We start from the raw sequence: 282,957 nt of genomic DNA, 5'->3' as shown, positions 1-282,957 counted from the left end.
AACTTTAAAAATTATTCATTTAGGAATATAAATTTTTTGATAATTATCCAAAATTTAGTCAAAAGTTTTAATTTTGAAATAATTTAGAAATTAAATCTATTGAGCATGAAAATTCAGTCTACAAAACAAAAACGAAAACAAAAATATTTGAATTCTAATTTTCTAACTAAAACTTAAGATAAAAATATGAAGAGAACTTTAAAATAAATCTCATAAAAACGAATATAAATTTTTCATTTAAATTTTTAAATATAACAAAAATTTAAAGATCTTTATGCCAAATATCTCCCGATACTTTTCTCAATTATCACAATTAATTTATAAATTTTAGGCAACCTTTTTTACGTTTTAAAATACCAACAAATTTAAACATTGTTAAATGTTTTTTAAAAACTCTTTGGTAAAAATACGAATTTATTTATAAATATTAAAAACAAATCACAAAAAAATAACAAAATTTTTTTTTAATTTTTGCGTTAAATAACAGGGAAAATATGAAATCAGAATAAATTATGCCAAGCTTTATAATTATTTTTATTTCATTTTCTTTTTGTACAATTAAATAAATAAATGAATTCATAGGCCTAAGATGAGTTTTAATACTCAGTTTTAATTTTAATTATTTAAATATTTGGATTGAGATAGAAAATTAAACAAATGTGCAGGTCTTCTTTTCTAAAATTATTTGAATTAGACATTTTGAAAAATTGTATATTTAAATTTTCTTTAACTGCAGTAGTAAATTCATAAACGATTAAATGATAATTGAAATAAATTTGCTACTTTTCGTATATTCAATATTTTAATGGTTAATTTTATTTTTTAAATGTGTTTGAAATGTTTTAAAGGTTTTTAAACCCTTTACATGGGTAAGACTGTCTTAATATCAAAAGTTTTTAAATTAATAAAACTGTATTGATAACTTTATTATAATTTTATTGCAACTTGTTTCATTTACACACACAATTATACCAATAATGTGCATGATAATGAGAATTTTCGCATTAATTTGTTTGTTTTTTTTTTTTTTTTTTTTTTTTTTTTGTATTCACTTGCACATTTTGTGTATATTTAGTTAGTTTTGTATTAAAGCACTTTGAAACCTAAACAAGTTGCCAAGGCAGTTTGACATTGAAGGCAACAACTTTTTTATACATAAATGCAAACTTGTAGATAACCAGAACAAGCCCCTCACCAAAAGCCAAGATTGTATTAAGCCGTAAAAGAATGCCGTTTAAATTCGACTAAGAAATTAGTCGACAAGGCTAAAATGCTAATTAAAATGGTGGTTTTTGGGCGGTTTTAAAATTTAATTACGCATACGCCAGGTATGCTCAAAGACTAATTATGCTTTTCCAAGTGTTTTTTGGTTTTATATATGTATTTGAAGGTATATTCCTCACGCAGTGGCCACTCACCGTAGATGCACTTTAGTTGGACTGACTTTTAATTATTTGCTTTTGTTTCCGTTGTATGTACTTGATATTTTAGTTAAAGTTAATCTTTCGTCACACACGACGGGAAAATACACACACGTTTATATTAGAGAGAGATAGAGAGATGCTGTTACAGTGACGCGTGCCTGCGAACTGAGCGCTAGTCGCAGAATGCGAAGGCTTTTAAAGCTTAAAGCGGAGCACGAGCTCCCAAACCGAGGATGGGTGGGGGCATGAGCATCAGTTCAGGACCGGTTCAAAACTGCGCCGAAACAATAACAAATTCTCCTTGGCTAAAAATACAAATGTTCGCAATTGTGTAAGTGTGTGTAATTCAGGTTTGATTGGTTTAATTATTTAAATGAATTTGTTTTTGCTTAAAATTTGATATTGATTATGAAAACCAAAAAAAGAAAAAAGTTATAAGGAGCATTCAACTTGCTGACAATTAAACCATGTTCATACCAGAGCATTCAAACAGGAATCAAAACTCTATACTACTCTATAAGTAATTAAAATTTATAAACATTTTATTCTAAAAAATCAAAGAAGCTAACATCGGCTATGCCGGGTAATAAAAACCCACGAAAAAAAATTTCAGCCCGATAGCTCTTAAGACGGCTGAGTAAAACGCGTACGCACAGACGGACGGACAGACGGTCAGACGGACAGACGGACATGGCTATATCGACTCAGCTTCTCACGCTGATCAAGAATATATGTACTTTATGGGGTCGGAAACGTCTCCTTCTGTGCGTTACAAACATCTGATCAATTTTATAATACCCTCTGCAAGGGTATAAAAAGTCAGCCTTTTCTGATTTGATTTGAATAGACTCGTTCTTAAGAACTTGAATTTGTTCAACATATTCAAAAACCATTCAAAATACAAGTTCAACCTTTTAAAACGATATAATATAAACTATAAATTGACAAATTAAATGCTGTGTTAGCTTTTTAAGAGATTAGGAGGTGGTTAGAAATTTAAAAGGGAGGAAAATTGCCTTCCTCAACTATGCAATTTGCAGAGAACAAATGCATTTTTAAAAAAACTAAAGAACAATTTCAAACTGAAAACTGTTTCTTGACAATCTATAAACTATAACTATATACTTAACATACTTAAATAAAAATATTTTATCCATTTAAAATACTCAAATCAGCACTTAATAACGATTTAGTTTCATTACATTTAAAATAAATTTAAAAAAAAAAAACCAGAAAAATAAAAAAAAATTGTGTGCAAAAACATAAATGTATAATTTAGCTACTGTAAACATTTTAACCACTTCCAACCATATCGATATGTTCTTGCTGACAAAGCAGAGAGCAGAGGAAAAAAGGAATCCCCAACAGGTGGATGAATCACAAGCGGTCAGGGATTTTCTCAGCCAGTTGACTACACAGAAATACATAAACAAATTGATATTCATAGTGAAGACAGAAGAAGGAAAAAAAACAAAAAACAAGATTATTGAACCTAATAAAAACGCATTCGCACATCTTTGAAACTGGTTTGGAAAGAGAAAGATATTTTTTGTGACGTTCGCAAATGAATTTGATGCTCTGAACCGCTCTTGGATGACGTCAAAAGCTTTAGACTCCTATGATGGTTAAATAGAAATGGAGTATGTGATGTATGGGGAGTTTGGGGGGTTTGTGGGTCTTGTGGGGTTGTGGGTATTTCCTGGCTCCAACTGTTGCTGAAGAGTGTGCCTGACATTTCAACGAAGCCACTTTGGCAAATCACTTGGACTGAATCAACAGATTTTTTGCCATGGCAACACGGTTCCTGATTTTGATTGTAATGCTCTCTTTCTCTCTTCCTCTCTCTCACTCTCTTTCTATTTCCACCCACAATTGAGGCAGACGTAGAACCATTCACAATGTATTTATACTTAATGCTGGTGATGTACTTCAATTTGATTTATGGCTGACTTGCGACGAAAGGCATAGAAAGGAGAGGAAACTTGCCATTTATAGGGGTCGCTTGGCGCCTTTAAGTGGGGGATTGCATAATCAAGCGAAAGAAACAAAGAATGAAAGTTAAGCAAATGGGATAAGCGATTGAAATCAATGCATTGCTCAAGGATATTTCCCTTTAAATATACCTATGGACATATGTAAGTAGTGAAACAGAAAATAAAATAAGCTCTTATGACTTGATAAATGTTACTTTTACCTCTATGAATACATAACCATTATAGATACATGCATAAATATGTTTATACCTATACAATTTTAATCAAGTTTATTTCAGAAAGTTTATTTTAATCTTAGTATAGGGTTTTATTTTAAATTTAGACATAGAAATTGCAAATTGATAATTTATGTTCGGTATTGTATTAATTATTTTAATGTTATTAAAACACGTTTCTTATGCCTAACATTTCAAAAACTTTTTTCCATATCCTTGTAAATGGAGCATCCTTCCTCCTCACTCAACAGTGAATCTGTTTTCGAAGTTGAATAGTTGAACAAGTCAAGAAGAGAGTGAGTAAATTGATTGATCCAACACTAAGCGGAAAACAAAAACATACTTATTTAAATATGGTGTGAGACCTCGATGTCCAGGATTGAGCGTTTTAAAGCTGGCGTCTCTCAAGGTAACGTCTTGGTCCTCATTCTTTATATGTACCTTATACACCATCGACCTGCCTGTGCTGAAGCATGAGCAGCAGCTGATTGCCACTTATGCAGATGACACTGCCTTTTTTGATTCCCCTCCAGAGCTTCGGCGGCATCGGAAATCATCCAGGATCAACTCAATCTTTTGAAGCCATGACTGCGCAGATGGAATGTCTCAGTCAACACGTATAAGTCGCAGGCAACTGCCCACCAGTCAGCCTTAAGACATGGTGAAGCACCTAGGCCATAGGTCAAATAAACTCAGCTAAACTTAAAACTCAGCAGGAGAGCTGAGCTCAGCACTTGCCACAAATTGCTGCTCTACAAGGCCATTCTGAAGCCTGTATGGCTTATGGCATACAACTCTGAGGCACAGCAATTCCAGAACAGGCTTTTATGCAGAATTGTAGAAGCGCATTTTTACGTGCTTAACTCAGTCATCCACAGAGACCTTAACAAGACCTTAACCTTATGAACTCGCCTTTTCGGCCTGATTAATTCAACCAAAATCAATATATGTACGCTTTTTTGCAAAGGAATACAAATTTGAATCAAAAAGTGGGCTTTAAATAGATTCATCTTCAAAGCGATCTATTGTCTAGCTTCCCATTTCTTATTCATTTCAAATAATCCCAGTTTCGATTTAATGTAGGAATTAATTGTATATAGTTACTATATACTTCGTTTATTCAATTATTTGGGCAATTTTTCTGTTTTATTTCTAAACCAAATTTGAAATGTTTGTGCGTTTTGCTGCTGCTTAATCTCTTACACATACGCTCCAAGAACGACTCAGGGGGAAAACAATAAATTTTGAGTCGCCAGCAACAAAAACGACAAGGCGAAGGAAAGAAATGAAGAAAAAACCATATAAATGACATAATTTTGGCTTTTTCTAATTTTTTCCAATCAAAAATATGAATAAAAACGTATTTTAGTTAAATGCTAACAGGGTTTTGCTCTTGCTGTTGATTTTTAAGTAAAACTAAGATTAACGAGACGCCGACACACATTATTGCGCCAATGTTGAGGGCAGATTGAGGAGTGTACTCTGACCACTGGGCAAATATGCAACGCCACGTGATCTAGATAGTTGGTAGGCGATATCCTCGGCTGCCTCAATACGACGCAATTCGACAAGACCATCACCAGCTTCTCCAAAAGATTTGGCCAGCAAATCGGCAGCGGCGGCATCACCCTCCGCCGAAATAATGGAAGCCAATTTCTGTTGTTCAGCCTTTTCGACCACAAAACGAGCCTTCTCGGCCTCCTGTTGGGCCACCTGTTTCATTTCCACAGCCTGTGTGAATTCACGGCCAAAGGTCAAGTGGGTTAGGGAAATATCATCCAAAATGAAACCGAATTGCTTGGCACGCACTGTCAGCTCTTGGGATACGCGTTGAGATACCATCTGAGAGACATTTAACAAAATATGTTAGATTGATTTAAAAATTAAAGAAATGTGTTCACTTACCTCACGCTGTGTGATCAACTCGCCGGCATCAAATTGAGCGACAACAGCCTTCAAGACCTCAGGAGCAATGGAGGGCAACACACGCTCATCATAATCCTGGCCCAAAATTGTATAAATCTTTGGCAATTGATCGGGAATGGGACGATACAGAATACGCAATGTTATGTTAACGTTCTGCAAATCCTTGCTGCCGGTTATCACTGGCACATTGCGGGGCTGCGACCGAATGTCAAAGATGATGGGACGTTGCACCCATGGGATAAAGAAATGTGTACCCTCGCCCACCACACTCTCCTTGATGCCAGTGAAACGATCAAAGATGACGGCACGGTGTCCACCTTCCACATTATATAATGCAGAGTTAATCACGCCTCCGACCACCGCAACTCCAAGACCCATCTGGCCAATACGATTGAAGAACTGAGCAGCCATTTTTTGTGATCCTTTCTAACTTTGAAAAATAATATTACAAAATATTTTATATATTTAATATTTAGCAAGTCCAAAGTTATCTATATGAATAGAAAAAGCCGACTGTGTCTCTGTGTGTGTGTCTGCGATATGAATGAGAGATTTCATCAGGTTTTTAGGTTAGAACGTCAGACGAAATGTCAATTTCACTTAATTTTATGAATAATTTTGACACTACATTTGGCTTGCTACGTTTGGAAAATGCTTTTAACTTTTTACACTTACTATTTACAACGAATAAGATTTATTATGTAAAATTCAAAATGTTCAGAATGAACAAAACATGAAATAACTGCACGATGTCGGCGCACACAACTATCGATACCTTTGCTTCCAATTCGATATAGTGGGCACATTCAGCAGCATTGGTCACAGCGATAGTGAGGTGATCACCAAAGAAATCACTATAAAAACTTTTAAACAAAATATTTGAACATTTGTAACTTCAAAATATTAACTTCTAGTAACTTTATATCGCCAACTTGAAACAGAATCATCACCTTCCGCTTAAATGTTTTATTAACCTGTCTTTTTAAGATTTTTAACCTGTTTATACATATACTCATTTGCAATACAAGTAAGAATAAACCTCTCCCAACACTAAGCCGTGGATAACACACAACGATTCACAATAAAAATAAAAATAATCAATTTAAATACAAGTTTTTTTTTTTATTTTTATGGAATTGGAATATTTTTTGTGACCTTCTGACCGAAAATGATGAACGTTCACTGTGACAGCAAACACTCATCTCTAGTAGTCGGTCGATAGTTAACTTTCCGCTGGCGGCAACTTCAAAATTTAAAACTTGAAATTAAACATCCACAATAATCAAATGATTTTTTATATTGCCTTTATTGTGTCATATCGGCACGCCCCGTTACTTTTGGCATTTTCTTATTGGTTGAATCCTCCAATTCCTTAGCTTTATAATAATGTGGTGCGACTTCTAACAGCCATTTACTTTCAATTTCAATCACTTGTCGCATATACTCCTTGGAAGTAAACACCAACTCGTGGTAGAGGACCCAGCGTGGCAGCTCTTCGAACAGCGATGAATTCGGATGAATCATTACGGTCTGATTGTGTTTAATGGTCTTGTAGTGTCCACCCTTAGAAAGACGTGCCACATGATAAAAGTAACCAGCCGTTGCTGCTTTTCTCACATTAATTGTCTCTGGCAGGCAACTGACCATATCAATTTCCACCCGTTGCATTAGGCCAGCCAGTTGTTCGCGGACATCTCTTGCCCGTTTCATGGAGCGGTATTGAATAAAATTCTCATAACACCATTGCGTGCTGTAGTCTGTCTCCGCCCATTGATTATAGACTTGAAGCAGACTCAAATGATCACCATGCATATGATTGAAGTTCTTGCGGGCTGTGTCGGCATGAATAATTTTATCTTTTGGCCTATAGAAAATGGCACTATTGACCGACAACATGGCTGCAATGGTAACCATTTCCTCAGAGCATTTGTATCTGCAAAGATAAAGAAATTGAAACCAATTTTTGATTTTTGTGATTTCTTAATTAATATACATACTTTTCGCTGGCCAGTAACATTTTGCCCATCATGGGATCCACAGGAAACTCGGCCATACGTCTGCCCAATTTGGTCAGTTCTCCATGATGATTTAAAGCACCCAACGCATAAAGTTGTTCCAAAGCCAGTACTAATGTCTCATGTGGCGGTGGATCAAGAAAATCAAAATGTATTAGATCGTTGATGCCCAAGGCCTTCAGCATAAGAACAGCGTTGCCGAGATTAATGCGCTGTATTTCGGGAACTGTGTTGTCCTCCAGTTCATGCTTATAGGCCCAAGCTGTATATAGACGAAAGCATTTGCCTGGTGCTGTGCGTCCAGCTCGACCAGCTCGCTGATTGGCAGAGGCCTTTGAGATAGGCACAACCATTAGGGATTCCATTCCAGTGCGTGAATTGAAATTATTTTGTTTCGCGAATCCAGGATCGATAACATAGATAATGTTATCTATGGTCAGCGACGTTTCGGCTATATTTGTGGCCAAAATTACTTTACGGGCATTTGGTGGAGTGGGTTCAAAAATTTTCGCCTGCATATCGCTGGGTAAATTGGCATATACGGGCACAACTACCAGTTCGCGTATTTTAGAGCCCAAACGTTTCACACGATCCTGCAAAACCTCCTGACACGTTTCGATCTCATCCTGGCCGGTAAGGAACACCAAAATATCACCTAAAGGTTGAGTGGCATGAATTTGCAAAACCGAAACACAACAGGCATCGATATAATCAGCTTCCGGTGCTTTGGTATAAAAGATATCGACAGGGTAACGCCTGCCAGGTATTCGAAATATTGGAGCATCATCGAAAAATGCTGAAAATTTGTCCGCATCCAAGGTGGCACTGGAAATGAGTAGTTTCAATTCTGGCCTAAATCTGGCTATGTCTTTGACTAAACCAAAAAGGATATCTGTATGCAGAGTTCTCTCGTGAGCCTCGTCAATGATCATTACACTGTAGGAACCCAAATCAGGTTCTGAGAGAAATTCACGATGTAATGTACCATCCGTCATATACTTCAGTATGGTACGATCTGATGTGCAATCCTCAAAACGTATGCTATAGCCTACTTCATTGCCCAGTTTTACGCCCATTTCTTCGGCAACACGAGCAGCCACAGACATGGCAGCCACTCGACGTGGTTGGGTGCAACCAATCATCTTTTTATCTTTTGTGAATCCAGCTTCTACCAAATATTGTGGTACTTGGGTTGTCTTTCCTGACCCAGTTTCGCCTTCAATAATGAGAACCTGATGCTCTTTAACGGCTGCTATCAGATCATCTTTAAAAGGATACACGGGCAACGAGCGTCTTGTCTCATCCAGGGTCAAACGTTTACGTTCTTTTTCTGTCAACTCAGGCTCTCGACTTGATGACGACTTTTCCCTATTGCCATCAAGGGTTAGAGCCTGTATAAAGTCAATCTGATCATCCAGCAGCAATTCATATTCTTCTTGGGCTTTAGGATCCTTGTTGGAGCCATAATGGGAGCCCAAAGCGGAGGCCAATAGCTCGGCTTCCCATTTCTTTTGCTCGGAATTTGGTTGTTTCTCATAGTCGTCCACTTCCACGTATTCCGCTGAAAATTTAAACAAAATTTACAATAATTAGTTTGTGTTTAATCGGGAGCATAGAATTGATCCTACATTTTTCACCCTTTTTAAGATCCTGGGGCATGCGATAACGTTGCACGCGCTCCAATTCTCTGGCCTTCTCATGTTCCTTGGCTATATTCAGCAATTGCTTTTTATAATGACGCTCTTCCTTCTCCCGCTTGGTCAACCTGTTGATTATAAGCCAATAATATTTCTAGACTCAGTTCTCGCTGTTCTTCTTCTTTCACTTACACACTCTCTTCGAAGAGATATTCATCATCCAAGATATCCGCCTCCAGTTCGGCCACTTTGTCATCTTTGCGCTTCTCTAGGTACTGACGACGTGACTTGATTCGCAAATGTGGAACTATTTTATCCCGATCCTCGTGCTCCAGTTTTAGTCGTTTGGTAGCCTCTTCAATCGCCTTGCGTCCGCCGGTAGATTCTACCACTTTACGGGTTCGCTCCTCATCGCGCTGCTTCAACCGGTTCGCGAACTCATCTCGTTCCCGCAAATCCTTAAGACGAGACTCCTCTTCACTATCCGGCTCCGATTCGCTGCTACTTCCATTGGTCGTTCGTTTGCGATTATTACTAGACATTCTGGTTTTAGTTGTAAAATGTTTATATTTTTTATTTGTTATTTTTTATCCACCGATACACCCATGTCATCGATAGTGAAATTTATCGATGGGTTGTAACTGAATTTTATCGTCTATCGACTGTTATCAAAACCAAAACAAAAAGAAAACAAAACAATGTCGCGGCAGTTAAGTTTTAATCCACGAAGAGAATATGAATTAATTGAATATCCTGGAAGGGTGGTGGACACCGAGAAGATGATGGCCACCTTGGGCGGACCAGTTAATATATCGAAGGTAATTAAGGACTGTAACCACTTCAGAATTTACATAAATCTTAATCTCCTGATTAGGTATTGGGCGATGAAGTCAAACGCTTGCAGCTAAGGTTTCATCCGGACAATCCATACAACAAACCCGTCTTTGGTGACTGCATAGATAAGACGGGAATACTTCTGTCTATTACAGTGAGACGCCATAGGAGGAACAAGCAGCTGCCACCCAAGTATATTGTCCGCGTTCTAGGCCATTGCAGCCGCAGTTTTACCTTTGAATGTAAGCATGGAATTAAGGCTTATGATTTGATTAGCTTTAAAACAATTGCCTCAGCTCTATGTGACTTTCAGTATTTACCATTGTGGTCCACGCCAAAGAGTGAAAATGCCATTGCGGCCAAGGAATTGACCTATGCCCTGGATGAAGTACAACCCAAGCATGTAACCGATTTGGATTATTTCAAGTGAGATACAACAAAGTTGAATGGAAATAAGTCATTATGATTTTTTGCTTTTTACAGACGTCCTCAGTCGCAATTGCTTTGCCTGCCTGAACTTTTTGCCCGTGTGGATATTGTTCATTCGGGCAATTATCGCTTGGATGATAGCTCTGAAGATGGTCTGCACGAAGTCCTAGGTGTTAATACCATATCGAACTATGAGAATCACGATGCTGTCTCATTCAATATGCTAGACACTTTTCCCACTCAGCCAGATGCTCAGATCCTTAAGCGACTCAAGATCAAATATGTCTCGGATGAGCAATTCGCTCGGGTTAAAAAGCTCTTTGATGATTGCCCCATTTGGACTCGCATAGCGCTGCTATACGAGTCTGGTGTGCGCCATGATAAGCTAAAGTGTATAATTCCATCGTTGGCTTATTATTTCAACAATGGCCCGTGGCGAACACTCTATGTACGTTATGGCTATGATCCTCGCAAGGATTTCAAGAGTCGTTTGTATCAGACTTTTGACTTTCGTTTACGTTTTGGTTCCGGTGTCTCGGAATTCGTTTACTCCCGCAAATATGCTAAACAGAAAAAACTTGCCGCCATGGCAAATTCGTCATCTGCCTCGGCAGAAGATGCCATCAAATATGACCTAGTCCAAAATATTGATTACCCATATTTCGATGAACATAAGTTGCCTCGTTCCAGGCAATGCATGTTACGCTATTGTGATGTTCGTTTACCAAAAATTCAGGATATGATCGAAAAAATACCGACTCCTTTGACTGGAGCCGTTTGCAATGAGCGTACTGGCTGGCTACCGCCAAGTTTTGATGCTCAAGTCCGACAAATTGTTTGTACGACGATTAGTGAACTATTGCGGAATCACTATCGCAAAGAACATTTAACTGCCGAAGTTGAGGCAGTGCCACAGGAAGCCGAAGAAGACGATTATGCAGAAGATGGGGAAGAGTACATACAGGAAGAGGATATAGAATTGGATGAGACACAAGCCGTGAATACTACTGAAACGGATGCTTATGTAGACAAGGAATGTGAAATTGAACAAATATTTAATAATATGACAAGCTGAGGGAATATTTTATTGTATAGCTTTTACAGTTTAAGTAAAAAAGTCGGTCTTGGTGTTTTTATAAAATTAATTAAATTTTAAGAAACAATCTTTTTATAAAAACTCAGTCAATTGTCATTAAGCATAGGCTCTGCCCTGGTTTATTAGTTAGAAACGATTATACAAATAAGTGCATAAATTTGAGGATTTCGTAAAGCATTTAGTAAGCCGTTCTTCTTTCTGCCCATCTTAGGGTTTGCATCTGTCCAGGAAACGAGGATATAGACAAACGTCACGAATGTGATAGCGATTGAGTAGCCAGCAAATAAAACGCTCCAAGCCCAGACCATAGCCGCCATGTGGCATTGAACCATAAACACGCTGATCGGTGTACCAATAGTATGGCTTTGGATCAATACCTTCACGCTGATAGCCTTTAAGCAGTTCCTCCGAGTTCCAGATCCTCATTGAGCCTCCGACGATTTCTCCAACATTTGGTAGCAAGACATCTACACTTTCAGTTAAACGTTGATCCTCGGGACAGCGTGACATATAGAAGGATTTAATTTCGACTGGGAAGCGACACAGCATAATAGGTTCATTTATAGTATCGGTCATTTTACGCTCAGGTGCTTCGGGGATATCTTCACCGAATTCATAGAATGTTCCATCATCCTTGGTGACATTGTTTTCCTTCAACCATTTAATGGCATCAGAATAGTTCATGCGACGGAATGGTTTCTTTGGTACCTTAAAGTCTGGATTTAGTTCATAAACCAAATGACCCCATGGTGACTTGAGTACACGATCGACAACATCACAAACCAGATCCTCCAAACGATCCAAAAGATCATCGAAACTAATGAAAGGACATTCGGCCTCAACATGGGTGTACTCGGCCAAATGGCGGCGCGTACGACTTTGTTCGGCTCGATAGCTCTGAGCAATGCAAAACACATCACCCAAAGCTGGAAGACATGTCTCCAAATACAGCTGCGAACTCTGCGTCAGATAGGCCTCTTCGCCAAAGTATTGAAGCTTAAACAGAGTGGATCCACCCTCAACTTGGGTCTGCACCAAAGTAGGAGGGGTGACCTCATTATAATCTCTGCCAAGATAGTGGGCACGGAATGCCTGCAACACCACTGAACGCATTTTCAATACATTTGATGTGTTTTCGCCACGAATCATAATATGCCTCTGATCCAGCTGCACGTCCGGTTGAGCTTCCTCGTTAAGTATGGCATCAGCACCGCCTGCAGGCGCCAAACCAACTAATTCCCAGTAATCTACACTCATTTCATGACCACCTGGAGCTGTTTTACCCTCTGGGACAAGCTTTAAGGTACCATAAAGGACCACGGAGCTTTCCGTTGTCAATGTCAGTGCCTCATAGGTCTGACAAAGCAAATCATTCAAAACGCACTGCAGGAATCCTGTACCATCTCGCAAAGTGATAAAAATCAATGCCTTGCCCTGGCGTCGCAGACGATGAACCCAGCCATAGATTTTCACTCGTTCTCCTCGATGTGCGACACCTTCCACAATCCGCACTTTCTTGGCCACTGGCCATGCGGGATCTTCTTGGATTTTCACTTTCTTTGCCTCTTCAAGGTTCTGTTGGCGCTTCTCGGCATCTCCAGCCTCACGCTGCAATTTTTCGGCATTCTTGTGACCCTCACGTACAAAGAGTTTCTGAATTTTCTTCAATTGCGACTTGGCTGCCGGCTCATAAGTCTCTTTAGCATCTGGATCCTTGCTGTCCACATAGATGGTGGGGAAGGGCTCCTTTCCAGCATAACGCATTGCCTGAAGGATACTTTTAAAGGGCTTGGCCTCACTGCCCTCGCCCGTCTCATCATTGCCACGCTTCTCCGAAGTGAAGATAGCACCTAGAAATGCACAAACACACATGCATTTAATGCATTGCACCTACACATAAAAACTACATATAGAAATAGATCGATACTTTGACAACGTGGACGGCGCCGGCATGGCACATGGTACTCATTTCTGCCACTTGTTTTCATATTTGAAAAGACATTTTCCACTTACTTAGTGTTAATTCCGACAGCTGCTCCGTGGGCATCTTGTTCTGAAAATGATGATTCAACTTCTTTTCACAGATTTTCTCTCCGAAACGCGACTTAAAATTGCATCAGTTTCCAGAATAGAGATGAGAAAAACATCAATGACACGATATGTCACGATATGTATGTATGTATATCGATGTTTTTTTGCTTGCTTAAATCATGGTCGTAGCCAGAAGGTGAGAGGTCCAGGGGGTCCGGACTCGCCCGAAAAATTTTCTTACTTTAGGATTGTTTGGAACACAGTCTTTTGTACAAAATTTCAGTTCTTTATTTTAAATCAAGTAAAGTTACATTTTTTTTAAACGCCTTTTTCCGCCTTTAAAGACAATAAAATATGTTTTGCGGATAAAAGTTCTGTGAGTTAATAACAGTACACCTAACAGTACTCGCTTTGTCGACAGGGATGTTTTATGGCCGATGGCAATTCTGTCCACATCCAGAAACCAGATGGCAATCCTGTCTATTCTGTCACTTTAAAAAAAAACGTCAAAAATACTTTTCCGCTTGGTCATTGTGGAATACATAAATGCACGCGGTAGGCTACTTAGTTGCTCTTTTGTACATCCATTAATATCTATACATAATATCTATAATTAATACATATATTTCTGAACAGATCAAAATACATTAAAATGCAGGATAATATACCCACATTTAAGTGTGTCCTTGTTGGCGATGGCGGAACCGGGAAAACGGCCTTTGTAAAGCGACACATAAGTGGAGAGTTTGAAAAGAAATATGTGGCCACAGTGGGTGTGGAAGTTCACCCTTTAACCTTCACCACAAATCGTGGAACCATATGCTTTAATGTTTGGGATACCGCAGGACAGGAAAAATTTGGCGGTTTACGTGACGGCTATTACATTCAGGCCCAATGTGCCATTATTTTATTTGATGTCACATCGCGTGTTACCTACAAAAATGTACCGCACTGGCATCGAGATTTGGTTCGCATGTGCACGGATTTGCCCATTGTATTGTGCGGCAATAAGGTGGACATTAAAGATCGAAAAGTAAAAGGCAAAAACATTGTGTTCCACCGGAAGAAGAATTTACAATATTATGACATTTCGGCCAAATCTAATTATAATTTCGAAAAACCATTCCTATGGCTAGCTCGCACTCTGGTCGGTGATCGTAATTTGGAGTTTGTTGCCATGCCAGCTCTTTTGCCGCCCGAGGTACATATCGATCATGTATGGGCACAGAACATGGAACGCGAATTGGCGGAGGCCCAGTCCATGCCCATTCCTGAGGAAGACGAGGATCTCTAGTGACAACATTAAATCTTTGTATACATTTACATATTAACAAGTTGATCAACAACTATAAATGCCTGTATTTTGTTCCTAATTATACAATATGATATAAAATGATTTATGAAAGCATATTTTACTCGTCGTTTTAGATACGAAATGCGCCTTTTCTTTATCTTGTTTATCTAAATTTTCAATTTATAAAGACAACAGGACGCTCCAACAAATAAATTCTCTTTGGATTAAAGTTGACACCGCATTGAAACGCAACAGTTTTGATATTAAACTTCCAGGAGAAGCTTTATTACATACATATTTATAAAATAAAGTCTGAATTCGTTTTTAACTAAACTTATTTATTAATAAGGAATTAAATTATAATATTTTATGAAACACAGCAATAATTTGTTATTCTATTAGTTTAATACTTATTTTATATCATTTTAGGCAGCTTTGAATTTAAATTATCACTTTTTTTTTTTTTTTTTTTTGTATTTATCAATATTAGGCTATTTTCCCTTGAGTATAACTTATGTCCTTTTTAAAAAGGTTACAATTCCTTGCCTATTTATAAAAAGCAAATGGAATTGTCCATTCTTTTTAAAAATGTTACAATTCGTTTCTTATTTATAAGTACAAAATAGATTTGTTAATTTCATTAATGGAAAAATTTAAAATAAATTATGAACAAGTTATATTCCTCTAATTCTAGATATCAAATTTGCATCTCTCCCTCTCTCTCTCTATCTGGGTAATATGGTCAAATTGATAAGGCATCTTAGGTGGCTCGTTCATTGAGGTAAAGATACTATTTAAAAGTAAACAATATTACCGATTAAAAAATAGTTCCACTTGCGGTTTTCCAATGATATACGTGTCTATGATCAAGATGATGGATCAAATGTTGGCGGCTGTTTTAGCATGGCAACAATATAGCTCTCTTAAAGGCAGAGATAGTTTTTTTAAGTATTAAATGTTATAGATGAATAGTTTCTCTCCAGGTTTTCCAATAATATGATCAAATTGATTAGGCAAATTTGGCGGCTCGGTTAGCATAGTATCTATAGATTGCTCATAGAGATATAGATAATGTTTGAGATCATCGTCCGTATAAAACTAAGAAATTAGAAATATATTAGTCACATGTCAATAAAACTTTAGCGGTGCTCAAAGCTTAGAAGTTATTTCTAGTGACTTTTGCTGCACAACCTTAATATAAGAATATACATTTTTTAGTGTTTTATAATGAGATTTAAAATGATTTAGTCAGTGCAAGTTTAGCTTTAAATTAGTCGTGTTATTTATGAGATTAGTGCCTAGTGAGAGCAGGGATTAGTACAATTAGTCCATTATCATGACCAACTTATACTGATACCTTTTTTACCTATCATTTCCTTGACCTATTTTTGCTGCAGTAAATTGTAATGAAAAAAATATATTTGGCTGGATTTGTGCAGGTTTTGCGACACAGCTACGAACAGGAACAGACGATACCTGGAGAAAGCTACGACCCACAAAGGATATGCGACGCATATCGTGTACAGCCTGGTAGACATGTTGATAGGAGACACTTTCACATTTTAGAATAATGGCACGCACATCGATAAAGTCATGCTGGCATTGCTGATAGAATTCCGGAAACTATATGTGATGGAACTATAGATTTAATCACATCCGGAGAGACTAACAAATCTATACTCACATAATTGTTGGTAAATTGTTTTTGAAAAAAACGATCAATATGGTGTAGTTCCATCACGCGATCGCTAAAATCGGACAAAGTACGAACCACTTCACGATCAATTTGATTCAACGGCTTGAGAAACGGTTTCAAGGGAACTTCCAGTTCAGATAATGATGTAGACTCTTTTCGTAGTAAATTAACTCGTGGATTTCCTAGTTGTGGGGGAATTGTTGCAGACTTCCATTGACTGGTTTCAGCAATATAGTCGATGTTGCTTGCATCCTTTTTCTGGTCCTTTTGTAGCGGTTGATATGTGCCAGTTCTTAAATATGTGCCATTGGCATCTACATTACGTTGAGTTTCTTCAGAATCCTCGACCATGGTATACAAATAATTCAGATTTAAGGTGCATTTCGGCTCGACTGATGTCAAGTCACAAGTTTCAGTAAATTTATCCGTGGCATTACTATTTTGAGGTGTACTATAAGCACTTGGTCCCTTGGTCATTGATGTTGATAGTCCTCCGCCAACATTGCACTCACTGTTGTTGCTTGCCATGCTATTACTATTGTTGATGTTGCCAAAGCAATTCTTTTGTTTCTGCAGCAAATCATCGAGATTGACGAAAGATTTGATGATCATTTCAACTAGCGATAGAGTGCCCAACTGCCAACCATCAAAGGTTGTCATAAAGCCCCGTGGCAACTCGTCCTTGATTTTATTCAATCCTTCGGGTGTATTATAGACATACCCTTTGAGTATGACCCAAGCATTCACAATGCGAGTAAAGACAAAAATAAAATCCTTTACAGCCCAAGCAATACCCTGCGAGTTTATATTCGGCAATACTCCATCTGGACGCAGTAGATCCTGTTTTAAACGGGCGCACAAAGTGTCTATCTTCTTAAAGCATGGACGATTACAATGAGCATTAGCCAAACGTTCGGCTATCTCGCTACCTTGCAACGATATTCTCGTTATATCATGAAGACGTTGCGGAAGTAGAATCACCTCCGAATTACGCCTAAGACCTTGATTAATTGCCGATGAATGAGGACCATCGCCACCGCCGCTTCTAACACAGTCCTGGCTAGAATCGTCGGTACTAAAATGAAATGTTATTTTTAAATCAAATCTAAACTATTTAGTTTAAATGATAATCCTTACTTTTGAAACGATATGGTATAACCTGAGCAATTCATTTGTGTAGCCGGCTTAATTGGGGGAAGCTCTTTTGGTGGAAAATCCACTTGAGTGGCTGCATCACAAATTCGCTTTACTGAAGTCTGAGTTTGGGTGGCTGTAAACTGCTTGGGCGGAGGTGCTTGATATGGTGGTTGGTAATTTGATTGCATAAAACCAGTCATGTTGCATGTGGCCGAAGCACGACTTGAATATATCTGACCCTGGCCGTAAGCATTCATCGAAGCTAATGGGAAGGGGTCAGCTAAGAACCGTTCCAATCGTGTTTTCAAAGACATAACTCACCGGAGCTTGCTGCATAATATTGAGCCCCTGGCATTGGTACGTAGGCCATGTAGCCAGCACCGGGTTGTGATGGTGATGGCCCATTTCCTGTGGGATTAGGATGACAGTGATTTTGACCAGACACATATGGGTATGGCCTACCGCCATTGCCGCCGGGAACGAAAACCGTTGCAAGTGCGCCCATCGACCAGGAACTTTGCGAGACGTGCTCTTGCACAATCACATCAGTTACCATACGATTGCGATCCAAATAGGTTTGCTGATACATGGATTGCTGGCGCAGTGATTGTGTGGCCACTGTGGGCATCTGGAAAACTGGAATGCCATTCATTTTCGGTATAAAGTGACGCACACGGCAAAGGAATTTCCGAAAGATCTGCAGAGAAAAGACTGTTCGTGCAATGTCTTTAAAAGGTTAGCATTTTTAATTCTTTCGCTTGTTGTATCCTTCGAGAGTTAATGTCATTTGGACATCAACATATGACTGACAAAAACATACGTACATAAAACAGCTGCTTTAAGAGATGCACTTGAAAACCTACTGAGCACGCTTTAAAAGAAACTTATTTTTCAGAGTTTCCTAAGTTGTTTCCTGGTTGTCAAATTTCCGTTAAATATCACAGTATTTTCGAAGTATCTTTCACAGTATTTTTTACTCAATTCAGACCTTAGCACTGCGGCGATAATCATCGAATAAAGATATCGATGTTTCGCAGCGAATATTTACTTTTTTGCAGCGAATTTTTAATTGTTTACGGCTACCTACTTGAACACAGTGGACGCCCGCTTTGAACCCCTATGAAAAACTATCGATAGTAATCACGAACGATAAGTTTGGGAAATCGCGGGGGAGGTTTTACAATCGAGTTTTTTGCTGCCGTGATAACAATAACAATAATGGAGACAACAAATTTTGCCGAACAAATTGCAAATGGCAAGAATAGAACTAATGTGCGCTGTCAGTTTTGCAATAGCTTTATGCTAAAGGCCCAGGAGGGTAGCTACCGGGAGAAGGAGGTAAGTGCGGCCCTCCCCTCCACCCACGGCAAAGACAAAACTAACCCATATGCTTGACTCTTTTCAGGCTGATATTCCACTCATGCAGCAGAAAAAGGATCGAACAGCTGACACACTAAACACAGAGCCACTGAAGCACTTTTGGCTGGTGGAGGACATGATGTCATTTGAGAATATTGGCTTTTCCCACAGCATCGATGGCAAAAAATTCCTGGTGTGTGCCGATTGCGAACGTGGCCCTGTGGGCTACCATGAGCTAAGCACAAGGCACTGTTACTTGGCCCTTAATCGGGTGGTGCATAAGGATGTCTAAGGATTACATATAGAGAATTACTGTAGCTGTGTATACTCAAATCATGTCCAGACTAAGGGAAAATATATACATTTACTTCATTTACTTAGTTACTTACATATTTGTTGCAGACAAGAATATAAGAATTTAATTAGTTTATTATTTTGTTGAATTCATATTTATTGTTTTTCATTTGAAACATTTTACAATTTTATTGCTTTTTATAAATATTGCATTATTTAGAGGAGATTCTTAACTAAAAACAAAAACCTTGTTCACTACTTTTCAACCTAAAAAAGTGTATGTTTGTTGTGTGTATGTATTCTCTGGAGTTGTCCTCCATTAATGTCTATGTGGTGTCTATTGATTTGCTAATTGTCTAGTTTAAGGGATACCATTTGAATAGGTGCCAGGTTCCAGGTATATCTTTCACAATGATCTCTCTCTTTGGCAGTTGGAGTGCATTTCAAATATGGGTAGGTTGGGGGAAATGGGCGTGGTTATCATAATCGCTTGGCCTCTGGCGATGTCTTCTTTAGCATTCTCACTTCTGCTAATTACACTAAGATTTTTTAAAAATTTCGTTTTATATTTTGTTTCGTTTATTTTATATAAATTGTTTTTAGATTTTCTGTTAAAGATTATTAGCGGTTGGTTTTTAATTTCTTGTGCTTTTAAGTCGTATGAAAATAAAAAGTAGATTAACTTAGGCAAAGATTTGTTAACATTTAAAGTTTCTATAATTCTTTATTTATTTATTTTAATTTTTCTTCTCTCTTTTTTTTTGTGCTCTTGATGGGCCACCTTCAAATTGTTAAATACTTTCAACTGCGGTAGGTTTTAGTTCATGTTTATTTGTTTTTTGTTGCTTTTTTCAATACTTTAGTTTCAAAAATTCACATTATAGTCAATAGGTTTCTTTATGGATTCTGATGCTGGCCAATTATTATATACAATTAAAATTTAAAGAGAAATCTCTTTTGGTTTTGTGTAAAGCTTTTAACGATTTTCATTGTTTAGAAAACTATGTTTGTATTTGGATCAGAGCTGAAAACAGAATAATTTAAATGATTATGTGAAAGAAAGATTATGGTTTTTGTTAAACAATTTGCTTACCATGCCTCAAAGCAGCACCGAGATTGGTTCGGATGGATTAAAGAAACTGGGTTGCAGGATATTGCACTAAAACCTTTTTTTTTTTTTGAGCGGGGGAATGGTTGTGGGTAAAACAAAACCAAAAAACAAAACTAAAACATTTCTTGTTTTTGTCTTGGTTATTTAACGCTGCAATAGCCATTTGCCGGCAAATAGAGCTGCCAACAGAGTCACCAGACCCATGGTGGAGGCTTGCAAGGCACCGGCTCCATTGCAATTGTCCGTATCACAGGAGCAGACCACCTGACGACCGCCAAAACCGGCACGCTGATAACAATAATTGGTCGAGGTTTGATTCTGGAAACCGCAAGTACGTATCACACGGCTATCTGGTGGCACTGCAAAGGGAATATGGATCTTCACTTATGGCATTTTGGACGCAATTAATTACGAGATACTTACGCGAGTTGACAGAGAACTCAATTATCTGAGTAATCTTACGGCAGTAGGATGGTATACCCTTGCCGCGTGTCGAGTAATCTTCTTGGCAATCCTTAAGCAGATTATCAGGTGGTATATCCAATGCACAATTTGCATCTTTGTGGCTGTTGCAGACAAAGCACTTGATAGCCTCACCTGTAGAAGGAAAAAAATACAAGAAAGAACATTTGTTTATTAATGTTTTTGTACTATAAACTAAAGTCTAGAACAGACAGCTCTTATTGTTAGAATAAGTACATTACTTCGTTCGCACTTGAGATAAATTAGCAAACTTTAAAAACTCGTTTATTGTCTTGCATAGAAAGGACTAAAACGATCGGCCGATAGTCTTGATATTTTAATAAAATACTTTATAAAAATAAAGAGTATTTCCAATTTTTACCCCCTCCGTCATGACATCAACTCAAAACTTTTTTTCCTGTTTCCCTTGGAGAAGTTGTACTAAATTTTATTGGTGTCTGTCTGTTTCTTTTCACACTAGACTCTTAATTTTAAAGTTAGTGTAACAAAACTTTGTATTCAAGGTCTTTGAGGTTGCAGGCCGCACATATCTAAAAATCGGACAGATCGAACAACTATAGCATATTAATTTCGACAAAATAATAACGAGAGATAAAAAGGGAGTTTAAAGTATAACTAGATAATTTTTTTGAGATATTTTTGAAGTCCTTTTTTGTTGAATTCGTAATCTACAAAGTGTATGAAACGGACTTGAACCTATATAAAGAAGTTACATTCAATGCGAATCGACAATAATCTTTTACCTAATTGACCAAAAACCTTCTCAACTTTATGAGGTTTAGAAATTTTCCATCTCAATAGCATCTGCTTAACCTTAATTGTTTAACAAAAACTGAATTAGATGATATGAGTAGTGTAAACAAATACATACAATCATATGTATGTATGTATGGTATATGTATACTTATAAGTCTGATTGGTGGCGTTGCCTTAGCTAAATTGAATTTAAGGTCGTGTGCGACACGAGATTCGCATTATTTAATTTTCCCCCAAAATGTGAATACAAAATATTCTCTTTCTTTTCCATTTTCATGGTTCTCTTGCTTTCAGTCTCCTCTTATATAGAGTGGGGCTCCCCTTTCCCCCATTATTCCCAGCGGATTATGCAATTTGAATGCGCTTTTGCGTCACTAGTAGTGAACCAGAAAACAAACAAAAATGGCACACAAATGGCAAATGACCAGTGATGGATGGCTAGCGACGCCTCCATTAGTGACTGCCTGTGAAGCTCTTTGGGAAGTGCTTGTTAATTAAACGCGAATCTGTGAATGTAAGTCCGTGAATCCATCATCAAAGTACTCTGACTTCAAGAAAAGATTTGGGTTACATAATAGAAAGAAGCATTTCGAATGCATTGTTTGATGAAACAATAGATGCCAAAAATATGTATACATAAAACAAAAATCACGTCTTTTAGAAGGTAAGAATTCGATAGATAGAAAATTAAGGGTTTGTCCATATGAAATTGCCGACTTCTTTTTTTTTTCTATACTTTTCTATAGCTTGTTTTCCATTCCAAAACTCCTTGTTCCTGACCTTGCCCCTTGTATGACAAAGGCTAGCAATTTCTGTATAATCAAAAAACTGGTTTATCCTTTCAAGAACTACAAAATGAATTAGAAGTAATACAACTTTAAGTCTCGAAAGTAAAATTAAACAAAGTAGAAAGTTTTAAAACTTAACATCTAAATAATTGTAATTAAGATAAAGTTTTAAAACTTAAGATCTAAATAATTGTTTGTTAAAAAAGAGAATCATAAGTCTTAAATGGATGTGTCTGAGTATGATATTTTAGCTTTAAATTTAATATTTTGGGAATTGTTTCCAAAAGAAAATTGATATAATATTCAAATCGTTTTGAAATTGGAAATTAAAACTGGAATATTTTCAAGACAATAGAACACAAACTATTTATGATCTTTCATTTGGACTTTTGGCTATATTGATGAAAAGAAATTTATTTGAAAATGGAAACTGTTTTCTCGTAAAATATTGTAATTGTAAAAAAATTCATAAATATAATATTTATAAACACATTTCTAGTGTAAATAGTTTTAAAAGGACTCTAAAATTTTGATGTTGCACCTCTTAATCTCTTTTAAAAACATTTTCCTACTTTATTTACAATTAAGGTTCGTTAGCTTTGGTATACAAAGATTTTCCTGCCTGTTATGGATATCAACATTCCATTGAACATCCATCGAGATTTGAGTTACAATTGAGTTGGGGCCAGGGGCGTTATGACTATATTATTGAGTGATATGAAGTTTTTCTATTCTTTATATAAGTGCGTCAAGTTGGCGTCTTGAAGGCGTTTTTTTTTCTCCTTTTCTTTCTTTTTGTGTATTATGGGAACGGGGTGCGATTGGACCCCCGGGCTCTTAGCCAAATAGAGTGCGCATGTCCTACATTTTCCAAAAAAAGAAAGAGAAACACATACATACAAACCCATACTATTAGTACATACATACATAAAAATTCACCCAGTTTATTGAAAAAGGAAGATTTAATTGAATTTCTCTTCAAATGTCCTCTACATAAGTTAACATATTAGCTCAGGGAAAGGTCAAAGGACATCAACCCTATAAATAGGACGACTCAGTCGCTATTCCGTTTCAAGTGCAGTTATTTCTAATATATCTATATCTAATAATATCTATACATATTAAATGCAAATAATACATTCTCTCTTTCGATTTACTTGGGGTGGAAACGTGCAAAAAACAAAAAGGCGCCACGTCTGCCGCCGGTTTTTGAGTCAGGAGGGCGTCCTGTCGCCGCAAACCACTCCGCCCCACCAACACCCCCCAACCATTTGCACTCCAACAAACGTCCTCAAAGCGCGCATTATGTAATCTCGCAATCAGGATTTCGTTACTTCCGCCTTGACAGGCGAAGATTAGGCTTTCATTTTAGGTTCATTTAGTGTTTTACCTTGCTGCACAGCCACTGCCAGAATCAGAGCACTAATCACATAAATGTACTGCATTTTCTATAAATTTATTTAGATTTACTTAATTTGCGGATTATCAATTTTCTCGCTTGTTTTTTTTTGTGGGTTTTTTGAACGGCACACACAATCTGTTTTTCGCCTATTCTCGTTTTATTTTAGATTTCGCTTTAACTCAATTGAATGCGGCGCGCTCAAACGACAAACACGAATTGAATGCCGAGTGCTCGGATTTAGATTCAGAGTATATTCAAAGTATTATCTCAATTGTGCAAAAAAATCCAACAATAGACAGCTCCACAGCACACGGCAGGCGAACAGTATATGGAGCATACATATAACGATGACAACGGATGGCCCAACGAAAACCGACTGGAGCTGACTGGAGATGATGTTGGAACACACACAGTGGCTGGAGCAATCAGATTACTATCTATTCGAGACAGACAGAGAGAGAGAGAGAGAGATACCTATATAGAGAGACAGAGAGAGAGCTTTTGAGTGTGCTTACTGTGAAAAGCTTTGAGTCCTTTCGACTCGATAGATTACAGGTTTTCGAGACAAACAAGCCAAGGATTCGAATAAACCAAAAAGTTTCTGAGCCTGGAAACAAATACTTTATACATTTCAATTCATCCAGACGTTAATTGAAAAATCCCACACATTAAATTGCCAATCCCCATAAATATGGATCATAATAGTCATGAGGCATAGTGAAATCTGTCTAACGTTTTAATTAAGCTTAATCGCAGGTTTCCTCTTTCAGAACATCATCAGCAAAAGAATCACAAATCTGTTTCACTAAATCACTGACCAATTGAATTTAGTGTCTTGCCATTTTTGTCGATCTTTTTCGCTTTTGTGTGTCAATCTTCTCGCTCAATTGATATCATTATCAGTTTCATTAAGGTCTATAAATAGACACAAGAAATTTAAACTCTTTTGGATTTGCCCTACAACGACACTGGCGGACTTGAAATTATTTTTAGAGGGGGACTTTTAAATTCGGTAGCATCTTCTATCTCATAAACTAATATATTATAATAATTAGTCATGAACCTTAAATTTGTAGTAAACTATTTTCAAAGTAGTTTCCGAATAAATTTGATTTCAAATCGTTTGCTCTGTGGTATATTTTGATGGGTATACTTAATTTTGAACTTCTAAAATGAAACCGTTTAATGCTTGATATTTATTCAAAAACAAGACTAGGTCTGAATAATTTTTCAAAGTGCACAATAAAGATAATGCAAATAAACCTTTCCCTACAACTTTCTGGTAATATTGCCCTATCTGATATTTGATGTTCAAAAACTAAATTTTGTTTTATTTTATATAAATTGTTTTCTCGTCTTATTTGATCTCCCATTTTCCTTTAGAAGAGCGCCTCTGCTTAGGGTTAAAGTGCGACATAATCAGAATCTGGACAAACATAAGCAGTAACAAATTGCTTAAATTTAAATAACATTGTGCATAGGCTGTGTGTTTACGTAGAGTCTAGACTCTAGACATTGAAGGCAGAGAAATGAGTCTTTAAACATTTTACTAATTGCGATTAAGACCTACGCTGAAATCTTATAATTTGGTACAGGGCTATTCCATGATTGTTAATTATATATTATCGAAAGATCTATTAACCTATAAACGAGTGATTACACTGCATTTTCTTTTTCACTTCACTAATGAGAGTACCGCAAAGGTAACCACATACATATATAAAAATAATCAACTACTGTACCTGGGGTAATTTGCAATGTTTTTAGAAGAATTGTTGATCTCCCCACGGTGATATTCAAGATGTTGTAAACTTTATTTTGAATTCGAGCCATTACAGACAAAACTGACTGTTCAGTCTTTCGATCACCCATACATGTACGTACGTATATTAGATAGTTTTTGGACTAATGTTCATAAAAACGTTTATTTCCTAGTTATTTGGACTTTTATAGAACAGCTTCGAATTAAAATTATAATTTTCTTACAACTAGCCCCATTATAATTTAAACAATCCCTCCCAGCACTGTAGCGCTCCTTAAATCGCTTTCTTTTTGCGCTTAGGTGCAGAGCGTCGCTTGCTAAACTTGTCAACTTGACTGACCATCAGGGGATCGTTGCTACGTCGCTCAAACGCTGCTTTGGCAGCTGAAGTCCTTGGCTGCTTGGCAACTGGAGCAGATCTGGGATCTGAACCTATGACACGTTTTAATGCCTTGGGCACAATGTATTCGGGAACATCAGACAGATGAGATTGCACTTTAATGGTGCGCGACGGTTTGTCGTGCCTCAGAGCCTGCAGATCTCGTTTGTTTTCCTCAAAGAAACCCTTAAGCTTCTCGCAATTAAGAATTTCGGATTTGATTTCTCGCATGCGATAGTCATGGACAGCGACACGAGTGGCTGCTCGCCAGCAGTCTTGGGCACGATACCGAAAACTCTCTACTTCGTCCATTTTGAATTGATAGTTCTTAATGATCTGTTCATCGTCAGCTTGGGCAGCAAAGGTGGAGCGCAATTTAGCTTCGACAGCCTCGTTAACTGGTCCTTCCTTGATACTGACCAGAGATAGCACAGAGCCCTTGTTATTACCTCGAGCAGTGCGTCCAGCTCGATGTATATAGGAGGTGACATCGCGGGGAAAATCAAAATTGATTACATTATTAACACATTGAAAGTCAATGCCACGCGAAGAACTAGATTCGTGATCACTGCGAGATGAAGATTTGCCGCCAGGCTTTTCCAAATAATGCTCATCCGAAGCAATGATAATATCGTAGGATCCCTTGTTAAATTGACTTATGGTGTGGATACGTATATTTGCTGGCAATTCCGAATTTAAGACGCAGGCTCGAATGCCAATCTGCTCTAAAAATAGACGAACCCTGTGGAATACAAAGGAAAATCAGTTTTAAAGCCTTATAAATGGAATTAAGAAAGATTATCACTTTTTCGATGAATGACTACCATCAGCGAGAAGATTAGTAACTGGTCATTTATGGGCCAACGGTTGCCCGCTGCCCACTCTCTTTACAAAAAGTAAATCGTCATGTGGCATACATTTCATTCACCCAAACAACTAGTTTCCCCTTTTTAAATATACTTACTTGTAGCACCGATCCACGTTGTTTACAAAGATGATGCTCTTTCCGCGTACAAGGCGTAGCTTAAGCAGAGCATAGAGAATGGCGGGCTTATCATTCTCTTCGGCCAGGATTCGCTGATGCGTCAATTGATCTTGTGGTACCAGTTCGGGTTCCTCTAATTTTAATGTTACTGGATTCTTAAGGCACAAACCCTTCATACGGACTACATCATCGGTGATGGTGGCCGAGACAAGAACTGCTTGGTATATGGGAGGCAAGTGCTTGATTAATTTCTTGAAATCCTTTTCATATCCAAAGGCAAAGATTAAATCTGCCTCGTCGACCACAAGAGTTTCGATATGCTTGAGATCGACAACTCCACCGGCCTCAGCATGAGCCAGAATTTTCGATGGCGTTGAGACTACAATGTCGGGTCGTTCGGACAGGGCATGACGTTGAGTCACTGCATCATTGGAGCTGCCGGCAATATCAGCCACTCGCACTACTTTGCCGCACGATTCGGCTAGTTTTTCAATGACCATACGGGACTGACGACACAGCTCTTTAGTCGGTGCCAGCACTAGGGCACTCACACACTGTTCACTTGCATTCAACTTTGAGTTGAGAATCTTTTGGATAAGGGGTAGGGCATATGTAGCCGTTTTTCCAGATCCAGTGCGAGCTCGTACAACCACATCTTTCCCTTCAAGAAGCAGGGGAATAGCTGTGGATTGGATCAATGTGGGTTGGTGCCATCCTAGATAGGCAACGGCCTGCGAAATGGAAAATTAGTTACATACTGGTTAGTAAGATCTGCCAGTAAGTACATACCTTCAGGATACGCTGGTCCAGTTCCAGTTCATGAAACTGTAGCGTTTTATTTGCCTTTGTCTGGCTCATGGCTTAAATTAGGGAAATGCGTGGTATGGAAAAAAAACACACGCGCTTTCACAGGAAGGCAACAACAACAAAAAGGAAATATCGATAGCATTGAATATTGGAGATGAGCAAAATTCCGATAAATAAAGAGAACGGAACCAGAAGTTTGCTTGGTCGTTGCTTAAAAATGCCTATAAATAAACATTTTACATACAATATATACAACATTTAAACAATTGCAAGTTTTCATTGAAACTTAGTTTAAAAAGTTTTGTAGAAATTTTTTAATCTACATTATTAATCAAAATTTTTTAGTTTTCCGGTACCAGTTCATTTCATAGTTGGAACTAATTCACCTCAATGGTTGAGTTCTTCTGAACTATTTCTCTTATTTCCAACTGGGGTGCTATGGTGAAAACTAAAGACCGACAAAAACCAAAACAAACCCAGCAAAACGTATATAATAAACAAAATACATAAATAAAAGCGTGATCAATTGTAATCTAGGAGTATCCCTTAAGTGACAGAGAGCGTTTATTTATTGTGAGAACCCGACGCTTGGTTAAAATGCCGAAAGTAGTCTCCCGTAGTATTGTGTGCTCCGACACTAAAGATCAGGAGGAGTACAATGAAGAAAAGCCCCTCAACATATACTATTGCCTTTGCAGTAAAATGGCTTTGATATTGGGTAAGATCATAATACATAAAGAATGATTTGTTAATAATTACTTTTAATTTCAACAGACTGCACATTGGATCAATTGCCATTGCGGGAAGTGGACAATGCTCGGGTGATTGATTCCAACGACCATGCGAATAAACTGACTTATAATCCCCAGCCAAGAATGCTTTACATTCGCCGGAAAAACAGAGACAACAAAATAGAGAAACAATATCGTTATAAATGCCGAAATTGCAATTTACCGCTCTATTACCGCCATCAGCCTGACTCCCATGTTACCTTTGTTATGTTTAACGCCTTGGTACGCAATAAAGGAGAACAGCCATTGGTTAAATTATTGGCGGCAGATGCCAAGGGCAACAAGACATCTAGCATGGTTTCGTCAGCAGCAGCTGCTGTTGCCAATAGTGGAGAAGACTCGGGCATTGTGGATGCAAGTGGCAAGAAAGTAATGGTTACTCGGCACACGAAAAATATGGGTAAATTTAGTTCGGTCACAGTTTCCACAATTGATGAGGAAGAAGATGAAATTGAGGCGGTAAGTGAAAATCGTTTTTTTCCTTGCTCTACAAAGTTAACTTATAATTTTGTACTTTTATAGCGGGAGATTGCTGATAGCTATGCGAACAATGCTCGCATTATTGAAAAACAACTGCAACGTAAAGGCGGCAAATTAAGTGATGTAGGAGTCAAAGGTAAAACAGATGAAGCGCCTCCTCCACCAAAGAAACAACGTGGAACACTGCTAGAACGCTAAACCTACCTAAATGATACTTTTAAACAATTGTTATGTCTGCTCTTTTTTAAGTATGTACATATTAAAAATTCAAAATGGAAATCTAGTTTTAGAGCTCTTTTTTTGTCAAGCAGAAGATGTATTTATAAATTGGTTTTAAAGTCAATTACTACAATAGTAAAATATTAATATTCCATGTAATAATTGACACTAAAACCAATTCAAGATAAAGGAGTTAACTTAATGCTTCACCACTTTCCGTAAACTTGGATAACTAGCTAGAAAACGGTTAAGACGTTGCCGCATTCGCTCGCCGAATTGCTCGGGTGTAGCAGAATCCCTGACAAAACCACATTCCGGACACAGATGACAATACAACTTGTCTTGGCATAAATTCTCCGACCCCGGCATGTGCGTCTCTAGAACACGTCGCATTCGATTGGTTGTTCGCGGCGAGGCATAGAGAGCTGTAATGGGACGACACAATTTTCGTTGAACTCGTGCATTTTGATTGTTGGACAAGTGTAAGGCTTGTTCGGCTCGATTTGTGGCCAATTGTATCTCCATTGGAGTCTTCTCCAATCCGGCAATATATTTAGAATATTTGTCTCGGAGCTGTTCAACATTTTCCAAGTTGAGTGGAATGCTGGAACGAATTGAATAATCGCTCTTGGGTGAAATTGTTTCAAAACTGCAATGAGCGTTTAACATAATTTTAATTTAATTTTCAAAAGTATTACAAATATATTATTTTTTATAATGTTCAAATATTTGACATTTCCATTTATGTGAGGTTTGATCTTAATTTTATGGCAAATTGATATTCTAAACCCAAATTCAACGAAAAATCGCAAGGGTCAATCGTTTTTTTTTTTTTTATCAAAATGTAAGAGGTTTACCTATTTTTTTATATTTTAATAAATTAAATATTTACCCAATTTTTTGTCTTTTAAACAAAATTTAAATATGAAGCACTTTAAATTGAATATTTTAAATTCAGATTGGCTTCATGTTTATACTGAATATTGTTTATTAGTCCAACTGGCACACACTGCGTATACATAATTGTACAGATAGAAACTATTGGCCAGAAAATGAATGATGAAGAAGGCCTAAGAATACAAATTTAACAAAAAAGAAACTAAATTAACAATTGTCGCAGTATTCTAAAATCTCATTACTTTACTGAATTTCTTAAATAGATATAAATAAAAAATTAACTTATTAAGAGTCACATGGTATGTCCGGTAATGGATTAGCCTTATAAAAAAAGAAATTGCTACAGGATCCCCGCTATCAGAGGCTGTTGAAAGATTTTTCATAACTGAAAAGTTAATTCAGTGTTCAAAATGCAGCAGGTTGTCGAATCTATAATTTTTTCAAAAAGATGAATAGATTTTCAAAAATGATAACAAATTTTAACAAATGTAATTTTGAATTGAAATTTAAGCCACGCTTATTATCAAGCTGTCTTTTCAAGAAAGGCAAAAAAATGCTATAAAATAGCTTTCAGTTTTTGAGCATTTGAAAAAATCATGTTTCATTTTCAAGCAAGAATAAATTCGTTCAACTTGCATTAAAATCTGGAAATCAATCAACATCAAGATATTTTTCAAAAATCTAGTAGACATTTTTTTATTTCCAAGTCTTTAATACCATCTTAAATAGTCCAAACTAAGATTTAATCGATTTAAAACTAGAACTATATAGAAATAGGTTAAAAATTGACGAAATAACAGTCTGAGAAAAAGTTAGATTATCAAAAGACTTGTGTTTACAAATTCTATTCAAATAATGATTTTTAGGAAACGTTTTTGGCCAATTTTCAAATTGTGATCTCACTTTTACATTAGAAAGTGATTTTGCAGGATTTTCAGTTTGCTACATGTCCCGCGTTCTCCTAATCTGTCATTGGGTAGCAGAAACTAATACCATCTGATTCAAAATCTGAACGATCTCTCTTCCCGAAAGTGTTCAAAGGTGATCAAACCATTTGAAGTCTCTTCAGAACCCACAAATGATTAAGAAGAAAACAATCCAAACTATATGCAACATTTAAGTGTAATATATATTTAATCTTGTAATACCATAATAACATTAATAGCTAATTGTCATTTTGCAAAATTGTTGAACAAACAAGGAAACTTTCAGTTACACAGATACACATACACAAATATAGATAGATCTACATATTGATATAGTAGATATAGAATACAATCATATAGAGGTATGCCTTGCTACAAACTAAACAACGACGAGAATTGAACAATGCAATGGGATCCTCTGCTCCATTCCTACACGGTGCAAATGGTGAGAATAAATTTAATGATATAATATGACTCAAGTCCAATATTGATTTGAAGGCTCCAACAATCAATGGCCGCCAATCTCGCGCAACTCACGCTTGCCCAGTGGCAATGGGGGGCGGAAATTGTTGATTACCTTGCCATTGAACTCATTGCAGGGACACTCCTCTTTCACATCGTAGGCATTGAGATTACGCATGGCATTCAATTGGTCATCGGATACCTGAATGGGAGTCTTGAACACAATCCAAATGACACATTCCGAGCATGGTGGTGTGGTCAGGGAGCCCTCGTATGTCCAATAGGTGTGAACATCGGGCAACAGTTTGCCTGGATCACAGCCCTGGGGCAGGGTCACACGATCACCCTTGTGCAACACGAATTGCAACAAGCTGCTGACCTTATCAAGTTCAGCATTATGATCGCCAGCTTCTAGGAAAACACCCAATACGGCCAAACCATCGGGAGCTGCAGCAGCCTCACCAAAGGACTTGTATTTAGTGGTATTCCAGTGCACAAGATGCAATTCTCCTGCATAGGAAACGCCATCGACTGTGTGTTCGGAACCCTTGGAGTCTGTGCATCCCCAATGGCAATGGAATTGTTCCAGCTTAAAGATCTGATCTCCCAATGGGCCACCAGTCAGCTCCGATTCGGCTCCATTAACATCCACGCGCCAGCAATATCCTGTGAATTGAAACCAAATCAATTAAATATCTGAAAAAAGTATTTTGAATCCTTAACTTACCTGGATTTACCAAGCTCTTGGTATGCTCGGGCACATACTTCCACTTTAGAGGTGGCACCTTTAGGTCACTGCCCTTCTTGGCCGAAGAGGGCGTGATATTTACCGGCGATTGACGATGTCCCGATGCCTGGGGATAGTCCTTAGCCCAGTGAGCAGGTCCTGTAAACAGACAATAATGAACGAGAATATAAAAATCCATTAGCCATCATTAGGTGCTTAACTACACGTTAATCCCCATCCCAATATAAACAATAAATCATTTCAATTCATTTTCGGATTGTTGTCATACTTCTTCTCCTCCCCACCCACCCTTCTGCCAACAGTTTGGCCCCTTCAATCGCTATTATTAAAAAGCAATTTTTGTCATTAAGTCACCAAAATAAAACAATTAGGCAAGGAGGCAGCAGGCTGAAGTCGGGGAAGATGAATATTTGAATAGGAAAAAAAAAGACAGCCGAAGTGGAAGTGCAGAGTGATAAATAAACAAATATTGTTTAAATAAATCAAGAAATGCAATGACAAATGATTTTTATAAGCCTTTTAAAAAGATTTTGTTTAATTCTTTATATCTTTATTTTGCTGACATAGTTTTTAAAACTAGTTAATTAGTTAAACAGTTTAATCCACTTTCTTTTCTCCAAGTTTAAGTGCTTTAGAATTTGTTAGTTTAGCAAAAACAATGTGAAATTTAAAGATTAGGGTGCAAAAATGTGTAAACTGGCCGAAAGGCTTATAAGATATTTGAAAACAATCCTCAGCAATTTAAACAATTAAGAGCATCTATTTGAAATATGATTTTAAGAAGGGACTTGAGAGCTTCCTTATTAAAAACTAGTCAATTAATCATATCTTCTTAAAATAGTTCGATGTTCATATTCGGAGCTCGCAATATAAAGCAAGAGATCATTTTAGAACACGCCAAGAGTTTTTTAAATAATTGCCAATCAAAGTTCATACAAGAATATATAATTTACTAGACATAACTTCACATAGCATGAATGAAGTATTTTACTTTTCAAATTCTGAAAATTTTAAAGCAAATAAACACTGAAAGCATATTACTTCTAATGATGTAGTAGAAAATTGTTTCTACAGAAAAATATTATAAAATAACTGCAATAAACTGAGTCGATTTCATTTTAAACCAAGTATATAATCGCGGGGAGGCCAAATAAATCTTCTGTCCAGCAAGAGCTGGGAAGTAACTTAAAAAAAACAGTTAATTTGATTTGTTCAATGTTAATTTTAAAAAGTGAAACTTAATCAGATAATACAAATCTAAAGTCAAATCAATATAACAGAAAAATATGACAAATAGAAGCAAACTCTTCAGTTTATGCATTATTCAGAGAGTTTTATAATGTTTCAGTTTTGGGGCAATTAGAAAATTAAGTGTAGTCATTATCATCTTTTTACAAGCTCTAACTACTAAATTCTTAGATAGTAACATACAAGAAAAAGGAAGTTTTCACATAGTTCGTTTATCCATTAACCCGACGAATTCAGTTCTATCGGAGAGGAAATGGCAACTATTCAAATTCGAAAGCAACAGTATAATAGTTCCACTTTCTTAACATGAAAATTAGTCTAGAGTTTTCACATAGTAAGTATATACTAAGGTACCATATAAATTTTATTGTGCTATGCTTTATGATTGTTTGTCACTTCCAGCATTAACTCGTCCATATTCTTAAATAACAAGTTAAGTACTTTATTTATTTTAAGCCCTGCATATATATTTGCCAAGAAATGTTAATGCAGTCGACGATCTAGCTTAGCCAGCAGGCTTGTGGCATAATATTTGCATAGATACTAGGTATATTTTATCTAGTTTTATATATGTATATTGACTTTGCCAACCGGCTGTAGCAACACAAGTAGTAAGTAGTTGTAGTTCATATCTGGCTATAGATTTTGCTATTTGCTGTTGTTCAGTTGTTTGTTGCATTATTTTTTTTTTTTTGTGTTTTTGTTGTTTTTAATTACTGTCGGTTCAGTTCGTTTTTTGTATCGGTTGTGGCAAATATTGACACAGAGAATGGCGTCACGTGCCAGGTAAAATCACTCAAAAGACTATACAGAACTGCGGCCAGAGTCATGTGATATGCGGTGGGGGAGATCTTAGTAAACACAGATCGTAAGATAAACCGCAAACATACAGGGAGAGAAAGAGAGTTCATGTAGGGGCTTGTGGTTTCTGGCAAATGTTTAACAAAATGTTCCATTGCACCTGTTGGCCAAGTCATCTTATCTAATATAAATATACCTATTTATTTCAAATTCCAAACTAAGCGATGTGTCTTTGTCATGTGATAAATCATTTATGAACCGCAGTGGGCTTTTTGGGTATTAAGTTCTCTATAAAAAAATGACAAAACAAAAGAAATTGATAGATAAACTAGAACTCAAGACAGAGTGCATTTATCAGAGAACCGAAATAAATACCTAAATGTATTTACAATTTGCTCATGTGACACAATGACAATCAGAAGCGGTGCGACAAACAGAGAGACAAACCAAATTCACTTATTGTGTAAATCAAAAGAAAAGTAGTCACATTTTATGAATATCACGTATACGCCGTGATTGGCATAATGAACGATCCTTTCAGAATTTAGTAAGCAAGTGCAAATTTCCGGTCATATTTATTTACACACTTGTTGGCTTTATATTTATTTATGAAGATATATCTTTCAGTTGTTTCCTACCCCTATCTCTATCTCTATCTCAATCATATTTTATGAATGTTTTGCTTTACATTTATTACCAAGTTTGTTAGCAATTTTTTTTTGTCTTATTTCTCTTCTTTATATGACGACGCTGAGTTTGTGTTTTCCCATTTCAAGATAACAGAATGAACAGACTGTAAATAAGGGAAGAGAGAGAAAATACATATATATGGAGAAAAGTAAAACAAAACGAGGAAATGACACACTTGTGCAAATAGTAAATAAAACACACACACAAAATAAAAGATCAAACAAAAAACGTGCTTTTAAAATTGCAAATATTCATATTATACACTCTAACAGAATGCAAAAGTCAAGCCAATGATAATACATTTTCAATTTCAGGACTACTAAAAAGGATCATAAGTTTTTAAGTCTTAAAGAAGCTCAAGAATTTGAATCGAAGAAAGTCTAATTAGAGAGAAGTTTGCTCCTTAAAGTATGCTTTAAATAGTTGAAAAGCTATGAAAACAGAAGAATTTTCGATATAGTCTAAAATTATTGATTTGATATCGCTTGAAATATGTTAGGGCCTTATAAAAATAACAGTCTACGACAAAATTTGTTCAACAAACAACTCGAACTCTTTTCTTAACATGAAAATTAATCTAATGAGCTTTATCAATAAATATTGTTAAGTTTGAATTGAAAACAACATTGAATAAAGTAAATAGACGCAATTTATTCACTTATTTAATTATTTGTATGATCAATTATAATTTGGCAGTTGATTTTTGTAATTTTTTTTTTTCCAACAATTCATTTCAATTAAGCGAGTAAAGTAAATAAAGAACCCGGTAAATAGATCGTAATTGTGCACTTAGTCATTAATTTTTTCTGTTTGTTTTTATTTGTTTTTGCGAGAAATATCCAAATGATGTTTTAATTGAATCAAATGAAACGAAACAACAAAAAAAAAAAGAGTCGGGAATAAACCGGACAATGCAATCGCTAAACTTGTTCCGGAAATCAGGAAATGTTTACAAATGGAAACACAATTACCCGCCAACTATGTATATTTTCTAGTGAGAATTGTAAATATTTCATTTTCCCCCTCTAGGTTCCCGAGAATGGAAACTGGTTTTCTCGATGTGCCTTTTCCAAATAGTTTACATTCCATAAAGAGCAAGTCGTGTGTCATGCATAAAGCACAAAACCAAAAGCAAAAAGTATTCGGCAATTAAAAACATTCATTACGACAATGAACTTTTTAAAGAAAGGAAACAACAAAAAATTAGCACTTAACATTTACGAATATTTTTTTTTACGAGATGCCATGATGTTCCTTGCATGATAATATCAGAGAACGAATCATCTAGAGCCAGAGCCCCGAGGGAAATCATGAGTTTATTGCGTGATTGTGGGGGGACCAAGTGCTTTTGTGTGATCATAAGAAAGTTTTTATTTCTTTCCATCATACCCTCAGCCCTCTCCCTTTCCCGCTCTCTTCGATTTCTTGATATATCTGACACTGTCAGGAAGCATACCAAATGGTCAATCAATTTGACAATTGACCACCCTAAATGCTTAATGCTCGTCTATTTTCATCCACCTTGCCCCTGGGACACCAAAGAAAAAGCGAAAAAACAAAGGGAAACCCTAAGAATGCTGAAAAATGTTTTAACCAACCTGAAAACCTCCATTCAAGTCGATTCCGCAATGGCTGTAATTATTTGTTTGCATGTAAACAATTTTGGTTACCCAAAATAGCAATAATTGAATTGTCATAAAGCAAAAAAAACAAAAAATTAATAATAACTGAAAACGTAAAAAACTAAGTGAGAACTCAAATTGCAATGCATTTGCAAGCTACACCCAATAGATTATATAATTTTCATCCCCTCCAACATTTTTAGTATATAATCTTAAAAATATTGTCACGTATATCTGCCTCTTACCCCTTCCCACGTTTCTTTTCTTAGCATTCCAATCTATAGAGAAATTTTCCATTTCATAAATTTTAATTTTGGAATCCCAATCTCTCTCAGGTTCTATTAGATACATAGGTATATATTATATAGATATTTCAACAAAAAATAGGTATCATTTTATTAGCTCACCTAATAAAATTCCTATAATATGGTTGGGATTGGTCTATCATCAAGTGATGCCAAAAATAATAATAAAAAAAAAGAAATAACATACACACGTTTCTGACGTTGCTTCTTTGATCAGTTCTTCAGCATGAAATCAGTTTGGCAAAATATTGAAGCCATTTATTAAATAAATAAATTGTGAAATTTTGATGTGAAACAGGTAGAAATCGAATTGGCAATCATTGATTATAATGGTGAAATGGAAATCAATAGAGAGACATAAATATTTATAGTCCTTATCTAAATACTGAGAGTGCACATCCTCAATTTGTATGGGCATTTCCAATGATAGGGCTATCAAGCCTTAACAATTTATGGTTTATCAATAGTTTTCAAATAAAATATTTTTAGAAATAGAATATTCAAAATTCTTCAATTCCCAATTTAAAGCTGAACTAAAAACTTATTGGTATTAAAAAGCGAGAAATTGAGCTTCAAAGAAGATTTAAATTCTTCTAAAATGGTTCTTCCAGTCGGATCTTGGGCTACCAAAGGGTACCCATAACCCCTTTAAGTATGCAATGGCAATAACTTTAAAACTGTGTATACAGAATTTTTGCTTGGAGGATTATATTACATCTATCAAAAATTCAAAAATTATAAGTCTCAAAATCAGGAGTCAAAGTCCCCCACACTTCACCTACATCTCTTTTATGACCAATAATATGAAAATTAATATCAATAAAATAAATTAAGGTAAAGAAAGTCAAAATTGGTTTAAGAATTCAACAATAAACTTATTTCAACTTAGAATCATTCAAAAGAATGTTCTAGAAAACCATATACCAAATTTTAGGAGTCAAAGTCAAAATCTATTTTACTTTTATACTCTTTCTTTCTATCTTTTTTCGATACAATATCCTTTATAGAAGACTTTAAAAAATTTGTTTTAAATTTCTCTTCTTTAATATTCACATGTCTTATATAAAAATAATATATATATATTTTCTTTCTTAATCCCTATTTCGCTGATATTTTGATGTTTATGTAATATAAATAAAAATAACTGCAAAGTTATCAGCCGATCTAGGGGCATTAGAAACAGTTGTTACATTTGTTAATCACGTCTTAAACGATATTTGATTGATTTCTAAATTATAAAACACGCGACTTTTAATCTATATTGATTACTATATACACACTATTTGTATGGGTGCGAATTGAAAGCGTGGCGATGTCTGAAAACCATTCAGACAAGTCTGACAAGGCCAGGGGTTAGTCAAAACCTGAGAAAATGTTTGATAAGAACTTTTTGTTGCAGTAATCGCGCAATCTCAAAGTAAATACATATATAAATTTAATACAGATGTCTTTTATATATATTTGTATTTGTTTAAGGTGTAGGTAAAGCACATAATATACAAAACGTACTTATGCTTAATGTAAAAGCACTCGAGTCTGAAGAGCCAAACAAAAAACTGATAAGGCTTCAATTGGAAAGTTACCAAAATCAAATCAATCAAAGCAATCAAACAAATTTAAACAAATCAAAATAGATTGATATGTTACAGAAAACATTATATCAGTTGGGCGTGACGAAAAGAATGAACAATCAATAAAATTTTATGGATCGATAAGTCCAGTGTCTGTCTAACTGATATTGACTTTGAAACCGGTCTGCATAATGTGTCCTTAACAGAAGAAATATGCACTTGACTAAAGTAAACGAACTGCCTTCAAAATGAACACGAAAACAAAGCGAATAATATAAGAAATTAATATTTTTACCTAAACCATGCTTGGTATACCCTTTAAAATTGGTTAGCTTCAATGGAAACTTTTTGCCAACAAATCTCTGACTAACAATTAGCACTTCGTTTTCTCTTTCTATCCAACATTGGAGAGTCGAAAAAAGAGTGGAAAGTGGATTTATTGTCAAAATAAGAGCTTCAAATTTCTGTATTATAATCCTAAGATCTGGATCTAGATCTAGTGACATATTAACAAAAAGATCACTAAAAAACAAATCTATGTCCTTTCTCCGAAAAAGTAAACCTTAAAGGGTAAAATGAAAGATAATTCGTTACTAAAGCTCAATTTTTCAACCTTGGTTTTAATAATGGAATATAGAAATCCAAACAAATTACGATTTTTGAAACTCTTTTCAAACTCAAATCCTAGAATCTAGGCAATAAATTATACAAATTTTTGTAAAGTTTTGATTTATGTTAAGACTAACTTTTTCTAAGCTGCAACCAATGGAATATACCCAGTTTTATATTTTGCTAGTGTATAATAACCATATGTATAATAACGAAAGAGAATGAGAACTCAGACTTGCGTGTGTGTGTGTTCGTGGAAGTCAAAGTCGAACTCGTTTGCCGACGACAGAAATTCATTTAAGTCGGTCTGAGACTGGTTTATGTCGGTATGAACGATTGTCTTTATGTATTTTCATTATTGGAGAAGCACCCCCCACATTTGATCACGAGACATTTGTAGCTCGTGCGAAGCTTCAACTGGCTCCAATGCGATCACACCTCTCTTTACACTTCCCGATATAGATGAATTAATTATAGTAAGTATGAATAGCTAGTGTGTCAAAGTGTTCTGAAAGTAGATCTTATGAGACATGCAATTTGACTTTCGCTGGGAACTAAAACGCAATAGACTCTAAAAGACAATCCCATCCAAGTATGATACAACTTTCAGAAGATTATTTTCGAAGTTGACTAATTTGTTTATAATTAATTGATTTACTCATTATCTAAAGGAGTCTTGTTCTAATTTTATTACATTGTTTTGAGTGCTTCTATAAAATTCTCTATAACAAACGAGTCACGTTTGCTGTCGCAATATCTTATCACTTCTTTTCACTTCAATTAAAACAATTTTCTGTTTCGTCTGATGTACAATCATGACGTTTGCATTTGAATCATAATGGAAGATAAAATTATAGGGCCTAATGGGTTATAAGAAATTCCAATGTCTGAGTGTTTTGATAACACCCAAAGAGATTACGATACTCAACACAAATATAGCTTTAGAAAATTTTCAAAATTTTCTTCAACGGCCTACGCATGCAACTGCACATTTTCAAAAACGAAAACAAGTTTTGCCGAAAATAAATACAAAAATCTCGTTTCCGATTACACGCATGCGCAACGTGACTCAAAATCAAAACACAGACATCACTGAAGATAGCATTTTGATTTTTGGTAAACAAACTCAAAACCGAAAACTGGAAACCGCATAATTGAAAACAAACAAAAGACAAAAACAAGCCTTACCATTCTCTTCGGTGTAACCCCAGTGATGGCTCATCTTGTTAGTTGAAATGAATTTCTTTGCACTTGCTTGAGGATTTGGGTTCGGGGATTGAGGATTCTTTCCCTGTCTCTAATGGTGGCACGCGACTGAATGTGGTTGGGTAGTCCGATATCTTTATATATGTGGGAGACCGGGTCGCAAATCGGAACTGAGACAATAACCGCCAGATATTAAGATTATAACCGGCAGAGACACAAAACGACGACTGTTTGGTTAGTCCGCTGGAAGTAGACTGGCTGGACGACGACGACGCCGCCGACGACGATAGCGAGACATCAGCCGCTATAGCACGCACCTTATGAGCTGAGGCAACCGCAAAAAAAAATAAAAACAACAACAAATTAAAAGAGAGAAGCCGCCCCAGAGCCCAGAAGCTCAGCAAAAAGTCAGCAAGAGAACGGTGTGAAAGTGAGATAGCGTAGAGTGTCGAGAGCGGAGAGGGAACTAAATTGAACTAAACTACTGTTTAACCCCAAACTAGAAGAGAGGGGGAGAGCACTTGCTGCCGCTGCTGTTGCTGTTGCTGCTGCTGGGAGGCGTCATTAGAACTGTTGACAGTAGCTAAGTTCAATAGCTTTGGGTGAATAATATCCATAGACTTGAGTTAAGGTAATTGTTTGGACTGTGGTCTGAATACGTAATAGAAACTAAAGCGCCAATTGCGAGAGGGAACTGCTTGTTCAGGGTTATTTTATATGATTTTAACTTTCGCTTTTACAGTCACGAAACTAGGATCAATTGCTAGCGGAGGAGGAGGAGGAGAAGGAACTGTTCTAAAAGTTTCCCCCCCCAAGGCATGGAAAAGTTCTTTTATTCTTTTATATTCTGAGTACTGAAATATTAAAGCTTAAACTTTCGAAAATCTATAAATTTTTTGTTAAATTAAGTGATCTTTTTGAAGAAAAACACAAAACTGCCTAATAAATACTACAACTAAGTATGTAGTATATCTTTATTTCAAAATTTATAATTTCTCAGATATGTAGACTGTATTTGTATATCTCTTATATACAGTGTCGATGAACTGAATAGGATTGGAAAAAGATTTTCCAATTAAATTTATTTATCTCTATTTAGTTTCTCAACCGATTTTTGTTGCATCTTTCTTGTTTGTTCTGAACCTTTCTTTATATACTCAACTGAAATTTTGATTTTGAATATTTTATTAAATAGTTTTTTTTAGATAGTTTGTTGTTTAGGCAAAGTGATTTTGCAAATTAGCAAAAAGAAAATCTTTTCTATTAACTTTTGTAGAGAATTCAATATTATAAAGTCAATGTGAAAATTTCATTTAAAATCAAATAGAAATATTTTTTTCATTAATTTATACTTTTTATTTTTGACTATCTATGTATATGTATACAGTTGTGTTCAAAAATATACTAGCGCATCACCTTACAACATTTATATTAATATTTCGACATGTAAACATTAAAAATCAAATTATTATTTCATATTTATCAAAGAATACGATATAAAGATGAGAATATTGATTTGTTTTACATTGGTTTTTATAATTTTTTAACGACTCTTGTGAAATACACCAAAAAGTGCCTGATTTTTTGAGTTCTTACTTAATAATGTCTAATACTTTGTTGTATAGCCTGTCATCGCATCGGGAGATCATCGAATCGATAAGGTCCTGACAACGTTTCAAGGGGATTTGCGACCATGCTTCCTGAACCATTTGCCAAAGCTTAGCATTTTTGATGGATTCGATTTATATTCAGGTTTAAAAGCATTTTACTTATTATTAAACAATTGAGCACTGAATTTAAGAAATTTAAGAAACATCTTTTTAAATGTTAGATCCTTTATATGTTGTATGTATATGGTTGATTTTTTTTAACCCACACATATATGTATACATACTTTATATATACGCATATAAAGAACTGCCAATTTAACTTATTAACTCAAGATTCATTTTATTTTAATTCAAAAGAATTTGAAATGGAATTTCATAACACAAAATATTTAAATAAAATTTGTTGTTTAAATTACATTTCTACTTTCTTTATGAGAGTTTTCGATGTTTAAACAATTTTATTATTCAATATTAAGTTTTTAAAAACTATTTTTGCTCCACTGTGCACACTCTAAATTGCCTATTGCTTTGTAAATGTCATAAGTGGAATACCGTGTAACCACTCTGTAAAAGATTTGACGAATCATTGGGCTATAGCTTATTATGAAATCGATCTTCTTAGTTAGCATCAGATTCGGAATTTCTCATCTTTATTAAACAAAAGCCTTTACTTTTTATTGGTATTTAAGTACATCGATTAACAGTAATTTTTAAATAATAAATAAATATATTTATAAAATATGAGCTTATGTAATTTTATCTTTGACATTCTTGAAATTGCATTGAGATTTGTAAATAATTAAACAAGATAATACGAGAATATGATAACATGCATAAATAAACAATTCTGAGATTGCCTTTCAACATGGATGATTGGCAACACTTTTTATCTGGCTATCATCATGACTGATTGGTACCACTCCTGACTGTCAATTACAGGGTATTTGAAAGTCCAAACTCCCTTCTAATGTATAGAATTGTGTTTTTTTGGTTTTGTTGAACTTTAGTGCATTGTTTTCACTGTTGTTGTTGTTGTTTTTTTTTGTGGGGCATGAAGCGTGATCGCGATCGCGCGCTCGACGCACAAATACATTTACATACATACATGTGTATCCAAAGATCTGTACATATATACTGGAATATTTGTATATATGTGGGAACATGAATATATGTATATTCATATGTTCAATCGGTGTGGTTGGGTTTCTGGAAATGGCTACAAAGTTAATCGTAACCGTTTGGAGCAAAATTGGAGAGTTTTTCGCTCAATTGTTGATTCGGTGACGCTTGTTTTTTGTTTTTCTTTTTTGGGTGGAGGGTGGTGGGGGCATACACATGCGATGGTCCGGAGAGTCAGCTCGAAACATGACATATAGGGTTCTTTAATTTTCATCAAATGCTACTGTCCAAAGAGCCAGCAGGCACGAGAAACATTTGAGCGAGTTAAGCGTAAATTTGTCGCTAATTTCAATTTTGTCTCATTTGCTGTTGTTGTTGTTGTTGTTGGGGCAGTTGTTTTTTTTGTAGACAATGGAATAGATTGAATGTGATAGTTTCATAATACTAATATGGTTATATAAAAGAGACACACACAGACAGACAGACAGACACACAAATGACAAGTAGAAGCCCATTTGCTTCCTACTACTTTTCCCTATCTACCTCTGTCGTCCATCGCTGCGTATACTTAATTAATTTTGCGCGTGAGAAATCTTTAAGTGTTTGCCTTTGACTTCGATATGCAAACAAAAATTGTTTTTATCACATTTTCATGTTTGCCATAATGCACTGAGCTTATTTTCCAATTAACCATTCTGCTGTCCGTTGATATTTATTTGCTTTTTACACGGATTTGGTGCACATCGGGAGCCCCCCTCATCAGTAATCGTATTCTTTTTTATTTCCGCCATTTGTTCTGAAAATTGCACAACGTTTTTTGGTTTGGGTTTTGTTTTTATACCCTTTGCCTAAAAAAGTCTTATAAAACTCTTAAGTGGACTTAAACAATTTAGCTGGCATACTCGAGTTCATTTCTCATCGACTAAAAAAAGAACAAAGTCGACTGGCCGAAACATTTAATAACTAAAACTCAATAGAGCTCCCTATTAGGTCATTAATTTATCAAACATCTTTTACCTATTTCCATTGTCTTTAGTAGGGCATTCCAACTTCGACCTACTGGATTTTCCATACGTAGGCCCTCTTGATTTTTGCAAAATGAAAATGGAAATGTATCTAAATAGAATTTTATTGTGTTTTGAGCTAAACGTTGACAGGCTTGACTTCAAGGTCAAGCAAATTGTAATTAATGAAAATTAACTGAGCCGAACACACACTTGTGACTGGACAAGTGAAATGGCAATAATGTGATTGTGTCTGATTGGGCTAATCGGATTGATAAATTGCTCGCAGCTAGAAATATTTGGAAAATGCAATAAATGTGGTCATCAAGGAGAATTTTAAAACTTTTAATTTAAAATTTGTAAATCTGTTGGAGAAACAAAGTCAAGAAGGGGTTTATTTAAGTATGGAAAATGGCTACTAAGATTATCTCAAAACAACTGTCGAGACTTTTTAAGGAGAAAGAAATCAGTTTAATTATCCGTGTTCAGGACTGAACTTATTAAACATATTTCAAACATTTCACATTTAAAAAAAACACTTAAATAACAATTTTAAGTTGGTGATAAAAGTAGTTCAATTGTAGAAATTTGTGGATTTTTCTTAATCGAGGATTAATTGATAATAAAAAACATTTGGTAAAGTATAAAGTTTATTTAAAGGCAGAAATCTTAGATAACTTCGATCATCCCGAATTTATATCTATACTCTTGCAAGTTTGTCTGTTGACTTTTTCGTACGCACAGTCGAAAATTTCTGCCAACAGAACCTTGTTTAGTTCTAATCAAATAGTGATTATATCTTAATAAGTTTTCTATACACATTTATGAGAATTTCCGAAAGTATTCGCTTTTTTCTGAACAAAGGAAATATTCCATTTGAAGAGTTTTCAAAGATTCGTTTTATGGGAGCTGTATGTTATAGTGGGCTGATCCGGCTGAATCCGAGATATACAACCCCTGCAGTATATACAAATCTACATGCAAAAGTTATGTATCTCTTAAGGTCTAGTAGGAGATCGAGTCGATCCAGACGGATGGACGGACTGACATAGCTATTCTAAATTACTTCTTTGGGGTGGTGTTCCATCTTTCGGTCCTACAATGGGGCAAACTTCTTGCCAAAATAACTGTTGTTTTGCCAAATTCATGCAAATTTTGTGTTCATCCTAAAATAGTTATTTGCCCATAATCTTTCTACTGAGATAAATCTTATCTAACTCCTTTACTGTTTCCAGCATGATGACTCAACGTGTCGCAGACAGTTCAAGTAACTGATCCAAGGGTAAATTAGACTGTTTCGTTCACCTGAACTTTCCCAGTGCCACACAACAATATAAAATATAAATAAATAAGCACAACAGACAAAAAAAAAAAAAAAAAAAAAACTGTAGACTTTTGTTAGCTAATCATTCTTTGTTTTCGTTTTTTTTTTTTTTTTTGTTTTTCATTTTTTGACTTTATCAGTTATCTCCGAGTGTTGTGGTACAGCATCTTCATGCTTCTGTTTATGTTTACTTTTGCAGCAACTACTGAGAGCTCATTTGGTTGACAATTCGGTTAAGATTTTTATGCTTGAATGGCTCCAAACACGCGCGCCTTGGGATTTAGTTTTATATGTCGAGTGTTTGTCTGCATCTTAACTAACCCATAAAGTCGAAAGCCAAAAGGCAACTTGAACTTTTTTAAAAAGGTTGCTCAAATGTAGGGCTTGGGACAGGTAGTTTAGACTGTCTGAAGATGCAACTTGGCCATCAATTCTTAACTCTCCTGTGGTATGAATCAGCAGAAACAACAACTAAAAGCCAAAACCTGAAGCGGGTTAAGTTTGATAACTCTTGGAAATGTCCTTCTAATCAATCTTCATGTCCATCTTTGCAAACATGAAGAGGTAAGCTTAGAGAACAGACATAGGACCTATAACAGTAGGTACTTGTGGTAACAAACTCAATCAATATATCGTGTTGATTCTTTACGTTAAGAACAGATCATATCATGAAACTTAGGGGAAAAAAAGATCTCAACTCCATTTCCTTGATGGAATATTACTGAATGATTGTCCAGCAGTTTCTCTATACATTTATCTACAAGCCAATCAATTGATCCTATGTCTAGTTGAAACTTTTTTGAACGTTTGATTGAAAAATTAAAAGAACTTTGTGTATACTAATACATGTATTAATAAACATAACAACAACAACAGGTTGCTTAAATCTATCAAGACCAGGACTTACACTTTTGATGGAGAAATATCTATTCATATTTTTTGCAAAATATATAGGAGTTATGTTTCATTTCATTTTTCTTCATGTCCTTTTCAGGTTCCTTGTCAGATTGTTAGATTTACCTTAAACCTAGCTACTTACATACATACATATGTATATACATTTCAGGGTTTAGACATTTTAAATGTACATGATTTCAGCAGAGATTTTAAATAATATTAAGAATTGTTTTTTAAAATAAATTGTATTGCATGAAAAAACTACAAGAATAGGAATTTTATTTTATTTTTATTTAAAATTTATTTTCTCTTTTAAAGTTGTAAAATAAGCTGAATTAAATTGACAGAGATAGGGCCGATATCAGTTCCTGTCATCCTGAAACCATCTTTATGGGCTTATCTCGAAACTGTTTTTTGGAAAGTGATTGTGAAAGTCTTAAAAATTTTTCAAATTAACTTTTTCACACAAAAGTTTATTTTAAATTAATTTTATCTAGGATTTAAAATAAGAATATTAAGTTTTTAGGAACATACATACGAAACGAAAAGTTGAGATACAATGTAAATGTTTGCCTTAAAATTCGAAATTTTAAATTTAAGATTATTAAACTTTCTATAAAAGATCCAAGATATATGTAAGTAATTGCTAAAAGATAATATTGAAAATATTCTGAAATATTTTAACCCTTTTTTTTTAGAAATTTTTCCACAATGATCGGGTCTAAAATTTGACTTAAAAACTTAATAAATATTTATCTTTTAGTGTTTCAATTAAATATTATAACAGATTTAAATAAAAATTAGATTTCTGGAAAAATTACAATTTAGTGCATTGGACATTGGATTTGCTAGCAATCAAATCTAGTTAACTAGTTTTTCGTATCTGAAATATCATTTGAGCCATTGAGAGTTTGATTACTCTCCTTTTCTCATAAGATATTCCAGTTATATGCATTCAAATCGGGATATATACAAAGAAGTTGCATACACTTAATAAATTAACATGTTTGCCCATTGAATTTTTTTTTTTTAATTCACAACAATTTGGTGTGAGACGTATGAAAAATATATGTATATTTCAATATACATATACATACATACTTATATATGCTCTATATATGTGTATAGTCTCTCTCAGTCACCCTTAGTTTTTGATTGAAAATCGTTTGCTCTCAATTAGTTTAATTTGCACTTTTCATTTTTCGATATCTGATAATGTTTCGAGCTCGATATTTCACAAATCGCATCATAAAGCGAGAGCGTGATTAAGTTTCTTTAGAGCAATTGACATATTCACAGGAATGATTAGCATCTTGGCTAGAATTTTCAAGTAATTTTGAGGTAGATATTATATTTTTCAAACACACACAAAAAATTCATTGATATACCTGCTTCCTCTTTGTTCATGTTAATCGATTTGTTTGAGGAGCCAAAAAGACAAACAAATATATCACTCGATATCATGTGAAATATGACTAACTCTGAACGAAAATGTACGCTGTTCCAAGGCCAACAATTAAAAGTCAAACTTTGCAGAAAGTAACCAAAAAAGCCAAAACCAAATTAATTTTTATTTGATTTTAAAAATACATTTATTTTATGTCCCAATGTCCGAGATTGGGGAATGGTAGCAAGGAATCGTTTGGGTCTCTTTGTCTATTTTTGTGTTAATTTATTAATCAGAAGAAATTATGTTCAAGGAATCAAAACCGACCAATTGAATACCCTCTGTAATGTATACTTAACCATAACTGACAAACTTGATCAACAATTTGAGTATTCCGTGGGACTTTGAAGCCATCAGAAGAGAAGAATTTCGTTTATTTAAATAAATTCGTCGCACACAAAATGAGTACAATAAAAAATGCTATAAATCCAATGCCCCAAAGATCGACCAGATGCCGAGATACGGCTGAAAACAACAAACATGTATACATATACACACACACATTCAAAACAAATCCTAGCCATTTTATGTTTATTTGTTTGGACTTTATTTTCCGTTCATATTTGCTTGGCGCAAAAATTAAAAAAATAAAAAGAAACTGACAAAAGAATGAAACGCGCGATGTGATTTTTTAAGTGGTCCGACAATTAAATTAGAAAAACGCGAGTCCGAAAATTGAAGAAACAATTTCATTTTTGGGGTGGCGCTATGAATGAAAGATCTCCACATCTGCGCGTGTATGATCGAATGTATATAGATTTCTATATGGAAAATACATAAAAACGTACTTGCGTTTAAAAACCAATAAAAACTCATAGTTTATTATTGACTATTCTGATTTGTACTCTATGTATTCGCATAGAATGAGGCATATGGAAATTGGCAAAAGATACATAAGAGAAGGTGAAATAAAAGGTATGGAGTGTGGCACATTAAAGTGTTAAACAATTTATACAATAAAATAGATTTTTTTATTTCAATAATGGAATTCCACTTATTTGGTTCAAGATTAAATCGGGAGTGGGTATTATAGCATTTGAGTCCTGGCCTATCTAGCAATTCAATTACCATTTCACACGAAACATGAAAAAGGATTTAGCCAGATAGGAATGAGGCTTAAAATATTTTGTAATAACATTTATTAAAATCTTATTTATCTGTTTAAATCCTTAAAATATATATCAAATTTAATTTATTAACTGACCTAACTGCTTAAATCCTTAATGATGGTTCATTATATGATTAAAATAAAAATTATACTCAAAATAGTGCAAAAAGAGGAAACTGTTTATACTCTTTTACGAGTAAAATTTCTTGAATTTAAATAAATTCATTCAAGTTTTCCTCAATTTTCTTTGGGGTCTCATTTTCTATAGAGAATATAAAAATCCATAAATATTTTGAGATTTATCTCGCCATTAAATTATTAATTGATTGCATTTTAAACTAATTTACGACAAATATTTGTAATATGTGCATAAATTCTCTTTCTCAAAATTTCTCTGTCAATCTTATCAGCTTTTTTTTCGACATTTCTCTCATCCTTTTGAATATTTAAAAGTTTGTGCACATTCGCATTTATTTTGGGTAATAAAAATAGATGAGGCAATTTAGATTTGCCTGCACACTTGATAAGTCAATGGTTTAATGGTTTCAGATAGTAAAGATTCAGATGATCATCCACAAATGTATTTATGCAAATAGACAGAGGGCTATGACAGAAATAAATGCGAGAATCGTTCGACATTATTATGGTCAATAAAAACGATTGATGTTGATAGAATTACAAAATTTAGTAATGTAATCTTGAAGAATTTCTATCACTCTCTAAACAAATCGTTATAGGAAAGACTTACTGGAACGATTACAACGATATAAACTAAAAGCAGTGTCGGATCAAGCCAGTGCGGGGCCTAAAGCCATCAAAAACTTAAAATTTAAGTATTCGAGATTTAAGCGCGAAAAATAGAAGATAGGTATACAGATTTAGAGAATTTGTTAAGCACAAATATGTATGTTAATCAATCAGTTTTTTTTTTACTATCCAAACTCTAAATCTCAGTTAATTCTCAAATATGGTATAATATTTTAAATTAAGTCGGATATTTAAAAAAAAGCATTAATCTTAAACTGAATTTTAAAAACATTTCGTTTTTGAGGCTTTAATGCATGAATTATTTAAACTTAATCTTTGGGATATCCATTTTTTTAAAAGTCCAAGAATTGACTAATTTAGAACTTCATGAAATTATGTTTTATTATAAAAACGTCGACACTTTTGACTAACTAAAAAAATAACTTGAATAATTAGAGTGACTAACAATGAAAATTGATATTGAATTAAAAAGCATAAAAGTGAGATAAACTCTTTGAAATATCGCTAAAAAATTTAACAATGTTCATATTCATTTCAGTGGAATTAAGGACTCTTGGAAATGCACCCAAAAGTATGCTATAAAACAAATGTTTCAACATTTTTAACAGATTTTAAAATATCCTTTAAAATAACTTTTTGACATTTTGTAAATTTCTTTTCAATAATACCTAATATATTAATAGGAAAAATAATAATGTTTTTAGTATGATAATATGTTTATATTATGCAATAAAATATTGCCCTCGAGGTCACTTTGAATAATTTCAACGCTTTTTTTGCGAAATTCTGACGTAATGGAAAAGGACTAAGTTCAGGGCCGTAGTCAGTACCCCCCAATTACTAAAGGAGACCTTTTTAACTTAAAACACTTGTTGGCCTGTGTTATTCAAAACAATAAATTCGTAAAGTTCATGAAATATGATTTTGATTATTTTTTCCAGGTGGCCCACAAAAACTTTTAAAATTTGTTGCCTTACTTATATTATTACTGGTCGAAGGAATCAGAACCGCATAATCTTAAGAATAAAGACGTTTAAAGAGAATAAAATGGAGTTATTTTTAAACTTATTTAGAAAGTCGCAAATGATAAAATTCAAAAACTTTAACAAAAAGTCAATATTCTTATTCCTTGTCCTTTATTTATACTTAAAACTTATTTTTATACCCCTGAACCAAATACCATCATCAATTCAATTCGTTAGCTTCTTTTTTTTTTTGTAATAGATATTTGTATATTTGTAATATGTATATATATATAATTTTGATTTAAATTAGATCTAGCAATATACACGGCTACATAAAATGTAATTAGCTTTTGTTTTGTTTTTTAATTATTGTTGTTTTTTACGCTACATATGTTAATAATTTATTTATTTATAGGTGAATAGTTTGAGAGTGGTAACCACAGAAACAGAAATCATAAAACATTCAATAATCAATCAGGGGGAAGTGATTTTTAAAAAATACCTACTAATTAACACACACGCACAGACATACATTTAAAGCCTTATGTAGCATACATACACATACATATACACAAACAAAAAAAAAAAGGACAACAGCTTTTTTGTTTTATTTTGCAGTTAAACCTATTAAACATTACATTTCTCGTATGTATAAGTGTGTGTAACTATATAAATATAATAAAAATATATCCCATATACATATACTTGTATGTATGGTATTTATATGTATGTATTAAAGGCCAACAAAACAACAAAGCCGAGAAGAACCGAGTGAAAAGAACGCGGGATAAATGTTGGGGGTCGGAGGCATGGGGGTCAGAGGTTTTAACAATTAACTAGACAGATAAAGGAGGCTCTTCTTTGACTATTTCACATTCAATATATTGAATACTGGACCGATGCGCATGAAGACACGCCTAAGGACACTTCTCAATTCGGGTTTGAGGTCAAAGCACATCATATCGCACAGCAGGCCGTAATAGTTGGACACATGAGTGGCAAACTGGAGAAGAGAGAGATTAGTCAAAGGGAGGAGATACTGAATTGGTTTGGACTTACCCTCGCATCGGACATTTTGAGCAGACGCGTTAATATGAGCAACAATATCGATGTCCAGGCATCTCGATGCGCCTCACTCTGTAGACTTAGATAGTAGGCCAATGCCTCCTGACACACTTGCACCAATTCCTGCTCAATGCCTGACCAATCGCTGCGGCGATTCTCATCGCCGTACATTTTGAAGAAAATGCGCAGGACACAGGCCAAGGAAGCGGTCTCCTGTTTCAGCAAATTCGGTTTAACGGAACCCTTAAATCCAGCACGCCATAGCAGACTCCTCTGATCGTGATCGCAATTGAAGTGTTTGGCGAACCGATGCGATTGCATTAGACAATCGGCTAGGTTCAAAAGCTGGCGGGTTCGTAAATATCCATACATTCCCTGTTCCTCTCGTTGACAGTCCAGTAGTTGAGATTGAGAGCCACCCCGACTGCCTGTCAGATCGGCAGCTGCCTGGGCCAGTGTTTCGGCATCTTCTTTACGCGATGTGGCCGGAAAGAAGACAATGTTATCCATGGTCTGGATGAGTTCTAACTGGACCACGCATCGTATGTGCAATGCCTCGAAAAGATTGTGGTCCTGCTGCTGTGTTGGACCATTGGAATGTGCAGCGACCTTGGGTCGCCAATTCAGCAAATCTTGTGGAAGGGTTGCGTTGAAAATATCCAAAATACATTGGCATGTCTTATCCCAAGTGACCTCATTGAATTTAAAGCCATTGGAAATGACCAGATTCTCCAGACAATTTGTGCCCGAACGTGCTAGTTGCTCATTATTCTGCTGAACACACCAAAGCAACTGGGCGAACAGTTCCTCGAGCAGCAGATGACCAAGAACATCAAAATATTGCGTAAATACATCGATGATGGCATACAGAGCATGATTGCAGGTGGTGGTCATCCATTCGGACTTTTCAGTGACATGTTCGGGCAATTTCATATTATCGAAAATACGGAAAATGACATTAAACAGATCCTTCCACCAATTGGGCTTGAAGCTATCACCATAGGTCTTTACAATCTCAAAGAGCACGGTCAGTGCCCGTGTGCGAACATCCAATTTACAGCGATTGACCACACAAGAGAGTGAGAAGAGCATGGGGAACCAGCCACGCACCCACACGCGATCTTCTTCCGCCACCGATGCATCATTCTCCATGCCAGCATGCTCGGCAAATAGGTGGGGAGCCTCGTTAACGCACTGTGCACATGTCCGAACCAAGCGTATGGCCTCCATGCTAGTATCCGGAAAACGAGCAGTCGCAAACTCTGACAGACACTTTACAGCATCCTGGAAGGAGTCTACCATAATGGCGAATTGGCGCTGATAAAGATCTCCAATGATTTTGCCTGTCGTCTGGAATGCCAGTTCGACGATAGGCTCCTCATGATCGCCAGCAGCTAAATGGAAAATGCTAAAGATATTTTTCCAACCCGATCGTATATTGTGAGCCTGGGAATTCACCATCTGAGCTATGCAGCGAACCACCATATCCCTGATGGCGGGAGAGGCATTCTTTTTCATTATATGCTCGAAGGGTCGAAGGAAATCTTTTTGAAAACGGAAATTACTAAATTCTCCCTTCTCCATAAACTTCATGGACAGCTGACGCAATGAGTCCAGGGCAAAGAATGAGATTTCCTCATTGCTATTACAGCCAACGGTGTTGAAATGTTCGCCAAGCACTTGCCAGATGCGGGACCATTGCAAACGTATACGTTCCATATTATAGTAACTGATTTCCACAATCTTTTGTAATGAAAACATCCGTGGCTGTGGTTGCTGCAGTTCATCCACCGATACCTGACACAGAGCTTTGACAAAGTCGACGATAGCATCACCATCCAGACGCATAGATCCCGTAAAGATGCGATCCACGGCCACTACAACACTTTGACTACTCGTCTCTCCTATGTGCTCCTTAACACTGGGATTAAGGGAATCCTTTAAAGTGGTCTGGGCACCTGATAAGAACTGTGGCCGCACTCCTGTCCCTATCAATTGGGCCAATTCCAATTGACTGATGCATTTGACGATATCCAACCAACTGGGGCCCAAGTAATTACCATCTGTATGAGCCACCATTATCAGAGTTTTAATCGTATCAATATTTTTGGCCTTCATTTCATTGATTGGTGAATTGGCATTAAGCAGGGTGAATCTCGCCAAGGCCTGAACATAGGCATCCCGTTCCAGAGACATGTGGAAAATACATGCTATCCTTATGGCACACCTTATACCATCCAAGCACAAAGTGGCAATCTCTGGATCATCGCAATCCTGCAGGCCCACCGAAAAAGCAGCCAAAAACGGAGTCCAAGCCATTTTGAACATCGGGCGCACATGCTCCAAATGTTTGGCCGATGTAAATGGAGACTTGACATGCGATACCGATTGCATCAGATTAGTGGCCGTTGAGGATATGGCCTCCATTTCCATGTTCCAGAGCAATTTACGTTTCTTTTCCGTAATAAAGGGTTGCTTGCCCGTCGGCTTGGCCACCAAGACAGCTGAATTGTTTTTCATTTTAATCTCATGCTCGGCAATCTCATCGTATATAGAGGATAGATACTCTTCGGGCAGATCCGACTTACTATCGCTAATGCCACGATTCATTTTAATATATTGCTCTTTGGTCATCTTATGCTTAACCTGGGGCGAATGCAGATCCGTAGTCAACATAATAATGCTAAAGGCCAACACATAGACGGTATCGGCACTCTGGAAGATTGGATTCTGTGGATTGCATTCGCAGTAACGACTGGCAAATTTCTCCATTAAGCGATCGATCTTCTGTGCCTCGCCCGGCAGACGAAATTCTTCAAGCAGAATTCGCAGAGCTGCCACCACTTCCAGTTGCCGGAAATTGAATGCATCGATATAGGCACACATCACCTCCTTGGAATGATCATCATTCTCGCCCAAATAATTGCCAATCACCGTCTTATCGAGACGTTCATCCTCGTGTAACCATTTGGCAATGTCCTGCGGAGTGCCGCCCAGCAATTGTTTCTCCTGCAGAAATTGTACACCCTTTTGAGGTTTCTTATTGAACAGCACAATTCCCGTTTCCATGACTTCTTTACGCATCTTTCGTTCCTCTAGAGCTTCGGGAAGATCCTGTAATTGTTCCTGATACGAATTTAGGCTATGACTCGATCCACTGTATACGGTCATAGCAGTTGTTGGAATAGTGTCCACTTGATCATCTGTCGGCGACAGCACTTGTACCGGCGCCGGCATATTGGGATTGACGTACAGATCCTTACTCCATTCCACCATACATTTCAATATGGATACCAAACATTCCAGGCCTCTAATTCTCATAGATTTCTCTTGCAGCGGATTAGCTCCCAGCTCTAGGGCTTGTCTGCCCTGTGCTATTTTCGATAAATCGTTTACCAGTCTCTCAAACAGATTTGCTGCCGAGAAATCACAATCATAGTTAACATAAATATCCACCACAGACTGGGCATCGGCACAAATCCTTGTCAAGGCTTGTATAACCATCCATTTGTGCTCGAAACTACTCGAACTGGCTTCCAGAATATTGAGGAAAATCTCCTTAAAGAAGACCTCAATTTGTCGCTTCAAATGAACCTTGAAATTCGATAGCAAAGCCACAAATATTGAAAGCGATAACTCAAATACTTCCGGGACCAAACTGACTCCATTATTTGAAAGAGCCACGCATAGGTATTGCTTGATGGCCATAATAAACATTTCATTCGAACGAAAAACTGGGCCAGCATTCTGTAGGATTAGCAGAAGCAAATGAAGTGATAAAACCTTTGAACGCAATTCATGTGACTTGGGATCCGGATGACCATCGGGCAAAGGTTTCATTGATAGCTTACATAGTGCACGAAATACCAAAAAAGCATCCTTTTGCAGGATATGCGTGAATTTGGCTGTAACGACCGCATCATTTTCACTATGAAGCTCCACACTATCGTGATCGGAATGTGATGATGAGTCATGTCCATTGACTGCAGGTAACGACGAAGGATTAACTTCCAAGTCAGTTCCACCATTTTCTTGGCCACTCTCCTCCTTCAAGGCCTCATTATAAGCGGCTGAAATAAAAATATAAACCAAATGAATCTAAAAAGTAAAGGAGTGAGTTGTTATCATTAATGACCCAGCCCTAATCTGATAAAGAAAATCACCCTTTTGGATGACGAATTTTCAATAAATTTACACACCAAATCTATCTACCCAATTTCCCTAGAGATAAGCTCAGTTTCCCACCTGTTATAATCTCAGCCAGTAACTCAGAGGCTATGACCTCGTCACTATCTCCCGCTAGTACTTCTTTGGATGCATCCTCCCCATTGGATTCCTCTGCAGAATTTATGCTGCCGTTTAATGAAGATGTCACTGGCGTCGGCGTCGTTGGTGGTAATTCATACACTTGATTCTCCATGCGGGCAAAGATGACATTCAACATTTGGGTTAGGGTGGCCCTGGCTGTGGTCTGATTAACCAGATTCTTGCTTGACAAGTAGATATCATAGCAGGTGCGAACGGCTTGTAGTAGAGTGAACTCGTGTATCTCAACATGCTGAGAGGTGACCACTGTGAGCAGAGCTTTAATAATCTGCAATTGGACACCCTCATCCGTTTGGGGACCATTGAAGCAACCATAAATGGTTATAACAATGCGATCAATTAGCAAATGGCCAGGATTCGACGAGTCCTGTATGGAGCCGGTCAAATGGCCATAGGCAATCAATTTCTGTAAACAATCCAGTGCAGTGACCACAATCCTGGGAGATCGGCTCTTGCAGGCCAGTTCAAAGGGCAGGAAATAGGTTTCAGCATTAATAATGCTACCAGCATCGTTTTTGGGCAGCGGTAAGGCTGCACAGGGTAACTCATTGCCCTCGGCTATTTGGCCAGCTGATATGAGTTCCGCCTTGATTTGTTCCAATGCCGAGTCGCAGGACTTTTTCAACTGCGAATGGTGGGAACGCCTGATGTCCTTGTCAGCAAGGATTTTCTCTAGAGCACGCACAATAAACATTTCCTTGGTTTTCGTGGAGGAACTTTGCATAGTGTGTGGTGGTCAACTGCTACTCCCAAGGTCGTTTCAATTTTGAAACAGTTTGGAAAAAGTGGCCACAGATTTTTTTGGGGGGCCAGCGCAACTACACCTTTCTTATCTCTCTCGCTGTCTCTGCTCTGCTCGCTGCTCTTAAGCACCGATTTCAACTCTCGGCGGTCGTCGTCGGCGTGTTATTTGTGTGTCCTACGCATTTGCATATTGCAAATCTTTCACTTTTTTAAGTTTCACAAAAATAAAATACAATGTGAAAAAACGTCATCAGAAGCAGGGCTGGAAAACCAACGATAGTTTCCATAAACCATCGATGTAATCGATAAAACTGTCGATACGTTTTGAAGAGCAAATAAGAAATGGCAGCGCTATATTTTTCTGGTAGCAAAATAGGAGTGGACCAGTTTATCCAATTTTAAAATTCTTTCCTTTTTTCTTTTATGGACCAATTCAAATTAAACATACTAATTTAAAAAAATATAACTACATTTAATCATTTAATAATCAAACTAATAATATACAATGTAATCTTATAGTTACCAATCGTTAAAAGGCACATCTGCCATAAATAAAATGTTCTCCATGTTCTCGCCCAAGAGATGATAACTGCATCGACGGTTAGATTCACCCCAACGGAGTCGTTTTGCAGCTGCTGGTATATGGAGATATCGCTTCGCCAGTCTATGCAAGAAAGGATGCAAGTTAGCCATATCTTTCCAGAGCAACATTGGCTCCGATTGCACATTACATAAAGGATCATAAAAATAACTTGCTATCTCATCGTCCTCTTCATCATGATGTGTGGAGTTATTGCGTTTATATTTCTCCCGGCAATGGGAATTGTAGGCCGACCAGATATTATAATCCTCAACGGAATCATCTTCAGGATCGACTATAATATGATCATTTTGATCGAGTTCCTCTTGCCTTAGTTCGTAAAGATGTGTCATATAGTTGGCCACCAATGATCCACTCTGAAACGGTGTATTCCGGAATCGAGGATCCAGCAAGGTAGATAAAGCCAAGTGCTCGTTTTTTTCCAAACATTCAAAACATGCTTCCAGCCGGCGAACAATAAACATACGACATTCGTAGACCAGATTGAGTTCTATACTGCTGATAGGTCGCCGTTTCAGTTCCTCGATCATAGTGTAGATCATAGGCAAAGTCTGACTAGCAAGGTTTTTTTGCTCTGGACATTTCCTACTCAACTCTCGCAAAGAACTAGTCAGCGGTTTTACAATACTTATCAGTTGCTGGGCATGATCAACTTCCGTTGGGCTTAGAACATTTCCCTCCATTCGCACGCATTGTTCTAGTGTCTCGTAGGCGGATAGTGGGCATTGCGATATGGGATCCCTTTTCTTTTTCATCTTAAGCCGAATTTTCTCCACTAAGTTGTAAAACTCTGGACGCTTCATAATATCCGTCAGAAGGTTGTTCATCAGATGACCCAGGCAAGGCACATGCCGTTGTTCACCCAAAAATGTCCCTACAGCCTTCTCTAGTAAACTATCATCGCCCTCGGTCACCAGGCAAGCAATAACGGATTTTTGAATATCAAAACGCTGGCAAGTGGACTCCAAATGGTCTACTATTTGCTTCACATTGTAATGCTCGGTCAGCATTTGAACAGCCAAAGTGCGCGACTGTGGTACACGATTCTCATGAAAGTGGGCCACCACTTCCAGGCAGTTATTTTCGTGAATTGCGCAACTTAGCGATAGTATTGATTTTGCAGCCAACTTGCGTCGTAGTTTGGTCACTTGCACTTGTCTCTGAGTCTCTATATGGGCAGATAACTGTGCCACAGTGGGCCATGTCTGAAATACCAATTGTGGAGATGAGCTCTGCATTAAATGCTTTAATCCCTCTCCTAAGATAACATCCACAGGATGCCGATCGCGACATACAAAGTAAGCAAGTTGGCTCAGTAAACTTTGCGTGCCAGAACTGGCTGTTGGTTGGGGCGAAGATGGCGATTGATAGACGGTCACTACCGTTTGATCCTCATCAGCCAAAGGTATCTGATCCTCATCGGTTTGGGGTAATTGTTCAACTTGCTCATTTAGTTGATACAAGCTCCCATCATTGACATGCTTCGGTTCGAATTCTATGATATCCTCGGTAGTCGGAGACTGAGACGGATCTTCATCGATCGTGTTGGCCCAACCGTATGTAACACTTTCTACTGTCTCCAGATCATAGACACTGGCAGCCTCATCCTCCTCGGACTTAGCCATAAAGCTAGAGACTGCTTGATTCTCTTCTTTCATCTTGATTTGATGATGTTCCTTTAAGTGTGGTACCTTTCGAAATCTCCGCCTCATGTCGTCGCCATGCCGCTTAAACATGCCACGTACCACTTGTGCATCATCGTTATTCACATTGCTGCAAAATACACAAACAAACAAATTACCATTTCGAGTGAAAACAATTATGTGTAAAGAAATATCTTTGATTTACATTTGCGGATGCGTCTTGATGTGCTTCATCAAGTTGGACGTGTTCCCGCAGGTTTTGATAATACGTTCGCAGAGTTGGCATTGGGCCGTGTTGTGATCCAATTTATCATAATATTTCCATACTTTACTACGCGCCATCACAAGAAGTGTCCTTATTTGGCGTCATTCATTTCAGAGGATGAAAACAATAAAAGAAATCAAGTCTGGTCACATACGTAAATTCTGTTATCTACACACGTACAGTGAACTAACGATAGTTCGTACCCAATTTTAAATCTTCTGTACATATATATTAGATATTTTTGCTAATTTATTTTTAACGAAAAACAAAAACGGCGAAAGAAAATATATGTATGTTTACTTATACTTTTTTTTTATTGCTTTGAAAAACTTTCGTCTGATCGATATATTCTTATCATTAATGTGCCCATTTCTTGGGATTTCAAAATACCAATAAATGCCCAGTTCTAGCGCCTGTTTTTTGCGAGGTTAAATTTTGCAAGCCGGCTGCAATTGTTAAAAAAGTACAGTGCTCAAAGAACAGTATCGCATAATTAAAAATAAAATTAATATCCTCGACTATGTCTACCTTTAATTTTCTGAAAATGGCAGAACAACTGGACAAAGAGGAAGGTATCTCTTTCCAGGACAAAGCACTTACCTGGGACACGGCGGAGCAAGGTAAACTCTACTAATGGAGTAAATTCCTTTGCGCTCTGTAAACAAAACTAATTGATGATTTAACCAATTTTATAGTCCAGGATGTTGTGGATGCCTTGAAAAACCAAAAAGTGGTTCACTATCTCCAACTTGATGGCAACACACTGGGCGTGGAGGCGGCAAAGGCTATAGGGGAAGGGCTGAAGCTTCACCCAGAGTTTCGGAAAGCCCTGTGGAAGAATCTTTTTACCCGACGCTTGAAATCCGAAATTCCATTGGCCTTAAGTCATTTGGGTGCTGGCCTAATTGAAGCCAAGGCCCATTTAACTGTATTGGATCTTAGTGACAATGCTCTGGGTCCGAATGGTATGAAGGGATTGGAGACATTCCTGCGCTCACCTGTATGCTACTCCTTGCAGGAGCTTTACATCCACAACTGTGGTCTGGGTCCTGAGGGCGGTAAAATGTTGTCATCGGCCTTGTTGGATCTCCATGCTAATGCCAAAAAGGCGGGAACTCCGCTTCAATTGCGGGTCTTTGTAGGCGGGCGCAATCGTTTGGAGAATGTCGGTGCGGCAGCATTGGCCAAGGCTTTTAAAACACTGCAAACTCTAGAGGCGATTGTTCTACTGCAAAACTCCATATACCACGAAGGCGTGTCGGCTATTGCCGATAGCTTTAAGGCCAATACTCATTTGAGAGTGATTAATATGAACGACAACACTTTTTCTGTCAAAGGAGCTGCTAAAATGGCCGAAGTATTCGAGCATACACCTTTGTAAGTTAAGCAGGCGGTGCGAATAGTTACAATTATTTTATATCTTTATTTTTACAATTACAGATTGAGGGAAATCAATTTCGGTGACTGCTTAATGAAAACGGACGGCGCCTACCACTTTGCCGAAGTTCTGGAAGGTAACAACGGAAATTTGGAGGTGGTCGATCTCAGCTATAATGAAATCAACTCTGATGGTGGCTTAGTAATTCTCACGGCTATGCAAAACAAACCTAAATTGACCTATTTGAACTTGGATGGAAATTGTTTTGGTCGAGAAGTCTGTGCACAAATTATGGAACTAATGGCCAAGAACGGCAATCCTTCAGCTTTGCAGCCGTTTACGGAAGATAACTCCGAAGAAGAAGAGGATCAAGAAGACAATGGAGATGCAGACGATGACCATGAAGACGACGACGAAGACGACGAAGAAGATGAGTATGATGAGCACGAGCATGCCAATGATACCACTGAGGAGGCTGACGAAGATGATGCCGCTGAGGAAACTGCCTACGTGACAACCAATGCCTTTAACACCAAGGTAGGTCCGAGAAACATCTAATGACCCAATCATTTTACATATTTTAAATTAATTTCAGTTTCTTAATGACTCGGTTGCCTTTAAGGATAACAGCACATTCGCCATCACAGAAAAAACGGTGTCTTGCAGTCCAGAGCAGTTTTGCCTTAGTCAAACTCCATGCACTCTGCAACAATTTAATGCAGTGGAAGAGGAAAATAAACTTCTGGCTTTTAAGAACATCATCAATGTATGTACGAACTACACTACCCTTTAGTTCAAATTTCTGATGGATGTTACTACCTTTATTTTTAGCAATTCACCGAAGACAATCACTTGTTGCTTTTAGTTTTCACCGCTCTCAAATGCTCTCATTTGTCGAAAACCTCAAAGCCAGCTCTTGATCTGGCCGTCTCACTATATAAGTCCACTTTTGAGTATGCTATTCAAACGAAACAAGAGAATCGAGTTCTCAACTATATCCTTATACAATTGGGTTTGCTCCGCAGCGAGGAATCCTTTAAATCGGAATATGACCCGAAAAGCTGTCGTTATGCCTTGCGTGAGGCAATGGGTAAACCAGATTTCGCTAATGACAACATCAAAAACACGTTAAAGGTCTTTTTGGAACAGATGGATGCTTAGTATGCATTTGTGGACTAACAAAACAATTCCTTTGTGCCAACTTGTTCCATGTGTCCTCAGAAGCAAAAAAAAGTAGTATTTATTTATAATAATAACTAGAAGGTCTTGATTTATATAATTTCAGCCATTCTTATTTTTTAGGCCTTTCTCTCAAAAGATTTGAAGTTTTTGAAATCGAACATTCGGAGTAAAGATTTTTCCAAAAAAAAAAAGTCAATAAATTAAACGCTGCAACTAATTTGATCCCTAATGTTCAGTAGTGTTAGTAACATTTCCTAATTAAATAGAAAACCTTGTGACACCTTTTCAAACCATAGTTACAAGTAAACCACCAACATTTCGAAATAACTTTCGAATCTCGTAATTTGTTGCATTAAGATCACAGCCAATGGCGCATAACTTTTAAAATACATAGGCTTTTTTAAACAGAAAACTATATAATATATTGTATTTCGTTGTAGATAATCCAATTAAAATTTTTAGATCATAAGCAATATTAAAACCAGTCGAAGAATAACACGAAGGATAACAAGATGCTATTTATCTACTAAATGCAGCACGGCGTCCAGGACGTTCGGCACGTGGACCTGCATCCACCACTTCCATGTCTTCATCATCATCTGAATTGACATTTTTTCTTTTAGCTTCGTCTGCTTCATACGATTGCCGTTCTTCTTTGGGTAAATCCGAAGAAATGGACGAATTTGATGCTCTCGTCGGGGTAGTCTCCTACATAATTTTAGGTTCCTTGTGCTCTTTGAAAGCATCCACATGGATAATCGAATTTCTTGACATATGGTAGCTTTTTAAATGCCTTTTCAGGAACAACTTTCTTTTTGACCTTTTTACTACCGTTCCTCTCTCACAACTCCATCCTTTTCCTTTTAGACATCTTCCCATTTTATGCTGCTCTGCTACTTCTTAACTGGATCTGGGCGATAGCCACGCTTAACTAGCTCCTCGCACATGGCCTTTCGCTGTTTGTTCTCCACCTACCATTTTTCGTATTTCTTAAAAATAAATCGCGCATCATCGCGATTTATCAGTTTATTTTGGGTTTTTTTGTTTCATTTTTTGATTTTGAGGACACGTGGAACAAGTTGGAACAGGAGAATTATGCATATTAAGCATCCTCTGTTCCAAAAATACATTTACCGTGTTTCGGATGTTGCTAGTGGCAAAATCTGGTTTAACAACTTCCTTACGCAACCCATGAGGACAGCTTTTTCGCGTCATCTTCTGATTTCAAGAATTACTCGCAGTGCAGTCCCAATTGTATTAGGATTACAACTCGAATCTCTTGTTTCGTTTGCAGAGGATACTCCAAGGTGGACTTATTTGGAGGTACGGCCAGATGAAGAGCTGGCTTAAAGGCTTTCGACAAATTTGAGAATTTAAAGGCGGTGAAACCTAAAAAACTCAAGTGATTGCGTTCTGTGATTTTCTGATGACATCTTCCAGAGCCTGCAGCTTAATTACCCTTATCCAGTAGATTTAATTGTCGCAAAGCGCATGGAGTTAGACTAAGGCAAAATCAGTTTTTCTGTGATGGCAAATGTGTTGTTAACCTTTGACAAACTGAAATTTGAAATTTGTAAATCGATTGGGTCATTAGATAATTGCTGGACCTACCTTTGTGTTAAAGGCATAGGTTGTCACGTAGGCTGCTTCCTCAGTTGCAACAGCCTCATAGGCCTCCTCAGTGGTATCTTTGGCATGCCTGTGTCCATTTTACTCATCCTCCTCGCCGTCGAGTAGTAACCGGTCGATTACATCGATAGCACTGAATTGCCTGTGGGCGTTTGGACGCAAACCTACAAGGAAAATGTTCTAGAAGTCCTTTTGAATGTCACAGATAAGGTCAATTCAGTTGTCTCACGTTTATCATTTCTTTTGAACATTACTTTGCCCTGGCCAGGCTTTAGGCCATCCTGGGTATGGAGCATTTATTACCGGAAGTTATTAGAGATTTAACTATGCCCCATTTCGATACATTTGAAGTCGTCTGAGAATGACGGGTGGGATTCTCAATGATACAATTGACAATGATCCAAAATTGATTGCGCACTTGGAAGGGCTTGATATTAATGCCACCTAGTCGTATGAGATGATCAATTAGTTTTTGTTCTGATTTGATTATTAATAAGGGGCAACAGGCTACCATCTTGAGTTTAGATAAATCTGAACTAAAGGTCATCTTGGTGAAATCAGTGCCATTAAAATCTTTAATCTGCAATTGAATAAATTTGTAAAAATCTTTGGAAGTAATTTACAGTGTCTTATATTTACTCATATTTGCTTCCGATGCTTTGCCCATGTTTCTAGAATGGATTTCTTATACTGCTTGTTGTCTGTCTTCAAAGACGACGAAGGTAAGTAGGATGGGCACGAGCATGCCAAGGATGCCATTGAAGCGGCCGACGAGGCTGATGCCACTGAGGAAACTGCGTACGTGACAACCAATGCCTTTAACCACAAAGTTGGGTCCAGCAATTACATATCTAATGACCAGTGCCTTGCAGTACACAGCAGTTTTGCCCTAGCCAAACTCCATGCGCTTTGCAACAATTGAATGTACTGTAAACGGAAAATAAACTGCATGCTCTTGATGATGTCATCGGAAAATAGCAGAAGGCAATCACTTGAGGCTTTTAGTTTTCACCGCTCTGAAATTCTCTCATTTGTTGAAAACCACCAAGCCAGCTATAGATTTAGCCGTCTCTCTAAATAAGTCCACTTTTGAGTATGCTCTGCAAACCAAACAAGAGAATCGCGTTCCATATCCATATCCAATCGGGTATGCTCCACTGCGAGGAATCCTTCAAAACGGAATATGACATAAAAAGCTGTCCTTAAGACATGCGTTAGGAAATCGTTAAAGCAGATTTTGCCAAGAACAACATCCACATCACGTTAAACGTCTTTTTGGAACAGATTGATGCTTTGTATGCATTATTGACTAACAAAACGAATCCTTTGTGCCAACTTATTCCAGGTGTCCGCAAACCAAAAAAAAACAAAAAAAAAAATTTAACCAAAATAAACTGATGACTTTGAAGAAATAACTAAAAATGATTATTCAGCATTCTATATACTGTTGTCAGACTTTTTCAATTTTGACACAAAAAACCTTGCTAAGGAGATTTGCACATACTGCCGTGTAGGGTTGCTCACGAGTAAACTCACTCACTAAATATCGTAATTTTTTATTAATTAATTCGATGTAATAATCGAATTAAAATTTAAAATGCTTATCCTGAGCACCTGACTAAGACGGCAGTCTAGTGAGCAATTGAACAAGTGGCAGCTAAACAACTGAGCAAAAGTTTTCATAAATTTACTTTCAATGGCCTTTTCTTTTGTTCTTTAAGTAATAATAATATCTAGAGCTTACCTTTTAAAAGCAAGTTTTAGAATCTTTTTTAGAACCAATTGATTTATATAATTTCACCTGCTCTTTTTTTTAGGAATTTCTCTCAAACGGTTTGAACTTTTCGAAATTAAAGACTCGTAAGGATTGATTTTTTTCCAATAAAAGATTCAATAAATTAAATGCTGCAAATTAAGTTATGCCCTAATGTTTAGTAGTGTTAGCAACATTTGCATTTTAAACCATAGTTATAAGTAAATTTGGAACAGGTGACAAATGTTTTTCCAAGCTATTATTATAAGATTTTAATAAATATATGCACGTATTGTCTAATCCAAGTATTAGATATTTCAGTTGAGGGTTCCAATATTTAATAAAAGATAATATGCCCGTCAAGAGTTTATTTACATAAAAAGATTTTTATTTATGAAAACTACATACTATGTTGTTTATGAAACAATTTAAAACATTAATTAGTATATGTATGTAGTGGTTTGTTGTTGTTGTTGCTGTTGGTGGATCATCGCGCTGGCTCTGAGAATTGGCATCAGAGATCAGCTACAAGTGAAAGAATGTAGCGAAGTCTATATTTGTGTAGTATGTAGGATTTATTTGTTTTGAAAAATCAAACAAAGAAACTAAAACAAAAAAATGGAATTAAAAATTACAACCATATAAAAATGAAAAAACCAGTTAATACGCGAATCCTCAATTTGGTTATACTTCTCCGATTATAGTGTCGTATTTTTGTATCAGTATAATTATAAACTACCGTATGAAGTTAAATCTACTTTTGAATTATCTTTTCACTTCCTCATTATCATCATGATTTGTTTGTTTAAATACTTGACAATCTTTATATGGATTAACCGTATATATGTATATATATTTGTAAATATATATGGAGTGGCCCTCAATCTAATAGTCTGAATCATCATCATCATCATCATCATCATCAAGATCAACAGCATCATCGTCGTCATCGCTTTCTACGATAACACGTTTCTTTTTAGCTGGAGCCTTTTTCTTAGCTCCTCCGCTGCTTTCATCGTCCCGTTGACGCTTTCCTGCTACCTTTACTGGTGAATCATCTTCGGTATTCTCCGGACCACTGGCTTCTTCATCGCTGAATGCTTTCTTAGCTCCACCACCTTCACCTTCCTCATCGGATATAAGGAAGGAGTAATCAATCTTTTTGGATGCAGCACGGCGTCCAGGACGTTCGGCACGTGGAGCTACATCCACCACTTCCATGTCTTCATCATCATCTGAATTGGCATTTTTTCTTTTACCCTTGGTAAAGTCGAGTTTCGACTGCTTCATACCATCGCCGTTCTCCTTCTTTTGGCGAGGTTTCTTTTCTGCTGGTTCCTTCTTAACTGCTGCTGCCTTTTTGCCAGCCTTTGGTGAGGTCTTTGCCCCACCTTCGACGAGAGCATCAAATTCGTCCATTTCTTCGGCTTTGGTTTTACCCTTTGGTGCTGCCTCTTTCTTAATTTTAGGTTCCTTTGGCTCTTTGAGAGCTGTCTTAGCCGCAGCTTGCATTTTTTTAATGATCTCCTCGGTTACCTTGAATTCAACATGCTCACCCTCGGGATCAGGGAAGACATCACCAGTAGCACCACCTCCAGCAGCTGACTTGGCCTTACGACCTTTAGAGCCGGCAGCCCCCTTTTGTGATTTCAAGGCCTTGGCCGTCTTTAGATTGATGCCCTGTTCTTCGAGGCGTTCTTTCTCCTCTACTTCGTTCAGCTTATCTTCTAAAGCATCTAGATCGTCGAGCCAAAGCAATTGTGGTGTCTTCTTCATAAGATTATCAAGCTCACTTAATTTGGAGTCACGCTGCTTAAGTAATTCATTCTTCTTTTCCTCGGTAAGCATCCACATGGACATGCCCAGTAGATAATCGAATTTCTTGACATCTGTTAGCTTCTTAAATGCCTTATCGGGATCAACTTCTTTTTTGACCTTCTTACTTCCGCTGGCTGCAGCAGTACCTTCCCAAGCCTCCTCTCCCTCATCTTCTTCCTCGTCCTTTTCAGCATCTTCTAATTTAATGCTGCGCTGCCACTCCTTAACCGGATCTGGGCGATAGCCACGCTTAACTAGCTCCTCACACATAGCCTTACGCTGTTTGTTCTCCACTACCAAAGTCTTTTCGCATTTCTCCAGAATGAATCGCGCCTGATCGCTAAGACGATCCGCCTGTGCTGTCAACTGACCCACCAAATAATCCTTTCTACGGAAATAATACTCCACACGAAGTGTGTAAAACTCTTTCAAGATGTCTATCGATGTTGGGAATCGACGCAGGCAATTGCTTTGGTCGAATGCGTGCATTTGATTGGTCGACAATGAGGACGTAAGTTTAAATACACGATAGAATCCTCCTTCTTCCGAACGGAGGCGATTAAATTCACCCGGAGCAAATGAAACAACAAATCGAACTGTGGTATCTGTGTGATATTCGCGATATTCGGAGACAACTGGCTTGATCTTATCCGTGCCATTCGAAAGGACTTCTAGAACATTTTCCTTGTAGGTTTGCGTCCAAACGCCTAGAGGCAATTCAGTGATTTCTATGCGATCGCCGGTCAACATTTGAATGTTGCCTGTGTGAACATATCGACCATCAGAGACAAACTCAATGCGTCCTCTGAAGTTCTTATACCATGGGTGCATTGGCAATGGCTCCTCACTATTGATCATACGTCGCAGATTTCTTATAATTTCGCGAGGATTATGGTTGGCTATTTTGGTGGACCAACCGGTGCCAATGCCCTCAGCGCCATTGACCAAAACCATTGGAATAATGGGCAAATACCACAAAGGCTCAATGCGTTGACCATCATCGGTCTGGTATTCCAGTAGTGGATCATCAAGTGGATGATAAATTAGACGAGTAAGCGGTGACATCAATGTGAATATATAACGAGCGCTGGCACAATCCTTGCCACCAGTCAAACGTGTACCGAACTGACCTCTGGGCTCAAGCAAATTAATGTTATTTGAGCCGACATAATTCTGGGCGAGATTCACAATGGTCATTTGCAGCGAAACCTCACCGTGATGATAGGCAGACATTTCGGCTACTGAGCCCGACAATTGAGCAACCTTAACCTCGCGTTTATCATTTCTTTTGAAGCAGGTGAACATTACTTTGCGCTGACCAGGCTTTAGACCATCCACTAGACTGGGTATGGAGCGTTCGTTATCAGAATTCGAGAATAGAACCAATTCAAGATTGATGAAATCTGAGTATGTAATATGCTTCGTGCCCTTCGTGTAGAGATATCGTTCGGGTAGATTTAGTTGTTTGCGGCGCTTCACCTCGTCCATGTGATTGGTAAGCCAGGTTTTACGCGAATCGACATGTTTTTTCGAGAATGCCATCACAATGTTATCATCATCTGCTTGGCCATCGTACTTGAACAATATGCGATGGCGATCCATATCCTGGAAATACTCTTTAGCTTCTTTAGAGGTTGAAGTACCCAAACCCTTGTAGTACTTTATATGGTAGGTTGCATGATTCGGTGTATCCATCTTCCATTCTTCGAATTCTGGCAATGAATAGAATGAGAGTTCCTCATTCTTTTTGGTCGCCTTCACAATGGGTGTAATGAACTCTTCAAGGAAGGGTAGACGCAATAGTTCCGGCCAATTGGTGTGTATAAAATTGATTAGCAATCCCTTGATGTGAGAGCCATCCTGATCCTGATCTGTCATTATCATGACTTTGCCATAACGTAAAGTTTTTAAATCATCCTCGGTTAAATATTTCTTCTTATACTGCAATCCAATAATCTTGCAGAGATTATTAATCTCAGCATTTTCCGTGAGCTGTTTGAAATTCGCCTCTCGTACATTGAGAAGTTTACCGCGCAGCGGGAAAACTCCATAATAGTTGCGACCAATTACACCCAATCCAGAAACAGCCAAAGATTTGGCTGAGTCTCCCTCGGTAAGGATGAGAGTACATTGAATGGAATTTTTGCCACCAGCCTCGTTAGCGTCTTCCAGCTTGGGTATACCCTTAATTTTGCCAGATTTCCTGCCACCCGTTTTGGCTATCTCATTTTGGGCCTTAAATTTAGCCCAAGCCAATACAGATTCAACTATGCCTGATTTAGTTCAAATTTCTGATGGATGTTACTACCTTTATTTTTAGCAATTCACCGAAGACAATCACTTGTTGCTTTTAGTTTTCACCGCTCTCAAATGCTCTCATTTGTCGAAAACCTCAAAGCCAGCTCTTGATCTGGCCGTCTCACTATATAAGTCCACTTTTGAGTATGCTATTCAAACGAAACAAGAGAATCGAGTTCTCAACTATATCCTTATACAATTGGGTTTGCTCCGCAGCGAGGAATCCTTTAAATCGGAATATGACCCGAAAAGCTGTCGTTATGCCTTGCGTGAGGCAATGGGTAAACCAGATTTCGCTAATGACAACATCAAAAACACGTTAAAGGTCTTTTTGGAACAGATGGATGCTTAGTATGCATTTGTGGACTAACAAAACAATTCCTTTGTGCCAACTTGTTCCATGTGTCCTCAGAAGCAAAAAAAAGTAGTATTTATTTATAATAATAACTAGAAGGTCTTGATTTATATAATTTCAGCCATTCTTATTTTTTAGGCCTTTCTCTCAAAAGATTTGAAGTTTTTGAAATCGAACATTCGGAGTAAAGATTTTTCCAAAAAAAAAAGTCAATAAATTAAACGCTGCAACTAATTTGATCCCTAATGTTCAGTAGTGTTAGTAACATTTCCTAATTAAATAGAAAACCTTGTGACACCTTTTCAAACCATAGTTACAAGTAAACCACCAACATTTCGAAATAACTTTCGAATCTCGTAATTTGTTGCATTAAGATCACAGCCAATGGCGCATAACTTTTAAAATACATAGGCTTTTTTAAACAGAAAACTATATAATATATTGTATTTCGTTGTAGATAATCCAATTAAAATTTTTAGATCATAAGCAATATTAAAACCAGTCGAAGAATAACACGAAGGATAACAAGATGCTATTTATCTACTAAATGCAGCACGGCGTCCAGGACGTTCGGCACGTGGACCTGCATCCACCACTTCCATGTCTTCATCATCATCTGAATTGACATTTTTTCTTTTAGCTTCGTCTGCTTCATACGATTGCCGTTCTTCTTTGGGTAAATCCGAAGAAATGGACGAATTTGATGCTCTCGTCGGGGTAGTCTCCTACATAATTTTAGGTTCCTTGTGCTCTTTGAAAGCATCCACATGGATAATCGAATTTCTTGACATATGGTAGCTTTTTAAATGCCTTTTCAGGAACAACTTTCTTTTTGACCTTTTTACTACCGTTCCTCTCTCACAACTCCATCCTTTTCCTTTTAGACATCTTCCCATTTTATGCTGCTCTGCTACTTCTTAACTGGATCTGGGCGATAGCCACGCTTAACTAGCTCCTCGCACATGGCCTTTCGCTGTTTGTTCTCCACCTACCATTTTTCGTATTTCTTAAAAATAAATCGCGCATCATCGCGATTTATCAGTTTATTTTGGGTTTTTTTGTTTCATTTTTTGATTTTGAGGACACGTGGAACAAGTTGGAACAGGAGAATTCTTTTGTTAGTCCATTATGCATATTAAGCATCCTCTGTTCCAAAAATACATTTACCGTGTTTCGGATGTTGCTAGTGGCAAAATCTGGTTTAACAACTTCCTTACGCAAGCCATGAGGACATCTTTTTCGCGTCATCTTCTGATTTCAAGAATTACTCGCAGTGCAGTCCCAATTGTATTAGGATTACAACTCGAATCTCTTGTTTCGTTTGCAGAGGATACTCCAAGGTGGACTTATTTGGAGGTACGGCCAGATGAAGAGCTGGCTTAAAGGCTTTCGACAAATTTGAGAATTTAAAGGCGGTGAAACCTAAAAAACTCAAGTGATTGCGTTCTGTGATTTTCTGATGACATCTTCCAGAGCCTGCAGCTTAATTACCCTTATCCAGTAGATTTAATTGTCGCAAAGCGCATGGAGTTAGACTAAGGCAAAATCAGTTTTTCTGTGATGGCAAATGTGTTGTTAACCTTTGACAAACTGAAATTTGAAATTTGTAAATCGATTGGGTCATTAGATAATTGCTGGACCTACCTTTGTGTTAAAGGCATAGGTTGTCACGTAGGCTGCTTCCTCAGTTGCAACAGCCTCATAGGCCTCCTCAGTGGTATCTTTGGCATGCCTGTGTCCATTTTACTCATCCTCCTCGCCGTCGAGTAGTAACCGGTCGATTACATCGATAGCACTGAATTGCCTGTGGGCGTTTGGACGCAAACCTACAAGGAAAATGTTCTAGAAGTCCTTTTGAATGTCACAGATAAGGTCAATTCAGTTGTCTCACGTTTATCATTTCTTTTGAACATTACTTTGCCCTGGCCAGGCTTTAGGCCATCCTGGGTATCGAGCATTTATTACCGGAAGTTATTAGAGATTTAACTATGCCCCATTTCGATACATTTGAAGTCGTCTGAGAATGACGGGTGGGATTCTCAATGATACAATTGACAATGATCCAAAATTGATTGCGCACTTGGAAGGGCTTGATATTAATGCCACCTAGTCGTATGAGATGATCAATTAGTTTTTGTTCTGATTTGATTATTAATAAGGGGCAACAGGCTACCATCTTGAGTTTAGATAAATCTGAACTAAAGGTCATCTTGGTGAAATCAGTGCCATTAAAATCTTTAATCTGCAATTGAATAAATTTGTAAAAATCTTTGGAAGTAATTTACAGTGTCTTATATTTACTCATATTTGCTTCCGATGCTTTGCCCATGTTTCTAGAATGGATTTCTTATACTGCTTGTTGTCTGTCTTCAAAGACGACGAAGGTAAGTAGGATGGGCACGAGCATGCCAAGGATGCCATTGAAGCGGCCGACGAGGCTGATGCCACTGAGGAAACTGCGTACGTGACAACCAATGCCTTTAACCACAAAGTTGGGTCCAGCAATTACATATCTAATGACCAGTGCCTTGCAGTACACAGCAGTTTTGCCCTAGCCAAACTCCATGCGCTTTGCAACAATTGAATGTACTGTAAACGGAAAATAAACTGCATGCTCTTGATGATGTCATCGGAAAATAGCAGAAGGCAATCACTTGAGGCTTTTAGTTTTCACCGCTCTGAAATTCTCTCATTTGTTGAAAACCACCAAGCCAGCTATAGATTTAGCCGTCTCTCTAAATAAGTCCACTTTTGAGTATGCTCTGCAAACCAAACAAGAGAATCGCGTTCCATATCCATATCCAATCGGGTATGCTCCACTGCGAGGAATCCTTCAAAACGGAATATGACATAAAAAGCTGTCCTTAAGACATGCGTTAGGAAATCGTTAAAGCAGATTTTGCCAAGAACAACATCCACATCACGTTAAACGTCTTTTTGGAACAGATTGATGCTTTGTATGCATTATTGACTAACAAAACGAATCCTTTGTGCCAACTTATTCCAGGTGTCCGCAAACCAAAAAAAAACAAAAAAAAAATTTAACCAAAATAAACTGATGACTTTGAAGAAATAACTAAAAATGATTATTCAGCATTCTATATACTGTTGTCAGACTTTTTCAATTTTGACACAAAAAACCTTGCTAAGGAGATTTGCACATACTGCCGTGTAGGGTTGCTCACGAGTAAACTCACTCACTAAATATCGTAATTTTTTATTAATTAATTCGATGTAATAATCGAATTAAAATTTAAAATGCTTATCCTGAGCACCTGACTAAGACGGCAGTCTTCTTTTCCTCCTTCTTCCGAACGGAGGCGATTAAATTCACCCGGAGCAAATGAAACAACAAATCGAACTGTGGTATCTGTGTGATATTCGCGATATTCGGAGACAACTGGCTTGATCTTATCCGTGCCATTCGAAAGGACTTCTAGAACATTTTCCTTGTAGGTTTGCGTCCAAACGCCTAGAGGCAATTCAGTGATTTCTATGCGATCGCCGGTCAACATTTGAATGTTGCCTGTGTGAACATATCGACCATCAGAGACAAACTCAATGCGTCCTCTGAAGTTCTTATACCATGGGTGCATTGGCAATGGCTCCTCACTATTGATCATACGTCGCAGATTTCTTATAATTTCGCGAGGATTATGGTTGGCTATTTTGGTGGACCAACCGGTGCCAATGCCCTCAGCGCCATTGACCAAAACCATTGGAATAATGGGCAAATACCACAAAGGCTCAATGCGTTGACCATCATCGGTCTGGTATTCCAGTAGTGGATCATCAAGTGGATGATAAATTAGACGAGTAAGCGGTGACATCAATGTGAATATATAACGAGCGCTGGCACAATCCTTGCCACCAGTCAAACGTGTACCGAACTGACCTCTGGGCTCAAGCAAATTAATGTTATTTGAGCCGACATAATTCTGGGCGAGATTCACAATGGTCATTTGCAGCGAAACCTCACCGTGATGATAGGCAGACATTTCGGCTACTGAGCCCGACAATTGAGCAACCTTAACCTCGCGTTTATCATTTCTTTTGAAGCAGGTGAACATTACTTTGCGCTGACCAGGCTTTAGACCATCTACTAGACTGGGTATGGAGCGTTCGTTATCAGAATTCGAGAATAGAACCAATTCAAGATTGATGAAATCTGAGTATGTAATATGCTTCGTGCCCTTCGTGTAGAGATATCGTTCGGGTAGATTTAGTTGTTTGCGGCGCTTCACCTCGTCCATGTGATTGGTAAGCCAGGTTTTACGCGAATCGACATGTTTTTTCGAGAATGCCATCACAATGTTATCATCATCTGCTTGGCCATCGTACTTGAACAATATGCGATGGCGATCCATATCCTGGAAATACTCTTTAGCTTCTTTAGAGGTTGAAGTACCCAAACCCTTGTAGTACTTTATATGGTAGGTTGCATGATTCGGTGTATCCATCTTCCATTCTTCGAATTCTGGCAATGAATAGAATGAGAGTTCCTCATTCTTTTTGGTCGCCTTCACAATGGGTGTAATGAACTCTTCAAGGAAGGGTAGACGCAATAGTTCCGGCCAATTGGTGTGTATAAAATTGATTAGCAATCCCTTGATGTGAGAGCCATCCTGATCCTGATCTGTCATTATCATGACTGCCATAACGTAAAGTTTTTAAATCATCCTCGGTTAAATATTTCTTCTTATACTGCAATCCAATAATCTTGCAGAGATTATTAATCTCAGCATTTTCCGTGAGCTGTTTGAAATTCGCCTCTCGTACATTGAGAAGTTTACCGCGCAGCGGGAAAACTCCATAATAGTTGCGACCAATTACACCCAATCCAGAAACAGCCAAAGATTTGGCTGAGTCTCCCTCGGTAAGGATGAGAGTACATTGAATGGAATTTTTGCCACCAGCCTCGTTAGCGTCTTCCAGCTTGGGGTATACCCTTAATTTTGCCAGATTTCCTGCCACCCGTTTTGGCTATATCATTTTGGGCCTTAAATTTAGCCCAAGCCAATACAGATTCAACTATGCCTGATTTAGTTCAAATTTCTGATGGATGTTACTACCTTTATTTTTAGCAATTCACCGAAGACAATCACTTGTTGCTTTTAGTTTTCACCGCTCTCAAATGCTCTCATTTGTCGAAAACCTCAAAGCCAGCTCTTGATCTGGCCGTCTCACTATATAAGTCCACTTTTGAGTATGCTATTCAAACGAAACAAGAGAATCGAGTTCTCAACTATATCCTTATACAATTGGGTTTGCTCCGCAGCGAGGAATCCTTTAAATCGGAATATGACTTGAAAAGCTGTCGTTATGCCTTGCGTGAGGCAATGGGTAAACCAGATTTCGCTAATGACAACATCAAAAACACGTTAAAGGTCTTTTTGGAACAGATGGATGCTTAGTATGCATTTGTGGACTAACAAAACAATTCCTTTGTGCCAACTTGTTCCATGTGTCCTCAGAAGCAAAAAAAAAAAAAAAAAAAAACCAAAATAAACTGATAATTTTTAATAAATAAGTAATTATTTAACATTCCATAAACTGTTGTGGGTCTTTCGCAATTTTGACACCAAAAAACCTTAATTATGAGATGCTTTTGTTTAGTATTTATTTATAATAATAACTAGAAGGTCTTGATTTATATAATTTCAGCCATTCTTATTTTTTAGGCCTTTCTCTCAAAAGATTTGAAGTTTTTGAAATCGAACATTCGGAGTAAAGATTTTTCCAAAAAAAAAAAGTCAATAAATTAAACGCTGCAACTAATTTGATCCCTAATGTTCAGTAGTGTTATTAACATTTCCTAATTAAATAGAAAACCTTGTGACACCTTTTCAAACCATAGTTACAAGTAAACCACCAACATTTCGAAATAACTTTCGAATCTCGTAATTTGTTGCATTAAGATCACAGCCAATGGCGCATAACTTTTAAAATACATAGGCTTTTTTAAACAGAAAACTATATAATATATTGTATTTCGTTGTAGATAATCCAATTAAAATTTTTAGATCATAAGCAATATTAAAACCAGTCGAAGAATAACACGAAGGATAACAAGATGCTATTTATCTACTAAATGCAGCACGGCGTCCAGGACGTTCGGCACGTGGACCTGCATCCACCACTTCCATGTCTTCATCATCATCTGAATTGACATTTTTTCTTTTAGCTTCGTCTGCTTCATACGATTGCCGTTCTTCTTTGGGTAAATCCGAAGAAATGGACGAATTTGATGCTCTCGTCGGGGTAGTCTCCTACATAATTTTAGGTTCCTTGTGCTCTTTGAAAGCATCCACATGGATAATCGAATTTCTTGACATATGGTAGCTTTTTAAATGCCTTTTCAGGAACAACTTTCTTTTTGACCTTTTTACTACCGTTCCTCTCTCACAACTCCATCCTTTTCCTTTTAGACATCTTCCCATTTTATGCTGCTCTGCTACTTCTTAACTGGATCTGGGCGATAGCCACGCTTAACTAGCTCCTCGCACATGGCCTTTCGCTGTTTGTTCTCCACCTACCATTTTTCGTATTTCTTAAAAATAAATCGCGCATCATCGCGATTTATCAGTTTATTTTGGGTTTTTTTGTTTCATTTTTTGATTTTGAGGACACGTGGAACAAGTTGGAACAGGAGAATTCTTTTGTTAGTCCATTATGCATATTAAGCATCCTCTGTTCCAAAAATACATTTACCGTGTTTCGGATGTTGCTAGTGGCAAAATCTGGTTTAACAACTTCCTTACGCAAGCCATGAGGACAGCTTTTTCGCGTCATCTTCTGATTTCAAGAATTACTCGCAGTGCAGTCCCAATTGTATTAGGATTACAACTCGAATCTCTTGTTTCGTTTGCAGAGGATACTCCAAGGTGGACTTATTTGGAGGTACGGCCAGATGAAGAGCTGGCTTAAAGGCTTTCGACAAATTTGAGAATTTAAAGGCGGTGAAACCTAAAAAACTCAAGTGATTGCGTTCTGTGATTTTCTGATGACATCTTCCAGAGCCTGCAGCTTAATTACCCTTATCCAGTAGATTTAATTGTCGCAAAGCGCATGGAGTTAGACTAAGGCAAAATCAGTTTTTCTGTGATGGCAAATGTGTTGTTAACCTTTGACAAACTGAAATTTGAAATTTGTAAATCGATTGGGTCATTAGATAATTGCTGGACCTACCTTTGTGTTAAAGGCATAGGTTGTCACGTAGGCTGCTTCCTCAGTTGCAACAGCCTCATAGGCCTCCTCAGTGGTATCTTTGGCATGCCTGTGTCCATTTTACTCATCCTCCTCGCCGTCGAGTAGTAACCGGTTGATTACATCGATAGCACTGAATTGCCTGTGGGCGTTTGGACGCAAACCTACAAGGAAAATGTTCTAGAAGTCCTTTTGAATGTCACAGATAAGGCCAATTCAGTTGTCTCACGTTTATCATTTCTTTTGAACATTACTTTGCCCTGGCCAGGCTTTAGGCCATCCTGGGTATGGAGCATTTATTACCGGAAGTTATTAGAGATTTAACTATGCCCCATTTCGATACATTTGAAGTCGTCTGAGAATGACGGGTGGGATTCTCAATGATACAATTGACAATGATCCAAAATTGATTGCGCACTTGGAAGGGCTTGATATTAATGCCACCTAGTCGTATGAGATGATCAATTAGTTTTTGTTCTGATTTGATTATTAATAAGGGGCAACAGGCTACCATCTTGAGTTTAGATAAATCTGAACTAAAGGTCATCTTGGTGAAATCAGTGCCATTAAAATCTTTAATCTGCAATTGAATAAATTTGTAAAAATCTTTGGAAGTAATTTACAGTGTCTTATATTTACTCATATTTGCTTCCGATGCTTTGCCCATGTTTCTAGAATGGATTTCTTATACTGCTTGTTGTCTGTCTTCAAAGACGACGAAGGTAAGTAGGATAGCACGAGCATGCCAAGGATGCCATTGAAGCGGCCGACGAGGCTGATGCCACTGAGGAAACTGCGTACGTGACAACCAATGCCTTTAACCACAAAGTTGGGTCCAGCAATTACATATCTAATGACCAGTGCCTTGCAGTACACAGCAGTTTTGCCCTAGCCAAACTCCATGCGCTTTGCAACAATTGAATGTACTGTAAACGGAAAATAAACTGCATGCTCTTGATGATGTCATCGGAAAATAGCAGAAGGCAATCACTTGAGGCTTTTAGTTTTCACCGCTCTGAAATTCTCTCATTTGTTGAAAACCACCAAGCCAGCTATAGATTTAGCCGTCTCTCTAAATAAGTCCACTTTTGAGTATGCTCTGCAAACCAAACAAGAGAATCGCGTTCCATATCCATATCCAATCGGGTATGCTCCACTGCGAGGAATCCTTCAAAACGGAATATGACATAAAAAGCTGTCCTTAAGACATGCGTTAGGAAATCGTTAAAGCAGATTTTGCCAAGAACAACATCCACATCACGTTAAACGTCTTTTTGGAACAGATTGATGCTTTGTATGCATTATTGACTAACAAAACGAATCCTTTGTGCCAACTTATTCCAGGTGTCCGCAAACCAAAAAAAAAAAAAAAAAATTTAACCAAAATAAACTGATGACTTTGAAGAAATAACTAAAAATGATTATTCAGCATTCTATATACTGTTGTCAGACTTTTTCAATTTTGACACAAAAAACCTTGCTAAGGAGATTTGCACATACTGCCGTGTAGGGTTGCTCACGAGTAAACTCACTCACTAAATATCGTAATTTTTTATTAATTAATTCGATGTAATAATCGAATTAAAATTTAAAATGCTTATCCTGAGCACCTGACTAAGACGGCAGTCTAGTGAGCAATTGAACAAGTGGCAGCTAAACAACTGAGCAAAAGTTTTCATAAATTTACTTTCAATGGCCTTTTCTTTTGTTCTTTAAGTAATAATAATATCTAGAGCTTACCTTTTAAAAGCAAGTTTTAGAATCTTTTTTTAGAACCAATTGATTTATATAATTTCACCTGCTCTTTTTTTTAGGAATTTCTCTCAAACGGTTTGAACTTTTCGAAATTAAAGACTCGTAAGGATTGATTTTTTTCCAATAAAAGATTCAATAAATTAAATGCTGCAAATTAAGTTATGCCCTAATGTTTAGTAGTGTTAGCAACATTTGCATTTTAAACCATAGTTATAAGTAAATTTGGAACAGGTGACAAATGTTTTTCCAAGCTATTATTATAAGATTTTAATAAATATATGCACGTATTGTCTAATCCAAGTATTAGATATTTCAGTTGAGGGTTCCAATATTTAATAAAAGATAATATGCCCGTCAAGAGTTTATTTACATAAAAAGATTTTTATTTATGAAAACTACATACTATGTTGTTTATGAAACAATTTAAAACATTAATTAGTATATGTATGTAGTGGTTTGTTGTTGTTGTTGCTGTTGGTGGATCATCGCGCTGGCTCTGAGAATTGGCATCAGAGATCAGCTACAAGTGAAAGAATGTAGCGAAGTCTATATTTGTGTAGTATGTAGGATTTATTTGTTTTGAAAAATCAAACAAAGAAACTAAAACAAAAAAATGGAATTAAAAATTACAACCATATAAAAATGAAAAAACCAGTTAATACGCGAATCCTCAATTTGGTTATACTTCTCCGATTATAGTGTCGTATTTTTGTATCAGTATAATTATAAACTACCGTATGAAGTTAAATCTACTTTTGAATTATCTTTTCACTTCCTCATTATCATCATGATTTGTTTGTTTAAATACTTGACAATCTTTATATGGATTAACCGTATATATGTATATATATTTGTAAATATATATGGAGTGGCCCTCAATCTAATAGTCTGAATCATCATCATCATCATCATCATCATCAAGATCAACAGCATCATCGTCGTCATCGCTTTCTACGATAACACGTTTCTTTTTAGCTGGAGCCTTTTTCTTAGCTCCTCCGCTGCTTTCATCGTCCCGTTGACGCTTTCCTGCTACCTTTACTGGTGAATCATCTTCGGTATTCTCCGGACCACTGGCTTCTTCATCGCTGAATGCTTTCTTAGCTCCACCACCTTCACCTTCCTCATCGGATATAAGGAAGGAGTAATCAATCTTTTTGGATGCAGCACGGCGTCCAGGACGTTCGGCACGTGGAGCTACATCGACCACTTCCATGTCTTCATCATCATCTGAATTGGCATTTTTTCTTTTACCCTTGGTAAAGTCGAGTTTCGACTGCTTCATACCATCGCCGTTCTCCTTCTTTTGGCGAGGTTTCTTTTCTGCTGGTTCCTTCTTAACTGCTGCTGCCTTTTTGCCAGCCTTTGGTGAGGTCTTTGCCCCACCTTCGACGAGAGCATCAAATTCGTCCATTTCTTCGGCTTTGGTTTTACCCTTTGGTGCTGCCTCCTTCTTAATTTTAGGTTCCTTTGGCTCTTTGAGAGCTGTCTTAGCCGCAGCTTGCATTTTTTTAATGATCTCCTCGGTTACCTTGAATTCAACATGCTCACCCTCGGGATCAGGGAAGACATCACCAGTAGCACCACCTCCAGCAGCTGACTTGGCCTTACGACCTTTAGAGCCGGCAGCCCCCTTTTGTGATTTCAAGGCCTTGGCCGTCTTTAGATTGATGCCCTGTTCTTCGAGGCGTTCTTTCTCCTCTACTTCGTTCAGCTTATCTTCTAAAGCATCTAGATCGTCGAGCCAAAGCAATTGTGGTGTCTTCTTCATAAGATTATCAAGCTCACTTAATTTGGAGTCACGCTGCTTAAGTAATTCATTCTTCTTTTCCTCGGTAAGCATCCACATGGACATGCCCAGTAGATAATCGAATTTCTTGACATCTGTTAGCTTCTTAAATGCCTTATCGGGATCAACTTCTTTTTTGACCTTCTTACTTCCGCTGGCTGCAGCAGTACCTTCCCCAGCCTCCTCTCCCTCATCTTCTTCCTCGTCCTTTTCAGCATCTTCTAATTTAATGCTGCGCTGCCACTCCTTAACCGGATCTGGGCGATAGCCACGCTTAACTAGCTCCTCACACATAGCCTTACGCTGTTTGTTCTCCACTACCAAAGTCTTTTCGCATTTCTCCAGAATGAATCGCGCCTGATCGCTAAGACGATCCGCCTGTGCTGTCAACTGACCCACCAAATAATCCTTTCTACGGAAATAATACTCCACACGAAGTGTGTAAAACTCTTTCAAGATGTCTATCGATGTTGGGAATCGACGCAGGCAATTGCTTTGGTCGAATGCGTGCATTTGATTGGTCGACAATGAGGACGTAAGTTTAAATACACGATAGAATCCTCCTTCTTCCGAACGGAGGCGATTAAATTCACCCGGAGCAAATGAAACAACAAATCGAACTGTGGTATCTGTGTGATATTCGCGATATTCGGAGACAACTGGCTTGATCTTATCCGTGCCATTCGAAAGGACTTCTAGAACATTTTCCTTGTAGGTTTGCGTCCAAACGCCTAGAGGCAATTCAGTGATTTCTATGCGATCGCCGGTCAACATTTGAATGTTGCCTGTGTGAACATATCGACCATCAGAGACAAACTCAATGCGTCCTCTGAAGTTCTTATACCATGGGTGCATTGGCAATGGCTCCTCACTATTGATCATACGTCGCAGATTTCTTATAATTTCGCGAGGATTATGGTTGGCTATTTTGGTGGACCAACCGGTGCCAATGCCCTCAGCGCCATTGACCAAAACCATTGGAATAATGGGCAAATACCACAAAGGCTCAATGCGTTGACCATCATCGGTCTGGTATTCCAGTAGTGGATCATCAAGTGGATGATAAATTAGACGAGTAAGCGGTGACATCAATGTGAATATATAACGAGCGCTGGCACAATCCTTGCCACCAGTCAAACGTGTACCGAACTGACCTCTGGGCTCAAGCAAATTAATGTTATTTGAGCCGACATAATTCTGGGCGAGATTCACAATGGTCATTTGCAGCGAAACCTCACCGTGATGATAGGCAGACATTTCGGCTACTGAGCCCGACAATTGAGCAACCTTAACCTCGCGTTTATCATTTCTTTTGAAGCAGGTGAACATTACTTTGCGCTGACCAGGCTTTAGACCATCCACTAGACTGGGTATGGAGCGTTCGTTATCAGAATTCGAGAATAGAACCAATTCAAGATTGATGAAATCTGAGTATGTAATATGCTTCGTGCCCTTCGTGTAGAGATATCGTTCGGGTAGATTTAGTTGTTTGCGGCGCTTCACCTCGTCCATGTGATTGGTAAGCCAGGTTTTACGCGAATCGACATGTTTTTTCGAGAATGCCATCACAATGTTATCATCATCTGCTTGGCCATCGTACTTGAACAGTATGCGATGGCGATCCATATCCTGGAAATACTCTTTAGCTTCTTTAGAGGTTGAAGTACCCAAACCCTTGTAGTACTTTATATGGTAGGTTGCATGATTCGGTGTATCCATCTTCCATTCTTCGAATTCTGGCAATGAATAGAATGAAAGTTCCTCATTCTTTTTGGTCGCCTTCACAATGGGTGTAATGAACTCTTCAAGGAAGGGCAGACGCAATAGTTCCGGCCAATTGGTGTGTATAAAATTGATTAGCAATCCCTTGATGTGAGAGCCATCCTGATCCTGATCTGTCATTATCATGACTTTGCCATAACGTAAAGTTTTTAAATCATCCTCGGTTAAATATTTCTTCTTATACTGCAATCCAATAATCTTGCAGAGATTATTAATCTCAGCATTTTCCGTGAGCTGTTTGAAATTCGCCTCTCGTACATTGAGAAGTTTACCGCGCAGCGGGAAAACTCCATAATAGTTGCGACCAATTACACCCAATCCAGAAACAGCCAAAGATTTGGCTGAGTCTCCCTCGGTAAGGATGAGAGTACATTGAATGGAATTTTTGCCACCAGCCTCGTTAGCGTCTTCCAGCTTGGGTATACCCTTAATTTTGCCAGATTTCCTGCCACCCGTTTTGGCTATATCATTTTGGGCCTTAAATTTAGCCCAAGCCAATACAGATTCAACTATGCCTGATTTAGATACATTGGCAATGAATTTCTCCGATAACGCACATTTGGAGCCAAAGCTTTTCGCCTGCAAAGTCATGTTCTCCTTCGTCTGAGAATCAAAGGTAGGATTCTCGATGAGACAATTGACGAAGATCCAGAGATGATTGCGCACTTGGAAGGGCTTGATGTTAATGCCACCTGGTGGTATGAAATGAGAGTTCAATCAATCAATTAGTTTTGCTTGTGATCTCATCAGTAATTTACTTTTCACTTACCTTTATTTTTCTTTTTGAGAACTTCAATTAACTGCTTGATTACACCATCGACTACATGATCAACATGCCGTCCACCCTTATAGGTGGCAATCGAGTTGACGAACGATACCTGCTGGAAGCCACGATCGGAGGGGCAACAGGCCACCTCCCAACGTTCACCGCAGGCCTCGTAGACAACCTTAATTGGTTGGCCCGAATCACTGTCCTGATTCTTAACATGCAAATCAATGTAATCCTTGAAGTTTTTCACAGACAACTTATTGCCATTAAGGAACACGGAGACGCCTTTTGTTGAGGCAGCCACATCAAATGCACGACGCGACATTAGTGCCACAATATCCTCATCTAATTTTTCCATCTTGAATTTAGATAAATCTGGACTAAAGGTGATCTTGGTAAAATCAGTGCCATTAAAATCTTTAATCTGCAATTGAATGAATTTGTAAAAATCTTTGGAAGTAATTTACAGTGTTTTATTTTGTACTCACAGTTGCATCGGATGCTTTGCCCATGTTGTTGGCCCATGTTTGTTTGAAAGATTTCTTATACTGCTTGGTGGCTGTCTCCAAAGTGAAAGATGTAGAGAATATATTGCAGAGTTTCGCTCCATAACCATTACGTCCACCAGTTACTTTCTTCTCATCATCATTGTAATTTGAAGAGGTTAACAAATGACCAAAGATCATTGTCGGTACATACATTTTTTGCTCTTTGTGCATAGTTACTGGTATACCCTGGCCATTATTCCATATAGAGATGACATTCCTTTCGGCATCAATATCAATCTTAATGGCGTTCATTGACTTATCGCGTTGCTTATTATCGGCCGCATTTACTAGGATCTCATCGAATATTTTATAGAGTCCTGGCACAAAAGAGATCTCACGTTGCACCATACGATTATTTTCAAAATCGTAGACCCACATTAGCTCTTTGGTATACTCAACAGAGCCAATATACGAATCGGGACGTAGTAGAATATGCTCCAATTGGGTCTTCTTCTGATACATCTGCTCGATGGACATTCCACCAGATTTTCCGCTACCGTTTTCCATTTTGTCACTACTTTCGTTACGCTAAAAATATACAAATTGGCAAACTTATTATTATTAATGGGTTTTATATGCTTTTAAAACGGATGGAATTCTAATTGATAATTCAGTATCAAATTAGGCTGTAATATTCGGAATACAGGACTGCACCACATACCCTTTCTTTGCGATTGGCCTACCCTAGGCCAAATATAACTCTAAGTTGGACAACATAGATGCCAACGTGTTACAAAAATTACTTGAAGATGATCTCTAAGAAATATCAAAATACATTCGGAGGCGAAGATAGAAAAAAAAAATCAAGTTTTTAAAATACACTGCATACAACGAACACTTTTAAAAGATGATCCAAGCACCTTTCTCTCAGTGGTTAAAAAAAGCCCGGCCTGGGGCTATTAAAGATTGCCGTTGTGATTAATGTAGACTTTGAATGAATGAAGACTTTTTAGAATTGATTGCTTTACAAATGCCATTTAGCGAACATTGAAATGGTAACGTTTTAGTAAAGAGGCCAATTGTCGATAGCCCTAGAACATAATGATTTCATTGGCTGATAACTAAAAATCTTAATATATTTAAATTAAACGTGGTTGTAGTATTGGACCCAAAACTCGATTACTATTACTTATCAATTGCAGTTAGATCAATGAATTAAAGACAACAAGTTTAGGTAAGATCAAGAACATATACAGTAAAAACTCAAATATGGTGCACAAACAAAAATAAATGAGATTATTATTCTATATTATAATATAATAAGTCTAAGATCAATCTCTCTTAATGAGTTTTCACTGTACTGTGTATTGTGTTTGAAATATTTTCTCTACTTTTTCATAATGTTATTGAACAATCAGTGAACGCGCGCGCACATTCGCGAGGGGCGGGGGTAATTGTGGGACTGCATCAACCGAAAAATATGTAAGACTATGCAAAAGATGTCTTAAAATTTCAAAGCGGTCCATGAAGAAACATAATTATCGTTTTGACTGTACTACAGTTTTAAAGATTGTTGTAAATTTCGCTGTCGGCTTTGGCGCGCCGTAGTCTAATATTAAAATGTGTATACATATGTATGTGTGTATGTAAGTCGGCGGCAACGGCAGCCAAACCGGCAAAAAACTTGCAGTCAATTACAAATAAATATTGAGACTTTTATGTGTATTTAGCACTATTGAAATCTACTTTTAATTTATATTTTCTCAAATACTTCTGTCTTCTTTAACTTGGACAATTAAATTGCGCATATTTTATGTACCGGCATACGCCATTTTTAATTTGCCAAGCAAAGGGACAGAAAAAAGAAGCAAAAACTAAGCGAGAAAAGAAATGTATAAAAAATGCCGCTAGTTATGTATACCAAAAATTGGTTAATTTCGTAATTTGTTGTTATTAATTTCATCTGTTTTCTTACCTTAGAGATAAAATGTACAGTTTTTTTGTTGTATGTTTTTAGTTGCCGACGCAAAACCAAACGCGGCACAAGAAGCGCTGAAATTTTTTGCAAGATGAAGACGCCACACTGCAACAACTCACGAAATACTTATACTTGAGTCGAAATGCAAAAGCTAGCGTTTCAATTGGCTTCTTTGTATTATTTTTCTACTAGCCTAACTCTAAGTAAAAAAAAACACCCACACTTAATATACTAATTTTTTTCTTTAATAAATACACTTTCAACTTACAACACAAAAAAGCAAATACAATGCATCAGTGGTGGGAAGTCCACCGATAGCACTTTCGATAGATAGATGGTCCCACTATCGCTGCCATCTCTAACTATTTTCACCCGACTCCCAACATTTTTCCCCGTATTTCGTTAATTAGAGTGACCAGCCTTTGAATTATTATCTACATCAATTTACGGTTAATTTCAAAAAATGAGTAACAACTGCACATTTACATTAACTGATGCTGCAGTCAGTCAACATGGCTAATCAAACAGGTTTCCCCTTGTCAGAATCTGACCTTGGCCAACAACTTGTGACGTCAATTTTGTTGACTGCCTCAAGAATCAAGTTTCACACAAATTGCATTTTTACGATTCTGGAAGAAAAATGTATTCCATTTCTATGCATGTATGTATATGTACATGTACACACACATTTGCAGTTAATTGGCTAATTAAGAACTGAGATAATTTTTGCCTAGGAATGCATTGGTCAATCGAGACACAAAGGCAGCTCAATGAACTTCCTAATTTCTTCTCTTTTCGCTTTGCCATACGGAAACTTGCTTTTCTAGTTCGTTTTATTAATATTTCACTCTCGCTTGCCATCATGCAGCCTGAGAAGAGTATCTACACTTTTACTTAATCATCGGTATCATGGAAATTCTTAAGTTAATGAACTTTTTAACAATATTGACTAGATCAATTATGTGTACACATTTTAAAAATTATTCTGTACACAAAACATTATATTTGTCTTGTATGTGTGTAGGTATCAAATGATTGTAAACTCCCTGAAAATCGTAAATTATTCAAAATTTTTATAATTTTGTCGAATAGGGGAAAGAACACCTTGTCTTATATGTAACAAATTTCCAATATTTTTACGGACTAAAATATTATTAATTTAATAAAAATTTGTAATAAAATTTATCCATGTCTTCGCTTTGATGAAAACCAAAAATACTGAGAGTGTATTTAAAATGCAGCATCTTTTTTTCAGTTTTTTAAGATGATTATCAAGTAAATTGTAAATTATCTCATTGTTTTTTTGCCAGACTGGTTTGACATAGTCGATATGTATGTTCATATGTGCATAGTACTTACTTATATTTTTCTCCCATGTTGTCTTGTGTTCTAAGTCATAAAAAGTTCTGTTCTAGACGATCTTGAGTTCAGTTTTAGCGCGGTCTTTATGCGGCGTTGTGTGTTTGTTGCTGTGACGGATTCTCATTAATTTCGCTTCATTTATGAAAAAGTTTAGTAAAAGTTTATTTCTCAAAAGCGTGATAAGCTGCAATTAAACAACGAAATCATTTTATATACATACATATAAAAGGTGTGTACAAATTGGATTGAATTCATAATTCCATACTAAATCGATCGTCAAACAAACAACTAAAGCCTACTTAAATGAAGCGACGTTTTTTCTTATGAATATTTATTTTTGAATCGTAAAACCGATCTTTAATTTCAAAACTAGACAAACATTTTCTCAGTTAATAAAGTAGCTAACATTCATAAACAAAATACACTTAGTTACCCTAAACCAGTTATTCGCAACAAAGATACTTTTCCGTTTGTTTGTAAAGTTAATATTGTATGTAAAGGACATTCATCATTCATTAAAATAATCTAAAAAAATTATGAATTTTTGTTTGTTAAAGTCACACAATTTTCAGTTTATAAACTTATTATAAATCTAGAAATCACTTTTATACATCTAAATTTCTAAAGATACTTCACGAAACTTAATACTTTTTTTGAACTTTCACATCGCAAAGTTTTAATTTTTAAATGATTAATACATTTGATCTTTCCTATTTTTACATGCAAATAGGAAATTATTATACATATTTAGCTTTCCTTAAATTTTTCTCAGTTTATTTTAATCTTATAATGAATTCCTCTATATAAATGTTAATGTTTCTCTAAAATAAATTCTTTTTTTTATGGAAATTTGGTGATTTCCCCGTAAACAATAAAATATGAAGAAAGTCTAATTTTTAACAATGTTACAATTGAAAAAAGTCACGACAAAATGGGGCTATATAAAGAGAAGGAATTGCCAAAGCACTTAAAATTTTTATAAAAATCAAATTTTTGATCTTAAAAATTGAAAACAATCAACTTTAATGATTTTTTATAGAAATAATATAATTTCATTCAAATTCTACACATGTTGTTATACTAAGGGTTTTATTTTCTAGTCCGACTTTGTTATAAAACTTCAACTGTAAGTACATATATACCCCCATTTGAAAATCATCATATTTTTCGCATATTTATCATATGTAAGTGGATTAACAAAGTATACACATTACATTTTATACTAAAATAAGTTGATCCAATTAAGTCATGAAGTATAAGCAGTAGCAGATACCTTCAATTATCTTGTCTAAAAGATACAATTAATACGACAATTAACTACAATGGGGTAATACATATTTATAGGTATTATGAACTGCAGATCCAAAAATCAAAAACCAGAAATTATATTAAGTTGGGTGCTAAATGAATGCATTTGCACTTGGGTGTGAAGATTGACGGGGTGTTGGCAAAGGGTACTTAATATACATACATTCCGTACATGGGCGTAGCCAGGAACTGCAATATTTGCAACACCCTCCTAATATATGCCATGACAGTAATAACTAGCAACAAATATATGTATTTATTTATATTTGTAATCAAATACAAAATATTTAGCAAAGAACCTTTGCACAGCTGCAACTTGCACTTTGAGACACACAGGGAGAAACGTGATTTTTTGGAGAAGTTTTCCAGAGACCCCACCACGACCCCTGATTAGATCGGAGAATCATCGACCGCAATTTGTGGCCTTATCAGTGAAATATTGGAAGCAAATGCATAAACATACATATATAGTTCGAGTTTCGGGGCAATGGCAATGGCGAGGGCAAGTCTGGTACTGGAACTGATAATCGTTCAATGGGTTGCTAGTATTTCTTTTTTGTCTCTTTCTCGTTATCACTTCATATGGTTTATACTTAATATTTAATGGCACAATACATGTGTAACGACAAACAACAACATCAACTTATTTTTCTTTGTTGACTTTTTGTTTCATGGGATTGAGAACATTTGGTTCGGATTCTCAGTTTCAAACTTGAAGTCGAACAAAGCGCGACAGTGAAATTTCTAATCCATTTGATATTTGGAAATCTAATAAAATGGTAAAGAAAAATCTTAAACAATAATAGAAACTGCAAAAAATAATAATAAATAAATTAAAAGTAAAGTGAATTAAATCTAATTAACCAATTAATGAACAATATAACTAAAAAATCTACTTAATATTCCCACTCGATGTCAATGTCTCCAAATGTTGGGATACGTGAGGTTAATTATAGTGTATTCCAAATATAACAACAAAAAATACGTGTACAATTTAATAAAATGTGTTTTGTTTTCATTGTGAAGAAAAAGCCTGTGAATAATTTACTTTTACTTGGTAAAATTTGTATAAAACGAATTGTGACAAGTGTTTGATGATTGTAAAAACATTTGTGATTCCCTGAATTTGGATCGAATTTTCCATATTTTGTAATTCAGTAAAGAATGTGTTGAAAAGGGGGAGTTTATAAAAGGGGGGGGCCCTGGCACGATATGCTATATTGTCTAAAATATAAATAAAATGCAGTATAAAGTGATGTTTGTTCTTAGTTTTTTTATGTGGATTTTTTAAAATTTGTTACACATTAAAAGGGACATTGAAGTATTTCTTACCATTTCAGCTACTTTTACTGCTTTAGATAAATTTTAAGTAAAAAAATTATAACGAAATTTAACTTTATTTTTTTTTTAACAATATTTTTTTGCTAGAAAATTCTTAGTTTAAAAGATAAGGTAATTCAGATTTCAGATTGTTTGAATATTAAATATTTCTTGCAAGTTCCTTAGTCACATTCTAGAATTTTATTGCACTTTGTAAAACTCAGACTTTGAGCACTTTTGATTATTTTTTAAAATAATAATTTTTAAATTAACAAGAGTGATTCCTGATTCGTCCAAATGCTTCGTGCTAAATTTTAACCCAAATAAATAAAAACTTCTTGAGTAATTAGTTCCTCAAAAATGTCCTCTTAGATTGGGATAAAAAGAGAAATGTTACTTGCAATCAAAAAGTATTTTTGAATTTTGTATAAAGGGTAAAAGTTTCCTTTACTGTTCTCGTTTTCCTGGGCATAGAGAGGAAATCCTCTTTTGATTTTCATACAAATATCTTCAGAATTTCTAAGGAAAAAAAAAACCAATATATTTCTTTTTATTTCCTCGACAGACTAATACTAACCTAACTGGTTCTGGCACAATGCCCACCATAGAGCATAAGTTGAATATAACCGAGGAGGAAGTTCCTGAACACATACGCCGCATAGCCCAGGAGCAGGGTGAATGTCCAAAGACCAAGCAACAGACAATAGAACAATTTCGAAGTTATATATTAGGTAAGTTACTTAGTAACTAACCCAAATCTTTCTTTTGATATATATATTATATATTTTGGAATAGAGCACAATGAATTTCAATTGCATCGTAATGATGATAAATTTCTGGAAAAGTTTTTACGGGCCCGTTTCTGGAAGATTGAAAATAGCTATAGATTGGTAAGATCTCATATTAAGAGCTTATCCATGGGTACTTAATATTAAAATTTTAAATTTATAGCTGAGCAACTATCACAAGTTTCGTGAACAAAACAAAAACTATTATGAGAAAGTGCGTCCCTTGGACTTACGCCATTTGGGCGATTCGGATATATTGACAGTTACCCCGTATCGGGATCAACATGGTCGTCGCATACTTATCTATCGTTTTGGACTTTGGCGGCCCAATCGGGTTAATATCGATGATATATTTCGTGCCACCATTTTATTGCAGGAGCTGGGTAGTTTGGAACCCATTTCACAGATAGTGGGTGGCGTTGGTATCTTTGATCTGAAAGATTTGGCCCTGGAGCACATTCTGCATCTGAGCCCAAGTGTGGCCCAAAAAATGATTGCCCTCTTAGTGGTGAGTAGAAAGGAAACCTTTAATGCATTTTCCTTTAATTTCTTTTGATGTTTTCTCCAGACATCCATGCCTATACGTACATCTGCCCTTCATATTGTGAATCAGAATTGGGTGTTCAACACTGCTTTTAGAATTTTCAAGCCCTTCCTAAACGCTGCAATGAAAGAGCGCCTCTATATTCATGGTAGTGATATGAGCTCACTGCATAAGCACATCAATCCGGAACATTTACCCAAGCGGTATGTGAAGATTTTCCTCTCTTTAAAGCTACCGTGCACTGAACTTTTCCAATTTTCTTTCAGTTATGGTGGTTTGCATGAGGATTACTCTTACACGCTTTGGCTGGACATGATGGAACAGCAGTGTGCAGGGAGCAGTGTACAGAAGGAAATGGAACAATTGGGTTTCATATTCAACTAATCATTGAATTGCATTTATTTATTTTATCTCGTAAACAATTTTTATATAAGAAGGGTAAAGCAGTGAATAGCATGATTTCAACTCACATGGTGTTCTATTTTTATAAAATATATATATGAAATTTGCTACTTTTTAGATTTATTGTTTTAGAATTTCATTTTACAGAGATCTTTATGTATATCTCTATATATTCTTGTTAAATTATTCCATTTTGTAATGTTAAATTAGGTCAACATTCAATCCTTAAGCGAAATAATTCAGAAATCTGTTTCATTGCCAATTTTGAGGTTAGGAACAATAATTTGAGGTTAGGTCCAACATAAAATTTAATGCTTGACACATTTGCCGGACCATACAGCCGCACACATCGTAATATGGCCACATCATTGCGAATGGGGACAATGACAACGAACTGGAAAGGCAATAACCAAATCAAAAGAGGAAACGGGCCCACATGGAATGAAAATTTGTTCCGGTCAAGTCGACGACAACAACAACAACATCAACAAGAGGAACGGGAACGACGACGACATGTTCGTTTTATGTATTTTATATGCAAAATTTTCTCGAGGTGGAAAAGGACAACTATCTATATTATGGTAATCGAGTGTTGGATAACGCATAACGCATAAAATGCAGTCGGAGGCCATAAATATGTTTGCACTCGCACAGTGTGAGATTTGCGCTATTCCGATATGCCTTCTGACCATTACAAATATGTTTGATATTTTTTATTGGCATCCCATTGGCCTACACCCACACCACCCCTGACCGGAAGTTGCCGTCTGTGCCACCAAAGCTGACAAACAAACAGTAAAAAAAGTTTCTTTCCTTCACTCCTTCCTCCCCCATCCTCTTTGTTGTCCTTTCGCTCGATGCTCGTACATCTTTTTTTATTTTTTGGCCTTTGGTCAACGATAGTGAAATTGATTTCTGTTGCTGCCAAGGGGTCCTGGTTTGTTGGAGAGGGGGCGCCAGGGACATGGCACTGGGGCTTGGCGGACGGGGAGGGCATCGTCATTTGTGCGATTAAAGCGACAAGATTAAAAAATTTATTGCGCAAATATATGTATACATATGTGGGAGGGTGGGTTAGGCCAAGTGAGAGAGACAGTAGCATATATGAACAAATACATAGCCTACATCTGGGAGGCACGACCAATGTCCCGTTATTAGTTGGCTTCTGGTAACACGTGTGCAAGTGTCTGTGTGTGTGTATGAGCGGATCCCCACGTCAAGGCCGAAACTGGGCATATAATTTATGACATTAGAACTAAATATATTCGTATTTTATTGAAAAAAAAAAAAAATAGAAAGGAAGAACACAAAAAACAGAAAGGGGGATTCCCATCTGCTTTAGCTTTAACTTGCATGACACATGGCAAAGTTGATAAAAAAAATAAAATAACATAAAAAGCGTTCAGCAAACCTGAATTTCCATAAGAAATGCTTATAACTTTTCAATAAAAGATTAAAATTATAAAAATTATGTTTGTATAAGGTGGATCTAGAGATAAATGAAATAGAAATTTGCCATGGGCAAAATAGATTTGGAATGTTTTGTGGCTAAAAACATCGAAGAAATATAGACAACTTACCAGCAACAATCAAAAAATTTAAATCTTCGAACGTCTATAGCATACCTTAGGGGTCAAATTTTATGAGGACTTATGCTTACATGTAAAGGAGTGGCAGAACAAGTCGTCTCCGGGGGTATGAGTACAATTTTGTCCTTATTATTGTAAAGAATCCTTAAATAATCCTTTAAGGTGAACACTCTATTAGTTTAACCATTATATCTCAACACCTCAGAATTCTCTGACTACCCTCATACACATGTATGTAATCATTTATCAACTGCTAGGTCCTTCTCCTACCATTCGTGTCCACTTTTGGTGTCTGTGGTAACCAGCTAGCCATAACGAGCCACCATTTATACAGTTTACACCTTCGCCTCTGGCAGCTGTAGCGGGTGGAGTTCGGATGCTTGGTAAGTCAACACATTGACAGCAAATATTTCAATTATTTTACTTTGGAATCTTATTTATGAACCTCAGCCGACAACGACGGTGGCGACGACTACAACAACGACTATGGTCGACCCCTGACCCTGACTGGTATCGAGAACTTTGCGTTGTTTACAAATCGCTGGCCATAATTTATTTGTTCTGGCTTGTTTTGTGTTTTGCCAGGCCAATGGATAAATGATAAACTGCTGTTAGTTGTGATAAGCAGCGACTCACTGTCCATCCCATAAAAGGGGCAGCTGAGTCTGGAAGGGGAGTGAGTGAGCTCATTAGGCAGCAATTACAAAACAAACGAACGAACGATACGTTTGGGTTTGTGTGAGGGTTGCTGCCGTCATCACCCTCTCTCTATCTCCCTCAATAAGGAAAAAAGGTCAGGTACGCTGTCAAAGTGTCAAGTTGTGAGTGTCAAACTGACAGCTGACATGCCGGGGAAACACCCACAAATGTGTTGTATGGATAATATGGTTAATTTTTGAGTGTGAACTTGAATGTTGCCAACACAGAGACTACAGACTATTTGTAAATCTTGTTTCTGTAAATTTAAAAGGTTATTACTATTGACTATTGAGGGGAAAGTGAAAAATGGCTGGGATTGAAATCGTTTAAGAAGGGTTCATGAATAAATCAAATATACTATGCAATGAATAGGTTTATACATACATAAGTCTAATATCTATTTACTTTAACTTCAGTCAAGTATACAACATTTTTCACCTACACAATATTTTCAAATTCGAATAACTTCCAGAAACCGAAAGGTATACCTATTTTTATACTCTTGCAAAAAGGGTATAATAATTTTGGTCAGAAGTGTGCAACGCATAGAACGAAGCATCTCCGACCATACAAAGTATATATATTCTTGATCAGCACGACGAGACGAGTTCAACTAGCCATGTCCGTCCGTCCGTCCGTCCGTCCGTCCGTCCGTCTGGATCAACGCAAATTCCTCCTAGACCGTAAGAGCTACAGAGCTGCACGTAGGCTTGTATATACTGCAGGGGTTGTATATCTCGGTTTCAGCCGGATCGGACCACTATATCATATAGCTCCCATACAAACCCCAAAGTCACGAACAGTGACTTTTCTCAATAACTTCGTTATTTTCTATGTTATTATCGTGAAACTTAATATTAGAGAGTTTATTACGCTTATAAACGACAGTGCCAAATTTGATCAAGATCGGATGACTATATCATATAGCTCCCATAAGAAAACAGTGACTTGTAAATAACTTCGTTACTTTTACCACGATTGCTTTCAAATTAAACATTTGTTAGTTTAGTATATCTGTTAATGACTGTGCCAAGTTTGATCAAGATCGGGTGACTATACCATATAGCTCCCATAGGAACGATCGGGCGAAAACGGTGACTTTTGTAAATAACTTTGTTACTTTTAAAGTGATTGTTTTCAAATTAAACATTTCTTAATTTAATATATCTGTTAATGACTGTGTCGAATTTGATAAAGATCGGGTGACTATATCATATAGCTCCCATAGGAACGATCGGTGGAAAACAGTGACTTTGATTAATATCTTCGTTATTTCCTATGATTGTAGGCCATTCTTTCGCAAACATGAGCCTTTTTAGAAAAACGTTCTTCCACATTTAAATATGCAATCCCGATCAAATTGAGTCCGAACATCATAATGTTTCAGAAGAAAGTGGTTCTCATTTGAGACACATACAACAAATATTTGAATTCTCAGCAGGTGTATCACATTTTGCTTCCATTATTATTCGCATGTCTTACATGTCATTAAACTCGCCCAAGTTAGAGGCAAGTCGAGGGTAAATTTCAATACCCTAGCTGATGCCTCCCGCTGACTGCATCTCACAGGCTGAACGCTATGCAACCAGGATGAGTGGGAGGAAGAATGATACCAAGGACCCGGGTTGCTTTTGTGGTGGAGAGACTACAATGTATGACTTGCGACAGGGAACACGTCAACGTGAATCGATATTCTGTTGATTTACCAGAATTTACTTGTGATAAAACACGACTTTACTTCATGTTTAAAGTGCACTCCAAGCGATGATCGGGGCAGGGCAGCCCTGATGGGAAGTGGAAGGAGGAGGAGATGTTCTTTGGTTCGAAGTCGACTACAATCAATCAATCACATCACATGCCAGACTGACGACCGTCGATTCTATAGATGTACCCATGTGCCTTTTAATGCTGCCTAATCCGGCGTAATAAACATTGTCAACGCATATCAGTATATGCGGGAACGAATCAATTGAAATGCAATTGAAAAGGAATCGCATGCAAATATTTGTCCTGGATTCAGGTTCAGACAATGCTCGAAGAGCAATCGGCATGACAATCCCAAACGACTTAAGCAACGAATTAGTTGAGCAAATGAGAAAAAAAGAATTGTTAACGCAAAGAACTGGCATACTTTTAGGAATGAGGGTAAAATGCAAATACATACAAATGATAGTCTATATGTACATAGGTAAGTACATGGCATAACACGTGGCCGTGTTTGAATCTCTGGCCAAACTTCGCCTCCCATGCCATCCCCTGCCCAATTCGCATTCACCAACTCTGTTTGCCTTAGTTGATTATTACAATATTTTAATTGGCTGCGGATAAATATTTGCGTTACCTTTAACCCTTTTTAATATGCCTAAGTGCCCTGGCTCACCTCTATCCCATTCCACACAACTTTCGCCTCTGACTTTTCCGCACTGCAAGTAAATAATAAGAAAAAATGAATTAATCTCCCATCGACTGAGAGTTTTCCCAGCACGATATCCATGGAAATATTACTGAGTTTTTATTTCGCCTTTTTGACCGGATTCTTTTCCCCCTATTCTATTGGGTTCTTTTATTATTAAATTAAGTATTTTCGGTTACTTCCTCATGATGTTTTTAACAAATTCATTTATCGAAGTGGGGAATACTATATAGCAACAAAACCCAATTGGTTTAAGGATCAAAGTATATAGATTTTGCTGTTCTCGATAGAATATATGTACATAGGCGATATGCGGTATGTTTCTTTAATTCATATACTTAGGCAAGGACTTATGTATTAACTTTATACACTTGGTATTAAATACATTTTAAAAAAGTCTTTTAAATTTCTTAAATAAAGGTGTTTAAACTTATCTAACCCTTTATTAGAAAGGTTTGTATATTAGGGAAATGTATATGTTAGCATGCCCGATCCTAGAAAAAGTGGATATCCTTTTCCGATGTGTAAATATGTTTGATTATTGTGTCTGTTTATTTAGGAAATACATTCCAATCAAATTTTTGTTAAGGAGATCCATGGAAACTTTATAGGATGTTTTGAAGAAGGAATTACTTAGAGAATGAGCAAATTGAAGTTAGTTTTTGCTGTATTAGGGGAGAGAAGTTAAAGATTTAAAATATCGAGACGCCTATGCTAGAAATAGCCCTGAGCAGATCCCGTATAGGTATTGTATACAAATCTATAGAATCAGAATCAGATTTAGGAAAGGGCAAGATGAGATACAATATACAATCCCAACATAAGGGGGGAACTAACGTAAACAGACACCAAACATAAAGTGAAAAATGTCATTTGAGGCCAAAATTTATTTTAATACTATATTGGAAGAGAGGAATATGAAAAAGATAGACTCAAGTTCTTATATATCTATGTTTACTTTCTCTAATCTTTGAATATCAGTTCTGAACATTTGATAAATTTTATAATTCACTCTGAAAGAGTATAACAACAACAAAAGCACAAATGGAGCATGCCAAGGATAATTCGATTGTGTTCAATTTAATTTTGACAAGCTTCAATGGCAACCCAACTGGGCGGGGGTAAGGGCTGACTGAAGGGCTGGTTGGGTGGGTGGGTACAGTCAGTTGATTTGATTTTGTTTTATGTTTTCCTGCTGGCAGTGTATACTATGTAGTATGTATTTTATGCCTCCCTTTTTCCTGCATTCTTCTTTGTCTTCGCCCAACTGGGTCTTGCGGTGACACAACAATTGCGGGCCCAAGCCTTGTGGTCGGGGTGAAGGGATGAAGAAGTGTAGCCAAGGGTGAGGAGACTTACTAGCAAACTTTTTGTGGTCAGCTTTGTGTGGCTTACCAGTCGACAGATTTCATAGGGACACTTCTTAAGTCATTTGAGACTTCTTTTTTCTGGGTTATTTGGGTAAAAACTATTTTTCTTTATTGAAATTGAGGCTAAATTATGGGAATATAAGTTTATTTCAAATAAAATCCTGTGGAAAAATCACAAGTGTTTCTAGGTTTTAATTTGTGAAACTTTTGCAATTTTCTTAGTTAATGCATTTTTTGGCATAATTTTAAATGTTTTTTAAAGGATATTTTTAAGTATAAGTAGGTAAAAACGAAACATTATTAGACGGACTGACGGAAGAACGAACAGACGGACGGGCGGACATTGCTATATCGACTCAGCTTCTTATGAGGATCAAGAACATATATACTTTATACCCAGCCAAAAATTTATGTCCTCTAGAAAAAACGGCGAAAGATGAGATGACCATATTTACGGTTCATAATCTGAATACAAAAACTAACAAATTATTGAAAAAATTATATTATTAAGTTATCCAGGAGCCGAGATACTCAAAACTAATGTCCGAAAATTGAAAACGTCATAAATTCGTGACTTCCACTGGATATGAAAATTCTCAGCTATTTTCATATATTTTCATATTATTTTGAGCATAAGTACCTAAATATTTGCCTCTTTATACTGTTTGTCCGTGAAGTCTTTCTTTTCTTCCTTTATTCGTGGGTATATGTAGCTAATCTTTTTTTTATAATATTTAACTTTATATAATAATTATACATAAATCTTTTATTATTTTTTTCTTGAGGAACTTCTTCTTTTAAACTTCTTGAGGATTGTATAGGAATAATCAATGCAACATCATAATTTCATGATAGTAAAGTTCAAAAGTGTATTTGTTTCTATTTATTTGGTCAAAGATTTCAATTTGTAACTTTAGTTTTCATACTTGCCATATTATATTTGAAATTCTAAATATTTATATAAAGTTATCTAATCAAATTTCTACTGTTTACTATTGGCCCACACCCTGCACACACCCACACACAAACACACAGACACACCTCCACCGATACAGACACACATACATACATATCCATAACAAACTTGTTGCACAAAAAATACTAACATGACTAAAGTAGCCTCTCAATCCCTCACAACAACAATTACATCATAGAAATCTGTTTTTGGGCAAACGTAGCCAAAACATATCAACGAAATGAGCAAGAACAAGCAAAAAAAATCATACTGGCCGACTTAATGATACCCTGCATCATGTAGAGCAATGAAAGTATGACGAAATCTTCCAAATTTTTGGCTCTATATGTTAAATGACTTGATATATAATCAATTTTCGAAACACTCTGCGTGTTTTCTAATACATCTTTATATATAATCTTTTCACGACTTTTAATATACCCTTTTGCTCGCCTTTGCCTAGAAGTTATAAAGAGTAGCACAGAATATACAAATTAAAAATAAAACAAGGAAAACTCTCAACGCCCATGTCCAGGAGGAGGTGGAAGAGGTCTTCATGTCCACTTTTTGCTGGCTCAGCAAAGTAAATGCACCTGTGCACTACCCAGAAATCCTTTACACAAAGCAAACACACAAATACAAAGGTAAGCCACACACACACACACACACAGACACAGAAGGATGCCCTTTTTTTCTTTTTTTTGCTTATATACCGAACCAAAACAAATCGAGCGACTTATCAGAGCTAAAATATCTACCATTGAGTTATGCACTGGAAACTGGAACAATGGATGCTGAGCCCATATAGTCAGGGCAGGATGTGGATATATTGGTGGGGATCTCTCTCTCTCGCTCTCTCTGTCTCTCTGTCTCTGCGCTAGGTGTCTCTTCCAATGCGAGCGCCAACCAAATGATGGCCCATCCATGGCAATATAGGAATTTTCTGTGGTAGTTGCTCATAAATATGCACACGCATACAATCGTAAAAAGCTCCACATACATTCATACATATACATATATGAGTAAGTGGGCGGAGCCGTAATAGCAGCATAAGGTGTATTTGTATGTATTTATGAATGTATGTGGTTATGCGTATGCGTGTGTGTGTGTCATTTTTTATGCACTCTCCATAGCAATTCAAAAACGCCTACTTCAAGAGCTGAGACAACAACAACAACAGCGACAACAAGAAGGAGAGCAATTCAACCACCAAAAACGGGACCCCAAGCTGTCACATCGGGAATTGTGTGAGCTAGGCAGGTGGTCGGGGGTAGAAGAAGACAGGAAGCCAACATAAAAGCAAAGCTTCAATGTGCTCCTGCACAGTGGGCCATTATAAATGTAATTTTATATATAAATCCAAATTTTATTCATAAGTCTTCTTGAATTTTGTCGAAGGATTTTTAAGTTTTCTTATTAAAAAATGTTATGTTTATCGTCAAATTTTGTAAAAAGATAAAAATAACACATTTACGAATCTAGGACTGAACTTGGCGAACTTTGCTCCATAAAATATGCAATTGGCTGGACTAGTATTCATTATTTGCAACAAATTTAAATGTTTTCGTAGGCCTTGTTACCTAAAAATTGAATTCAAGCTAGGTTTTTGACTTAAAGTTTTCTTTTATCCACATAATATACCAAAATTTCTTTTTAAGCTTTAAAAACCGTGTTTTCGGACTGCTTATTGTAGTTTAGTTTTATGAGCTAATTCTCCTCATTTTCCCTCCTCTGATTCCGCCCCCGAATAACACTTTGGTGCCCTAAAATAAACATCCCATAAATGATTTCTTTTAAAGCTTCTGAAACAATAAAATATTTTTGTAGGCGAGACTTTTAAATTATTATACTTATTGACAATTCATCAATTAAACAAATCTTTGAATCAGGTTAGTATATAAAAAGGAATGATTTATTAAACTAAAAATTCTAATAAGTTGTGAGCACTATTACTGAAAGCTTGACTTTTCCTTGATTTACTTCATTTAACTGTAGTTCTCACCTAGTTTTAACGCTGAAGAACGATATTGGTGGTTCTTGAAATTCCGATTCAGTCTACCTTTTGTCCTGTTAGAAGTAATTTAAGTTGGAAGACCTCTTAGTCCTTAACTCTTTAACCCTAAGCTCTAATAATCTCTAAGTTTCTCATTTGCCATATTATTTTGTTAAACAATTTGGACATTCGTTTAATTATTAATTAGGATTAAACAAAGGAAACTTTATAAACCTCTTGGTTGAGGCAAAAGCCACCAACGTCTTGTTTTGAACTCGAGAACAATAAAATTTTAGATTTGGGAGGAATCCACTGACTCACCGACTACATATAGAACCCTATGTTTGAGCCCTAAAGTAAAAATTTAAATCGTTTTAGCTTTTTGTTTATATTTTGTCCCACTATGCGAAGCCCCAAACAAATACAAAGCTTTCTCGCTGCTCAGAGACTCATACACAGACACACACATACAAATGAGAAATGAGAGCAGCACGAACTTGAAAGGGTGCTCTGCCAGCTTTCCAGCCAGGAGACTGAGCCAACCAGCGAATGGCGTTCAAGCTGCCGATGCCGAAAATAACGTCGTGTTTTATTTTGATTGTTGTTGTTGCCATCGTCGTCGTCGCCGTCGCCGCCACTGTGGCAATGCGCGCGTCGCAGCCACCCTTCCAGTCAGGCCAACGCCAATCTAGCCAAGCCATCATCCGTAGAGTCCAGAAGTGGTCTCAGTCGCCACCGTTAACTCTTTGAAACTAGACGCAGCGAGCGGCAAAAAATCAAAACAACAAACAACATACAAAAAATATTATACTAGAAGGAAATTGAAACTCGGGCGCGAAAAAAGCTGGAAAAAAGTGCACCGGGGAGAGGATAGAAAGAGCGAGAGAGAGAGAGAGAGAGAGAAATAGAAAGCAAGAGAATGCTAGTGAATTGTGTTTGCCGAGTGATCAATTGATAGAAAAGTGACCAAAATATTAAGAAAAAGAAAAACGAAAATCAATATAAAGAATATAGGTTTGACAAGTGCTGACCCTTTCCTCACCACCTAATCATCTGACCACCACCTGACCCAAACAGAACCCCCCTTCCCCGCATTTGGAGTGCTTGGGTTTTGCATGTAAGTCCCGCGCGGCAATCCAATGAAAATGGAAGATCCCACCATAGCTGACACATACGTGCAGGACTTTGATCTGCATCACCTGGAGGTGAGCGGTAGCAACAATCAGTCGGCATTAGCAGCAGCGGCGGCAGCAGCAGCAGCGGTAAGTGTTCCTGCCATTGGCCATGTGAAGCGTGAAGATCACAGTCCACCACAGCCGGTGGCGGTCAAATGGATACATGGCGAAGCATCTGCTCCAAACGATGAGCCCAACGGACCAGAGGCGGCAGCACCAGAATCCATGCCTGGCGGAGCAGTTGTAGAGGTCGCAGCTTCGCCTCATATTAAGCTGCGCTCGTTTTCCGGCCACCATCAATGGCATATGGATGAGAGAAGATTGCAACCGTTGTCACCGCCACCTGAACAATATGGTCCCATGCCGGGACAAGCTATTTTGGTCAATACGTCGTCTTCCTCGGCAGCTGCACCTGGTGTGCCCAGTGGCGTGCCCTCCACGCCGCCAGAGACACCGCCCGTGGTAGGATCACCCACCGGTAGTGGCAGTTGTCCAGCCCAGACCTATGCCCATCATTATGCACATGCCCGGACACCTGCCTCATCGTCGTCGGGAGCCTCATCAGCAGCGGCGGCAGCAGCAACAGCTGCAGCACCGCCCGTCGTCAATCCCGGACTGAGTCATGAGATGATGTGGCTGACCAATTCCATACGTGCCGACCAACAGCCCTTGGATCTGCGGCCGTTGGCATATTCTCAGGAGGAGGCGGACGAATGGGATAGGCAAAGAGATTATGCCGCCTTGCAGGCTGCCGCTGTTCATCATCATCATCATGGCCAACCGCTAATGCAGAATCATCATTACGGACATCCGCACTCGCATCCCCATGGCCACCCACATCCGCATCCGCAGGTGCTAATGCAGCAGGCCAAACATCCGACCTCTCATTTGCATAATCTAGAGCTCACTCCCATCAATATGCACTCGCAAGCACAGACATATGCCTCGGAAACCCATATGACATGTGGGTCTCAGATTCCCAGCATTGGCAGCAGCAGTGGCGGCAGCGTTGGCGGCGCAGGCAGTGCCGGCAATAGTTGTGTCCTCACCCGTTCAGCCCTCCAACCATGTCGTCCCCTGTCGGCGTGCTCCTCACGTTCCTCTACCAATTCACCGCGAACTTGCTCCGGAGCCTATAGCAATGCAACGCTGGAGGATTGCATCAACGATGACATGCTGACCACTCTAACGGTTCGGGAACTCAACAAACGACTCCACGGCTGTCCGCGCGAGGAGGTTGTGCGACTGAAACAAAAGCGTCGCACTCTCAAGAATCGTGGCTATGCCCAGAATTGTCGCTCCAAGCGTCTACATCAACGCCACGAACTGGAGAAGGCCAATCGTCAGCTCAATCAGGATTTGCATCGTCTCAAGGTGGAATACTCACGTGTCTGTCAGGAGAGAGATGCCCTTATGCAGCGCCTCCAGAGAGGAGCGGGTGCAGCTGCAGCAGCAGCGGCGGCAGCAGCAGCAGCGGGAGATAGCCAGAGTTCGCCGGAATTCTATCTCTGACGGCAATTAGCAGCGGCTACCTCATCGTCGTCGTCATCGTCGGCATCGGCCTCGGCGGCGGCGTCATCCTCGCATCAACACCAGCAGCATCGTATGGGTCACCATCATTGGTCAGCCCAGCAGCTGGTTAACTAAGGGAAACTAAAGATAAACATTAAAGGTATTTTTTTCGTTTTAAAGAGTTCGTTTGTATTTTGGTTTTCCATTATCATTTCAATTATCTAACGTTTCCACTTCCTTCCAATTGCTTCGATACTATCATTAATATTTTCATTGTGACAATAAATTTTCGATTAACTTTAAGTTTTTCATTAAGTTTGAATAATATATTAGAAGTTGTGATGCCAGAGGCGTATTTAACTAAATTTCAAAGTTAATATTCTCGATTCCTGTGGGCTTGGAAGATCTCTCGTGAATTGATCTTTAAAGATATCCGAATAGAAAGCTAAACTTAGCTTTACTCACTTTTAAAGCCCCTCTTATTCATCATGCGTTTGGACTACGCCCCTGAAATGTAACTTTGTCTGATTATCAGTTCAAATTGATTAAATAGTTCTCGAATTGTATAAAACAAACATTTTTACAGCTTCTGATTAATAATCGCAACATTGTATTAAAAATATGAATAAAACAAAAAGCAAAAAGAACAAACCGAAATTAATAACTAAAAATAAAATAAAATAAATAAATTTACGAGTTAGTAACACACGCTTATTTGTTGATTAGTTCTAGCCTTAGTTTTTCTAGTATTAAGCGAGACGACAAAGAAGAATAAACTATATAAAACTATAATATAATAATGTAATATCATAGAAATCGGAACAAATAAATATAATTGTAAATGATATTTCAGTTAATCCCTCATCCCTCACCCAACACGCACTTTACCACTCCCACACGCCCCCACGAAAAGGCAATAAGAATGAAATAAAACAAAAAACTAAAGGTTGTATTATGTTATGTAAAACAAAAAACCAAATAATTAAACAAAAATGATTGTAAAAATGCAGAAAACAACAACAAACCGAAATACTTACGAACCGAAAATCCTATACAAATGTAATGAGAATAACAAAATGCAAATTCAATTGTAAATACAAATATTTAAGTCTTCGAAAATGAAATAAGCAAAAGTAATGAAGAAAATTCAAAAAAAAAAAAAACTGATTACCAACAATTGTGAGTAGTTTTTAAGTGTGCATAAAAAAGGAAACAAAAAACCAAACAGAAAGTTAGTATTAAAAATAAACATATGACAAAACAAAAAAAAAACACTGTAAACGAATTATTTTTTCATTCAACAACTTTGACTTAAAAACCCTTGGGGCATTTATTCAAAACTAACCCAAGAAAGGTGCAAGTTTTGTTTCTCTGCAAATTTAACAGGTATCAAATATAACTTTACAGATTCTCAGCCATATTTGTCATGTCAATATAATAGATGATCTATCTATCTATTTCTTGTCCAATTTTGATCAACAATAGCTCATTCGACGGGAAATTTAATTCACTATCTTTCGTAGTTCAAGTGTTGTTATACTTTAGAACGAATTAGTTGCCTTAAATGATGCCAAACAGATAGACCAAAAAGAATACATACAAAATTGAATTTTTCAATTGGCCCCAAATTGGATCCTGTGGCCAAATTATCTTAGTTTTAACAGATCTAAAACCTTTTCTTATGGTCGAAAGATGTACTACCAATTTTACAAAATTTAAAAATTTATAACCTTTCTTTTTTGCCTGTTCCAAATTTTGGTACATTTTATCAAAATTCATTTGAAAAAAAAACGTTAGAGATACGCTCACAAAATGCAGGGTACATCATCTCAATAGAACGACCAACGCAACGCTATAAATTAAAACATAAAAACTTTTTACTAGCGTTCTGAAAAAGTCGAATGAAATCAGAATTTAAGGTCAAAGAATTAATGTCTCAAATTTTTTTTGCCGCCACTGTATGTATAAATCAGTGGCGTAGCCAGAAAATTTTTTGGGGGGGTTAACATGTTTTAGGATCAAAGATATTGAACAAAATTCTAAATATGAGAAATCACTTAGATAATGTGTAATGTATAGGGTGTTTTATATTGAAATGCTGTATAGAATATAAAAATTTAATTTTATATATATGATATATATGAGCATCTCAAGATAAAATTGGACGTACGATTTTCCATTGTAGTTTATACTACAATATACTACTAACGTTTTTAATAAGTAACTAAACAATATTTACATGTAAATAATTGTTTGTGGAAAAAACAGTTGAAATCATATTGTATTGAATAAGTATTGATCAATTTATTGATAATTCTGGAGCATAAAAAACTGTTGAAAAACATAAATATACGAAATCACAAATCGATTTTCCTCTTTTTTGAGCGAATCTGTCGATAACTTATTCCACCGTGATATCAATATCTCTGTTAATACTCATTAGAGCAAGTCCGTTCAGCCTATCTTCTCCAGTTGAATTTCTTATCCAATTTTTTTAACGCCTCAAAGTTGAAAAGCTCCGTTCGCTGCTAGCAATGGTCACAGCTAACGTTGCTCCTATCTTCAAAAATTTTGAAATGTCTTCGGATGAGTTTCTGCCCCAATCCAACGTTGTCTCCACAATACGACTTCATTTATTACTATGGAAACAGTTGCCTCAGTAGCTGTTGGCCATTGATCCATTATTACTTCGACAGTTTCAGAAACAATACCATTTTCAACTCCTTTTTTAAGCAATTTTTCAGGGAGGATATTTTCAATAATTGACAATGTCTTTTTGTGTTTGACGAATCTGTCAGATAAGGAAGATATGAAGTGATCGAGGAATGGTATGAATATTGATTGGCGATAATATTCTTCTGCCGAGCTGTTCTGGTAATTTTGTCGATGTTTTTGACATTGAACAATCCTGGGAACTTCAATTTTTCTCCTATTGATTCAGCTAATTTTTCAGCATCAGCGAATACTTTTTTGAACTTTGATGCAACGTTTTCCCTCATTTCTTTCAACAAAACAGCCAAATCATCAGCCGCCGAAACAGCTGCAGAGAGATCAACTCTTTTCCCTTGGAGGTAAGAAGTTAAAGGTTGTGTAAGAGAAAAATTTCGTGGATTATTGTCATCGACACAATGAATGCTCCACTTTTCAATGTATGTAGAAAGCTAAAAGCATTCTTGGAACTTTCAGCGTTTCCACATTCATTAATTTTTTCCAAACTCGAACAAATTGGAACAAACATTTCTTTGAAGCAGATTACAGCATCAAGTCTTTCAGTCCATCTTGTTTCACACAATTTCTTCAATCGTTCTTTTCGTTCTAATCGAGCATTCTAGCAATTGAGTTGGTTTAATGGCTGAATCAATTTTATAAAAAATGAACCAATTTTCGGGGGGTTTTATCCCCAAAACCCCCCCCGTTACTACGCCACTGGTATAAATTGATTTGATGGAACACTTGAAACTTTATTATTGAAGAAATCCGACAAAACTGCAACTTTATCAATTGTTTCACCTAAATAATACAAATATTCTAGAGTGGTTTAGGTTTAGGTTTTAGATTGTTCACCTCAATGAATGCAATTACCACGAGCCCAGGACATTAAAAAGGATGTTGTTTTCTACTTAAACTTGAGTACTTAACTTAAACTTAACGATTAATAAAAACAAAGGGTTTCAAAAAGGGTTTTTTTTCATCTTGATGATTTTTAATAATCTCAATAAAAATGTGTAGTTAAAACAAGTATTGGGCTTTATAGACAATGACACGAATGGCACCTTTGTTTGATAGACAAATCAGTTGATAAATCTAAAGAATTGCAGATAATTTTCTATTTTTTTCAAGAACTTTCAAAGACTAACAAGTGAAGTCACTTCACTGAAAATCTTCCATTCCGATACCTGCCACAAATTCTTCATTTTGTACTCCTTTTTTTAAATCTATATAAAATGATTTCCATCTTATACTTCAGCCCTTGTCGGTATAAATAAAACATTTTAAATTTATAAAATTACTATGTTATATAAAGTATTAGAGCTAGACCTTGACAAAAACCTAAAATTATGCTCTCAGTTAAGAGATTTTTCACTTTCTTCTTTTATATTTTTCATACTTGAAAATTCCAAGTTGCATTCAGGTTATTTTGTTGTCTTTTATTTATACTTACTGTGTAATGTTTTATTATCAGAACCAAACTAAGAGTTTTTCTTGTTTCCTATTCTGGATTCGACACCTGATTTCCACAAATATTATAAATAGTATCTAGAATGGAATCATCAAACCATAGATGAAGTATTTTAGTGAGTAAATGACTTGACTTGTTTGTTATTTCCTAGAAAACGAAGGCTTGTCCAAAGTCAAAAGTTTTCACAAACTATGGTACTAATCAAGAGGTAAAAGTTTTGCCTTTTTCCAAAAAGAAAAATAAGTTTTAATATATGGTTTATTTCACTTTGAATGCTTACGAAAGTCATCTTTGACATTGGAAAATGTCTCATATGTCATCTTTTTTATGCCTTTTAGAAGGATATCTAATTTAATAATAAAATTTTACTACATCAAACTGATTTTAGTATATCTTTGAACAAGATTGACATATATGTAAGTAGCTCAAATAGCTTTTAGCTCTACTAGTACCTATTAGTAGAGGTAGGTTAGATTCAGATTCTTTATTTGTTGGCATCACAAATCAGTTGAATTTTGAAGACGTAAATCCTGAAACCAACTTTAAATCCATTTTCGACCTCACCTTGTAATACAAAAACATTTTAGTTCTAGTTGGACTATAAACTATATTAAAATAACAAAATTTAGATATTTAGGTCTAATAATTTCCTTCCGAATTCAAAATGCTGTTCTTCAAATCATAAAGAAGTGATCTGTATCTGTATCTGTGTATCTGTTTATCGGATCAGAAGTAGTTGTCATTGCAACCTAAATAAAACTTGGAACTTGTCCGGTTGATTCTTTGGAAATCTCCTTTGTGTGGTCTGTCGGCATTGATAAATCGAGAAGTGGACTGGACCATAGGACCACCATCAGCAACAGTTTACGAATTCGATACATGAGCATAAACAAATGCAAAGCATCCTAGGGGTCCAGCTGAAGACCAAGACCGAATCTCGACTTCAAGTCGATCACAAAAATTGTGTCAACAAACATTTCAAGTCGCGTAACGGCGCAGCAATCTTCTTGAAGCGGTTCGCATTAAATTACATTCATAATTATCCACATTCACAGATTCCAGATGGAAGATCAACAACTACCATGCCAAGCTGCGAAGGCATTCAGAGATTTGTTTATAAGATGCGGAATGACTAGGCCCTGCGAGGGCACAATTCGGCGTAATTCGGTGAAGTTCAGACGGTCTTTAGCCCCTCTCGGGGCATTTGAAAACAGTTTTCATTCAATTTCCTTATGCGATGCCAAAATTTGAAATTGTTTGTTTTCATTGCAGTTCAAGTTTGATTTGATTTTGATTTGGTTCTCGTTTTAGAATTTCCTGCCTTCCAGCTAAATCGAGTTTATGTAATGAGAGTGGAAACAACTTTGGCGACAAATTGTGCAAGAATTTATATCGAATGATGGCCATCAAAAAGTGGCCATTTTAATTTGATTTCTTTTTATGTATTTAGATATGTATTTATGCTCCACTCGGCCAGCAGGAAGTGTCAAGTTACGATTTCTCGGTCATGAAATTGTCGCATGAAAAAACTTACAAACAAAAACTCATACATATAAACATACACACACACACAAAACATTAAACCGAAAAAGAATACTACAAAGAAGCTACCAAATGTCGGAATCAAAAATCATTTAGTTTTATGGCTTTAACAATTTATTGATACAATTTGCGTATACCCTTTTATTCAAGAGTTTCTTATTAATCAAATTTTTGTCAACATTTTTTAAAAGCCTATGAAAAATAAAATTTTTGAATGATTTTTTATTTCTTGTGTTGCTTTCTAAAGGTGAAAAGTTCAGTTGCGTTTAATCATTTTCAAATTACATCATAAAATGATTGAGAAAAGGATTTCTAAAGTTTTGAAATGCAATGCCCAGAAAATCCATTAGAAGTTTTTTAAATATCGAAAATCTACCTTTATTCGCCTTATGTATATTGATATGGTATTTTCAAATTTCTAGCAGTTTGATAAATTGTTTTTTTCCATGATTTTTATTTGTAGCTAATATTCGTCCCTTATTGACCAGATATTTTGAAAATAAACAAATTTAAAAATTTAAGCATTTGTAAATTTAAAATGTACTTAATAATAGTTATTAAAACCAGGCAGACGGTCAATCAGTTGACGCCGTCGAGCAGACATGGCTCCTCTTTGTCCGTCAAGGAGCTCGAATGGACGTGCAAAAATTTGACTGCAATGTGATCTGTCTGAATGCCAGACAAGACTCAAATATATTTTGTTTTATTTGGTGTATCAGGCTGTCGATTCAGTTTACCATTTGGATAGGATATAGAGTTTTTATATAGCGTACATTCATTTTTTTCATAAATTTGCATAGCCGAATTTATTAAGCCATGTCGGTCTGGCCATTATAGAAAAGTAAATCTGAACTTGAAAGAAATGTTTTTGAATAGAGTTTTCCATCTATATACCTTTTCGATATCATCGGTTAATTGGTAAACCAGAAACCCAAATAAACATAGTTTGATTTTTTGCTTTGGAGCAAGTTTTGAAGTTGTTAATTGGTCAGAAAATTCAAATCGTCAAAAAATATTTAGGATAAGATAGACGTTTGAACCAAAAGTTGCCATAATTCGGCACGACCTGAAGAAGATAGGAAGTTCTTCTGTTTCTGTTTATTTAGTCGCTAACTAAACGTCAAGAAGTTTGTCTTCTTTACAGGAAGACTAACTCAATCCCCTATTCCCTTTTTGTTGGTTTTTATTTAATGATTTAAAAAAAATATGTGTGACACATTTATTACTTGAAAAAAAAAAAAGCGCGACGAATTTGGTATACGCTGCAATAGTTATTATAAGACTTCTTGCATGAAATAGCTGAATACAAGCTGAAAACTCTCTTTTCATTACCATCTCAACTGAAATTTGAAACATTTTCTAAATATCGTAACATTACATGGAACGGAACAAATAAAGGAGACGTTTCCATTTGAATTAACAATTTAAATATTTAAAGAGAAATAATTCCGATTTTTAACTGTAAAGATTTTTAACATTCATTGCAAATGTTTAGATACATTTTTTACCTTTCAACAAAATAGTATTTTGTAAAATAAATTTCAAACATAAGTATGTCTAAATCCAAGTCCAAAGGAGCAGGGCTTGTGTTTGTGTAATAACCGTGTCGCTTGTCGCTCGTCACTCGTCGTTGTCTCATCCACTTGAGATCCACTTCATTTGAGACAAAAATGATATTGTTTGCATATTTCTCACATTAGGGTGGTTGGAATTCGATTGGATTGACAAGAAATTTTTAATGACATTAGTCTTTTATTAAAGAAGTTAAGACCATTTGTATCCTGATCTCTCATAGGTCCCTTAATACAGATTTTCGATTGAAAGATTGATGATTTTTGCTGTTTTCTGCAGGACTTTCTTAGGCTCTGATAATGCCAGTCGATGTTAATTAACCAACTACTGGTAAATAAACCACTGCAAATTAGGCACATTACTTTTTGGCAGGGACACTCTAATGTACATAGATAGAGATACTTATTGCTTTAATGATTAAAGTGACAAGAACTTATAAAACACCACAAAAATTTGTGGTTTTTGTTTCGAAATCAAAAAGTTCATGAAATAGATGGTTTTTGATTTGACAATACTCTTTTTTGTTGCAGATTATTCTCCCCCTGAAATTGTTAGTCTTTCGGTCTCATCTTTTGGGGCATGCGACAAATTTCGTCGAGTTGAAGTGGCTTCAAGTGCAGTTTAAACAATAATTATAGAATCTTGATGCAAATCGCTTATGGCTGAGAGGACTTTATTGCCATATCCTTAGGGCCAGACACAAGCGTAAAGTGGATGCCAAGGGTTGGGTTCAGCTGAAGGGGGGCAGTCAAGTTAAATTTATAGACAGTGACAATGACAATCGACATTTTGGACGGGGCAAGGCATAATCAGTGCTTAGGGGCAGCAACTGGACAACAACTGGTTGGGATTCGATTGGATTGGTGTTGTCACCGTTTTTGATTATGCTCCGCACTTTGGATGCTTTTTATGCCTGCACTGAGACGTGTGACGACATTTGATGAGGTCGCTGACGGGTGGTGGAGTGGTGTGTTGGTGCGTTCTTTTTTTTATGATGTGCCTCAAGTGGATGAGACAACGACGAGCGACGAGCGACAAGCGACACGGTTAAGTGGCTGCCATCCCTGCTATTGCCTTTCCACCTTCCATTTATCTGCTTTGCTCTGGTCTGGTCTTAATTCAATCGATAGTTCACACATGTAATCGCATGGACGGCTGATTGGGGGCTTCCTGCTTTTTACTTTTACCCTGCTTTTCTTTTGGTATTCAGGTTTGCATGCCAAACACGTAGTGGCGACATTGAAGAAGGCTGCGGCATATCGCCGGGTATATTTTATGTATGGGGATGGGGGTGGATGTTGCTGTTGTTGTTCCCGTTTTGTGATCTGACTTTAACCTTAAATCGTTAACACATTCTGGCCTGGTCATTCTGCCAACTCATTGAACTCATTCAAGTTAGCCAGCCAAGCCAAGCCATTCAGCCAGTCAGCCAGCCACTCATTAGCCTAATGAAGAGTCAACGAATCGTTTGCTGCATCCCGTTCCTCTTCTTGGGTCCTTCAAAAGCTCATTAGTTGCCCTGTTTGCTTTGTTCTGTCATAGTAAACTTTCTTTAGTTTCCTTTCTGCTTTTTTTTTTTTTGCTACAAAATATGCTCGTAAATCTCATTTTGGCAGCGATTGAAAAGGAACAAATTTATCGCGGCAAAAAAGGACACAAGTGCCAAAAAGTTTACGAAAAACTTATCAATCATTGACATATGCGATGGGTTTGGGATAAGGAGATGAGGCCACTCCATGGATAAATGTATTCTATTTCTCAACTAAAAAGATGAAGATATTATTACATACTTGTTAGTTATATAGAGTTAGGTAATTCGTTTAAGTTTCGAGGATTCGTAATGACTGACCTCTTTATCATTATCTAATGACGTTGTCTTGTCTGTTATGAAACTATTGTAAGGTAAGACGTATAAGGACATAAAGCAAATTAATAGATATAACCTCTCAGATTCGATATATCGATGTATTATTGTACTTTATAATTCTTTTCAGATTAAAAATACGTAAAATATATTAGCATGTCCCATTTGCCAAACAATCTCAGCATTTGGCCATGTAATAAAATAATAATAAAAAAAAAACTTCTATACGAAGTGAAATTTGCCCTATACTCATGACTGTATATTCCAATGTTATAACAAATTATATTCTTATTAAATTTAGAATAATTTAAAGCAACAAAACCGAAACTTTGAACAGTTAGTACCATTCTAAGTTAGTTACAGTATTTTGCCAAGCTATCTGTTTCGTCTAAGCAATAAGCAATAAGAAACAATTCATTTATTTCGAATTAAAGTTAAGTAACATTAAATTAAATTATGTATGACTTTAATTTTGTCTCTCACACGACAAAAGTAAGGATGCAAAATCTCCTTAACTTTGGTATGTTTAACTAGTTTTCAATGATTAAATCAAACCTCTAATATAAAGTCCTTGTGCTCTAGCTCTAATTCTAATCTTTGCATGAGCATCTTCTAGTAGTCCGAGAGTCTTCTTTACTTCATGCCATGAACGCCCGCCTAAAACCCCCTAAACCCCATTACCCTCCATGCATATGTAGAGACGGGAAAAAATCCTTCTCCATTGTCTTGAGTTTTTTTTTTTTATTTTGTTTATATTGATGGGCTGTTTTGCTGCTGTTTTTTACGACTTCACCCCAATTCTGTTGAACGGACAGCTTCATTCATTCAAACGTACACACATCCATCCACACACACACACACACATACATACACTTGGATGTATCCTTGGCCATGCATTTGTCGCTGTCTTTGTCCCTGAGGCGATTTTCATACTTCCACTTCCGTTTGCAATGTATCTTTATCGTTTTATACCGCTTCCGTGCCCTTTAGATTCATGTGTGTGTGTGTGTGTGTGCGAGTGTGTGTGTGGGGTATGGGTCAGTCAGTCGGCGTCGCATAATTTCCGTAATGACCAATGATATAAATGGAACTCATTTGCCAGTTGCCCGTAAATCGCCTCAAATACACACTCCCCCTTCAATCTTGTTTAAGGTCTGTAACTTTTTTTCCCCCTTCGATTTGAACTCCTTTAACGTTTGTAATAATAAATTAAATCACATTTCGGCTTTTCCGATTTGATTTTTTTTCTTTATTTTTTGTCTGTTTGGTCTCTCTGGTTCATTGGCTGTGGGCCATAAAAATAGATACCAACACGAGTGTGAGAGAGAATCATATGAAGCATATGAAGACATTTGCCTTGCCTTGCCTTGTCTTGGCCCATTCCTATTTCCGTAGCATTACAAATAGCTTGAATTTGATTTTGCCCTAAAAGGTTTCATTCTATATGGCCAGTAAATGTGGGAAGGGCGCAACGGAGTGTCCACTATTTATTCTGGGGCAACCTTCGGCTAAGAAGGTTGAACTAAAGACGACCATTCTTTCGTCATGCCAGAGCCAAGAGGTAGAAGCCATCATAGCCATAGCCATAACCAGGTAGCGGAGACACAGGTGCATTTTGGTTTTATAAGTTTATTTCGTTTTTTTTTTTTTATTTCATATTTCTTCTGTTTTCTTGGGTGTCGTCTTTCTGCCGATTTGACAGATTTGGTTTTTCGTTATTGTTTTTGGGTTTGTTGTTTTTTGCAGTTTTTGTTTTTGTTTTGTTTATTTTTTTTTGGCTTATGTAAAAAGCATAAAAAGAACTCAGATGAGTAATGAGTACACTTGTACATAATATAAATATACATAAAAAATATTATAATGAATATGGTACTCAAATACATATATTACTCTTAAAAGTATCACTAGAAATTCTTAAGAACTTTAAGCTGGAATTCTCCAGGTTTGGTTATCTATGTAAGAACGAGATAAGCGAAAGTTTTTCCTTGGAAATGAATGATAAGAATTGTCTGTTGATAGGTGTTGAAACCTAGATGCTGATCCCATGGGCGTTGTGATAAAAGGGCAATTGAAAAGGGAGTACACCCAACCTATATTTGTTTACCCAAAAATTGAGTGTTTATGCAAATTCTTTATCAACATCAACCGTCGAATCGATTTGCCCGCCACTCTGTATATATACTGACAAATTGGCTATACAATTTCAAAAGAATTGAAAAACTCACCGAAGTTTCTAATTTCCTGGTTAAAGTTTTGATTTTTGGAGTAATTTTAAAGTTTTCACAAATATGTGACAAAAACATAGGGATCTAGAAAGGACCTAGGATCTAGGTTAAATGGGGGAACTTTGCCCCTTAAGGCATGCAAATTTTTGTTAAATTTTTTGTCACTCTTTTGAAAAGTAAAGTATATTTACTTCACCACAGAATAGGACTTAATTTTACAAATTCGAAGTGAAAAAGTGGGAAAAAGAGCAGTGAACTAATTATAAATGTTTAAAATGTAAGCAAATTTTCTTAGTTTCCCCTGCTTGGATCTGACTTTCCATATAAACAATTAACCTATCATAACTTTCTATTGACATTTAGTTAAAATTTAAACTGATTATGGGACAATAAATTCACTTCCCTAATTTTATCAGCTAGTACTGTAAATAAAGGAATCTAACCTTCATTCTACTCACAAGGTGTTCAATTTTTCACTGTCTTCAAAAGAAATGTATTGTCTTCAAAAAAGGATATAACATACCACTATATAATGAACATCGTCATAAGTGAAAACTCAATATACCGAATTCTATGATAAGTATCTTTAAAAACATTAATGGAATGTAATAAACAAGTACTAATAAGTATCCATATCATCTACTTATTAGTAGATATAACAAGATGTATCCTGATGAGCCCATGAATACAATTAATGAGTTGCTTATGAACATCAAAATTCATGGAATAAAAGTTTCTAAAATACCTTTTCTTTATTTCTATATTCCAGCGAATTTGTGTGGAAAATTTACAAGAATACATTTTAGTTTAATCCAATTAAACTAATAATAGTCACTTATACTTATCCAAGTATTTAAAAGAGACAGCAAAACATTTTCGTCGGTTCTTTGAAATTCAATCCATAATAAATGTATGTGTACTCATATAAAAATCGTTCTTTAAATCGTTTCCCTATATGTATCTAGGTAGTATAAACAAATCTGTTTTATTGTGATTCAAAAATCATGTTCTGCTCATACAGAGAACTACTTGAGTTACTCCGAAATATGTAGAACAAGCGTGGGAACATAAACAATGGATTTCCTCACGTACATACATTGAAATTTATTTAGACTGCACAAAAGCAAAAAAAAAAAAAAAAAAAGAAACCGTAATTATTATAAACACTAAATAAATAAATAATTTGAAAAATGATGTTACAGGTCTTGCAAGTTCCGCTTCTGTTTGGGTCCTAACAGCTGTAGCTACAAACAAACAAACATACATGCATAAATAAGTATATGACAAGATGAGTGAGTGATTTTGTGCTGATTAGAAATAAAATGAAATTATATGGCGATTGCAAAACTCACGGCGGCACGGGGAAGCGTCTCTAGACTGTAGAGGCATACACTAGCTCGTGTCAGCACTCTAGGGTCGTCTGTCGGTCAATGAACTGAGAGAGCGGAAAAACTGCAAAAAAAAGAAAACAAAACCAAAAAACCTGCAAAAAAAAAAAGTGATTACGAATACGTTTTGCGTTATTGCATTCAAGTTGAGTCTTTCTCTGTACACCTCGTCGTATACGTACTTATGTATATGGGAGTGCACGCGCAGTTCTTCTTCAACGCATTTAATTGGGGTTACTATTAAATTTATAATTTTTGCAAAAATTCACCAACATATTGTTATCAGATCAACCAACTCGAAACGACAAATTGATTTTTTGTTTTTCCAAATATGGATATCTTTACCTCTTTAATCGTTTTTGCTGACTTGGCAGAGAAAGGTAAAAAAAGTAACAACAACAAAATCGCAAAATCATACGTATCAGCATTCCGTCTTTGGTCGTTTAATTTATTTATTGTTTGCTATAAAATGCAATTTGATGTTTTAATTAATATTAAATTACATTGATTCAATAATTATACAATCTTCGTAACGATTCAATTGCAATATGCACTCTGCACTAACTGTACCTGTTGGGCCGTGGGCCATGGCTATATGAAGATACATATATGTATCTGTATCTTTCTATAATTTATGCCAAGGCAAATATTTAGCATACAAACACACACACACACACAGAGAGTACAGAGCTTATTAATTAAGAGCAAGAGTGAAGGGGAAAGAAACTTTTCCCCATTCCCGAATGATAGCTTCCTTCTGTTCTGTCTGTTGGGTCTTTCCTCCTTCCTTTGGATGTAGCAAAAATCGAGAAATCATAAAAGCGTAAAATCGAAATGCCGCCATTTCGTGGTGGCTGGCCAAAAACAACTGAAACTTCCTGCGTGTCGTCTAGCATGTCGAGTTGTGTCAGTGTGTGTGTGTGTGTGCCCGTTTGTGTATGTCTTTGCGTTATACCCTCTAAACACAACTAACAGGGGTATACATAGTAGCTGTCTACACCTGTCGTTTTCTTTGGACTATCTACTGAAAGCTTGTGCATTTATCATAACATTTGGAATTGAGGGATAATGGTTATCCTCAAAAGGCTTGCCACCTTTCGTCTTTTGATTCCTGCTGCCTAACTATGTTTGTCGATAGAGGCAGTTCCTACATACTTCCTACTTTCAATCGACCCATACAGATCAGGCTGTATCCTTAATACACTGATCTTTAAAAACATATGTACAATGTTTTTTCTTCCTTCAGATTTAATACAAAATGTTATCTTTATTTATCTTTAGAACGACAACAAATCGATGAAGAGAGGATCAAAGTAGATTAAAGTGTTGAAAATGTGACATCCAATTTATGTCCACAACTTTGCAGAAGTATAAAAAGCGAATCAAGTGTAGTTGATAGTTGGTCTAATAAGGTCTAATTTTGATGTATGCAATGCATCAATTAATCTCATAACCATAATTTGGAAGAAAGCCAGAAATGGCAACATATCTAATCCTTTGATTCCTGTTCTTAAGCTCTTTCTTCGAGAATTCTAAACATATAAATTATGTTCTCCTCATTTCCATAGGGTATCTTTAGGTCGACACCAGCTGTCTTGTTGTTTCCCTTTATTAACACGCATATCAATTCATTTTGATTGTAATTTATGCCGTAACCAATGGCTGCATATCGCTCACATCACCCCACTTCCATGTCCACCAGCCACCGACTCCCCGGCTAGATGGGATAATAAAATTATTGTTTATAGATATGTTGCGGCTGCAGTTAAAAGATACACAATATGATACACGGCCTAAGTATGGGTAAGTAAGTCATAGGGATTTTAGTTAGAGTTTGCTATATCTAGTTGGATTTAGCCAAAAATAGTGGAATGGAAATCGATTGTGAGGTGGAGAGGCAATTCGCCTTGAGTTTTTTCTCTTTAAGAACTAATTGAAATATAAAATTTCTCATTTAAATTTCTTAGCTAAAGATTAATAACTTGAGTGTCAGCAATGACATGGAAATTTATTTCATTCTTTTACATTTTATGAAATGTTCCAAGCCACTAAGTGAAAAAGTGAATTCGTTTTAAAGTCTATTTAAGTGAAGATGAAGATTTTAGCTAATTTATTTAAAACTTCCCGTTTGGTATCAAAAACATTTCTAAATCCTTCCTTTGAGGCAATATTAAAGAGATCTAGCATTATGTCACCCAATTCAAGGTTTATTTCTTGCTTTATTCCGGTTCTTATCTGATTTATAATACATTTTGCTTTAAAAATCTTAAATCTTATAATCAGCAATGTCCTTTTTGCAATCGCACACACATATGTACATATTACTTCCCCATTGAATTTTCGCCAAAAACCGTAAATTACACTTAAGTGATTTTCAACTGGCAACTTCCGGTTTTCATCATTGTGTATTGACAAAACAATTGAACACTTAACAAACCAGTCAAAAACTGAATTCACCTTTTTTACAACACACATGGAGCAATTGCGACAACAATAACATTTAACCACACGCATGAAAAGTCCGAGCTCCAGCTCCTGCTTCTGCTGGACCCATGGTCTATAGGGCTTGCAATTAAATTTGGCTCAACCCCAACCTTAGACTTTGACTTGGTTGATTCTATTTACATGAAATGAGGGTCATTAAGTTGCCCAGTTATCGATGAGAGAATTGGAGGTGGAATCGTTGCTATTGTATTCATATGTATTCCCTGGTTGGTATCTATATATCTACTCGTATGAGTGTGTTTGTGCATGTGTGCTAATCTCTTAATGTTAATGCGTTTAGCGCACATTTCTATTTGCTTAATGAATTGTTACCGAATACATTCATTTCCAGTTGTTGTTTTCTTATTCCTCCATTGCTGGGTCATTTGTCGACGTTTGTCTTTTGATTTGCCATGTGTGTGTGTGTGTGTGTGTGGGTGAGGGTGGGGATGGTCAATGCTGGGATGGCTAACCACCCAGCGGGGGCAGGGGGTCAGGGGGTATAAAAGTTAGCCCAATTAGTCTGATTGGTATATGGTCAGGGTCAAGTAAGTATAATTTCCGTTGTATATATGAATAAAATTATGGTATAACCATTTCAATAAACTTAACTAAACTAATGCTATAGGCCAAATTGTGCAAAAATTTCTTTATTATACTTAATACTATCTATTTGTATGTCTATGCAAGTTGTTCGGATGACTTTAACTAGCTTTTGCTACTATTTTTAAATGTTAAAAGAAAAGATGATGGCGAAATTGGCTAGTTTATAGATATATATTGAAATCAAACAATTCTTAATGAAATGAAGTTAATGCAGGATCGAAGGCCTAGATTTGCAATGCACTGAAACCGAAATATACCAATTTCAAAGTAAGTTATTATTCTTATTATTTTCAGTAAATGACAACATAGTTGTTATCTATCAACCTAACTATATTTTACAAGCACTAAAAACTAGAGCCTTCGGCTTAGACAAAGGATCCTCTTTGTTAAGTTGCTTAATTGGCTTGGCCACGTGGACAACTCATTTAGCGAGGACTGTGAACAAAAGGAAGTATTTTTAGGTTATTATTTATCAAATAACTTTGTTTGAGCGAGGCTTCAGGTCAATCTTACTGATTTATTTGTAAGATTTTAAATTCTAGGCAGCACAAAAGGTGAGCCGGTTGTCTGTATAGCTATTTCAAGAACCACCAAGTTCTATCATCAGCAGACTTCGCTAAAGAATCCACAATTGTAATGGCCATACTATATCTTCAACGCTAAAAGTAGTTGAGAATTCAAACTACATGAAGCGAAAAAATATAATATATAATATATAAATAATATTTATTTCTTTAAATAAAGTATGAAAAATATCCTTGAATGGAAAAACATTCTTGTTCTTGTTTCTATGTTGAGTAATTCGAATATTTTTCCAGCATTTCATGAAATCTCTGATAAAATACCTACAAATCTTTCCCGAAATATGCTTCCTACTAAAAAAGCCATAAGTTAGTTCATTCTCTGATCATCAATGATCAACAAGAGTATATTAATTTTAATCAGAAGTATGCAACGCTTAGAGCTAAGCAGTTCCGACAATATAAAGTATATATATTCTTGATCAGCACAATGAGACGAGTTCAAATAGCTGGGTCAACATAAACTCTTCGTAGACCGGAGGACCTACAGAGTTCAAATTTAGGCATGTGGCTTGTATATCTCGGATTCAGCCGGATCGGACCACTTGTATGTATATCTTATACCTCCCATGCAAATGTCATAGTCACGAACTTCAACTTTAGTATTTGTTTAACCAATAGTTTTCAAAACTTATTCATGACTAATTAAAATTTGATCGAAATTGGACACCTTTGTTATATTGGTGTCATATACACATGCGATAAAAAGACATACACAGCTTTAGCCTAAAATTATAGGGGAAAAGTAACAAAAAAACTCGCAAGGGTATTCAAACTTTTGACGCGGTCGAAGTAAGCCCCGGCCCTAGGGTCTATGGTCAGTTTGGAGTCTCATCTGGAGAGTCATATATTTCACTCATAAATTTTGTTTGTTCTGCATACGATAAAGTATGAAAAATAAATTTTTTTTAACGAGACAGTTAAAAATAAGATAATTAAGTTTTTTTCCGACAAAACTGTCTTCTGGATTTAGCGTATCTTATATGTACATAGGTTTTATATTGTTGAAAGTAACTTAACTTAAACTATTTTTGTCGATCAGGTGCAAGATACATAAAAATGTGTGTTTTCCATATGTTGAGAAATGTAATAAAACATTAATTTTACAAGAATTGAAGTTTAAGAAAAACTGCGATTATTAATGATTGAGACCAAGTGAAATTGGATAAAAGAAATAGATGTCTTCTGTGATAGACAGTGGTTCAGGTGTGTGTATATTGTTTTTAAAATTTACTTATGACCTTTTCTGTTAAATGGACACTTAAAACACTCTGCAGAAGAGATGCAATGTGTTCGAGGCCAAATATATTAAACATTTTGATTTTCTGCGATTTTATTTATGTATCTATATGGAACATTTAGTCTTTAGTGGATTATGTGAGTTACGCCACAGCGCTTCGAGTTTCTTTACTTAATTTCCTCAAAGCTGTGTAATGTATTATTCTCCTTGTCGCGTCCTTTTTTCATCTCATTGGCATACGGTTTCAATCATCTTTTGTTAGAACCTCCCACATTGACCCACATAGAAGTGCAAGTCTCACTTCATTGAACCAAAATGTCACGTTTCGTTATTGAAGACAAAATTTCACGCTATCCTTTCCATCAAATATCGTGCATCTTTCCCGCAGCTTTTCATTTCTTTTGTTATCGTCCTCTGGTTCTGGTCATGTGATAAACGTTTATGATTATTTTTATGGCCATCCGTTTTGAGTCTGGACTTGGCTTTTGCCAATTTGTGAGCTGAGAGATATCGCCAGGACTTGATTTAGTTTAAATAGAGCATGAGTTTCATCCTCTTCTCCTCACAGTCGGGCAAATGCAATTTATGTGTGGCAAGAAGTGAGTATATAGAAAAACTCACACGTGACTGCAGAGAGCATTTTGTTGGTCAAGTCAACATGCTGCCCAACCGCACACAGAGTCCACCTCCGGTTCTTTCCACAATGCCCACATGTGTGAACAAATATTTTTTAGAGGGTGTCGTCTCGTAATACGGGTCCTTTTTTTTTTGTTCCAAGGACTACGTGTCATTTGCCCTATCTGGTTGTGCAAATCTTTCCTCCATTTTCTCCATCCCTGTCGACCGTCCACTAACAATTTCCATAATCGGTGGTTAAACAAGGGCGTACACACATGCTTGGACAAACTGACCACAGGATTCCTGCTCCTGCTCCTGTTTTAGCTTCTTTAGAGCCCAACGCCCATTCCATTTATGATGTGAACCCATTTTTATGTCCGTAAGCCTTTGCTGCTCTTGTTTGAATTATGCTTCTACATATTTTTATTCACTTAACACATTCTATTCGGGGCAGTGGGAGGATTTAATCAAATTATGGCTTATCTCTTTGGCTTGAATGTCAGAGACTTAGCGGAGGTCAAAACGCAAATAGCCATAAACATGTAGATTATACCCAGATTGACCAGGGAGTCAACCCCGAAAATATTCTAGTCTGAGTGACCTTGTTTCTTTTCACCCCTCCCCGCCGAGGCATATTAGAAAAAGTCTTTAATGGACTTTACAGTGCAGCGCATAAATTAAGCTTGTTGAGAAATGGTAATTAAAATCATAGTTTAATAGGTTTGCAGACCAAGAATTAATGGGTTAAATTCTATACATATAAAAGAAACGAATTTGGTTAATTTATTAATACAAATATCATAAATTAATATTTATAGTTCAGAATAAATCATCAGGCAGCAACACAAGAAGGGTTTCACCTAGTAACTATTTAGATCAGAGTTTTGCTTTTTATGTAGATGCCTTTTAACTCTGATAGTGGCCCAACATATCATACTTTAAAGGCAACACTTAAGGGTTAACAATAGCTATTCTTAGAGCCAAGATATGTATAAACCAGTTGGGAATCACAACTAAATGAAGCAAACTGTATTTCGTTTACTTTTGGAGAATTCGTTTAAATCAGAAATGAAAATGTTGCCAAATAGAACAATGCTTAAATTAAAGAGCTAATGATTTGCCATCTACTACAGTGAGATATATTTAAGGACCTCATTTCTAGGAGTAAATGGAAACCTTAATATCATAGTTAAACTCTATAAATATCGGAAGCAACAAATCGATTTTATATACACACATCAGAACCAGCATCATTTTCCATGCTCAATTCAAATGTTGTTCAATCTCATTCAAACAATTTGTATTGTAGTTTTATTACCACAATAAAACGGATTAAGCAGCTATGCGGAGGAGAAGGACAAGAAAAAAAGGGGGATACAATGAACTCGGAGAGTCGTGAAAAGGGGGCGTGTAACCCTCGCATGAAAGTTGACTTGGTTATGTTATTTTTTTTGTATTCTTTTCTTTAAATTGGTTAAATTTCCGCACGAATTAAATTTACTACATGGAAGAAAAAATATTTCACGCATCAATTGACATGTAAACGGAAGGGAGAGTTGGCCATATTATAGAGTCCTTGCCGGAATTTTTCACACTTTTTTCCTGACAATCAACGACACGTGTCAAGTGCCATATAATTTATATCAAAAAATTTTACACCCAAAACTTTTTTGGATATTCTTTAAAGAAAAGTTTTATAGAAATTTCATTTCGTTCTCTTTAAAACATTTAAGTCTTGGTCAAGTTCGTTTTCTGTAAAGCGAACTTAAGACCTTTTTGTATTTATTATTTGGTAAAAAGAAAATTAATTTCATTTTTCATTTTCTTTCATCTCAAATGAAAATTGTATCTCTTTTCTATCAATTTTTCTTTAGGATCTTAAGCTGCGACTTGTCCTTTTGTTGCTATACATACACAGATCCATATCTAAATCTATTACAATTCATATTCATATGCCAGGCACACATAGACGCAATCCACCCTGACTTTGGTTGCCTTCTAGCCATGTTCCTGTCACACAAGTTAAATCAAGTGTTAAAGAGTTTTTTTTCTCAACGTTTTTACAGTTTTTCCTACCCCTTTTTGATACTCTTTCTTGCGGCGGGTATATGAATATATTTAAGATATTTGTTGATTAACAATCGATTCTATATTCGTATAGGTTAAGCCCCCGATTTGTTTTCAAATTGGATACCCAACTAATCGAAATTAACATGAATTCAAAGTTTTTTGAAAGGAATTCCTTAAAAGAGTAGAATTATAGTAAAATTAATGTTTATTACTTTATTATATTTTTCTTTTCTCTTGTTTTGTTGTGTTGTTAACTTGGAATAAAGAATTAGAAATAGAATCTCTAAAATTCTCTCTTAACTAAGTTAAGTACCTCATAAAAGGTTTTATAGTTGTTTAAATTATTTATTATTATTATTAAACGTTATGAATACGAAGCCACACCTTACTTTTGAAATTTGCTTTATATTACTCAATAGTCTCTGGGATCTATTCGGAGAGAGTAACTGATTATCGGTATTGAGAATTTTTGGCATCCGTTGTGGCCCTTTCTGCGTTAGAAAATTTTGAAATTTTTGGTTGCTTAGCCTAATATGGAAATAAACATACTTTATGCGTTATTGCCAAGAAATTTATGGTTTCTTAAATGTTTATTCTCACCCCAAATGAGGGAAAAGTTTAGATTTTTGATAAGGGTATCTTTTCGATGGTCCTTCGAACAATTCTGTTATTGGGCAATTGTAGCAAAAGTTAGTGCAATTTTTTGCACATATGTCTATCAATTTGCTTCTCTTTTGTTTTGTAGTCCTTTAAGTTTCGTTTTGCTGAAATTAAAACAAAAAGTTACAAGGTCAGAGAGGAAAAAAAAAACTAAAATTTGCAAAACAAAAAACACAATTGAAAAATGACGACGCGTCGCTAAGAAAATTTGCAAAATTTGCATCATGGGAAACGATATTTATGAATGTGTGAATATATATGTATGTATGTAAGTGCTGGCTTTTCCATGGAATGCAATTGAAATCCATGACAACGTAATGTCTCCCAGCACCAGAGAGAGGGAGCAGCAGCGGACACCTACCCCAATCATGTTCGGGCATTTGGCTTTTGCGCAGGTCTGAGACTGGAAAATGAATTACCAAAGGGCTCCCCAGTTGAAGAGGAGGATGGAAGGAGGGAGGAAGGTCTGTTAGCATAGCAAGGAGGGACAGCATCCAGAATGGCGGATGTTTAGCTTTAGGGTTGACAAGTGGGGGCTTACCAGGAGCAAGAGGCCAGATAGAAATTAACAAAAACAACAACAACAACAACTGAGAAGACAATTTGTTGGAGCAAGCGCATAATTCATATTTTACAATCCGAGTTACGCCCACGATTGGTATATACCTTTACATACACATATATAAATTTTTGTAGGTGGCTTTCAATTATGTTGAATGTTATATACATATATTAATGTATTATATAGAGATAAGTATACCTGTCGTTATAGGTAAGTGAATGTGTTTGACACCTGCCTGGCAATTTGTTGCTTATCCATTTACTCTCTTTCAGAAATGTTTACCTACGTTTGTTTATTATGAACAAGTAATTAACAATTAATGTTACACAGACTAATTAAATATGTGAGGAAATTTCCAAATTCTAAATGAATTGTAGATTAGGTCAATAGGCGGGTAACTTTAAAGGTATAAGACAACTAACAATAAGAATTAACAGAGTATAAACTAATATCGTTTAAGCCCTCTTTTTAAAGAGTTTTATCTAAACATTTAAAAATCTGCAGGGTGAATAACATTTTTTTCTACAGATTGTGAAAATAATATTAGACTTATATTTGTACAAGGGGAAAATCATGAATCTTTCACCAAAATCTCAAAAGAAATGGAATCAAAATCTCATTTTATAATTCTTTTTATCATTTAATCAATACCATATAAAAAGTAAAGACAGCACCATAGTATATTTTTACTATCTGTATTATCTGTAGTGCATTTTTTGATTTCAAAAAATATGCAAAATTAAGTCCAGCTACGCAAGAGATCTCACGGACCCGATTCATCTTATTAAATATTATATTCGATAAATGAAAAGTTCTTTAGGACAACGTTGTGGAGGCTTAAAGATATGTTTGAGAATGAAAAAGAATTTAAAAAATGATTTCAAAAACATTGCTGGCAAGTTTTAATCAATAGTAACTAAAACAGTATTCAAATTGCATTATCTACTTATAATCAAAATAGTTTAAAATACTTCATTTTGTGCCCTTGAATTGATAGCTTGTTGATCAGCATGACGAGAAGAGTTCATATAACCATATCCTTGCGTCTGTCTGTCAGTCCGTCTGGAACAACGCGAACTCCTGCTAGACCTCCCTGTATAAAGCTGGGATTGTATATCTCAAATTCAGCCGGTGCGCTCTACAGCTCCCAGAGAAACGACTAACAGGGACTATTCAAAATGTCTTTGTTAATTTCAAAGCTATTTACAAAAAAAAATTATATTATCAAAAACAAAAAAAATTATATTATATTCAGTTTAATCTATCTATTAACGACTGTGACCAATTTAAAATTTCAGGATCGGATAACCATAAGGAAGCTTTATGTTGGTCAGGAAAAGGTTGTTGCTGCTAATGATACTCTACAATTCTGGCGATTCGAATCAAAGTCGGATTACTATATTATATAAGATTGTAGGCCAGTCAGATGGACCAGACTATTTTTGATTTCATAAGAAAGATGAAGTAACAGTCGGAAAGCAAACCAAAAGATGTTTGCCAAGAACTTTGTGAGCTAAATCTTACAATCCTACACGTCGAAGAGAGGAAGACACCCAAGAAGACAGCTAACATGCTAACAGGCTTGACAAAGTCGAATTGCTTAGGCAACAGTTAAGAAGGATCTTTGTGAAACATTCGTTTTCCTAGCCATGCAATAGAAACTTTAACTATGAAAGAAATATCAACTGCTGATAAAAATTATTAGGTAAAATGCAATAATATTTATGAAAAATAGTTAAAATGCTCAGTTTTGCAAATTTTTTATTTGTTTAGACTATGATAAGAAGGTCCTCAAGAAAAATGTAACTGTAACTGATGATTTAAAATTTTAAATTGCTACTGGCAAAAATGGTTAAATAATTTTATTTTATTTGTTCTTCAACTGTAATAAGTTCTTTAATATTTTAATGAACCTGATATATAAAATAAAGAAATCATTAGAAAATCATGTAGCACATTAGTCTAACTGTCGTCACACACCGCCCATCGAGGAGGGAGAAGGGAGCCCAGAAAGAGAGCCACAAATTGCCATTATGTTGAACACGCAAGTCAATTGATGCAATTTGTACGTACCAGGACGACAAGTACAAGGCTCTGAGCAATTTCCCCAGTGACAATCGTCTCTGACATGCCGTAACAGGTTCACGGTCTGACGAATAGTGGGTGGTTCCCCGCGCACTCTTATTCTCGCAGCAGGAGGAATGGGGATGCTATGTGGGTTCATCAACAGTTAGCTTCTGGTTAAGGGTTGTCGCCTGTTCGCCCTTAAATGAATTGCGGCGATTTATTGCGGTAATACTCATTTAGTTGGTCGCTAACAGGAGGTGGCTAGTGGGTGGGATACACATATATAAAAAGAGAGACAGAGAGAGAGAGGGATGGAAATGGGTGTGAGACAGAATGTCGGGAGTTGGGGGGTTTACTCAAGTCAAGTGCAAACAATGCACACAATAAAAATAAATCTCTCGCTGGCAATGCCCGTGGGAAGTCCAAGTGAGAAGTTGCCAATTACAAATGTGGACTTGATCTTTGTATTGAAAGGACCTTATATAGATAGCATAGATGTACCTATTAAATATTTGGTATTCATGTCACTTGCAGGTGACCAAAGATATTCGATGTGTTCCTGTGGTCCACCTACATATCTGTCTGAGTCTAGTCAAATAATCACTATAATTGGGCATTTTGGGCTTTGACAAAGCCAAAGGAATATAAACTACGTGATATGCATTTTATTCTAACGAACAATTAATAAGCCAATTTAAACTTGGATTCCCATTTTACCCAACCAGCCATACCACAACACCCAACCCCACACCCAACATACTTATCAGTGTCCAAGTAAATCAGTATTATGTCGCAGGAAATGAAAATGAGCTCTAAATTCAATTACAGAGTGGAATGGGGCTGCAAAGTGAAATAAGAAGGACGAAGCGGGTGAATTTAACTTGTCTTGTCTTCTTTCTCTTTTGCATAAATCAAGAAATTCTCATGGAAGTAGTCTTAATTGAGACTATGACAATTAAAATTAGTCCCTGAATGATTAAATAATTAGAATTCTATGATATATACCTTATTCCTTCCCAGATATATGATCAAAAATATTCGAAAATAGATCAAAAATTCATTGTTAGTAATCCCCCCTAAAAACCACGTCCATGTCGATTGTGTGGAGGATAATTTACCAAGTGTACGTCTTTAGTACATTTTAAGCAGCTTTTCCCTCAGTTACATTTTCACACATTTTCAGTTCCAGTTCTAACTCTCGAGGTTGGCTCATAACTCAAACAGCTAGAGACATTTTGTCACATTTTGTGCATTTTAATTTAATTTGAAATTTATGAGCAGCTTTGTCGACCTTTACCAGGTGAACTTTAGCAGGAAGATAGCTCAACTAATTAGAATTTCTGTAGGTAGATATTTTAAATGTGCGAATACTTGTCAGTTTATTAATTACTTCCTGGTTTTGCCACATAATAGCATAATTAATCGATATTAAATGAACAACAAGTGCCGGAAAAAAGCCACAAAAGGTTAAATTAAACGAAGTAATTGTTACAGGCAGTCCAACCCCCCGCGAAGGATACATGGATGAGTCTATCAGAGGGTTGGTCGTCCTTTAACAATGCATAATAAACAGACCAGCAGACACGAACCACACACAACAGAAAGAAAAAATGTTCTGCTTTCGGAGGGGGAAAGCTCATTGAGTTTTTGATTTTTCAATTGAGGGTGGAGATGGAGATGGTTGAAGACATGTAAAGCGTACAAAATCACACGGCAGGTGGCAGCCAGAAACCTAAAGTGATTTAAATGCATTCATAATGGGATGAAATTATGTGCTCTCTCCACTTTTGGTTTGCTTTTTGAGCGGATTTCTCAAGAGGTCCATGAATATGCAAAGATTTAAGCTTTTTGATGTTGTAGCCGCTTGGGCTAGATGGTTAAGGAGAAGGGCAGCAAAATGCTTAGTATCTGTGTCTTAAAAACTTAACTGTACAATTTTTAATTAAAATTTCGTCTATAAAATTATAGCTAAATGGAATTAATTTTAACTGTTTGCGACAATCCGCTTAAAATAATTTCAGCAACAAGAATTTGTGACAATTTGTTTTCTTCTTTTCTGTTTTTTTTTTTTTTTTAGGGTCATCCACATCCATTAAGAATCTTATCAACAGAGGTCAGACTCTATAATTTGAGAAGTTCTTTGGGTAAATTTTGTGGTTTCAAGTGTCCGTTTGGTGGAGGAAAATTCAATTCAACATTGAGAGCCGCAGGACCAAAAAGATCATAGCGATGTACAAGTTTGGCACGAGCTCGAAATTCTTTACTTGTGCCGGGGAACTCTATATATTCGTTGGCCAAATGCGATTCTTTCACAAAGAAGTCATCACCTACATACGCAAGAGTATACAATATTTTATAATTTAAAATGTATAGATACTATAAGCCTAACTTACCTGGCAAAACGCAAACTATAGCTTCTCCACACGTATAAGCTACTGGCATAAACATGGTAGTACCTAAACGACTACGTTGCTTCGAGAACTCCAGAAGACTTTCATAATCGTTGATTGCTAAAAGTCGCGACAACTCATAGACTTGGGGAGGCAAAAACCAAATTTCATTGAGTCTGGACAGACGCAGAAACTCAAGAGGAGTTAGCCACTAAGTTTAAAATTTGAATTAATCATTAAGCGATTAAATGATCTTTGTAAACATACTCACCATCGTTTGCTTGACCTCTGAGGGCTCTGAAAGCAAAGGCGGCTGTGTGTCTACAAAGGCAATGAAGAAAACAGTCTCATGCCTATGAAAATTAATGGTTATTATTAAGTTTAGTACTAACTAACAAGCTGGGACTTAGTTATTTGGTTACTCTTCTTAGAATAGAGCATGCTAATTTATCGGAATAGAGCATTATTTTTATCCGAATTGCCAGAATTATGGAATAATATAAGCGTAAGTTAATTAACATGTTTGGTAATAATCGCATTCGAAACAAACAAATTTCATTAACTATCTGAACGATCGGTCTAGTTCTTTTGAAAGCTATATGATATAGTTATCTGATCTTAATTAAATTTGGCACAGTCATTAACAGCTCTATTAAACTGATAAATATTATAGCATTGGCTTAGAAAGTAATGAGGATATTGAGAAGTCACTTTAATAGTTTCACCCATTAACATTACCGTTTTCCCACTGTGGCCGGACTGGCCCAGGCCGACCATTCATATAGAGCCCACAAATCCGGTACCAGTTTTAGAGTTCGGCATAGTTCAAGGAATTCACATGGCTTATTGTGTACTCGATGCTGCCAATATTCTAAATCTGGTACATTTTCATATTGGGCCACCTGACCGTAATCCAAATTGTCACGATTTCTACACAGCAAAATGCCGACCTCTTCAAAGCATTCTCTCAGGGCGGTTAAACGTAAAATAATCTCTCTACGAAACGAAAGTGCAAAGATCATAGTTAATTTTAGATAACGAACTGTAGAGTTTAGACCAACCTGGCCCATATACTTGTGCGCTTAAAGAACCGGTCGTAGCAGCCAGTGCCCTGAGGTGCTAATATATTGGGTCTATTATCGTGTATGAGCACCAATTGACGCAGTGCCTGTTCCTTGACACCGAATTCCTCAAAATATTGTAACCAAGCAACAGTCTCATCCGCCTCAGTGTCCAACAAGCCACCAGGGAATACAGTTTGATTTGGCATTATGGCCGTACGATCGGAACGTTTAAGCATTAGCAGCTGGAAAAGGGTCAAAGATTAATTTCATTTTTAATGAATTTATTTGTTTTCGCATTGCCTCTAACTCACATTGTAATTTCTGCGAACGGACTTTGATCTTGCCACCAGGATAAGGCTAGCGGAGGGTCGCCATGTTTCGGTAGTCTGTAAATTGCTCATATTTGCCTATTAGATTCGGCATGAAATTAATCCAATTCTTGTTCAAATTCTCTAATCTCAAAACAAAATCAGCTGTTGCTTTTTATCAGCTGTTGGTTACCGGAGGAATTTTCGATTAATCGGTTATCGGAGCAAACCTATCGTAATCGTCACTATCGGAGCACATTATCGGAGACGTTATCGATTTGTTATCGGTTATCAAAGTGACCGCCATTTATTGAAGAATTTGAATTTGTGCGCACAAGCACAAGAAAAGAAGAAGGGTTCAGAGTCTAATAAAAAACACTTGCATTTCGCACAGTTCTAATTGAAAATTAAATCTTATTGAAGAGCTGAAAATAAAAGGACAAGAAACCCAAACCAAAATAATATGATGGAAAGGGGGCTCTCTTGTGTGTACTTTGGATTGGAATAAAATGCATAAGCCCTTGTTATAAGTGCTTGTGCAGGTCTTCAATATTTAATGTGCGCAGGCCTTAAATGTAATGTGTTTGGTAAAATATGTGTATAAATAATTTTTTAGGTCATTCAACGCCTCGCAGAGTTCTTTATTGATAATTTATAGATCGTTGGTTGCCGATTTACAGCTTCCTTCTGTCTTTCAAGGCCTAAATATCCGATTAATTTACTCCTTTACTTGTATTAAGATTATATTCCAAATTTAATAATTTTTTCGATTGGTTCCGACCAGTTGCAGTTTTTAATATATAAATATTAATATTTTCTTACCTCAATACGATCAGTTGGCTCAATTTTCCATTTGTAGCCGATGGAAAATTTCCTGATTAATCTAAAACCTCTTCAAGAGACAGAACACTCTCAGGTTGATTAACGAAAAATCTCCGGATCATCGAATAAAAATTCGCAATCTAATCCTTGCAGCGCTCGGACGAAAATCAGAACGAAAAAAACAAACCAACACCCTAGCATTCTCAATTCTTTAACTTGCTAAAATTCTCAATTTACGATCGCAATTCATTTTATACGATTATCAACACGTAAAAAATGGGCTACAAATTTTCATTTTTTAACAGCTAATTTAAATCGCATCAGGCATCATATAAATTATCTTCTATGATTTTCAGTAACCACCCAACAATCTTATCGCAATCATTTTACATAATTTTACTTTTCGGATTGTTTAAGATTATCTTTCCTATTTAATCACAAATTTAGCTAGTGCATTCCATTATTTTCGTGACTACATCGAAACGCTACACGTAGTGTTAATTACTTTTCGACCTCATGTTTCACTCTTTCAAAATGAAGTAAGACGGCCGGCCGACATCGGTATACCATGCACCAAGTGAAATAAATCATTTTTAGTTTCGAAGACCAAATATTTATGTAAGTGGGCGTAGCAAAACTTTGAAATAAACTCGATCACTGTACATATTACACAAGTCTACATACCAAATTCGGTGGCTCAAGCTCTTATAGTCTCGAGATCTTAGTGTTTATACGGACGGACGGACTGCCCGTTCTTCCTCCGGCACAAGCCGAAAGAAGAAGAATCTCCAGCAACCTAATATCAATACTGGTACTTTAATTCCTTGGTTGAAATCAGTTTTTTATTTGCTTTTTACTTTTTAAGAAAATGACCAGTAAGCATAAAACAAGCTGTGATAGATCGTTTTGTATAATCGTTGCCGTAGACATCAAATTTGAATTCGACCTTATAGCGACCATTGAAAGGCAGACCATTGGAGCTTATATTGAATCGAACATCATAGTCATCGAGGTAATACTTTGTCTGAAAATTAATATAAATTCATCTACTTGAATTGATCCATTTAATATATGTGTGAATACTTACTCCAATCACATTAAAACATTTTTCCTTTAATTCATCTTTGTTGGTTATGTATTGGCCAAAGTAAACGTAAAAATAATTTTTTGGATCTTTTACTGCCTGGCAGAGATCCGGAGTGATAATGTTATAGATCGTTGGTTGCCAATCAGCAACTTCCCAATGGTATGCAGCAATATGTACCTTAGAGAAATGTTTGTTAATGCCAAAAATGCAAGAGTTTAAAAGGGAACGATATAATGGAATATATACACATTTGTATGTATGTAACATGAATCAGAAAGCTTTTTTCAATCCTTTTCAACCATTCCATATTATTTTATACTGACCTCTATCCGATCAGTTGGCTCAACTGTCCACAAGGTACTAATGGATATGTTGCCTCCCATGCTCACAATATCATTATCCTTCATGTACAAATTTCGCTCCGTTGTATTAAAAAGTCCGTCGAAATTTAAAGTGTCCTCGGGTACCTTTGTACAGTCCCGAAAAATTTCCGGATCATCGAAGAAAAATTCATAATTTGCTCCTCTTAGACCTTGGGCGAAAGTCAGCACGATAAAAACGACATACAGACACTTCATTCTCGAATTGTTAACTTGCTCAAGAGAATAATACCAATCCATTATATAGGCTAGTCAACAAGATACTAGAAATTGTCATCTATTTTGACAGCAATCAAATAAAATTGATGCACATAAAAAAGGCGTGGCGCTGAGTTATGTAAATCGAAAGATATTATTAAATGTGTTTATTTTAGACAATCTATGCGATTGAGCAGGCTGAAATTTATTTATGAAGCAAACAAAAATCGGACAAGTTTTCTTATCAATCATCTATTCATTTTAGATTGCTAATAGTTAATAATTTCATGTCAAAACTAATTAAGTAATACCATTATATATAAATCTAGATAAAGGGAGTCGTCGCACCGACCTCGGTCAAGCGAACAAAATTGAACAACTCCGTTCAAAGAGTTACTCAATTGTTCAATGATTGACTCACTGTTAAACTTATTAACTGATCAGTACTACATAGTAGTTCCGTGCAAAAACCATGGCGAAGTCCGACCCACCGTCGAACGAGCTTTTTTTACGCATATCACTAAATGATATAGTGGTTCTTACACTTTATCTCGCTCATATCAATAGCCTGTGAATTGGCTGAGTACAGTTCATACGAACTGCGCTTATTGAAATGTATATATCTTTTTGAAATCAGAAAGAAAGTGACTTAAAATGCAGTCAGTTTTGGTGTAATCTTTAAACATTTTTTGCAAAAATTCTTCAATAATTCTCAAAAACCCTTAACTTTGTTCATCTGAAGTTCTGTAATTACTTTCTCAACACCCAAAGGGTTCTTATATTTGCAAACAGAATATTATACTAAAAAGATTGTTATTTTTACCTTAAAGAAACTTTATAATAAATTTACAAAATATCAAAGAGTCATTTCTGAGTCATAATGCATAATATCTTACAGTTTGGATATGGTTCTATAATGAGTAAAATTTGAACCAAGCTATAGAGATTCCAAGAATTGTATTCTTTTTAATTTTAAAGTATAATGTATGCAAACAAGAGCTATTTTTCTTACGCAGGATTTTTTAAAATCTGCAAAAAATGTTGAAAATTAATTTGTAACTTTCTGTAGTATAGTTTTGGGTGCACATTTTCCAACCTAAGATCCCCCGATTTCACAAAATCTGGACGTGTTAGACACAAACCAAGTATGCAGTCGTAATCAGGGTACCCGAATTAGAAGAGAATTCGACTTCATAGCAACCATTAAAGGGTAGACCATTGGAACTTTGTCTGAAAATAAATAAATTACATACCGTACTTGAATCGATCCAATGACATTAAAACAGTTTTCTTTTAATTCATCTTTGTTGGTTATGTATTGGCCAAAGTAAACGTAGCAATCATCTTTTGGCTCTTTTACTGCCTGGCAGAGATCCGGAGTGATAATGTTGTTGGTTGCCAATCAGCAACCTCCCAATGGTATGCAGCGATATGTAAATATTGGTATTGGCAAAAGTTATTATCATACAAGAAGGTTAATTTAACCATTTTTTATCATTTTAATACAAACATACACCACAAGTTAGCTAAAACTTACTTGGCATTTGTTTATAGTATAAATCTCATACTTATATAGATGGAAAAACTGAGTCTCGCCTTCTTACATTGAAAAACATCAAAAATTAAGCTTTTCTAGGTCCCCAGAAGGCATTTATTAAAAATTTATAGGTAAAAGTTAAGATAAGTTCATCCTTATCCCCACATTATTTTTTGTATGTTAAAGAAAAATAAGCTTTTCCGACCCCATGAAGAATATATGTGGGACTGGGTTGAGATGCCGTAGAAATTGGTAGTCCCGTTTAGACTTATATTTAGTTATATGGTAATAGGTTTCGTTTCTCATTCGTCTTTAACACGTTTTTTGACTTTAATACTTCTTTACTCTTTTTGTACACGTCTTCTCGTCGTTGGATCGTCTTTAAAAGTGTTCTTCGATATAGATCTCGGAAACTATAACTTCAGTCCCCTTTATTTCAGTAAAACTGATTTCCTTTAAAACTATGACAGCAAAAGACAATATGCATGGTATACCGAAGTCGGTGAGACGACTTACTTCATTTTAAATCATTTTCGACACAATTACTTATTGTTTCAATTTTACTTTGTGTTATTTAGCTCGCCTGGAGACAAATTATAACCTTTTTGCAAGAGTTTAGAAATGGATGATATGTATATGTACTCAGTTGTATGTATCATGAAGCAGAAGGCTTTTTTTCAGTCCTATAAAGTCACAAGATGATAAAGTTCTATACGCCTATTCCAGATAGAATTATTGTTGCCTCTATCAGTTGGCTTAATTTTCCACAAACAAGCAATGGATAGGTTGCCTGCCATATTTGCAACATCATTATCCTTCACATACACAATGCGATCAATTCGTCTAAATTCAAAGTGTTCTCGGGTAAATTTGTGCAGTTACGATGCCGGATCTACGAAAAATGAATTTATAAATTTAACTTGCTCCTTTTAGTCCTTGCACGAAAGTCAGCACTAAAAAACCAGACACCCGCGGACCATTGGCGAATTGTTGACTTACTCAAAAGAACAATCTCCGTCCGTTATATAGACAATTTAGAAGTAGTTGAAAATCTATAAACATTATAAAGGCGTGGCGCTGGGTTATGTAAATCAAAAGATATTTTTGAACGGGAAATAGTTGATTCAGTTTCATTATGTATATACATATGTATATACACATGTTTGTGTATGTAAATCTATATTTATTCTTTGATCTTTATACTGCCAATTAGCACGACTGATTTGCAAAATCGTTTGACCTAGACTGACTCGACGCTCTCTCTCTCTCCCTCTTACTTAGCTCTTAGTGAGAGTCAAGCCTACTCTCTCTTAGAGAGAATGAGCATTACCCTCTTCAATGAGCCAGGTTGTTACTATTTGGCCGTCCTGACAAAATTAGATATCTTTGGCACTTAAAAAATGTTAATTTTCAGCAAATTTTATGTCTTTACATTTTCATTTTTCCAGATACACTTTCAAAACTTTCTTCTTTTTCTTTAGAAACTTAAATGGGCAGGGGAATCCCCCGTTTCCCCCGGAATCGTAATTACAATTCATTAAAATTAAAAAATCACCGTGTCTTTTTCTTCATCATAATAAATGTGTCTCAGATCTGTATCAACTATTATAACTTTTGTATACTCAATCAAATTCAAATATTTGATTTGTGCAAATCTCTTATTTATTTTGATCATCGTATTGATTATATTTACAGATATCGTTATCAATCGGACTATTGACATCACCTTGACCAACTTGAAATTGACTTTATCTAATGAGTTATCTCTTTCACTTTCATCGTCAACTTATTTAAATGTGTAAAATATATAAATATATTCGATATTCGATTACTAATTTATACCTTTAGCATCAGCTGACATTAGTTTCATTGTTTATGGCTTATTGAAAAATTGTTGTCGTTTTCTTAGCTCATCTTTTATGGAGAGGCGAATGGAAATCGTAAAAGCCTTATGCAAAATTTGCGAATATCGCTTAAAGTTTTTTTTTTCTTTAGTTTTTTTTTTCCTTCTTCTTTCACTCGGATTTTATGACTCTGGATTTAAATAATTATTGCAGTTTCTTCGGCTTGTATTGTTGATGTTGCTTTTGCAATCTTTGGAGTATAAAGAAATTAAAGAGACAGTTGATTTTTTTTAATTTTTATAGTTTTTTTTTTTTTTTTGGTTTAATTATAGCTAAAATCTCAACAAAAACTTTGCATAACAACAAAATATCAACAACAAAGATGAAGGGGGGACATAATCGCTTGTTAATTTAACAAGTCCATATCCTGTGATTGACTTTTGGGGTGATGATTCCATTCGGTTGGTGGCATTTGTTTAGAAACGGAAACGCTTGGCTGGCACGTTGTACTGGTAGCCGGAGGATGGGGCGGAAGGGATGTCATGGTACTCTGGAGCGGGAGCTGGGGCAGAGTAGACTGGAGCAGGAGCAGGAGCAGGAGCGGAGTAAACTGGAGCAGGAGCAGGAGCAGGTGCAGAGTAGACTGGAGCAGGGGCTGGGATATCCTGAACAGGAGGCAGGTACTCAGGAGCTGGAGCTGGTGCAGAGTAAACTGGAGCAGGAGCAGGAGCGGAGTAAACTGGGGCGGGAGCGGGGGCAGAGTAAACTGGAGCAGGAGCTGGTGCAGAGTAGACTGGGGCTGGAGCAGGAGCAGAGTAAACTGGAGCAGGAGCAGGTGCAGAGTAGACTGGAGCAGGGGCTGGGATATCCTGAACAGGTGGCAGGTACTCAGGGGCTGGGGCTGGAGCAGGAGCCGAGAAGACTGGAGCAGGAGCAGGAGCGGGAGTAAACTGGAGCAGGAGCAGGAGCAGGTGCAGAGTAGACTGGTGCAGGGGCTGGGATATCCTGAACAGGTGGCAGGTACTCAGGGGCTGGGGCTGGAGCAGGAGCCGAGAAGACTGGAGCAGGAGCAGGAGCGGAGTAAACTGGAGCAGGAGCAGGTGCAGAGTAAACTGGGGCTGGAGCGGGAGCAGAGTAGACTGGTGCAGGGGCTGGGATATCCTGAACAGGAGGCAGGTACTCAGGAGCTGGAGCTGGTGCAGAGTAAACTGGAGCCGGAGCAGGTGCCGAATAGACAGGTGCTGGTGCCGATGGAATGTCAAAAGATGGCGATGGCTTGTTGTAGTTGTATCCACTACCCAGGTTCAAGTGGGAAACATCAGCCGCAACGGAGGCAATGACGCACACAGCAAACACGAAGAGTTTCTATAAAAACCACAAGGGAGAGAGGGAGAAAGAGATTCACCGGTTAATCCCGACATGACATGCTAATTGACAGGCGAAGGTGAAGGTGATGAGATGTTGCCTTCTCCATGGCCACCTAGGAGGCGTTTTAAGTTTGCTTTTGGCTAAGGTCATCCAGCTATCTTGATCGATTTGTCCGAAATAAAGTTGTGTTTACCACTCACCATTGTTGTTGATTTGTTGTTGTGAGTTGTGTAAAGTTTGTTGGATTTTTCTTTGGATGCTTTGGCCAAGAGACACTGAAGCTGAATGATGACCAACTGCAGATGGGCCAGCCATTATATACCCAAAATTGAACGCAACGCAACCCCACATCCAGTCCAGTCCAAAAAGGTGTTGGTCGGCAAAGTATCCAAGTTGTTGGGTCTTCTTCAACGTGTTATGCTCTTTACTTGTCAAACAAGCAGCGCAAAGCAGAGATCGTCGATCTTTAACCCGTCGAAGGGCATTAAAAAAAGAAAATCTCTCGGTTGGCCGAGACTATTGAAAATTATATTTAGTCTAGGTTATTGGTAATTGAAATAATAATTATAAATTTTACTTCTAATGAAAGAACTTACGATAGAAAAAAGGAACTAATAAGAAACTAAACTATTCTAGATCAAATTGCCGTTAATTCCTTTATCCATTCCTTTATATAAATAAAGTAAGCAAGTCATCAAGCCAATAAGTCCAAAATTATTTTAAGTATTTATTTATCATTATTTCTATGTGATCTGTTCACAGATAAGAGAAAATGGTATACAATTATTTCATAATTTGCAAATATGTAGTTTAAATGCAATAATTTATTTTTTAAGTATCTGTAGATCTGTCCAGATTAACCCTTTACAAGTAGTTTCTTTAGCTTGCTCCATGGAAATATTAACTAGAAATTTTCAGTGGGTCATCAAAGAAATAAGTCAAGAGCAACAAACTGCGTGCCAATACTGACCATCATGGCATACCGTGGGTTAAGGTTAATCTGCATGGCGATGCGCTCACTTTGGGGTCGACTTTGTGGTCGTTGTTGTTGTAGTGCTCTGACATGCGTGTGCGTGGCCGTTGGCAACGACTAACGTTATCTGGCAGAGATTTTGATGGGTTTTGCAATGTCAATAGGGCAGAGAGCGTAAGGCAGCGCGTAACTGCACGGCAACGTTAAGCATATGCAAATTGTGCTTGTATTGACTAGTGGGGGGGCGTACCTCACCCCCTCCCATGTGTGCGTGTGTATGCTCGACACTAATTTATTAAGGGCTCTGGCAAATGTCAAAGGTTGCTCTAGCTCAAGTATTTTGGCTATTTAAAATATGAAATTTTCATAGCTCGTAACGTTTATTGGGCTAACCAATTTGTTTTATTTGTCAGTTTTTAGTCGGTGCTAATGGCTTGAAGCTGGTTTGCTGCACGCTTGGCTAGTTTAACTCAAGGATGGCTACGACTAGCGGCACAGCGGTCTTGATTTATCCATTTCAAGCTTAAAACATTATTATTAAACATTGTAATACTCATGAATATGTAGACGGGGCATCAGTTAATTAATTTAAATATGATTAAGGGTCTCGTCGTTTTTAAACTACATGGCCGTATCGTGTCTTGACACACATACACACACAAATAGTATATCTATATAAACCTACACATGTGTGTAATACATATAAAATATATAAGTATATATAGATTTTGATTATTTGTATTTGTATTGACAAATTCAATTTCTTTCAAGTCGTTTTTCGCACTCTTTTGTGAAGACTTTTACTCAATCAAGCATTAGTTGGCAAAAAAAGGCGTTTCTTTCATTATCAATTTCATTACCTTTGTATAACATTCAGTTTAAACGGCTTTTGAAGCTACTGCGACCTTCAGACGACCTAATACAAAACAAACAAATTAAACATATAATTTTTAATATATGTATACATGCATACATACACACATAGAAGTGTATGTGTATATGTATAGGTGATAAGGGGTTTCTTTTTTCTCTTACGTTGCATAAATCATTAATAATCAAATGGAATGCAAATGCATTTAGCATAATTCACTACGAATGAAATCGCGAATTTTGTTAGCCTACTTAAACTTGACCTGTCCAATACGAAGATCCGACAGATTTATATGTATGTATGTATATAGCCATCTGCTAAAAGGCAGAGTCATCATACCGTTTTAATTATCAAAAGCAGTAAAAAAATTAGCAAAAAGTAAAAATTATTGTCTATTTTTGAGCCAACTTAATTAACTAATTAGCTAACCATATTTGTCTATGGTTTATTATTTATTTATGGAACCACAAAGAAAATTTATTATTATATCATCTGAAGTAAAGCCTTAAAAAACTTCAGATAGTAAAAAACTCAATTGATTTATAAACATAATCTTTTAATTTAGTTGCCTTACTATTCTTTTGCTAACTTTTCATCTACATGTTTAAAACATTTACCTAAATACTTTAAAATGTTTGTACAGATTTACATACATCCGTACAAAATACCCGATGTTAATTATGCCACGGTCATTGCCGAGGTCATGTTTAGCAAACATGGCTCTATGGCCAGTGTGAAAAATGTTGCCCCTTTTTTCTTAAGTTGATTCCAAAGTGCAAAATTAAACAGTATAAACGATAAACTATAATTTAAAAATTAAGAAAAATGTCGCCTTTGATACTTGTCCAAGTAAGGACTAGATAAAGGGTTAACAGAAATTTGGTGGCCTAATTCAGGGTTTATTTTCAAGATTTCACATCGATCCTTTGACCCAAAATAACTTCCTTTTCTATACAGATTACCATTTTGAATGCAAATTTTATTATCAGAATTTTCTTTCGCAGATAGTTTTTTGAATAATTCTTCTTACCCTTATCCTCTTTAGATTTTGAATATTTAAGGGCAGAGAGAAAGAGACACAAGAAATGTAAATAAAGTTGCCTAATATGTGACCAACATATTAAATTACATTGTTTAATTTAATTTCTGCCATTTCCACACCCTTAAACAATTATTAATAATTTTAATATCAATACTTTATTTTGTATACCCAAATGTTGTGTGATGATTTACATTTTAATAAGTTTCCATGCATAAATCTAGTTTAAATATATTATTTTCTCTTGTTTCTGTTTTATGTTAAATAACCAGTTTTTAGTTTGTTAATTTGTCAATTAAATTTGAGCTTTGTTGTTAAAATCCAAATACAATGACAAGAATGTTGTGTGTTCAGTTGTCATAAAGTAAATTTCAAGTATATATGTTTATGTCTTTATTAAATTTACAAAATTCGTATAACTATTGTTTAGCACAATAATTTAAACTATTGCCCAATAAAAAGAAGAAAAAAAACGCAGAGCGGACAGATTAAAGACAATTAATTATCGTCTGTAGCAATTCATTAGCACATATTAGTTGGCCATCAAATTGCTTTTTCTATTGTGTCTAAAAAAAATCCCATCATTTGTTTACTTCAAATACAATTCGTTAACAAAAAGCTCAAGATTTAGTTAACTGCCAAGAAAAGCTTTTCACAGCATAGTTTAAAGTTTGAACACAAAAATAAAGCGCGCCAAACAATTTAGCGTGTTGCCAGACAATAGACCAAATTACTTCAACACTTTGGCATCCCCGCGATGTAGCGCGCTGCTTTTAAATTGGTCGAACTGGAAAATTTGTTGTCAAACTGTCACATCCTTTAGAAGTAATGTCTCTTTTTAAAGCAATTCTTCTTACGTTTCTTACTTCTGGATTGAACATTTGTTTTAATGTCTTTCTTAAAGATTATTTTACTTAAATAATATGTGTCACTAAGTTACAAGGCCATGTAGAAGTAATTTTATTGAAATAAACATTTTCTAGAATTTTGGAATAAATGTAATAGAATTACGAATTAATAAAACTTGGAAAACTAAATTACTGACTAAAATCTTATAAAACAAACTTTATTTTCTCAAATTAACTGTCTGCATTAAACTTTACTAAAACAATGTTAAAAATCTTAAAAAAGACTTTATTCATCATGCTGATTCTTTATTAACTTCAAGGATACTTCAATCCAGGCTATCATTATTTCGAATTTTCTAATGAGTCTATCAAAGGAGGATCAAAAAATACCAAGTATTGCTGAACGACAGAACTCTTACAGAAGTTTCAAATTTACACTGTAAATTTTAAAATTGCAAATTATTGATAAAAGAAAATAATAATAACGAAAAATTTAGTCATTTAACTACTTCTTTAATGGTGATATAACAAGATAAATTTCTTACCAAGAAAACAAAACCTAAAAAAAAAAACCTGCCAATAAAACATTATTTTCTTTCTTTTTTGTCATTTCACTTAATGACCTACCATTCTGTAAAACAATGTTAGTTTGTTTAGTTATTTTTTATACTTAGCTATTGGAACTGTTAAATTATTTTAATTTTATTCAAACGTTTGCAATGCAACCCTATTTTGCATTGAAATGAGGAAAACATTTTTGGACAATTATTCGAAAATTTGAATGTAAATTCAGCAGAAATTAAGATTCAAACATTTTGAAAGTTCAGTCAACATTTAGGTAAATAAATGATGCTGATTTTGTTTTTTTTATATCTGTAATTTGCATACTTTAATTTAAATATTAGATTTTTTCAAAGATACACACAATTTAAGTTCTTAACACTTTGAATTTGTCTAAAAAAAAGTGAGTTTTTCTTTTTAAGACATCTAAGTTTTGATTTTTAATACGAAACAAACTTTATTTTGTCACATTTTCTAAATTGTTTCCCATTACTAAATCTGTAATTAAATATGCTTTTAAGTCTTTTACACCACTTGGCAAATATGTATTTAGATTAGAATTAAACTAATTAAGATTAGTTGAGTTCTCAAGCTTAACAGCTTCTTAAGTGTTATGTTTGAAATCTAGTTGCTTTTCGTTATACCCTTGCAAAAAGGGTATTTAAGCTAATCATATAACTAGGTTATTTTTCAAGACATTATAAAAATAATATTTTTTAGTTTTGTATACATTTATAAGTCATTTTGGAATTCTCTGCCGAAGACAGTGATTGTTTAAAACAAAACAAAATTGAGTCATGAAGAAAAATATGTCAAGTTTGCAAAAAAAACCAAACAAAAACGCATTCACACGCTGTGGTCCCCATTTAAGAACACAACGATATCAAGTGGCCAAACGCTGAGCATAAGTTTATAAATAACTTCCAACCCGGAAACGAGGGTCATCAGAATGAGTATTCCATAAGAAAAATTGTCGCCTCCCAGACTCTAAGATTTCATATACATATAAATACTCAACACTTTGGTATATAGAATCAGTTCATAATTTGAATTCAATAAATGAAGATCGGTTTTGCTTTAAAATTAAATATTTTTGAGTGTCAAATTTGATTAACATGAGTTTAATATACCTCTTAGTGACTGTGTCGAATTTGATCAAAATCGGATAACTTTATTTTATGGATGTAATATAAACAGACAATGAAATGGCATATTATATCCTCGTCATTGCTTCAGCCTAAAATTGTGGGATGGGTATACAAACTTCGACGCGGTTGAAGTTAGCCCCAGTCCTCTGCTTTCTTATGTTTTGCGTGTCGCTCTCAATCAATAACCCACTTTTAGAATAGAACTTCCATTTACTTCAACTCCAACTGAATTGAAAGGTGTTCAAAGAATTATAAACACCCTGCAATAACCTGCATAGTGAGTTTCTATATTCAGTTTGGAAGTTGTAAAAACTAATAGACAATTAAATCACTTGTAAAGCATAATAATTTATATCAATATATATATATATGTATATTGATAGTTTATATAATTATAATCAATCTATATACATGTATAGTTAAATATACATATATTCTGTGTAGCTTAACAGCTTCTATGGTTTAATACACACAATTTATGAAGTGTACTATCAAAGGTATCGAACAAAGGTATGAGTAGTGGGAGTCGGAGATATGTACTAGGTAATCGAGTCATGATTTTAATTCCAAGTCAATTTCAATGTGGTTGTGGCCGGTATGAGTAAAAAGCCGCGCAAGTTTACCGTTTACAAGAATTTTCTGTTTTAAAGAAGAGAATAAAGATAGTTAATATATGCGTTTGCATGAAAACGATTTCATGGCTTTCTTACATATATCAGTTTCTTTGCGGAGCCGACAGGCCGACAGAATGAACAACTGGGCGATGGACCGGAGAAAGATTGCAAATGGTTACTCATTGGAATACAACAAAAATTTCCGTAGGCTATGGCAATCGGGTGGTAATTTCATTGATCTTTTCTTCTTCCTCTAGTTTGCTTCATCCTGTTTGGCAAGTTTTTCGGGATATGTCTATTGAATTGTATTGATTGTTCTCCAATTGAAGCCAGTGTTGACCTGATATTGTAAATGTTTACTCTTCATCATCATCGTCCATATCATCGGGTGTAAATATTTTACTGATTTCTAGAAAATACGCAATCTTTTTTGCAATAAATCCTCCCAAAAGTATACCCGGAATAACCGTCAGTGCCAGTCCCAAGCTAGTGTTCTTATCTCGTATTGGTTTCGGACGAATCCCTCCATGTCGTGAGTAGGCTCCACGCAAATGTCTAGGCACCCTTAAACGATATGCTGCCGATGGACTCTGTCTAGTTAAAAGAGATTTCCACATTCCCAACTCAAAGAACACATTTTACCGAAAAGTATCCTTAAAAAAAAAAAAATATTTGTTTTTTCAACTCTGTCTCTACTGTTATTGTTTACTGTAAAATTTTCAAAATTTGATGGAAAAGTCACAACTTTCTCTGACCAATTTGGTGAGGTAGCAATTTCAAATTATTTATGTGCCTGCTATGTATGACTAAAGAACTCATTGCGCATGCGAGTCGTCGGAAAACATTGAAATGTGCTGCATAAGGGCAACCGCTTCCGGTTCTGTTGTCTGATTGTCACTCTCAATACTTGGACCTCTGGCGACTTCTTGGCAGGCGAAAATATACCTACATATAATTGACCCACACCTGTTTGACGGAGCGTAAAACGAAATGTTCTCATTACTTCGACATTAATGACATCACTATTTTGAGACCATCCCAATTTCAATTAGATCCATATTGACATAATTATATACCACCAGCTAAAAAAACATAATTATAAAAAGGTCGAAAAGGTCTTTCAAACTGCTGCAATTTCACACTCATTTCAGATCTTTCAGACTTACACTTAGACTTAGTCGGCCAGTTCCAACATTTTGAATATAAACTTGGGCATGTACTTTATACATTATGCATATTTTAGTTTGTGATAAGTTATAGAATCAAATGAAAGTTTAAGCCAAAATTTTAATTAATAATGTTTATATTAGTATGTAATTAAAGACTGTTTGAGTTTTTCCTTTTTAGGGCAAGTTAGTTAAAAACATTAGTTTTGAGGGTAATTGTGGTAAATCAAATTGAAAAATTTCTTGAAAATCTGAAAAACAAGAGCAAAACGAAAGAAACTCAGGAACTCGGATCCAGCGACCCCAAGTGTCCCAGAAAAGCTGTGTCCCAGAGCTACCAATTTTTTTAAAATACGATTTTATGACAAGAACAGAATTAAAAGGGCTTAAAGTTAATTTTGAAGAGAGTATTTCGGATATTTCTGTTTATATTTTTAAGCATTTTAACCAATCCTGTTTACAAAACTTCACCCAAAGCCTGGTTAGTTATAAGCCATATATCGAATCATAGTTATTTCTTTTGTTCGGCCAACTAAATTAGCATGGAAATAGACTAAAAAAACATATGTTTGTATAATTTTCTTATCGATTATAGTTCTGTTCTTAAGCATTTAGTAGACAAATCGTTGCCACTAACTTTTACCTTGAATTTCAGCACAATTCCAACCTTTGCAACATTTCATTGCTAAAAAAATGAATTTGTGTCCATTCTTGTTAATTTTTCATTTGTAAAACTCTTTTTGAAACTCTATTAAACTACAAATTAAATTTTGAATTTGTTATCTTGTTCTTAAGGCTAGACTAAAAATGCAAGTCAAAATGATCATGACCTGTGAGTTCTTTTCAAGTATGTGTAATGAGGTCTAATCAAGTAAAGGAAAGACTTTTAAGAACCATTAGAAACAAGATTGATTGACCTAACGCCGCCGTATAATTCAAGTGGCGTCGGAAAACTCGTTCATCTTATTAATCATAGTGAGTGTGCGCATGTGTGAGAGTGTGTGTGTGTGTGTGTGTGTGGGGGGGATAAACAATAAAAACAACTCATCATTCACTTCAAATTCGTGCACAGATCCCTTTAATTTTATTGCCCTTTTTGTAAACCTTATTTGTCTTGTCGGACAAACCCTTTTAGCAAGTTTCCCTTTGTGAGGCCAAGTTCGTTGCCTAATTCTTTCGTTTCATTTGAATAGCACAAGGAAAACCAAAGAGCAGCCATCATCAGTAGATTCCGCTTCCGCTTGGCATTTCGCACGTATACAGTATTTATGATCCAACCTGCAGAGTAAATATTTGAAAAACCCAACATAAAGGACACACATGCTTACAAGCAATTAGTTTTTACTGTTCCCAGGAAATGTGAGCAACCCAGTAAATGTCCTAATCCTGGCTTCTGGTCTAAGCCCAGGGGTTGCAACAGGTAAATTTTCGTATATTTGAATTCATGAGAACTACCAGGCCGCTGATTTTCGTTCAAGTCAACGGCTTTGAGTAAGATCGACAAAGGTCTTTTTCCTCTCAACTTTTTTGCCGGTAGGAAAAAGCTTGAAAGTCTCAGATCAGTTTGTGTTCAACTCTGGCGCGCTGTGGTCGTTTTTAGCTGCGGCAAACGGACAAAGTATCGATCACTGTATGTATCGTGGTGTGTGTGTGGGTTTGTGTATGTGTGTGTGTGTGAAAGCCGTTAAGAAGTCTGATAGCCAGCCAGCAACAAGAAAATCTGTAAAACGGGCACGTTAAGCCGTTTTTATTTTTCTTTTCTTTCATTTTTTTTCCTTCGGCTCTGCCTATTTCTCTTCTTTTGCCTTTTCTTGTACTTCTTGTTCACCTTTTTGGCTGGTATTCGGTATTGGTATATGTGTATATGTATCAGTGTGTGTGTGTGTGTGCGTGTGTATGTGTGGACTGAAACTTCAGGTGCAGATTGCTGCCGCGTTGATATTTTTCTTGAACAAGTTTTAGTCTGAGTTTGGCCTTCGTCTGGCATGGTACAGTAAACGCATTTTGTTTGACTACTCGTCGTCGGATCTAAACCATATTTTAGTGCATTTTTGTGGTGAATGTTGTTGCGAGCAAAACTGGATTTTATTCACTTGTGCCAAAAAACAAAATGAAACCAAAAAGAAACAACAAATTGTATAGGAAAACCTAAAAATAAAAACACAAAAATAAGGAAAAAGGATTTATGTGTAATAGAAAGCGCGTGCTCGTCGCCTATGTATGTGTGTATGTGTGTGTGCCATACGAGAAAACTGATCTTAAATAATATAGTTAAAAACTGCATTAAGTGAATTGTAAAAACTTAAAATAAACAACAAGAATGCAATCAACTTTAACAATTAAATCCAACAAATTATACAATCAATAAAACTGCAAGACAACTCACAGCACTTAAATATCACTTAACATTAAAAAATAATATTATTAAATATTTAAAGAAGACACTAATATTTTCTAGTATCAGAAATATATTTTTAGAAAACATCAAATGAACCAAGAACAAGAAAAAATCAACATACGTTGATGTGAATATTTATAAATAGAATTTATAGTCTTAGCAATGAATTTACAAATTTTTGCAGTCTTTTATTTATTTAAGTGCAAACTTAATTGCATACCGGTAAGCCACCGGTATGAACCGAAACTCATATGCTAACTAGCTTATCTCAGCAGTGTCATAATCCACTTGATTTAAATTTATTCAACTAACTTGATCACTGCATTAATAGAGCATTTATGCCAACTTATGTCAAACAAGTTGGTGAATTGATTACAATTTTTTGATGTTGTGTCATTTTTCCGTATTGTAACGCTCTGAAAATGACTTTTATTGGCTATTTCTAGCCAAGTTAGTTGGTTGAACTTCTATTTCTTTTGCTCTCCACTTTTTACGTTCCGCATCTCTTTTATAAACTCGCTCAGTTCTCTTCCTCTTTTTCTTTTTGCTTCTTTTTTTGTTTACCACTCCATTAACTTGGCTGTGCCTTTTGCACTTTAAGTTTCAACTGACATTAGAATACAAGTGGAATTACACATACTAGTACATAAACATGCATGTGTGTGTGTGTGTGTGTGTGTGTGTGTGTGTACTTCTTATGTAGGGAATAACATACTCATTTCACATGCCAGCTGCGCATTTACGCTCCCATTAACTGGGTAGAAATTACAAATATATGAAGAGAAGAGAACAAAAAAAATACAGAGGAAAACATATGAAAAGAATGGCAAAGGCAACATAAGAAATTAAAAACAAAGATATCTATATATACTTGCCAAAATATTGCAGCTTGCAGAGCCAAAAGTTTCAACATGTGCAACAAGCTCTTCTTTCGTTTTGGTTCATTTTCAAGTTTGTGTCTTAAGTCTTTTGTTTTTTAAGTCCATTTTTTATACCCTTGCAGAGGGTATTATAAAATTGGTCAGATGTTTGTAACGCACAGAAGGAGACGTTTCCGACCCCATAAAGTATATATATTCTTGATCAGCATGAGAAGCTAAGTCGATATAGCCATGTCCGTCTGTCCGTCTGTCCGTCGGTGCGTACGCGTTTTACTCAGCCATCTTAAGAGCTATCGGGATGAAATTTTTTTTGGGAGCTTTTTTTTACCCGGGTGAGATAAAGTATGAAAATCTTTGGGATCGGACTACTATATCATATAACTCTGGAACAAAAATTTTTGCAAAAATTGGAGTATCCCCATGAAATTTACCAATATAATAGAATTTGATATAAAATCTCAGATCCCAAAATTTGACCCTGATCGGATAAATAGAACACAAGTTACAGTCTATATAAATCGGTTCAATCGCTGCCGGCAGCTCTGCTTGCTGCCTACTACGTCATCATCAAATCAACAGAGCACATGCATACACACACAGACGCAACGCTACATAAACTGTATGTGTATGCGTGCGTTGCTTTGCTTAGGGAATGAGGGAAGAAGAAGAACAAATTGTACATAGTATGAAGAGTAAAATTGTTTTGTTTGTATATTAATGAATTGAGTTGCAGAAAACAAATTTTGAACATGTGAAATTATTATTGTCAAGGACTGCAAGGGTATATAAACTTCGGCATAGCCGAATTTAACTTCTTTGATATTTTTTTTACCAAATCGGATTGTTTTTTTTTTTTTTGTGTTGGTTCTGTTGATGTTTTACCTAATTAGCATAAATATCTTTTTCTGGTAAAAATCTCTCCCCATTTTTTTTCCTTAAGACTTCAAAGAGTTTCCAAATCGACGTGCTTGGACTCATCAAGTGGGAATTCTTAGTCAGCTCTTTCATTGCATGCATAATTAAATAGAAGTAGAAATAGAAAGACAAGCCTTAGAAGAACTTTAAATATATGTTTAGATATATCTTAGTGTGGATGTACATATATAGTCAGACGATCCATAAATTATATTTATGAACCTTTTGCCATTTCAACTTATCTCCCTCTCTTAATAGTGCAACATCGTTGACCTTGTCCATTAATTTATAATCTAAAATAACAACAAAACCAAAAAAGTTGCCATAAGACACAGCGGTTGTCACAAAAACGAAAGGAAGAAAAAAATAATAATAAAGTAAACAAAGAAAAAAGTTGTTGACTTCAAGGATAACCAGCTGACATGCCACATAAATTGGAATATTAAAGAAAACGACGGAAAAGTGGTAACGATACAAAACGAACTTATTTTCAACGTGTATCGAGCTGCATTTAAAAGAGGTAAGTTTTACATATATGGCCTACACTTAGAGAAATTCAAACATCAATGTTCTTTTTTTCGAACCAGCAAATTGATTTATTGTAATTTTAAATTTGCATTTCTTTTGCATGATATCATAAATTTGAAGAAAACATTATCGATTTTAATATGGCTGACATTATTCACGAATAACTTCGCTGAGAAACTATTACTCTTTTATGCCACACCCAAATCATGCCATTCATTTGCCGAGCTATACTTATATAGTGTATATATACATTGCGCAAATGTACGATTTGATTATATAGTAATAAACAATGGCATGCTTTCATTTTACCAGCCATTTGCCTATCATTATTAACTTAATTTCTTTCTTATTAAATTGTTTTTTTTTGTTGAATTGATTGATTTAAGATTGAGAAATAATGATTATTGTTGTTGTTGTTGTTGTTGCGGCTTTGACTCCATTTTTGTATAAGTAGCACAAGACAACAAAGAATAATTTCTTTTACTTTCTATTAAACAAAACACCGATACCACCGACTCTCTGACGGTCTGTCAGACATTCAGTGAGACAGTCTCGCCTTTGTTTGTCACACATATTCAATAAAGGCCAAGTTGAGTTCCAAGTTGAGACTCAAAAAGCGAGAGCTGCCACCAAACAGTTAACCTCAATTCTCAAGACGCAACGCTTGTTGTTGCTTAATAACAACAGCAACAACAACAGCAACAATAATAAAAAAGAAGCTACAAAAACAAAACTGTAGAAGTAGAAAAATTTCACTTCCAACTTAAAGTGAAAAGCAGAACAAATTTTGTCTTTGTCTCTCTGTCGCACTCACACACTTTTGCTGGCTCGCCCTCACTCGATCTTTCCCTCATAAGATCAGTTAACAAAAAAAAAAGTATATATATTTATTTGACTTTTTTTTTAGCAAGACAAATAAATATTCTTTGCTGTGTTTTTTTCTAGAAATTTTGTGGTTTTCTGCTTAAGATACTTTAAATAAATTTTATATACTTGTAAAACTTGTTTTAGACCGCATTTGAGTGTGCTTTATGGACCAAGTTTTTATTTGATTAGTCATAATTTGTATATTGGCATGCGAATCAAACGGAAGTTGTCAATGCAAAGTTCGTTGTCTAAGTCTTTTGTTTTGTTTAATGCAAAGTTTGCCTGCGGCAATGAAGTGTGTTGATTGATTGGTTCCAAGGGAATTTCGTTTCGATAGGGATGCAGGAGAGTAAGCCTTCGCATTGCGTAGGGTGGACCAACATTTAATCAACAAGATCAAAAAAGATTAAATTGAGCTCCTTTTTAAGTATCAAAAATATTTCTTAACCAACATCGGGTTACATTGAGTGAAATTGTAAACACAATATAGAAAATTTTCAAACACAAAGGAGTTAATCCAAATCCTTTGCCATCTTAATATCGAATTTCATTGGAATTGAAGTGAAAACATCAGAAAGTCATCTATATAAATCCACGAAAGTATCTAGAATCACGCATTGCAACAGTTTCAATTTGCCTGGCAGGTAGAACAAAAAGACAACCCAAAAAATCAATTTCAATTCATAAATATCAGGTAAAAGTCGGAAAATTCCTACCTGCTACCTGCAGAAGAGTCACAAGGCTTCATCAATAAAAATAGAAAAATTACCAATTGTCTTGGCTAGATTCCATTGAAATAGAAAAAGGCGTGCCGATGCCATGACTCAAAGTGATTAAAGTTGATTGGCATTTTTTTCTTGTCTTAGAGGGAGAGATAAATTTCGATTTTTAACGACATCTCATGTCTTGAGCTCATCATATATTATTATTTTGCCATTGCCAATAATTTTACACATTTTTATGTATTCTTTTTAATACATATAATTTTCCAATCAACAATTGCGTTTTTCTTGTCAATGAAAGTTTGGTTGCTTCCGCTTTGCCATCGGACAGTGAAAGTATCTTAATTCTGAAAGCTAAAAGAAATGGCTCAAGACAAGAGGGCAAATGAGGGGAAATATCAGCCTAATCATCTTGAAAAGTAGTTGACAATTTCATAACTTTTTAGCTACATGGGCGCTTTCACGGGCGCCATCTGCCATCAACTTGAAATCTTTCATCTGCCATCTATCTCCATGGCCGTCGATTAGCTACAATTGCCACAAATTTTCTTTTCTTTTTTTCTCGGTTTTCCATTATTTTTTTATTTTTAATTGTGAGAATTGTATGGCAACTCACAAAAAAAGGAAAAGTAGAGCTTATATGGAAAAAAGCACAAAAAACATTTGACGCTGTCATTGTCGACAATTGTTAAAAAAGAAACAAAAATGATTAAGCACTGACAGAGTGTAAGATTCACTTGGTTTATTAGCAATTCCGGCTTATACTATTTAACGAAACTTTCATAAAAAATATTTAATATATATTTTTTCTGGTTTACGATATTTTTTCATTTGTTACTTAAATTTATTGTCGATAATTTACTTATAGCTTTGAAATTTCCTTCTCTGCTTACAAAAGTTCATAATTTTCTGTATTAGTTTGAGTGTTCTTAGTCTCTAGGAATTCAAACTAAATCATTATCTCTCTGTCTCTCTCTCTCTCTCTATGAGGTTCTTACCACATTCGGGTCTAAAAAAGACATTAAGAAGTAGAAGTTTGATTTAGTTCTTTTATTTAGCTAACAAACTTTTGTTTTATTGATTTCCCATAGGACAAAATTGTATTTACCCTTCGGGCAGCATTCACTTTCAAGATCTTTTCGGACGGCATAAACTTCAAATAAAATGAGGAGAAAAAAAAAAAGAGAAACAATACACATGACTGGTTTACACGATCGTCTATACAAACAGATAATTCGCCCTCACATAACTTGACTCTTGACTTGTGTGTGCATATTTCTTTTAACCTGTTTTCTAACTATGTGTGTGTGTGTGTGTGTATGTGCGTGTACGTGTGTATATTTCTTTTATGTTTTCGTTTGCCTTTTGGCAGCCTTTTCGCTGCATTCTTGACGGGTCTCTGTGGAGTCTCTTGGCCGTCTCTTTGGCCAAGTGTTGAATTTCACAAACCAAACAAACAAAAGAGCCAAAAACTAATACTTTTGCATTCTTCTTTTTAGATATTTCCAATGCGTTTGTTACATACAAGTTATTTGGAAATTTTATTGTTAATTTGAAACTTAATATTATTTCCTTATAATTAGTTGTAGTTTTAATAGGTTTATGGCTTTATTTGTTGAAAAATAATTGCTTTACGGACGCGTCTAGTGTTTCAGATGCCGCCGACTTCAATTTTTAGTACTTATGTAAATGTATGGGTGGGCGGTTTAACGTCTGAAAGGGGTGCGGCAGCATTGGCTCCATTATGGCATATTTTAGCATTTCAACCACTTTTCTTCGTCTTCTTTCAACATTTTTTGAACCAGTTTTTCACTTAAGTCTTGTATTTTTTTTTTTTTTTAAGTTACAAAATCATAAAGCAAAGCGCAAAAACTTTTTCTTGTCTATTTACAAATTAAACATTAATTGCACTCGAGACTCTCTGCCCGCTAGTCCCCCACAGTCATACACATATACGAACATATAAATACATACATAAGTACATTATAAATGTACATATTGCCCGCACATTTGTGAAAGCGTTTGGCTAGTAGAAATCACTTGACCATTTGGGTGGTTGCTCTTTTAGTTGCCCAGCTTTCGACGGCTTTGGTACATGATAAACAAACCCCTTAATGTAATGGAAAAGCATATTAGATGAGGGACTAAAGTGATAGCCATGACAATGTCAATATAAAGTTTTAACAGTGCCACTTTTAATTTCTAGACCAAAGTAAAACCGCAACCTTCAAAAATCTCATAAAATCTAGTCCGAAAAAAAGTTATTTAAAACCAAAACTCATTCCCAATCTCCAATATCTCCATCACACAAGCCACAACCGCTTTTATGGCAACCCAAATACCAAGCATTCAAAAAAAAAAAAAAAAAAACAACAACAACAACACAAAATAAATTGTACATGCCACAATCTTTGTAACTAGTTCAATGGGTCTGCGCCATGGAGAGTTGATCCAGCTGGTTTTTGCCTGCCGCTTGGAGTTGGAACTGTTGCCCGGCTGCCCGGTTACCTTCCTACTACCTGAGCCACCAAATTAAACCCCAACCAGAGATCAATAACACAAATACAACACCGAAGAAAATAACAAGAAAAAAACAACAACCAAGCCGCCACGCCACAGAAATGATATCACGAAGCCAAGAATATAAATTTGCATAAAAATCTGGTTTCTTTCCCTAACAGACATTGTTGGGTCAGGAGAATAAACAAAAAAAAAAAAAAAAAAAACAAATTTATGAATATTAAACTGATTGGATTATAAGTGTTAAATGAGAGTGAGTCTGATAGCCGCTTAAGAAAATAAACCGGAGTCGTTGATTTGGTTAAGAACTAAGAAGAAACTCAAAGAATATTTTATCGAAAGAACTTAAAAACTTCTAAAAGCTAATTAAATGTTTGAATTTTTCACGGAATTTATTTCTTAATACTTTTTTACAATGCAACAGAATATATTATTTCTTTATGTTATTGTAATAGATTTAGACATGATCTCATGTGAAGACATGACATAATCAATCACAAGAATCCAAAAAAAAACTTACTTTCAAAAATACACAACCGATTTTCAAAAATCTAATCTAAGCATAAATAATTGATGGTTCTAGAAAAAAAAAGAGTATTAATAATTTTATTCATGCTTAAGTAAAGTCCATTCCAAAATTAAAGTCTTTCGAAAGGTCTCACTACTTTCAATTAATACCAACAATTTCTCTACACAAAATCGATTTGACTTTTGATCCCCCACATTATGGCCCTGCTAATTTGCAGTTGCCGGTGGATACCAGCTAACCCAATTTGTGAAACCGTCATTACAGCCAATTGACCTTCAAGCCTTAAATGTAAGTAAGGAAAATAACAAAAAATCAAAGTAAAATAATATTTGGTCATTAGATCGCCAGACAACGCCATAAGCAAAAACAAAAACCGAAACAAGTTTGCAACTCCTAAAACTCCATCTGTGTGGCCAGCAAAAAAAAAAAAAGCCTAAAAAACCTAAGCACTCTCTCGGACAAGTGTACAAGTGAAAGTTCAGTTCGGTGTTATTTTTTCCCCTCACATTTGGTGATGATGGAAAAACTCTGCAAAGCTGCCAATGCGAATTGGAAATGGAAAACTAAACATGCGCACCATAAAAGGCATGCGCAAACTGCAACTGCAACAAGCAACAGCAGCATCAGCCACAATGGCAAGCAACAAGCAGCAAAAAGTTCAAACAACAAAATTATTTACCAGTTGACTTTTACCATTTTGTATCTGTCTAGCAAAGTTTAGTCATCTTTTTTCGTATTTATTTCTTAATTTTTTTTTTTTTTTTTTTTGTTAAATGTCGAAGGTGCCATCAATAACGACCGGTTTTTATTCATTTTTTTTGACTTACGCTATATTTGTTTTTGCTTTGCATATTTGAATATTGATTGACTCTGTATGAGTTTTCCACTTAGATTGCAACACCAACGAAAAGAGGAAAGAAAACCCTAAAAAAAACAAGGGCTCCCTCTTTTGATCAAGTCTTTTGTTCTTTGTTTGCGCAAAAGATCGTTATGGCTGATGTTAATGTGATGGTTTGTCAAGTTTGTTGCCTAAGTCTTTTGTTATGTCTTATGCAGCAGAGGGCAAAAGGGCTTGAGATAAAACTTCTCAATTTCAACCGGTTGTGTATTAGTTTTTAATTATGAAAATAATAATGTATGTGGAGGACTTTCAAAGGATCTGTTCGCTTGTAAATTTATCTCATGTTTCTTAGGATAGCGAGTCAAATATATAAAAACATTTCCTCATCAAAATAAATGTTCATTTAAAGATCAGTGTCATATACACAAATGTTTAATGCTAAACCGAAGACTTCCAAAGATTTTGGATTACGCAAAGAGTTAACTTCCCATGGCCCCGTCGTGTCAGCTATTTTCATGCAAATCATAAGCTAATCTGTCGACATAAAGGCGTATAAAATGAAGAAATGTATGTATATACTTAAAGGCATAATCAAAAGTCAAATCAATGGCCAATAAACTTCAAACCTTTCACTCTCGTCTGGGGCGTTTTATTTGTTTGCTAAATACGTTTTAAGCATACGTCTACCATCTGCCTCATCTCTTCGGCTACGCCATCTGTTTCGTTGTGTATTAGCATAGAAAATATTTGCATATTGCACATTTTGCATTTAGTTGAATTTTGAATTCACTTCACTGGCAGACAGTCAGATCGTTCGGTACCTTTTGGAGTATTTCGTCTATGCCTTTTGGCTTAGTTCGTGCTTTTGGTTGTCGTGTTGCGGTTGATGACTATTCAGTTCATTAGCCATGATGATTATATAAGCAGCTTTGGAGCCAAAATATTTGCCAGGGTGTTGACTTCTAACTGACCGATAATCGTATTTAGCCGCAAGGATAGTTTAGAATAATAAAGAAATTATGCAAAATGACAGAAAACTTTTGGTTAATTTTACTGTTAGCAACAATTTAAGCCAATTATTTTAGCTGGAATTTCCATTTGTTTGTTTTCTTTTTGTTTTTGGCAAAATATCAGCACTCAAATTAATGTCAATGTTGAAATAGCCTTCAGTGGGTTTCAATAATTAACAGTTTGTTTTTTTAATTTTGTGTTTAGTTTAATGACAAAGCCATATTTGGTTACGCCCACACAAAGCTCTTCCCGTGTGTTTTTAACTCTTTAGTCTGTGAGCACAAACAAAAACAGAGAGAAAAGATTAGAGACTTACTCTATTATAGGTCTATATAAGTTTTGGCGCCTTCCCGTGACTACCTGTGACTACTGCCTGAGACTTGACTTGTTTAAACTGTCTAAACAATGGGCTAAAAAGCACCCACACATATGAACTCAAATATTTGGACACCAACAACAATGCAAGCGCAAAGTTAACTCTAGCCAACAAGTTTGTTTATGCCAATGTTTTTTTTTTTTTTGTTTCTGGGCCAAGCCGCATAGTCAACTAATTGCAACAACAACCGGCAGCAGAGAGACACCAGCTGGGCAAGTCGCAAAAATGTGGTTTGGCTGCCGCAGCTGTGCCTGTGGAAAATCGACAACAAACAAGAAAAACATGAAGAAAATTGCCAACAGTTTTCTGATTTTCTGCCAGACGCATACAAAATCGCAAAATTTATATTCAAAAAAATGCGAAAAAAGTTAAGAAAATTTGCAAACCTATTGCATAATTCAAAGTAAAATTAAAAAGGCGTACAACGCCCTTTTATACAATAATTAAATCTACTTAATTAATGTGCTGGTGGTGGTGGTGCTGATGCTAGCTAGCGGTTGTATGGCGGTGGTGCGTGCATTGTCTACTTGTAAATTATTATTACTTTTTTTTTTTGGCTTTCAATAAGAGTCGCCGCTTTTGAACTTAATCAGCGGAGGAAAAAATATACAAAAAAGAAAAAGGTTATCTAATATTTTAGCCTGTTTGCAATTTTTACCAGTTTCCCTTCCACTCCCCGTCTCTACACTATCCCACGTTACCACTTTCAAACCGTTTGACGTTTGCCTAAGCCGAGATTTAAATTGTTTGCTGTTTGCAATGGGTTTTCTAAAGACAATTTGCGGAAGTTGTTAATGGATCTTGGACGTTTCATATTACACTTTTTGTTGCAATAGACAGTCATCTGGAGGTCTGCCAATATGAAACTGCCTTATGATAAACAAAAGATTTAGGCAACGAACTTGATTAAAGATAAGCTAAACGGTGAAAATACCTAAAAAGTTATAATCTCGTAGAAATAAACAGTTGGGAAATCCACTTTAACTGATTACTTTTCTATGGTGTAGTAGAATCGAAATACGTAAAACATTATATATTTTTCAAATCATTCAAATGATGCCTTATGTAATTAAGTTATATATTTCATTTATTGATTTGTTGTCTGTCTGTTTGATTGTTAGTTGTCTGTACTTAGTACTTCAAAAGCCTCCCCACAGCTTAAGCTAAAGTTGTCTCAGCTTTTGTTTTTTTTTTTTTTGTGTTTTTTCTTTTTTTCATGAACTCAATCACATTTCACCTCATTTAACAAAAGTCAAGCGCATTTGGTTTAGATATTCATTAAATTACGTACTCTCGATTCCACTTAAAAGACAAAGTTTGAGGCATTGTTGTCATAAATCACGAATGCGTGTCTATTTTCGAAGTCACTCGGATTTGGAGTTTATTTTTGTCTCATTGTTAAATGCCCAGTCTGAGATACAGATTTCTATGCCTGTGTATTAGTGCCTTTTCATTCATATTCAAAAGTGAAATATATATGTACAGTGTACACACATGTCAGAGTGTTGGTATATAGTCTGGGGTCTCTAGTAAACCAAGATCGAGGCGCAAGGTTGCCGTTATTGTCGAGTAATTATACCCAAGCTAACTAACACTAAGTTCATTTTATTATGTGTTTGTTTGCATGGCTTAACTTGTTTAGAGACAAGTTTTGTATATAAAGTTTGAAGGTGTTTGGTTAGTAAAATGATATTGATTTGGAACGGTGTTAGCTTCTTGATCTAACAGACAGGCAAATTCGTATTATGACTAAGAAAGTTAAGTAATATGGTTATAGATCTCATCCTACAACATTTAAAGTCAGCCATGCTGTTTTTTCTATATATATTTTAAATTCATTCTTACGAAATGAAGATAAATGATATCACAGATAAGCAATTTCCTTTCAAAAAAGTTTATATGGTATATTGAATGCATTAACGATTTCAACAAGCTTAAAACCAAATATAAATACGAATTCTTGTGGTTTCTATAAACTTGATAAACTTTCTAAACCGCATTCACTAAATCGTCTTGCCACAATCAACTAGAAGAGAAGGAAAAACACGTGCTTAACTTAAAGCTTTGGCTGGAGGTTATGTCTGAGTCAGTTATGAATAATTTGCTAATCATTTATTTAGATAAACGAAATTCAAATCGATGTCATGTGTACCAGTGTGAGGTGTGAATGACGCGAACTGGTTTTTGGCGTTTTTATTTGGAAATTATTTTCAAGATTATTTATCAGAATGAACACAAACAGAAATTTCTCACTCTCTCTCTCTCTTTTTTCTATCTTTTGCAGAACTTTAAGTGGCTTTAAGTCGGCAACATGAACAAATCGACGGCAGCCAATTCGCATTGGCTGGCCGCTTTGCTGGTGTCTTTGCTGTTATTTTGTCTGATCCAAACAATTACAGCCGACGAGGCGTTTTCGTGTCCAAATGGTAAGTTGCCGGGATTGTTAACTATACCCCGAATACATTAAACTTGAATTTAAATTGCATTCGAAATCTGAAAATGAAACAAAAAGCTAAAACACGTGCGTGGCCGTAGCAGGTGTGGCCCGATTTGCACATAAATCAAAAGCGTATATAATGATAATTATATAGAAAAACCCAGCACACACATAGATAAATACATAAATAATTTCGAATGCCTTTGATTTCCGTCGCTTTTGGCTCTTTAGGTGCGTTTAAATGCATTGCAATTATGTCTTAAAAATATTTTACACTTAATAGTTCTTCGTGGTTCTAATAGATGCATTTAATTGAGCGCTTTTAATGGGTTTCTAAATGGTATGCGGACAGTTTCCGGTTCGAAAGGAAAAATAAAACTAATTGAAATGTCTACTTAACTTGAATCAAATTATGTTTCTATGTAAGAGTAAATGGGTGAAAATATCTTTAAGATTTTGATTTATACAAGTTATTAAATTAATCGGTTGACTGAACGATCTTTCTAATCATATTCAAAGAGATATATTTGGAACAATCCAAGAGCAGATCTTAGAATGTTAACTCTAAGATTTAGGCATAGCTAAGAGATAAAACATGATCAAATTTTGACCACTGCAAATGTCAAAGAGACTTAAAAGCATCTCAACTTAATTTGTTTAATCGCCGGAGGGTTTGAGATTTGTTGGACATTATAATACCATTAGCATAACATTCATGACGTTAATAAAAACGACTCGATTTTAGCCCATATCGGTGTCAATTTGAATTATTAACACCCATCAATAAGAAAAAAAGCACAAGAACTGCAATAACTGCCAACAGTTTGGCCTATTTTTTTTTATTAATGCCACTCACCTGCACAACCTGACTTGCATATGAAAACAAAACACCGACTGCAACAACAACAACAAAAATCGACAAAAAAATGTACAACGTAATGAAAAAATATTAAAAGACTTAGGCAACGAACTTGTTTTTGGTATGAATGTATGTAAATGGGTGTGTGTGTGTTGTGTAAGTATGTATGGGTGTGTGTGTATGTGTGGCGCGAGTGTTAATCAGCACAGCAAACTGCAGCTAGTTAAGATGGTAGCTATGCCAACAAGTGGCACAACAGGTAAGACAGGAGGCGGCAATAGCCGCAGAGTTAGTCAGTCAGTCAGTCAGGCAAACCTGGTTGGTTTGGCATTAACCAACAACAACCGTTAAGAAATCTCGTTTCAAAGCGCTTTAAGTTTTTCTTTCTACAGCAATTCCTCAACTATCCCCTCTCGATTCTTGCACCCAATGACGCCCCATGGCCATACATATATGTTGAGTTGGAACTCTGCTTTTTTTGTTGGAACAATTCTGTTGCTTTGAGCCGTATTTGGTGATGGGCTTGGGTGGTGGTGTGCAGGGGCAATAAAGAAAAAGGTAACCTGTTCTGGCATATGTAATAACCGTTATGGCGGCAGTTGTAGGTGGCAGGTCCGAAGACTTCAACATGCTTTCAACATTATGTATATTGATCGATTGGTTTTGGAACATTACTTCCGTCATATTTCTTTGTTTCTGTTGCCCAAAGTTGTTTGCCAGGTTGTTCAAAAGAATTTTTATGACTAAAGTGTGCGATATGATTATGATAAAAGCATAAAAGGCTGAACTGGCTATACAATCGGTTTAATGACCATCGAACTCCAGTTAAGATAAGATCGTTTATATTAGTTGCTCGCAAGGGGTATGGTAAATTATAATAAATGATATTGACTTCTCATTGAGGAAATTGCCTGTTACACAAAGTTCAGCATTATGTTCTTAACAAAGTTCGAAGTAAACTCAAAGTCATTCATTGTCAGTCACAGTCAGCAGCAAATACAGCATGAAATTAACATAATGAACTGGATAATGAAAGTTATAATGATATACAAATGTAGATACATACACAAGAAAGAAAACCAGAAACCAGAGAATAAATATCTTCTACGTCTTGCTTCATTTCGTAAACCGAAAATGGAGAAAATTAAATGTTGTATCTACCGGTTAAAAATTACGTCTAACTGTAAATACCTTAAATTGATAAACTCCAACTTGACCGACAAGTAAATAGCTGAAAGCGGCAGAAGCATCAGCATCTACCTGGACGGGTCCGTCACAAAGAGAACGATGGCAACTACTGCCACATTTTTGGACACGCTTGAGTAAATGCCAAGAGGCTACAGCTAATTAAATGAACATCTCTCAGAGTTCTACGATTCCACTTTTCTTTGCTGCTTCTACGCAATACTCTGTGTGTACACTGAAAGAAAAAAGGGTGAACAATATTACAGTTTTCTGGGTCAGAACACAAGTGATTTATGAGCAAAACCTCTGTGTGATGCCATTCTCTAACACATATGAAGAATTTTGTGATAAGTTGTATTTGGTATTATTTATGATTTTGATGGTCTTTAGTTAATCACAAAGCGTAAAAATAAGCGTGCGCTTAAGCAAATTAAGCACAATTTGTTATTAAGTGAGGTGTCTTATGGTTTTCAAAGGGAAGTCAACGCTTTTCCACTTGACTGACTGCGGTGTGAACATGACGGCTTAGGCCAAAACCTAATAACCATTAAACCAAGTTGAATGTACCTACTTCTTGTTTACAGCTTTCTACGCACTTGCGAAATAAAGATCTCTTCTTAGTTAGATCTTTCTTTGACTACTTTTGTCTAGTAGATTTCATGGCAGATATAAATTCTCGAAATGCATGGTGGAATGGGGTTAACAAAATGAGCTAAACTTGGTTTGAAATAAAGAAAGATTTATTGCATTTGTGAAACTAACCCGAAAAAGAACTCAGCGCAAAAACGCAGTTTTCACTTTTTTCTATGCCACAAAAACAAGATGAAAACAAAAAATAAAAAAAATACTGAAAAGAATTATGCTATGTTGGTAATTAAATTTACGTAGATTTCAAAATGAACAACTGGGTAAGGTACTTTTTTTTTTTGGGTTAGCATACATAGAATTGAGATTTGGGGTAAATGGGTCATGGACTGATGTAGTCTTGCAAAAGCTTAGCTTAAAGAATGTACATAGATTAACGAAAAATAAAAAAATACTTTTAACTGCTTTTTCAGTTCTTATACATTAGTTCGCATCGTTTCTTAAGCAGTTGCTAAAGTTTCTCACAGCTTGGGCATATGGGAAACTAGTTCAAGTGTTTAAACCAATTGACTGTTCATATTAAACCTTTGATAAATTGCCAAGTCACCACAAAATCTTTGCCATTTTGTTTCCACTTTGCTGATGGAAACTACATACTTATATATCCAACTATATGTTTGTATACATTTTCCCAGTCTTATATACTTTTAAAGTGCATAACTTTACGTAAGAAATTCTCACATTATTAATTTTATATTGTATTCACAAGATATTGTATGCTGCAACCCAACAGACTTGGGTATAGAGCCAGGCTAACAAATTAGAGTGAACCTTAACAATTTTGCAGCTGCAAATGAAAAAATACAAAACTTTGTTCAGTCAATATGTGACAAAAAACAGGTGAGAAAAAAATGGACAAACTTCCTGAACAAGAATTTGAAATATGTGGAACAATTCAATAAAGCAGCCAACAGACATGCAAATTAATGCAAAACAGCCAAAGAAAGAACACAAAGTGAGCCAAGTAAAGTCGAAAACCGGCTAACCTTGTCCAGTTTGCTTGCTGCACCCAAAGCAAAACAACAAAAAGATACCAAAAGAATTTCCAAGCCATTGGCAGTTACGTGGCTTTAATTGCTCAACATCGACAAGTAAAAGCCAAGTCTTGACTGTCATGGTGACACACACACACAGCCATAGAGTGGGAGTTGGAAGAAGAGAAGCCAGTGATTCCCATTAAAAACAATTACATGAGATTCTTTATACAATATGGTTGCCATTCAGGTTGTGATTCTCCACTTCCAATTCAAGTACGGCAATTGAGCCGAAAACGTTGATAGCCAATCTCCTAAGTGGAACATTGTACGGTTATTGGTTTTGGCATGGTGGGGATGGATGGGGGCATAGCTAAAATTAAATACAAATTGTTGCGGTAAATAGGTAACAAATAAATCAAATTGAAATTGTGGCAAATAGCGGTTATACAGTTAGATACACAAAATAACTGACCAAACCAAATTGGGCGCATTTGCCAACAATAGAAAAAGTCGGTAATGGTAATGAGGATGGTCAACAACGTGAGGCTGAAAGTTGAAAGATAAACTCAGTTCAGTCAAATTAGTGATCTGTCTTCCTCACCCATCAACTTACTGATTGAGACATACGAAAAAACATAGAAAATAGAGTTATAGCTTTTTATCATCAGGTTGCAGTTGAAGGCTGCAGAATTATTATTACATTACTTTTTTGGTCTGTAAGTTTAATGAATTTTAGGCTCAAGTACACATAACTTTTTTGTCTTACATAGTATTTGGTTATGGTTGGTATGACCTTATGAGTCAAGTTAAAGCTCAAGTAAATTGCAATTTGTCTCTTAAGTTTCAAAAGTTTATGGACTTTCGGTAATTAGTTAAAGATTATATAAAAATTTTATATGAAAAACATAAAATAGTTGTCATATTTAACGACATCTTTCATTCATGTGAAATCCATCAACTTTTTTTTTTACATTATCGTTTGAGAAATCTTTAATTACCAGTTGGGAGTTATTAATTCGATTTGAAACTGAATTTGATGCGGAAATCGTGAAAGTCCATGCCAAATAGCAACTTACTCCATACCACTCCTTCAAAACAATCTGAGTCCATGTTTGAGCTTTAATTTTAAAGTGGAACCAACTAAAGCAAATCTGTAACAACTTGCCGACCCAAACCACCAAATGGACATCTCCCAAAAGCGGGCCTTTCTTTTTAAGTTGGCGCGTGCTTGTGCACATGAAAATTGTTTAAATAGTTTTGCTCGTTTTAGTGTTTTTTCCCCCATTTCCATTGCAAATATAAGAAAAAACTCTTTCTCTGTGCAGCACATTTTAGTCGATTTGATTTTAAATGAAAGCTGTCAATCAGGCTGACAAAAAGGCGGGTTTTTGTCTCTCTTCAAGTCCGTGTGGCAAAACTTTCCCATTTTACCAGAAAAACCCATATAGCATATAGAAACGTTTGAGAGGAAAATGAAAGCGCTAACAACTACAAAACAACAATTTGTAATTAAAATATTTCTACTTTAGTTTCTATAACTTAATTAAGTTCTGATTCTTAATGGACAGAAACGGACTCAACTCGTTCAGTTCAAGTGTTTTTATTTTGGAAAAGAATTCATTAATAAAGAAAATTTTATTATCTTTTGGCTATCAGTGTAAGGCCTTCCCGTTCTGAGTCCGCCCCTGAGTTATGCCTCATGTGTCGCATACCTGACATAGAAAGTCCAAGCCAAAGAATATAAATTATGCAAAACAAGTTGCTTTTTATTGGGGTCATCTTATACCAAACAAGATCTCAGTGGGTAATCGGAGATATTCATTCAAAATGCTGGTAAATTAATTATAAAGAATTAACTGAAACTGATGACTAAAAGAGGATTATGGCTAACAAATATTTGTTTACTTATCACCAACTCATTTAGAAAGACTAGAAATATTCTACAAGAAATTGCTGTCTCTGTCTGTCATGGGCTGAACACTTTTGTTAGAAACCCACTTTTAAAATGTTGTTTAATCGTTTTTCATTAAAGCCATCATAATCGTAAGGTTAATTTCATGCCAAATTGGTTTGTAGTGATCGTAAAGAAGCATAACATAATATCTTCATAAGGCATCTGCCAACCAGTTCTTTTCATATGGAAAGTTGCTAATCAAGACTTAAATGTTGAGAAAGTCAATTAAAAGAGATGGGGAGAGAGAGAGAGAGAATGATGGAGGAGACATTTAACAATTAATCATATATCTATGTGACCTTGTCTAATATATTATTTTCATCTGATTTCTTACAGGTTGGGAACTGCGCGGCTTAAATTGTTATAAATATTTTAACATTAAACATTCGTGGGAGAAAAGCGCCGAACTGTGTCGAAGGTGAGTGGAATCATAGGTCCATAACTATATGATAATTTCGCAGTGATAATTTTTGTGTTTCTTATTTGAATTTCGGTGTTAGTAGAGGAAATTAGTAGAAGGCGTAGAGAATAGTCATGGACTCACTATACATAAATGGTAACACAAAATTGGATCTACAGCTGAACGCTTGACCAACTCAACCCCCTACCTGACTACCTGTTTTGTTCTTGGTAGATGGTTGAATGGTTAGAAACGTATATATGGGTACATACTTGTATCTGTCTATGTACTTTATGTACTTGTTCCAGCAAATTGCCGTTACAACACCGCATTGCATTTCCGTTTGCTGACAGTTAACTGTCAATGCCAAAACCGAGACCAAAACGTTGATGTGGTCGTGATTGTGTGGATGTTGACGTCGGCATCGACAGAGACAGAGGCTAAAACCGAGACGTTGCTGACCAACTTTGAAATTGTCTTTCAAGCCTGACTGGGCGCGGGCTATCAATAAGCCAAATCGATCGATCGAACTGCATGAATCATAATTTTTGTCTTCTTCGTGTTTCTTTCAACTTTACTTGAACCGCCATTCGAGCGAAAAGAAAGTTGGAAAAAAGCTTCCGGCGTTCCTGATTCGGTTCGTGTTGTGTCTCTGAGTGCATGTGTGTGTGTGTGTGTTTTTTGGGTGTTAACCAGCATGGTGTTGACCCAAATACTTGTGAACCTGCTTCATTGAATTCCAATATGCATTGATATAAAATTGAGAGTGTTTGTTTTTTCTTCTTGGATATATCATTTATTTTCTTCTTCCAATCTTTTAATGAGCGTGAGAATCTCAATCTGACAGAGAGGGGTGAAAGTTGAAAACTTAAAGCGTAAATTTGAAATAAATTTTATTTAATAAACTCATTGGAGCTTATAGAGCCATCTCCAGCTAGCTAGCCTGGCATACATATGTCAATGCCCTACGCAATTTCTCTTCGCAATTCAGTGTTAAATGGCAAATTACATATGCCTGGCACATGCCTCACTAGCTGTTTTTTGCTTTAGCTCCTAATGTAATTTACATGCCATAGACCTCGCCCCAGTCCAAATGGTAATTAAAATGCTACTGACGTCGCCGAGTTCAACAAACGACTCAGAAGACCGAAACCAACAACAACATTTCTTAGCTAAAGATTTGCCAAAAACAGAAACAAAAAAAACTAAAGAAAATAAAATAAACCATTGCGTTGACAGGTGTCGTTTGTTGGTGAACTCAACACTCAACTGTTAAATGTTTTTGGGTAACTACCAATAAATGTTTCGTTTTTTTTGTTGGTGAAATTTCTTTCTTTTCGCCTCTGTCTCTGTATACTTTTTTGTCTTATTGCGTGTACAGCATGCAAAAGTTTATAGAATGAAGGTAACACTAAAAGTTAACGAAGTTGTGACAAAAAAAGAAAACAACTTTGCTTTGAACAACGCCTGCTAAATGACTTCATTTAAAATAAACATAAAAAATTAAGTGGAATTTTAATTTTTGTATTGTTCAATGAATATTCTCTATTAAATGGATTATTCAATTTGGATTGAAATATTTGACCATGGTTGGCTGAATATCAATCATCCTAGCATCAAATTCGAAATGGTGTCACTTCTATATTATTAAGCAATTATGTTGAAACGCAAAGAAAAGGCGGAGAATTCATAAAATAAACATTGCCATTTCGCTGCCCCACAAATTGCTAGGGTGAAAATGTATGAAAAAGCGTTAAATGGAAAACCAAACATATCGAACATTTTTTTATTTATGTATGTACATACATACATTCCACCTATATATGTATTTCTTTTTCTTCTTATTTATTTCTTTTTTGCTAAATGTAAACACGCCCAAGCCATAACTCGGTTTTCACTCTTGTGAGACGTACAAGCTCATGTATCTCATATGTATGTATGTATGTATGTATGCACATATTAAGTGCAACGAAAATGGGATGGAGGAGTCTAGGGAGTGTCTTACATACATAATTTTATTGGCATGCAACAACCGACAGCTGCCAACGGCCAAAAAAAACGTCCCACACTGCGTATGCGTAATACCTAATAAGAAAACACAATATAGGGAAAAACTAGTTTGTTGGCAGAACTGAAAATTTGGGGATAAAATTCGAAAATGAAAACTTTTGTAATTGGAAATGAAAGTTTACTTTGGGTATTAAAATACATTTCGAGAGCGAAACATAATTAATATTATTACTTAGAAAATAGAAAGTAAGAAAAATGCAGGTGCCTAATTGAAGTTGCTTGAAATGTGCAACGAAAGATTAATATACACACACACACACACACGCATTAATGATTAATCGCACACTTCCTCTGTTTGCATTTTTATCTTATAGATACGGTGCTGAACTGGTGGCCATTGATACTTATGCAGAGAACAATGAAACTTTGGCCATAGCCCGAGCCAGTGATCCCAATCAGCGTGGTTCGGATAAATACTGGTTAGGTTTGGCCTCGCTGGATGATTTGAGAACGAATACTTTGGAATCGGCTTCAGGTGCTTTGATCTCGCAATACTCTGGTTTTTGGTCACTGAATCAGCCCAGTGCCGACTCTGGTGAATGCGTGGCGGCTAGTTTTGCTAGCAAATCTCAGAGCTGGGATCTGGGCACTTGTGAATCGTTGCTGCCCTTCATGTGCCGCGCACCCGCTTGTCCCCAGGGAGCTCTTCACTGCGCCAATGGCTTGTGCATCAATCAGGCATTTAAGTGCGATGGCAGCGATGATTGCGGCGATGGTACTGATGAATTGGATTGCCCAGCACAGTGTCATTATCATATGCAATCAGGTGGCGATGTTATTGAAACGCCCAACTATCCGCATAAGTATGGGGCATTAAGCAAATGCAAATGGACTTTGGAGGGTCCATTGGGTAGCAACATTATCTTGCAGTTCCAGGACTTTGAGACAGAAAAGACCTTTGATACGGTGCAGATACTGGTGGGAGGTCGCACCGAGGATAAGTCCGTGTCATTGGCCACTCTCAGTGGTAAACAGGATTTGACGACCCAACCGTTTGTCTCTGCCTCAAACTTTATGATTGTCAAGTTCACCACGGATGGCAGTGTGGAGCGCAAGGGATTCCGTGCCACCTGGAAAACAGAGGCTAAGAACTGTGGCGGTACTCTCAAGGCTACACTGCAACGTCAAATTTTGACCAGCCCTAACTATCCCAAGCAATATCCCGGTGGTTTAGAGTGTTTGTATGTCATCAAAGCTCAACCAGGTCGCATTATTTCCATCGAGGTAGATGATCTGGATGTAGCTGAGGGACGTGATTATCTGTTAATACGTGATGGCGATACTCCAATGAGTCGCACCATAGCCAAGTTGACGGGAAAAACATTACAGAATGAACGTGTCATTATATCCACTGGAAATGCTCTCTATTTGTACTTCAAATCGAGTCTGGGTGAAGCTGGCAAGGGTTTCAGTCTACGTTATATTCAAGGCTGCAAGGCTACCATCACAGCTAGAAATGGTACAGTCACCTCACCAGCCTTTGGCCTAACCGACTATCCCAAGAATCAGGAATGCTACTTTACCATAAGAAATAATGCTCGTGCTCCACTCTCATTGAAATTCGACAAGTTCACTGTACACAAAAGTGACAATGTTCAGGTATTTGATGGTTCCTCTACATCGGGTCTACGTTTGCATTCGGGCAATGGTTTTACGGGAACAGCGGCTCCCAAATTGACACTGACGGCTTCTTCTGGAGAGATGCTGATTAAGTTCACCTCCGATGCTTTGCATAATGCCGCAGGGTAAGTTATTTATCTTTAATTCACGTGAAATCACTTTATGAATAACTCTTTAAATTTATTTTCTAGTTGGTCGGCTACCTTCTCTGCGGATTGCCCTGAGTTACAGCCCGGCATTGGAGCCTTGGCCTCCAGTCGCGATACCGCATTTGGTACGCTGGTCAGCTTTACATGTCCCATTGGACAGGAGTTTGCCACCGGCAAGACGCGTCTGGTAACGGAATGTTTGCCCGGTGGCAACTGGAGTGTCTCCTACATACCAAAGTGTCAGGGTAAGTAAAAAATAAGTCCGAATATCTTTTAATTGGTATTTTAATAGATTTTTTGTCATCTCAGAGGTCTACTGCGGTCCTGTGCCACAAATTGACAACGGCTTTTCCATTGGCTCTTCAAATGTGACCTATCGCGGCATTGCCATGTATCAATGCTATGCCGGTTTTGCCTTTGCATCGAGTGCCCCGATTGAGAAGATCTCTTGCTTGCCGGATGGACGCTGGGAGCGTCAACCCCATTGTATGGCCTCGCAGTGTGCTGTCTTGCCCGAAGTATCTCATGCCAATGTCACTTTACTTAATGGCGGAGGTCGCAGCTACGGCACCATAGTGAAATACGAATGTGAACCTGGCTACGAGAGGAATGGACATCCGGTGCTCACCTGCATGTCGAATGGTACTTGGAGCGGTGAAGTGCCAAAATGTACGCGCAAACGTTGCTTTGAATTCCCAGAGATTGAGAATGGTTTTGTGGTGGATGCTGCACGTCCCTATCTTTATGGCGATGAAGCCAGAGTGCAATGCTACAAGGGCTACAAACTAATTGGCAGCAATATCATGCGTTGCAGTGAAGCTCAGAGGTTTGAACAGCCACCCACTTGCGAGGATATCAATGAGTGCAGCTCTTCGCAGTGTGACTTGACCACCACGGAGTGCATTAATACGAATGGCTCCTTCCATTGCCAGTGCCGATCCGGATTTACAGCGACTACAGAGTGCCGACCTGTTGCAGATTTGGGCCTGGGTAATGGTGGCATTCCCGATGATAGCATTACCACCTCCGCCAGCGAATTTGGTTATACCAAGAGCTCCTTGCGCTTGAATACTAATGGATGGTGTGGTGCTGCTGTGGATCCCGGCGCGAATTGGATACTGATCGACTTGAAGGCTCCTACCATTTTACGCGGCTTCCGCACCATGTCTGTGCAACGGCCTGATGGCAATGTGGCTTTCAGTTCAGCGGTTCGGCTTCAATACACTAACGAGTTAACTGATGTCTTCAAGGACTATGCCAATCCCGATGGCACTGCAGTGGAATTCAGAATTCTCGAACCCACTTTGTCTATTTTAAATCTTCCATTACCAATTGAGGCTCGCTATATACGTTTCCGCATTCAGGATTATGTGGGTGCACCCTGTCTTCGCATGGAGCTCATGGGATGCACTCGTTTGGATTGCGTTGACATCAATGAGTGCAGCAAAAATAATGGAGGCTGTGATCAAAAATGTATAAATTCCCCCGGTGGTTATTCGTGTGCTTGTAATACGGGCTATCAGTTGTATACATCGAATGGTACTGCTGGTTACCACATTGTCCGCTCAGAGTCGGGTGAACGTGATGGAGATACCTATCAGCGTAATAAGACTTGCGTGCCCTTGATGTGCCCAGAGTTAGAGGCTCCAGAGAATGGTCAACTGTTGAGTGATCGTAATGACTATCATTTCGGTGATGTTGTGCGATTCCAGTGCAATTTTGGTTACATCATGAGTGGCAGTTCGGCGGCTCTTTGTCTGTCCAGTGGTCAATGGAATGCCAGTGTGCCAGAGTGCAATTGTAAGTTACAGTTAATTCTGCAAATGTGCTTAAATTATTCACCATCTATTTTTTTTACCCTTTTAGACGCCAAGTGTGTTTCTTTGCCGGATGATAAATTGGAAGGTTTAACTGTGGCTCGTCCTGATCCTGAATCTGTTTTGGTGCCCTTCCGGGATAATGTGACCATCACTTGTGGCTCGGCCGGACGGCAACTGCGTGCCACTGCCTCAGCAGGCTTCAGACAATGTGTCTATGACCCCAAACCTGGTCTTCCTGACTATTGGCTTTCGGGTATGCAGCCGTCTTGCCCACGGGTTGATTGCTATGCTCCCATGCCCACACCAGGAGCAGAATACGGCCAGTTTGTGGATACACGCTACCAGAGTAGCTTCTTCTTTGGCTGTCAGAATACTTTCAAATTGGCTGGACAAACAGGACGTCATGATAATGTGGTTCGTTGTGGTGCCGATGGAATTTGGGACTTTGGCGATTTGCGTTGCGAAGGGCCTGTGTGCGAGGATCCCGGTAGACCAGCTGATGGACGTCAATTGGCGCGTAGTTATGAACAAAGTTCAGAAGTCTACTTTGGCTGCAATCGTCCTGGCTATATCTTGATTAATCCACGTCCAATTACCTGCATCCGAGAGCCAGAGTGCAAGGTTATCAAGCCTCTGGGCTTGAGCTCTGGTAGAATTCCCGACTCTGCTATTAATGCCACTTCCGAGCGTCCCAACTATGAGGCCAAGAATATTCGATTGAACTCAGCCACTGGTTGGTGTGGCAAACAAGAAGCCTTTACCTATGTCAGTGTGGATTTGGGACAAATCTATCGTGTTAAGGCTATTCTAGTCAAGGGTGTAGTAACAAATGACATTGTGGGTCGACCCACAGAGATTCGCTTCTTCTACAAGCAAGCAGAGAATGAGAACTACGTTGTGTATTTCCCCAATTTCAATTTAACCATGCGTGATCCAGGCAATTATGGAGAGCTGGCCATGATTACATTACCCAAATACGTTCAGGCCCGATTTGTGATTCTTGGCATTGTTAGCTATATGGATAATGCTTGTCTGAAGTTTGAGCTGATGGGCTGCGAAGAACCAAAACAGGAACCATTATTGGGATACGATTATGGTTACTCTCCCTGCGTGGATAACGAGCCACCAATTTTCCAGAACTGTCCACAACAACCAATCATAGTGCGTCGTGATGAAAACGGCGGCGTTTTGCCAGTGAACTTCACCGAACCAACTGCCGTGGATAATTCCGGATCGATTGCTCGGTTGGAGATTAAACCACAAAACTTCCGTACACCCAGCCACATATTCAAGGACACGGTTGTGAAATATGTTGCTTTTGATTATGATGGAAATGTGGCTATTTGTGAAATTAATATCACAGTGCCGGATGTGACTCCACCACTACTCCAGTGTCCTCAGAGCTACGTCATTGAACTAGTAGATCGTCAGGATAGTTATAATGTGAACTTCAACGACACACGCAAGCGCATTAAGACATCAGACGATACTGGCGAAGTGCGTCTACAATTTAGCCCTGAAAGAGCCACAATCAAGATTGGTAACTTTGAAAATGTGACGGTAACGGCCACGGATAAATACAATAATCGAGCTAGCTGCCACTTCCAAGTGTCTGTACAAGCCTCACCCTGTGTGGATTGGGAACTTCAGCCACCAGCCAATGGAGCTATCAATTGTCTGCCTGGTGATAGAGGTATCGAGTGCATTGCAACATGCAAATCAGGATTCCGTTTCACCGACGGTGAGCCCTTGAAGACTTTTTCGTGTGAAACTTCTCGATTATGGCGACCAACTTCAGTGGTGCCCGATTGTGTGTCGGAGAATACCGAACAAGCTGCCTATCACGTTACTGCCACAATCACATATCGCGCCAATGGAGCTGTGGCTCAGTCTTGTCTTGGCCAATATCAGGATGTTTTGGCTCAGCACTACAATGGATTGAATACGCTGCTTTCTCAACGTTGTTCGGCTGTGAATGTTAATATGAATGTGACCTTTGTCAAGTCAGTGCCTATGCTGCTGGAAGAAAACGTGGTTAAAATGGACTTTATTCTGTCCATTCTGCCCGCTGTAAGACAACCTCAGCTATATGATCTCTGTGGTTCCACGCTTAATCTGATCTTTGACTTGAGCGTGCCCTATGCCAGTGCTGTGATTGACGATTTGCTCAACATCTCAAACATAGGCAACCAGTGTCCGCCATTGAGGGCATTGAAGTCACAAATATCACGTGGATTTAACTGCAATGTTGGAGAAGTCTTGAATATGGATACAAGCGATGTGCCGCGTTGTTTGCACTGTCCAGCTGGAACATATGTGTCCGAAGGTCAGAACAGTTGTACTTACTGTCCACGTGGCTATTATCAAAACCGCGATCGTCAAGGAACTTGCTTGCGTTGCCCGGCTGGTACCTACACCAAGGAAGAAGGATCCAAATCTCTTAGCGACTGTATACCCGTGTGCGGTTATGGTACCTACTCTCCCACTGGTCTGGTGCCTTGCTTGGAATGTCCACGCAACTCTTTCACAAATGAACCGCCAACGGGTGGCTTCAAGGATTGTCAGGCATGTCCAGCTCAAACATTTACCTATCAGCCATCTGCCTCCAATAGAGGTTTGTGTCGCGCAAAGTGCGCTCCTGGTACTTACTCGGCCACTGGCTTGGCACCATGTTCGCCTTGCCCATTGCATCATTACCAGAGCGCAGCTGGCTCTCAGAGTTGTAATGAATGCCCTAGTAACATGAGAACAGATTCGCCCAGCTCAAAGGGGCGCGAACAATGCAAACCTGTTGTATGCGGTGAGGGTGCCTGTCAGCATGGAGGCTTATGTGTTCCCATGGGTCATGACATTCAATGTTTCTGCCCGGCCGGATTCTCGGGACGTCGCTGTGAACAGGATATTGATGAATGCGCCTCGCAACCATGCTTCAACGGTGGCCAGTGTAAGGACCTGCCACAGGGCTATCGCTGCGAGTGTCCTGCAGGCTATTCGGGCATCAATTGCCAAGAAGAGGCTAGTGATTGTGGAAATGACACCTGCCCAGCCCGTGCCATGTGCAAGAATGAACCGGGCTTCAAAAACATTACCTGCCTTTGTCGCAGTGGCTATACAGGTGATCAATGCGATGTGACCATTGATCCTTGCACTGCCAATGGCAATCCCTGTGGAAACGGAGCCAGCTGCTTAGCTTTGCAACAGGGCCGCTACAAGTGCGAATGTTTGCCAGGATGGGAGGGTCTTCACTGTGAACAGAACATTAATGATTGTGCCGAGAATCCTTGCCTCTTGGGGGGCTAATTGTACGGATTTGGTTAATGACTTCCAATGTTCGTGTCCCCCTGGATTTACGGGTAAGCGTTGCGAGCAGAAAATCGATCTGTGCCTTTCAGAGCCATGCAAACACGGCACTTGTGTGGATCGTTTGTTCGATCACGAGTGTGTTTGTCACCCAGGATGGACGGGACCAGCATGCGATGTCAACATTGATGACTGTCAGGATAGACCATGCGCCAATGATGGCGTCTGTGTGGATTTGGTTGATGGCTACAGTTGCAACTGTGAGCCAGGTTACACGGGAAAGAACTGCCAACATACCATCGATGACTGCGCTTCAAATCCTTGCCAGCATGGTGCAACCTGCGTGGATCAATTGGATGGATTTAGCTGCAAGTGCCGACCTGGTTTTGTGGGTCTCAGTTGTGAGGCGGAAATCGATGAGTGCTTAAGCGATCCCTGCAACCCTGTGGGCACGGAACGTTGTTTGGACTTGGACAATAAATTCGAGTGTGTTTGCCGTGACGGCTTCAAGGGTGCGCTCTGTGAAACTGACATCGATGACTGCGAGCCTCAACCTTGTCTGAACAATGGCATCTGTCGCGATCGTGTTGGAGGATTTGAGTGCGGCTGTGAACCCGGCTGGAGTGGCATGCGCTGTGAACAGCAAGTGACAACTTGCAATGTGCAGGCTCCATGCCAAAACGATGCCAGCTGCATTGATCTCTTCCAGGACTACTTCTGTGTGTGTCCCAGTGGCACGGATGGCAAGAATTGTGAAACTGCTCCAGAGCGTTGCATTGGCGACCCATGCATGCATGGTGGAAAGTGTCAGGACTTTGGATCGGGCTTAAATTGCAGTTGTCCCGCAGATTATTCAGGCATTGGTTGTCAGTATGAGTATGATGCTTGTGAAGAACATGTCTGTCAGAATGGAGCCGTCTGCCTGGATAATGGCGCTGGTTACAGTTGCCAGTGCCCACCTGGTTTCACAGGCAAAAATTGCGAACAAGACATAGTAGACTGCAAGGACAACTCATGTCCTCCTGGCGCAAGTTGTGTGGACTTAACCAATGGCTTCTACTGCCAGTGCCCCTTCAATATGACCGGTGATGATTGTCGCAAGGCCATACAAGTGGACTACGATTTATACTTCAGCGATCCAACACGTTCAACAGCTGCTCAGGTGGTGCCATTTGCCACAGGCGAAGCAAATAGTCTAACTCTGGCTATGTGGGTACAGTTTGCACAAAAGGATGACACAGGAATCTTCTTCACCCTGTATGGAGTGGAATCGGCTCGCATGACCCAACGACGTCGCTTGTTGCTGCAAGCACACTCAAGCGGAGTTCAAGTATCTCTCTTTGAGGACTTACCAGATGTCTTCTTAAGCTTCGGCGAATACACCTCTGTCAATGATGGACAATGGCATCATGTTGCTGTTGTTTGGGACGGAATCAGCGGACAATTGCAGTTGATCACTGAAGGCTTAATAGCGAGCAAACTTGAATATGGAGCTGGAGGTTCCTTACCAGCATATCTTTGGTCTGTCTTGGGTCGTCCTCAGCCAGATACAGTAAAACATGATTTGGCTTACTCCGACTCTGGCTTCCAGGGCACAGTCACGAAGGCTCAGGTTTGGGCTCGCGCTCTAGATATTACCTCAGAGATTCAGAAGCAAGTTCGTGATTGTCGCTCAGAGCCTGTCCTTTATGCCGGTCTCATTCTAAACTGGGCCGGCTACGAACTTACTTCAGGCGGAGTAGAGCGTAATGTCCCATCAATGTGCGGACAACGCAAGTGTCCAGTCGGCTATACTGGAGCTAATTGCCAGCAACTGGTTGTGGATAAGGAGCCACCAGTGGTCGAGCATTGTCCTGGCGATTTGTGGGTTATTGCGAAGAACGGATCTGCCGTAGTTACCTGGGACGAACCTCATTTCAGTGATAATATTGGTGTCACCAAGATTTATGAGCGTAATGGCCATCGGTCGGGTACAACACTACTTTGGGGAACTTATGAGATAACTTACATTGCCTCCGATGCAGCTGGCAATACGGCCTCTTGTAGTTTCAAGGTGTCTCTGTTAAGTAAGTTGTAAACTCTTGCCTATTGACAACATTAATGCTAATTCGCTTTCTATCCTGTTTTTTAGCTGATTTCTGTCCTCCTTTGGCCGATCCTGTTGGTGGTTCTCAGATCTGCAAGGATTGGGGTGCAGGTGGTCAATTCAAAGTATGTGAAATTGCCTGTAACGCAGGATTACGCTTCTCGGAACCTGTGCCGGAGTTCTACACTTGCGGTGCTGAAGGTTTCTGGCGTCCCACACGCGAACCATCAATGCCACTGATTTACCCATCATGTTCACCGGCTAAGCCTGCTCAACGTGTGTTCCGCATCAAGATGTTGTTCCCTTCGGATGTGCTTTGCAATAAGGCTGGACAGGCTGTGCTGCGACAGAAGGTTACCAACTCGGTAAATGCTTTGAACCGCGATTGGAACTTCTGCTCATATGCCATCGAAGGAACGAGGTAAACATTTTAAATCAAACGCAGTTCTATTTATTAAATATTTTTCATATGCGTAACAGGGAATGTAAGGACATACAGATCGATGTGAAGTGCGATCATTATCGCGCAGCCCAGAACAATCGTGTGCGTCGTCAGGTCAAGGACGGTGGAGTCTATGTGATGGAAGCTGAATTGCCAGTGGTCAAGTAAGTAACTGAATGAAGTATTGCATGTGACTAATTTTGTAACCCAGCACACGTGGGTCTAGCATGTTCTGTATACACATGTGTATGTTATATGTTTTGTATATGTAAATGTATGTTCCTTAACCCCAACAAAAATTCTAGCGAGGATGATGATCTCACACTGACAGGGGGTCGTCAGGGACGCCAACAAACTGGCGGTGATACATACACTCTGGAAATAGCCTTCCCGGCTGTTAAGTATGTCAAACAAAAACCAGCACTTCCTACAATTCGTTCAATCTAACGATCAATCTTGCACCCGATCTCGTCATTTCCACCAGCACCCCAGCCTAATCCAAGCAAAAAAAAAAAAACAACTTTTACTAATGCTTAATCTAACACCATACTACATTCTCAAACGTGCTAACCCTACATTTTGATTATAATCCTTTGTACTTTGGTATGACTTGATATCTAATCTAAATTTCTATTTTTATAATCACTTAGTGATCCTGTTATCCATACCTCGACTGGCGAACGCTCAAATGTCAAGCAATTGTTGGAGAAGCTCATTCTTGAAGATGACCAATTTGCCGTTCAGGATATTCTGCCAAATACAGTGCCAGATCCAGCATCCTTGGAATTGGGCTCTGAATATGCCTGCCCCGTTGGTCAGGTGGTGATGATACCAGATTGTGTTCCCTGTGCCATAGGCACTTTCTACGACACTGCCAATAAGACTTGTATACCTTGTGCACGTGGCGCTTACCAATCGGAGGCTGGCCAGCAACAGTGCAGCAAATGTCCAGTCATCGCAGGACGTCCTGGTGTTACGGCTGGTCCTGGAGCTCGCTCGGCAGCCGATTGCAAAGAACGCTGCCCGGCTGGCAAATACTTCGATGCCGACACTGGTCTATGTCGCTCATGCGGACACGGCTTCTATCAGTCGAACGAAGGAGCCTTCAGTTGTGATCTTTGCGGTTTAGGTCAGACAACACGCTCAACAGAAGCCACCTCCCGCAAGGAATGCCGCGATGAATGTAGTTCAGGACAGCAATTGGGTGCCGATGGCCGCTGCGAACCTTGCCCAAGAGGTACATATCGATTGCAAGGAGTGCAACCCTCTTGTGCCGGTTGCCCTCTGGGTCGCACTACCCCTAAGGTGGGAGCTAGCTCTGTGGAGGAATGTACTCTGCCTGTGTGCTCACCTGGTACCTATCTTAATGGCACGCAAAATATGTGCATTGAGTGTCGCAAGGGCTTCTATCAATCGGAGTCACAGCAGACCTCTTGCATACAGTGTCCACCAAATCATAGCACCAAAATCACTGGAGCCACTTCGAAGAGCGAGTGTACTAATCCATGTGAGCACATAGCCGAGGGCAAGCCCCATTGTGATGTAAATGCCTATTGTATTATGGTGCCTGAGACTTCGGACTTCAAGTGTGAATGTAAGCCAGGATTCAATGGCACTGGCATGGCCTGTACAGATGTCTGTGATGGCTACTGCGAGAATTCGGGCGCTTGTGTGAAGGATCTTAAGGGTACACCATCTTGCCGTTGCGTGGGCTCATTTACGGGTCCCCATTGTGCCGAGCGTTCCGAGTTTGCCTACATAGCTGGTGGAATAGCAGGCGCTGTGATCTTTATCATAATCATAGTACTGCTAATATGGATGATTTGTGTGCGATCAACCAAGAGGCGTGATCCCAAGAAGATGCTGACTCCAGCCATTGATCAGACGGGTTCGCAGGTTAACTTCTACTACGGAGCACACACACCGTACGCAGAGTCCATAGCTCCATCTCATCATAGCACTTATGCTCATTACTATGACGACGAGGAAGACGGTTGGGAGATGCCAAATTTCTACAACGAAACATATATGAAAGATGGTAAGCGAGGCCTAAAATAAATACCCGGAGTCGGCAAAATACTTACACAACTTTTCTTTTACCTAATCTTCAGGTCTACATGGCGGAAAAATGAGCACATTGGCTAGATCCAATGCCTCGCTCTACGGAACTAAAGAAGACTTATACGATCGACTGAAACGTCACGCCTATACGGGCAAGAAAGGTTTGTATTTAAGGTCTCCTTTACTTGGATCACCATTTGAATGAATCTTTTTTTCTTTTATTCACAGAAAAGAGTGACAGTGATAGCGAAGTGCAGTAAATAAACAATCAACGAAAACCATTTTAGAACAAGAATACATAACTCTAAAAGCTGCTTTATCATACAATTTTGTGGTCATAAATGGAATGTAGAGGCAAAGTACTAACCATTGCCTACCCTCAAATACTCATTCATAGAAGCGAATAATTAGTATGAACACAAAAAACAAAAAGGAAGCCTTGCATTGAATCGACGTAATAGTTCGAGTTCTCAAATTCGTTTGAAACTTTGACAATTACGTGACTTAATGCAAAGCTTTGTAACAAATTGAAAATAGCAAAAAACAAGATAACAAGATTCTTATAAATTAGTAACTTCCATATGTGCTCTTTAGATATGAAAGAAGAAGAAATCACTAAATGAAATTAAGTCGAACTTTAAATTGTTTTAATTTTAAGTATTATTTACCTATACAATAAACAAAACAAAATATTGTAATCTTTAAAGTATACCTTGCTTAAGAAGGTACTAAAATAAAAAAAGAGAAAGCGTTAAAAATTTGTAATACATTCGCTGAGAGTGCTGTAAAAAGCAGAAATCAAATATAGTCGTTATTTTAAATTAATTTTATAAATTTCGTGTAACTGTAAAAAAAAAAAAAAAAAAACAAAAAATGAAAACTGAAACTAATTAAAGAACATTCATTTGTTTATATTTAATTTCTGGTCCAATTTATATTCTTTAGCTAAAAAGTGGGAATTCATCGACTCGTTTTTGAATACTAATTATTTTTAATTTTACCAAATTACATAGTAATTTTAAATAACCTGGGAGTTATATGTCTTATGTAACATTTTAACAATTTTCCATCAACTTTCTCACCCATACAAGTTGGAAATATCAGGCACCGTGTCTTCATAGTTGTTAAAGACCAAATCCAGAATGGCCAGTGAAAGGAGTATTCCTTTCAGTGGGACACCTACAATTACCAGGGTGGACGGCGACTCTATGTTTAGAGCTGCGAATATTGGTTGCAAAATATTAAACACGCCAGTCACGCCTATAACCGCAATTAAATCCATTTCTGTGGATAATTTGTTTCAATTGAAATAATTAACTAAAGGGGTCTTAGACTTACTTGCAAGGCAATTTTTCACGCACTTTTCGAATTTCGTTTAAAATGGTTAAATTGACGCCAAAGTCATTTGCTAGTAAAATTTATAATTAATATTCAACAACCAAAACAATTTTTTCCAAAAATTTTTATGCGAGAAATTTTCTGAACTACTTAGTTGAAGGAAAACAAAAAAACATTAGTTTTAGTTACTTTATTCTCAATGGATACATGATATAGATTTTGTTTTAAATTTTGTAAACCTAATTTTAACCTAATTTATCCAAAATAATTACTTGAAGTCATGTCTTTTACAATTATTATAAAAGACTTGGCCAACTTTTAAAAGAGAGAAACAAATTTTGTGAGTGATGTTCGATGAAAATAGAAAAAAAATGAAAAAAGATAAAAGATTTGTCAACTTAAAAAATTAATGAATGAGAAATATTAAGTTTTTCTATTCAAACAGTATGAGAATTTATAAAAATTATTCGACCACTCCCACGGCTCGCAGGTTGGAGGTAAAAAGAAGCGAAAAAGGTCGCAACTTATTTGGGAGACCGATATTTGGGTGTCCAGAGCCTTCATAAATTAAGTATACGTATCGTAATCATTTATTTTTGAATATTTTTAAAAATCCTTAACCTTTCTGGCCGTTCCAACATGCTATTAGAAATTTAAACGAGGGGGTTGAGATCGGGTTGATTGTGATCTGATGCCACTTGCAGATGCTGGTACATACATATTTTAGTGATAAAATTTCACCTCGAATTTAACTTATAAGTTTAAAACTTCGTTGGCAGAATTAAGGGGAGCATTCACCCAAGGAATTGTATGGTCTTGAATTGTATTATGAGAAAGTTAATTCATTTTTACTATCTTATTACCTAGGTATGGGGGGCAAGTCAATTTTTTTCGGCCAAAATCGTTTACCAAGAATGACAGACCATGTATAGAAGTTTTTTATGAAGTTTGAGTAGCTTGTGGAATTTTCTATAATTTCAAATTTCTTATACGTAACGTAATGCACATACTAGACGTTACGTTTAGTTACGTCAAAACGTGTGCAGCCCTGTGACACATCTTGGCGGGAATTTAAAACTCTGTGTAAAATACTCAATCGACAGTGTGAATGTTGAACTCTTTTATTTACGCAGTTAGAGCAATTTTGGAGCAGTTTATTGACAAATGCATATAATTAATTTGGTTTCGAAATTAATTTGTTTTTCAGTGAATATGCCATAAACGCATATGCCCGGGTTGGCAGTCAGTGTGTCTTAAGCTAATCTTCTCTTCTGTGGGCATTCTTTTAATTTGTTATGCTAGGGAACTTAAAGCTTACGCAAGAAGTAAATCAAGCCGACCGTTAATCCACAAAGCAGTAAGGGCTGGACTATTTTGCGACTACCGAAAACGCGGTGAAGCGCCTGTAAGAAACCAGATGTTTTTTCATCCCGGATTTTGGCTTTAACTAGTCCTGTATCGGCAGTATTCTTTTCTTTGGAATCCACCTGATCATTGAAGGTATCACTATCGAGAAGCTGACGCAGAAGATCAATATTGTTTTCAGCATCGAGGAGTTGGTCCAGACGAACCATTTTACGATCAGTCGTTGAGCCAGTTGATGAGCTAGCTGGAGTTAATCGGGCGTGAATTCTGACCTGAACCATTTTCTCCTGAATGGGCTTTTCCTCTGGAACGTTCTGCTCCACCAATGGAGTTACAATTAGAGCTTGGTCGACAAAATTCGGATCAATTGGCTCCACCTTCACTTCGGCCATCGATTCCTCTGCGCCTGATCCCTCTGCCACTGATGCCTCTACCACTGATCGCTCTGCCCCTGATCCCTCTGCCCCTGATCCCTCTGCAACCGATTCCTCTGCAACCAATTCCTCCGCCACCGAATCCTGGGCCTCCAAATCGTTGGCCCCCGAATCAATGGTCAGCGAATTCTCAACTAACAAATCTTCGACCACCAATTGAGTTTCTGGCAATAAAGCTGAATCTGATGATTTGGTTTCCGATTCCCGAAGCTCCATTTGATGCTCCTCTTCCTGTCGTTCGTTCTCTATTTCCAGCTCTAGTGCCTCAGAATGAGCGGCTACATCTGCCTCCATTTCGGCCACTGCTCGTTGCAGTTCACGAAGCGATTGCTGCTCAGCTTTCTGTAAATCCAATTTTGAATTAGAAGAGCTTGGGATTTCATCCAAAATATTTTGCAATATTGGCGGCTCTGGGCTAGATGTTTGAATCTGTTCCGAATCTGATTCAACAAGTGTAATATCGGTGGCGGAGGTTTCTATTTGTATACCAGAGTCATCGGTTTGATTCAACAAGTTCTGGTTATTTTCCAGCTCATCCTTCTCGATCTCCGTGTTATTCTCGTTTTGCTTCTCGCCCAAACTGTTGTTCTTTTCCTGAAGACTGTTTCTCAACTCACTTTGCCTTTTAGCTAGCTCCATGACGCTTGTATATTGACGATTACTCAGTGAAATGAAGCTACCACTGGCATCCAACATAACTGGGCCCGGAATTTTTGTAACACTGCTGCTTCCCGTTTTTTCTTCAATTTCTGTGTCCTGAAGGTTTTCTGATGTTTCATCATTTACAATACCCTCCTGGGATTGGGTCGCTTGCAAATCGCAGCTGGCCATTGTAGCTAATGTAAAGTGAAAAGTTCTTCTTAAACCATAATTAGTTTAACTGAAAACTCTTGTTTCTTTCCTAATATACTTACGCTTAACTTTTTGTTGCAAGACTGTCTAATTTTACTTTCCTGACGTTCTAGTATGATTGAAATTTGCCACTTTTCTCCAATGTCTTTTCTGTTGGAAAACTCATAGGTAAATTGTCTCTAAAAAGTGTTCAAACTGAGACCGAAACCTAACACAACTCAACTAATATGAATTTCACAGCCATCTTATGCCAAAATCAATTTTTTGATAGTCAAACAAATAGTTTGATTGTAATGAATATATCGATAAACATTATAATTTTTCCATCAATTTCCCTAACACTGGTAAGGCAGACAAATTATTTGCAACTGCCATTTAGAGTATGTAATCAGATTCAAGGATAAAACAAATAACTATAACTAATCTATATCGCAAAACAAATCTGTTTTTGTAGACCGACTGCTAAATAGGATGGCTTCTATATTTCGGTAATGTTCTGCCCAAAAACTTGTCTCTATTGAAAAGTTTAAAAAGTTTCTGACATTGGCATCTGAGTTCTTAAGTTAAATAAAAAACGCTTTTTTATATATGTATGTTTATTAAATAAATATTTCTTTAATTAAATAAGTTCAAAACAAAAAATTTGGAATACTTTTTTTGGTCTCCCCGTAAGGAGGTTGACGCCTCATCACATTTGCATACGAAATTAAATTTCGAGAAAACTTATGATAAACTAAAGTTGGTTATTTTTGTCAGACGGTGCAAAAAATTAATGAAATAATAAATAATTTGGTTAAATTTTATGGCAGTTAACAAAAGTTGATGGAGCAAAATACATTCTGCTTAGTTATCAATGTCGACTTTCAGCTTCAAATTTGTGGGTAATTCATTGTAGGCGAAAGGAGGTACTCGGGCTGCAATGACAAGGACGAATGTAAGTCAAATCAGTGATTTAGTTTATAAAAATTACTTACTATTGCATTTGTAAATCAAGTCCGACCATATAATCATCTCTTGAGAGAAACAAAAAACACCCAAACGTCCACCTTTCAGGGTTGAATCGTAGACATTGTGCGAGTCCAAAACCAAGTCAACGCCCTCATACATTCTGTGGGGATGTTCAAAGTGAGAGGAAATGCACTCCTAGTAAGACAGTCTTACCTTAATCTTATTAGGCCAATGTTTGGCCTATGAAGAAGAGACCAACGATACGAGGTATTTTCTTTCCATCCTTTGTTTGTGGGATCTTTCCAGAGTAGTTTCGCCTCTCCAGACGTATCGCCCGTATGCCATAGGCTGTTTCTCATCTTAGGGCCAGGACCTGTGTTGCTATTAATCAGTTTAATTTGTATGCCCGGCTCGCCATAGGCTGTGAATGGACTATGTTCCCAGTAGGTCTGACTGCCCTTCTTCCATTCGACCACATAGAATTTTCTGTTGCTTTGGAAACTGAAAATAAATCCCACAAAATCGTCGTCCGAAACATCGGTCACATGAAAAGTCCCTTCGAAATCAACCCCGCCAAAGGCATCGCTGCCCACTGCCAATCCTGGATCTGAGTTGAGAGTCTGGACAATCTCCGAGCCATTAGCATGCACCTCCCAATGTGGATCGGCTTGGGAATCTTCCACAGGATCTAGTAGAACCGTTCGTAATGTACGGAAATCTGTACGATGTATCATCGAGTTATTTGGGCAATTGTCTATACTATTTGGTGTTCCATCTAAATCTTCATCATCTTCGCATATGTCTCCTTTACCATTGCGATTAGAATCCAATTGATCGGTATTGAAAGCTAAAGGACAATTATCCCGATAGTTTGGAATGCCATCACCATCGATATCATCGTCACAGGCATCGCCTTTGCCGTCATCATCTGTGTCTAGCTGCTCAGAATTACTAACCATCGGACAATTGTCTTCCGAATCCTGAACGCCATCATCGTCCCGGTCGATATTACTGTCGCAGGCATCGCCTACAAGGTCCATGTCACGATCCTCCTGCAAGAATATTCTGATGAGTACTTCTATCTCATCAAATCGGAATCGTTTCTTACCTGTAAGGGATTAGGAATTGTTGGGCAATTATCGCAAGCATCCCCTACACCATCGTGATCCACATCGGCTTGATTCTGATTCCTGCGCAAAGGACAGTTGTCAAATTGATTTAAAATCGAATCATTGTCTATGTCCTCATCACATTCATTGCCAATGCCATCATCGTCGGCATCGAGTTGCCTGGCATTAAATATAGATATGCAATTATCGCAGGCATCTCCTACACCATCATTATCCTTGTCCTGCTGGCCAATGTTGTATACAAACGGACAGTTATCCTGTTTATTGAAAACTTGATCGCCATCAGCATCATCGTCGCATCCATCTCCAAAGCCATCATGGTCAGCATCTTCCTGTCCTGAATTCGGCAAATATGGGCAGTTATCCTGACGACAACGCAATTCCACACAGTCTAGTGCTTGATCCGGCCAGCCGTCGAGATCCCGATCGCTGGCGCACAATGTGCCATTACCTGCCCATCCCACTTTGCAGCGACATTCAAATTTGTAATTATCCACCAGCACACATTCGCCATTTTGAGAACAATTGGAAAGTTTCATGCAAGCATCAAAAGCTGTGAGACAGCTAAAAGGTCCATCGGTCACAAAACCATCATGACATGGACAACTATAGGAACCCTGAAATGTTCAATGGGGCTCAGTGCAACAATTGAAAGGGAGTATCAATATGTCATTTCGCTTACAATGCTATTCAGACAGGTCGAGTGCTCTGGACATCTGAAAAGGCCCATTTTACATTCGTCAATATCCACACAGGTTTGCTTTTGGAATCCTACAGATAAATAGTCCGCGGAATAGCCATGTACATGTATGCCATCCATACCGGGAGGGCATGGAGCACATCTGAAGCCAGGATTGAGATTGGTGCACATTGCACTGTCATCACAGGGCTTGTAGATCTCACACTCATCCACATCTTGACACGTAGTTCCATTGATTTTGTGACCCTTTTGGCAGGATATGCATTGGAAGTATGGGAAGAAACCCATTCGCGCGCATTCAACACCTATAAAGTTTTTAAAATAAAACAACTTTTATTGTTTGGCTTTCAAACATAAATAAGATTATTTTGCTTATACCATGCAGCATAAGGTGAAATATTAACAAATGTAACAATGGCAAATGTCTTTCAGCTGTCCGTCTGAATGAACACACACATAGTACATACACATATGTAGATTATAAAGAACGGAAGAGCTAAGCCCAACACACGTGTAGCCAGTCCGATTTCAATTTAAAAAATTGGATTAAAATTGGCCAAGTTATACGTAGAAACACATTTCAAAGGTCCGAGTTAGCCACCGACCGCTAGTGGCGCTAGTGTGCTTGCATTTAGAAGTAATTTCAAGTTCAGTCGTGTCAGTAGTTTCTTTTGATGCATGGTATACCAAAGTCGGTGTGACGACTTACTTACTTTTATTATTGATTTATATTAAATTTTTACAGAGGGGAAGGGATAATAAGGATAATGAGGAAAGGTCGCTGCTTGTTTCGAAATTTTGAAGATATGAAGAAAACAAATATATTAAATAAATTTTGATATTGTTTAATCGGCATTTATTATTTATTATTATTTTTAGACATTTCCATTTAGTAAGTAAATTTTTAATTAATTTTTTGTTTACTTTTGTTTTTGTTGTGTGAAGCAAATACTAATACTTTAAATTTGTTTATTGTTTTGTCGTGTGTATATGTGTAGGTGTACGTGTGTGTGTGTGTGTGTGTTTGTGTTTTAGCGCCAATCATAGAGCTTACATCTTATGACTATTGTTTATATACTATATATATAATTTGATTCTGCTTTTCAATTTGTTCTTTAGTTCGTTATGACCGAGTATTTGCGTTGCGTGTACTGGCTCTGCCTCTGATACGAGTGTTGCAGGTTATGGGTGGGGACTATAATGTTACCTAATGCAAATGAGAATTTTGTTATTAATATACGTTTCATTATATATCATTAGATCGTGTCACTTTGCAATCCAATAAATATCCACCCACTTAAAGTCATCTTTTGAACTTTTACCGAAATCAATTAGCAAAAACTTGACTTATAAGGAAACACGACATTCCAACATGATTTGACTTAGAGTCGGGACTCACAGCTCTAATTAGCTGTTGTGTTTCACACATTCGTTGGAATAAAAACCAAAAATTGCCCTGCTACACTATAATTTTGGAGTAGGTACAATATATACTTTATTCAATCAAAAGGGTTCACTGAGTCTCAACATTAATAAATCAAATAGTCGTGTGAATTGTGTGCCCTACAGCTCAGTTTGTCGAGCATTTTAGTTAAAGGAAAAGAAAACTTTTTTCCAGAAGTAAAATATTGTTTTCATCTATCTCATTAAAGGTCAAAATATTGAAAGTTAACTACAAATCTTTCAAAACTACTCCCGAGCTCCCCGTATCGATGTAATCTTGTCGACACATTTTATCCTGTCTGGCATTAAAAACAAACAACTTGGCCATAAAATGAGAATTTAGAAGACAAAACAAGGTTAAAAAACAAAGATCATAGGGGGAAATGCAAACTTGTTCCAAAACTCCACTTGAATCTAATCAAAAACTCAAATAAACAGCATAGCCGCAACCCATGTCCATATCCATTCATATTCATTCAGTGATTGCTAATGTTATGAGCGACTCACCTGAGGGGCATGGTGAATCCAGGCAGGGATTACGTAGCGTACATGTGCGTCCATCACCATCATAGCCAACTGGACAGGAGTCACACTGTGCACCGTTCACAGTATCGTGACACTGAACGCCTCTGCAAGCAGGCAAAAGAAAGAAAACGTTAAAATCAAGGAACAAAAATAATAGGTAGAGATGGGTTCGTTTTGTTTATTATTATTAATACTGACAGGCCAGGAACAAACAACAACAAAAGGCGAAGACGAAATTTATTAATGATGTTTAGTTTTCGAGAATGGTTACACACACACAAAAGAGATCCCAAAGAGAAAAGGTTATAGTTGGCCAGGCCGACAAAGCCGGCGATCGACAGGGTAGACATGTGCCAGTTGTTCGTCGTTTTTTTGTCGGTTTCCCCCCCCCCCATCATCTTCATTTTGTATGTCCCCCAACACACACACACAAATGTGTCTACAGAGAAGACATAGGTAGACCCCATATCCAAAGAAAACAAATTACAATTACAAGAAAAACTTATTAAAAGTCCCAAAAGAAGGTACACTCGAACATGTAGGTTGTGTAGGATGTGGATGGCCCATGGCCAAAAACGGCATTGCATGTAAATTTCTCTGTTCCTTTTTATTTATGCCTTTAAAGTGTGGGATTGCTTATGGGCTTTTGGCTTTGCAAAATATTTACATATCATGACATGGTCATTAGCTCGCAATTCGAGGTTACAGTTAGCTTTCTGTCCATCCTCTCTGCCCATTTGCTCATCTCATTTGCCAGGACATAACTCATTGCAGTCCAATTTCCTAAGAAGAACTCAATCTCTTGTTTCATCTACAACCACTGCTCAACTGGCACTACTGTGCCCAACTAACCCACAAGTCGTATGTTTAAATATTTTATGTTTTATGTTTAGTTGCCGGAAGGCATAGGCAAAACCAGAAAAGGGCCCAAGACCCTAGCTACCAAGCTTGAATGCGACTCAAACAGCAAGTATAATTTGAATGATGCATGGGAAAAGTTTTCACAAGCTTAAAATAGAATACCCTAAAATCTAGTGGGATATTAAGTTTAAAACGATTTGAAGATTCTACTTTTCTTATAATCTCTTGGGATATTTCATTTTTGTTGCATGAATTGCCCTACACCGATAGTTTCATACATAAGTTTCTTAATAACCCATCAATCTTAAATTGAATTTAGAAGAGATTATTTTCATCTTATAATATGGACGAATATAGAAAAAAATTTAAATTATAAAAATTACCCAACCATTTTAAAGATTTAGTAGTTGGTAGCAAAGGCAGCCAAAATGATTAAAAATATCGATATTTTCTTGGGCCCCCCCCCTTTTATATTTAATGAAGTTTGTCCCTACCAACGGTAATATTTACTTTCCATACATAATATTGAAATATTTCAAAACGAAGTACCATTTAAAAATTGTAGACAAAAGACACAAGAGAGCAGGATCGATAAAGTTCGAAACTGTATTCAAAAGCTTAACAAATCAGTTGAAACATGAAACTACAAAAATGTTATTCTAGATTATAGTCATCAGTTCAGATGACCAAGGGTTAGTCACCGATTAGATCTGCCTCTAAGAAATCACCCAAAGTAACTTTGAGAATTATAAAGACTTTATATATTAATAAAACATATATAGATGCAGAAATTATAGGATATAAATGTCATAAGCTCTTGTTATGTTTGGCAAGGAATGTGTTTTCGTTGTAAATTGGCAACATATTTGATACTCCCTTTTTGAGTAGAGTATTAGAATAACATAAATTTCAGTGGGCGTTGAGAACTGAGTTGCAAATAAAAGGTTCAACATTTTGTTATTTTTTCAGTGCGTGGAGTGATCGTATACAACTGTACCTCTGTATGTGATCGTTTGTGTATATATGTTTTTGGAGATATGTACGAGTAGAGGAGCTGTCAGTTCAACAGATTCGTCAGCTTGAGGCTCTATATGCATTGCCATGGTGGGCAACAACACACTTGTCAAGAGCGTGTGCGTCAATATTTTTTGTTGGTTGGTTGTGTGGAAGCTTTTTGGGGATTGGCTACAACAAACGGCTGGCTCAGACTTTGGCTGTGACTCCGTTTTTGGCGGCCACCACTCCAAACTGGCAACGCGCAATTAGCAAAAAGTGTTAAGTACTTAAGTGGCAAGTAAGCAGGAGGTTGAAGGATGGAGAAGGAGGATGATATGCGGTCTAAGTCAAGGCGGCGCTGGCATTTTCCATTTATGGATACATGTCCATGTTGCGTAGGCCCGTGTTCCCAGAGCAGAGAGAGTAGCCTCTCAGCCTCCACTTTGCGCTTTTCTGCTTTGTTTCAGTTCATTCGACCATATTGTCTGCGGCATCGTTTGAGTGCTGGGAAAATAGCCAGTCAAGCGCAACGAGGAACGCATTAGCATTTCTGCCACTGTCCCCCGCCCGCGTATCCGTCACTGCCGCCCCAAAACTCATATCTAACTCTGCCCCCGCCTCTGTCAAACTTTTAACTCCATCGACTAGTTAGCATGACGAAGAAACTCACTTGCCATGCCGTGTCCGTGCCTGTCCATGCCTCAGCTTCCCTTTGGACCTTTCCTTTTATTAACCACGCATTCATAATTCATAATTCCAATTTGCTGGCTGTTCTCTTATTTTTTTTCCTTTCTTTGCTTGTCTCTTGCTCAAGTCCAGTTCAAACACCACCCAAAATAACTTAAACCAGGCTCATGCACAGGCTCCATCCACCAAGATCTGACAACTGTGAGTCGCTCCACAGTGCCGCAAACTGAGTGCTGAGTAATGTGTGAACATGGCTCTGAAACATGCAAAAGCCTTTTAGGGCAATTTCTTTGGGCCTTGGTCGCCACTGGAAATGAGCTACAGAATGCTAATAGAAGCTTCATATTTTATGGCAAACTTTACGATCGGAAATTGAAAAATATAAATAAGTAATAAAATCAAATAATTTACAGTTCCCGTACAATAGGTTCATAAAACTCTTTCTATTCATTGGATTCTACAAAAGATCCCCTAACATCATTCTTTATATTAGAATTTGATATTCTAAGGCAAATTTTTCACAAATTCTTGAAAGATTTAGTCACATACCTATATAGCTAAAGCATTCACATTCAATTCCTTTAACAATCTGCTTAATAAAAGCAAATTAATATATAGAAAGAGTTCAAGAACATGTTCGTTCCTATGGAGATATTCTTACATGTAGAATTTGTCTTCTAAAAAGTTACATCTAATCAAATGAAAAGTCATCGATGACTAGAAGACTACTAAATATATTGTATCGTGTAATTTATGTTGGTTAGTTCCACTGATAGATAGACCCATTACAATACAAAATTTCAGCCTCTTTCACACTTGATAATATATTATTTCTTTCCATTGAAAGTAGAATTTCTATCTAATTTTGGTTTACTCTTTTTTTTCTCTGCTAACCTCACCCAAATTGCTTCTAATAGTAGCGCATGCCATGCAAATGCATGCCACTTATTTCTAACAGCAACAACAACATGAAAGCCACTTGGCTGCCTCAGTCTAGCACTCCTATTGGAGGGCTTCCTTTTTAGAGAGCACCCGAGAGTTCTCCCCAATCCTCCAACTTTCCTGCTTGTATGTGGCGCAGACACAAGGTTTTAGACAAACTACAACTAACTGCCATAAAGCGGCGTTTATTTTGCCACAGGCCACTTATCTGCAAAGTTTGACTATGACGACGACGACGACTCCCAAGAGCTTGATCTCGAGCTCTGGTCGGGGCTTGTTTTTGTTGGAGTCCAAGCCGAAGTCAGCTATTAATTTGAATTCAAGCAGTCAAACGAAAGAGTCAACAACAGCAACTTGGAATCAATGGATCCACTTTTGAGGCAACGGTTGCGACTTGGACTGGAGCTTGAGCTTGTGCTGGGGTTTGGATCTGGGGCTGGGGCTGGGGCAGTGGCCGGGGCCGTTGTTGCTTTTTGTTTCGTTGCGTAGGCGAACTTGATTCACTCTACACTCTTGAGATATGCGTTCCACCGAACTTTTATGTTGTACCAGCCACGACTCGCTTCTTGCTTTTACCTTCTCTTCACAAAACACCAAAAATAAAAAATGAAAGAAGACAAAAAAAAAAGGCCTAGAAGAAAATGTTTGCCGTAAACGTTTTGTTTTGGTTAAGAATCTGTGGGAAAGTTGTGCCATAATCGAAATGGAATTCTATCTTGGAATTGTGTTTAACACATGTGTACACATGTTTGGTGTGTCTTTATCTCATGATCATCATCAGAATCAACATCAGCATCAGCATCAGCGTCTAACTTTCCAGCTGGCCTTTGGCTGCAGCTTGATTGCATTACTGATTATTTCATCGGCTGCATAATTTAAAACTGAACAACAGAGAAATTGAGCCAGTGAAAAGCCCAAGCCGACTGGGACAAAAGGAAACTTTTATTTAAGGCCTTGGGCTCGGGTATGATTGGTTTTTTAGGTGGTCTCCTCTTTTGTATTGAAATCGAAAGTGCCCTCAAGATACACAAGAAACAACTAAATTTGGCTATTGTTGCCAAGATTCAGAGCTCTCGAAGGTTTTGCTAAGTTTTTGATATGTAAATATGTAGACCAAGCAAAAATATGACCAATGGTCTTGACAGATTGACAAGTTTAACTCTTTTCTCCTCTTTATTCTTCAATCTGTCTTTCTTTCTGTCATGGCTTATGTAAGTTAGATAAAATCAGTCTGAGACGTTTAAAGATTCTTCTGAACCTTTCAAAAGTTCTTGGTAAATTCCTTACCTCTAATGAATCAGTCAAGTTTTTTGTGGAAGGCTAATAGAACTTTAGCAAAATGGTCAAAAAAATTAAAGTTATAATGTTAAGGGACAACTCATTGAATCTTTTGATATAATAGGTCATATTTGCAGCTTTTAAATTTCAAATATTCCTAATTCTGTTAATAGACTTCTATTAAGAGACTAAATCCTATCAGTAGTGGCTTTTGATTGACTCTTGACCTCTTGTTTCAACGCCTAATCAAAACCCAAATACTCTACGAAAAACTTTTCATTATTTTATTCAAATAAAATTTCATTCATAGAAAGTAGATACTGGAATAATCTTAATCTGCTAATCTAAATGTTATCATAAATTTACAATTCAATTGTAGGGAACAAGAAAAACCTTTCTTTATCAATTTATCAAATCAATTTGACCCACCTACAGCCCATATTTAGTTTAATGGATTTTGAAACCGGAAGAAATCGCCGCAGGGCGGAAAATAATAAAGTTCTTGACTCTGCCAATTTATGTCAAACTTTATCAAATAATTATGCAAAATACCCACAGCAAAATGCTTTGAAAATCTTAACTAATAAAAACATAAATTCTATTTCCCCTTCGTCGTTGGGGCCAGTCCCCCCCCTCAACCACACTTGGACATGTCATAAATATGTTAAACAAAACTATAACAAGTTATGCCATGTAACGGACATCAAAGACGAAGTAGAATTTACCAGGGGGAAAGGGAAGGGCGCTCTGAACAAAATGCAACAAAACCTTTGCAATAATACAAAAGTTCAGAAAGAGGAAAAGAGAAAAATAAGATGAAAAACTTATACATAAAGCATCCCAAAAGTTGTGGGGTCTTCTTTTGGACCACAAATGGCACTCGAAATAGCCGCATAAATTAGTTAAATAGAACCCGAACCTGAACCCGCACATAACTGAAGTTGAAAGAACAGAAAAAACTGACTGACTCTCTGAGGACTGACTGACTTCATTGTGTCAAAACACTTAAAACTGATTTTTTTCTCTGTCTCACTTCGATTCTGTAATGTGAGACAACTCGAACGAAGCGCCTGCCACGCGCATAGGAAGCAGTCGACCATAAATTTGTGTAAATTATTGAAAAACGGGGGAGACCCCAAGGGAATTGTAAGTAGGTATGTATATTGTGCGGTGTAGTAGGTGTCTTCTAGGGTTCAGTATACGAAAGGTGCGCCTTGTGTGTCTCTTGACCGTATTTTAATTTGCATAAAATTGTTTTAAATGTTGTCACGACGCAACGCAGATCGCCGCCGAATCGTTACTGTCATCTTTCATTATCGATGAAATGTGGCCCAATGTGTGTGGTAGAAAAGTCACTCCTAAATAACCTCTAGGAACAATCACTTCCAACTTCTCTCAAAAAAATCTGGAAATTTTGTTTCAATACTCGGCGTCTTGGTTTTGTTTTCCATGATCAATTCTATTAAAACCCCATAAAACTTGTTCTAATGACTTGGCACACCTGTTGATCCTTTGTTGTGGCAGGTTATCTTAAAAAGTTGTATTTTTATAGACACTTCTATTCACATACCGACTAGAATCCATTCCTGTTGTAAGCGGTAGATGTTCCTTTGTGTTAAAACTGATAATGGAATTTTGGTTTTGTTTTGTTTCTGGTTGTTTACATTTCCAAGAATCTCAGTGTGAAGCACAACTATTGTATATATCAAAGGAATATCGATAACTAGTTCGTAAACAATACATTGTTTTGACTTTTAGGTTTCAGTAAGTTTACAATGCTTTTAACCCGTAACGAAATGTGTGTTCCGGTTTTGACGAACATAATTCTCATTGTTTGATCAAGAGAAGTTCGACTATTTATTACAACACTAACCCCAACATCAACAATTGAAAAGTTTTTTGAAAAATAATAAAAATATATATCAAATTATTGTTCATAATTGCTTTTACAGTTCCTTTTTGGTTAATTTTTTAAAGTGTATTCGTCATCTCTATATAAAATGTGTCAGGGGATTAAGAAGTCTTTCGTTTTATCTATCATCTGTTAGTTTTGTCCAAAAAGAAACTCGTTTTTAAGCCATCATTCAGAACTATTAGGCTTCGCTGCTCTTATTTCGTATTCATTCATGGATTAAGTTGCTTTTAACTTCTGAGAATCCACTAAGTAAATATAAATCGTCTTCTTTACAATGGGCATGGCTTACTTATCAATCATAGAAATGAAAGCAAACAGAGAAACAGAGACGAACTGTCTGAAGTATCTGAAAGGGATCTGCAAAGTTGCTTGACTAGATCATCAAACCATAAACAACATCAAATTGCCATTAAGGCCATATGCAAATAATTGCAGAGTCAGAGTCAAAGTCAGAGATTTCGCAGAGTCAAAGGAGCTGGGGAACTGAAAACCCTTTTCGGACACCTCTTTTTTGAGATTAGTGGCAACTGAGGCGGCGGCGTTGTCTTTTGAAAACCTTCGAACCTAGCATGACAAATACAATTAACATGGATGCAATGACCACGCCCTTGACGCCATAAAAACAACAACAACAAAAAACTGAGTTAATTTTTGCTGCATTTAATTTTTCCTTTTGGGTTTTTTTTTTTACTTACGGATAACATTGGAAGTTGGCACAAGTGACGCCTGGTTTGCAGGCCTTCCCGTCACCAACAAAGCCGACAGGACAACGGCCACACCTTGGACCCGTTGCAGAATCATGACAATCCACGCCTAAAAAAGACAGAGCCAACAACATATATAATGGGCATAACATATTCTTAATTACAGAGGGTTTTTTCTTTAGCTTTTTTAACGAATTGTTAATGCTTACCAGGATAACAAGGATTCGCTGTACGACAATCCACTCGTATAAGATTTTCACTGTTGTGAGGCTCCTTGCAGCCTGCACAATTCTCCAATAACATACGCAAGTAGGCAATCTCCTGACGTTGGTGGGCGACGTCTTCACGAAGCATCTTAACCAAAGCTATTAAATCGCTCAGCGAACGTGCGAGGGCGTCTGGAACAATGAGTGCGCAAAATATATATATATAAGAGTTAAGAGTTTAAAATAAAGTAACAATAATTCATGAAGTCACTATGTACACGTGTGTGTGTGAGTGAGTGTGTGGGATAGGGAAACGTTTCCATCGTCTGACAAGATTAAGGTCTAACCAATGCAAAAGTTGTATGGTTGAACCCTCCAATAGCACCAACTGTTTGCAATCTCTAATCCTCTTTGCCGCTCGAATGACTCTTTGCAATAGCTTAGTACCTATCCCCAGCTGCTAATGTGCAGCGTTTTAGTGCAATAATTTCCATTATTTAATCTAATACGACAGCTAAGCTGAGCATTCATTCGCAACTTTCCTTGCCATAGAGGTGAGTCAGAGTTCTACCATCAGCTAAAATTTGATTTCCCTCACGAGTTGTCTTTAAGTTTAACTGAATGGTAGTTCAGTATGGAGAATTGTGATATACTTACATACATGTATTTCATTCCTTTATGGTTATTTATTTTAAGCCCTAATCCAAAAGATATCGAGCTTTTTACCAACGATTTAATTCCAATTTTTGTTAAGGTCAAGCAATTACTTAATGGTACTTATTATTTAGACCAATCTGTAGAACTGGCAACATTTATTGACCAATCTGTATCTATAATAAGAAGCCGTACCGAGCTTCACAAACATTCAAACTACTTTATAATAGCCGCAAGGATCTGCCCGTATCTTGCTCTCAGCTCAAAAATATAATAGGAACAGAGTGAATTGTTATAGACAGAATGGGTGACTTTAATTTCACTTCCATATTGTACGATTCATATAAGAATTGTGCATTCAATAATTCATAAGTAATGAATTCTATCAAATATACAAAGTTTTATGATGTAAAACTTCATTTACGATTAAAATCCTTAGCAACAGAATGCTGGAGGATATTGCTTTGATCCACACGGACCAATTAAACTCGTCTCGTATTGATCATGACTAGAATTGGTATATAAGAACGGGGGACAAAATAATGTGAAAAGTCTTTGTATCACTTACTTATTGCGCGCACCTCAAATGGCAAAATGCAAAATTTGAACGAAGTTTCCTTGTTTTTAGACTCGAAATTACCTAAAAACACTTTTACACCCAATCCTATTTGTCATGTAAGCTAGTTTTATCAAAAGATATGAGAATTGAACAATTTTCGATTGCATTGTGTTACCAAAAACCTACATTATAGACTTTTTGAAATGTCCCTGTAAATACTTAACTTTTTAGGCGAACTTTTCAAGCTCTTAACATTAGCACTAAGATAATCAGACTATGCATAATGCTTTCCCAAGACTCATTATACTCATTATACAAGTGAATAAGAACATAATTTAACAATTTAGCAAGAAAATCGCATCTACATAAATATCTGTCATCTCTAGATCTCCATTACAAATGTTGTACGACGCCATGTAAGACATATGGCAACAACTAAACTAGTCCAACCAAAGTTCCCTGCCCTGCCCCGCCCTGCCCCAATCGTCCGTTCACTCACCGACTGGGTGAGTGAGTGAGTTTTGTCAACATTGAAAACGCCGCCGCCACCGTCGCCATCGTCATCGCCATCTGAACGCCCAAACGCATCCGTTCCAAGTCAAGTCAGCTTTGAGCCCAAGAGATCTGAGATCTCGTTTTGGTTGTACATTTGGGCAACCTTCGTTTTTTTTTTTTTTTCTATCTCGTCGCCACGTAATTCATTCATTACGTTTTCGCTTTGCGATTTATGTTTGAATATATGCCGCCTGCCCGACTAGATTCAAACCCTGCCAAGTCGACCTGATGGTTGTTGTTTTTTTTTTTTTTTTTGTGTGGGTACACACTATAGACACGGATCCAGAGCGCGGGCTACCAATTTGGCGTTTCGCACTGAGCCAGATAAATAATAATTATGCTGGATCGGTTCCATACGAAACGAGTGCACAAGTTGTGCCTGGGCTTATGCGTTGTGTTTTTCTTTTTTTTTGTCTGTTGTCATACTCATATCTTGACGTTCATTAGCGTTGTCTTTTCTGTGGGCGCTTACCCTTTCTCCCCTTTTCTATCTAACCACAGCCGCACTTCCTTAACTTGGCACTTAGCGGCGACTTATTGGCCGTTCAATATGGTTACTTACCTCCACATGGGTTTTATGGGTTTCGTAATTAATTGCATTGAGCGGCTTTGTAAGGTATTATCAGGTTTATATACATATATATTACAGGTCATGGAAGACTTAATGAACATCTTAATTTTCAGGGCTAGGAACATTTACTGGTTCTATATTCACTAGATATAAACTCGAAAACATTAAAAATGTCCTTTAAAATGATCTTAATTGAACTCTTAGGAATAGTTTCATAGAAATGGGAGAATCACCTGTTGTTAATAGACTTGAAATAATGGCTTATATAAATGGACTAATGTAAAAAAACAGTCAATTTTTTATTTGAAGAAGTTCTTTAAAAACAATTTGTATGTCTTCTAGTTAAGAACAATTAATCTTTTCATCTTGAGAGACTCGACCAACACTAAATTTGAAATCAATATTTTGAATCAAGGCCCTCCCACATTAAGTTGTTCAAGGTTGTTTGATTGCATTAGAGTTTTTCATACATTAGCCATGCCATTGACATTTCCAAGCCTACCTTCCTACCCATATCAGTTTGTTAACCCACACTCATCTTTCTTCTGCCGACAACTTGCTCTACAGCATTTGGCTTAATTGAATTATGTACCATGAAACTGACACAAAACACCAACTGACAAAGTCGAAAAGCAAAATAATTCCATCAACGTGTACATCTATGCAAATATAACTCAAAAATTGCCACGCCCCAAGTAGAGACTCTAACTTTGAGTTCGAGTGGAAAAGTTGTCTCCTTTCGTTGACTGTTTTAGGACTACCGAGTGTCAGGAGCTGACAAGCATTTGAAGTGAGTTTTCTTCGAGGTGGAGTGGGCATCTTAACCTACCTTCACAATCGCCATGCATGATGGGGATATCACCACGTTCATTGTCGGTTGGCACCTCCACTTGCCGCTGATCGGCACCTTCACGAGACAGAGTAGGTTCATCATACCAATTGCTGCGTACGTCGCGTTTCTTGTTCTTCTCTGAAATGGTAAAAGAAAAATGCAAGCCAACCAAATTGGGTGGGTTTATAAACAGCCCACTGGCATTTCTCCAACTCGCTGTCTGTCTAGCCATCTCTTCACCTACCACGTTCGGTGATCTTGTTTCGCAACAAGCGTCTATTTCCCCGCCGATGTAGACCCTTCTGGCAGTTGGCTCTTTGCAAAGAATGTTCCATATCAGCATCAAAGTGCAGAGGATATTTACGCTCACGGAACTAAAATCAAATCCATGTTTCTTAAGCCGTTACCACTTTTCGCATTTAGTCTTTGACTTACCAATTTAATTACAGGATCATCCATTTGTGTGTATAACTTGGCCAAACTCATTTCTATGTCATGATGTGTACTGGGCTTACAGTCCACATACAAAGTAATACGATTCTTGGAAAACTGAAGAGCCAACGATCGTATAGTACTCGTCTCATTGATATTGGGTATTTCAAAATTACGCGATTCTGTGGCACCATTGGCACTTATATCAAGTGTCACCCGTTGCTCCTTGCGATCCAAGAAGAATGACATTTTATGCTTCAGCATGGGAAAATCGATCATAAAAAGTGCCTCAATGGAAATGTGTAACTTGCGACGAGGTCTAATTTAAGTATTTATTAAATCAATACACTAAGTAGTTAAATTGAAAATAATGTGTCAAAGCTTACCTAATATGTCGGGTGGATATAACGACATCTCCTTTACGTATATATTGTTCCAATTCAGAGGAGGCAACTGTAAATGTAGGAAGGAATATTCAAATAAAACGTTGTCCAGATATAAAGTTAAAGCTAACGATATATTTTTATGTACCTACCATGTATCATATCTTTTCGACTAAAATCTAAATTTCTGATTTGTAATCTATTTTATTAACATAAAAACAGATGAAATGGTGGCTACTTAAGATAAATCTGCTTATACATAAGAAAGTATCCAGATAGATATAAAAGAACGTAAAAATAATAGAAATTATATTCATCATACTGGGAACCTAGAACTAGAAAATGTAAAATAAGGTGAACAAGTATAATCTAGGAGTCGAACTAATAGGTTTTAGTTAAAATAAACCACTAGTTTCTAAGGCCATCAGTTGAATATCTTACTATAACTTTGTCTCTTTATAAATTTAAGACTAAAAATGAAGTCCTCTTTAAAATTGGATTACTAGGACAAATAAAAATTTTGTATAAATAGTTTTTTAGTTAAAAATACTTATTACTGTATACTAAATTTACTTTGAGATACCTAAGCAAACGTTCTGATCTCTGATTTTCTTCGTAAGTTTATTACTTTGATTATCGAGACTAAGTGAAGACGAACTAATTTGTGTTTGTGCACTTGATATGCCTTTAAGAATGTACCTAATCATATTAAAATATTTCCAGTTTATCTTAACGCTCATCACTTATAACTAATCTGTGGACTGACTTCCTGATTGATAAGTACGCGATAAAGATATATGCTCACTGCGAAGGCAAAGAATAACTTCCGTTCTTTAAACTGATAAGCAACAGCATATCGATTACAAAATCAATATACATGTACATACATATATCTTGCAGGTCAGTGTTTGTTATGTTTCGATTTGACCATAAACCGAGATTATTTCCACACACTTTGCTCTATTTACCCACAAACATTGGCAATCACATTTCGCGCCTGTCCCACAAAGATTACACGATGTAGAGAAAGAGAGACAAAATGAGTGAAAAGATTACAACACATATTTTTGTTTCTGGGAGGATCATGCAACAATGTTTATTTTGGTCTAATCCAGCGGCATGTTAGGCCAAAAAAAAAAAAGAAGGAAAACTATTTGGTTAATCCAAAAAAGAATTTATCAATTTCGGTTGTATGTTTTTCACGCATTTGTGAAGTTATTTGTCTTTTAAACATTTGACAGGCGCATGAGAGGCTCGCTGACCTTCACGAAATTGCAAAAGTCTCAACTAGTGGGTCTCCCTCCCTCTGGTATCGTGATCGGGCAACGCCAACGCGCCATCTATGGTCCGGGGAGGTCGCCAACTTGGTGCATAAAAGCAGAAACGAATACTAACCAACTGACAGTTGAGTTGACTGTTTTCAATACAAAAATGGAAATTTACATAAATCGCAATGTACATTTTGTTTTTCTTCACATTTTTTTTTTTTTTGATAGGGGCAAATATTTACACTCGATCTTGGACATTGCATGTTTGCCCATAAAAACAAAATCAACAACAAGGTGGAGGTGCAAGAATGACCGTTTAGGGGGCGGGTAGGAGTAAGGGTACTCTACCTGGATCCAGTGATAGTGATGCAATCTCCACGAATGTCAGCGCCAATGCGGTCAGGCCGATTAGCAGCACGCGCGACCAATTCATCGTCGGAGTTTTCTTTTATGCTGCTGGAAATGGGGGAAAGTCGTCTCTACTCTCTGCTTCGCCGTCCGCTGCAATATAAATATAAAGAAAAGAAAAAAAACTAACGTAAAAATTAACAAACAAAAAAAGAAGCACACCTTTCAGTCAGCTCTTATTTATTTATGTTTAAAAATAAAAAAAAACCCGAGAAATAGAAGATGCCTTAAGCTAACGTTAGCACCTCGAAGTTGAAATACCCTTTCAGTTCTTTGTTTCAAGATTTTTCATAAGAAAACTTAGTGATTTTTAAAAGTCATAACATGGTTAGCCATATTTCCTTTAAAAATATCGAAACAGAATCTATTATTCTTTATTTATTCATCCATTCCCATGATTTTCAAATTCTTATTTCGTTCTGACTGATTGATTCACAAATATGTATATAAATAACCAATGCCTATCAATAGTGCCATAAAACATCAATTTGGTAATACCTTCTGATAGGGTATAAACGACATACATAAAACGCATTGAACGCATAGCATAAAAATGATAAATAAAATTCAAATGAAATTGTTATAACCTGTAAAGAATTAAGAACACAAATGCTGAAAATTCTTGACATTTCTTAGCCGGAAGTATTCGATCGGGTATCACCTAGGCACACACACACAGACACAGACACTAAGGCACACACGTTCTATATATATTGTATAGATATATGTATATATTCAGCTTCATTTGTTTTAGCCATCTGTGGGCGTCATCGATGTAATAAAGCATTTTCAAGCTTAATCTTTTTATTTTTCTTTCGTTTGCTTTTGGTTTGGTTTAGAATTGCCTAAGATTTATGTTTGATTTTTGCAATCATTCTTCTTTCCTTAAGAAATAAATGTTTATTTGTTAGAATTTGCTTTTTCAGGTGTTAGTTTTTTTTTGGTTGCAGAACGGAAGTCGAATAGATAGACGAATGAGAATATTTCTGTTTCATCTTACGTTACGTTAAAGGTAAAGTGTTACATGAGAAAACGCAGGGCATTTGCCAAATAGGCATATTTATGTACATATATAGATATATGTATGTATGTATGTGGTCTACCCATAATCCCAGATAATCCGTGTCAAATGTGCGAATAAAAAGAACCTAAAGAAACTTTAAAAAGCTCTCAGACAAGAACTGTTACAACTTTTACTGCACACTCAGAGTCAAAGTCATAAGATCTTGTTCTTACTACATCAGGTAATTGCGATTACCATAAATGGCTCATGTTCTCTGTGACTCAGTGACATTGTAGCCCGACTCCAGCTGCATCAGCTTTGTGCCCAAAGAGAACGATACAACCTAACTGCCACTATAAATCCATAACTGTCACTCAACATTTTGGACCAGTATCGGCAGTATGGTCGTCTGGTCGGTCGCCAGTGTCGTGTAAGGCCATAACGACATTGCACCAGCAGCAGCAGCAGAATCTTCTCTCAACCGTCAACCGTTACCACATTCCTGGGACACCTCCTTAGAAGAAGAGAAGCCACATGATTAGCATGATGATGATCTTCATTATCATCTTGTGTTTATTTAACCATGAAATTGTTAGACTTTGGATTTGTTTGTTGTTTAGTTTATAACACACTGCTTGATGGTTTTGTGGCCAACTCAAGTGCCTGACTGGAGCCCAAAATGCTTAATTGCAACCGCCCGAGGTTCGGAGTGGATGCTGCTGCTGTCTTATTTAGTTTTACGATAGCCACTTGTTTAATGCCAATCAGTGCATACTTAGTTCCACCTTATTTTATATTCATTGATCGTTAAAATTTGTTTATTAGTTTAAATTTATTAGCCATCCACTCTGATCAAAAGGATCGCAGATTTAAGAGAGCGCTAAAAAAATGCCATCAACTGACAGTAGCCCCCAATGGAATTAGCCGCAACTTGACGAACAAGTTAATTTATTATAAAGAAGACTAGGAGTCTGGTAGGAAATGTGGTGATATTGGATTGAAGATAAGAGTTTGACTGGTTTCATGGCGGGGATTGATGGCTTTGCCACATTAGTGAAAAAAGTACAAGTGTTATTAGCAAAATAAAATATGCCAACTTTGTGAACATTTTCCATTACCATTATTCAACTCTTTCACTCTACAAAAATGTAGAAATATATATAAATAACAATTTTAAATATGCCATAAAGTGAATCTCTGAAATTCACCTTAGATCAGATTGATAAAGTTGCAAGTCAAGATAAAAAAGGTTGTTAAAAATGCAGGAAAAAAAATGAGTTCATCTTCTAGAATCTAGATTGAGTATTTAGATAGGAGACTTTCTCAAAATCTTCATTAGTCAAATCAAATGTTAATGTTGTTAATTTAGAAACAAAATTGCATGAGCAGCCTTAATAATTAAAAAATAAATTCAAATTTGTTTAAAATACATATTTTTTTAAGCATGACATGAACATTTTTGATGTTCATTCTCAGAAATTTCACTAGAACTTTTCTTGGTTCATTTTGGACAAGATTTTCTGGTGAATCTTTAATGAAAAGATCTCTTTATAAGATAAAAAATGGGTTTTTTAATCAGCTTAGATGGTTCACTTACGAATCATTACTCTGATTTCAGTTCATTTGATGAATTCAATCTCCCATGAGACATTCAAAGAAGATTCTGTAGAACTTAACCCACACTCAATGAAATGGATCTAAAGTATAGACAGTTAATCCTTGGCTACTGTTCAACTTTACCACAACGCTAAGAACATTTCCCACCAAATGTCAACCCCAGAGTAATCAAATGAATAATCCCCACCAAAAGGCACCTTCAAAAAAGAAAAAACAAGGAAAACATAATCCTCCTATACCTCAGCAATTTATTAAATACTTTTTAATGCCATTGCTTAGGTACAGATCATGCTTTCATAGGAACGTGTATCTGTTTATATATATATATCGTATATCTTTGTCCAGCGCCCACGCCGTCGAGCAACTTAAGTCCAAAATAATATATAGATCTATCTTGAATAGATGTCAGTGCGTCGCCATGGAGACGGCAAATGACAACAACAACGTTGACGACAACGATGACGCCACATCAAGTTAAAGTTAATAAAAAGCACAAATCAAAAACAAAAGCCATCTATATACCACAATGATTGACATTTAATTAAGCAAAGGCAAATGCACACGGAAGCCGCAAAATGTACAAAACTGGCGACCACAATCCAAACAAAATTACCCAGAGACAGTCACCCACAACTAACTACTCGATTGGGGCTTAGACTCGGACCTTTACCCCATTTGATCTGAGACGATTTTGAACAAGTTTTCAAAGCGGGCGGCATCGACAATGACTATCGTCATCATCATGAGAGCCGAGTCCCTCAACCATTTGACAATATGCGTTGCTTGTTAATTATCAAAAGGAAATTTGATGCTTATCGGAAAAGTCATTCAATCAGATCGAATGGAAATAGACAGGCACCCTAAAGAGTCAAGAGGTTCCGAGGTGCAGTTGCTGAGTACACCAAATCAATACATTGTTAAGTAAAGATGTTTAAGATTAATTGCAATTGTAAAAAATTGGATTTAGTATATTATCAATTAAGCAATTGATAGCAGAAAGCTTTAACCTTTATTTTAATCGATCTGAAAATGGAATTGTAGGCAATGGGATTATCGAACTTTATACAGGTTCATCTGCTATCCTGTGGTCTGTATCTTTTGTTTATCATTAAAGAGAGGTCCGCCAAGGGGATTGTATAAAGAAGGGGACATAAATATTAAAATGTCATGCAATCCAAAATTCACATTTCATTTTCCTTTAGGGAAAAGGTTCAATTCCACCTTTGCCAAATTCGAATATTCCCTCTGAGATTGCTTAAGGAAACTCCATTCGAAGAACCACTTTTGAACCTATTAATCAAAACGATAAATGCACTTATTAGTTAAGACTTAAACTGACCAGACATAAGCCAAACTGTTTGAGCTTTTTATTATTAACAGCCCAACCATCAAATTAGCTATGCTTTGAACTAGTTTAAATAGCTGTATTGGGTGAGTGAATAAAACTGAATGACTCCCTTTATTAAGTATTTGATCATGTTCACTAAACATGATCCCTTTTTTTACTTCTTCTCACTTGTTCAAAGACCCAGAGATTCAACGACTCAATGACTCACTGACTCTGAACTGGACAATTGAATTGCCAAAATCTATTCTTTATGAGTGTCACATGAGATCGAGTACGTTAGAAACAATAAAGTCAGTACGGACTGAAGAAATGAGTCAGTGAATCTACTGAATAAGCAAGTCAGTTAGTCAACTGAACAAGTGAGGTCATTAAATTCACTCACTGAAGTGAACAACACTAATAAATAGTCATATGTTTTATTTAATTAATTCTTAGCACAAAATCCTCTAAATGATTTTCGTATAAAGCCATTAGAGTCATATAATTCAAAAACTGAAGCACACAAATCCTATTACTAGTCTTTTCGTTTGACCTAAGAGCCTGTTCCTATATGTACTCAAAAATAACTACATACATATATGTTATTTTAAGTCGTGAAGTGCTGATAATGGTCATTTCTTAGCCTTATTTTAATAGAATCAAATGCACAAATGTGAATGGCTTTTTTGAGTTTGACATATATTTCCATGTTGGCTGTTACCTTAAAAAGATTACGTTTTGTTAATATAAATACTCGAGACCTTAATTCGTAGAGACAAGCAGATTAAATGGTAAATGGCTCTCAAAAAGTGAGCAGTTGGCTTAATTTGGTAGTGGAAAACAGACATGCTTTAACTAACTTTACTAAATACAACTAAACAAGTATTTCACATTAAAGCCGCATATAACTTGCAAATGTAAAGCCATATTTTGACTATTTTGATATGACTCATGACCATAATTTCTGGGCCAGCCCTCGGTGGTGGCATTAGAAATTCAAATATTTTGATTGTTTAGCTCGACTGGCACATGCAAGCGAATCTTAGCATCAGCTTCCAAGATCGTACCCCCGCAGGGCGTTTAGAAACAGCGCAAAAATCGGTCCGCACGGCTACTGCAAATGCGCATGCGCCCGTCCTCAGATAGATGGCTGGCTGGCTGGCTGTTTACCTGACTGCTATCGCGTGTGGGCAGGACAAGTTTCGCGTTGTCGACGTCGCTGCTGCTGTCGCCGCAGGCCCCGTGTGCTCGTGTCACTGAAAATCAAATCAACCGCGCTTAAATGCTCAGCCGAAAACTCAGCCCCAACCAGCTTCAGCTTCAGTTTTCGAGTTCGGAGCTGGCAAACCTGCTGTCAGTTGCTGGTATGACATGGAAAAAACGATGGCGGCGCCTACGCATCCCACAAACGACAAAAAACTTTGTGGTTAGGGTGGGGTGATTGGAGGGGCACGGAAAGAGGCGAAGACTCAACTAAGCCACTTAGGGAAATTCTTCAACGGATTTTCATTTACCTCAAAAACTTTCTTTAGCTTTTGTTTAATTTTATCCAAGGCATTTTTTTTTATAATTGAAAAAAAGTGAACTGATAAATTGGTTTCATCATAATAGATCTTATTTTTCATTTTATGTACATATATATCTTTTTTTTTGTTGTTTCGGGTCCACAACTTCCGGCGCAACTGTGGCAACTGTGAAAGTGGCAAGTCAAAGTCGAGGTTGACAGGGGCCGGCACTTGACGTCCTCATTTATTGATCTCTGTTTTTAATTTTGATTTTTTTACTTCTTTTAATTCAAATTTTCTATCAAATATCTGGTAGTTGACAGCTGAAAAGTTGGCCATTCAGGTGTTATACAAAAAAAAAAAAAAAATAAATGTTAACGCTTTACTTATTCGAGTTTTATTTCATAATATTGAAAGGTCTATCAATTATGCCGCGATTTCTGGTATGGTAATTGCCGCCTGCCGTTTCAATCAAAAACTATTACAATGAAATTGCATTGAAATAGTTGTGAATTGTTCATAACTTCAACGATTATCAAAATATTGGCCAAAGATTCAATGGAAAATTGCTGCTATTTTGTAGCAAAATGGCCCACTGTATTATAGAGAATGCTTTTGATTTTAAGCAGCATTCCAAAGGCTTATTATATTTTAAAATTAAAGTCAGACTTTGGTGGTAAAAAATAAATTACTATCTCTCTATCTATCTCGTAAGAACTTTGGAACTTTGTATTAACACCCAAACCTATTTTGATTAATGACTATTTTGCTAGTCTCATCAAACTAGTAAACTTTGATATCCTCTTTTTGGTTTATTGAATTGTAATTCGAAACTAGTTTTAGCATTCAAATCCTAGAGTGATTAGCGAAGAAGGCCGTTAAAATAAAATGATAGTTTTCGAAATAGTTTAAAGTCAAAGTAAATGACTTAAAAGAGTTTAGTTTCAAAATCCTTAAACTGGGTTCTAATCAACGGAATAAATTTTGAATTTAATTGCTTGAATCTAAATAAAGTATTAGATTCGGAAAAGGCTGAAACTGTTGTGGAATTTTGTTAACAAAAAGTTTAAATATAAAAATTGAGAAAAACGATTAGAGATTTTCATTTTTACATACCCCTGAAAAAATGTTTACCTCAGCAAAGAATCTTGTAGACAGGTTAAAGATCCTTAAGATAATAAATACTTAGAATCTACAGTATAAATAATGTTTATTGAATATCATGAATAAATTGATGAGATGAAGTTTGAGTTTCCTCCACATATATAATTTAGTGAGCAACTTAAAATTCCGCAAATGAAAAACGAAGAAACAAATATCAGATAAACACAGCCGGCAGCAAAAATATGTCGCAAATCGTATTATTATGCCATAAAATACAATATGGCTGCTATATAATTATATGATTAGGCCAGGTGTTTAACCTAACACACCCAACACACGCTCAGTCCCATTCATTCATATTTATATGAACTGTGTGTGTCTGTGTGTGTTCCATTGATGACTCTCCATTTGCATATCTGTGCAGAATAATCAAAATATGATTATTGAACCAGTCACAAAAGAAAATATATATATATATTTTTTCATTTACGATCTGGCTTTTTCATCAGAATCTAATCAACAGCTTATAAATGATACGATATTTTGGTTTATGTTTGGCGCCGCATTGTCGCATAAGGTAAAACCTGTCAAAACGGCTTAGAATAGGTTTTAAGCTGTAATTAAGCCAAAAATCGAAAACGTATTAACTTATTTTGATGAACCATTAAAATGAAGTTTCTTTTGCCGTCGTTGAATCACTTTTGACGCCGCCAGACCCAAACAAAAGGCATTAAATAACAACAAGCCGAAGTTTTTATACCCTTTCTAATTCTTAAAACTTATGCAATCTCTCTTTAAGAAAACATATAGTCACTCAACTCAGTTAATTATAGTGAATTGTATTTTAGCCAAAATATTTTTCTACATTTAAAACTTTTCACAAAATTACTAAACCCTTCTGTAAGGGTATTTTTTAAATGAGACTTATTTGAATTGCAAATTAATGAAATATATTTCGGTTTTTTTATTTCGCTGTTGTCAGTCAATACAAAGCATTAAAAATTTGTAAGGTTTAATTCAGTTTTCAAACTTTTCACTCTGAAAATGAGATGAGGTGAGATGAGATGACGATGCGCTAATTTGGCTGCAGCAATTTTCCAGTTTCCAATGTGATTTGCATTTGCATTTGTTTATGAACTCATAACTTGCGAGCCAACGGAAATTCCATCCAAACAAAAAGGCAATATTATTTATGTTTTAATAATGCCAAGAGGCAAACTCTATCTCTATCTCTATATATGGTCTCTAGGAGATCCGAGTGTAATATATTCACAAAAAATTAAAATAAACCGCAAGTCCACGATGAGACATCGTCAGTCGGCAGTTATAAATTGTTATGGAAATGTCTTTTTACCTTTTCAGTGGGCGTCATTTTAATTGAATTGCCTTCTTTTTTGCTGCAGAAGCAAAGCCACACAAACTAGTCTGTTGAAATCAAATGGACTCAAATAAATTATCTTGAAAACAAACATCGATTTCTAAGAAATACTTTAAACACAATGCCAAGTGTCTAGTATTGTCTCTGCTGCTCTTTATGTTAGATAAAACGTAGCAAATAAATTTGGCAAAAATATAACAACAATCGGTCTCTTTTTCCATATAGACCCCTTTACCTGCTTTTAACAAAACAAAAAAACTACGTTGAAACGTAAAAAAATGTGTGGAAAGTCTGGTAATTAATAAATTATGACTTAGAGTTGATATTTATGGCGCCAATGCCGCGATAAGCGAGTCCAAGTGGAGATCTTCTTCGAGATTAATGCGGAATCTCTTTAGGCCTCTGGCTTTGGGTGTGTCTAATTAATATGTATCGATAGTATTTGAAATTACAACAACAATTAGCATGATTTATTATCAGATATGGAAATGGCAGGGAAATAAAAATATTCATAAATTGGTCAATCAATAAGGCTAAGATTACCAAGCAAAATGAGTTGAGATAATCAATAAAAAAAGAAAGAAAATCTTAAAAGAAAAATTCGAAAATGGTAAACAAAAGACACAAAAATATTTGTTCAATGCATTTTAAATAAATAATTATATAAAATCACAGATAATTTATATTTTGATTGTTGATAAATTTATAATAAAAATTTCTATAGTGATTATACATATATTTTGGTTTTTGAGAAATTTGTAAATGATTGAAAAAATAATTTTTATATGATTCTAGGAGAATTCAAATCGATGACTTATTCGTATCGAAAAGAATTTTATCCATTGATTGTCTTTTGTCATAATTATTTATCAAAACATATGTGTGTATATCTAAATTAAATCATCATCGTTAAATTATCATTTCTAAATTAAATAAGTGCAAAGACTAAGAATAATTCTGGAAGAAATCATGGAGAATGGAGTTGATACTATGTATATATTTCACAAACAACTTTCAAACACCAATTCAAATGATTTACTGGAAAGAAATTTACTATGCATATTCTTATCTACAAAAAGTGGTTTGTGCATTATAATAATGCAAAATTGCATTGCGGTGAACCTAATTTTAAACAATTCTCCGATTCGATAAGAAAAAAATCTTAGCAACAAATTACTATAATAATAATACAGTTACATATACAATGAATAATGCTGTGCCGAGGTCATAAATCGGTTTAATATTGAACAAAATTAATATTAGTCTGACTGGATCGCTGATTTGTTCAAAGTTTGTATCCCCTTGCAAGTTGTTTGTCACTCTTCCCTTACCTATAGCCGTCAAAGTGAAAAGAGTGGATTGTTCCTATGGGTGTTATATAATATAGTCACCCGATCTTAATCAAGAGGCACAGTATAGTGGTCTGATCCGGCTAAATCTGAGATATACAACCTGTGCAGTAAATACAAGCCTATGTGCAAAACGTAGCTCTTATGGTCAAGAAGGAGTTTGCGGTGACTCTGAGAGACGGACAGACGGACTCATATTTTATTTGAATCAACACAACTCAAATTACTCACAAGTCACACACTCAAGATTTGACTATATTCGTTTTGCGAGTTTTAAATATTTAGTTCTACGAGTAAAGTCAAGACAAACCTTTCAAACACACTCAGAATCTTTCGTTTCTGCTTTTGAATGCTTGGGAGGCTTATTATTATTATATTTAAAAATAATATTTTAAAAAATTTACAAGTTTTTAATACTTGGTCACTTTTTCACTTTGTGTGTTTAGTTTTTAACTTTGTTTATGTTTTGTCACTGTAACCCATTTTTTGCTGGCATTTTAGAGAGCCACTTGAGCTCCTGTTATAACCTTCACACTCACCACTTAGTCAAGGACGTCGTTGCACGCCAACGTGAGTCTCAACTCTCAACTGCAACTGCAACTCCAGACACTTTAGTTTTGATCCAAATCAACTACTACTTAGTTTCTAGCAGCTCCTTGAGGCTGTCAACGCGTAATTTAGAATGGAAGCAATCGTGAGTTATTTTTATAGCGTTTGCCACACTTTTCTTTTATTTTAAATTTTTCTTTTTTTTTTTTTTTGCTTAGGTATTTTTGGTTTTCTGGAGGAAAGATCAAACAAAAATTTCACTATAAGAAACGATAATACAACGGATGCATTAAATATTTGAGTGTGATTTTTGTGTGTAGTTTTGTTTTTTTTTTTTTATATATTCTCGGTTATTTTAAAAATGAACCCTTTTCAAAATACACAAACACACGACAAGATCTTGTGGAATTGATTTTATTAGAAACAACACGCGACGCGAAGGTAAAATAACACAAAACGACGACGGACCGATCGGTTGATGATCCTCCAACGACTGAAACTGCTTGGCGACTGACTGACTTTGGGGCTGGTCCCAGGCGTTCGTGCTAATAAAAATTAAAACACTTTTATGCTATTAACAGGCAAGAAGAAGGCGAGCGCGTCGCGATCTCGATCTCGATGTCGATGTCGATGGCGAGTGGATCTGGATGTCGATGTGTGGAAGTGGAAGCCACCACCTTGACAGCGAAATGGAAAATGAAATGGGTAAAATGATGATGATAATGTTGTTCAGAGGACCAAGATGCTTTCTGTTGGCTGTCAAAAAATTTAGCTGCGACAATTTAATTCCAATGATGGGCGAGAGATTATTAAAAGCCGTCATAGATCACACACAAAAGAGCGGCCGCGATATTTTGTTCGATCAACGCGATTTGATATGATATATGTAAGACGGTTTTTCTTATTTCTTGTCGATTAGTCTTCCTAACATACCCAGAGAGAGGGTAGAGAGCACAACGTACCGTCTGGTTCAACGTGCCAACGCACACTGAAAGGGAACCAAGTTGGCGGCCAATATTGAACAGAGACGGCAGCAACTTGTTGCTGCTGATGTTGCTGTTGCTGTTGCCGTTGCCGTTGCCTGATTGCAGTTTGTTTTGTTCTCAGCTGTTGTTGACTTGTTGCTTTTCGCTGCTTTTGTGTTGGGAGAAACGCGTTCAGACAGCGCAGCAGCAGCAGCATCAGCATTTTGTCTTCGTTTGTGTTTCTTTTGACGCGTGAGTAAGCTAAAGACGCCCACGTGCGAAATTTGCGTAAGCTCTTTCAATCGACAGAGTTGCCAGGCTGCTTTATAGGTTAATGAAAGCTAGTTAAAGAAGAAGTAAGGAAGACCTTGCAACGTCTTGTGTATTTCGTATTTGACTAAAAATCCAAAGTTTTCTGGTGAATCTAAAGATACCGTTCTGTGATTTTCGGGATTGGTTTTGTAAAAGGCTGCGAATCATAATTTTCTTTAGTAAATTTTGTAAATCCTAACATATACCTACTATTTATGTGTGTCAAAAAACGTTTTCAAAAAAATTCGAAAAGTTTTGTGTCTCTCGAAAAAGATAACCACATTTCTTGAATATCTCGAAAGCAAAAGCTGAATGAGGTCAGTTTTGGAATCAGCGACCCCACAAACTTAAGAAATAAAAAAGAAAACTTTGGACCAAAATGGATATTGACCATTGTAATAATAATGAGGATAATTACGAATATGAAATTGATATGAAAATAATCAACCCAGTTATACCTATGTATTTATAAGCATTTGCATTGTTTTTAATTATGATTATTTAAATTTCTTAAAAATAATGTTCATAATTTTTAGTGACGAAAATATAAATATCCAAAAATTTAATAGTAAAAAACAAATTTCATAAGAAAAAGAACTCTTCTAAAAAATATTCAGTAAAGTCAAAAAATAAATATTACATTTGTTAGCATTTATAATTTTAGATGTATTGAATTTAATTAATACTTCTTAATTTTTATTAAGTAAATACTAATCAATTGTTGTTTTTTAAATGAAAAGATAAGAATGTTAATTAAAAGTAAAAATACTCTTTCAAACTTGTTTACTTTGAAAATTATTAAATATTTAAATTTTATTAATCTAAATTCCAAAATAAGTAAGATTAAACGATAATGATAATTAAAATTGGGCTTTCTCATAAAATATCACTACAAATTTAATTTTTCTAAATTTTTTAATTCAAGGAAATAACTATATGTTTTAAATTATGATTATGGAAATAAATATTTATTTTTAATTAGTTAATGAACTTTTATTTCGACAAGAATGATACTAAATTCTTTGATTTTGATTGACTAAGGTTTCTCAAAGGGTCATAAATAGATATTCATTCGATATTTCGTTTTTAATTTCACACACTGATATTTATTAAAATTTCTATCCAATTTCTGTCCATCTGTATAAACACGAACGATACAAAATTGCCCCAAATTATCTTTGAAATGGAATTCCTTGCCTTGAAGTTAGATCCCCGAAAATTAATCAGATTGAAAGCTTAAATACAATTTCAACCCATTCATATACATATATAAGAATGAGTTTAAATATACATATATGTATGTCCCTATATATTCCTTTATATATATTTAAGAATAGTTCTCCTGGTCGTGGATTTTTGATCTAAATTTAAAGCCACAATGTTTGCTTCAAACATCATTGAGATCAGAAATCCATGACCAGTCTAGTCTATGTTAAAATAAATTGTCGTTTCAAACATTACAATGAAAATTCTTCAGATCTTTTTATGTAGTCATTATTCAAATTTTTGGACTACACATTTAAACTCCAAACGAAAATGTGCTCTAAATGAAACACAATTAATCGGTCAAAACTGTTATTTTTGAAAATATGTTTCTGAAAATTCTGAGAAAGCCATTTGAGAAATGCATTGAAGTTTGAAAAGTGCATTTAAAGTGTTTCAAAATAAGCTAAACTTCTTTGTTTGAAAAAAACATCACACACTTTGCAGTGTAATTTTTTGCCAGATCTAACTGCAACTGAATACCTTTATGCCTTTGATGATTTGGCCCATTTTAAAGATTGTTTTTTTGATTTATTAACCTGAAACCCAATCCCAAAGACAATGTTGCCCTTCATATGCCCATAAACCGAAATTCAACTGAACCCTTTTAATGTGTTCCTCGTCCCATCCTCAAAACAATTTTAAAACGCTCCAGTGCCAGTTGGAACGGAGTGCTCTTGGATCGTAAATAAACGGCACGCTCTGCAAGCATTAAAAGCGAACCGAAAACAAAAAATACTCGTAAAACTAGCCTCCAAAATGATATGCACATGGCACCTATTAATGGCTACTTATGCACTACAAGTGTCGTCCCTCCCATACTCCCATACTATCCGAGAGTTCCAATGTTGACTCTCCTATGGCATTTTGGTAAATGACACGAGACTGATGCGTAACACGACAGCAGACCTGAGGGACGAGTGTGTGTGCGTGTGTGTGTGTGGGGGGGCTGAGGAATCTCTCGCCACGACCTGTTCATCATTATGTCGCCGGCATTTTTCACATATATCATGGGTACACACCCCAGAGATGCTATCCACCACATCATCGCTGCATATTTTGATGCGTTTTTTTTTTTTGTTTTTTTCGGCCACAACAAGCCGACCACTTGCTGAAATTTCATTATGTGCGTGATTTATAAATAAGACGAGCGGCTGCAGGCATCTTCGTTCCCAGCATCTCATATAAACGACCCACGCACTTTTCAAGACGGCGCTACAACATCTTGCACGCTGGTCTTTTGGGCTCCACCTCTCTCTCTCTGTCTTTCACACACACACTTTACTAACTCTACCTCTGCTTTTGGCCATCATCTTCATTGGCATTGCCTCTTGTTATTGCAGTTCATTTCGTATTAATCATAAAATTGTATTATTAACATGTTTATTTTGTTCGCTCTTTGAAAGATTCGATTACATGCATTCCTTTTTTGTTGTTGTCTGTTGTTGTTGTTGTTGTTATTGCTTTGAACGTGACTTTGTTGTGTAGTGTTTGAAACGAAAGTGAGCCACTTTCTAACACCAGAAGCGCGGGGAATACGCCGGGAGGGGTATGAAAATCGCGTGGACAATGAATTGAAGTGCATTTCAGTCAACTTTTTATGTTTTTGCTTGTTAATTGGGTTGGCCAAAGGCTGGGCTGCTCACCCATATCTTTACTGTCAACTGCAGCACCTGGATAGCTAATGATGATGATCTCGATGTTGACGATGATCATGTATGTATATGATGTCGACTGATGATGTCCGAGTGTGGGTGTCGGCAACTGAAAGTCATTTTGCGCCAAGAAAGTTGTGGGAATATGTTCGTTAGGAAGACATCATGCGAATAGAGCTCAGGACACTAAAAGTTGCAAATTATGGAAAACGGTTATCCAAACAATATTTCCAACTAGCTAGTGAGAACGGGGGCTTATAAAGTCGTGTTTAACTTTTATAACGTTTTTTATAGTCCCCGCTGGTAGAGTAAATAACGAGCTGTACGAAGCAGTTATGAAGCAGCTGATTGGCCTAACTTTTCCTTTTATCCATAGGGTCTAAAATTCCAAATTTTGGCATGGCATTTACTTTCACATGCCATGGCATTTACTAATTAATTGATCTAAAGCTCTATTTTTGTCAGATTATCACTTTGAATTCGAGACCACAAACCGTTTAGTAGCCGCTTACATTGATCCAAATAGACAGCAGGATGGATACATTTCTTTTCTTGTCTTTATTTGAGTAAACATATTACGGTGGACTGTCAGTTAGCACGTTTCGTGCTTGTGAACTTTAATAAACGTGAGCAGGTTGTCCTTATATCTATTTGAAGTATCAGCAATTTCTACCATCAGTAGAACCAAGAATTGTAATGCCCAATGCTAAAAGCACATAGTTGGAAAATCTATGCGAAAAAACAACCACAAATTAAGAAACTTTTTTTAAAAAGGCCCAATAATGACCCCCAAATATCGTCATCTCAGCTTTCGTCCTTTTTTATACATGTTTAGCACAGTGAACTTTAATACGTTTTACGAAACCAAATGATACCAAAGGATAAAGTGAATCAAATACCCCGTCGAATAAAGCTTGTTTATTAAAATCCAATAAAAATTCGATACTTTTCAACATCTTACAAAATGAGATATTCTCCCACGTGTTTTACATGTGAAAGGGCCACTGGGAAAGAAACAAAGTTTGAATAAAATATTAAGTTTTTAATCTTGTGAAATTGGTTATGGACCACACTTTCTTATATAGACCTTGCGTCCACAGAAGTAAAAAGATTACATTAATTTTCTAATCCTTGACTTGAGCTTTAGAGACTTAAGCAAAGTAAAGGGATATTCTTTAACCCAGGAATGCTTTTATTCGCATTTCATTTATTGATAACTAATGCTGAAAATTTGCTAATCAAATCAATTTCATATTTAATTTATCATTCTTAAAGAAACTAGAAATCCATCAGCATTTGCATGATTATAGAAATAAATAGTTGAAACTGGTTTCCATTTTAACTTGCTGATAAACTTGATATGGCCATATTATTGATGTCTAATCGTTTGCACGTTGAAGCTTGATCAAGTTTTGGTCTTTTGATAGAATTTCACCTGACCCTTTCGGTTCTTTGTTTTGGCCCTCGAATACATTGTTAAATATTAATTCAACTGTATAGCAGGCTACAATAAAACAAACAAAACGAGTTTTCCGCTCCACACTGAACTACACAATGTTTAATAAATATTTTAAAAACACGACCATATAATTAGCGTCAGGGCTTGGGTCATAAACCAAATGATTAACGTCGACTTAACAAATCTCCCCCTTTAAACAAATAAAGCCCATCATTGAGTTCAAGTCCGAGTCCGAGTCCAAGTCGGAGTCAGACTGGCGGCATCTGTTAATTACAGAAATTAAATTCTTGTCGATTTGTTGCTATTTTCTAATATTTTACATTTTATTTTTGGTTTCGTTTGGTTTTATGAATAAATTAATTTAAATTAAGCAATAAGCAAACTAACTAGAGTATCTAAATAGTACACAATATTATGTCTTAAGCGTATTTTATGATAGCATATTGAAAACTAAACGGATCAGATCAAACACAAATACACACAAATATATTTCTGAAGTTGTCTCTCGATCTTTTTCTTTGTTTTTTGAATTACAAATAAATTTTCTAACCCAAACTGGCCGGCAAATTAAATGCCTTTTGTTCCAAGCCGCGATTTATTTTCAGTTTTCCTCTTTAGGTTTTTGGGCTGAGTCGCATTTCTGATAGATAAACGGTAGCTCGGAGATCTTATAGATCAGTTTGGTCGTCTTTGTTGCCGCTCTTGTCTAAGATTTATCCATTTTTGTCAGTTCCATAGAGTCGCCACAACTGAAATTACATCGATAAGTGTTATACTTTTGTTGCTGTTGTTATTGTTGTTGTTTATCTGGGATGAGTTGACATAAAATGATATAGTGGGTGATGAGACAAGTGCCCTTATGCAAGCTCACCCATTAACCTAATTAAGTGAGCTTCAAGTTGAAGATATCGGACTAAGCTCCAAGGTCAAGGTCAAAAAACTAAAGTTGCATCCATCTTATCTAGATTAAAGCAAATCTTAAGAGTTCAGTAGTGAAGAAAATTACAAAAATACTAAAGATAAGAAGAATAGAAATCAAATCATATCATTACTAATGAGATTTAAAAAATGAAATAGTTTCTACACTCATTTTTAATTTTTTATTCTTATCGTGAAACTGACTTTTGAATAATTTTTGACCTGCACTTTTAACCAACTAACCAACCGAACTAACATACCTATTCCTGCTCTAGCACCATTTAAGTTGATCTATTCATAATTTTCATTGATGGATATGTTATGTACATACATACATATGTATAGTTAATAAACAAGTTTTATATAGTATTTAACAGTCTTATTTGTTCTTAAAATAAAAAATGCAAAAATTGTTTCATTGTTAGAAAAATTATTAAATAAAAATTGTTAAAAAAAAACCTTTTTAAAACTTTAAATTACAACTCATTTTTAAATTGAAAGTTGAAATGAATATATTTTTAAAATTATAAATTGGCAAACGATGTAATATCGAATCAAAAGGATAAAATTAATCGGAAATGAACGAAAGAGCATCCGGAAAAGTAATTAAAAAGAGTAAATTAAGACTGATTTTAATTTGACTACTTAAAATGCATTTCAAAAATATTTTATACTATATTTTTTAAACTCATCCCAAATAACCTAACTCTTTATATACTTTGGCTAGATTAGGGTATATTATTAACCAAGAAATCTTTGCAACGTCCAATAATCATCCTTGGTTTTAAAACAAGTAAACATAAGGGCCTGTCGATCCTAATGGCAATACCAGGAATATTTCACCATTAAATTATGTGTTAAAAAAAGTAAGAAATCATTGATCAACTGCAAAGCCAATTGCCATTTCATCCATGAGCTTTAAAAAATAGTTCAAGAATTTACTAAATCACGTGTAAGGACTTCAGAGGCTGGGCAAAATAAAAAATGTAAAAGAATATGTTATGAAATTCGAATAAAAAAGTCACATAAGAAACATCTCAGGCGGGTCTGGGAATCGTCACAAAGTTTCTTGGTAAACTTTCCTTAAAATCCTTCGTAGATTCTAATTTTGTTTTGATCAAATCGCATTTGTTTGTGGTTTCAATTTCTGTTGTCCATTTCAATCAATGTTGAATGGTTTGAACTTCAAGATTAAAGCAGTTTACTATTGAAATCGTTTTGCCATAGACAAAATAACAATTATTAAAATATGGTTTAATTTAATCAGTAAGATATCAGTGTATCATGATCTAAGCCTTATCCTTTTAAATCTATTATATCTATCCTTTATATCTAGTTAAAGTTTTTTGATTGAACAACAAACTGACTAATAAAAACATTAAAGGAAAATTTGGTATTAACAAAGAGTGTCTTTTAAGTGTTCGTTTACTTAACACCTGTTTATGTCTCTCTCACTGTCTCTTTCTGTCCCCCCCATTTAATTATCAATGCAAAATCCTAAACCACAAATTCACTTTTCACGCTTGAAAACCACATACTAAAGAAAATCTCATAGCCCATCTAAGTTGCCCGAAAAGTGCAATCATAAAATTCTAAAATTTATGCCGACAACTGTGCGAAAACCGAAATGAAAAGTGAAGTTGATGATGGTCAAGTCATAAAAAAGAACGAAGAAAGGCAAAAAAGAAAAAAAACGTGTGAGGAACGAAGATTACTTCAAGTAGATGATGGGCGACTTGGGCTTCTCCTTCTTCTCAGCCACTTGGTACTTGATGGTGACAACGCTGACAGTGGAATCGTCATTAGCATCGTCATCGCACTCACTGGCCAGGGGAGCTGTGGCCCCACCGTTGACTGCCGTGGGATGCTGCGAGTGTGGGGAATCACCAGCAGCGCCATTTGCATTGCTATTTGACTTCAGGCGCACCACACGGGCCAACTTTGTTGTGGCCGCCACGGCAGCGGCCATGACATTGCCATGACCGTTGGCTAGGGCATTGTTAACTGGCTTCTGAAGCAGCTGATTGGATGAGTCCAAGCGGTTTGAGAGTGAGGTATGCCGATTATTCACCGACTGAATGGGGAGAAGGAAGTAACAATTAGTTTTATTTTTGCATTCGAATCTCGAGTTCGAATTTCCTACTCACCACATTGTTGTTGTTGTTCATTCTACCTCGAATGTTATATAGACCATAGACCAATGGATTCATGCAGGAATTTGTCGAAGCAAAGATATACAAGGCTTTGCGTACCAATGAATTAACCTGACCCACTGACGATTTGTCCCATGAGTACCACATGCATATGGTATAGTAGGGTGTCCAGCAGATGATGAATACAATCACAATTGAAATGGTCATCTTGAGGGTACGTTTTTTGGCCCGACTCAGGACATCATCGTTGGAGCGACGAAAACGTTCGGCCACCACATCCTTGAGGACTCTCTTGCTCTTGCGATAGATCTCCACATAGATGGCGCCATAGCAGTAAATGAAAACGATCAGGGGAAAGGCGTACATGGCACACATCGTGGCTATCTGATATAGCCAGTTGTCAAAGTCGCTCACAAACGAATGAAAGGTGACACACTGAAAGTAGCCTTTAACGGTGGGATGTTCCTCCAGATGGAAGAGAAAGGCCTACAAGACAACACACATACACATACATACATATCATACGAAATTCACATCATTTCCCTGTTTGTTGCTTTTCCTCTTGTCACTCACCTGCGGGATACTACAAACTGCGGAGCCCAGCCAGGCACAGGCGAGCATTATGCGTCCACGATTATAGGAACGCTGCAGCGGCTTTAGGATGGCATAATATCTAACACAGAAAGAGAGAGAGGGAGAGAGAGAGAGGAAAAATAGGAATAAAAGAAACTTCAGCAAAAAGTAGGCAAACGTCAGCATCGATTGACACTTTTAGTTGGTCTTATCTGGCTATCAATTTGGTTCCATTAGCGACAGTCGGTAAAGTCACCAACATCTAAGCACAGTGGAAAGAAAACTCAAAGTGCATATAAAAGAGCAGGAAACTTTTATGCCCTCTTCTCGTATTAAACTTTGTTTTTAAGAAGTTTTAAGAGCATACAAATAAATCTTTTCACAACCAATTTTATGCTTAAGAACTTCTTCACAAAATTACCTACTTTTGACTGGAAGATTAACATGGGTAAAAAATATTTAGTTTATATTTGAAATGTGTTTCTTTTTATTTAAACAAATTTGATCTAAAACCTGAGGATTTCCAAATGGAAGAAACTGCTTGTTAAAAGCGTTAAAATTTAAAGATATGTATTTACATTTGAGTTTTGCTCTGGCATTTAATTAATATCAAATTTTTCCTTAAAGAGATTTTTAAGCTAAGCCAAGTCTTACTCCTCCAATCTAAAGGATAGACCATTCTTTATAAGCCCTAAAGGATCATGACTTGGATCTAGAAAAAATCTCTAGCATTTCTTAGAAAGATTTGAACTAAATTTTCCCAAAAATTTGAGGAGATGAGGGTAGTAAAATCAAAATCAAAAACAACCTAAAAATTAATCAACATAGAAAGGAGAAATATCTAAAAAAAAAAAAAAAAATGAAAATTTTAGTCCTTATGTCCACTTTACCAACTGTACGATTACGATTAATAGTCACATTTTTGTTATGATTAATAATGTGATCTTTAGTACTTATTTAAACTTTTAAATCAACAAAGTAAATGGAATATCCACTGTGCCTGTCACCCTAAAGAGAATAACATCTCTGTCGATGCTTGGGGACGCAACTCACCTGTCTAGCGATATGCACACCATGACAAAGCTCGACAAGTAGAGACCGAACACACGAAAGAAACTCATGAGACGGCACATCAGATCCGTGGAGCGCCATTGGACTGTCCAGGCCCACGCAATCTCTAGCGGCATCAGTAGGAACGTCACCATTAGATCGGCAATGGCCAAATGCATTAGCATGATATCGATACGTAAGGGACATCGCAATCGTCGTTTCGTTAGTAGATACAGCACAGTTGTGTTGCCAATTGTTGAGATCACAAAGAGAATGCTAGCCAGAGAGAAACGTAAAAGAAAAAAGGTTACACCAGGCGATTAGACAACTGCAAATTAAAGAGGTTTTTGTCTTTTATTCGTTTACGATTCGATGTACGTGGGAGAGTTGGATTCGACTGCGTGGGAGTTGAGTGCTTAATATCGGTCAATAGGATAACCATAAACGAAAACTCGGAAAGTGTATGTTTAGTTCGACAATGAGAATTGCATTACACTTTGAGTTTAATTTTATTTCAATGATAATTGCATATTACAACTAATCACAAATTCTAATTCTAAATGGTAAATGTATCATGATTTAGATTAGATTTTAAGAGTGCAAATGACTTTTTATTAAATTCCTATTTGCATGTACTTAAACTTCTTTTAAACTACTTTTATATTAATTTTTGTAAATTTTGGAATATAAGTCCTAATCGAAACTGTGAAAAAGAAGCTTCTCCAACCGAATCAGTATATACTATAAGTCTTTATATACTTATGTATAGATGGCCATATCTATTTGTCTAACTCAACACAGATTTCTTTCGAGATTAAGGTGATACGCAGGCTGTCAAGGTATATCAAAATAGGATGACTATAAATAACTAAAATTGTATCATATTGCATTCCATATGGGTAGCATTAAGTCGGAATAACTTTTGGGAAGTTTCAAAATGTTTTTTTTGTATCGAATTCACACCGGGAAAGAGTAAGAGTAATTTTAAGACTTGCCAAAAGTAACTGAAGATTTATTTTAAAGGAAATTTCCAAACAAAGAACTTCTTAAAGTAATGTCCTTTAAATACATATATTTTTTTGTTGATAAATAAAAGATAATTTTGATAATTTGACTGGAAGTTTTGTCTTATTTCCACTCGAAACTAAAAAAATGTATAATTAATTTTAGAATTCAGTTTAGTGCCTTTGAGATAAGCATCATCTTGAGAATTGTCACAAGATCAAACATGGACAAATTTTGTAAAGTTTTATCCTTTTTATGTATTTTGTTTCTGTTGCAAAAAACCTCATACAACTTAGCGTCAAATAATTTTGGATACAATTCTTTTAAAGCTTAGAAATTTTATAATATGTATCCAGAATTCTGACGAATTGGTTTATTGAGCCCAAAATTACATACATAGGCTGGCTACTAGCAATTTATTTATTTTATTAATTTTAGTCAGATGTCTATAGATTCTTAATAAGGGTGAGTAGACGAGTCGATATAGCCACGTCCTTAGAAAGCTACTAGAATAAAATTTGGTATTTAAGTTTTTTGTTTCGATCTCAATTATTGAAATTGAAAATTCTTTGAATCGGAACACTATAACATATAGCTTCTTTGGAATCCATTGATCTAGAAGCCAACTTTATTGAAAAATATCGTACATTAGTATAGATATAGGCCAGTCTTTTGAGAGTAAGTTTAGTTAGGAATTTTTGAGGACAGAAGAATCTTATTAAACACAAAAACATTTTAAAAACGGAAGCGTATATGAACTAAATTCAAGAGAACTTTACCTACATACATATCCAGATACGGACTTGCTTTGCGGATTTTAAAATTAAAATAAATGTATAATAATATTTGGCTGACTTAATAAAACACTTTCTACGCCTTTTTTAGACAACTTTAATCGATTTAATCAATCTCTCTACATTCTGCCTGACCCTTTCTGAACCCAATTCTCAAACCATAGTCTCGTAGTCGTAGTCGTACAAATTCCAATTGAGAAGTAACGAAAATGTTCAGACATTCTCTGTCAGAGACACGAAATGATTTATACTTATTTATAACAAACACCTACACATTCCGGCTGATAAGTTTAGAAAAAAGCCAAAGCCGCGTCCCCAGCTTATCAGGCCGATTCGATGTGTGCGATGCCAAAGTACAAGCAACGCATACAGAATGCATCACATGAGAGAATTGATGCTAGATCGATGCAATGTGTGGGTGGGTGCTAAGAGGAAGTGAGTTCACGTGACGGGTGCTTTGGTTATCGCTCTCGGTTCGTACTCACCTATAGACCGTTATGGAGAGGCGATGACCATCGTTGAATATCATATCCTTGGACAGATGCATTGTGCCATTGGTTTTGTTCACATTGGACCAATCCTTAAGTATACGGTGATCATATATCTCTTCATTCACTTCACCCGACTGGGCCATTGTCACATTACAAATGTCAATGGCGGCGTTTTTGCTTTCTGCCTTTACTTTTTGCAATTTTTCAATGCCTCAAAGTTGTTGTATTTCTGCATTTGTGTTGAAAATTTATGTTTAAGTACTTTGCTTTGTCATTTCAGTTTATAAATATTCTTTAAATCGGTTAAAAATCATGTTTTTATGGTAAACAATTCCTTTACTTAAGACTTTGCAGTTATCAAAGAAAAAAAGTCAAAAATGTAATAATTGTCAAAGGTTTCTTCAATTTCCTTTTCTTATCTATTAGATCAGCGGATCATATACAATATGCCTGTTTATTAAAGCTTTTACTATATTTTACGTATTGTTAATATAAAAACAATATCAAAACCTTTGGTTTTTTAAAAATAACCAATACACTCTGTATTACTTAAAAACATTAATAATAATACAATTTATGGCTTTTTTTAAACCCAAAGAACATCCTTTTTATTAATTTAAAGTATTTCTTGCTATTATGGCATCTCCAATAATATAAAATATAAATAATAAGGCTCTTAAAATTTGATCAATAATCATCCATATATATAAGGACATTTCTGTTATGGTTTTCCTGACAAATGAAACTCATGTAATTGCAATTATTAGTCTAGTCGTCTAATGTGTCAATACTTTTTTGATTCACTTAAAGTGTAAATGATTTGTTTAACTAAATGCTGAATGAGTTCGAGTCAAATAGACATTATCTTAATTAGTAAGTCTACAGTGATTATCTATCAGTATAAACAAAGGCAACGGAATTATTACACGTCCTACATGTCGTATGAGTGATATACGCCAATTTTGTCTTTAGTCCATTTTAGCAGCCAAAACAAATAAATTTTTGCAGAAATTATCACATCACATTCTAAGAAGAATCAGTTTTCACATAAATTCATTGAATTTTAGTTATGACCAAATCAAAAACAATGATCACCAACTTGTGTGGGGTCAGTGCAGGAACTAGCCATAAATATTTTGACTAAAAAACATATAAACAACAATTCGACTGACGCATATTATTGTTCTATGTGGAGGAAAATGGGGGGGGGAGGGATGCTAACGATTAAATCGATTAAAATAGAAATCGCACGTTTTCATTTGAGATGATTATAACACAATATAAAATTTTTGTTCTAGTTATTGTGAATTGACAAACAAGTGCACATAATATTTGTTTATGTTTTTATTCCTTCTTTGGTTTTCTTTTCACTTTCTTAATTGGTTTCACTCATCAAAAAAAAAAAAAAAAAATTGCTGGCACTTGTTGAAAGTTCAAAAACACTTTTATTATTTGTATTATTGCCATTTTGTTTATATTGTTTGTTGCATTTTTCGTCTTATGTTATTGTTTATAATATTGGTAAAGAGCTTTGACCTTGAACTAATTGGTTTATTTTGCTGATTATAATAAAAATTCCACTTATGCTGGGCGACTTTCATTGTACAAATACGAAGCAGTAGGTAACATATAGACAGATAGAGGGAATGTCGCTTCTCATTAATCTGTTAATCGATTTGTGCTCAATCAAATGACAACAATAACAAACAGCTCACTCAATTAAATAAATAATCTCTCACTCTTTGTTCCACCCTCTCTTTCTATCTGGCATTCTCTTATTTCTGCCTATCTCTCTTAGTACATTAATCCTTGAGCATGCTCCATGCCCATTGAAACTAATAGTGGAAGGTATAATTTGTTTAATCGCACACAAACAACGTTTGTTGCCTTTTGAACTTTTGTATTTTTTTTTTATTGCCTTTTGGCAAATAAACAGAACACCAAGAAAATTTAACAACTTAAATGGGCCACCGATTTTCAAATGCCCTGTAATAAATTTTATGGACTTCATTTACTACTTCTATTGATAACGTAAATAAGATGAATTAAGTAAAGATAGTAACTATTTGAATTTGACTATCAAAGAACAGTGCAGGGAAGGTTTATTTTTCCAATAAAGTATAATAAAAAGAAACAATTGATAAATGTTTTCCTATAAATCTAAACGACTTTTCTTCAGACTCTGTTTAAACTCTAAAATATATTTGTTTTCAAAGCTTTGGTTAAGGATATTCCATATCTCCAGCTATTTTTGATGCTTTGGAAAGGGTATACCGAAATTGTATAAAATAAAATTGAATCCAATTTATTGATGGTATGCAATCTTTCAACAAGTGAGAACAAATGAATAGACCATTAGAATACTCGTATTTCTTCGAGTATATATGTAAGTCCACAATTATAGAATTCTTTCAAAAAAATAAATAAATATTAAGTCACAGTCAATATTAACGTGATTATTAGTTAAACAAACAAATTGCTACACTTAATATAAAAAATCTATATACATATTTTCAGTTTTGGGATTTTATGTATAACGATATTTAAATAATACTTTATTTTATGTTTCTCAATTGATCAATAACCTCAAAAGGAAGGATCGCTTGTGGAAACCCAGTTTTCCCAATAAATCTGTTGGCAGCATTTAGAAAATCTTGAAACGATTACTCAACAAAGTCATTAAATTATACACTAGATTCTTCCAGTTAACAACAGTAAAAAGTCCAATCAATCTATATGTATGTACATATATAATTGTAAGTGTCAGATTGTAGGCGTTCGTAATCGAGATGATTACGAGAAAAGTACGTGTACGTGATCTACAATTTCTTTTGCTTTTATTTTGCTTTTTGATTGTCTTATTTTTCTATTCGTTTCGTTGTGTTTCCGTTTTGTTTTTCGTTTTCTAAACACGCGCAAATGCCGTGTACGGTTCTATATATGTACATATATACAAATACAAATATTTGTAGAAAGAAAATTTGGATATACATTGAAATTATTCAGTGCACACCTCACAACACTAAATCAAAGGCGAACGATACACAGCACTCATTTAGTTTTGATTGTTATCGATATGGATCACAGTTAAAGAATTAACGGTAAACTTGCAAGGCGATTTTCACCGTATACGTCCGGCGTCCAGGAACTAACTGAATTGATCAAACGGCTGCCATGAATACTGATGCTGCTGCCGCTGATGCTTTGCCGTGAAATGAAAATCTCAACAACAACTGATAATCTAATGAAATAAGTAAAACAAAAAAAGCACAAGAAAAAAAGATGAAGCGCATGTAGTTGGCAACGCTGCTGAGGAGCTGCGATAACGATAACACTTAAAGGCGACCCCAATTTTTGTCTCTGTATGCGTATTTGGGGCCCGCCCGCATAAAAAAAAACAACAACAACAACAAAATGTCAATTTTATCAATCCAGAGTGTGTCTCAAATTCAACTCAAAGTTCAAATGCTGTCTGTCTATGGCTCCTGGATCGTCAAAGACACTTAAAACAAATTCACTCTTATCACCATTTCGTCAAAAAAAAAAAAAAAAAAAACGAACGAAATAACAAAAAAAAAAAACGCTCAATTAAAATTACTTATAATTCTTATCTCCCTTTGTAGTACGTCTCTCGTATGAGGGGCGGCACGTCTTGACTTTGCCTCTATTTCGATGAGTTTTGTTTTATTTCAAACACTGCGCAATTTTGTATCCTTATGAACTCTTTGAGCGTTCGTTCGTTTCTGTTGTCATTTGCCAGTCAAGGTTAACAATATAACCTCGCTATTGGCAAACTGAACCTTTTCATTAAATATAATGAGTGTCAAAAGGATTTCAGATTTCAGATTTCAATTTCAAGTTCATGGCGCCCGCTATTGTATGCTACATTAACTTGCGTGCGAGTGTCAATGGGTGTTTATCCATTATCAAGATGCACCTGTGCTTTGTCGATTTTAATGAGCAAACATGCGACAAAGGTGAGTGTTTTTGCTTTCAATTCGCAAACTGAAATATAATATGAAGCTTAAAGTGTTGAAATTGGAAATTGATAAAGCGAAAAGCAACATTTTAATGGATCGGCCCAAAAGTGTGCTATGAAATATGAAACAGGAATACACATTCAAACCAAACTTACACAAACGAAGTCGAGCCGGAAACTGTAGGATCAGGTCAATGACACCATATAACCCACATTAAAGATTATTTTCACTGTCAGTTCCTTGAATAATAATGAAAATGGTTTATTTCAAGGATATGTAACACTTTGTCTCATTTAGGGAATGACTTTTAACGAGCATTTTAAGAGTATGAGTCAAATAGACCAAATTTAATGCGTTTTTTTATGACTAAAATTATTGTTTTTAATTTGAATATTTAAAGTTAATATTGGTTAAAGACGATTGGAACAAACGGTTTCCTTCCTCAGTTTCGACAATGCAACAACAAAAGTTTTCGAAAACTCTTTGAATACTTACATAAATGAAAGATATAAGGAAATTTTTGAAGCATGTATAATGTAAAGATCTAATGTAAATAATTTTATTGAAAATCTTAATAAGTTTTAAATTTGATTCCGCTACTACAATATAATATTTAAATCAATGACAGTTTCACTTGAACATTGTTTTGATTGGTTGTCATGTGCTTAGACCAATTTAATTGATTATTTTTTGAGTATTTCAAAAAATTGCTCAAATTGCTATGCACAGACAATCATAGGCCAAGTTTCAAAACGAGTCAGTATCATAGAGTTAAGTACAAAATATTGCGAATTAATATTTTTAAATTATTGATTAACCGTACATATTAATACATAATATTCATATTGATTATTCCTATAGTGAATAAAATTGCAAATCCTAAAGCGCAAACAATTGGAGAATAGCAGAATATTTATACTAATCATATGATGAGCTCATTCAATAAATCCTAACAATCCAATTGCTATAAATTATCCTAAAGATCCAAAACCAGGTAAAGGATCAAGATCAAAGATCAAGTACTTAAGTTCCATAGTGAATTAAAATTGCCGTCGAATGAGATATTGTTCATCAAAATCTGATAAGAAATAGATACTCCTTGTTGCATTCGAAAAATTGCATTTGTTTTTAAATTAGCCGCGTAGCACTCCCCTTAGGACTTTTACTCTCCCCTTAGAACTTTCACAGTGGCTCCAGTCGAAAGTGGCGCCATCCACAGTTTTCGAAAGAAATTGGAAATTACACAACACTGGCTTAAGTGCTTGTAAGTAAATTTTACCACGTGCGGTTGTTTTGTTTTTTGCATTTTATTGTCAAAATTTCATTTTATGTGAAAACAGATTAAGAATGCTGCGAAAAAACAAGAAGCAGCCACAGACTGTGGCTGAGAAGGTTAGCCGATTGCTGGCTCATCCCAATGACAGCGACAGTGAAGAGGAGTCTGATGTGGACACCTCGGCGAGACTGGCAGATTTTGAACCGGAGGAATATGATTTGCCGGATGCAAGAAGTACAGAATTCCGTAAACGCAACGTTAAGTTGCTGTCGGAACAAAGCGATAAATACAAGGGAAAGATCTCTAGTCGCAAGGAAATGGAGGATGACGAGCTGTCCTATGAGCAAAGTGACAGCGATGAGGAGGCTCTGGCAGCATTCAATAAAGAAATAAAAAGTGCCAGAAAAGATGTGGATAGTGAAGATGGAGATGAAGACGAGGAAATTGAAGACAAGAATGAAGAGGAAGAAAGTGACGAAGACAATGAAGAGGAGGTGGATAGTGAAGGCGATGATGATGCTGATAGCGGTGATGAGGATGAAGATGATTCCGAGGAGGATGAAGATCAAACTGACTCAATCAATCCCTCTGACATTATGTCGAAAACCAATCATCAAGCTGAAATGCAAAAAGGTCTCTGTGTACAGAACCAATTGCGCATATGGGAGCGCCTACTAGAGTTGCGTATCAACACGCAAAAGTTTACCACCAAAGCAAATCAATTGCCATCGCCGTCAACGCTAAAAGCTATTTATTCTTCCCCCGACCATCAAGAGGAACTGCAAGCAGTTTTGTCTGAGGCCCAGGAGCGTTCCTCGAAGCTTCTACAGCAACTTTTGGCCCTGAAGCAGGCTCTAACACAACAGAATTCGGAGCATCGTCAAGCTGTCAAAAGGAAATCCCTCCCAGACGACTCTGAACCACCGATTAAACGATTTTCTAGCATTCTACAAGATAATTTCCAACAATCCTTAAACTATCGCAATGAAGTTCTGCTTAAATGGGATGATCGTACCAAACTCCTGACCCCGGGTGCTGGCCTAAAACGTAAATCCCTGCAAGACGATTACGATATTATTAAGAAAATCAACAGCGCCTTGGCCAATCGTCAGTCTCTGGTGGAAAAGTCCCAGATACCTAAGAACAACAATCAGCTAACCAACCCGGATGAGCAGAAAGAGCCAGAGCGTCAGCCACATATATATGATGACAGTGACTTCTACCATCAGCAACTTCGCGAGCTCATCGAGTACAAGGCGAGTTCCACATCCAATATGAGTGAGATTACCAAGCAGTTTGTTGAGCTGCAAAAGTTGCGCCAAAAAATGAAGAAAAAGGTCGACACCAGGGCTAGCAAGGGAAGAAAACTGCGGTGAGTCAATTAAAATACATCTAAATCGCATTTATTAACTCTGTTGTCTTCTTTCAGCTATGTGGTTCACAATAAACTTATCAATTTTATGGCTCCAAATGAGGCCAGCGATTGGACTGACAGTTCGAAAACGGAGCTATATAAATCCTTATTTATTTAGGAATAATTTAATAAAATGATGCTTTAAGATTGGATGTATAAACTAATGCAATATACTTGATATAATTTAAATGCCAATATTTCACGTTCAATATTAAGTTTACCGCCGAACAACGATTTAAAAATCCATGTTTATGTTAGATGGTAGAGACTTTTTTGCCTCAAAACGATCAACACATAGCTTCAGTTTCGTATAAAGGATTAATCCCATCCAGTTTATCTGATCTGCTACTCCAACCAACCAAATTTTTCTTATCCTCTGTTTGTTTGTTTTACAAATGTTGATTACTTTCCGAGGCGAGGACCGTGGCAGCGAACTGTCGCGTAATATCCCAATACACATTCTTCCAGAGGTTTGCCTGATTCAGAAACAGTTAATTGAAACAGTCCAACTGATCTCCAAAAAAATAGAACTGTCTTTAATATAAACATCATATGCTGGAGATGGTGCCTGTGCAAAACAAGGTCTATGGGTTTTTTTTTAGACCTTCCGACATTTTACTTGCAGAAAGTCTTCAAGCGACCTTGTAAAGCTTCACTTAATTCAGGAATTCTCGAAAGACTGTGTTAACCACTAACTATATAAAAATATATATATATATATACTCAAATCTCAACCAAGTTTAACCAACCAAATTAACAAAATCTCTAAAATTTGACCATCTAAATTTAATTTGAGAATTAAAATGAACTTAGACAATTGTTAGTCTTTAACTAAGCCTAATGTCATTTTACCGACCATTGTAAATATATTGAATTAAATTTGTATTTTATTTTTCATTTATTAATGTATTTATTTTCGGTTTTGTTCATGTTTTAACTGCTAAATTTGTATGTTCAACATTTTTGTTTTATTTTATTTTTTGTTTATTTAAGTTTGTTCTCTCGCTTCTCATTTTAACTGGGTTAATTATGCAATAACGCAACGGTCAAATGCATAACAATATATGGCTAGAATATAACCGCAATAAGTTCGGTGTTTATACTGTGTCTATATATCTTTACCGTTTCGTGGTTGCAACAAACTGCATGTGTTTGTGTGAGTGGGGTAAATCGGGGAGATTTGCATTGTATATTATTATTAGTATTTATAATATTTTTTGCTGGCTTTTCTTCGAGTTTCGTTTTTTTTTTTTTTTTGTTGTTGTTGTTATTTAATACATATTTATTCATATAAATATGTATATATACATTTAATTTGTTAATATATTAAACTAGTTTTCCATTGATGCACATACTTGACTTGGTATTTGTTTACTTTGCTAGATTTTCATTTCATTTTGTTTAAAATTAATATTATAATTTGATGTGAAGTTTTCTTTTAGTATGTTTCGTCGTCTAAGTCATTGTTAGTTTATATGTTTCATATATTTATAAATATATATGTATATATATATAATGCTAGTAAATTAGTATTTAATTGCAATAAATAGGGAAGAGAATGTGTTAGGCGGTTTGATTTACGCATAATTTTTCTGTGACAAAAGTCAACAAACAATTTCAAACCTGACAAAAAAACTAACACAGAATTTTTTAATCCAAATACAATAATTATTATAATAAATAAATACAGACATTCAAGTTTCTTAGAAAATATCGAAAAAGATTTCATATAAAAATTTCGAGCACATTTACAATATCAATTTTTGTTCTTTTGTTATTTTTTGTTTTAGTTTTGTCTTTGGAAATAATTTGATGATGGAGTAATTCATTGTCAAGCTCTCGTTTAAAAATTAATTAACAATCAGCAGAAAATGTGTATATAATTAAATATAAATGAATGTATCTATTAGAGCACATAGTATCAATTGTTTTCTATGTTTGTTATATAATAAAATGTGTATAATATTGCACTTTCAAATGCGTACGAGAATATTAATAAATTACTTTCGTGTTTGGTTAAATAATAATCTTAAAAAAGGGAAAAGTCACAGTGCAGAGTGGTACAGAAAATTTTTAATACAAAATTATTTCTTTTAAATACTGGGCATTAGTTTTTTGTTTTGACTCGAAAGAAGTAATACCGAAAGATATTTTGTAAATATAAATAACAGAGAGATGCACAAAATCGAAGAATTTACTTTTAAATTGCTAGTAGAAAATTGCCAAAATGGTTTTAAAAAACATAATCTCATATTTTCATTTAATAGTAGGTATTGCTAAAGATTAAAGCATTGTTTAATGATATTGCACGAAAATAATTTCTTCATAAAGTCTTTAAATAAACAGAATATATTGATTGTGATGAAATCGTTCAAAAACATTTGAAGATTACAAACAGTTAATCGAAAATTGCACAAAAGGTTTTAGAAACTGATACTTAAATTCCAAAAAACTACCAATTTATAATAACTGGCTTACAGCAAAGTTTAAAGATTTTCCTAAATAAAACTATATCAGAAATAAATTGTTAAAAAAATAAAAGAAATCTCACGGGCAAATGTAAATGCACAAATATTAGAAATTTGGAAAATTCTTCGATTTTTGGTTTCCGTTGTCAAACTTTCTTACAATTAAAGATCTAGCGTGGGGTGTGGAAGTGTTTTTGGTGAATGATTCTTTTTCCTTTTGTGTTTTTTTTTTTTCTGTTTACAATCTACCAATACAAAGATTACAAAATGTTGACTATTTGTTTTTTTGTTTTGCTATTTGTTCGCTTCTCTTTTCATTCTCTCTCTCATTGATTTTGTAGTTTGTCTAATTGTTAATGGAATTTTTTAGCAACAAGGGCAGCCCAGTTTTAGTTTTTGATTTAGAAACAAGTATGGTGGCAGTTTTAGCCCCACCAGCAGCAACTGCCCCCTCATCATAGGCGACATTTGCAGTGGCAGTGGCGGCAGCAACCGTTGTTGTGGCCGAGCTGCGTCGATTGGGTGCCACTTGACGTTGATGCAGCTCTTGAAGCAATGCCGAATGCTTGTCCAATGCTGTCAATTGGGCCGTATTCTGTTGCTCATAGAGCGATGACTGCAGCTGGGTGTGTATTGAAGTGACATTGGAGAGGGTGCTCTCGGCCTCGGCCGTTAGAAAATTGCTTAGATAACGTTTACTAGTTGTTGTAGTTGTATTTGTGGTTCCTGATGTTGTTGATGATGATGATGATGCTGTCGTTGTAGTTGTGTTTGCCATTGTATTCTGTTCCTGCGCTGAAACCTGAAAAACCAACACGATTCGATTTAGATGAAAGAGAAAAATAAGATAAATTAAATTTGCACCTTTCTTTTCGCCCCCATATCTGGGTCTCAAGTGCATTTTGCTGGATGTATAAGATTTTCCATATCCTTTTGCACCGAATATAACTCTGACAATTGCTTGGCAAACACCACATTCAGTTCGCTAAGTTTAGCCAGCTGCAAATAAAAAATTACAATTAGATAATCTAAATTTCCTTCCTCAAATGTAATTTAAATGAATCTTTTTACAACTCTGCTATACGAATACATAGTAAGAGATTAATCTTATGACTTACAGTTTGATCATTGCACTTTTCACGTAAACTCATATTGGCTGTTTTAAGCTCAATTTCCTGTTGCAACAGTTCTGTCTGTAATTGCTCGGTGCGTGCTTTCAGAGCGGCTACCTCGCGACGTAATTCATCATCTGTAGGTCCACCACTACCAGCACCTCCGCCGCCAGCTACTGCTGCGCCACCACCCACACGTAAAACTTCCATATCTCGCTTTAGACGTATATTCTCTTCCTTATAGGTATGCAATTGACGCTTCCATTCATCCACATTAGCCGTAGATTCCTGAAAAATAGAAAATAAACTTGAAATTATATATTTTATTAGTATTAAACTTAAGATTAACTCACCTGCAAGGCGCTTGTTAAGCGTATATTATTATTCTTCAAGGTGGCGAGCTCAATTTCCCATTTCTTTGCATTGGCACAGCTGTCAAAATTATAATAAGAGAAACATTTTATTTTATATTAATATTATCAGTTTAATAAACTATCTTGGTGTAAAAACTAGAACTGATAAAAATTTGTTAAATTCGTGAATTTCTCTTAAAATAAACCGAACGTTGTTTTCATTTTTTAGGAAATGTCATATCATTTTTCAATGCATCTTTATATCTTATCTTATAATAAAAAGATTAAACTTGTTTTATTTTAAAGATAAATATGTCAAATTGTTTACTTTACTTAATAGATAAACAAATTTGCCCTCAGGAGACAATAAAAAAAACTATAAAAACCATCGGATACATCATAAAAATAAATCAGACCCATTGGAGTTGGGTATATTCTATATAGCAATATGATTAAATTACGATACGATATGATATGATAAGGATTTTGAAAATGGATTTCCCATTAGATTTAGCGATTTCGCGTCCCAAATTCTAAAACGAATTCAACACTCACCTCTGAGCCAATGCCATTTTGAGACGTTCGTTTTCATATTTTAATTGCTGTTCAGCTGTGGCACCAGCGCCTGGACCCGTATGCATGCCCACAATGCTGCCACCAGAGGATATGGTGATGCCACCGCCGCCCGTAACCGTTGCTCCCGATGAGGGCTGTGGTGAAGGTGTGGCCGAACTGATATCCTGTTTACCATCAACTGTATTGAGCAGCTTATGCGATGGACTATCTGGATTAGCATTCTGTGTATTATTCAAATTCGGTGGCTCGACAGTGTGAGGATCAATGACGGTATTATCATTCTGCATGCCTACAGCACGACCAGAAATAGGTGAAGTATTTGCCGAAGTGGTCGGAGTTACCGCATTGGAGCCATTTGCAGATTTCATTGCATTTTTGGTCGCCTCCTTAACTTCTTGGAATTTTTCCACAAACTGTAAAAAAAAGAAGTTGTTTAATAGTAATAATGGGGGAATGAATAATTTTATCTTTACCTTCGTGAGTTCCGCCTCGGATGCAAATCCAAGGCCGTACACTGTATTAGCTCGCACATCGCTCCATTGGCCAAATTTTTGGGATGTCTGTGTGAATGTCATGCTTGGTGTGATTGTGGAATTAATTACTGCCTTGGTGCCTTCCACTGAGATGATTCGGTAGAGATTCCGGGAACTATCATAAAAAAAGCTGACATTAACGGCCTTCATGCTGGCCGTAATCCAGGTACGTTTGGTCTTCGGATCGATGTGGAAAACATGAGCCTGGCATGTGAAAATTGGTTGTTCGCTGTCGATAGAACGAGAGAGAGCGGAATAGGATAAGAGACGTGATGAAATGTATGTGTGTGGATGGGTGTTAATTAGAAATTCCACTTTAATGGTTTTTTAAATATTTAATTTTTATCATTTTACCAAGGTGTTGGCATGTTCTATGTTCTCCTCCTTCTGCTGCTGCTGCTTCCGCTAGTTGTCGGTGTTGTTATTATTGTTGTTATCGCTGACTGACTGGCTGGCGTCGGCGGACTAAATTGCATTATGTGCTTAAACGTTTTTTTTTTTTTTTTGTAGCCTTCGTTTTTGCTTAGCCTTTTTTTCGTTTTCAATTGGCCAGCCTACACTTCCATGTACACACAAACATACATACACACACGCACACAGACACATGGGGGCATATAGCCCAAGACCGACAACAACACCAGTGGAGCAGAGCAGAGCAGCAGGCGGCGCAGCGCAGCTTGGCAGCGACGCCGTCATCGTCGATTTTTCCCCCATCTCAATTGCAGAATAAAAAAAAGCCTCTTTGAGGAATTCTTTCTTTATTATGCGAAATGCTTACCCCATTTTGTTATCCTGTGTGTGCCCTCCTTTTTAATTTGCGTCTTTGTTGGATATATGTATTTTATTGTGTACTACTTTTTGCTTATATTCGTCAATACAAAAAAAACGCCTAGTCCTAAAGTGTTGTTCAGTATTAGTGTAGTAGAGCTGCAATAGTTGTGCAGCAAATTTAAATTAACAATACGGATGGCACAGAAAAAAATACCGGGGATTTATTAATGTTATACCGAAATATTTAATAAATAAATAATAAATAATACGCAGATTTAATTCTTACACACGCACGAATTCGCCGACCGTCAATATTCAATGGTCTTTCCCATTCCCAATGTTCCATTTCGTTGACTTGCAATGTTTGGCGCACTTGCAAACACTGTAATTTTAACATCCGTAAAGATAGCAACGCTGTTAAAATTCAGTTGGCAGTACTGCCCTGTTAACTACTTTTCATTGTTAGTTTTCAAATGCAATGAAACTTAGTTTTGCTAAGCCACTCATAATCTTCTGTTTCTTTTTAGATACTCGGGAGTTTTACGACCAGCTTCCGACGTATTGAAACTCCCCTGACAACCAGGACAAATTTAATAAAAAAAAAATTGTTAACGGATTGTCAGAAAGGTTCAATGCAATAATTTTCAAAATATTCAATGGAGTTTCCCATGTCAACGTTCCATTTTATTTCGAATGGTTGGTTTGGCACACTTTCAAACACTGTTATCATAACTGTTAAATTAACAGGAACGTTTTCAAGCACTATAAAATTAACAGAATCATTTGCGAGTAAAGTAAAAAAAATTATTGGGACGTTAATTTTGCTGCCATAATTTGGCAAATATTTAATTATAATTAACACATATGCAAAGACTGGACAGCGACAAAAGTTGTGTTGTTGCCGCTGCTTCTGTAGCTGCTGCCCTGCCGCCGATCGGGGTACGTTTTTTAAGTCCATTCAGCCGCAGTGTTGGTGAGGGGGGCGAAGGAGGTAGAGTTTTTTCTCGGTATTTTTTTTCGCATAAAAGCCGTTCCCCAAAAAAAAATTTAAGACTTGAAATGGCCAGAAAAGACTATAAACGAGCATCTGTTGGCCAGATTGTGTGTATTTAAGTGCAATTAATTAAATAGTTGTTGCAAAATTGAGTAAGCATTGCAAATATGTCAGAGTTATGCGAAAGAGAAAAAATATGCTGAACATGTGTGTATGTGTGTGCGTGCGTGCGTATGTGTGTGTGTGTGTATGCTGAGCATGTGCCTGTGTATTAGTGAATTTTTGTGAGCATGTTTGTGTGTGTAAAAAACTTGTTATCAATGCGGCGCCTATGATAAAATGTCTCATTAGACATGTTTCCCCGAATGTATTGCTTAACCCATGAGTGGGCCGGCCCCCAAATGCTGCTTAACCCCCTATGATGTGGGCATCAACAGTTAATTCAAGTGTGGGACTAACATATTTATTACCTTTTTTTGTGTTTGTTAACCTAAGTGTGTGTGTGTGTGTTTGTGCGTGAAAGCAGATCATTTGCCCAAAAAACATGAATGGAGAGTTTAGTAGGTCTACAAATGTTCATTGAACTTTAACCTGCCGAAATCAAGAAAAAAGCGGTGACCCTTTGCAATAAATATCTTAAAATATTAACCCCGATAACCAGTGTCAAAGAAAGAATGAACATTGTTTAATGATAAGTGTAGGACATAGAGAGGCTCATTTAACGGTTTACCTTTAACCTCTTATATGTCTTTATTTCAATTGGCTAATAATAAAAACTAATCTGACGACTGAATTTTAAAGCCACTTCTTTTTTTAAACTATAATTCAAGTTTAGAAGGAAGTCCTGAAATTTCAGTAGTATTTTCGGTAACTATTTATTAAAAATTAGTTAAAATGTAAATTTTAAAAAACTCATAGGAATAACGGTGTTTACTAGTTTGGAATACCGTATTCATTTGTCTTTATCATGTTTGTTTTGCTCTCACTTTCGCAGTGGTGCATGCCTGTGTGTATTGTTGAGGCGTGCTCTGGCGGCCCCAACTAAATAATGTGGAACATGATGTGCGACGTAATGCCCACTATTTCGGAAGATAGCATATCGCAGCGTTCCTCCCAGTTCAGCGGCGAAGATGCCAATTTTGAGCAGCTTATGGTCTCTATGCTCGATGAGCGGGACAAGCTTATGGATAGCCTGCGCGAGGCGCAAGAACGTCTTGGAGAGACAGAGGTCAAATTGCATGATGTGGAAAAGGAGCGGGACAGTTTGCAAAGGCAGATCAATGCCAATCTTCCACAGGTAAGGAAATTGAAGATAAACAAAGTTTATAAATGGAAATGGGATTTAATTTCTAAACTATGTAAAATTTACATTCTCTTGTTTTTTCCTCTTTAGGAATTTGCCACTTTGACAAAGGAGTTAACTCAGGCCCGCGAAACTCTATTGGAACGCGATGAGGAAATTGGCGAGTTGAAAGCAGAGCGCAATAATACCAGAGTAAGAAAGAGGGAAAGTCCCGATTTTAACTATCGTACAAGTAGAGCTACACGAGTGTGATTCCCTCGCATATAAGAGAAGGATATGGGACAGTTTTATTGCTTAGAGATGTCTTGATCTTTACAATTTTACACTAGTAAAACATTCTAATCTTAAAAATAGACATCGCAAAGTATCATAGAATACTTTTAAGACCAAAAAAAATGAAACAAAAGCTGTATAAATTGTAACTAATGAATCTGTGATGCATTTATTTTGCAATTGTTTTAGCTTCTCCTAGAGCATCTGGAATGCTTGGTATCCCGACATGAGCGCTCCCTGCGCATGACAGTAGTGAAAAGACAAGCTGCAGCTCAAAGTGGCGTCTCCAGTGAGGTGGAAGTGCTTAAGGCCCTAAAATCTCTGTTTGAGCATCACAAGGCATTGGATGAGAAAGTGCGTGAACGTTTGCGTTTGTCCATTGAGAAGAATAATGTGTTGGAGGAGGAGTTGACCAGCACCAAAGACGAACTAACGCAATATAAGACCGGTGCACTGCAGCGTGGTGATGTCGGTGGAAGTGGAACTGGAACAGGGAGTGGCGCGGGTTCTGGCCCAGGTGGAGTGGGCAATGAGAATGGGCTTAAAGAAAAGGTGTGTACAATTTTATTGAATACCTTACGATGGAATTCAATCAAGCGTAATCAACCTAAATTCTGTAATTCTAGATGACCGGGGGAGCTGCAGGCGTCAATGGCGATGCCAATGAGCTAAATGATTATGCGGCCAAAACACATGAACTGCAAACAATCATTGAGAAGCAGGTAAGACGGGAGCGGAGGCGAGCTACAACATCTGTTTACCATGTGTTTCCTAAAACCATTCCCTTCTTCTCTTTCCCAATTGCAGACATCGGAACTTTCTCAATGGCAGCGTCGTGTCTCCGATTTAAATAACAAAATCAATGAACTGGAAGAGAATATGTCGCGTGTCCAGAAAGATCATTGCAAGGCCCAGGATCAATGCTCAAAATTGCAACGTGATCTACGTGAGAATGTGGCTCAAAAGGAAGATCAGGTGAGAGCAACTCTTCTGTTTTTTTAATTTAGTGACATTTTAATTTGCCCGCTTTCTCTCTGTCTCTCTTCAGGAGGAACGCATTGCCACACTGGAGAAGAGATATCTAAATGCTCAGCGTGAATCCACGTCATTGCATGATCTTAATGAGAAACTTGAACAAGAGTTGAGGCATAAAGAGGCTCAACTTAAGGTGAGTTTCACCATGATTAATTTGGGCTGTGGCTTAAATGGTTATATAAAGACATGAGCAAAATGGGTTTCAGTCATTTTCATACATCAAAAAAGATGCATGAATTTTAAAAAGATTCTTTATATTTACTTCAATATTAAAGGTAATATTACTTTTACTTTTTTAAATCATTTCTGAAGTTTATTTTTTACATATAAAACTTTTTAAGACATTTACTATTAGCCATTGCCATCTGGTTCGATTTTCTTACATTCAAATTTCACATCAAAAAGATTCAGATCTCGAATTTAGATAACTTTGCTTAAAGACGATTTTTTTTTAAACTTTTCGTCAACCCATTCATACCTATTTTCATGGGGTATAACATTTCCATTGTTTTTTTTAATTTTACAAATTCATTGGAAACAGTTTAAAGTCGGATAATAAAAAGTATCGAAAACTGCGTAAAGAAATTTAGAAATAAAATAATTACTTTACGTACATGGGATTACATATAATTAAATTTTTAATTTTGTTTAATGCTAAAAATAAATACTACAAATATTTGTAGATAACAGAAGTGATTAAAGTCTAAATATGAAAAATTTGCTCATTGCCTTATATATACCACACATATTGCTCATTAATTAAGTTTCCCCCTCAACCAAAACGTGACTAATAATTCCATTTCCCCTCGCAAAATAATCTTAACTATAAACGAATGCCCCATAAAAACAAAAACAAAAAAAAACTCCGTTGCTCAAACCACCCAAAACCAAAACCGAAAACAAAAATCAGCTGCATGAAGAGAAAATCAGCGCAATTGAAGAGAAATTGGAACTCTCCGAACAGAAATTGGCCCAACATGCCAAACTCCAGCCGGATATGGAAGAGCAATTGAAGGCGCGTATGGAGGCATTGACTAAGGTAGGAAATAAGGTATGCACTCGAAATCCAACTAAAAAATATGCGCGCCTCGCCAGGTTCCATATATTATATATATTACTATTACTACTTGTATAAATTTTTTAATTAATTTTCCCCCTTTATTTCTACAACACAACAACAACAAGTAAACACCCAAGACCAAGCACAAGAACAAGAAATGTCTCTATCTCTATTGCACTTCACAAACTAATCCACTCCATCAAGAATCAAAACTTTTTCCATCACCCACTTTTTAGTAATTTTTTTTTTAATTTTTTGGTGTCGAGCTTTCATTACTAACTTTTTGCATGTGTAAGAAGTTCACGAATTTTTTCAAAAAACCATTTTTCATTCTCTCTCTCTCGGAAAATAAAAATAAACGCAAAAACAAAGGCTCAGGAAAGACATGGGTCAGCTGAGGATCGCATACGAGGATTGGAGAACAATCTGGATGAAAAGACCGCTGAAGTTGTTAGACTAAATCAACGTCTTAAAATGAATGAGGAGCATAACATTCGCCTATCCTCGACTGTGGATAAATTGCTTTCCGAGTCCAATGAGCGTCTGCAGGTCCATCTAAAGGAGCGTATGCACGCCCTTGATGAGAAGAATGCTCTCACGCACGAATTGGAGAAGGCTCGCAAGGTGGCTGAAGAGCTGCATCATGAGAAGAGTGAAATTATGAAGGAATTGTCCAAGACCCGATTGGAGATTGAGAATTTCAAGCGGCAGCTGTTGCAGCAAGAGATTGCTTATAATATCCAGCAGACAGAAGCCCTGACACGAAGTCTCTCGCCGAGCAGCGTTGATCCTAGTGGTGTAGCTTTTACGAGGAGTGCCTCGCATGCTAGCTTTGAGACACACTCTCTGCGTAGACCAAGCAAACAATCGAGAATGTCAGAGGAGAATGCTCTGGCCCGCTCAATCACTGAGCAGGAATGGGAGAAATTGCAGCAGGCGGCGCATGCTCAGCAACAGGCATATGAGCTGGTGGCGGCAAGTGCTGCTGCTGGCGTGGATTGCGATGATAGTGATGTTCTATATGCGGCAGCCACAGCAGATATGATGTCGCCTTCGGGGCATACAGACGCCCAGACATTGGCCATGATGTTGCAGGAGCAACTGGATGCCATTAACAACGAGATACGCTTAATACAAGAGGAGAAGCAATCGACTGAGGCGAGGGCCGAGGAGCTAGAATCGCGAGTGGGCAGCTTGGAGCATGTAAATCTCTTGGCACGAGGCCGCTCTATGGACAGACAAAGTCCGCCCATGAGCGGGAGGAGTACTCCAAATAGTCCGCAAAGGGATTTCATGCAAAAGTATCATACGGTAAGTTTATTCAGTTCTAACTTCTTAGAATGGCATCTAATAAATCTAACATTTTCAGCTCAACTTGCCAGTGCTATCCAGTGACGCCTCACGTGAGGAATTGCATGGCGGCATGTCTACAACCGGTGATTCTAGTTCGGGAGGAGCTGCCTCTCCTCTAACTGCTCGGTCTATGCGCCTGGAGCGTGTGGCTCAGGCATTGGCCCACAGTCAAGAAGAGCTGCGACGTCGTTCCATAGGATTAGCTCCAAATAATCCTGTTGCCCCGAATCATACTGGTTCCCATATGCCTCTAAGCAGTCACAATTACGGCTTGTCACCACTTAGCTCACGCTACGGCAGTCAGGAGTCACTGCGGCATTATAATACTATGGGTTCAATGTCCATGCTGCAAACACCCACCTCGGGTGTCTCGCGAGATGCAGCCGCTGCGGCAGTCCAAAAGAAAAAGGGCATTAAGTCTTCTTTGGGTCGATTCTTTAGTAAAAAAGAGAAGGTCAAGGGGGTTAAGGATACATTACCCGATGGCTCTCCAAGTATGATGTCCATTGGCAATCTTTCGATTGGTCTAAGTGAAGTGGATTCTCAATACGATGCCACGAGCATGACGGGCGGCATGATGCCAAGAATTGCCAGTGCTCAGGGTTCTAAGATCAGCAGCGTCGACTATGGCAGGCAGAAGAAGTGAGTTGGAAATGGATATTTGAAATGGTTTTGCCAAATTTAAACGCTTTTACTTATATTATTTTAGAGAACATGACTATCGTAATGATTTGCTGGGAGAAGCCATGAAGGCCGGCACACCATTTGCCTTGTGGAACGGACCCACCATTGTTGCCTGGCTGGAACTTTGGGTGGGCATGCCTGCCTGGTATGTCGCTGCATGTAGGGCAAATGTTAAATCCGGGGCCATAATGAGTGCATTAAGCGATACTGAAATCCAGAGAGAAATAGGTAAGTCTCTGAATTTTGAGCAGTAATATTTTATAATAAAACAAATTGTTTCTCCAGGCATTAGTAATCCTTTACACAGGCTCAAATTGCGCCTGGCCATACAAGAAATGGTTTCATTGACCTCTCCCTCAGCCCCGCAAACGTCACGAACCACTTTGGCATTTGGTAAGCTCAGGGAATTTTATTTGACAAAGCAAACAGATTAATAATTGGTTATTTCTTAGGCGACATGAATCACGAATGGATAGGTAACTATTGGCTGCCCGGTTTGGGCTTACCGCAATACCGCACAACGTTTATGGAGTGTTTGGTCGATGCTCGCATGTTAGATCATTTGACCAAGAAGGATTTGCGCGGTCAACTCAAGATGGTCGATAGTTTTCATCGTACCAGTTTGCAGTATGGCATATCAATGCTAAAACGCTTAAACTACGATCGGACTGAACTGGAGCACAGACGAAAGATGAGCGAAAATGGCTTGTGTGATGTCCTTGTGTGGAGTAATGAGCGTGTGATACGCTGGGTGGGGAGCATAGGACTTAAGGTAAACAGAAACTTTATTTCTTAATTTAAAAACTTAATTGTATTTATCAATGCAGGAATATGCCAACAACTTGCTCGAATCGGGTGTGCATGGCGGCCTGATGGCTCTGGATGAGAGTTTCGATGCAAATGCCATGGGCTTGGCCCTGCAAATTCCCACGCAAAATGCTCAGGTGAGTTTGTAAAATGAATTCGACTAAATGTCAACTAGAAATGACACTTTGAAATCTCTTTTGCAGGCTCGCCAAATACTGGACACAGAGTTCAATAATTTGCTACAAATTGCCACAGATCGGAGGCCCGAGAATGAACAGCGCAGTGCATCCTGATGCAGTTATAGTCCGCCCACAACATTGGTGGATGAGTAAAGATGATGATCCAGATGATGAAGATGAATTCTAGAAGAGCAGAAAGAAACCTACAAAAGACCAGGGGCAAATTTTTTCCTACAGACAAAACAAAAGAAAAGAAAAACAAAAAACAAAAAGTTGAATCAGCAACAACTGAGCCACAAAATTCTAACAAGAAAGACGCAACGCAAGAGACTCTCCCCCCAGCATGATGCACGTCTAATCTTTATATATATAAATATTATATATATATATATATAATACACGCATAGTCATATAATCCATAACAAGACAATGTATACAAGACATAGCACATACATACATATATATATATATAGACATATATATACTCCAAATAGGACATACATACGTAGTTTGCATGGGCGCCCTGTACAAGTTTTAGAAGCTAATCCATAATTATTTTGATTGTACATTTTTTTTTTGTTTTAACAAAGTGACATACATAATTAGTGTAATTTAGAGTTGGTGTTTCTAGTTCGATTTGATGAACTAATTCTCTGTACGTCAGGACATTTAGTTCGTTTAGTGCAATATTTAACTGAAGGCTCTATACTAAAAATTGTCCATCGATGTTAGGTTTTAGGTATAAACCAATTTTTTCCATTTTTTTTTTTATACAAAACACTGAAAATTAAAGATATTTATACAAAAGCTTACAGCATGATTATAATTATTCAGATTGAATATACGATCTATAATTTTATTGTTCACTTTTGCTCCTATTGGCATTTTTACTATATCATATATAGTGATTGGTAGTAGACCAAGAATTTTAGTGCAAACAAATTTGATTTCTTTTTATTGCATTTGGTTGTCATTTGTCTGATTTAATTTCAAATGATGTTGCCAAGTTTGATCAAAATAGTTTGATTATCGATATATCATATAGGAATGATTGGTACAAAACGCTAGTATTAGTTTAGTAGAACAAGTTACGGTAATGAAACTTGAATTTTGCAAAGGGTTATACCAAATCCCATCGTAATTGGAGGACATCAGACTCGAATTTCGACATTAATTGCTTCTTTATTGTCCTAAACGATCTGCTTTGAATTGCCTACAGAGAAATCTAGTTGAACTAGTTTCGAAACTCAAGTGTAATTGGGCTTGCAATAGACTAACAGTATTTTTGTATTTTGTTTTACCCAGCAGTTGGACGAACGGATTGACGGACAAATACAGATGGATAGAGAAAATGCGTGCTTTGAACCAAATTCGTAACCAAACTTGTTTGTTATATAATTTTTATGGCATTTTGTACAGTTAACTTTTTTAATTTTATTTTTTTATATAGATGTCTTAACATACGCTTTACATATTGACATTATGACTTTATGTTTTACCTTTTTTTGTTAAATTTTTATTTTTATTTTTTGAAATGTTTGGTTATTGTAAAAGTCAGAAGGCGTTCCAATTGAGTTTATAAAATGAACAACCAACATGCACAACAATCAGGCATACATATACGAAAATCATTATAAATATATATACGCCTAGTTTAATATACAGCTCACTTATACATATACATATGAATATATATGTATACACTTATATACATAATTAACATTATCAAGCATACGTGTAACTAACAAGAAAGTATTAAAGAAGTGAATGATTGAATGTATGATGACGAGAAAGACGAAGTCGCAAGCGCCCATTTAAAAAACAAACTATTTACATTACATACATATACAAAAAAAGAAAGATGAAAGAGGTTAAGTTAGAAGGGTGGAGAAAGAAAATAGGGATTGGAGGAAAATAAAAGAAAAACAAAATATATATATATATATTGTATGAATCCAGCAACCAGTAAAAGCTTTAAAGGCCAAAACTAAACTCTACTTAGCCTTTGCTTTTAATCATAAACCAAGAAAACTTTAGGCAAGCTAAAAGAATTTATTTATAAACTATATATTGTAATTGGCATTGAAATTAAATTTAACAAACCACCAAACAAAAAAAAAAAAAAAAAGCAAAAAAACCAACTAAATATGAAATATTCACAAACAAAAAGAAAAGTAAACACAATTTAAGCATATCCATTGTTTTTCAAAACAACAAAAATTGTATAAATTATAATTTGTTTTAGTTAATTCGTTTCACAAAAGGCCACCTAATAAAATGAATTAATCCATTCTATAATACTTTCCTTTTTAGTTTTGCATTAAGAATTTTTTGTTCTTTGTCATTTATTCATTTGATATATACATATGTTTATCTATATCTATCTATTTGTCTATCTATCTATCTATACATATATGTACTTATAGCACACAAACTGCCTGTCTATAATCATATATCAGTTATTTGCTGGATCCTTTTTCTCCTTTATTTTTTAAGTTTTGAACAAAAACGGAAAATGAATATAACCAAAATTGGAACTAATGCTTGTCTCTAAGTTGAATAAAAACAAAAACATTAATGAAATTAATTTATGCAAAATACTACCAATACTAACAAACAAAATACTTAATGAAATTATTTCAACTGTATTAGCGAAATTACAAAAAAAAAAAAAAAAAAAACAAAAACATTTAAACAAAGCAAAAAAAAAAAAGGAAATATATACAAATCTATTTATGTATGTAACAACTGTAGCATTAAACAATTTATGATGTGTAACCTAAATTTACTAAACAAAACAAAAAACACTATATACTAATTACTTAATGCAAGCAGACAAGTTAAGTTAATTATTGGAGCCACAAAGTAATTGGTTTAATTGTTAACTTTTGTTGATTGATTGAATTCTTATACCAACTTAACTAAACTAAACCTAAAACTAAATACATATAAATATATACAAAGAAATTTTCTTAATATGCAACATATGTAAATATATTTATATAATATTGTGAACAGAAATGAGAGACAAAAACCAAAAAAAAAAAAAAAAAAAAAAAAAAAAAAAACGAAACAAAAAATACATACAAAATGATAAAATGAAAGTGGAATAAAATACTGAAAATTTAGTAAAAAGGTAAAAATTCCGTTTAGGAGTTTTTTTTCTATGTACCATATATATTTGAAAAAAAAAAAAAAAAAGTAGAAAAGCAAAAAATGAAAACCACAACCACAAATGAAAAAGAAAAAAATAAAACTATAAATTAAAATTTATTACAAAAAACAAGCTGTTTTGTTAATTTTTTTAACTGAATTGATTTACACTCAAAATCGAATTTGATAAACTTTTAGTTGAGATATGGTTATCTGAAGGGTATTCTCGGGTCTTAAGATCGAAAAGTGTAGGGTATTGTCAGGAATTTTTTTAGCTTTAAAAAATTAATAATAAAAATTTTCCAGCCTTTTCTTTCAGTTTCAAAAAGGGAAAAAACAATTTTTATAAATTGTAATCCATTTAAAAATTACCCTCAATTTGACTCTCGAAGAATTGTGAAACCTAAAACAAACAAAAATGTATCAGTCTATCGCTTAGTTATGTTAGGAAATTCGAGATTTATGTTTTTTCGGTTATTAACTTAAAAAAATACGAATTGATTAAAATAATATAAATAATGTGATTCTAGCCGGGCCATAGGTGTTGTGAACAATATTTTTGAGTTTTAGACGAATCGGTTGAATTTCTTAAAGTTTTTTTTCGACAATAGCAGACCGAAATGAGCAGTTTAATCTTCAGTCTAATCATCTTCAGACACTTCTGACGCTACCTATTAAATTTTCTCTAGGAAAAATTTGACATTGTACTTCTAAAAGACTGCGGACAAAATTTCGGATTTAATAAAAGTTTTAAAAGTTTGTACTTATCTTGTATAAGTCGCACCAGATAAGAACTGTGTCTACTTAAATGCAGTTTAAGCTCTTCCTTGTTTAGGCTGATCTCGCAATGTCAATTTGATTTCGTAATATAATTGGTAGACTTGGTAGTTTGGTGTTATCATTATGCATAAGCTTTTTAACAGTAAAATAGATTAACCTAGGGTTAGGTTAAACTATAGACATTTTAGACATTCCCTTATGCCTTTATTTTTCAATTGTTGTTCTACTAACTTCTTGCATGAACCATTTATGATCCTCTGCTCTCTGATTACAACCTTCTACTCTTTGTAATCTGTTCAGAGTTTTCCATTTCTATTTGATTCTTTAGGAAGTAAAAATATTTAATTCCATTTGTCTATACCCACCAGGGCTGGGCCCATTTTTGATAGTTTTGATATTTTAATACATTTCTAATTGAATTCCCCAAATAAATGGACAAATTTTTCAAATTAGAATGCATGAACCAAAAAAAGTTTAAGATTTTAGGTCTAACAATAAGTCCTTGCTGGGGCATGCGCCTAACAAGCTTCATCCTGATGTCGTAGGGGCCCAGTACATCAGGATAAAGCTTGTTAGTTAACTTTGTTTCCATAAAATATCACTCTGATCGTGTTATGTACATATGTATGTACATATGTATACTCAATAGACCTAGACACATTCTGTCATTCCCAAGAACACAATTAGAGGTATCTTAGAGTGATCCACAGGGTTCAGAGTTTTATATCTTAATATAAGAGAGAAAGCTTAATGGTAAGACTTTAGCTGGAATAAAATTAAAATGGGTTATATAAAATGAATTAAGCATGCTTTGATTTCAATGTTTACGTTGATTTATTATACATTAATCTTAATACAAACTTCGTCTAGTAATCGTTTTGTCTCAAGTACGCCTATCTATTATATTTAGTCTTAAATTTTATTGTTCATATGCAGGAAATGTTTTTTAAGTCAGTCGAGATTTTTCGTTTGTAAATGCGATACTGTTGGAAATTGTTTGGCAACTGCTTCAAAATTTTACGTTAACTGTGCATCGACCAGCTGCGTTTGCAACGAACACTGTAGACGACACGGTAGGAGACAGGGACAAGGGGAGGCCAATCTGGATTGAACCACAATCAAATACAACGGTTTTTAGCCATCGCTAAGAAGACATGAGTCAGGCATCGACGAGTGGGTTCGGGATGAACCGCAACCGTTATTACAATCCTGTCTCGAAAATACAATCGCTAATCCATAATCTGGATGCGGAATTGGTACACCTATGTAAGCAGTGTTCGGTGCCAAAGCCGCTGACCAGTTACAACTTCAACAACTCCGCGACATCTGGAATGGGAGGAAGTAGTGGGCCCAGTGCATATTCCTCACATGGGGTTATGAGCCCACACCGTTACTCTGATAGCATCAATAATCTCTTGACCCGTGCCAAATCCAGCGGCTCGGCACAAAGTCAACGGAGCTCCACGTTACCACCGGAAGCAAATAAGCGACAGCTGAGAAATTTATACAGGACACGTGTAATCGATGCCTATCGCAATAGACGGATATTCACTGTCTATGGTAACTATCATACGGTCAGGCGGGCTCTGATGCGGCGCGGCTGGTTGGAAAAGCTGCCGCCGACGCGTCATGCCAAGCTACAGACTATGTCGGAGGACTCATTGCTGGAGCATGCGCGTCGTGGCAATGACTATGAAGCAGTGATCATCTCCAAGATGATCAATCACTTTCCGGCCTTCTTCATTTGGCAGGGTAAGGGTCAAAAGGATCTCTGTGCCGAGGTTCTGCCGTTCCGAAATCGCGTTAGACGCAGTCAATTTCTGGATTTCTCGACCAAAGTGGGGCTGGTCGGGTGTGCCGAGCAGGAACGCTGGTTTCGCGAGGATGGCGTCTGCGGCATGAGTTATCCGCGTTTCTATCGCTTGGGCGGAAACAGTGTGGAGGAGCGTGTGGCCTTTATTGAAGACTATCAACACACTCAGGCTCGTTCCCTATTGCGCTATATTAGGGAGCGTCGTATATCCGAAATGATTGATCCAGAAAACGGTACAGTTCAAAGCACCACCTTGGACTTTGCTCTGACCAAGGTTAAGAAAATGATTCGCCAGGCCGAGCACTATTCTCTGGATGATGCCAGGATTAAGCCTCCCACACCTGCCGAAATAGTGGAGAATCAAACATTTATGGTACAGTCATCAGATATTCTAAAGAATAATGCCAAATTCAAGGTCACCGAGAAGGTTATGACAGAATACGTTCGTTTGGCAGCTCAATATATCGATCAGATTGAGACACTACGCGCAGATTTCCGCTGGGATGGGTGTAGAAATTTGTGGATATTAAAACCAGGCTATCAGTCGCGTGGCATTGGAATCGTCATACGAAGCTCCCTGGATGACATTCTGGCATGGACGTCGAACAATCAAAATAAGAAATATATTGTTCAAAAGTACATAGGTGAGTGAGAGATCTTTGAATTCTTTTCCCTAAACTTTCTATCCCTCCATTTATCCCTTCCTATAGAACGTCCACTTCTCGTCCATCGCACTAAATTCGATATTCGTCAGTATATGCTGATAACCATTGGCGAATCCCAGGTGACTATTTGGACGTATCGTGATTGCTATCTCCGGTTCAGCTCGCAGGAGTTCACAATGGACGATCTGAGGGAATCCATACACTTGACCAACAATTCAGTGCAGAAGCGTTACAAGAACAAATTGAATCGTGACTCTCGATTACCCAAGCACAACATGTGGTCATTGGATCAATTTAAGTGCCATCTACGTCATGTGAACGCACCAGACGACACATGGTCAAAGATCTACAGTGGTTTCAAACAGAATTTAGTGGCCGTGGTGATGGCGAGTTTGGATGAAACTGATTTGGTGCAAAACGCATTCGAATTATACGGATGTGACTTTATGCTGGATGAGCACTACAATCCCATATTGATAGAGATTAACTCGACACCAGATCTATCACCATCCACTGAGGTTACATCCAGAATTTGTCCCATGGTTCTGAAAGATGTCATTCGTGTTGTCGTGGATCGGCCCAAAAATGCCGCGGCTGGCACAGGACTCTTTGAGAAAGCCTTCGAGGTAAACTACAACATCAACAAGGGTGGCGATGCGAAGCAGCCATTGGAATTGAACGGCAAACAGATGACTCTTTTTGAGACTCTACCCAAGATAAGGACCAGTACCAGGACGCGTTTCTTACAAAAAATTCTAAACAATGTGAAATCGTCAACAAATCGCAAACACGGGGTTAAGGCCGAAAAAGAGGAGGAAGTTAAGAAACCAAAATCTTTAAATGCGTCTAACGGAAAGAGCAAGAAAAAAGTAAGAATCAATTAATTATGTCTAGCAAAAATAGGTACTAATGGCTTTTATTTTTAAAAAGAAAACATCGAAAAGCTCTAATGCTTCGAAAGCCGGTTCGAGCTCACCCTCAACACAGACTTCCATCCATAATGTGGGACCAAGGACTATCCTAAACTCAACTACACGTGAAAATCTGGCCCTACAATATACGGCCCCTAAGTAAAAGGGCCAGATAAAGATGGAATGGTTAGAGTTTTCATTGGCTGACCAACCCACAGACAGTTAAAATGCCCCGTGTTTGAAGTAAAATCACATTTGGCGACGATTGTATCAATTACATTTAATCATCCATAAATTTCCAACGGACCCATATCTAATAGATTTCCGGTTTATAATAGATTTCAATTTATTGAACAGCAAAATCAATATCGTCTGATTGCTCATACAAATATTGAATAAATTCGATAGTAACAATCAATAGTTAACAACAAAAATATATATCTAAAATGTTTTCCCACTTTTCATATAAACTGATCATAAAAATGGGAATTGTAAGGATAAATAATTTAATACAACAATTCAATTTAAGCTTATTCAATAACTATGTATATATGTGATATGCTAGCTAAAAGATATTATTTATAAATCTGGATCATTTTTACAGAGATTAAGTATATCATTAAAAATTAACTTCTAATGTAATTTGAAGCAAAAAATTATATTAAAATTATTTCTTTGGAGTGCCTTGGATATAATTGTTAAGTACATTAAGTAATTGGTAGTTAGCCTCAATCAAATAACAAAATAGCATGGTAATTTCAAGTACTTCAAAAACTATTTACAAAATTTTAAAAACTGTAATTGTGAAATTTTATAAGGTTAAATGCTAAAAATAGACTAAAGCATAAAGAGTTTTTAAAGTTTTTGAATCGCTCTTCAAATTTGAGTCTTACAATTAGTTTAATTCTTATATTGATTTATGTTCTGTTCTGAAAGGTTTCTATTCAGATAAGTAGATTGAGATACTCAGTATATATGGATTAGTTTCGGATTCTAGAGAAAGGCGGCACTTGGCCAAGAGATGTAAATTTGCTAGTAAAAGCAAACTGGGCGGCATTTACGATGAGTGTGCTCCTGGTGTGCCTTATTAGGGGATCCAAAGTAAAAATAATTTGAATAAGATTTAATCAATTAACTAGAATTAATGAATCAACAACTACCAAAATTTTGGACATAATCTCTAAGACCAAATCTGTGGAGTGAAATCAAAGTAGGGTCAGGGGGTTCGACTTTTAAACAATGATCACGTTTAGCATCTAGTCATCTACCTTCATTCTATTTCCAATGATATACTCTCTCCTTCACACTTTTTTGGGGCAGTGTTATTCAAGTATCTAAGCTAATCACATGGATGACGGTGATCCTAGAGGCAGTGCTGTTGGTGTTGGCGCTGGCACCGTTAGCAAGGAATTTGTCAACTTATTGGCTAAGGCAGTGCGAGGACTCATGACTTGAGCCTGAGTCAATTGCAGTTCGCTGGTGACCTGCTTTAAGGCACTTACAATGGGTTCACCTCGATGTAGAGCTTGAACGGATATGCTGATGGGCAAACGTGGTCCGTTGGATTTGCGACCAAATGTTTTACCGATCGCATGTATGCTGGCTGTGCTCTCGATCTCTGATTTGGTGCGGATAAAACGGCGTGGATTAAGTGTCGGAGTGGCGATATTTTTTTGTTTGCCAGAGGATGTGGCTGTACAGGAGCCATTGGTGGTGCTGGTGGTAACGGAAACGTTTCGTAAACTACGCCACTTGCGTTCACTGATGACGGGGGCTGTAGCCGGGGCACTTAAGGTCTCTGGTTTCTCCAATGTGTTCTCATTGCCACTGGAGCTGTAGTTTTTGATTAGAATTTTAAATTTCTTCTCCGTATGTTCCGCTTGCTGACTAATGGAGGAGCTACTCAGTCGAGGACCACAACTTCGTTGGCGTTTGGGAGGCAAAGCCGTGTTTGAAGCCGCTGATGATGATAACTCCCCGCCAGAGGGTGGAATTCGTTTATGTGAGGCACTTAACAACTGGGTAATGGAACGTCCAGCTTGTTTCAATATATAAGGATACCCTGGAGGAGGAGGTGCTACAACTGCAGATGGCGGTTTCATTGAGCTCACCAAAGATGATTGTTGATTACTAAGACTACTGCGACTGCTATTCAATGGTTCCACCATATATTTCTCCATATACTCAGTTGCATTGAAAGTGGGCATGGCTCGGTGAATTCGGGATATTGTTGTTGAGGGTAAAATGGCAGAACGTTGGCGGAAGACACTACTGGTGGCCAGACTCCGTTCTCTGCGCTGCTGCTGATAATAATAGTGGTTATGACCATGATTGACCTTATGCAACATTTGCTTGCCCTTGACGAACAAATTCAGGCCCATGTAGGCGGGAGTGGGAGGCACCACCTGACGATAAGCTAACTCAAAGTTGCCCATTTCCGATTTGGGATCCGTACGTCGATCTATAACCACTAGAAAATAGAAAAGTAATTGTCAATCTCTTGCGTTTTGTTGTAAACTCAATCTCCCTTACCCTTTACCACGTCCTCCAAACACTGCGGGCACATACGTGCCGTCACGCTGGTTGTGGCTCCTAAATCTGGACTGGAATTGATCTCAATTAACCAGGGATAAAAATTCTCACATATCATAAAGTCGGCGCCAAATAACTCAAAGGTGTTTGGCCTTCGGTCCATATTCTCCTGCGATGCTAACATACAACCAACTATGGCCTTGCGCATTCCCGGAAATATCCTTTCTAGCCACATATTGTATTTGCCTATTTGCCGTAGATATGCCTGGAATGAGTAGCAATCCCACATATTCTCACTGGGCAATCGTTTATCTCGTTTCCCATTCGTGTATTTCTTTTGTATGGCATAGTTGGTGAGGTGCACAGACTCGTGATGATTGCTCAGACTGTATTCCTGTGAACTGAAACGCAAGTAGCTCTCGCGATAGAACCAAACGACCAATGGCTGAGGAAAAGTGTCATGGTTCAGGTAAGAAAAGGAAAGCAATTGATATTATGCAGTTATTTTACCTGTGTATTCGTTATGAGAAACCATTGGCGTATATCGAATTTGGTTTGAAATAATATGAGCGGTCTTTCTGCAAATTTTTACCAAAACAATATATTTATATCTTTCATTATTTTTGACTTTACAGTGAAATTTTTCGAAGGATCTTGTAAGGGTCCTAATTTCATTCTGGCTTCCTATTTTCTATTAAGCCCTTATCGTAGAATAACCTAAATGGATTAGGATCTAACTCAAACTGCTTCTGAAAGAATGTTGAGATTTTGATTGGTCCGTAGTCGGTGTGATTGTAATTGTCACTTTTTAAGAAGACTTTGTGGTTTGTAAGTAATCTACATATATGAATAACATATATGTATATATTTTCCTTTTTATCTGCAACATTTAAGGTTCAAGGTCAAAAATGTCTTATTTATCCTTAGCCTCTTCTAAAAAACACAATAAAAATAAGTTTAAGCAAACAAATCTAATACTTGTGACAGTTCCTAACATAAGATATCAATTAATTAAAATATCAGATACTAGAATAAGATTGTTTCAGATCCAGCAGCCCCAAAAAATCTTCTAGACGCAGGAGTTCCGTTTTAGTATGGGAAAAATAAGCACTTTGACTGGTTGTATTAGGTTTCCCCTATCCAAACCAATGATAAAAATTGGATCAGCCATTTTCAAGATGTTACAAAAAATCAATCAAAGCATCAACTTCTCGTAAGTATATCTAGGAATGTCCTGACAATTTCGACGATACAGTTTGTTTGCTTAATGTTCATAATTTTGTCACACTGTGCAATAACCATGGTTTGCTTTTCATAAATAATTGTAAGCTACGGAAACCTTATAAGGTAAAATTATTAACCAGCTGTAAATTTGGCAAAAACTAAAAATTGAAAAGAAAAAAAATTTCTTTTTACGCCGTTAAGTAAATGTAAAAAATGCTAAATGCTAATTTTGGTAAGTAAATTAGTTCCATCAACATTAGTCCGAATTACTATTTGAAAATGACATTCCAATGAATATCTTAAATTTTAAAGATAAAGGGATGGCATTTCGAGTAATTTAAAAACTTCCAACAATATTGCCTACTTTCCTGCGCATCGCCCAATTATCCTTTTCAATTCTTTCTTGCAGTTTGCTTTGTACTATAAACTATAAATAATTTTCAAAGGAGAGTTTGTCTGTTAAAAATATAACGAACTTTATGATCGAATTGAGTAGAAAAGGTTTTTTTTTTTTGTTTATGTGAGGTCCATTTATTCAAAGGCTGATTAACTTTAGCCTAACTTATATAATAATCAAGCTTAAGAGACACCACTTTTCGGCCAGATAGCATGTGAATACTTATTAAGGCCACAACAAATGGTTATTGTAAACATTTGAGGTAAGATTGAAAATCAATTGGCCAACTTGTTGCACTGACTGAACTGACATACCAAGTAATAACCGTAAAACAAATTATAAATGCTGCCAGCCAGCCAGCCAGCAAAATAGCAGCGATTGCGTTTTTAGGCCAACTATTGCATATACATATGTATGTACATACATATGTCTGCGGATAAGAAAGTATGTTATATGTAAAGTACATATGCATAAACATATTGAATATATGTACATATGTGTGTTTCCTTGAATGGATATATGCGTGGCGTGCAGACACCACAACTGACGTTTTGAGCTTCTAAAATGGGCTACTAGAGTTGGCATCATATGTAAGAAGGAAAAAAAAAAAAAATACAAAATATCAACTGGAACAGTGGAGGCGGCCTGATTTGCGACCTAGTTCTTGATATGTTTGTTTGTTTGTATCGTTTATGCCCAGAAACTTGAGACTGCACCACCATAAGCATAAGTAATACACATAAAGCATAGCTAAGCTTTAACTAAATGGGTGAATTGCCATTTTATGGCAGCAGTTGCACTCAGCAACAACTGAGTTTAACAAAATAAACAGGCATCTAGCTTGATTACGATTTGCCAAATAGCATAAATTCCTACCAATTATAAGTCATTGTATATCTAGTGATAAGTCAAGTTACAAGCCTTTGTCAAAGAACCTTTACGAATTTTGTCTTTCATTGAAGTTTGTCTAGTTTGATTTTCTTTTTTTTCTCATTTGAACTTACCAATGTACTTCTGGACAACATAACGACTTTTCGATGCTATCGATGGATTTACTACACCCAAAATTTTCTTCAAATTATCCATTAGAAGTATGCCACGACCACGACATTTGTTTGCCGGCTTAACAATCCACAAATTCTGATAGCCATCCAAACTGTATTGGGGCCAATGAATTTTCATTTTATCTATTAGCAAGAGGCAGGTCTTTATCATGTTCTCCAAACGCTGGCCATCGTGTTGAATGCGTCCATCTTCGTTGACCAATTGATGATGCTGATAGAGAAAAGCATCCCAATCGTGTTCCCATATCTTTGGTGGATCTTCGTAGTCGATATCATTATGCTGACAGCTGTCAATATATTCAACGAGTCGCTTGTAGGCAAAATCAATGGAGGAGTATGGAATTTTGCCGCTCGACGAGAAAACGGCTTCGCTGCCCTGTTTATGAAATTTGCAGAGCATGGCCCTTAAATAGGCCACACAAGCGGTTAACTTAAAATTATCAATAAATTCGCCCAACTCTTCGGGACTCCAAACATTATAGCAACGAGGGAAATACATTTCCGCTGTGCCGTCCTCATAGAACCAATGGAAATCTCTCAATTGATTGCATAGACCTTCTTTGGAAGTGAACGGAGCACGATGAAATTTGTTGATGGTCATGCCTGGGTTCTTAGCCTGATCGATGTAATCACATTTCTCCTTGCGATTCGTCCAAAGGAAATCTACTGGCATATGCTCCAGAAAGCGGGACATAATATTCCTCTCACATTTCAATATATATTGACGACGAGTTTCGCCTGCTTTGCGTTTGGGTAGCCGCTGTGTGAGATCTTCATAGGTCATTTGGCCAGCGGGCACAACTTTACGATGGACATCAAGTTTCTCAACCCATCCTCGAGCCAAAAGGGCATTTCGCACGGAATTAAAGCAACCACGTATTGTGAAAATTTTATTCTGTTTGGCCGCCTCTTGGGCCTTGCGCCTCAATTCGTTCATCCGGTCTGTTGTTATCCAAGTACGTCGGGCCACATAGTTTGTGGGTGCACCCAGGGGTGCAATGTTCGACTTGCTTAAAGTTCTGCTTGGTAAGTTTTCCTTGTTATTGTTATCCTTATTGTTATTGTTGTTGTTGTTATTATCCGATAAATTTGTTTCCTTTGCAGAAGATTGGGTTAAAGGTGGAGGTGGAGGGGGAGTAGTAGAAGGTAAGACAGTCACAGGTTTCCCTGCACAATTCTCCATGGCTGGCGTCAATTGAATAATCGGCACATTTAAGGGCACCAAAGTGGCAGCCGCTGGAGTTGAAGGCGGAGCCGGAGGCATTTCATCAGCCGCCGCCACCACCTTCTTCTTTTGCAGTGTGGCACTGGAACATTTCAATGGCTCCTTTTGCTTTAGCTCCGCATCAGAACTATCTAACACTTTGCCACGTTGTGGTTCACTACTTGGACGGGTCTGCATTTTCAATACGCTCGCTCGCCTCGAGCTTTGCCCGACGACTAATTCGCGATTGGCACTGGGCCACTGGGTGATATAGTGACTGTTAATTTTCGACTGCCTGGCAACCAGCATTGAGCCAGTTAAGTTCACAAGTTCAGTTCGAACGACTCTATTAATAGTTACATGCTCGGGCTCAAATATATATTTATAGTCTTCCACATATTTGTATCTGTATCTGTTAGCGTCGCATAGTAGTGCCTAGTTCGTAGCATAAAACACGATTTTTGCACTTTTCACGTTGGGTTAGGTCGACTTGGTTGGAATGTTTGTTGTCGGTTACTAGGCTACTATACTATGTTAGTTGATAGAGTTGGGGCTACGCGTTTTTCTTCTATTTTGTGACATAAAATTGACCTTCAAATGGTAAAAAATGTTGGGAAGGGCTCGTGAAATAGGTTAAACAAGATATGAAGGATGAGCCTAATATAGTATTATCTGGAGTATCTATATGGGTGTTAGTAGAGTTAGTAGTAGGCATATGGATTTTTAGAGTAGACTTTAGTGTTATTATTATATTTTTTTTGCTGTGTAGACGAAACAAACTTCTTTAACTTGACGTGGGCATTCACGTCAGCGAGAAAGTATAATTTTGAATGGTGTTTTTGCACGGTACCAGAGAAGGTACATGCATATGTTTGTTTTCTATACAGCTCCTTTCCCGTTGTCTCTGTCCTGGCATATCTCGTGGGTGTTGTCGTCACTGAAAAGCGCGCGCGTTGGCAGTGACGACGTCAACGACGCGATGGGGCTCTAACTTGGGCTATAGATTGCCAACGATGTTAGGCATGCGAATCAAGGACCGGAAACGGCAACGTCAGTCAGAGTGTTGTAGGCTAAGAGCGGACGAGGAAACGTATACAAGATATACTAGAGTCTATTGGTTACATGTGTATAGTCATGTCATGATTTCTGCAATTTTCGCAATGGCGTAGCCAATAACAAGCAAAAAAGAGAAAGAAACTTTTCAATTATTTGTAAAATAATCAAGTTAAATGCTACCACAAGGAGGCATGGGATGGGACAAAGCAAAAATAAAGGGGTTGGAAATGAAAGCGGCTTACGTCTTTTCTGTCTTCCTGATATTTGGTTCAAGGACAATTTAGCCGCAAACTTAATTTTCAGCGGTTTCTACACGAGTTGTGGCAAAGTTTTCTTCTTTTTGTTTTTGGCTTTCCACACGGCAACACCTCCGCAAAGATACCTTTAGGTTGTGGATCCTCAGGAGCTGGTCGTCCTTGCGTGTTGTAAAACTTTTGTCTCCCAACTCCTTAGTTATTCACATTATTTGTATTGCATTAAAAAAGAGTTTCACGGTATTTAGTGACTTGCGGATTTAACTTGTAAAATGTATGAGGTTGACGTCGACTTACTGCATAAACTAGGACGGTAATTAATTTTCGTTTGCAGAACTTCAAAAAAAAAAAAAAAAATAGTTTTGGTGGCCAGAGATAATAATTGTTCATTGTAGGCGGAGTTGTTTCAAAATTGTTGTAATTCTTGTATTTCTGTAATTCTGCCTGTTGTTCTCTATTGAGGCCAGCTACAGGGCAAAAGATGAAAGTGATATGGTTATTGACAGATTGTGGGCGGTTCTTCATGGCATTGGTTTTTGTTTGTGAAAGGAGAAAGACTTTTCTTTGGAAAGTACTAAGTATATATATGCTTGTCGTTGATTTATTTATTATACTATTGTATGAGGAGATTGAAAGCACATTACCAAATAACCAGAATAATCATGTAATGCACCTGATTGCATAATCATTACTAATGGACGTATAAATTTTGAGCAAAATGTTCAATTTGTATTTCAATACAGTCCTAATATCCTCAACTTTTATGTAAATGTATATTATGTATGGTTATTTATTTACCATTGAGATTCGAATGAACAAGAATGTATAAGATTTAATAAGCATTGATGCTTATAGCGTATTTTTTTTTAGTTTAATTCTTTGTCGTCTTAAATTTAATGTTTTCATGGTTTTATCTCTTTGAATGTATTGCGTCAGACTTCGTCTTCTGCTTCTGGCCGCCTTGTATGATCGTCTTACTTTGCATTGGGTTGGCTGATTGAACTAGGACTGGCTAAAGAGGATAGCCAGATAATTCGCACAAAAGGAACCACTAAACATTGCCTGCTTCTGTCTTTTGCTACAGATAACTATAAAAAAGGATACATAAAAATAAAGTCTTGGAGTACCAAGACCTCAATCTTGCTTTTTTGAAAGTGTGAAATAGAAATAAGAAGGTCCCATTTTTTATGTCAATATTAAATGGGATAATATGTAAAGTATGACGTTCATTCGATGTCCACAATGGTTTATGAGAAACATAATAAAGTAGCATACTGTGCTGTACTCCTATACTTGTTAAGAATTGGGTCGACAGGTTTAAAGCGGTTGGCGAACTCTGCTGATAAGACAAATTGGAAGTTTTTGATATATCATTAAAAAGCTGACTTCGAGCCAGCTAATTCGAAATTTTAACGAATATACAATGGAAAAACTATAATTTATTAATTATGTTCTATAGTTTCTCACTTAATTAAGTCATTCCAATAGCAATTGAATTCTTAAATACCAAAGCCTTCTGGCTGTGATAGTCCGCACCTGGGAAATTGAAAGCTTTTTCCACATGAAAAGCTACTTTTGGAAAACTCTTAGAACGATGCAGTGAGAGAGAAGATTTTTATCGTTCTTCGTGTTCCTGTTTCGTCAGTTCTTTAGCTTTTCCGAATGGCCAGCCGAACGCTTCCCATTCGCTTGTCCATGCCACGAACTTTAGAGCAACAAATATAAAAACCGAAGCCGTTGGAAAATGAGAAAACATTTTTAACGGAAAACTGCTGACGTTTGGACGTGTTTTGTCGCCGACAAAGTTAATTTTTTGCGCGCCTTTCGCTGTTTGTGTTTTTTTGTGTATAGTTTTTCATCTCTTCGAGTGCCGATTTTCATTTACGTACTTGCACATTTGGCGCGCTCACTTTGCCACCTTCGAATTTTGGTTATTCTTTTTGACTTGTGGCAGAATCCAAATTGTGGTGCAACCTGTTATCTGAAATATCATTGAACACTATCTTCTCTCAATAATTTGAGTTTCAATACGACCTTTTGCAATGTGACTATCTAAGTGTGACAGCAGCTTTATTGTCGTTTTGTTGCGAAACCGAAAAAGATTACATCAAATACAATTTTAGAGCAGTTAAATCTGTTTTTCAATTATAAGCAATTAAAAAAATCACTAAAGGTGAAGATTATCAATATTGGATTACACATTTGGATTACCTTAAAAAAGGAACCTTGAAGCTTTAGAAATGGGCACTATCGGTAAGTTATACCTTATCACTTATTTGATCTAAATTCTAAATGTGTGTTCAGATTCGATAAAGAAACTTAAATTAAAATTCGATAAAGAAACTTAGATTAGTTGACAATCTAATTCTTAAAGATTCTTTAAAACATTCACCCATTTCATTTGTTGTCTTTTTCGTATCATATCTTGTCTGTTAACTCATATAGTTACCTAACACAACTTATGTATGTCTTTGATTTGGTTTTGGTTTCAAAAAAGGATACGGCAGGAGTTAATAATGTATCCAGCATTTGTCATTAGCTTTCGAATAATGAATAACTGTGACACATTCGACTTTGATCTCCGAATGCTGTTAAGAAAACATTCTTACTTATATATTTTTCATTCATCCAGAAGCCATATCTGTGCCTATCAAATGTCAACCAATCATCATTGTTTTCCATTATCCCATTATGTGAAAGCCTGTCAATTAATAGTTCCTTGAACTCTTGCTCTATCCCTGGTTGGGTGGACTGACTTGTTGTTAACAGGACTCCGCCTTCTTTGAAAATATATACATTTTACTTGGCTATTCAAACAGTTGCACAATTTCCTTTTTAGATTACTTGTCATTCAATCCGATCACAGCCATTGTTAGCTCATGCGAAACTCAGCACCACATGACGTTTGTACTCTACTCCGCCCCCACAGTTGTTATATAAATAATCCTTTACATACCCTTCTTCAAAAGTATATTCACTATACTGGTCTGAAGATCTCAATAAAAGCTACAAACTTTGCTTTTAGGATAGTTTCATTGGATTTATATTATGTTAACTACAATTTACATTTATTAATGTTTTTCTGCAAAATGGGTAAGGGTATAGAAATTACGGCATATTTCCCATTAAACATTTTCATTTTGACTCTTTGTTGAGCTGGTTACAAGAACTATATAGACACAGACACACACGCAATAGGGCGGAGATTTTTTTCAATTGAGTTTATATGAGGGCAAACATATCCTGCTGTTTGTTCCCTGTGTGACTTTCCTTTCAATTATCCTAGTCTAAAAATAAACCAGTAAAAGTTGAAAGCTAAAAATGCTCTCAACACCAAACCCAAAACGAAAAGAAAGGCAAGCGAGAAATGACAACGACAACGTCATTATCATAAACATGGTCTCTTGTGGGCCTGGCCAACGAAATTCTGTTTATCCAAATTGTATAAAATGTGAAAAGTGTGATGTGAGGTGGGGAGATGGTAGCTGATGGGAGAGACAGAGACAGCCGGCGCTAGCTCATAATCCAATGACGCACGAGATTCTGATTTCTGTGCACACACAATCTTTATATATGTATAAGCATAATATATGTATGTATATGTACAATGTACATACATAAGTATATGCATATATATCCCGGCTCTATAGACAGTCATCAAGCAGCAGTTGTGTTTGTCCAGCCTTATCCTTGAACATTCAGTGTCGTCCTTTGGGTGCGCCTCTTCAGTTGCTACAAATGCGCTTTGATTGCCATCCACAAGTGCCACCTGAATGATGGCAAAGGAGATGTATTTGGAAGGGTGGTAGGGGAAAATGTTGCTATTTTGTATGCCGTTTGTTGTGCGTGTGTGAGGTCTATGGGTGTTTCTATTAGACACGCTTGACATGCTTCTCAATGCTGGGAAGCATCGAAGTAGAATTTCTTGTTGGCGTCAGCTAAAAGTTCAGAGGTGAATATAACCATTGATTCTCAAAATGACATTTTCCCAAGCCAAGCCACTGGAAAACAAAATGAGGTTTAAGGCAAATCTCCACAGATAAAAAAATACACACACACACACACAAAAAGTAAGATAAAATAATAACAATTAAGTGTTTGAAAATTTTGCAAATTATATTTTTCCCATCATTAGCCAAAATTTGTATCTTATTGCTTAAGGATATTGATCTAAATTCGAATTGTATAATAAGTTATTAGGCCATTCTGGAATCGTATTTATTGCTTATGACATGCTGCCTCCGTAATAGATCAACAGACTTGAAAAGATTATCTTACAATTCGATTAAAAAGAGCCATTGCTTAGAGAGGGATTAAGTTTCTATTTAATCTTGCTAATTTGTCTCTCGGTTAACGTCTATTTTCTTTGAGGCTTTCGTAATGAAAGGCAATTCCAAATTAAAGTTAGATCCAATTGCAATATTTCGCAATTACTTTGCCAGACTGTTCGCTAAATACTGGCGACACTGTGCGTCAGGACATCCTAAAGCTTAAATTCTGACATTTAAATAAAGCTTAGTGTGAAATTGTGTTCATAATTTAACCTTTCAAAGTTAAGATACAGTGTGGGAAATGCTAGCAGGATAGACTGATTGGCATCAAATGGAAATGGTGACAATGGTTTTTTTTGAATTTGGTTTAACTGAATTTTACATGAATAACTTTAAATCATTCGAGTTTAACCATCATGAAAAATTACACCAAAATGTGAATATTTTTATGGGCATATTTTAATTTCTTATTATTGCATTAAAGTGGAATTCGTTGAATTGAGTGGGTAATAAAAACATTTCATTGCCAAATAAGAACATCAACTAAAGATTGTCTTTAATCCAGCAAATAAATAATAATTACTTGGTACATTAATGTTCATCTTCTGTTATCTATTTCGGACCAAGTTAATAGCCATGTTAATGACTGGAACAAATAGTTCTAAGGGCTCCTAATGACACATTCTATTTGCGGTTCGTCAAGAAGAAAACCAACAAAACGGCGCCCATTAATATTTATTTTATGCCTCCTGCCCTCCTCCCTCGAGTATTCAATCATTACAAGGCAAAAACAAAAAAAAAAAAAAAATTGGCTGTTTATTCTGCTTAATGGAAATGGCCGTCGCCAGAGGTTCAGAAGGTCAATGTAAGAAAATCTTGTGCAATTTCAGTTTCAGTTTATTATTTAGACTCGACTAATAAACTTTAAATTTTCAATTTTATGATAATCGCATTTAACTTCGGACAATGGGCAAATTGGTTTTGGATGCAAGCAATGGCAATAGACAAACTGTGTCTTTAGATACTCATCGACTTCTGTGGCACTGCCTTCGGTTTTCAACACTTCTCGATAATCCTCAACACTTTCCAAATTCACGGGATCCAATTGATGCATGAAGCACTTTAGTTTCAATACTGCAGCATGAAAGTAGTTGAAAATATCGGCAACCATTATTTTATGAGTGCGAATCGAGCGATGATGCTGATCGCCCATTATAAACGGTGTTTCCCTGGTCTTGTCCAACTTATCGTAGGCTTTATAAAATTGCTTGCAATATTTGTCCAATTCGAGAACTCTGTGTTTCATTTCTTTGCTAAAGGGTAATAGTAGCTTAATCTACATTATTCTATACGATTAGATATCCTGTTTTATACCCACTTTGATTGGCGTATCACTCCTAGTTTCTCCTCATATTCATTGACAATAGTTTCCTCGGCGGAGAGCGTGTAAACTTCAGGATATTGACAACACGGCATTGCGCTAATTAGTATTAAATATCTTTGGGTCAGTAGCCACAATCTCTCGATAAGTATTCTCTGTGCCTTGATTTCACATTGATAGTATTCAAAGTAGTCTCGATAGCGTGTTTCTAGGTTGACAAGTAAAGATAAAATTTCAGCTTCATTTTCATAGTGGTCCTTAAGTTGTGGAGTTAAATGGGGCTCCTCATCACGGTAGCTTATCTTCATAATGTTAAAAATTATTTTATATATATTTTGTATTATGTTTGTTTTATTTTAAATTCAGCAAACCAAAAAATGTTTGACTAGAATTAGATAAATAACTTGATCATTATTATAGACTTATTTTGAGTTCTCTTTTCTGGGATACTAATTAAGATCAGATGCGTAACTAATTTATTAAAGAAGAAATCAACGAAATATTAAAAGTTCTTTAGATACCCATCATTCTTAATAAAAGTCAAATTGAAATTTAAAAACGAACAACAAATATTGCTTATACGTCACGTTGAACATTCAAACATATTTCAAGTCCGAATACCATGTGATATACTCGTACTACAAATAAAAATAATATTAAAAACCGAAAAAAAAGTCACTGAAGCAAAACGTAAAGATTCTATTTGATTGATTCCGATGAAAATCTATTTGGTATGCAAGTGCAAAAAGAGCGGAAATTAAATTAGCCAAAATTTGTATTTCTCTCGATGCGGCAGGGTAAGCAATATACATAGATATTTCCAAATACTATAGATACTGGTACTCGTTTATATTTCATAAAAATGAAATGCGTTTGTGTGTATCTCATCTCCATACATGTATGTATATATGTACATGCATAAATATTGGGCAATGAGCAGATCTGAAATCATTAATGAAGTGCGAAGCCAATTTTTGAATTGTTTTTTGAAATTTCAACGGCAGACAGTGAATACTTTGGGATAATGGACGAAATTTGAACTCGTCAGACAGCACGTCAAGCCCAACAAATATTGCTCATTTCAATATGTGGGTACATATTACTCAAATAAACAAAAGGGGTGGGCACACACATACACACGCAGAAAAAGTACAATTTTAATGTGATCGTTAACAAATAAATTGAAAAAAAAAGAATGAAAACCATAAACTGACAAAATACATTTGGGTGAAACACATGAAATCTTCATAAATATGATATGTATACATTCTGAACAGAGTATTTAAAAGGCAAACAAACAAATAAAGCAAAAACCTCAACTGCAATCAATAGATAAATTCAAAATGGCTATTTCCCTTATTACAGACAACTGAATTACAATTATTACAAAAATTTTGAAATGCAATTTTCAGTTCTATTTGTCATTAGAATTTCTAGTCAAAGTTAAGTAATAATGCAAGCTATAATAATTAGAACGTTTAGAAAATTAAGTAAGTAAATTTCCGATTAGGAACATTAGAAGAAGGATAGACTCATTCAAGCAAGTATTATTCATTTTAAACTGTGTAATTAAACGATGTTTTATAGTGTGCTCATTCTTAGACGCTTAAATAAGGTGAACATTGTTAGAATATTTAACTTTCACCTTTCACTTTTCTCACATACAAACAAATGTAAGATTCTTATTTTTGTTTATGCTTTTTAATTGGCATCGCATATGGCACATTGGCACACGCTTCGTATACGCAATATCTTCGCATAAGTTGGTAATTCGTTTGTGTGCTTGTGTTACTATGGCTATTTGGGTATCTTGTTATTCTCAAGATGTTCTTTATCAACACCAATACGTTCTGGCCCGGGCTGTCTGTCTGTCCGTCTTTCTGTCTGGCTAATGGGCCTCTGCCTCTGTCTCCGTAAAAGTGATTTTTCAATTGTGCTTTTGTTGGCTTTCAGTGAGGTATTTTATGTAATTAATTCATTTTGAGTTATAGCAAAGGCATTTTATAGTGTTTCCTAAGATTTATGAAAGTGCATAGTCTGAGCAAGAGATTAAGTGTGAGTGTGTTTGTGTGTGTGTGTGTATAGTGCAATGAACCTTCTTGAGGCAGTGCATAATTAATATTAATTGAAATGCAGTGCAACGGGGTTTTTCATCTTGGGCAACTTAAATGGCACAATGGTTCAAGTGATGTACGTAAATGAATTCAATTATAATTATATTTAAAAACTTAATCACATTAATCATATTTTGTCCATGAACTTGGATGGAATAAAACTTGAACTTGAAAAGAACTTAGAACTTTGTGTTTTTTCTTAACTCTATGCCAAACGATGAGGTAGAAATGGTACACGAAATCTTTTTGTGCTGGGCATAAAATTGAGATTTATGCTAATTTGTTTTTTATGACCAACAATTTTTTATCATAAAGCAAAATGTGATCTGAATTGAGCCGAAACATGTGTGAATAGTTTATATAGGCACATATTTGCACATTTTTGTGGATTGCATTCAAGAAAATACAAGAATTTTGTTTTTATTTTCTCAAGATTTTGACGAATTTCAGTGGTTGTTTTATATTTTGGCTCTTGTTTTTCATTTTTCTTTCCATTTGTATTTTTTTTTTGGGTTTGTTTCGCTTTCTACGCGTCGAGCCGTGGGACAAGGTCGTGCCGTCGGCTGTCGGCGTGAAAAATATTATGGCTAACCAAAAGATAAAATGTATATAAGTATTAAAGAAGAAAAAGATAGATAGTGTTAGAGAGAGAAAGAGAAGCAGTTGGACAGAGCTAGAGCCAGTGGACAGAGGTGATTGAGAGATCACCGAATGCATAAGTTATTTTACTTTTTTTTTTGTTATACCCTAGAGCTATTGGAAAAAGGTATATCAAATGCTTGAAAAGGTATCTAGCATTAAGATCACATAGCCAGATTCTCAAAATATGTACTCATTGGTCAGAAGTACAGGGTATCTAAAAGTCGATGCACTGGTTGTTGACCTTTTTTTTGGTATTTTTTGGCCAACTGTTTGGTTGGTGCGTTATGACGCGCTTCTTGCCATTGACACGCAATAAAAATATGTACTTAAATATTGTAAAAATTCATAATGAGAACATTAAAATGATTCTTATTTTCTGATGGGCCTATTTATTAATTGTTTGAGTGACACATCAGGGACAAATCAAATCAAAGCTCGAACAAAATTTGTTATGTCATCTGAAGAAAAATCGTTAGCTTAACGATTTTAAAAACATTTGCAAACAAAATAGTAACAACAAAAAAAGGACAATGCTTTTAAAAATAAATACGTCTAAGGTGCTGGATATGAAGAAAAGTTTTGCATATGGGGCAGCTTGCTTGCGTCTCCAAAATGGGCGATATGCATCCAAAACAGAATATATGTCCACATATTGTTGCCACCGGACTTTCAAGTGTTTTGCTCAAACAAATTGGACATTTGTAAGCCTCCACCTTACTCTCAGCTTCATCCAATATATGACCATCTTTTGAAGTGGTTAAATCTATCACATGTTCCGGTTCCATATTCTCAGCGTAACGTCGATGGATGAAATCATTCATGATTAATTTTTAACGTTTTATTTGAATTTTCAATTTATTTGATTAATTTTTTTTTTTTCTGCTAACTTGTATTACTTGTTATAAATTTACATTTTATTGAAGTTTTTTTTTTAAAATTGAACCAAGACAAGAAGCCTCATTCACAGGCTACTATATATTTCTTAGATATGTTCCAGGTTACTATGATCTATGTATGTATAAATAATTTCCTAAATAATATTAGGAATTAATTGTTAACTTTGACCAATTTGTTAGGATCTCAGTCTTCTTAAGAAAAAGATGTGCCAATATGAATTAAGAAACTTCTTTACAATTGCTGTCATTTGTATTTCAAGGTGACAATTCTTAAAAAAAAAATCCCTATACTACCTACCTAGCTTACCTTTCTCTTTATTTTTGTCTTTTCGCGTTCAGACAACAAACAAAAAGCAGCAAAAAAGAAAAAAAAAAACATAACCAAGATATAATATAAGCGAAATCGAAAATGCGTGGGCGATTTCTCCCATATTCCTGCTGGCATCCAAAAATGATTTTATTTTATTTTTTTCTCTTTTTTTATACTTATGTAGTATTTAATAAATTATTAATTTTTGCTCAGTTTAGACAGACATCACATGAAACGTAAATGAAAAAATACTTATATAAACATATGTATTTATATATATATATATATATATCTCTATATAGATATACATATATCTATTTTGTATTAAATAGATATAGAATGAGAAAAAAAAAAATGCAAATATGTTTTACGCATCTGAAAGATTTTACGTTTGACTAAAAATTGTTGGTTTTATAATTTCTCTTTGATTGAACTATATGATATTATTGAGTCCAAAAATATAATTTTGATTTCATCATTCGTTTGGAAAATTCCCAAATTGACATATCCCCCATTTGTTCATATGTATGTGGGAGACAAAATCAAATGAAAACCTCAAACCGCAGACAAAACACTTAACAGAATTTTATAAATACGTGTATTAAGCTGTTTATGTGAATCAATAAAAATTAATCGCATAATAATTAGATTCAATATTGCCAAATTTCTGTCATTCAATTGAAATCGAACGATGTGAAGTGAAGTGTGGTTTAACCGGTTTCAACTGGGTGACTTTTTGTATTATTTTAAAGAAAATCCCAGGGGGCGTATACTTAATGCACGTGATGATGTTGTTGCCATTGAGAGTATTGTCCGTATGCTCTCTCTCTCTCTTTCTGTCTCTCTGTCTCTCCCTCCACTGCGAATATCAATCTGAATATGAATCTAAATTGTTATTGTTTTCGTCTCGACACGTCTACTCAAAGTTCTTTTAACTTTGCTTCTTTTTATATTTTCATATGTTGGACGAGAAAAGCATTCACTGTGTTTGGAATGACATTTTGTTTGTTTGTTTTCCTAGCGTGTATATATGTGTTAATTCAAACAATAGTCGAGTTTCTTTTTGTTTCTATTTCTTAACTTATTAGTGTGTGTTTAAATACTAATCAGTTTTTGAAATATTATGAATTTGAATAGGTAGGTCCTTAAAATATACACACAAAAGTTATATAATAACTTTATAACTTTAATCTTTTAATAACTTAAGCATGATTTAAACGCTAGCTTAGTCTGCATTAATATTTTTTGGGGAACGTGATGACAAATTAATGCAGATTAACTAACTTTGAGCCCAAAAATGTAAGCTCTGGTGTGGTAAGCATTTCAAATTTCAACTTTCCCCATTATTTGGTTACAATTCTCTACTAGTTTTTGCTTTGCTATTCTAAAGCAAATGATAGATAGAGCAATATATAGTAAAATATATAGATTTACAAGAAACATATTAGTTTAAAATTGCTCATTGAAAATAAGTTATAGTTGTTTATAAAATTATGCTGACTGGCTTCATAAAATCTATATAAATATTAGGTAATCCAAATCAACTAATTACCAAATAAAATGTATCCTTTACCAAATAAAATGAGAGTTCAATCAATCAATTAGTTTTGCTTGTGATCTCATCAGTAATTTACTTTTCACTTACCTTTATTTTTCTTTTTGAGAACTTCAATTAACTGCTTGATTACACCATCGACTACATGATCAACATGCCGTCCACCCTTATAGGTGGCAATCGAGTTGACGAACGATACCTGCTGGAAGCCACGATCGGAGGGGCAACAGGCCACCTCCCAACGTTCACCACAGGCCTCGTAGACAACCTTAATTGGTTGGCCCGAATCACTGTCCTGATTCTTAACATGCAAATCAATGTAATCCTTGAAGTTTTTCACAGACAACTTATTGCCATTAAGGAACACGGAGACGCCTTTTGTTGAGGCAGCCACATCAAATGCACGACGCGACATTAGTGCCACAATATCCTCATCTAATTTTTCCATCTTGAAATATACTTGTTTATTAATAGATATTAACTTTTATTTCATTCTTTAAACATTTATAAACCTTTTTCCAGAAATGAAACAAAGATCCGCCGAGTTAAACAATGCAGTTTCTATTTTTTTTCATAAGAAATGTAATGCTTCATTCGATAGGATCATTTATAGGAGCTGCAGAGCGATGTATTTACACTACGTTCGGTCTGAGATTCCAAATAGTTAACACGAATTCAGTTCTAAGCAAATCAAGTGGCACACACACGTATCATACTAATCGTTTCCGTTTCCTTATGACTAAAATTTATCGTTTCACTCAACAAACTTAATAAAAGTTGACGTCAACTAACTCGACTGCAGTGGGAGAAATAAGTATTACAATTACGATTATTTACGATCCGCAATCTTCGAGTTGTGTATTTCCAAGAATGCAAAAAAATATAGACAAAGATATTAAACAGCTATTGTTGAATTCAATTGTTCACACATTTTCATTCCATATTATATAGATACATAGATGGATAGATATGTTTGTATGTATGTATGTGAATGCGAATTTTATTTATTTGCACAAGTTGTTGCGATTCATTTTCTTTTTGACTCATCTGACCCCCAAGGTGGCCGAGATGAAGATCGCCAGAGCAGATCCACCGCAAGGTGGTTCCAAAAGGGGCATCAATAATTTATTGGTTCGCCCGTTCCGTGCCAACCAACTGGTTTGCCTTCAACCGTAGGCGAACTATTTAAATATTATTTATTATATTTGCTCAAGTGTCTACAAATTAGCCATGTTTCATTTTTTGTACATTTCTTTTTCGTTGGTATAAATTTTGATAAATGATCATTGTACTCTTACGTTGAAATTTACCTTGACCTTACCTTGAATTTTTACTTTTACATGATTTTTTTTCGCCAGCGTTTATTTTTACCCTGTAAAGTGGCAAGGCAGAGGGTATATTATCGATTTATTTACGGGCTTACTTAACGAATAGGTAAAGGTATAGGTAAAGGTATAGGTATAAGTAAAGAAAGAAAACTTTGGTTATCATGAACTTTTTGTTACTCTCTCTCTGTTGATTGAAACAGGGTATTTAAGACGAGTTTTTGCTACTTAATAAGCAAAATTTTTGATCTTTTTTTTTGCGCGCGTAATTAAAAGTTTGTCTATAGCCGGCAAAATATGTTTACAGGAGGCTATTTATAAAAATTTATTTACAAATTAAAAAGAAAAAAATTTAAGACTGAAGAAAACAAATATTAAATAGACCGTAAAGGCGGAACTATTAAAATAAATTATTGTAGATCGAGCGTGGGCGTCAACTTTTGCCACTCACTGTTACCTAGTGTGTGTGTGTGCTGCTAAGGTAAGGTTTTTGTTTTAGCCTTTCAGCCTTATTAGCCATGACATGCAAGTGTCACCTGGAAAATGCAGCTTGAAAGTGTGGCCGATTCTCTCCTCCTCGAAACACAATTCCATCTCGTCCTGGTCGTGTGCAGGTCATGTGAGCGGTTGCCCTCGGTTGTCTGTTTGCTTAAAGTGTTTTACCGCCACACATCACACATATGTACATATGTATGTGTGCATGCCTACCTAGAGTATATCTGTTTTGAAGAAGAGGTTTTTGGGGTGGGTGGAGTGAACACGCCTACTTTGCTATTAATACATCTTTAGATGAATTTCTCAGTAATGTGGCTGCAAAGCAAAGCCAATCATAAAATTAAACGCGTTTTATAAATATAACAAATTGAATATAAGTATATAATTTTTTTTTCTCACTCACCGATCTAAGTATATAGTAAGAAAACAACAACAAAAAAATTGGTTCAGACGTAAATATATATAAGTATTTTTTTTTTTTTTTTCTTTGCGTATTTGTTGTACAATATATTTTATTTTAATTTCCTTTTTTTGTTGTTGGTGTTTGTTTGGTTGTATTTTTTCATTTTCATTTTCCAAGCAACGGAAATTTTTGTTTAAAAGTCGTTAATGTTTATTGAATTTTATAATATGTTTAAGATTATATTGTTTTTATTTTCCATTCCCCTGGGGAAAGACAAAAATTTTTGCTATGGGGTAATACGAAATATTTATTGAAACGTAGTAGAAAAAGCAGCAGAAACTTCACATAAAGTTTAGGATCAGGAACCTATCGAATGATATTTCTTTAAGGAGGAGTTCTTTATCAGGATTGCAGAAGATTAACCATTATTTGTCCTTAGATTAAATAACTTTTAAACATTGTATGTTTTAGATGTCATTCTAGACTTAAATGATGATTAGTAAATTTCAAAAATGTCTTTTATTCTAAATTATATGTTTCAACCTTAAATTATTTTAGATATGTAAGTGAAAAACTTTATCTTGTAAACATTTTCTTTGTTTTATTCAATTAGTTTAAAATATTGAAATATATTTTAGATACTAAAATAATGATTAAGTTCATAGATTTCAACAATCTCTTTTCTTTAATTCAATTCAATTCCATTAAATTAAATGTTTGAACCTTGAATTAGTTTAGATAATTGTAAAACTTTTTCTTGTAAACATTTTGTTTTTCGTTTTCGCATTAGTTTGGAAAACATTTTCAAAATTTTACATAGATGCTTTTGAAAACATTACCACCCAAAAGTTGTAAATAGAATCATTTTTCCATAGAAAAAACAACAAACAACATCGAAAATGTTGTAAATGCTGCAAAGGTAACAAAGCAATTTGTTGACCCAATTTTCTTCCACTTTCGGTAAACAATCAATGTTTATTTATAGCCTCGACAAAATGTGGCAATACATACATTTGTAATTATAATTTGTGTACTTTTTGTTTCTTTTTTTCTTTTGCTTCTTCTTGGTGCTTTTATTATGGCTGAAAGATTGTCGTAGGTCTGCCAGCTCGAAACGATTTAAAAGCGATTTCATCCTTTTAAGTTGGCTCTCCACCTTCCAAATCGGACCACAACAAAGATCGCTAGCAAATCAATTGTATACATTTCAATTTTGGTTTCTTTATTTTTTGGGCCAAGAGATGCAGGCGGGTAATGCAGACTATGTGCTTGTGAGGGGAATTTTCAATTTCGCAGACAGCGCGGTCTGGACCAATTTATCATCATCCTCATAATCATCAGCAATCCGGACTGGTATTGTTCTATATAGAGATGTATAAGTAGTATTGTTACAATAATAAAAACTAAGACGCCCGCACGGCTGGCTGCCTCAGCCTCTTCGACCTGGCCTATAGCTACAAATACTCTTAAAATTGTATCTATCTCTAGCTGCGTGTGTATCGGTGTCTGAGTGTATGTGCGTTTATGTGGCACGCCGACCGACAACGACTTGCCGATTGACGTCAGCAATGCCCCCAAAGTCGCGCACTCAAACGGGCGTAATGCCAAGTAGTGGCAGGAGGGGAAGAAAACGGGGTCCAGTCGGCGATGGGGCGTGAGCACTGCGCCGGGCAAGGGGCTAGAAACGGGCAGCAGGCACAGTCATTTTGGCAGTCAGTCATACAACTTGATGCTGTGTTGCCTTCTCCGACTTGGTCATAGAATTTATACCCTTGTTTTTGCCAGGTATTAAGATTTACAGTATTACATGAACCTTGAGTTTCGATTGCTTACAGAATAACAAAATACTGAATACTTAAAGATGAGACAAACTCTACTACTACAAACATATGCATTCATTTCGTACATAGCCCAAGTAACTCGGTTTGTATTTATTCGAAGTATACTTTAGGGAGCAATTAGTTCAAATAATATATTTTTACAAGTTGAGATAATTTGCAAAAATTATTCTTTTTCAAAACTAATTCATAGTCTATGTCCATGAAGAGGATCTTAGATTCGTATATGTATTCTCGTTTTTGGTTTGTTGTCACAAGTATGTGTTTTTCATGCCTCACTGTTGGGTCGATCTTTTGGCGCCTTTGTTGTTGCAATTGCACAAAATTTCCCCATTTGAACTAGATGGCTGTCCATCTGTTCAGTGTGTCTGTCTGTTTATTTTGACCCACTGTATACACTGTGTAGGATTGCGGCAGCAGCACATAATTTATACGGAAATTTAGCATTTCTCTGGCTTCGTTTAATTTTAGATACTCCTCGAAATTGCATTATTGCCTGGTTGGTTGCCTCCCTTTTGCCTGAACCCTTTTTGCCCTGCCTCATTTGTTAATAGCTATTTTTGGCCAACAAAGTGAGAACACATAATAATAATGATAATAATACTGTATAATAATGAATTTGCGAATGGACATAATTTGTGTATAAGAAAAGCGAGTGAGAAAAAAAAAACGGCTACAGAAAAGTGAAAGTTTGATTTATGAACACACGCAGACCGCTGTGGCTTTTCTATCTCTGTTGATGGTTTTTAATGGTTTATAATTAGTTTGCTTCTCAAGTCTTTTCATATTTGTTTGGGGGGCGCGCACATTTATTAGGGATTTGTAGTTGGCCATTGCCCGCATTCTGGCCTCTAGCCAATCAATTCTGGAACGGAAATAGAAATGGTCACTCAAAAAGTAGAAAAAAAAGACTAAGTAGAAGAACAAACCAAAAGTTTAGCTTGTTTGCTGTCCTGCTACTGCCAATTTGATGTGTGACTTGTTGCTGGCCGAGGGGTTAATTGCCAGCAACGACAAAATCTGTGTTTGCCACATAAGTCTCAACTCAAAGTTTGTGACGCACATGATGGTAATTTAGTGATTTCTGTCGAAACAAATAGAATAGATATCCTAGCCATTATTATATGAATATATCATTTATTGGTAGAATGAAACAATTTCCAAACATGGTCACAAATCCTTTGGGATCAACTGGTTCTACAACTGTCAGACTAACATCCTTAAAGACTAATACTCATAGCTCCTACAACTTGTTTTAAGGATATCCACTTTGACAATAAAGATACTTTATTGCTAATCAGAGGACATTATCTTTTCATCTGAATAAATATGTTCAAAGGACAAAACCCAAATGCTGGAAAAGTTATGTGAAAATTGTAAAGGTTCTTTAAGAAACACAATTATTGAATTTATTAATACAAGTTTTAAGAATTCCATGCACTCCATTTGTTATTATTGACCTTTATTTCTGCCCTTAGCAGCAGCTGGTTGCTCTCATTTATCTATTTTTGCATTGATTTATGATTAGATACCCAACAAAGTAACATCTTGTTGTTGTGGCTGTGACTTCATCTGGCAATCAAACAAATTATTATATTTTTTTGGGTTATTCGTTTTTTGTTTTGATTTATAACGAACTTTTGATGTGAACATTTTGCTTTTATGTGGCCATTTGTTGTTTATTCGGTGCGAATTATTAATTTATCAAAATGGCAGAGCAAAACATAGAAAATCGCTTTGGGTCTTACATCCCTCCCCACAAAAGAAACGAATCGCCCACACCCACGCCCCGAGATCGCGACGTCGCCAAATTGTCTGTGACAATGTTAGTACAGAATTTGCGTAGATCGTAGATAAAGGGGCGGTGATAACAAATTAAGTTCGTCTAGAACATATATATTTATCGAGATCTGAAAGACGTCAGCACTTTCTTAGTCACTGTGATTTTGGAATCATTTATAGACGAATCTGCGTAGTGTTTGTGTGGGGCCTGACGCCTACCTACATAAGTTTCGATCTAATTTGAAGGCAGCACACAAATTTATTGCTCGCAAGGAAAGGCAGAAATGAAAAACGATTCTAAAATCATTTGATTTTTCATCCAAATGAGATGAGATTGCTTTAGCTGGAAAATCAGGAACAAACATTTATAGGGAGTGATGCGATTTGATTTTTCATACGAATTGTTTTTGACATGTTTCTTGAACGTTTCACACTCGTATTTCACATATGTCATAGATGGGCACCATTCATGAGGGAGGTGTTTAAAATTAATTCCTGATTACATAGACGAAGAGAAAAAATTTGCCGAATTTCACAGGCATCCAAGAAATGCATTAGACAATAATTTATGAGTTGTGGGACTCACGAATGTATGTATGTTTGTACACAAAATACAGATATATATTTTAGTAGCTTTGGCTTCTCAGGAACATATGATCGCTTTATGATTTATAGAGAGGGCATATAAAATGTAAATTTATTTGAATTTTTAATTGGGTTAAACTGACAAAACATGAAGTCAAGTTCAAAGCAAATATTAAATGGAATTTATAAATAATAATAAAAACATGGAACTACTATTTTAAGAAAATATCGTTTTGTACAATAATTTTGAATATAAACAAAGAGACTTTCTTATAGTAGATTCTTATACATATAGAACTAATGGTTAATGAACCTAAAATAACACGACAATGCCTTGTAACAATGGGAGACTCATTATTAACAATCAATGATCCATGAAACTTAAAGACTATACTTAAGAATCTGTGATTTGCACTCTATTGTTTCCCTAAACTCTTAATTTGATATTTACCGCTCTAACTTTAGTTTATCCTTTTTTCTATTCTTTGCAGAGAAACGCTCTTTCTCCTTCCGCTTGCGTCGCTCATTTGGCGATGGCGGCAGCACCAATAGCCGCAATAGCAACAATAATAGCAGCACCTGTACCAATCACAACAATCAGAAACGTTGTAGTACTCCTTTAACGCCAACCAGCACCAGTACAGGACGACTGGAGGTTCCTGGAGCTGCCTCGGTTAGTCGTCGTAGCAGCATCTATAAGAAGCCGGACAAGAATGATGGAGGACAAATACATTTGATTCCCGATGTGGAGTTACCATTGATGACATTTGCCGATCAGTACAATATAGAAAAGACACTGGCTGAGGGATGTTTTGCCAAAATTTTACTATGCCGTCATCGACCCACCAATACTCTGGTGGCTTTGAAGGCTGTGCATGCCGAACTGACCACTATTAAGGAGTTTCAAAAGGAATTCCATTATAATTATGAGCTATCCCATCATCGTCACATATTGAGCGCTTATGCAGTGGCATTTCAGACTAAAGACTATTATGTGTTTGCCATGGAGCATGCTCCATATGGAGACTTGGCCACCAATATAGGACCTAATGGTCTACATGAGACGGCTTGTAAATTGATCTCGGAACAATTGAGTTCCGCATTGGGTTTCATGCATTCAAAGAATCTGGTGCATCGTGATCTGAAGATAGAAAATGTTTTAGTTTTCACTCCAGACTTTGCGCGAGTTAAGCTTTGCGATTTTGGAGCCACCACCAAGAAGGGTTTGCTGGTCCACAAGGTGAAGCATACATGGACCAGTTGTGTGCCACCAGAGCAATTGGAATTGATTAAGAACGAAAGGTTTCAGTGCCTGCCGATTAGTGATTCCTGGCAATTTGGCATTTTATTGTACAACATTTTGACTGGAAACCCACCATGGCAAGCCGCTGATTGGGTAAAGGATCAGGGCTATGCCAATTTCATGAAATATGAGCAACGTAAGACCACAAAAGTGCCGGACAACTTTCGACGTTTCTCTCCGCGCCTCATGCGCTGTTTCCGCAAGTATTTGAGTCATGATCCCGAAGATCGTTGCAAGATTACCGAGGTCACCAAATACATGAAGGATCGTTGGGTGGAGTGCCGCATATCGGCATCCAAGTCAGCGACACTCATCTCACCCAATAATCATGATCAGGACTCTTGCATCTATCTCAATCAGCGTGAGGGCAGACTCTCAGGTGATGAGAATAAGTTAAGATTTAAGCGCATGATGTCCAGCTATGGTCTGGATGTACCCATCGACCAGGCGATGGTCAGAAGGCGTGTCTGGGATTGGCTTAAGACATGTGATGCCAACTATGATCCCGATGTTGAAAGTTTGCATGCATTGGACCTAATGCAATAGACTAGCTACCAGTAGCTACATCAGATATTAGTTGTTTTTTTCGACAATTTTGAGAATTTGTAGATCTATAAGATCGTATATTGTATACATACATACAGATGCTAATTGTATGCGTTATTTCTAAGATAAATGAGAAGGTACTTCTCCAATAAGAGAGAAATTTCTAAGCCTCCTACACAAAGAAAAAACATAAAAAAAAAATAAATAAAAAACACGTCGACGGATAACTTTCCACTAGTGTTACCTTTTCTAGTCTTCCTCTACATAATGGTTTTTAAATACAAAAACATAAAGAAAACACAACAAAAAATATAGTAATAGTAGTTTTATATATATGTAGGTAAATATATTTCTGTATAATGTGTGATTTACGCGTTACTTATTTAATATAAGATATATACGGGATACAAACTAATGCAATTATCTAGAATTTATTAAACCTAAAATGCAAATGCATTATATGACCAATTATTAGTAAACTAAGTCTTGTTGTATTTGTATATTTATAATAGTCTATAATTTATAATCTATATAGTATACATACTACAAACTCGTATCTATTATAACTATATTTAAATCTCTCTATGTGTAGATATCTATATATTTATGTGTATTTTACGATTTTGTATATAATCCTAAAAAACAGAAAACACGAACAAAAGTTTGTATATCTTAATTGTAATTTATGCAAATGAATTAATACATATAGAAACATAAACCGAGTTTATATGACAAAATAACAATTTTGTATTGATTTCATTTGGGATTTTGTATTTACTTAATACCTTTGAGTTTGTTTCAAATTGAAGACAGATAATTAAGAGATCAAAGTCAGAATATAGAAAGGATATCGTGTTCCATATATTACAACTTAATTACGAATCACTTTTTAAGTTCACTCTCTATTCAAATATATTTTTAATTACAGTTCATTCCGTTTGTTAACTTTATAGTTTGGTTAAATGGCTCTTACCAATTGAATAAATGTTTCTAAATTGCTTACCATAAGTAATTGATTGATTAATTTGTCTTTAACTTTAGCTCCTTATGCCCACACAACATTAAAAATACCCTAACAAGTGGCTATAACCAATTTGGTAGACCAATAAACTGACTATAGTCAAATAAAACTTAATAAATTGGATCAAAGCCGATTATTATTCTATTAAGAGTGCAAGGTTCATCAATTATATAAATATAAATTATTTCGTAAAATATAATTTCAAATGTTCGCAAGATTAAAAGAGTATAGTTAGTTCGATATGGCAAATTGAAAATGGTTATTCGAATTTTGCATAACAAAATAGTGAAGAACAAATAAATCAAGTTATCGAAAACATTATAAAAGTTGTGCAAAATATTGTTTACTCAAAAACGGGGAAGAAAACAGAAAAACGAACTATAAATATTTATTATTTTTATAATTTTAATTATTTATTATTGTTTGGGTCTTTGGATGTACCCACAATCACCATGCCCCCATGCCCGCCCACGTCTGCTAGCAAGTCCACTCTAATAGTTTTCAATTTGTGTGTGTTGTGAAGGTTGCTCAGCTCTGGAAGTTGTTGTTGCCATTGTGTATTGTGTATTAAATGTCAGCGGTCAGGGTCAAAGAAGAAGGGGCTGGTGGAGCTATGGGCAGGGGTGCAGGCTGATGAATGTGTCGACAGGATGTGACGCTTCCAACCGTAAATCTGTCTCTAATAAACACATACACAAACACAGACGGCCACACTGACTGAAGGTTGATTAAACAAAAAGGCAGACGAGTCGACGAGCAGGTGAAACAGGTGAGTCGGGTGGGCGGACAATTTGTTTGCATTTGGCTTCTTTCTCTATTTATGTACCTCCCTGATTCTCAATTAACTCGAATAGCTCATGGGCGAATGTTTAAAAGTGATTGATTAAGTGAATGGTTCCGTTCGTTAGCCTATAATCAAAGTGAAGTTCATTGTCGTTGTAAATCCATTCTGTTTCTCCTTTGTTTATTTTATAATAAAAGATATTAAATACTTTATATTTGTATTTTTTTAATCCCATTTTATATTTTTTATGGGGGCGCATGTTAACACTTAAAACGTTTTTTTATTGGACAAAAAGTCAACTAGACGAAGAGAATAAATAAACTTAATGTCTATAAATAGTAGGCGGGGTAGGGGGTTGGCCAAAGTGATTAAAAATTAATCAAATATTTGTGGGCCACGCGCTTCGGAGCCATGATCCAGTTGCAGTTTCTGTTTTTTTTTTTTGATTTTGTTGCTAAATAAATTTTGAGTTCAAAGCTAGATTCGGCATACATTTTGTTATTGCTTGTGTTGTTGATCAATAAATATACATTTTATCCCGTTTAATTAGCTGCCATTGGTGTAAAACTGTCCGTGGAAGCAAAACGATGTTGTGCCGCGCGCATAAATTTATCCAAATCGCACGAAAATAGCGTGAATAGGTTTTTTTACGATCCCCAGTCAAGAGATCTTGTCTCGTCGGCAAAATTTCAATGTCTAGCATTTGTATTTGTTGTTGTTGTTGTTGCTACTCTCTGCTCTTATGGCTGATTTTCTTGTTCTGGCCGATTGTCGCGGCATGGGGCATAATTTATGACCCGCATTTGCCATTTTGGCAATATCGAGAGCAGGCAAGATGACGAACTAGACGACGAGAACACCGCTGGGGACAGTGTCGACAGTGAAGCAGAACAGAAGCAGAATCACAAGCAGTGGGATCCTCATGGAATAACGACTTGTCTTGAGTGTCATGTGAAATGCACAAAAGTATGCTATGCATTTTGTTTATGCATACGAAGATTTATCGCACCGCCGCGGCGCGCCGTTTACCATGTATAAAGCAATCATTCTAGTTGACAATTAAAAAGTGTTTACACAATAAATTATACTCACCTAAAAAGGGAACATATATATATTTTTTTTTAGCACTTTTTCAATTGTCGCACAGTTTAAAAATGATTAATGACAAATCTTAAATTGGATTGGCGTAGTTTTAAATATGTCTAGCCTCAATTTTCTTTATAGATGTAAGCATTTATAATTTCACAATATAATGTGATATGATATAATATGACAATTAATTTGTCGTATCTGATAGATAAGCTTCTCGCTTATGTCTTTAATGCCTGAAATCGTTTAAAAACTTTCTCCTTAGAAATTCAACACAGTATGAAATTTTTGTATTTATCCCACTTATGTATGTATGTAGGTACAAAGATATATCAGTTAAAAGTAGCAAAGTAGCAATTATTTGAAATGACACTTATACCCTTCTAAATAAATTTCAACAGTACAGTATCAAAAGTATAAAATAAAGTTAAGATGTATATTAAAGTAATAAAAAAATGGCCATGGATAACTTCGACCGCGCCAAAGTTTTTATACCCTTGCAAGTTTTTTGTTACTCTTTCTATATACCTAGAGCCGTCAACGAGAAAAAAGGCTAGCATAGCAGATAACGAAATTATTGACAAAATTCACTGTTTTCGATCGATTGTTCGTATGGGAGCCATAATGATATTGTCACCCAATCTTCATCAAATTGGGCAGAATCGTTTATAGGTGTAATAAACTTACCAATATTTCAAAGCGATAGCTTAGAAAATAAGGAAATCGTTATTGAGAAAAGTCACTGTTTATGACTTTGGCATTTGTATGGTAGATATATAGCTAGATCCGGCAGCCTAGATGCAAAATTTCAGGTTGATCCATTGGCCATTTGAACTCGTCTCGTCGTGCTGATCAAGAATATGTATATATACTCGAGTTTTAACTGTTTTTACTTTGATTGTGTATGAATGCCCGTATCTCTGTATTTTTTCTGTAGTAAATCAGAAGTTATCATATATAAGTGGCCTTATTTGAAAAGATTCTCATATAAAAAATGTATTAATAAATTGTAAGCTTAGTAACAAGCTTATGGATATTTTTTTTCACTTCTGATAATAACAACAGCATTGATTGTTCATAAGAACTAATAATTTGAAAGTGATAAAGACGTAATCGTTGATGGCAAAAATATTTGTTTCTTATTTCTGAAATGATTTGCTTTTTTATGAATGCTGTGGAGTAAGTGCCTAATTAATTATTTATTTGGAAAATTATTGAAATTATAATCAGAAAAAGCAATAGAGACGACTTTTAGCAGAAGAGCAACCACATATAGTTGCTATAGACTTTCTACGAATGCATACTTCATAACAAAAACACCAAGTAAAGATAACAATTCAAAGGAAAAACTAAAACAAAAGAGAAATAATTTGTTGACTTGACAGCTGAATACAATATTTGGAGGAACTCAATTTAATCAACCATATACTTACTAGATGTCTAAAGCAAAAAAAAAACACAGGAGAAAACAAATTGAAGTTGATGCTTGAGGATACTCAGACAAGTAGATTAGTATTAAATTTAAAGTTCAGCATGAACAGCAAAATGTTTTTGCTCTAAGTCATACCTGCATAACTCTGCAAAATCTTACCTTTTGTTTTATATCTGCAATGATATTTATTGCATGCCAAAGAAGCGATATCTGGCGTATATTGTTAGCAATGCAAATGCCAAATGATAATCGGATTCTCACACATTCACATTTATTTTTCGGGGGATGCATTTTCAGCCCACGTGTTATTGCATTTTTGTGGCATTTGCAAGAAATTATTCGGGCAGCTGCTTAGTAACTAAACAAAATTTATTATAGGTTTAGGTCTGTTGGTTTACAAATAAAAATCTAATATGTATGTATGTGCAGTCTAATGTCTAATGAGCTGTCTAAATTGTATTGTATGTATGTATGTGTATTTAACATATATAAAAAAATGTCTATAAAAAAAAATGTTTGCCATAAATCATAAGAATCATTATGAAAAATTGCAACAGTCGAACGAGCGGTCGGTGGCCTTATCCTTCCCAGCTACATCATTCCCATCATCTTCATCATTTTAACCACATCAGGCGGATTTCAATGGGATGTGCTGTTTGATTACCTATAAGTAGAGGCCAGATCGAAAGATGGGTGAGAAACGTTTATAAACACACTTTTTTCCCCCCTTGATTTGTTTTTGTAGTCGAATTTGCAATCTGCCAAATTGTTTACAATTAAATAATAATAAAACGAATATCAATTAAGACGCGTGTGAAATACGTCAGTTCGATATCTAAATTTAGTTCGCAGATATAGACGCTTGTTTTTGTTTGGCTTTACGACGTGGGCGTAGACTGAATCATTGGGTCAGCCGCAGGAAGCGCGTTTTTCCGCGTAACCGATTCAATAAACGCCGCAAAACGTAAAACTAAACAATCCAAAAATCAGAAGCATATAAAAGGAAATCAATAAAATCCAAGATTAATGAGAATGAAACTAGAAGGCGAACCCACCTCACTACACATGTTCTTATAGATCTCATCAGTGTCCCAGGGTCCACGTTCTGGC

At 36.3% G+C, this 282,957-nt stretch overlaps 32 protein-coding genes, 6 long non-coding RNA genes and 1 other non-coding gene across 62 annotated transcripts in view; 13 read left to right on the top strand and 26 right to left on the bottom strand.

Annotated features, from left to right (window-relative positions):
• Positions 1-1,578, bottom strand: part of Ddc (aromatic-L-amino-acid decarboxylase) — a 5,618-nt gene extending 4,040 nt beyond the window's left edge. For both annotated transcript variants that reach the window (XM_068284873.1, XM_068284874.1), the window contains exon 1: positions 1,419-1,578. The gene's annotated coding sequence lies outside the window, so the exon portion shown is untranslated. The remainder of the gene's footprint in view (positions 1-1,418) is intronic.
• Positions 1,579-4,706: 3,128 nt separating this feature from the next.
• Positions 4,707-6,356, bottom strand: Phb1 (prohibitin l(2)37Cc). 2 transcript variants are annotated; one of them, XM_068284384.1, is made up of 3 exons: positions 6,235-6,356; positions 5,539-5,989; positions 4,707-5,475 (listed from the first exon to the last, which is right to left on the bottom strand). In XM_068284384.1, exons 2-3 carry the CDS (start codon positions 5,968-5,970, stop codon positions 5,077-5,079), a joined length of 831 nt encoding a protein of 276 aa, XP_068140485.1. In that variant the 5' UTR covers positions 5,971-5,989; positions 6,235-6,356; the 3' UTR covers positions 4,707-5,076. The 2 variants fall into 2 exon arrangements, with proteins under 2 accessions (XP_068140485.1, XP_068140486.1); XM_068284385.1 differs by having other exon boundaries at positions 5,539-5,985; positions 6,235-6,332.
• Positions 6,357-6,846: 490 nt separating this feature from the next.
• l(2)37Cb (lethal (2) 37Cb) lies at positions 6,847-9,829 on the bottom strand. The gene is made up of 4 exons (XM_068284421.1): positions 9,404-9,829; positions 9,203-9,339; positions 7,557-9,135; positions 6,847-7,492 (listed from the first exon to the last, which is right to left on the bottom strand). The coding sequence occupies exons 1-4, from the start codon at positions 9,751-9,753 to the stop codon at positions 6,865-6,867; spliced, it is 2,694 nt and encodes an 897-aa protein (XP_068140522.1). The 5' UTR covers positions 9,754-9,829; the 3' UTR covers positions 6,847-6,864.
• A 62-nt stretch (positions 9,830-9,891) lies between these two features.
• Positions 9,892-11,651, top strand: l(2)37Cd (general transcription factor IIIC subunit l(2)37Cd). The gene is made up of 4 exons (XM_068284694.1): positions 9,892-10,029; positions 10,086-10,287; positions 10,342-10,471; positions 10,529-11,651. The coding sequence occupies exons 1-4, from the start codon at positions 9,910-9,912 to the stop codon at positions 11,547-11,549; spliced, it is 1,473 nt and encodes a 490-aa protein (XP_068140795.1). The 5' UTR covers positions 9,892-9,909; the 3' UTR covers positions 11,550-11,651.
• Positions 11,652-11,660: 9 nt separating this feature from the next.
• Positions 11,661-13,739, bottom strand: AsnRS (asparagine--tRNA ligase). Its single transcript, XM_068284693.1, has 2 exons — positions 13,584-13,739; positions 11,661-13,420 (listed from the first exon to the last, which is right to left on the bottom strand). The coding sequence occupies exons 1-2, from the start codon at positions 13,615-13,617 to the stop codon at positions 11,778-11,780; spliced, it is 1,677 nt and encodes a 558-aa protein (XP_068140794.1). The 5' UTR covers positions 13,618-13,739; the 3' UTR covers positions 11,661-11,777.
• A 118-nt stretch (positions 13,740-13,857) lies between these two features.
• Positions 13,858-15,011, top strand: LOC137572821 (GTP-binding nuclear protein Ran-like). The gene is made up of 2 exons (XM_068284664.1): positions 13,858-14,156; positions 14,238-15,011. The coding sequence occupies exons 1-2, from the start codon at positions 14,032-14,034 to the stop codon at positions 14,893-14,895; spliced, it is 783 nt and encodes a 260-aa protein (XP_068140765.1). The 5' UTR covers positions 13,858-14,031; the 3' UTR covers positions 14,896-15,011.
• A 485-nt stretch (positions 15,012-15,496) lies between these two features.
• mtsh (mitoshell) lies at positions 15,497-18,644 on the bottom strand. 5 transcript variants are annotated; one of them, XM_068284611.1, is made up of 7 exons: positions 18,553-18,644; positions 18,191-18,454; positions 18,050-18,136; positions 17,729-17,990; positions 16,580-17,666; positions 16,372-16,518; positions 15,497-15,993 (listed from the first exon to the last, which is right to left on the bottom strand). In XM_068284611.1, the coding sequence occupies exons 2-7, from the start codon at positions 18,378-18,380 to the stop codon at positions 15,847-15,849; spliced, it is 1,920 nt and encodes a 639-aa protein (XP_068140712.1). In that variant the 5' UTR covers positions 18,381-18,454; positions 18,553-18,644; the 3' UTR covers positions 15,497-15,846. The 5 variants fall into 5 exon arrangements, 4 of the variants coding, with proteins under 4 accessions (XP_068140712.1, XP_068140709.1, XP_068140710.1 ...); XR_011031741.1 differs by having other exon boundaries at positions 15,663-15,685; positions 15,752-15,993; positions 18,050-18,454; XM_068284608.1 differs by having other exon boundaries at positions 18,050-18,454.
• A 170-nt stretch (positions 18,645-18,814) lies between these two features.
• On the top strand, positions 18,815-19,534 carry strat (RAB interacting factor STRAT). The gene is made up of 2 exons (XM_068284396.1): positions 18,815-19,066; positions 19,134-19,534. The coding sequence occupies exons 1-2, from the start codon at positions 18,947-18,949 to the stop codon at positions 19,377-19,379; spliced, it is 366 nt and encodes a 121-aa protein (XP_068140497.1). The 5' UTR covers positions 18,815-18,946; the 3' UTR covers positions 19,380-19,534.
• Positions 19,535-20,187: 653 nt separating this feature from the next.
• Positions 20,188-24,299, bottom strand: LOC137572643 (UPAR/Ly6 domain-containing protein crok). The gene is made up of 4 exons (XM_068284395.1): positions 23,910-24,299; positions 20,916-21,089; positions 20,475-20,851; positions 20,188-20,405 (listed from the first exon to the last, which is right to left on the bottom strand). The coding sequence occupies exons 1-3, from the start codon at positions 23,962-23,964 to the stop codon at positions 20,637-20,639; spliced, it is 444 nt and encodes a 147-aa protein (XP_068140496.1). The 5' UTR covers positions 23,965-24,299; the 3' UTR covers positions 20,188-20,405; positions 20,475-20,636.
• Positions 24,300-25,815: 1,516 nt separating this feature from the next.
• Ddx56 (putative ATP-dependent RNA helicase DDX56) lies at positions 25,816-27,983 on the bottom strand. The gene is made up of 3 exons (XM_068284383.1): positions 27,837-27,983; positions 27,027-27,778; positions 25,816-26,804 (listed from the first exon to the last, which is right to left on the bottom strand). The coding sequence occupies exons 1-3, from the start codon at positions 27,903-27,905 to the stop codon at positions 25,958-25,960; spliced, it is 1,668 nt and encodes a 555-aa protein (XP_068140484.1). The 5' UTR covers positions 27,906-27,983; the 3' UTR covers positions 25,816-25,957.
• On the bottom strand, positions 26,885-26,975 carry LOC137573110 (small nucleolar RNA Z30a). Its single transcript, XR_011031824.1, has one exon. It is a non-coding gene; the product is annotated as a small nucleolar RNA Z30a (small nucleolar RNA).
• A 277-nt stretch (positions 27,984-28,260) lies between the features above and the next one.
• On the top strand, positions 28,261-29,408 carry LOC137572808 (STING ER exit protein). The gene is made up of 3 exons (XM_068284648.1): positions 28,261-28,572; positions 28,629-29,104; positions 29,168-29,408. The coding sequence occupies exons 1-3, from the start codon at positions 28,452-28,454 to the stop codon at positions 29,321-29,323; spliced, it is 753 nt and encodes a 250-aa protein (XP_068140749.1). The 5' UTR covers positions 28,261-28,451; the 3' UTR covers positions 29,324-29,408.
• Positions 29,409-31,345: 1,937 nt separating this feature from the next.
• Positions 31,346-40,692, bottom strand: CAH1 (carbonic anhydrase 1). Its single transcript, XM_068284478.1, has 3 exons — positions 40,412-40,692; positions 32,357-32,515; positions 31,346-32,295 (listed from the first exon to the last, which is right to left on the bottom strand). The coding sequence occupies exons 1-3, from the start codon at positions 40,443-40,445 to the stop codon at positions 31,676-31,678; spliced, it is 813 nt and encodes a 270-aa protein (XP_068140579.1). The 5' UTR covers positions 40,446-40,692; the 3' UTR covers positions 31,346-31,675.
• A 10,131-nt stretch (positions 40,693-50,823) lies between these two features.
• On the bottom strand, positions 50,824-57,089 carry Sec71 (ADP ribosylation factor guanine nucleotide exchange factor Sec71). The gene is made up of 3 exons (XM_068284366.1): positions 55,982-57,089; positions 51,731-55,806; positions 50,824-51,674 (listed from the first exon to the last, which is right to left on the bottom strand). The coding sequence occupies exons 1-3, from the start codon at positions 56,784-56,786 to the stop codon at positions 51,537-51,539; spliced, it is 5,019 nt and encodes a 1,672-aa protein (XP_068140467.1). The 5' UTR covers positions 56,787-57,089; the 3' UTR covers positions 50,824-51,536.
• A 168-nt stretch (positions 57,090-57,257) lies between these two features.
• LOC137572741 (uncharacterized) lies at positions 57,258-59,448 on the bottom strand. Its single transcript, XM_068284534.1, has 2 exons — positions 59,256-59,448; positions 57,258-59,180 (listed from the first exon to the last, which is right to left on the bottom strand). The coding sequence occupies exons 1-2, from the start codon at positions 59,390-59,392 to the stop codon at positions 57,326-57,328; spliced, it is 1,992 nt and encodes a 663-aa protein (XP_068140635.1). The 5' UTR covers positions 59,393-59,448; the 3' UTR covers positions 57,258-57,325.
• A 276-nt stretch (positions 59,449-59,724) lies between these two features.
• On the top strand, positions 59,725-64,122 carry RanGAP (Ran GTPase activating protein). Of its 2 annotated transcripts, XR_011031746.1 has the most exons (6): positions 59,725-59,935; positions 60,011-60,692; positions 60,756-61,230; positions 61,289-61,459; positions 61,525-61,926; positions 61,996-64,122. XR_011031746.1 is itself a non-coding variant. In XM_068284688.1 (5 exons), exons 1-5 carry the CDS (start codon positions 59,836-59,838, stop codon positions 61,852-61,854), a joined length of 1,758 nt encoding a protein of 585 aa, XP_068140789.1. In that variant the 5' UTR covers positions 59,725-59,835; the 3' UTR covers positions 61,855-64,122. The 2 variants fall into 2 exon arrangements, 1 of the variants encoding a protein (XP_068140789.1); XM_068284688.1 differs by having other exon boundaries at positions 61,525-64,122.
• Positions 62,731-64,900, bottom strand: LOC137572843 (uncharacterized). Of its 2 annotated transcripts, XR_011031748.1 has the most exons (6): positions 64,497-64,900; positions 64,144-64,431; positions 64,016-64,084; positions 63,734-63,948; positions 63,487-63,668; positions 62,731-63,432 (listed from the first exon to the last, which is right to left on the bottom strand). It is a non-coding gene; the product is annotated as an uncharacterized lncRNA (long non-coding RNA). The 2 variants fall into 2 exon arrangements; XR_011031747.1 differs by having other exon boundaries at positions 64,144-64,897.
• A 4,498-nt stretch (positions 64,901-69,398) lies between these two features.
• Positions 69,399-70,241, top strand: LOC137572610 (uncharacterized). Its single transcript, XR_011031713.1, has 2 exons — positions 69,399-69,797; positions 69,867-70,241. It is a non-coding gene; the product is annotated as an uncharacterized lncRNA (long non-coding RNA).
• A 359-nt stretch (positions 70,242-70,600) lies between these two features.
• LOC137572609 (uncharacterized) lies at positions 70,601-71,689 on the bottom strand. Its single transcript, XR_011031712.1, has 3 exons — positions 71,620-71,689; positions 71,373-71,554; positions 70,601-71,318 (listed from the first exon to the last, which is right to left on the bottom strand). It is a non-coding gene; the product is annotated as an uncharacterized lncRNA (long non-coding RNA).
• Positions 71,690-76,144: 4,455 nt separating this feature from the next.
• LOC137572828 (uncharacterized) lies at positions 76,145-77,092 on the bottom strand. Its single transcript, XR_011031742.1, has 2 exons — positions 76,917-77,092; positions 76,145-76,862 (listed from the first exon to the last, which is right to left on the bottom strand). It is a non-coding gene; the product is annotated as an uncharacterized lncRNA (long non-coding RNA).
• A 1,958-nt stretch (positions 77,093-79,050) lies between these two features.
• On the bottom strand, positions 79,051-85,765 carry Top2 (topoisomerase 2). Its single transcript, XM_068284964.1, has 4 exons — positions 85,493-85,765; positions 83,518-84,105; positions 83,030-83,453; positions 79,051-82,952 (listed from the first exon to the last, which is right to left on the bottom strand). Exons 2-4 carry the CDS (start codon positions 84,082-84,084, stop codon positions 79,570-79,572), a joined length of 4,374 nt encoding a protein of 1,457 aa, XP_068141065.1. The 5' UTR covers positions 84,085-84,105; positions 85,493-85,765; the 3' UTR covers positions 79,051-79,569.
• A 1,172-nt stretch (positions 85,766-86,937) lies between these two features.
• Positions 86,938-91,336, top strand: LOC137572742 (alpha-tocopherol transfer protein). Of its 3 annotated transcripts, none has more exons than XM_068284537.1 (6): positions 86,938-87,086; positions 90,051-90,216; positions 90,281-90,375; positions 90,437-90,781; positions 90,842-91,020; positions 91,084-91,336. In XM_068284537.1, exons 2-6 carry the CDS (start codon positions 90,081-90,083, stop codon positions 91,199-91,201), a joined length of 873 nt encoding a protein of 290 aa, XP_068140638.1. In that variant the 5' UTR covers positions 86,938-87,086; positions 90,051-90,080; the 3' UTR covers positions 91,202-91,336. The 3 variants fall into 3 exon arrangements, with proteins under 3 accessions (XP_068140638.1, XP_068140637.1, XP_068140636.1); XM_068284536.1 differs by lacking the exon at positions 86,938-87,086 and adding an exon at positions 88,846-88,944; XM_068284535.1 differs by lacking the exon at positions 86,938-87,086 and adding an exon at positions 89,092-89,110.
• A 9,602-nt stretch (positions 91,337-100,938) lies between these two features.
• tj (traffic jam) lies at positions 100,939-104,058 on the top strand. The gene has a single exon (XM_068284759.1). It carries the CDS (start codon positions 101,378-101,380, stop codon positions 102,923-102,925), a length of 1,548 nt encoding a protein of 515 aa, XP_068140860.1. The 5' UTR covers positions 100,939-101,377; the 3' UTR covers positions 102,926-104,058.
• Positions 104,059-128,489: 24,431 nt separating this feature from the next.
• LOC137572833 (acyl-coenzyme A diphosphatase NUDT19) lies at positions 128,490-130,511 on the bottom strand. The gene is made up of 6 exons (XM_068284675.1): positions 130,350-130,511; positions 130,036-130,280; positions 129,713-129,970; positions 129,246-129,327; positions 128,978-129,185; positions 128,490-128,911 (listed from the first exon to the last, which is right to left on the bottom strand). Exons 1-6 carry the CDS (start codon positions 130,437-130,439, stop codon positions 128,706-128,708), a joined length of 1,089 nt encoding a protein of 362 aa, XP_068140776.1. The 5' UTR covers positions 130,440-130,511; the 3' UTR covers positions 128,490-128,705.
• Positions 130,512-136,690: 6,179 nt separating this feature from the next.
• On the bottom strand, positions 136,691-137,853 carry LOC137572860 (skin secretory protein xP2-like). Its single transcript, XM_068284704.1, is given in 4 exon segments — positions 136,691-137,155; positions 137,157-137,393; positions 137,451-137,579; positions 137,783-137,853. Coding segments are annotated over 4 exon segments (834 nt in total). The 5' UTR covers positions 137,786-137,853.
• A 5,497-nt stretch (positions 137,854-143,350) lies between these two features.
• LOC137572861 (uncharacterized) lies at positions 143,351-143,989 on the bottom strand. Its single transcript, XR_011031751.1, has 2 exons — positions 143,733-143,989; positions 143,351-143,661 (listed from the first exon to the last, which is right to left on the bottom strand). It is a non-coding gene; the product is annotated as an uncharacterized lncRNA (long non-coding RNA).
• A 2,403-nt stretch (positions 143,990-146,392) lies between these two features.
• Positions 146,393-179,241, top strand: uif (sushi, von Willebrand factor type A, EGF and pentraxin domain-containing protein uif). The gene is given in 15 exon segments (XM_068284755.1): positions 146,393-146,432; positions 149,255-149,516; positions 158,675-158,816; positions 164,784-164,865; positions 167,232-168,662; positions 168,729-168,931; positions 168,996-170,486; positions 170,553-173,797; positions 173,799-175,872; positions 175,938-176,313; positions 176,373-176,498; positions 176,640-176,735; positions 176,985-178,372; positions 178,446-178,556; positions 178,624-179,241. Coding segments are annotated over 13 exon segments (10,770 nt in total). The 5' UTR covers positions 146,393-146,432; positions 149,255-149,516; positions 158,675-158,701; the 3' UTR covers positions 178,656-179,241.
• A 122-nt stretch (positions 179,242-179,363) lies between these two features.
• LOC137573037 (uncharacterized) lies at positions 179,364-179,998 on the bottom strand. 2 transcript variants are annotated; one of them, XR_011031780.1, is made up of 3 exons: positions 179,984-179,998; positions 179,734-179,879; positions 179,364-179,679 (listed from the first exon to the last, which is right to left on the bottom strand). It is a non-coding gene; the product is annotated as an uncharacterized lncRNA (long non-coding RNA). The 2 variants fall into 2 exon arrangements; XR_011031779.1 differs by lacking the exon at positions 179,984-179,998 and having other exon boundaries at positions 179,734-179,917.
• An 840-nt stretch (positions 179,999-180,838) lies between these two features.
• Positions 180,839-182,603, bottom strand: LOC137572804 (probable serine/threonine-protein kinase kinX). Of its 3 annotated transcripts, none has more exons than XM_068284641.1 (2): positions 182,447-182,603; positions 180,839-182,388 (listed from the first exon to the last, which is right to left on the bottom strand). In XM_068284641.1, the coding sequence occupies exon 2, from the start codon at positions 182,361-182,363 to the stop codon at positions 181,041-181,043; it is 1,323 nt and encodes a 440-aa protein (XP_068140742.1). In that variant the 5' UTR covers positions 182,364-182,388; positions 182,447-182,603; the 3' UTR covers positions 180,839-181,040. The 3 variants fall into 3 exon arrangements, with proteins under 3 accessions (XP_068140742.1, XP_068140744.1, XP_068140743.1); XM_068284643.1 differs by having other exon boundaries at positions 180,839-182,368; positions 182,447-182,592; XM_068284642.1 differs by having other exon boundaries at positions 180,839-182,391; positions 182,447-182,584.
• Positions 182,604-183,187: 584 nt separating this feature from the next.
• Tsp (Thrombospondin) lies at positions 183,188-211,261 on the bottom strand. 3 transcript variants are annotated; one of them, XM_068284477.1, is made up of 14 exons: positions 210,204-210,445; positions 200,322-200,474; positions 198,709-198,775; positions 198,326-198,641; positions 198,135-198,264; positions 197,888-198,028; positions 194,723-194,911; positions 194,505-194,622; positions 187,113-187,234; positions 185,145-185,467; positions 184,441-185,079; positions 183,546-184,384; positions 183,359-183,492; positions 183,188-183,298 (listed from the first exon to the last, which is right to left on the bottom strand). In XM_068284477.1, exons 2-14 carry the CDS (start codon positions 200,404-200,406, stop codon positions 183,228-183,230), a joined length of 3,174 nt encoding a protein of 1,057 aa, XP_068140578.1. In that variant the 5' UTR covers positions 200,407-200,474; positions 210,204-210,445; the 3' UTR covers positions 183,188-183,227. The 3 variants fall into 3 exon arrangements, with proteins under 3 accessions (XP_068140578.1, XP_068140576.1, XP_068140577.1); XM_068284475.1 differs by lacking the exons at positions 183,188-183,298; positions 183,359-183,492; positions 183,546-184,384; positions 184,441-185,079; positions 185,145-185,467 and adding exons at positions 185,985-186,369; positions 211,176-211,261; XM_068284476.1 differs by lacking the exons at positions 183,188-183,298; positions 183,359-183,492; positions 183,546-184,384; positions 184,441-185,079; positions 185,145-185,467 and adding an exon at positions 185,985-186,369 and having other exon boundaries at positions 210,204-210,472.
• A 4,915-nt stretch (positions 211,262-216,176) lies between these two features.
• Positions 216,177-226,000, bottom strand: AkhR (Adipokinetic hormone receptor). Of its 3 annotated transcripts, none has more exons than XM_068284918.1 (7): positions 225,903-226,000; positions 222,846-223,080; positions 220,565-220,837; positions 219,512-219,611; positions 218,933-219,424; positions 218,501-218,859; positions 216,177-216,616 (listed from the first exon to the last, which is right to left on the bottom strand). In XM_068284918.1, the coding sequence occupies exons 2-7, from the start codon at positions 222,992-222,994 to the stop codon at positions 216,574-216,576; spliced, it is 1,416 nt and encodes a 471-aa protein (XP_068141019.1). In that variant the 5' UTR covers positions 222,995-223,080; positions 225,903-226,000; the 3' UTR covers positions 216,177-216,573. The 3 variants fall into 3 exon arrangements, with proteins under 3 accessions (XP_068141019.1, XP_068141017.1, XP_068141018.1); XM_068284916.1 differs by having other exon boundaries at positions 225,865-225,999; XM_068284917.1 differs by having other exon boundaries at positions 225,843-225,991.
• Positions 226,001-228,099: 2,099 nt separating this feature from the next.
• On the top strand, positions 228,100-229,716 carry Aatf (Apoptosis antagonizing transcription factor). The gene is made up of 2 exons (XM_068284919.1): positions 228,100-229,479; positions 229,537-229,716. The coding sequence occupies exons 1-2, from the start codon at positions 228,179-228,181 to the stop codon at positions 229,637-229,639; spliced, it is 1,404 nt and encodes a 467-aa protein (XP_068141020.1). The 5' UTR covers positions 228,100-228,178; the 3' UTR covers positions 229,640-229,716.
• Positions 229,717-231,028: 1,312 nt separating this feature from the next.
• On the bottom strand, positions 231,029-235,614 carry homer (protein). The gene is given in 7 exon segments (XM_068284915.1): positions 231,029-232,791; positions 232,854-232,988; positions 233,108-233,389; positions 233,455-233,533; positions 234,010-234,443; positions 234,504-234,792; positions 235,342-235,614. Coding segments are annotated over 7 exon segments (1,680 nt in total). The 5' UTR covers positions 235,347-235,614; the 3' UTR covers positions 231,029-232,335.
• A 502-nt stretch (positions 235,615-236,116) lies between these two features.
• Positions 236,117-245,312, top strand: Liprin-alpha (PTPRF interacting protein alpha). 3 transcript variants are annotated; one of them, XM_068284464.1, is made up of 15 exons: positions 236,117-236,273; positions 237,323-237,625; positions 237,722-237,823; positions 238,094-238,456; positions 238,531-238,626; positions 238,712-238,879; positions 238,953-239,072; positions 239,850-239,978; positions 240,372-241,310; positions 241,369-241,994; positions 242,062-242,264; positions 242,322-242,429; positions 242,489-242,808; positions 242,864-242,980; positions 243,047-245,312. In XM_068284464.1, exons 2-15 carry the CDS (start codon positions 237,377-237,379, stop codon positions 243,134-243,136), a joined length of 3,630 nt encoding a protein of 1,209 aa, XP_068140565.1. In that variant the 5' UTR covers positions 236,117-236,273; positions 237,323-237,376; the 3' UTR covers positions 243,137-245,312. The 3 variants fall into 3 exon arrangements, with proteins under 3 accessions (XP_068140565.1, XP_068140564.1, XP_068140566.1); XM_068284463.1 differs by having other exon boundaries at positions 239,850-239,990; XM_068284465.1 differs by lacking the exon at positions 239,850-239,978.
• A 2,543-nt stretch (positions 245,313-247,855) lies between these two features.
• Positions 247,856-250,778, top strand: TTLL3B (Tubulin tyrosine ligase-like 3B). Its single transcript, XM_068284890.1, has 3 exons — positions 247,856-249,412; positions 249,479-250,302; positions 250,364-250,778. Exons 1-3 carry the CDS (start codon positions 248,110-248,112, stop codon positions 250,505-250,507), a joined length of 2,271 nt encoding a protein of 756 aa, XP_068140991.1. The 5' UTR covers positions 247,856-248,109; the 3' UTR covers positions 250,508-250,778.
• A 793-nt stretch (positions 250,779-251,571) lies between these two features.
• TTLL3A (Tubulin tyrosine ligase-like 3A) lies at positions 251,572-256,963 on the bottom strand. Its single transcript, XM_068284891.1, has 4 exons — positions 255,502-256,963; positions 253,387-253,454; positions 252,877-253,321; positions 251,572-252,814 (listed from the first exon to the last, which is right to left on the bottom strand). The coding sequence occupies exons 1-4, from the start codon at positions 256,961-256,963 to the stop codon at positions 251,688-251,690; spliced, it is 3,102 nt and encodes a 1,033-aa protein (XP_068140992.1). The 3' UTR covers positions 251,572-251,687.
• Positions 256,964-259,843: 2,880 nt separating this feature from the next.
• On the top strand, positions 259,844-277,920 carry meng (meng-po). Its single transcript, XM_068284742.1, has 2 exons — positions 259,844-260,328; positions 276,164-277,920. The coding sequence occupies exons 1-2, from the start codon at positions 260,316-260,318 to the stop codon at positions 277,519-277,521; spliced, it is 1,371 nt and encodes a 456-aa protein (XP_068140843.1). The 5' UTR covers positions 259,844-260,315; the 3' UTR covers positions 277,522-277,920.
• Positions 263,223-264,122, bottom strand: LOC137572964 (uncharacterized). The gene is made up of 2 exons (XM_068284827.1): positions 263,725-264,122; positions 263,223-263,659 (listed from the first exon to the last, which is right to left on the bottom strand). Exons 1-2 carry the CDS (start codon positions 264,033-264,035, stop codon positions 263,251-263,253), a joined length of 720 nt encoding a protein of 239 aa, XP_068140928.1. The 5' UTR covers positions 264,036-264,122; the 3' UTR covers positions 263,223-263,250.
• Positions 277,921-282,096: 4,176 nt separating the features above from the next.
• LUBEL (Linear Ubiquitin E3 ligase) overlaps positions 282,097-282,957 on the bottom strand; it is a 13,780-nt gene continuing 12,919 nt past the window's right edge. For all 5 annotated transcript variants that reach the window (XM_068284513.1, XM_068284516.1, XM_068284517.1 and 2 more), the window contains 2 exons: positions 282,903-282,957; positions 282,097-282,511 (listed from right to left, as the gene is read on the bottom strand). The exon at positions 282,903-282,957 is cut by the window's right edge and continues 114 nt beyond it. In XM_068284513.1, the coding sequence (XP_068140614.1) occupies positions 282,476-282,511; positions 282,903-282,957 (91 nt within the window). In that variant the 3' untranslated portion in view covers positions 282,097-282,475. The remainder of the gene's footprint in view (positions 282,512-282,902) is intronic.

This window comes from Drosophila tropicalis, unplaced genomic scaffold (genome assembly GCF_018151085.1).
Source record: "Drosophila tropicalis isolate 14030-0801.00 unplaced genomic scaffold, ASM1815108v1 contig_393, whole genome shotgun sequence".
In the NCBI taxonomy this organism is placed as follows: Eukaryota; Metazoa; Arthropoda; class Insecta; order Diptera; family Drosophilidae; genus Drosophila; species Drosophila tropicalis.
The sequence above is the reverse complement of the archived record's forward strand: the minus strand, read 5'-3'. Positions and strand labels throughout refer to the sequence as shown.

Excerpts from the sequence above, each read along its gene's own strand:
- Phb1 (XM_068284384.1), bottom strand. The coding sequence starts at position 5,970 with ATGGCTGCTCAGTTCTTCAATCGTATTGGCCAGATGGGTCTTGGAGTT. Across the intron at positions 5,476-5,538 it reads AGTTGATCACACAGCGTGAG|ATGGTATCTCAACGCGTATC; the intron begins GTAAGTGAACAC and ends AATGTCTCTCAG.
- AsnRS (XM_068284693.1), bottom strand. The coding sequence starts at position 13,617 with ATGCCCACGGAGCAGCTGTCGGAATTAACACTAA. Across the intron at positions 13,421-13,583 it reads GCTGTCGGAATTAACACTAA|GTGCTATCTTCACTTCGGAG; the intron begins GTAAGTGGAAAA and ends GTGCATTTCTAG.
- LOC137572821 (XM_068284664.1), top strand. The coding sequence starts at position 14,032 with ATGGCCGATGGCAATTCTGTCCACATCCAGAAACCAGATGGCAATCCT. Across the intron at positions 14,157-14,237 it reads GGAATACATAAATGCACGCG|ATCAAAATACATTAAAATGC; the intron begins GTAGGCTACTTA and ends ATTTCTGAACAG.
- mtsh (XM_068284608.1), bottom strand. The coding sequence starts at position 18,380 with ATGAATGGCATTCCAGTTTTCCAGATGCCCACAGTGGCCACACAATCA. Across the intron at positions 17,991-18,049 it reads ATATTATGCAGCAAGCTCCG|CTTCGATGAATGCTTACGGC; the intron begins GTGAGTTATGTC and ends CCTTCCCATTAG. Across the intron at positions 15,994-16,371 it reads TGGGTCGTAGCTTTCTCCAG|TTTTATACGGACGATGATCT; the intron begins GTATCGTCTGTT and ends CTAATTTCTTAG.
- strat (XM_068284396.1), top strand. The coding sequence starts at position 18,947 with ATGGAGACAACAAATTTTGCCGAACAAATTGCAAATGGCAAGAATAGA. Across the intron at positions 19,067-19,133 it reads GTAGCTACCGGGAGAAGGAG|GCTGATATTCCACTCATGCA; the intron begins GTAAGTGCGGCC and ends GACTCTTTTCAG.
- LOC137572643 (XM_068284395.1), bottom strand. The coding sequence starts at position 23,964 with ATGCAGTACATTTATGTGATTAGTGCTCTGATTCTGGCAGTGGCTGTG. Across the intron at positions 21,090-23,909 it reads GGCAGTGGCTGTGCAGCAAG|GTGAGGCTATCAAGTGCTTT; the intron begins GTAAAACACTAA and ends TTCCTTCTACAG. Across the intron at positions 20,852-20,915 it reads TGAGTTCTCTGTCAACTCGC|TGCCACCAGATAGCCGTGTG; the intron begins GTAAGTATCTCG and ends TTCCCTTTGCAG.
- Ddx56 (XM_068284383.1), bottom strand. The coding sequence starts at position 27,905 with ATGAGCCAGACAAAGGCAAATAAAACGCTACAGTTTCATGAACTGGAA. Across the intron at positions 27,779-27,836 it reads TGGACCAGCGTATCCTGAAG|GCCGTTGCCTATCTAGGATG; the intron begins GTATGTACTTAC and ends TCCATTTCGCAG. Across the intron at positions 26,805-27,026 it reads AACGTGGATCGGTGCTACAA|GGTTCGTCTATTTTTAGAGC; the intron begins GTAAGTATATTT and ends TGTATTCCACAG.
- LOC137572808 (XM_068284648.1), top strand. The coding sequence starts at position 28,452 with ATGCCGAAAGTAGTCTCCCGTAGTATTGTGTGCTCCGACACTAAAGAT. Across the intron at positions 28,573-28,628 it reads TAAAATGGCTTTGATATTGG|ACTGCACATTGGATCAATTG; the intron begins GTAAGATCATAA and ends TAATTTCAACAG. Across the intron at positions 29,105-29,167 it reads AAGAAGATGAAATTGAGGCG|CGGGAGATTGCTGATAGCTA; the intron begins GTAAGTGAAAAT and ends GTACTTTTATAG.
- CAH1 (XM_068284478.1), bottom strand. The coding sequence starts at position 40,445 with ATGAGCCATCACTGGGGTTACACCGAAGAGAATG. Across the intron at positions 32,516-40,411 it reads GGGTTACACCGAAGAGAATG|GACCTGCTCACTGGGCTAAG; the intron begins GTAAGGCTTGTT and ends GTCTGTTTACAG. Across the intron at positions 32,296-32,356 it reads CAAGAGCTTGGTAAATCCAG|GATATTGCTGGCGCGTGGAT; the intron begins GTAAGTTAAGGA and ends TTCAATTCACAG.
- Sec71 (XM_068284366.1), bottom strand. The coding sequence starts at position 56,786 with ATGCAAAGTTCCTCCACGAAAACCAAGGAAATGTTTATTGTGCGTGCT. Across the intron at positions 55,807-55,981 it reads ACTGGCTGAGATTATAACAG|CCGCTTATAATGAGGCCTTG; the intron begins GTGGGAAACTGA and ends TTTTTATTTCAG. Across the intron at positions 51,675-51,730 it reads TCAAAATGTCCGATGCGAGG|TTTGCCACTCATGTGTCCAA; the intron begins GTAAGTCCAAAC and ends TCTCTTCTCCAG.
- LOC137572741 (XM_068284534.1), bottom strand. The coding sequence starts at position 59,392 with ATGGCGCGTAGTAAAGTATGGAAATATTATGATAAATTGGATCACAAC. Across the intron at positions 59,181-59,255 it reads ATCAAGACGCATCCGCAAAT|CAATGTGAATAACGATGATG; the intron begins GTAAATCAAAGA and ends TGTATTTTGCAG.
- RanGAP (XM_068284688.1), top strand. The coding sequence starts at position 59,836 with ATGTCTACCTTTAATTTTCTGAAAATGGCAGAACAACTGGACAAAGAG. Across the intron at positions 61,231-61,288 it reads CCAATGCCTTTAACACCAAG|TTTCTTAATGACTCGGTTGC; the intron begins GTAGGTCCGAGA and ends AATTAATTTCAG. Across the intron at positions 61,460-61,524 it reads CTTTTAAGAACATCATCAAT|CAATTCACCGAAGACAATCA; the intron begins GTATGTACGAAC and ends CTTTATTTTTAG.
- Top2 (XM_068284964.1), bottom strand. The coding sequence starts at position 84,084 with ATGGAAAACGGTAGCGGAAAATCTGGTGGAATGTCCATCGAGCAGATG. Across the intron at positions 83,454-83,517 it reads GCAAAGCATCCGATGCAACT|ATTAAAGATTTTAATGGCAC; the intron begins GTGAGTACAAAA and ends ATTCAATTGCAG. Across the intron at positions 82,953-83,029 it reads TCTCAAAAAGAAAAATAAAG|GTGGCATTAACATCAAGCCC; the intron begins GTAAGTGAAAAG and ends TCATACCACCAG.
- LOC137572742 (XM_068284536.1), top strand. Across the intron at positions 90,217-90,280 it reads ATTTCGAAGTTATATATTAG|AGCACAATGAATTTCAATTG; the intron begins GTAAGTTACTTA and ends ATTTTGGAATAG. Across the intron at positions 90,782-90,841 it reads AAATGATTGCCCTCTTAGTG|ACATCCATGCCTATACGTAC; the intron begins GTGAGTAGAAAG and ends TGTTTTCTCCAG.
- tj (XM_068284759.1), top strand. The coding sequence starts at position 101,378 with ATGAAAATGGAAGATCCCACCATAGCTGACACATACGTGCAGGACTTT.
- LOC137572833 (XM_068284675.1), bottom strand. The coding sequence starts at position 130,439 with ATGAGCAATTTACAGACTACCGAAACATGGCGACCCTCCGCTAGCCTT. Across the intron at positions 130,281-130,349 it reads CCGTTCGCAGAAATTACAAT|CTGCTAATGCTTAAACGTTC; the intron begins GTGAGTTAGAGG and ends ACCCTTTTCCAG. Across the intron at positions 129,186-129,245 it reads CAGAGGTCAAGCAAACGATG|TGGCTAACTCCTCTTGAGTT; the intron begins GTGAGTATGTTT and ends TTTTAAACTTAG.
- LOC137572804 (XM_068284641.1), bottom strand. The coding sequence starts at position 182,363 with ATGGCCAGCTGCGATTTGCAAGCGACCCAATCCCAGGAGGGTATTGTA.
- Tsp (XM_068284477.1), bottom strand. The coding sequence starts at position 200,406 with ATGAATTGGTCGCGCGTGCTGCTAATCGGCCTGACCGCATTGGCGCTG. Across the intron at positions 198,776-200,321 it reads ATCACTATCACTGGATCCAG|TTGCCTCCTCTGAATTGGAA; the intron begins GTAGAGTACCCT and ends CTACATTTACAG. Across the intron at positions 185,080-185,144 it reads CGACCTGTCTGAATAGCATT|GGTTCCTATAGTTGTCCATG; the intron begins GTAAGCGAAATG and ends TGAACATTTCAG.
- AkhR (XM_068284918.1), bottom strand. The coding sequence starts at position 222,994 with ATGGCCCAGTCGGGTGAAGTGAATGAAGAGATATATGATCACCGTATA. Across the intron at positions 220,838-222,845 it reads CTCTCCATAACGGTCTATAG|CATTCTCTTTGTGATCTCAA; the intron begins GTGAGTACGAAC and ends CTCTCTGGCTAG. Across the intron at positions 219,612-220,564 it reads GTGTGCATATCGCTAGACAG|ATATTATGCCATCCTAAAGC; the intron begins GTGAGTTGCGTC and ends TTTCTGTGTTAG.
- Aatf (XM_068284919.1), top strand. The coding sequence starts at position 228,179 with ATGCTGCGAAAAAACAAGAAGCAGCCACAGACTGTGGCTGAGAAGGTT. Across the intron at positions 229,480-229,536 it reads AGCAAGGGAAGAAAACTGCG|CTATGTGGTTCACAATAAAC; the intron begins GTGAGTCAATTA and ends GTCTTCTTTCAG.
- Liprin-alpha (XM_068284463.1), top strand. The coding sequence starts at position 237,377 with ATGTGGAACATGATGTGCGACGTAATGCCCACTATTTCGGAAGATAGC. Across the intron at positions 239,991-240,371 it reads TGACTAAGGTAGGAAATAAG|GCTCAGGAAAGACATGGGTC; the intron begins GTATGCACTCGA and ends GCAAAAACAAAG. Across the intron at positions 242,430-242,488 it reads ACGAACCACTTTGGCATTTG|GCGACATGAATCACGAATGG; the intron begins GTAAGCTCAGGG and ends GTTATTTCTTAG.
- TTLL3B (XM_068284890.1), top strand. The coding sequence starts at position 248,110 with ATGAGTCAGGCATCGACGAGTGGGTTCGGGATGAACCGCAACCGTTAT. Across the intron at positions 249,413-249,478 it reads TATTGTTCAAAAGTACATAG|AACGTCCACTTCTCGTCCAT; the intron begins GTGAGTGAGAGA and ends CCCTTCCTATAG. Across the intron at positions 250,303-250,363 it reads ACGGAAAGAGCAAGAAAAAA|AAAACATCGAAAAGCTCTAA; the intron begins GTAAGAATCAAT and ends ATTTTTAAAAAG.
- TTLL3A (XM_068284891.1), bottom strand. The coding sequence starts at position 256,963 with ATGCAGACCCGTCCAAGTAGTGAACCACAACGTGGCAAAGTGTTAGAT. Across the intron at positions 253,455-255,501 it reads TGTTGTCCAGAAGTACATTG|AAAGACCGCTCATATTATTT; the intron begins GTAAGTTCAAAT and ends AAAAATTTGCAG. Across the intron at positions 252,815-252,876 it reads TTTGGAGGACGTGGTAAAGG|TGGTTATAGATCGACGTACG; the intron begins GTAAGGGAGATT and ends TCTATTTTCTAG.
- LOC137572964 (XM_068284827.1), bottom strand. The coding sequence starts at position 264,035 with ATGAAGATAAGCTACCGTGATGAGGAGCCCCATTTAACTCCACAACTT. Across the intron at positions 263,660-263,724 it reads GGAGTGATACGCCAATCAAA|CAAAGAAATGAAACACAGAG; the intron begins GTGGGTATAAAA and ends ATTACCCTTTAG.